Source organism: Muscardinus avellanarius (assembly GCF_963383645.1).
Source record: "Muscardinus avellanarius genome assembly, chromosome: 6".
In the NCBI taxonomy this organism is placed as follows: Eukaryota; Metazoa; Chordata; class Mammalia; order Rodentia; family Gliridae; genus Muscardinus; species Muscardinus avellanarius.
The window spans coordinates 139,912,863-140,199,378 of NC_137791.1; the positions used below are offsets into that span (position 1 = coordinate 139,912,863).

The 286,516-nt window shown below is 50.3% G+C and overlaps 7 protein-coding genes and 1 pseudogene across 8 annotated transcripts; 4 read left to right on the top strand and 4 right to left on the bottom strand.

Annotated features, from left to right (window-relative positions):
* Nucleotides 1–15,420: 15,420 nt before the first annotated feature.
* On the top strand, nucleotides 15,421–45,937 carry CPLX1 (complexin 1; the record flags this gene model as incomplete). The annotated part of the gene is made up of 3 exons (XM_080697488.1): nucleotides 15,421–15,451; nucleotides 41,214–41,389; nucleotides 45,740–45,937. The coding sequence occupies 3 exons, from the start codon at nucleotides 15,421–15,423 to the stop codon at nucleotides 45,935–45,937; spliced, it is 405 nt and encodes a 134-aa protein (XP_080553614.1).
* A 13,600-nt stretch (nucleotides 45,938–59,537) lies between these two features.
* PCGF3 (polycomb group ring finger 3) lies at nucleotides 59,538–82,256 on the bottom strand (the record flags this gene model as incomplete). The annotated part of the gene is made up of 8 exons (XM_080697671.1): nucleotides 59,538–59,585; nucleotides 60,249–60,329; nucleotides 62,855–62,992; nucleotides 69,245–69,333; nucleotides 70,421–70,528; nucleotides 76,585–76,640; nucleotides 81,335–81,431; nucleotides 82,148–82,256. 8 exons carry the CDS (start codon nucleotides 82,254–82,256, stop codon nucleotides 59,538–59,540), a joined length of 726 nt encoding a protein of 241 aa, XP_080553797.1.
* Nucleotides 82,257–104,369: 22,113 nt separating this feature from the next.
* On the top strand, nucleotides 104,370–120,179 carry SLC49A3 (solute carrier family 49 member 3; the record flags this gene model as incomplete). The annotated part of the gene is given in 13 exon segments (XM_080697302.1): nucleotides 104,370–104,427; nucleotides 108,249–108,306; nucleotides 113,444–113,669; nucleotides 116,068–116,226; nucleotides 116,450–116,663; nucleotides 116,821–116,897; nucleotides 117,959–118,096; nucleotides 118,180–118,296; nucleotides 118,679–118,831; nucleotides 119,016–119,173; nucleotides 119,420–119,529; nucleotides 119,847–120,085; nucleotides 120,087–120,179. Coding segments are annotated over 13 exon segments (1,800 nt in total).
* A 3,909-nt stretch (nucleotides 120,180–124,088) lies between these two features.
* On the top strand, nucleotides 124,089–125,234 carry ATP5ME (ATP synthase membrane subunit e). Its single transcript, XM_080698076.1, has 4 exons — nucleotides 124,089–124,145; nucleotides 124,449–124,503; nucleotides 124,690–124,788; nucleotides 125,154–125,234. Exons 1-4 carry the CDS (start codon nucleotides 124,110–124,112, stop codon nucleotides 125,171–125,173), a joined length of 210 nt encoding a protein of 69 aa, XP_080554202.1. The 5' UTR covers nucleotides 124,089–124,109; the 3' UTR covers nucleotides 125,174–125,234.
* Nucleotides 125,235–127,634: 2,400 nt separating this feature from the next.
* Nucleotides 127,635–170,136, bottom strand: PDE6B (phosphodiesterase 6B; the record flags this gene model as incomplete). Its single annotated transcript, XM_080697028.1, has 22 exons — nucleotides 127,635–127,696; nucleotides 128,929–129,085; nucleotides 129,762–129,845; nucleotides 130,925–130,999; nucleotides 131,159–131,222; nucleotides 131,548–131,655; nucleotides 131,735–131,835; nucleotides 132,214–132,301; nucleotides 132,454–132,563; nucleotides 132,751–132,858; nucleotides 134,140–134,286; nucleotides 135,460–135,525; nucleotides 136,860–137,003; nucleotides 137,204–137,353; nucleotides 138,152–138,199; nucleotides 138,391–138,457; nucleotides 139,209–139,273; nucleotides 140,726–140,800; nucleotides 140,889–141,029; nucleotides 155,199–155,288; nucleotides 156,270–156,422; nucleotides 169,669–170,136. The coding sequence occupies 22 exons, from the start codon at nucleotides 170,134–170,136 to the stop codon at nucleotides 127,635–127,637; spliced, it is 2,571 nt and encodes an 856-aa protein (XP_080553154.1).
* A 16,993-nt stretch (nucleotides 170,137–187,129) lies between these two features.
* Nucleotides 187,130–188,083, top strand: TMEM271 (transmembrane protein 271; the record flags this gene model as incomplete). The annotated part of the gene is made up of 1 exon (XM_080697303.1): nucleotides 187,130–188,083. The coding sequence occupies one exon, from the start codon at nucleotides 187,130–187,132 to the stop codon at nucleotides 188,081–188,083; it is 954 nt and encodes a 317-aa protein (XP_080553429.1).
* A 26,232-nt stretch (nucleotides 188,084–214,315) lies between these two features.
* LOC308264623 (large ribosomal subunit protein eL36-like) lies at nucleotides 214,316–214,632 on the bottom strand (annotated as a pseudogene). Its single transcript has one exon. The product of its transcript is annotated as a large ribosomal subunit protein eL36-like (transcript).
* A 24,759-nt stretch (nucleotides 214,633–239,391) lies between these two features.
* Nucleotides 239,392–267,830, bottom strand: PIGG (phosphatidylinositol glycan anchor biosynthesis class G (EMM blood group); the record flags this gene model as incomplete). The annotated part of the gene is made up of 11 exons (XM_080697489.1): nucleotides 239,392–239,713; nucleotides 243,860–244,051; nucleotides 245,987–246,432; nucleotides 247,714–247,995; nucleotides 248,360–248,577; nucleotides 251,019–251,231; nucleotides 261,067–261,208; nucleotides 262,019–262,203; nucleotides 264,564–264,777; nucleotides 266,541–266,746; nucleotides 267,677–267,830. 11 exons carry the CDS (start codon nucleotides 267,828–267,830, stop codon nucleotides 239,392–239,394), a joined length of 2,574 nt encoding a protein of 857 aa, XP_080553615.1.
* Nucleotides 267,831–286,516: the final 18,686 nt, after the last annotated feature.

Sequence of the window (286,516 nt, forward strand, 5' to 3'; positions counted from 1 at the left end):
CCCATGTCTCGGCACATCAGAGCACCCTCCTCCCCCTGTTCACAGAGATCCTACCTCTGTGCTGCACCCACCTCCAAGCTATACTCCCAGCCCTATTTTATTTTCGGTTTTGAAACAGGGTCTTGCCCAGTTGTGGAGGGCCTAAGTTGCTGAGGCTGGCTGTGAACTCGCGATCCTTCTGCTCAGCCTCCTGAGTGCTGGGATTACAGCATGCACCACTGCACCTGGCTTCCCTTCCTCCTTCAGCCTAAACGGTGTCCTCCTGTGAGCACAGACTGCAGTTTCTTCGTCCATTCTCCTGTCAGTGGACGTTTCACTTTGGGGCTGTGTGAATCCTGCTGTGAACTTGTGTGTCTGGGTCATGTCCTCTCTTCCAGGCAGACACTGGGCGTGGGTGTAGGGTCCCATAGAAACCACATCTGAACACGTGGGCCGCCGGCACCCTCCTCTGCACTCTGTGCCCATGCTGGTGCATCTGGAGTGCACCTGGCCCTGTCCTCTCATTCCCTTGATAGGTGTTGGTGACATGGCCTCAGTAGGGGACTGAGTCGGGCTGTGCTGCCCCAGGCACAGAGCCCTGGCAGGGGAGGCGCAGCTGCCCTTTGTCTACCTCCAAGGCAGCAGCTGAGCCACTGGACAAAGGCAGGGCCATTGTGTCCATGTGCTGGCGTGGGACATAAAGCAAGCCCTCGTGGGAAGGGTCACAGGACCTCAGCAGGAGCCTTGGCATGGCAGTGCAGGACCCTGATACTTAGTGGTCTGCCTCTGGCCCCAGTGCTTCCCATCCCTCCACAGGGGAGGCACCGTCCACAGGCCCACCCAGCAGCCTCTCAGGGCTCTCACTGGCCCAGCTGCCCTTGGGGCCATTCCACAGCTCTACCCCCTGGTCTCTGCCCTGATGCCACCCCTCCCAGCAATAGAGACAGGATGCCCTTGCATTAGGGGCTGGAGACTAGGTTCTGGGCTGGGGTCCCAGGAGACTCTTCTCTCCAGCCCAGGGTGAGCCAAGGTGCAAACTGGGTCTTGGAGGCCATCCTGGGACTCCAGGGCCAAGGGACAAGAGGCGTTCCGGCCTCACTGACATAAATTGGGTGAGAAAAAGAGATGGCCAACTCTGCTACCCAGGCCTCATGACAGAGCAGTCCCCTCCACACACACTGCAGGATCCTAGAGAGGCCACTGCACCTGCTGTAGCCCAGTCTCTCCTGGGCTGCTGTCCAGGGTGCTGGGGCTGCCACCTGCCTCTAGCCACCCCATGGCCTGTGGGCAAGGGGAGCAGAACCCTCAGGCCCAGGGCAGGAGCATCCTTGCCTCTTCAGGTGGGCCTGATCCCTGGGGCCTCTCCATTCTCCTACATTTTGTGCCATCTTGGGGCCCCCTGGAGGCTGAAAGCCCGGGGTTGGGCAGGTCAACTTCCACCTGTGGCTCGGTGTCTGATGGCCACTTGAACCAGTCTGGGTGTGTAGACGGAGGCAGGGGCGGCAGGGCACCTCACAGGGCAGGGAGGCCTGGAGGCAGCCTAGGAGACCGAATCTCCTCCCCACCTTAGTGTCCCCAGGCCTGCTCCTCCCAAGGGCCCAGGCTTTGAAGGGCTGGGCAGGGGTGACCACTGGGCCTGTGTCTCTACACCATGGGTCCCTGACCACCCAGTGGACACTGATTTGCTTTCAGAAGGCACTCCTGGTGACAGCACCCACCACCACAAGGCTGACTGATTTGCCACCCAACTTCAGGCAGAAAATCTGACCTTGTTTCTGTAGCCATCCTAACTTTCCACACAGGCAAGACTAGCTGAGGCCACGTCCCAGAGCCGGTAGCACCAACTGCCCCGCTGGGACGAGGGAGGGCATCCAGGCTCCGCCATTGCTTTGGGTCGTCACTACCCCTGGGTTCCAACCTGTCCTCTTTCTTTCTCTCTTTCTTTCTTTCTTTCTTTCTTTCTTTCTTTCTTTCTTTCTTTCTTTCTTTCTTTCTCTTTCTTCCTTTCTTTCTTCTTCTCTTTCTTTCTTTCTCTCTCTTTTTCTTTCCTTTCCTTTTCTTTCCTTCCTTCTTTCTTTCTCTTTCTTTCTTTTTCCTCCTCTTCCTCCTCCTCTTCCTCCTCCTCCTTCTTCTTCTTCCTTCTCCTTCTTTTTTTTTAACTCTTAGGTACTGGAGATGGAACCCAGGGGCATTCTACCTCTGAGCTACACCCCCAGCCCTATTTTTTATTCTTTATTTTGAAATAGGATCTCACCAAGTTGTGGAGGGCCTCACTAAGCTGCTGAGGCTGGTTGTGAACCTGTGATCCTCCTGTCTCAGCCTCCCGAATGCTGGGGTTACAAGTGTGTGCCACCATGCCCGGCTTCCCTTTCCTGTTTTTCTTTTTCTTTCTTTCTCTCTTTTTTCTTTTCTTTTTTTCAGTATTGGAGATGGAGCCCAGGGGCATTCTACCTCTGAGGTAAACCCTCAGCCCTAGTTTTTAGTCTTTTTATTTTTATTTATTTTATTTTATTTTTTTATTGGTGCACTGTATTCATACATCATAGTGGGATACAAACTTTTGTAGACATACATGCACACTTTTCCCAGTCAGCCCCCACCTGATCCCCACCCCATTCTCTCCCTATCCCTCCCTCCCATGCTTGGCTTAGTGGTTGACATCTAGTATTATAGCAATTTATCCAAAATTAAAAATGATAATCTCACATAACAGTTTCATTTGTCTGATACCAAGCTTTTGATGACTTAAAGATAACATTTCAATATTTCTTTTTACTTTCTTTCTTACCAGAGAATTTTTTTTTCTATTTTTTTAGGTGAAACTATCATATATATATATATATATATATATATATATATATATATATATGTTTTTTTTTTTGGTGGTACTGGGGTTCCTGGAAGCCCTTCTATCTCCGGGCTACACTCCCAGACCTATTTTTACATTTTTATTTGGAAACAGGGTCTCCTAAGCCAGTGCGCGCGGCTAGCTTCGAACCTGCGCGATCCTCCTGTCTCTGCCTCCCAAGCGCAGGGATTACAAGTGTGTGCCACCACGCCCGGCCTATATATTTATTTTTCAGAAAAAAAATCTATCCTAATATGGAATATGGAGTCTAGGTACCCAAAACGATCTTGAAAAAGAACAAAGCTAGAAGATATATATTTTCTGATTTCAAACCATATAAAGCTACAATAATTGAAACAGTGTAGTACTATTCTAAGGGCAGATATATAAACCATTGGAGTTAAATAAAAGCCTAGAGCTAAATTCTTCCCTATATTGTCAAGTTATTTTTGACAAGGTTTCCACGAATATTTGGTGGTGGAAATAATAATCTTTTAACTAAATATTGTTGAAAAATAATAATTACATGGAAAAGAATAAAATTGGACCCTTACCTAATCCCATATACAAATATTAACTCAAAATAGATAAAAGACCTAAATATAAATCTTAAGACTATAAACTTTTAGGAGAAAATCTGGGTCATAAAACCTCACAACACTGAAATTGGCAGTGATTTCTTGAATATGATTTCCATGGCACAGGCAACAGAAGAGTATACAAACTCCCTAAAAAATAAAAAAAATATTGTGACTTCCGGGAAGATGGCGACCGAGAAAAGCGGGGCTTAAGAGCCCCGCTAACAACAAATTTCCATTACCACAAAATCAGCGCCTTTCATAGCCAGAAAACACCATCACCAGTGAAACAAAAAATCGCCAGGCTCCAGAGAGAAAGCAGACTGAGAACAGAGCCACAGAGGAGATACACCGGCCTCGCGCCCGAGGACGCGGCAGACGCGGCAGCAGCGCCATACTGCCGGAGGCACCGGCAAATTCACAGGACGGCTACAGCAAGCCGAGGTGAGCCACTGTGGAACAGCCAGGCGGGATTTCTCCGCGCAGAGAGCATCTAAAGCTCCCAGTGGCCGAGCTCAGCACACGCTGCAGGGATTCAGAGTAGAAATCAAAATCAAGAAGAAAAACGCCAGCCCCATAGCCGGGGGCGTAGCAGCGGCGCCATATTGCCACCGGCGGCAGCAGCAGCGAATTCAGTGAGTCCAGTACAGCCACATCTGCGTACTCAAGAACAGTGAGTCAAATTGCGGGCCACAGAGGAGAAATCCCAGTACTGTACTCACTGGGACTTGACCCAGTGGGGGAGGGGCGGTGGCAGAGATATCACACCATAGGAGAACGTGCAACCTGGCACCCCCCACAGTCTAAAGCAGCCTCTATCGACTCTCTGGGTCGGAGACTCTGTGATGAAACCCAGTAAAGGAGTAGTGGGGTCTGAGATACTACTGACTCGAGATCCAGAACACCTTAAGTGAAGTCATAGTGACCCAAGGGAAGAACCCAGAGAAGGCACAAACATCGGAAATCATGGGAAAGAGGAATAATACTGGAGCAATTAATGCCCACAAACCCACAACATCAGAACCCGATAAAACAGAAAATCAGAGATTTCTAGAAGATCAAATCAGGAAAATAACTGTAGAAATAATAGAGGTGCTTCGAAAAGAACTCAGAGAGAGCCAAAAAGAGATAAAGGATGCAATTAATGAAGTAAAGGCCTCAATTCAAAGCACAAACAACCGATTAGACCACATGGAGAACAGAATCTCGCTCTTAGAAGATGAGCAATCCAAAAATGAACTCATAGTTTCTAATCTAGAAAAAAATATCCGACAGCAGGAATCTGATATTGAAGAAATATTGGCCCATTTTAAGAGAGCTAACCTAAGAATAATTGGAATAGAGGAGGGAAAAGAAAGTGAAACCAAAGGGATCAACAATCTCTTCAAGGAAGTAATAGCAGAAAATTTTCCAAACATAGAGCAAGAGGTTGATACAAAGGTCCAGGAAACTTATAGAACTCCCTTTAGACAGGATCGGAGAAGAGGATCCCCACGCCACATAATTGTCAAAATGACCAATGTGGAAGCCAAGCAGAGAATCTTAAAGGCAACAAAAGCAAAGGGCCAAGTGACATTCAGAGGCAAACCAATTAGAATCACTCCAGACTTCCCAAACCAAGTTATGAGAGCCAGAAGGGCTTGGAGTAACATATTCCAAACTCTGAAAGAAAACAACTTCCAGCCAAAAATCTCCTACCCAGCAAAACTTTCTATCAAATTAGATGGAGAAATAAGAAGCTTCCATGACAAACAGAAACTGAATGAATTTATGTCTTCAAAACCAGCACTAGAGAAAATACTCAAAGAGATTAACTACAAAGAAGAAATAGGTAACACACACCAGAACCAGAGAAACAAGAGTTTCCATCCAACAGACAATTAAGATTGGTTATCTGTGGAGATTCATTATTTATGTTAGTCTTTTACCTATCTCTAAATGGTATTGTTTGCCTTTATTGTTGTTAATTTTTAGGATTTCTAGTTGGAATATTAATATACCTTCAGATATAGCAATTGGAAATATTTTATCCCATTCTATTAGTAACTGTTAACTCTGTTTACATTGTCTTTGGATATACAATTTTTTTATTGTTTTATTTTTTAGGGAGTCTGTATACTCCTCTGTTGCCTGTGTCATTGAAATCATAACCAAGAAATCACTGCCAATTTCAATGTTGTGAGGTTTTATGACCCAGATTTTCTCCTAAAAGTTTATAGTCTTAAGAGTTGTATTTAGGTCTATTATCTATTTTGAGTTAATATTTGTATATGGGATTAGGTAAGGGTCCAATTTTATTCTTTTTCATGTAATTATTATTTTTTAACAATATTTAGTTAAAAGATTATCATTTCCACCACCAAATGTTCGTGGAAACCTTGTCAAAAATAACTTGACAATATAGGGAAGAATTTAGCTCTAGGCTTTTATTTAACTCCAATGTTTTATATATCTGCCTTTAGAATAGTACTACACTGTTTCAATTATTGTAGCTTTATATGGTTTGAAATCAGAAAATATATATCTTCTAGCTTTGTTCTTTTTCAAGATCGTTTTGGGTACCTAGACTCCATATTCCATATTAGGATAGATTTTTTTTCTGAAAAATAAATATATAAATATATGATAGTTTCACCTAAAAATAGAAAAAAATATTCTCTGGTAAGAAAGAAAGCAAAAAGAAATATTGAAATGTTATCTTTAAGTCATCAAAAGCTTGGTATCAGACAAATGAAACTGTTATGTGAGATTATCATTTTTAATTTTAGATAAACTGCCATAATACTAGATGTCAACTACTAAGCCAAGCATGGGAGGGAGGGATAGAGAGAGAATGGGGTGGGGATTGGGTGGGGGCTGACTGGGAAAAGTGTGCATGTATGTCTACAAAAGTATGTATCCTACTATGATGTATGAATACAGTGCACCAATAAAAAAAATATCAAAAAAAAATATTGTATATCCAAAGACAATGTAAACAGAGTTAACAGTTACTAATAGAATGGGATGAAATATTTCCAAATGCTATATCTGAAGGTATATTAATATTCCAACTAGAAATCCTAAAAATTAACAACAATAAAGGCAAACAATACCGTTTAGAGATAGGTAAAAGACTAACATAAATAATGAATCTCCACAGATAACCAATCTTAGTTGTCTGTTGGATGGAAAATCTTGTTTCTCTGGTTCTGGTGTGTGTTACCTATTTCTTCTTTGTAGTTAATCTCTTTGAGTATTTTCTCTAGCGCTGGTTTTGAAGACATAAATTCATTCAGTTTCTGTTTGTCATGGAAGCTTCTTATTTCTCCATCTAATTTGATAGAAAGTTTTGCTGGATAGGAAATTTTTGGCTGGAAGTTGTTTTCTTTCAGAGTTTGGAATATGTTACTCCAAGCCCTTCTGGCTCTCATAACTTGGTTTGGGAAGTCTGGAGTGATTCTAATTGGTTTGCCTCTGAATGTCACTTGGCCCTTTGTTTTTGTTGCGTTTAAGATTCTCTGCTTGGCTTCCACATTGGTCATTTTGACAATTATGTGGCGTGGGGATCCTCTTCTTCGATCCTGTCTAAAGGGAGTTCTATAAGTTTCCTGGACCTGTGTATCAACCTCTTGCTCTATGTTTGGAAAATTTTCTGCTATTACTTTCTTGAAGAGATTGTTGATCCCTTTGGTTTCACTTTCTTTTCCCTCCTCTATTCCAATTATTCTTAGGTTAGCTCTCTTAAAATGGGCCCATATTTCTTCAATATCAGATTCCTGCTGTCGGATATTTTTTTCTAGATTAGAAACTATGCGTTCATTTTTGGATTGATCATCTTCTAAGAACGAGATTCTATTCTCCATGTGGTCTAATCGGTTGTTTGTACTTTGAATTGAGGCCTTTACTTCATTAATTGCATCCTTTATCTCTTTTTGGCTCTCTCTGAATTCTTTTCGAAGCACCTCTATTATTTCTACAGTTATTTTCCTGATTTGATCTTCTAGAAATCTCTGATTTTCTGTTTTATCGGGTTCTGATGTTGTGGGTTTGTGGGCATTAATTGCTCCAGTATTATTCCTCTTTCCCATGATTTCGGAAGTTTGTGCCTTCTCTGGGTTCTTCCCTTGGGTCACTATGACTTCACTTAAGGTGTTCTGGATCTCGAGTCAGTAGTATCTCAGACCCCACTACTCCTTTATTGGGTTGTATCACAGAGTCTCTGACCCAGAGAGTCGATAGAGGCTGCTTTAGACTCTGGGGGGTGCCAGGTTGCACGTTCTCCTATGGTGTGATATCTCTGCCACCGCCCCTCCCCCACTGGTTCAAGTCCCAGGGAGTACAGTACTGGGATTTCTCCTCTGTGGCCCGCAATTTGACTCACTGTTCTTGAGTACGCAGATGTAGCTGTACTGGACTTGGTGAATTCACTGCTGCTGCCACCGGTGGCAATATGGCGCCGCTGCTACGCCCTCGGCCGTGAGGCTGGCGTATTTCTTCTTGGTTTTGATTTCTACTCTGAATCCCTGCAGCGTGTGCTGAGCTCAGCCACTGGGAGCTTTAGATTTTACCTGCGGCGAGAAATCCCGCCTGGCTGTTCCGCACGGCTCACCTCTGCTTGCTGTAGCCGTCCGGTGAACTCGCAGCTGCCGCCGGCAGTATGGCACTGCTGCCACGTCCTCGGGTGTGAGGCCGCTGTATCTCCTCTGTGGCTCTGAGCTCTGTTCTCAGTCCGCTTTCTCTCTGGAGCCTGGTGATTTTTTTGTTTCTCTGGTGATGGTGTTTTCTGGCTACGAAAGGCGCTGATTTTGTGGTAATGGAGATTGGTTGTTAGCGGGGCTCTTAAGCCCCGCTTTTCTCGGTCGCCATCTTCCCGGAAGTCGTCTTTTTATTTTTAAAATTTTTTTAATTTTTATTTTTTTGGTGGAACTGGGGTTCCTGGAAATCCTTCTACCTCCAGGCTACACTCCCAGACCTATTTTTTATATACACTTTTTTATTTGGAAACAGGGTCTCTTAAGCCAGCGCACATGGCTTCGAACCTGTGTGATCCTCCTGTCTCCACCTCCCAAGCACGGGGATTACAAGTGTGCGCCACCATGCCTGGCAGTTTTTTATTTTTTGAAACAGAGCCTCACTGAGTTGCGAAGGGCCTCGCTAAGTAGCTGAGGCTGTCTGCAGACCGCGATCCTCCGGTCTCAGCCTCCCGAATGCTGGGATTACAAGCATGCGGCACCACACCTGGCTCCTTTCCTGTTTTTCAAAAGCTTTGGTCTTGGTTATCAAAGTCTTCCCACACAGGAGGTCGACGGTGAGTCTGGCTTGAGAGACCTCCTGCCCTGCAGCCATCAGAGAGGTGGCAGGATACAACCCGAAGCCTGGGCTCTACGGCCATGGGCAGGCCGGTGGGGCATCTGACTGCATTGGGCTTGCATGGACCTCAGTCCACTTCGGCTCTCAGGCTGACCCTGACTCTGTCCCCAGCCGGGATAGCAGTCTCGGTCATTCCGTGCCATCGCTTCTGTTGAGAAGCTCGCCGCCCTACCTGTCCCCAGCATCCAAAGGAGGAATGGCCACCCTCTGCAGCAGGGGTCAGAGGGCGCTGAGCCTGTCCTGAGCCAGCCCCACCAGCCACAGACAGCAGAGCTGAGGCGGGTGGCCCCGGCTCTGTTTGCTCTCTCTCTACAGTCCACGTCGCTGGAGCCTGCAATGCCCTCCTCCTGGATGGGCCTCTGCCAGCCTGGCTCACTCCCATATGTATCTGCTCTGGTTTAAAGATGCCCCCTCCAGGCTCATGCCTGGAGACCTGATAGGTGCTGGGGTCCTGGGAGCTCTACGCTCACCATAGGTTGGTGCTGACATCCCGCAGTGCTTCCTTACAAGAGGAGTTCAACCCGCTCTGTCCCTGTCCACCCTGTGAGGACCAGCGTGGAGGCCTCGGCAGATCAGATCGCCCCTCTGCCCTCTGAAGGCTCCTGGAATAAAGGGGCAATGGTGGAGTGATTGGGGGAAAGACACCAGCCCACCACGTGAATAAACGAAGGCATGAGCAAGGGGGTCATTCCTGCTTTGGGATGGCGTGGAGGGCATGATGAGGTGGCTGGGCAGTCGTGTGGCCAGTAAGGGCCCAAGTGGGCGCTTCCCTCCTGGTGGTCCTGGTGGGTGCAGGACCCCACTGTCCACTTCGCAGGTGGCCTCCATCTGCCCACCAGGGCTGAGAGACAGCTACTCTAGGGGAAGGAGGAGAGCACTGCTCCCAACACCTGTAGCCTTTCCCCGGGCTGGCTGGAAGCCAGACCCCCACGCTGCAGCCAGGCAGGCTCTCTCATGGGGTACACAGCCCAGTGGGCCTCCCTCTGCCTGCTCAAACTGGAGGCCCCGCCCAGGCATTCCAGTGCAGCAGAGAAAGCAGCTTCTCCTCCTGCCCCTGCGTGAGGAGCACTCCAGAATCACCTGCAGGGGATGTGGCCTCACTACGCTGTCACTGGAGAAGGAGGGACCCTGTGTACTTGAGCACGGCTTGGCTCCACCCCTCCATTCACTGCTCCTCAGACATGCCTCCTGAATGGCCTGTGGTCACACCTGTACCCATGGCCTCCAAAAGCCTTCTCCCCACTGCCCTCAGCTTTGAAACCCATTCCTGGGTGGTAGCAATGGCCAGCAAGCCCCAGCCTCAGTCAGGCCCTCTGTTCCATGGCCCTCCTGTCAGGCAAAGGTCTCTCCCCAGGTCTACTCCCCAGAGGCCAGCCCCATCCTGCACAGGCCCAGTCACCAAGCTGAAGGAGGCCTGTATGAGCAACCTGGCTCCAGCTCCTGCTGCCTAGGAAAGCAACCCAGCCTGGGTCAGCCCTGAGCCTTGCAGGAGGCACAGTGTGGGAAACTCCATGTCAACTCACAGCACAAATTGGATCATGATGGTGAGGCCTCACCTGGATTCTGAGGCCCTTGGGGTCCTCTGCCTGTCTCAGCCCAGTGTCTGAGGGGGGCAGAGAGATAGCAGGGGTGGGGTGCATCCCTGCTGAGCCATGATGGCTGTTCTCCAGCCACTTTGGAAGCAGGAAAGTGGAGGCTGCCTGGCTGTGCTGGCCTTGGGCAGCCACGCGGCCAGATCCTGAGCCTGCAAGGCTGAGGGTTGGGCTGCAAGCAGTCTTCTGTGAGCTGGGTGTGTGCCCCTTCCTGGGGTGTTAGGGTGTTCCTGTGCCTGGTGGGCCTGGTCTAGCATTCAAGAAGTGGCAGGGAAGCCCAGCCTGTGTGTCCTGCTGTGGGGGATGGCAGGGGAGGGCTGGCTTCTTGGAGTGTGAGGAGGCCTCTGATTTTGTAGGAGGTGGAGCTGATGGCCCAAAGCAATCTTGACTCCAGTGTGGCTCATAGGGAAGAGCCCTCAGGACTTCTTGCCAGAGGGCTGGCGGAAGTAACCTCTGTATTGAAGGTCAAGTCTGGCACCAACACCTGCAGAAGCTGTTGAGATGCCCCCAGCTGCTGCCCAGCCTGATGCCCCTTCAGTTTTCTGGGGCAGGCCCCACTGACCAGGCTCTAGGATCTGCAGTAAGGCGTGGTCTGGACCTCAGTGGCAGCTACTCCAGCTTCCCAATGGGTAGATGCTTTCAGAAATAGTGACTTAGAAGCCAGGCGCAGTGGCAGGTGCCTGTAATGCCAGTATTGAGAGGCTGAGTCAGGAGAAGAAAATAACAAAAACAAAACAGAGCTGAGCATGGTGGTACACATTTGTATTCCCAGTATTTGGGGGGGGGGGGGCTGACAGGAAGATTGCAGGTTCACAGCCAGCCCCAGCTACTTAGCAAGGCACTTCACAATTTAGTGGGACCTAATTTCAAAATTAAAAAGCAGATCTGGGGATGTAACTCAGAGGTAGAGTGCCCCTGGGTTTAATCACCAGAACCACAGGGGAAAGGAGGGGCCTGGGGTATAGCTCAGGAATAGAATGCTCCTGGGTTTGATCCCCACTAAAAGAAAAGAAGTGTATGGCTTAGAGCCCAGGGCCCCAGACAGGGCTGAGGTGCAAGGAGCCAACAGGTGGGAGTAGAACCTCTCCGCTCCAGGAGCCACGGTTGGGCTCCCGGCTCTGACCTCAGCCAGCTGGGCCTAGAGGCCTGGTCATGGAGTGGGCCAGGGCATCAGGAGGCCCATGGGGCCCCGTGGCTGTGAAGTGCCCCCTCCAGCCTGGGCAGTGGTTCTGCCCCAGAATGAAGGATGATGATTTCCCATCTTACTCTTCAAGGAATATTGCCTACCACCTAATAACGAGCCCAGCAGGAGAGGGCCACACAATGGTGCCAGTGCAGACTGAATTATTCAGCACCTTGAATTACTGAGTTTGCAGCTGGAGTATCTGGGTGATTGCCTTGGACCAGATTCGCCCTGCCATAGAGACCCTCAGTCCTGCCTTCTGCTGAAGGTCAATTCCAAACTCTAAAAGTGCTCCTGGGGCCCTTTCCTGGCCTGGCACTCGAGCTTCTGCAGGCCACTTGCCCCCCCCAGAGCTCCACAGGGCCTTCCAGGAAGACCTGTGCCACAGAGGGCACCCTGTGTGGTGGGTCTCTAGCCGACCCTAGGCACACAGAGCCCTGCTTCATGGCCATGAGCTCCAGACCTTGCTCGCTATTCTGGGGTGAGGGCCTTTGAAGTGTAGGTGGAGAGCTGGCTGTCCTGCCACAGCCAGGGCTTGGCTGTGGACAGACCCATGCACTGCACCACGGGGCTGACCCGGAGGACCTGCTACCTGGAGCTCCAGCTCCTCTACGCGGGCCTCTACCTCTCCTGCACTGCCTGGGCAGTCTGGGTCCGGGTCCTCTGTTTCCCTGAAGCCCTCTAGCCTGGGTCTCCACCAGACCATGGCCTTTTCCCCTGTGCAGCTGCTGTTCTAGCACAGCCAGGGTTGGAGACCTCACCAGTGCGTGTTCAGTGCAGGCCTTTATGCAGTCGCCTTTGTGCGCTCTGTTACTCAAGGCTGCCAACCTCGCTGCCTCCAGCTGGGCAGTGCCTCCAGAGCCTTCCCAGCCCAGCAGCTTCCCTTTCCCAGGGCCCCAGGGAGGTCTGAGTCCAGCTAGGTCCTCCCCAGCTCAGGGCCTGAGCAAGGGATTGCTGAGAACACTCACTGTGGGGTGGATGTGAGGGGAGGGATGACAGAGACAGAGAGAGAAACAGAGAGATAGAGAGGGGCAGAGAGAGAGGAATAGAGGAGAGAGGGAGAGAGGAAGAGAAGAGGAAAGATGGGGAGAGAGAAACAGAAAGCGAGAGACAGACACAGAGAGGGTGCAGAGGGACCTGGCAGAGGCCTCTGGCCTCTCACCGGGCTCAGGTCTAGGTATGTGTGGTGCTTCCGGCCTAGGCTCTGGCAGCCTGGGGCTGGCCCTGGACTCTCCCATGCCAGCACTACACTTTCCTGACCATCTTGACATCCAGACCCTGGGCAGTCTATCTGAGGTTCCAGGGACGTCCCTCCCAGCATCTAGTGAAGGGCACGGGACAGGTTCACCCTGGGGTCCTCCGTGGGCCGCTGCCCACAGGTCAGGTCCATCTGGCGGAGCGGCCTCTCTCCTTTTGGAACTAATCCTTCCTCTTCCCTGTCAACCCCAGGTTCTGAGCCAGGCTGCACACCCAGGAACAGGCGCTTCCATTCCATGAAGCAGCAGCCCTGGACCTTCCTGAATCCTGGTGTCTGCCCGCCTAATGTGGAAGGAGGAGTAGGTGAGCAGGTGTTTCTAGGGGTCAGCCAGAGTGCCCACAGAAAGGGACATGGGGAGACCCGTCCTCAGGCTCTGGCTGGAGTGGGGGCTGAGTGGCCCTGCCCCTGCCCCTGCCCACCGTCCCCCACGGGCCTCCTGGCCGGCTCCCCTGCCCTGCTGCTGAGGGTCCCTGCCAGGTCAGCAGGACCACAGAAGGCCTTTCTGTACCACCGCCCAGTCGGACTGTGAGCTCTGCGGCAGCTGGAGGAAGAGGCTGAGGGAGGCCAGCCAGGGTGAAGAGAGGTCTCCCCTGGCTTGGGTGAGGCCCAGTGGAATGGCTCGGCCAGGAGGGAACAGCGACAAGTTAACACAGTGACCAGCAGTCCATCTGCTGGCCCGGAGCCACCCTAGGCCGAGCCCCAGCAGCTCTAGGTGTCCCCAGGCACCCGTGAGCCCTGTTGAGTCGCTGAACCCTCCCAGCAAACCCCAGTAACCAGAAGAGGGCCAGCGGTCTGGCCAGTGACCTTGAACGCCCCTGCCGCCCTCCCGCAGTGCAGAGAGGTGCAAGCCAGTGGGGGCGCAGGCGCCGGCTCCCGCTCACCAGCCTGAGGGTCAACAGTGACCTTCAGGTATCCCAGCCTGCGGCCCTGCCCCTCCCGGCGCTCTGTCCCGCTGAAACCACACTCCGAGGTTCTGCTGCACTGGACCCAGGGCTCGGAGGGTCTGGGGTCTTGGGAGCCCTCCGCCCACCGGTGCACGTGGAGGGAGACCTGCGGCCGCGGCTCCGCAGGGCCCCTCCCCGCGTCGCGGGCGGGACGGGGACAGAGACCCTCGTCCCTCTAGCTCTCCCGGCAGATGGAGACTTTCCGAGGGGTCTCGGCCCGGGGCTCTGCCTGGCTGCCGGCAGGGGGGACGGAGCGGAGCGGAGCGGGCTCGGCCCCCGCCCGCCCGCCGCGCCCCGCCCTCCTCGTCATGGGGACGGACGGCGGGGGCGGGGGCGCCGCGGTGTGACGCGCCCTCCTCGGTGCCCTTCACCGCTGCCGCAGCTCCGGGCGCCACATGGACCGCGTCCGCCCGAGCGCGCGCCGCCGCTGACCGCTGACCGCTGACCGCCCGCCCGCCCGGGGAAGGTAACCCGGCCGCCCGCCCGCCCGCATCCCGTCCGGCTCCGGCCCCGGGCCCCTCCCGGGCTCCTCCGCCCCTCCCGGTCCCGGCTCCGGCTGCGGCTCGGTTCTCCCTGCCCCCTCCGGCCGGCCGCGGGCGCTGTCCACCGCGCGGTGCTGAAGCGGCCCCCGGCCCTCCACCCTCCGGTCCGGCTTTCCTCTCCGGCGCGCGGGGCCGGCACCTCGCCCGCCCGCAAAGCCAGGGTGCGGCGGCCCTCGCCGCAGCGCCCCGGCCCGCGCCCCTCTGCGGCTGGGCTCAGGTCCCCTCCCCCAGGAGGCAGGGAGAAGTTTGGAAGAGCGTCGGCTTTGCGGCAGGAGCCCGTGCTCCCAGTGCTGGGCTGCGCCCTGCCTCCGCCCTCCTGTCCTCGCGGGGCTCCCGGTCCGCGGAGGAGATACTGTGAAGCGTGGGCCCCCAGGGGCCCGGGCTTCCCTGCCGGGAGAGACCCGCGCTGGGCTGGGCGGCGGGGCTGTGGCTTTTCAGGAAGGCCTCTCTGCGGGAATGCGGACCTTCTGGGCACGCCCCTGGACCCTGTGCCCGCAGGTGGGGCCATCTGGCCCCTCTCCTGGAAGGCTGGCCCCTGCGGCTTCTCCCCCCACCCAGGCCTGCTGTAGACTGAAAGGGAACTGGGGTTTCCTGGGGGACAACACCTGGCCTATGAGACCCTGGCCGCAGCCACAGGCACCTTCCCTGCAGAGCACCACCAGGGGCCCACCCTAACCCTCTCTCTCTGTCCTGTGGGTAGAATCCTCCCCCACGGCCCCAGCACTGCCAAGAAGGCTGAGCAGCCAGTCCCTGAGTTGCTAAACAGAGCAGTGACCTTCAAATGCCCCTGGGCCCCACCCCCACTCCACACAGGCTGGCGCCAGACTCCTCTGAGCACAGCACCCCAAGTTGTGGGCGCCCCCTCCCTGCAGTGGCTGCTAAACGCTGGCTTCAGAACCCAGGGCTGGAGCCTGCCCATCCAGGCTAGGTGTGGAGATGGGAGCCTTCCTCATGCGGGGACCCCTCCCCGCCCCTCAAAGGTGGGGTCTGCCCCAGGGTGCTGGGTTGCAAAAGGAAGGTGGTCTGTGGGGAGACCTGGTCAGGGCACCTGTGACCCTGTGCTCTTCCCAGGCAGAGGACGGCTGCCAGTCTTGAACGTGAGGTCTGACCCCAGGAGTGGCCGCTGAGGAAACAAGCCATCATCATGGAGTTCGTGATGAAGCAGGCCCTGGGAGGTAGGTTGGGGGAGGCAGACCGCCACGGAGGGGCAGCAGACAGAATACCACAGGCATCCCGCCCACTGCAGTGGCGTGGGGACACCAGGGCTCAAGGCCACCCCAACTTCACCGCCCAGGTCAGGCTCCAGCCAGGGCTCTCAGAACCTCCCGGGCAGCCTGGGGGATGCGGAGGATGGGATGGGGGGGACATACATTGGCAGGCAGTCACGGGAGGCCTGAGCACCCACTCAGGGAGGGTGGAAGCCGAGGCAGGTCTGGGAGCAGCCTCAAATGCTGGCTGTGGCATTTGGCCAGGACCCCATGGGTGTCACCTTGGTGGGAAACCGTGCCATCCACAGGCGGCCATGACTGGCTGGACACGGGACAAGAGGAGGCCAGCACCGAGGCATATAGCCTGTGTGTTGTGGAGGGCAGGCCCTGCAGCCTGATAACTGCGGCTTGAAGGGAGCCCTGTCCCCGCTTGGCTCAAGGCCATCATTGTAGCGAGAGACTATGCTCAGGGCTGAAACCTGGCCAGGGGCAGTGGACTGAGGTGCATGCTGGCAGGACTGTTGGGTCAGCGCAAGCCCACGGGCCCTGTCTTGTCCCGGGTGGGTCCAGATCTACCCAGTGGTCAGAGCTCCTGTGAGGGGACCTGGGGGCCCGTGCAGTCCTGCCACTGGGGGGTCCATCCTAGGGCTGCTCTGGAGGGGAGTATCCGGACTTGTACATCTGAGCTGGGATGTATCAGATCCTGCCCTGCTGCTCTGGAGGGGATTGGGAGCTGTCCAGAGGGAAGCTGGCTGGGCCGTGGGATGGGAGGCCAGGCACAGGCATGCAGGGGGCTTACTGTAGGAGTCTAGGCTTCCACCCAGACACAAGATGTAAGCCTGGCTGGTTCTTTCCCTGAGGGCATGCGGTCCAGGGTAGGTGCAGGTTGGGTCTAATTATAATGATTACGTCACCGGGACATGATTCAGGGACAAACTAGTATCCTGCATCAGGAGGGATCCGGGTTCAACCCAGCAAGTCCCAGGCTATTACTGATAATTAATTAGGTGGCTAATTCAGGCCTGAGGTGGGTTTTAAAAGAAACTGGAATGTCTGATTTGTCTGGCTATATGGCTGAAATTAGATGGGTAATCGCCAGCCTGGATTCTCTCTTTGTTCCATGTCAGCCCAAAGTTTCTCCTGCAGTGACTGGGGGTGGGGCTTTGAGAGCCCTGGGAGCTGCAGGGGGTGGCAGTGTCCAAATCACCCCATGTTTGCCCTGAATTCCCTTGGTGGAGACCAGCAGTTGGCTGACACTGTGGTAGGAGGCAGAACTCGCCCAGGGCGGCCTTGCCTTGGCCCCGGGCTCTTCCCCCCACCCCAGCCTCACCTGGTGTCTAGAGAGGCAGGGGAGAGCTCTACACTGAAGGTCAGAGGTCAGCAGAGCCTCTGAGGCAGACCTCGCCCCGGACACAGGGTTGCTGGTGGGCAGGGGAGCAGAGAGGGCCCAGGAGGCCGCCCGCCCGAGAGAGCCAGGGAGGAAAGAAAGAGGAGCCCAGAAACACAGAGGGGGAAGGACAAGTGCACTCTGGGTGCAGGGGGGAGAGGTGGGAACAGGGAGGCGGCCAGAGAGAGAAGGGGTGGGAGAGAGAGCCGGATTGACAGACAGAGGAGGGATGGGGTGAGGGAGGGGAATGGAGGGAGAGAGAGAAGAGGAGAGAAAGAGAGATGGGAAAAGGGGGGGGGGTGGAGAGAGCGGGGAGAGGGAGCCACTGAAGCAGACAGACAGTCAGGGCCAGAAGAGCACACCCGCTCTGCCCGGCGGCCTAATTAAATCCAGCTGCTCTCTTCCTTTAGCGCTGTCTGCTCTGCAGAGGGAGTGGCCGGGCACTCTGTCCCAGGGGCTTCTGGTCGGCCTGGTGGAGTCTCAGGCAAGGCCCTGTGTGGATGTGAGCTGCAGGTGACTTGCCTATGGGCACTAGCTGCTGGGCTATGGGACTCTCTGCTGGGCCTCTTCAGGTTCTATGGGCCCTGCGCCAAAGTCCCTGTCCCTGGGTCACCTGTTCCTGCCAGGTCTAGTCTTCCTTCACCCAGCACTGTCTCCCCAGGAGCCTGAGCCAGCCTGTGGGCCTGCAGGGAAGCGCTCTCTCTGTTGGTGCCCACTCCCCGGTCCCTCGGCCCAGCCGGACAGCCACACCTGGGGCCCACAGCTGTTGTGACTAAGGGCCAGGGAGCAGCTACCTTCCAGCAGGACCTGCTGGCACAGCCAGCTTTGTGTCTCTGTCCTTGCACTCTACAAGTGTGCATTGAGCATAAGCCAGGCGACCTGTGGCTGGGAGGGAGGAGACCCCTCCTGGGGCTGAGCTCTGAAGCTTCGAGTCCAGTCAGTGGCAAGCTCATCCTCCCCCAAGAGAATGCCACATGGCCTGGTAGGCCTCAGGTGGCCTCAGGATCCGTCCGACACCCAAGGCCTAAATAAGCCACCGCCAGAGCTCGGTTGCTGAGAGACGAATGTGATGAGGCAGACCTGGGTCCATGGCAGTGCCTAATCTGCTCAGCCACCAGCAGCAAAGCACTTGAACCAGGGCCAGCTGCTCCCACCACGTCAGCATGGGCCTGGGACTCAGGACCCTCGAGGGTGATGCTAAGAATCAACTTTCCTGCGGGCCAGGTGGCAGGCGGTCCTGGGCTGTGTTCATGCCCTGGAGGACCGTGGGCATGCTGGTCATCTGACCAGGCTGTTTTTTGGTCAGGCTGAACAAGGCAGAGCTGGCTATTTGGCCCAATGGTCCCATTCTCCACTTGGCAGCCTGTGTTAGGAGTGCTCAGTTCCCGAGAGCAGTGCTGGGCTGGAGGGGACCCTAAGCGAGGGTCCATTGTAGCAGGACGCTGCCAAGATGTGCAGAGGCTGGGGCCATGGGTGCCGGGACGGGCTCCCGAGGCTAGGGCTGGGCCTTCCCAGCAGCCCAGCCCCCTGGGCATCTCCAGGGACCCTGCAGCTTGGTGAGTGTGAGCAGGGTCCTGCAGTGGGCCCGACCTGGGCCTGGCACCTGGTCCATGCTGCGGGTGAGCCAGTGTCCCTGTCCTGCACAGACTGTGGCCCTGGCAGTCCCTCTCTGCTCTCACTGGGCTGGGCCTCCCTGGGCTGCTGCTGTCTGGGCCGCAGGGCCTGCCCCAGCCAGCCCAGGCTCTCTGGCATCAGGGAGGCTACGAGCTTCTCGAGGTGGCTGCTGTTGCTCCAGGAGGAGCGAGGGCCAGCCCTACATCTGCTCAGCAGATGTGTTTGTGGAGCGCCCTGGGCTTCCATTCAGGTGTCATGGGCTAGCAGTGACTGGGAAGGTGAAGGCCCAGATGGACGCGTGGACCTCCAGGCCGAGGGCAGGCATAGATAGCAGCTTTCAGTACCTGGCATGCCAAGAAGTCCTGGTCTCTAGGCCCAACAGCAGGCAGGAGCGTCCACCTCCTACCTCAGCCAGAGAGCCGGCAGCCAGCAAATACTTGAGGATAAAATACCAACACTCGTGCTAGCTCAGAGGACGTGGTGCGCTCCTTGGCCAGGCAGAAATGCCTCTTGCCCCAAATCTCTCAATGGCTGGAAGGCACTTCAGGGAAGCGGCTGTTTCTCCTGAAGCCCTGAAGGATGACTCTTTCCTCGGGAGAGGATACACCTGTCTGATTGGCTGCAGCTCAATTACAGACTCTTTTGTCCACCCTGGGGGTGAAGTGGGTGTAGTGCACGCTGACTGGTAAAGTCCTTCAGTCTGTTGCCTGGTTGGTTGGCAGTCACTCTGGTTGGGATTAGAGCCTTTGTCTTAATGGCCGCTCTGCGGGCCTCTCAGCATTGCCATTTGATGCAGGAGGTTACATGCAGTGGAATTAACAAAAGCCTTGAAACCAGCCATGGGTCTGGCTGCCCCGATGCCAGGCTCAGGGAACAAATCTCCTAAAATCCAAAACCAAGTCCAAAGGGGGATGTGGTGGCAGGGAGCAGCTTTGGGACTCTCCCAGGTACCCTGTCAGGCACCTGGGGGACCTGGGTGGCAGGGGTTCTGGCCAGGGGCCGGGTGCTAGGCCCAGCCCTCCCCCCTGCCTGCGGTAGTCACTACACAGCTGTGTAGTGCTGTCCTGGGGATGGAGCCCAGGCCGTTCTACCTCTGAGATACACCCCCAGCTCTTTATTTTTTATTTTGAAACAGGATTCCCCAGTGCCGTCCTCGCTCAGCGCCGGTGGCCCTGGGGGTGTCCAGTGGCAATGCCTAGCCACTTTTTTTTTTAACTTCCTGGTCTTGAGCCAGCATGGCCCTTCTCTTTCCCTGTAGGGCACAAGTCCTCCAACTCTCTTTTTGCAGGGTAAGCAGCCCAGCAGGTTAAGGAGACAGCTGTTGTTCCCACGGGAAGAGGGGTGGGCTCTGAGCTGGGGTTGCTGGGCACTACTTCTGGGTGCTGGTGCTGGGTCCTGGGCACCAACCAGTGCTGGGCACTGTTGCTGGGTGTTGGATGCTGCTTCTGGGTGCTAGGTGAGGGTGTTGGTGCTGATTCTGGGTACCGGTCCTGAGAGCTGGTGCTGGGTGCTCTGCTGGGCACTGGCTGAGGCCCAGGCGGGAGAGGGGGTTGGGTATGGCAGCTGGCAGAGCAGCCGGCTCTGTAGGAGCCTGGCGCCCCCCAGCTGCAGCAGCTGTTCCTGGCTTTCGTCTGCATTCTGACATTTCTAAAGTGGCTGTGCCCTGGTGGAAACGCCAGACCCTTGTGCCAAGCCCCTGGGGTGCCAGCAGGCTCCCCAGGTCCACGGAGGTGCCCAGGCATCACTGCCTGCCCATCCGTCCCGCACAGCGCTGTAGCACTCTGTGAGGGGCAGGGCTGAGTGGCGGGGCTGGGACTGCACTCGTCCTCAGCGCTGGCAGCGTGCCATCTGTCACCAGCCGGGCTCTGTTTGGGTTCACTAATTGGCGTCTTCATTGTTTGTCCTCTCCTCAAAGCCAAGATCAGACCCTGCCCGGGAGCTGGCTCTGCAGGCAATGCGGCCGCCAGCAGGCAAGGTCCCCTTCCTGGGCCCCCAGAACAGCCCAGGCGACGCTGAGCACATGGCCCAGACTCGCTCTTAAGGGTTGCGAAGCACAGAAGGATGTGTGTGAGGAGAGTGGGGTATCCTGGGCAGTTTAGTGAGACCCTTGGTAACTTAGTGAGAGGCTCAGCAACCCTCGTCAACTTGGTGAGAGCTTGTTTCAAAATAAAAAGAGAGTTGAGAATGTATCTGACCTGGGCTCCATCCCCAGACACACATGCAACACACACACACACACACACACACACACACACACACACACACACTCAGAGGCGAGGAGAGAAGAGGGATTGAGCACTGCAGGAACACAATTCAGAAAAGCAGCACCAAAAACCAGGCTCCTGATTCATCCCACACAGCCTGGGGCATGAGGGCCATGGTGCTGGGTGCTGGGTGCTGAGTTCTGAGGGCTGGGTGCTGGGTGCTGGGCAGGATTCAGGCACTGATCCAAGACCACCCTTTCAGAGTGCCCTGGGTCAGCAAGGGAGGCCACAGCAGAACAAGCCTGGCCAACGCCTGAGTCTTGTGGTCAGTGGGGTGAACTGGTCAGCTGCCAGCGCCATCTCCTTCCCCAGCCTTTGTGCCCCTCTCCTTGAGGCATGGCCTGGGTGGGGGCCCCTGGACCGTCTGTGTTCACACCAGCGAGGCAGGAACCAAAAGCTCCCCGTTACCCCAAAACCCTCTGGCTGTTTCAGCCAGAACCAGCGGGCTGAGGGGAGAGAGGTGGATGGGCAGCACAAGGCCGGGACAGGGGCGGGGGCTCCCAAGCCAGCTGATGAGCCACAGCCATGAGATCCCTGTGTGACCAACATGGCAGCGGTGATGGCGCATGAGCTGAGGGGTGTCGGACACCCCTACCTGGGAGTAGAGGGGCGGCCCCAGGGTTGGGGCTCATCAGGAGCGGCAGATCAGTGGCAGAGGGCCAGCAGAGAGTGCCTTGGCCTGAGGTGACCAACGCACAGACGGTCTCATCCTTAGTAGGACATTTCTCTTAGAAGCCGCATCATGGTGGTGCAATGGGCCCAGCTGGGGAGACTGAGGCAGGAGGGCCCTGTAGGCCCAGGAGTTTGGAGCCAGACCCTGTGTCTGAAGCCAGAAACAAGAAAGCATTTCTCTTACATTAAATCAAATCGTCCTGCCTTCGGTTAGGTTTTGCCGAGGACCCCACTTGGACTGCTTTTCTTCCATTTACCCGATATGCCCCGAGCACACCCGGGCCTGCATTCTGTCGCTGTGTTTGGGTTGCCGCCTCTCTTGGAAACAGAGCGGATCCGCCTCCCTCCACGCAGAGCCTGTGCTGCCTGAGATGCGTGTTACTGGTGCCTTGTGGCCTGCACGTGGGATTGGGCCTGCCTTCTTAGCCATCAGAAACGCTGCCTTGAGGTCCCACATGCTTTATCATACTAGATGGATGGGACTTTGTTTAATCTTAATGCAGTGTTTTGGAACCTACGTGCCTTTTGAAAACATTATTTCAGCTCCAACCGCCAGAGTCAAGAACAACCAGGAGCAGTGTGGGTCCCTGCCAACGCAAGTGCAGGCGCTCTGTGCAGTTTCAGGCATGTTTTTGTTGTTGTTGGGTTTTTTTTTTTTTTTTTTTTTTGGTGGTACTGGGGTTCCTGGAAGCCCTTCTACCTCCGGGATACACTCCCACGGGCTACACTCCCAGACCTATTTTTTAACATTTTTATGTGGAAACAGGGTCTCTTAAGCCAGCGAGGCTGGCTCCGAACCAGCGCGATCCTCCTGTCTCTGCCTCCCAAGCGCGGGGATTACGAGCGTGCGCCACCACACCCGGCCAGGCATGTTTTTACTTTTAGTTGACACAGCAGTTGTACGTGTTTTCAGGGTGCACCGCGACGTCTCAGTGTGTGTCCCACAGGGCAGCACATCTCTTGTGTCTCAGACGCAGCTCTTTTCTGCCGGGAGCTTTCAAGTCCTCTCCGGCCTCCCCATGCCTCTTGTTCTCCCTAACCACTCCCATATTTTGGTCTTGATCTGGACATATAGGACAGGTGTAACATTCTGTTTTTTATTATGCAAAAACTCTTTTGATCTCTGCATGCAATTATATAGATATTTATGAGTATTTGTTTTTTTAACATGAAAGTGTATTCTTTTTTGTGTGTGGCACTGGGGATTGAACCCAGAGGCATTTTACCTCTGAGCCATACCCCCAGCCCTGTTTTATTCCTTATTTTGAAACAGAGTCTCACTAAGTTGTGGAGGGCCTCACTAAGTAGCTGAGGCTGTCTGCGAACCCGTGATCCTCCTGGCTCAGCCTCCCAAATACTGGGATTACAAGAGTGTGCCGCCACAACTAGTTTTATTCTTTTCTTATTAAAAAGAAGTAGAGAACTGAAAGAGTCCAGAAATGTATACAGAGGAGATATGGAAAGCCGAGGCACTGCCTCATGGACTAGATTTAATGTTTGTTACTGAGGATGGAACCCAGGGACATTCTACCTCTGAGCTACACCCCAGCCCTTGTAATTTTTTATTTTGAAATAGAATCTCCTTAAGTTTCTGGGGGCCTTGCTAAGTTGCTGAGGCTGGTGTTGAACCTGTGATCCTCCCGTCTCAGCCTCCCAAGTGCCAGGATTACAGGTGTGCACCACCAGGTCCAGCTCATGTACAAGACTCACTCCTTTTCCCCTCCCTTCCTTTGTTTCTTTTTCTTTCCTTTTTTCTTTTGTACTGGGGATTGACGCAGGAAATTCTACCTCTGAACTACACACCCAGTCCTTTTAATTTTTTATTTTGAAGTAGGGTCTCACTAAATTGCTGAGGGCCTCACTAAGTTGTTAAAGCCGGAGTTGGACCTGTGAACTTCCTGTCTCAGCCTCCCAATTACTAGGATTACAGGCGTATGCCACTGTGTCTGGCTTATGTACTAGATTTAAAGATGATTTTCCTAAGAGGAAAGCTCTCAGTAGTGTGTGGTGTTAGGGGCCTCAGCAGGCTTCTGTCTGATCAGTGGTTGGAGCTGAGGTCCCCAGGCTGGGGGAAAGAGTCATTGCAAGGCGACTGTGGTACAGGGAACACCACAACCGGCCATTCTCCCAGAACTGCATCAGGTCTCCGGAAGGACATTTTTTTTTCACTCTTATTCATTGTACGGGATATTTTGTGGGAACAGGCAGAAGGAGAGGTGTCAGGGTAAGGCTGGTCCCCTGGCATCTGGGTCCCTCTGACATGTGCATGTGTTCTTGGCCCCCTCCTGGAAGCGCCCGCAGACCTCAGGGAACTCTGTGGAAGGCTGGTGCTTTTTAATGGCAATATGGGATAAGTACAGGCTGAGCTCTAGGTGAAGTTCCTGTTGCTGGCGCTCCTCTGGGCTTGTCTCAACAGAGGCCTGGAGTATGCGGGTAAGGCTATTTCAGCAGCCGCTCACGGCCTTCCACTAAGCTCTCAAGGTTTGTGAACTATGAATCAGTTGTTCTCTGGCCGACACTGAATAAGACAGCCAGACTTCTTTTCCTCTGGCTGCCCCACTCAGAGGAGTCTGTGAACAGCCCCCTGCTCCCAAGCATCGTACCCACCCTGCGTCAAGGTGGCTGCCAGTCTCTTCTGACAGCACAGGGCGCAGTGTGCTCCCTTGTGGCCGTCCCAGCCACGGCTGCCACATCTCTGGACTGTAAACATAGTTCACTCGGGAGCTGAGCAGGGTGCTGTGACCACGTTCTTCCCCCCAAAACTCTGTCTGATAGTTAATATTAGACTCATTTTCCCCTTGGCAGTAAGTATGTCAGATGCAGTTTCAGGCATGTTTCTCCCCTGGAGAACTTTACTTCCATTTGACTGGTGGCTTGAGGAGGTCACAGCCTGGGCCTGGGAGTCTGCACTGTCTCTCCTGGGCTCGCTTGGCTCTCCTGGGCTGCGTGTGGGGGTAAGTAGGGCTGGGTATAAAATTACAGATTTGAAAGGATTTCCCCTTGGGGCTTTGTTCCAGCTTGTGCATTGCTGGTGGACAGCCAAAGGACAGGCCTCTTTGCAGTGCTTCTGCGTGACCCATATTCCTCTCTGGAGGCTTATACAGTCTCCGCTTTGATCCTGGCATTCAGGAATTTCAAGATGTCCAGTCCTTGCCGTGGGTCTTGTTTTATACACCCTGCTGGTATGAGACTATTTTCATGTCACTTCCTTGTTAATTCTCGTTCTCCCCTCTTCCTTGTCCCTCTCTAAACTCTGAAACTCAGCCCCAAGCTCCTGTCCTGGTTCTGTTTTCTTATATTTTCTCTATAGTTTTCCTTCTACTTTCTGGGATATTTCCAAAAGTTTACCTTTTTTTTTTTTTTTTTTTCCTTTTGGTGGTACTGGGGCTTCTCTACCTCTGGGCTATACTCCCAGACTCATATTTTATTTTATTTGGAAGCAGGGTCTCACTAAGTTGCTGAGAGCCTCACTAAGTAGCTGAGGCTGGCTTTGAACTCCTACGATCCTCCTGTCTCAGCCTCCCAAGCGTGCGCCACCACACCCGGCTCAAAAAGTTTACCTTCTAATAGTTTCATTTAGCTCTTTTTTATTTGGTGCACTGTAATTGTACATCGTGCTGGGTATAAAGCAACAGAAGCAACATGCAGGCGTCTCTTGCAGCATTCCCTCTGGGCCCAGCCCCTTCCTCCTCCCTGCTCCCCCATATTTGTCTTTGAGACTGGACTTGGTAATTTTGTAGATACATGTAGCATTATTTCAACTCAAATCTTACACTCTGTGAGTCTTCATGGCTCTGTCTTTCTTCCCTAACCCTTCAATCCCTCCTTTTCCCTGCGTTTATATCTTCAGTTCCCAAGAGCCCTTTGTACAAGGGAATAGAGAGTGAGTTACTTTAGGTTTGAGGGTAAACTCCTCTATAGACTGTTTGAAAGAAGCAAGGAGGCAGTGGGAGCTGCTGCATGGACACAGCATCTGGCTTCTGGAGCCTTACCCTATTGTGCTGCCCGAGCTCCCTTCTTGGCCGGTCTCTGGTTTTGCTCTCCTGCTTGAGATTTTGGGGGTATACATCCAAGTTCCAGTTCGCCCAGGAAGCCTGGCTAGAAGCCAGCTGGGCGTGAGTTGGAACTCTGGGCTTTCCTGGACGTGAACAGGTGCAGAGCCGGCCTGTGCACTCAGAGGTTCTCAGAGTTCAGCTTGTCGGCGTGCGTGGGCCAAGGTCTAGTCCTCTTTCCAGGGCACTAGCCCTCTCACGCAGCCTCTCCTCCTGGCCCAGCGCCTCCCAAAGGCCTCGCCTCCCAAACCACTTCCCAGCACATCATTTGGGTTTAGGGCTCAACCTATGATTTACTTTTTCAGATTGATAAGCTTTTATTTATCAAAATCAACCACAGTTCAAGATCATTGTTCAATAGCCTAGTGAGACCTTGTTTCAGAATAAAAAAATAAAGCCAGGTGTGGTGGTGCACGCTTGTAATCCCAGCATTCGGGAGGCTTAGACAGAGGATCGTGGTTCAGAGACAGTCTCAGATACTTACTGAGGCCCTTCACAACTCAGTGAGACCCTGTTTCAAAACAGGGCTGAGAGTGTAGCTCAGAGGTAGAATGTCCCTGGTTCCATCCCCAGTACCACAAAAATTAATTAATTAATTAGAATCTGAGGTAGAATGTCTCTGGGTTCACTACCCAGTACCAAAAATAAATAAATAAATGAACAAACAAGTGAATGAATGAATAAATAAATCAAATCACCCTGCAAGAGCAAAGTGACCTGGAGTGACCCTCACTTCAGATGGTGATGTTTTGCCTGTCTGTAACTATTCACAATTCAAAACTGAAAAAAGATGCTTAAAGGTGTCTCTTGTTAACTCCAGTAAAACATACTAGGCATCATTAATCTGGTCAAGAGAAGAAGGATTCTAATTTAAGTACTGTTATTTTTGTTTTGTTTTGTACTGGGCATTGAACCCAGGGGCGTTCTACCTTTGAATCACACCTCCAGCCCTATTTTAGCTTTTACTTGGAAACAGGGTCTCACTAGGTTGCTGAGGCTGGACTTGAACCTGTAAGCCTCCTGTCTCAGCTGCCTAAGTACTGGGGCTGCAGCCATGCACTGCCAGTCTGCTGACTCCATTGTTGACTTGGCAGTTCTGAAGTCTCAGTGATAGTGATTCCATTATGATCATGTGAGCACAGCTGTCCACAGAGCACCGCATGCCTGACGTGGCCTCTCAGGACACCTCTGCACGTGCGTCCTGCCGTTCCACCGGTACCTACTGAGCGCTTCTACAAGCAGACAGACAAGTGAGCTCTGCTTAATAAAGTGCGTGTTCTGGGGTGGGGAATGGATCACAAACAGGAACACCTGTAACTAGAGGTGGTGATAAGAGCCGTGTAGGAAATGGCTGCCGGCTTGGGTGTGTGTGGGGTGGGGATGGAGCCCGGGCCGTCAGCGGAGTGGGTGCTGGTAGGCATGGCGGGGATGGTCTTTTGGAAAGGTTGTGCCCTTGCTGGCATGTGCGTAGCTCAACTGTGGTCCACGGTGGTCCACAGCGCAAAGCCTCTGCTACACACTTCCATTCCTGGCCCCTGTGCACCACAGAGCCAGCCACCACACCCAGCTCCAGGCTGGTCAAGCTGAGCTGAGGGAGCAGGCAGCCTCGCGTTCTTGTTTGCTTTTGTTTGTTGAAATGCAGCCCTGGGCTTCCCATGATGCCCAGGCTGGCCTCGCGCACCCGAGTGCAAGCGGTCCTCCGTATGTGCACCAGTGGCGTTGGCACCACAGGTGGGCACTTTCGGTCTCACATGGCCTGGTGGGAACACTTGTACTCCCAGACAGGAGGGTCACGGGTTCGCGGAAAGCCTCCGCTAGTTAGTGAGGCCCTCTGCAACTTAGTGAGACCTTGTTTCAAAATAAAGAATAAAAAATAGGGCAGGGGGTACAGCTCAGAGGTAGAATGCCCCTGGGTTCCATTCCAGTACTGAAAAAAGTTTATTAATTACATTTTAAAAATAATAATGTGGGCTGGGCATGGTGGTGCATGCCTACAGTTTTAGTACTTAGGAGGCTGAGACAGAAGGATTGCAGGTTGGATGGTAGCTTCAGCAACTTAGTGAGACCCTGTTTCCAAATTATGCTGGGCGTTGTAGCTGAGGCTGGCTTGAACCTGTGCGATCCCCCTGCCTCAGCCTCCCAAGCGCGGGGATGACAAGCGTGCCCACGCCCGGCTCTCACTGGGTTCTGGGGGTCTCACTTCGTGACTAAGGCTCTCCTCGCACCAACAGTTCTGTTTCGGCCTCACAAGTACTGGGCTTACAGGTGTGCGCCAGCACGCCCAGCTCTCCCTGGTAATTCTTGACTCTATGCAAGACATTGTGGTTTTGCCTTACTGGTGTTGGATAGTTTTGTTTTCCTAAATGAAGTCTTGGGCTTTGTCCTGGGTGTGGTCAAGTTATTTAGAAGCCATTGTTCTTTTCCATCTTGTCTTTGGGATTTGCTAAGCAGGATCAGAGCATTTAATCTGAGAATAACTTAACTACCATCGGGTCTCTACCTTCTGTTACTCCGGCACCCAGTACCGCAAAAACAAAACAAAACAAAACACAGCAACTAAACAACAATTTTTGTGTGTGGATACTGGGGATTGAATCCAGGGGCATTCTACCTCTGAGCTATACTCCCAGCCCTATTTTGTTGTTAATATTTTTTGAAACAGGGTCTCAAAGCTGCAGAGGACCTCACTAAGTAGCTGAGACTGGCCATGAACCTGTGATCCTCCTGTCTCAGACTCCTAAGTACTGTGATTACAAGTGTGCACCACCACCTCCAACACCATCCATTTTCTAAATAACCAATGAGCCAAAGGAGAAACCAAAAGGGAAATTAGAAAATAATTGAACGAGCCAGGTGTGATCCTAGTACTTTTGTCATCTCAGGACTTGGGAGCTGAGACAGGAGGGCCACAGTTTGCAGACAGCCTCAGCTACTTAGTGAGGCCCTCTGCAAATCAGTGAGAGCTTGTTCCAAAATAAAAAATAGAGCTGGGCATGGTGGCGCACGTTTGTAATCCCAGCACTTGGGAGGCTGAGAAAGGAGGATTGCTCAAGTTTGAAGCCAGCCTCAGCTACTTAGTGAGGCTCTCAGCAGCTTAGTGAGATTGTTTCCAAATAAAGTGTAAAATAGGTCTGGGAGTGTAGCCCAGAGGTAGAAGATCTCCTGGGTTCCATCCCTAGTATCACGCACACACACACACACACACACACACACACACACACACACACACACTTAAAAAAAAACAAAATTAAAAATAGAGCTGGGGAGGTAGAATACGCCTGGATTCCATCTCCAATACCCCAAAAACAAAAAGAAAAGAAAAGAAAAGAAATGGGGTGTCTTGTATCACCACAGACTCTACAGATCAAGGAATAATAGCTGAAGACGACAATTCCATGGCCATGGATTTGACAACCGAGATGAGGCGGCAAATGTGTGGGAAGACCTCACCGAACACAAAGGTGAGCCGGGCCTGGGCGGCGCCGGCATCCAGGATGGGAGCGCGAGGGAAAAGGCTGCAATCTGTGCAGGACTCCACTACTCAGCGCCGCAAGGGGCAGCCTTGGCTCGGCGCCTGTGGGGTCCCGCGGAGAGCTGTGTGGACCCCTGGGCGCACAGCTCGGCAGGAGAGCAAGGTGGACACACTGGAGAGTGTGGACTGAGGCCCACGAGTGAGCCCGGTGTGAGGAAGCAGCTTGCTCAGTGCCCAGGCGCTCCGTGGGCTTTCAAGGTCACCACAGCCAAGAGGGTGAGAGGCAGCCGGCCAGAGGAGCCGGGAGATGTGGCGGCCGAGTGGCACAGCGTCTTCCAGGCACGGAGGCCATCGCGCAAGCACCAAGGGAGTCTGAGTAGCGAGCAGGCTGTGGCCAGGGTTGGAGCTGGTCCAGCAGCTCCAGATGCTGGCGGTGGGGCAGGGCAGGGCTCAGTGCTCCTGCCTCTGCTCCTTGTCGTTGGTGCCCGGGACTGAACCCAGGGGCAGTCCACCTCTGAACTACACCTCTGGCCCCCCCTTTTTTTTTTGGTGGTACTGGGGTTCCTGGAAACCCTTCTACCTCCGGGCTACACTCCCAGACCTATTTTTATATTTTATATTTGGAAACAGGGTCTCTTAAGCCAGCGCCGCTGGCTTCATACCTGTGCGATCCTCCTGTCTCCGCCTCCCAAGCATGGGGATTACAAGCGTGCCCCACCACACCCAACACCTCTGGCCCTTTTTATTTTATTTTGAGACAGGGTCTCACTAAGATTAGCCTCAAACTTAGGGTCTCCTGCCTCACCCTCCCACGTCGCTGGGATCACAGGCATGTGCTACCACTCTTGACTCTACCATGTTTCTTTGCAAGTCTTTTGTGAATCTAAAACTGTTCTTAAAACGTTTATTCTTGAAAATGCAAAAGATTTTAATATATAGTCCCTCAAAGAAGATACGAGGATGACTAACAGGCACATAAAAAGATGCTCACCATCATTAGTCATGAGGGAAATACAAATTAAAGCTATTATCAGGCACCACATCACACCCACTAGGACAGCCAGAATCAAAAAGCCCCACAAAGCCGGGGGGGTGGCACACACCTAAGACCCAGCTTGGGAGGCGGAGAGGCTGAGGCAGGAAGATTGCAGCTTTGAGGCCAGCAAGTGGCAACTTAGTGAGACCCCGTTTCAAACTAAAAGAAAAAAAAAAGGCCAGAGGTGTAGCTTGGAGGTAGGATGCTCCTGGGTTCAGTCCCGTGTGTGTCACTCACACACGCGCGCGCATACGCACACAGGCAGCGGTGGTGTTGACTTCAGAGCCCAGGCCACGTGCGCTGCGGCTGGCAGTTTAGAGCGGTGCGGCCACTTTGAAAACGCCCGGCAGCTTCTTGGAAGTGAAGTCCAGGTCTACAGCAGGACCCGCCATTCCCTGCTGGGGCTCACCACGGAGGGAGTGTGCAGACTGGTCCCCTGTGGAGGGCCCTGTGCCCGCGGGGGTGGATGGACACCACACTCGAGGCCTACGCAGCACAGGTCCTGGTGCGCAGCGCGGAGCTGGCACCCTCAGCACACTGTGACCCCGCCGAGACTCCAAGGACGCACAGCCGCCTCGGCGGATGTGGGGAGCTGGGGGGTAGCCCCCAGAGCACTCGACCATGGTGTTTCTTAGATGCATGATTTGTGCCGTGTGCAGCACACCTCCATGTGGCTGTTTAAGAATGACTTCTCAGAGCTGGGCGTGGTGGCGCACGCTTGTATCCCCGCGCTTGGAAGACATAGACAGGAGGATTGCGCAGGTTCAAAGCCGGCCACGCTGGCTTAAGAGACCCTGTTTCCAAATAAAAGTATAAAATAGGTCTGGGAGTGTAGCCCGGAGGTAGAAGGGTTTCCAGGAACCCCAGTACCACCCCCCCCCCAAAAAAAAAAAAAAAAGAATGACTTCTTGGCACCTGTGTTTGGCTGCCGGCGTCATGGGCCCCAGGCTGTGTCTACATCACCCAGCCCTCGGGCTGCAGGACCGTGGTGTTCGAGGTAGAATGGACAGGACAGTGGACAGGCAGGATGGGGTCTTGCTGCCCACAGCCCTTCCTAGAGAACAGAAAGCTGTGGCCGCCCCACCCTGCCGCCCATCGGACCCTGGCTGAGGGACGCGCGCGGGAGATGTCAACCTCTGTGTCTGTGGAGCCAGAGGCGGGAAGGTGTGGAGGATGAGGACCTCAGCTGGGCACCGCGCGCTCGCTGCCTGAGGCAGCACCAGGGTCAGGAGGGTCAGGAGGGCTCCCATCAGGAGCCCAGTGGCTGGCGCAGGTTCCGCTTTCCCTGCTCTGCTTTAGAGTGCTGGCCCTCGCTCTGGAGCCCTGGAGCCGCACCTGGGGTGGGCTGCTTGCACGCGCTCTCTCTCTCTCTCTCTCTCTCTCTCTCTCTCTCTCTCTCTCTCTCTCTCTCTCTCTCTCACACACACACACACACACACACACACACACACACACACACACCTATCTCTCTCCATTAATTTTTGGCATCGCTTTTATGCTGATTTCATAAAAATAACCCAGAGGGTTTCCTTCTTTTTCTCTCTGTTCCAAGAACGTTCTAAACATCGTGGGAATCGTCTGCTTCTTGAATGTTTGAAAGATCCCATCTGTGAATTCTTAGACATAATTCTCATTTTTTACAACACGTTTTAGAAAATATAATTCATTCAAAGTTTCAAATGTATTAGGCTGGAGGGCTATGACGGGTTGTTTTGTCAACTTAATTTCTGTCTACTGCATTCTTTCTTTCTGATTTCTTTCTTTTTTTTAATTTAATTTATTTTTTTTTTTTTTGCGGTACTGGGGGTGGACCCAGGGGGATTCTACCTCGGAGCCACACACCCCCAGCTCTATTTTTTATTCTTTATTTTGAAACCAGGTCTCACCGAGTTGCACAGGGCCTCACTAAGTAGCTGAGGCTGTCTGTGAACCGCGATCCTCCAGTCTCAGCCTCCCGAATGTTGGGATGACAAGTGTGGCCACCGCGCCCGGCTGCCCTCTGCATTCTTTGCCCTGGTTGGGGTGTTTTCTAGTGTTTTCTCCTGGCCTGGTGCTGAGCCCATCCCGTCTCCTGTGCGGCAGAGCTTGCAGACCTTTGTCTTCCTAAGGCGGCAGAGCTGCTGCTGGCTTTTGTGGACCTGTTTCCTGGGCCCTCAAGGCCTTCCTGCTGTTGGTCTGGGGCAGAGGTGCCTTGTGCAGTCCCCCTCTGTGCGGGGACGAGAGTGGCCCCACGTTGACAGCTCTGAATGGCCCCCAGCTCCTGCTGAGTCAGGCTGGCCGCGCTAGCTCCTAAGCAGGTGCTTGTGTGTGTAGTCATTTCAGGCCACTTGTCTAATGGAAAGATGTGTTTTGAGGTCTGGAAGGTGGTGTTCAGCCAGGCAGCTTTCTACTATCCAGGTCGGGAGGGGATCTCATTTCCACTTTCCGAAACATTGAGATAGTCTCTGTGGCCTAAATATTTTTGAGAGATGGAATTTAAAGTCATTTAAAAATTTGTGTTTCTTTACTTTTTGTGATATACAATATAAAATTTACCTTTTTCTTCAGTATTGGGGTTTGAACCCAGGGTCATTCTACCTCCGAGTTACACTCCATCCCTATTTTTTATTCTTTATTTTGAAACTGGGTCTGAGTTACAGAGGGCCTCACTAAGTAGCTGAGGCTGTCCGCGAACTGCGATCCTCCTGTCTCAGCCTCCCAGGTGCTGGGATGACAAGCGTGTGCCACCATGCCCGGCTAAAATCTACCATTTTAATCAACTCTAAATGTGCAGTTTGGTGGCACTAATCCAGGCACGGTGCTGTGCAGCCGGCATCTTGATCTCCCAAGCTGGGTCTCCATCCCCACCAGACACCAACTTCTCCAGCACCACCATCCCCTGTCTGCCTTTGGACTTGGCTGCTCGAGGGCCTCACGTGAGGGGCATGAAGCACCTGTCCCTTTGCGTCTGACTCGTTTCACTCATAACGTCCTCGAGGTTCTTCTGTTTAGTGTATGTGGTTGAACTTTCTTCCTTTTACAGGTGGATTCCTATTCCACCGTGTGGATGGACCACAGTTGTTTCTCTGTCCATCTGCACACAGCTGCTTGGGTCGCTTCCACGCACTGCTACGGTGTTGGGAGTCTGCACAGTGCATGTGGCCCGGCCTCCAACCCTGCACCGAGCCCTGTGCTGACTGTTTAATATTCTGAGTGCACTGCGCTTCCCACAGAGCCGCACCATCCCACTCCCTTGTCGGTGCGCCCAGGTTCTGAAAGGACAAAGTTTGACCACACCAGAGACCACCTTGTAGGCAAGAGATTTATGGGGGGGGGGGCTGGCGCGAAAGGAAGAAAGAAAGAAAAAGAAAGGGAGAGAAGCAGAGGGGGAGAGAGAGCGCGGGCTGGGGTCAGCGTTATGAACCAACTCGGGATTACGTGCTGGGGGCTGACAGGCTAGGAGGAACGCCTTTTGAGCTAATTGGCTGGGTCCCATTGGGGGTCGTGTGGCCAGGTGATCAGCAAGGCCAGGGTCAGCGAGGAATGTCCTTTTCACCTACTGGCCAAGGTGGACCAGAAGAGGGCAAGTCTCCCTGGCAACTGACCCAGTCTGGCTGGAGGAGGATGGTGGCTTATCTGGTCAGACCAGGGCCTCTCAGGAGACGGACCCTTAGCTCATGGGGGCTTTCTGAAATAGACCTAATTCACCTAACAGGTTCCAGTTTTGCCACATCTCTGCGGATGTTTTTAATAACAGGCATCCTGATGGACCTGGTGCCCACTGAAGCGAAGAAGAACCCCACTTGAGGGGTCGCTGTACGCATCCCGTGGGGCTGGGGAGAGACACATGGAGCTTTCTCCAGCTTTGGCTTGGTGCGAGCAAGGCTGGCATGCAGCCCTCTGGTCCTGGGTCTCCTTGGAGACTCGCGAGCCAGGCTCTGCCACCCGTAGATTTCCCTCCTTGCCTCCCAAGAACGGACTCTCTGGATGCAGGTCATGCTGCATGGATGTCTCGGTCAGTTTACACTGTGAGGCTCCACTCGTCTGAGGACTTGAGCTGGCCCCACCTCGGCTAATAAAGCTGCATCACTGTCTTGTTCTTGCCTTGGTGTGAACTTAATCTGTTGCACCCTTGGGTGCATCCCTGGGAGTGGAGTCTCTGGCCAGACAGTAGGTGTATAAGAAACCGAGAGACCTGCCTTCCAAAGCAGCTGTGCTGTTTAGCAGCCCACCCCCTGCCACACAGCCCCTGCCACACAGGAGAGGTCGGCTCCTCCCACCAGCCAGGAGGAGGCTGAGGAGGTACACTGCGCTGTCTGTGGCCTGTGTCCGAATCCCCTGTGGCTGGGCATGTGGGCCGGCCACACGCCATAGCCCGGCACACTTTCTCCTGTTCTCTTTGAAGAAATGTCTATTCAAACCTTTTGTCAACTTTAAAAATCAGATTATGTTGCCAGGCGTGGTGGCGCACGCTTGTAATCCCCGCGCTTGGGAGGTGGAGACAGGCGCTTTGCTGGCTTAAGAGACCCTGTTTCCAAATAAAATATAAAATAGGTCTGGGAGTATAGTTCCATCTCCAATACCACCAAAAAAAATCAGATTACGTTTTTATAACTGAGTTGTAAGAGATTTTCATGTGTTCCAGGTATAAGAGCAAACGTTTTTAATTTGATGGATTACAATTTATTTTTTAAAAAAGGCTCAAGCTAGCTGTGCGTGGAGGCACATGCTTGTAATCCCAGCATTCGGGAGGCAGAGACCAGAGGATCGCAGTTCGTGGACAGCCTCAGCTACTTGGGCCCTCTGCAACTCAGTGAGACCCTGCTTCAAAATAATAAAAACTAGGGCTGGGGGTGTTGTGTGGATGTAGAGTGCTCCTGGGTTCCATCCCAGGACTGCAAAAAAAAGATTTATGCTTTTCATCACCTATGTAAGGAATGTTTGCTTAAGTCAAGGTCCCATGGGTGTTTTTCTCTAAAGGTATAAGCTTTACCTTTTACACTTGGTCTATGGCTGATCTTGAGTTTATCTTGTATACACTGAGATGGGAAGGGGAAGACACACAGACACTTACTTGACACATGTCTGTCCAGCAGAAGACCCTGCTTCCTCATTCAGTTCCCTTTACAGCTTTGTCAAAAGTCAGCCAACCATATATGGTGGTCTTTTTCTTTCCTTATTTTGTGGTGCTGGGGATGAATCCAGGGCCATTCTACCTCCGAGCTACACTCCCAGCCCATTTTATTTTTCATTTGGAAACAAGGTCTTACTGAGTTTCTGAGAGGCTCACAAAATTGCTGAGGCTGGCTTTGAACCTGTAATTCTCCTGTCTCAGCCTCCCAAATACTGGAATTACAAGTGTGCTCACCACGCCCAGCTATGTTGGTCTTTTCTGGACTGAACTTTGTTTAGTTGATCTATATGTCTATTCACAGTCTTGATTATAGCAAGTCTTAAAGTTAGGTAGTGAAAGTCCTTCAGTGTCTTCTCCTTGTGCATAATTGTATACTCGATTCTAGATTTTGTTGTTGTTTTGTTTTAAATATAGTCGCTGTGTGCTGCCTAGGCTGGTCTTGAACTCCCGATTCTTCTGCCTGAGACTCTCAAGGAGATAGATAGTCTACATTATTTTCAATTTCCATATACATTTGGAAAAACTTCCCCCCAAGATGTTTACTTGCACTTTCCTTGGGATTCCTTGGATTCACAGCTCCACCCAGGGAAGACTGACATTGTAATTGTATTGAGTCCATGAATATGAATAGATGTCTTGAAGCCTCTTTTCTGTCTCTCAGCAATTCTGAAGGTTTGAAAAGCAATCTTTCATGTTTACTTTAAAAATAAAGTCATATAGCCGGGCGTGGTGGCGCGCTTGTAATCCCAGCATTCGGGAGGCTGAGACCGGAGGATCGTGGTTTGCGGACAGCCTCGGCTACTTAGTGAGGCCCTCTGCAACTTATTGAGACCCTGTTTCAAAATAAAGGATAAAAAATTGGGCAGGGGGTGTAGCTCAGAGGTCGAATGCCCCTGGGTTCCACCCCCAGACCTACAAAGAAAAAAAAGTCATATTATTTTCTGTTTTGGTCAGTCTAGTCAGCAGCATTGCTTCTGAGCTCACTTCCAGTTGTTTGTGCTGGTATAGAAAGTGCATTTGTTTGTTATTAGTGCATCTTGTAATTTGCCAGACTCATTGTCTTTAGTGGTGTTTTTGTAGTTTCCTTAGGTTTTTCTATATCTAATGATGCTCACAACTTTTGCTGATAAAGGGAATGTTACTTCTCCCTGATACATTTTCATACTGCCCACTCCTTTATCTGACTTTCTTTCCTCATTGCTGGGCCTGAGGGTAAGCACCATTTTCTCACGGATGGTGAAGGTCTTATTTGCAGCCACGCACATGGCAGATGCATCTTAAATTTTTCTCTTAAATTCGTTATCCACCAAGTACTTGTTGAGCAGGAACTAGGCTCCAGCCATGATCTGGTGAGAACCTGCCCACAAGCAGGGCACCTAGGGGAAGACACTGGTGACAGAAAGTTGGAGAAGCAGTGCCACACAACTCGGGCACTGAGTACGCTGCGTAGAAGCAGGCTGCACTGTCCTATCACACACAGGCAAACCCCATGCTGTCCCCAGTGCGTGCCCACACCTGGCTGTTTAGGCCTTTTTAAAAGCTTGTCATTGCTTTATATTTTTTTCTCATAGTTTTATTTCAAGTTGAAAATATTTTCCTTTTTAAGAATTAATTTTAAGTTGAGTGTGGTGGTGCATGCCTGTAATTCCAGTACTTGGGAGGCTGAGACAGGGGAATCACAGGTTTGAGGCCAGCCTCAGCAAATTAGGGAGGCCCTCCACAAATTAGTGAGACCCCTTTACAAAATAAAAAATAAAATCGGGCTGAGGATGTAGCTCAGAGGTAAAATGCTCCTGGGTTCAATCCCTAGTACCACTACCACACATTAAAAAAAAAAAAAAAAAAAGAATTAACTTTTTTTTTTTGTGTGTGTGGGGGTCTGGGGATGGAACCCAGGGGCATTCGACCTCCAAGCTACACCCCTGGCCCTATTTTTTATTCTTTATTTTGAAACCAGGTCTCACTGAGTTGTAGAGGGCCTCGCTAAGTAGCTGAGGCTGTCTGTGAACCGCGATCCTCCAGTCTCAGCCTCCCAAATGCTGGGATTACAAGCGTGCGCCACCACACCCAGCTAAGAATTAACTTTAAGCTGGGCGTGATGGTGCACACCTGCAATCCCAGTACTTGGGAGGCTGATACAGGAAGATTAAAGGTTTAAGATCAGTCTCAGCAGTGGGACCCTTAGCAACATAGCAAGACCCTATTTCAAAATAAAAAATAAAATAAGGCTGGGGGTGTAGCTCAGAGGTAGAACATCCCTAGATTCAATCCCCAGTATTGCAAAAAAAAAAAAAAAATCAAGTTTGATGGTACAGTCTTGTATGCTGAGCTGGGTCCTGGATGGAAGCACCATGAGTGAAGCCGGTTAGCTTTTGATTTCTGTGCTGGTGTGAGGCTGCCACAGCCATCTCTCTGACTCTCCTGTCAACCTAGAATTATTTCAAAGTAAAGTTCTAAGAATCAACTTTAGTATTACTCAGACATCCACAATTTGGATTGTGTGAACCTGTATTACTTATGAGGTCCAAGGACTGAGAGGGCCCATAGGCTACTCAGTAGCAGCCAAGAAGCCTGTGGGAAGACATCTGAATACAGACCAAAGGCCCAGGCTCTGGGGACAGAGCACGTGCAGAGGCCCAGCTAGCGCCTCTCCCCAGCCTGCAGGGAACATCTCAGCTTTTCCATCCCCTGGGTGGAGTGGCTGGGACATGGGCAAGCTGTGGTGGACAGAGGGATGTGTGGGGCCTAGGCAGAGTGGTGGCCCCGTGGGGAGGGGCCCTGTCACCACTGGGCAGGTGGCAGACCCCAGGCCCAGCTCTCTGCTTCTCCTGCACATGCAGGGTTCCTCCTCTTCTCCTCCTTCTTCTCTCTTCCTTCCTCTTCCTCCTCTTCTTTTTTTCTTCAGTACTGGGAATGGAACCCAGAGCATTCTACCTCTGAGCTACACTCTAGCCCTATTTTTTATTTTTTTATTTGAAACGGTCCCACTAAGTTGTGAAGGGCCTCGCTAAGTCGCTGAGGCTGTCTGTGAACCGGGATCCTCCTGTCTCAGCCTCCCGGATGCTGGGATGACAAGCGTGCGCCACCACACCAGGCTTGGGCTCCTCTTCTCGCTGTGAGATTTCTGCGTTGTCCTCCATCAGGTGTGGGATGGCTCCTGTTGGGCAAGTCCCATGGTCCTGGTCTCACCTGACTGTGCCATGGGGAGTCGCCATCCTGCCTGCCCACCGTCACCCTAGCCATGGGTGCCCACCCCCATGCCTCTTGGGGCTGGGAAGCTGCAACTCTGAGGACATGGGCAGCAGAGGCAGGCTCCCCCCAGGGAGAAGATGATGAGTATGATGTGAACCACCCATGCCTCAGTTTCCCTACCTGTGACCCGAGGCTGGCCATGGGGAGCCTGAGTGGAGACCCTGCAGTGCTCAGGGGAGCCAGTGGCAGCTGGTTTCAGGGCTGGGCTTCCCACAGAGGACGCTGTGAGCCCAGCTCCGGGGGGGCTCACAGCCCCCCGGGATGGGGACGGGCATGGGAGGAGCCTGCGCCAGCACCTGGTGGTGCAGAGCGCACCCCTGAGCACTGTGTGAAGTGGTCACTGCCTCCTCGCCCTGGCCCGGGGAGGCCATCCAGCCACACAGGAGCAGCTGTGCTCCCCTCCCCCCCTCCTCCCTTTGTGCTCGGGGTGGAACCCAGGGCCTCCGCGTGCCACACAAGTACTCTACCACTGAGCTGCACCCTAGCCCTCTTCATTTTATTTTGAAACAGGGTCTAAGTTACCCAGGCTGGCCTCAAACTTGGGACCTTCCTGCCTCAGCCTCCCGAGTAGCTGGGATCACAGGTGTGCACCACGGCATCTGGCTGTCTCCTCTTAAAAATGCACCTTTCCATACCTGCTTGGGCACGGAGTGGGTGGAGGGAGTGCCCAGGGCTGGGAGGCCCCAGAGGCCCCCATGCTAGCTAGTGGGACCCAGAGCCAGTATGCTGAGTGGGAGGGGCTGGCCTCAGAACCCAGCCTCTCAAGAAAGGCCGCCCCAGCCCCTGCACAGGAGCACATGTTGGTCCCCAGTCCAGCCTCCACCTTAGGGTGCCAGCACTCTGCTGGAGGGAGAGGAGCCCAGGCTCTCACTCTAGTGTGAATTAGCGTGTTCTGGTGGGGGTAAGATTGGCCTCCCCCACACCTGCCAGAGACCACAGCACAGCTCGGGAGGCAGGAGTCCAGTCTAATTACCTTGAGAATGAGAAGACCCACTCATTGACCCGGTTTCTGCAAATGGTGCAGATGTGGCTGAAAAATGGAGCAGAGTGCTGAGCTTGGAGTGAAGCCTGTGCCAAGTGCCCGGCCAGGCTGCTCCCGGCCCCATCAGGCACAGCTGCAGATGGCCTGGGGTCCCTGAGGCTGAGCCCCAGGCAGCAAGCATGCTGGGAGGCCCTGGGAGAGGGAGGCCCTGGGGAGGGAGGCCCTGGAGGGGAGGCCCTGGGGGAGGGAGGCCCTGGGGGGGAGGCCCTGGGGGGAGGCCCTAGGGAAGGGAGGCCCTGGGGGAGGGAGGCCCTGGGGGAGGGAGGCCCTGGCAGGGAGGCCCTGGGGAGGAGGGCTCTGCCACAGCAGTTCATCTCAGCTTCCAGCAAAGGGCTGCCACCTCAGGCTGGTGGCTTTGTCACTCCCCTGCTCTGGAGAGCAGGACTCCCCAGTAGCTGGCAGAGGCAGGATCAGGCACAGCACTGAGGAGAGCCCTGCGCAGGGAGGGACAGGACAAGAGCCAGGGACTCACAATGGAGAATCCGAGGGGTGGCCATGGTGGCGAACCCTCCCACTCTTATCTGAGGGCTGCGCTGGCATTCCCACATGATGACTGACATGGAAGGCATCTGCGGAGTAGCTGGTGGGTCCCTAGAGACCTGGCACCAAGGGGCAAGGGTGGGTGGGACCCTCGAGGAGCCAGAGACCAGGCCAAAGCGAATGCTGGGTGGCCAGGCATCGCAGTCCTTGGCCGGTGTGCCATGCCGACCTCGGCCCTGCGGGCAAGTGCAGAGATGCAGGATGGGCCCCAGCGCAGTTGCGGGTGACACAGGGCCTCGCCTTGGGGTGCACCCAGGCTGCCCTGCTCCCTCCAGGGCTAGCACTCACCCGATGTGTGGGCGGCTGTAATTACAATCGGTGTCCTGTGCACGGAGCCACAGGAGGCTTTGAGGAGGGTTTGTGGGGCCTGTGAATCAGAGGCTCATGAGAAAAGTGGTGGCTGGCACAGGAAGGAGGGCCTCCAGGCGGCGACAGCAGCCCTGCCTGGCCTGCGTGCTGTGGCCTGAGCCACATCTGCCCAGACTGGCCCCCTGGCACAGCAGTGTGTCTGCAGGCCCTCCAACCCCCACCCAAGGCCTTAGCTGGACACCGGCCCAGGGCAGACACAGCAGCCCCTCCCAGACTCACAGAAGAGCAGACATGACTACAAGCTGCAGAGGCATACACGTCCAGACATGCAGAGTACAACACACGTGGGCATGTACATGAACATGCAACCACAACACAGCCACACATTCATGCCACACACACCACACAACCACACAGGCATACAACCATACAACCACACACATACAGTACAAACACATACACGCAACCACAGATACATAACACACACACAGGACTGTACACAACCACATACAGACACATAACTGCACAGTCACACACAACCCACAGTCATGCACAGAATACAACCACACATGGATATGTACATCAGTATACAACCACAGAGACAGGAGGAGCGTGGTTCTCTGATAGCCTCAGCTACTTAGTGAGGCCCTTTGCAACTCAGTGAGACCCTGCTTCAAAATAAAGAATAAAAAATAGGCTGGGGGTGCAGCTCGAAGGTAGAATGCCCCTGGGGTCCATCCTCAGTACCACAAAAAAATACAATCATAACACAGCCACACATTCATGCCAGACATACACATGTACACAACCACACAATGCTACAACTACACCCCACACACACAGTCGCACTTACAACCTCCAACAGAACCACAGCACCCTGCGACACACAAGGCGCCTCTTAGGAGCCAGCTCCTCTGCTTCCCTGGGGATGCAGATGTAACCCAGCACCCATCCCTGACTCTGCCTCTGTCCCCAGGGGCCACCAAGGACATGGGGAAGATGCTGGGGGGCGACGAGGAGAAGGACCCAGACGCCGCCAAGAAGGAGGAGGAGCGCCAGGAGGCCCTGCGGCAGGAGGAGGAGGAGCGCAAGGCCAAGTACGCCAAGATGGAGGCCGAGCGTGAGGTCATGCGGCAGGGCATCCGCGACAAGGTGGGCAGGATGGCCACTGGGTGGTGAACTGCTTGCCCACACGCAGCCCTCTCCAGAGCGCTGGCTCGGTGGGGCCCAGGGGTCCTGGCCTTACTCCCCACAGTGGGCTGGCCCTTCTCCTGCAGCTGTTGGGCCCCTACACAGAGGGCAGTGCCTGCACAAAGGGACAGAATGGGCGCTGGGTGAGGGCCTGTGCAGGACCACCCATGCCTCCTGGGCCTCTCAGGGCAGTGGGCAGGGGGAGGAGCCCGACGGGCAGCTGGCCCTGCTCCAAGTCATCTGGGACCTTTCCCTGGGGTGGGGCAGCCAGAGAGCACTGGGCTTCTGGTGGGGAAACTCGGGCCTGCGTGGTCCCCGTGGCAAGGCTGAGATGGCAACAAGGCCTGCATGTCCAGTACTCTGATGCCATGTGGTCTGCCCAGGGCCCTGCCTGCTTACCCCTTATTGCTGTGGCTGGGGGAGGAGGAGGGTACTTGGAAGAGCCCTGGAGAAGGGGTGGCAGGGGCTGCCTGGCCAAGGCCTGGTTTGCAGGAAGCCTGGTGGACCGCCACAGCCCTCTGGTTCTGGACTCCAGGAGATGCCCTGGAATTGCCAAGATTGGGGGTGGGAAGGCTCAGACCCCTGCAGCTGGGCCCAGAGCAAGGAAGGGGAAGCTGGCTCTGCTGAATCTCCTGGGGGAGCTGGACCTGCTGAGTGGACAGAGGGAGACATGGGTGGGGCTGCAGGCCACATGGACAGGGCATAACCAGGCCCCACAAAGGGCCTGTTCAGTGGCCACCTCCCTCCATCCCAGCAAAGCCCACCCTTGCACATGGCAGGTGCAGAGTGCCCTGACCCCTACCTCCAGCACGGCCCCTGCTGCATCTCCCGGGAGGCTGCTGTTGAGCCCCCAGCAGCCAGAGTCCAGAGGGGCTTCGAGTCACTTGGGGGCAGCACTGAGGCAGAGATCCCACCTGGCTGTGCCCTAGAAGGCATCTCGTCCCAGGAAGGGGAGCAGCAGGAGGAGAAGGGCCAGAGACAGGCAGAAATCCAGGGAGAGAAGGGTGGGAGAGATAGAGACAGGGTCAGAGACGAGAACAGAGATAAAGGAGCTGGCAGCCACCGCGTCCCCAAGCTGAGGGCGGACGTCATAGGGTGGGCACTGAGGCAGCAGCAGAGGGTGCTGGGGAGAGCCCGTGGGGGTGCTGGGGTGCCAAGTGTGGGGAAGCTCCAGGCAGCCTCTGTGCTTGACCCTGTCCAGGCAGGGCAGGTACAGGACTCAGGACCTCTGCTTTCTGAATGGGTCCCTGCAGCAGCCCCCGCCCCAGACGCCTTGCCTCTGCCAGAGCCCTCAACGCTCAGCTGTTCAGAAGTTCAGGACTAGAGGACAGGCCCTGCAATGGGCACCTTCTGAACTGTGTTCTGTTTCCTAGAAAATGAAGAAATTCATTTCCTAGCAAACTCAACAACCTTGTACCAGGTTGGATATGGGGAAGGAAATTCATAGTACAGGAGCTAAAACCTGACATAGGGCCTGCTGGTCCAGTGTGCAGGGGCCCAAGGTTGGGCCTAGGATGCTCCAAGCCACGGAGGGACCTTGTCCTCCTGGCCTAGCCTGCAGTCTTGTCTGGTCTGGCCCAGTGGTGAGCACGGGAGGTGGTGGGGCTCGCAGATATCTTTGCTGGCCAGACCCAGCTGCTCACTGGCCCAGCCTCCCCTGGGCCGTGCACAACCCCCAGGTATCTTAGGGGGCTTCTCTGCAGGGGTGGGGCCCAGCTCCTGCATCCTCATGAGTGCCCAGAGAACCTCATCTGAGGAAGAGGTAGGCATGCCATTCGGGACTCTCAAGATGTGGGGGCAGTTTCTAGAGAACCACCCCCATACCCATCCCAAAGCCATCTGGGCAAGTCTAGGCCAGGAGAGCCAACTGGTCCACCTCTGCTTGACTTGCATACGCACCACCAGATTTGCATAGCTACCGCCAAATTTGCATAACCACCACCCAATTTGCATACCTACCACCTGTTTGTGTGTGAGCTGCCAGATTTGCATATGCACCACCTGATTTGCATGTGCTTCCAGACACCCACTGTGGGCGGCTGAGCCAGAACCTTCCATTTGGGAATGAGATGAGGCTCAGGTCCAGGGCTGGCGTGTCTGTGTGCCCACCTCCTCACGTTCCCAGTGCTGCTGGAGGCTTGCGCTCCTACGGGGCTGACAGGTATTCAGAAGGCCATCACTGGTCCTCAGCATGGGTGAGCACCCCAGACCTTCTTAACAGTGTTCTCAGGCCTCCCGCGCATCGGGCCCCAGGTGGCCACACAGGCCCAGTGGCTGGCCACCCAGGTGTGCCTCCCAATGGTCCTGGGCTGGCTGGTTCCTCCTGTGGTCATGTCCTTGGGTCTGCTGCTGGGGAGCGGTTTCCTGGCACAATGGACCTTGGCCTGGGTGTGGCTGGCATCCGTTTCTAGAGCCCAGAAGCTCAGAATCAGCCATTCTGCATGAGCCTGGTGAGTAGACATGACCTTGAGGTTGAGCCCAGCACAGCCAAAGCCTCAAAGACACCTTGGTCCTCAGGGGACAGACTGACACCTCAGGCCACACTTGGGGTCACCCACTGGGAGGTGGGTGCTGTCACACCATCCCGAGCACGTGATGCTTCTTAGTACCTCTGCCTTAGTTGCACCCCAGGGCAGCTGGGCCTCCCAGAGCCTAGAGGCCTTGGCCTGGTCAAGCCTGCGTCCTGTCTGCACCATGGCTGGAGGGACGCTCACTCTGCCTGACCTAGTTTCTGGTGGCATCTCTTCCCAGCCCACACACGGCCCCACAGGACACTCAGCCACCCATTCTTCCCTCCCCCCTGCCCCAGGCCGCTACCTGTGCCGAGGACTGTCCCAGGAGGTGGCTCAGGACAGGACTTCTTCTATTGGTGGGGGCTGTGGGTCCCACCCCTTCTCCTGACGGTCCTGTGCTCGCAGGATGTTGGGAATGATGTCACCAAGACCTGCACTGCCAGCTCTGTAGAAGGGTTGCTGAGGCAGGGCAGGGGGCCAGGCATGCTGCCCCCGACCTCTGCTGGTGGCCCTTGCCTCCCCCAAGTCCAGAGCCTCCTGCAGCCCCAGAGAGAACACAGCCAGCCTCACTTCTCAGGGGCTCCCTTAACGGGAGACCTAGACCTGGCCAAGGGAGCCCCTGCTCCAGACACATCCTGAGGGGCCCAGTGGATGGACATCTTGACGGCAGAGGCCAGCTCAGCGCAGCCTGCGCCCACCAGCCTGAGGGCTGGCTAAGTGGTCTGGCCTCTGCTTGGCAGGCTCACCGGTGGGGACCTTGCCTTTGTCTGGGCTCCAGAGGGGCTGGTAACGCCAGGGATGGGCACATGGAGAGCAATGCAGCACCCAGGCAGCCCAGTCAAGTCCTATAGCCAAGTACCTACAGCAGGACACTTCCTACAGCTTTGGAGGCCAGGCCAGGCCCAGCCTGGAGGCTCCTTCCACCTCATCCAGACCCTGGTGCCTGAGGGCCCTGGCCTCACCGGCCAGTGGCAGACCTCGCCAGCCTTCCTCCTCTTTGCACGCCTCCCGAGGCCGCACGTTCTCGCTGTCTCTTACAAGGACCCTCTCTCTTCTCCACCCTCACCTTAATTATATCTACAAAGACCCTCATTCCAGTGGGGCTTGATGGTGCACACCTATGATCCCAGCTATCCAGGAGGCAAAAAAAAAAGGATGGAGAAAAGTTCAAAGCCAAGTCAGGTGTGGTGGCACACACCTGCAATACTAGCACTTGGGAGGCTGAGGCAGGAGGATTGCAGGTTGTAGCCAGCTGCAGCAACCTGGGCCCTTCGCAATTTAGTGATACCATTTCCAAATAAAAAATAATAGTAAAAAAAGTGCTGGGAGGTGTATGTCAGAGGAAGAATGTTCCTGGGTTTAATCCCCAGCAAAACACACACACACACACACACACACACACACACACACACACACGTAATTCTACCACCCAGCTACACACCCAGCCCTATATATATATTTTTTACTTTGTAACAGGGTCTTGCTAAATTGAGGAGGGAGGGCCTTGCTAAGCTGCTGAGGCTGGCCACAAACCTCAGATCCTCCAGCCCCAGCCTCCCAAGGACTAGGATTACAGGCTCGCACACCATGCGGCCTCTTAGCTGCTCCTACTCCCTGTAGGGTCTCCCCACCCCCAGGAGCCCTGCTGAGACCGAGTCGGGGAAGGCCGGGGACTTTCTCAGCCACCAGCAGCCTGCTGCGTCCCTTGCCGTACTGAGTGCAGGAAGGGTCCGCCTCCCTGGGCACTGCGGGCCCCAGTGAGGTGGGTGCGGCCGGCCTGACCCCTCTTTCCACGCAGTACGGCATCAAGAAGAAGGAGGAGCGTGAGGCGGAGGCGCAGGCGGCCATGGAGGCAAACGCAGAAGGCAGCCTGACCCGGCCCAAGAAGGCCATCCCGCCGGGCTGCGGGGACGAGCCGGAGGAGGAGGACGAGAGCATCCTGGACACGGTCATCAAGTACCTACCTGGGCCGCTGCAGGACATGTTCAAGAAGTAGTGCCCGGCAAGGACGGTGCCCGAGCCGGAGCCCCCGCCCCGCCCCTGTACAGACCCGCGGAGGCCCGGAGGGACGTCAGGAGCAGATGCAGCCCTCAGCGCCAATATAAGCCATAGTCCTAGGTCCATCCACCCGCCCCCGCACTGCCATGGCTGCCCCACGGGCAGGGGCACGGCCTCAGACCCTGCAGCCCGTGCTCCTCTGCCCACGGTGGTCGACACCCCTCCTACATCCTCCTGTTTGCTGCGCACCCAGACAGCCCGGGGCCGGGCCCCAAGGGCAGCCCCTCGACCACCCCGGGTTCAGCGCCCACACTCAGGAGCACAGCCATAGGGGCGGCCGTGCGGGCTGGACGGCCTGGGTCCTCCCCAGCGCCCAGCGGGGTTGCCGACCTGGGGCCGCGCCTGCCTCGCAGTCGGCTCGCTCCCGCGCCGTTCCGCCACCTGCGGTCCTCCGTTCTTATCCATCCTCCTCTGTCTCACCTGCTCCGCAAGTGTTGGCTTCTTAGGAGTGCCATGACCGGGATCGCCTAAGCCGCGGGAACACAGCAATAGGTTTGTGGGGCTTCTCAGACGCCTCGCGTCCCTCCGCACACCGCCACGCCGCCCCCCGGCCTGCCCCTCCCTGGGGCCTGCTGTCCTCTTTAAGGAGGGCGGCTGTCCAGTTCCCCAGGCACCCCGCCCTCGAAAGCTGGAGGGCCCGAGACGATCCTGGCCCCCACGTGCAGTGCAGCCCCAGGGGTCCTGCAGCTGAGGAGACCGGCAGGCCCAGCCCCAGCCCCTTGTTTAATTTGCATCACAATCTGTTGAATCTCAGGTAAATGAGGTCTCTGTATCTGATGAGTTTTATCCCAACGGAAAGGCTGTCGCCTCGTCTCCCCCACCCGTGCCCTTTCTGTCCACTTCGAAACTGCTTTGTGTCCACTCGCTGTGAGCCAGGGGCGTGGCTTGGGGCCTTCATGACCTTACATAGCTCTTTAGAGAAGCCATAACAATTAGACTGCAATACTAACTACAACGCCCCTCTGTCCTAGAGGCCAGAGCATGCCTGGCCGCGCCGCTTGCCCTGCGCTGCCCTCTGCGCCTCCCAGGGCCTTGTCTTTTAGAATGCCTGTTTTCACGTGTTGAGCAGATTGGGCATTCTCCTGTTAACTCTGCATCCTGTTCCCAGCGCACGGGTGCCCGGCGCCAGCTTACCTTAGACCGTGGTGTTCCCTGTCTGTTTGTCCCTGAGCCCCTCCTGCATGCCGGGCGCTCTGTGTTCTCTCCGGATGGAATCACAGCCAGTAAACAGTGATTTCACAGCGTGTGGCAGTTCCTTCCACAATTCCCACTCTGCCTGGGCGTGCCCTACCACTTTAAGGGAGACAGCATCTCCTCTCTGGCTGGGGAAACTCCAAGGTGTCCCCAGAGTCCTGACCCAGCTCCATGCCCTGACCCCTGGCCCCTCTTCAGAGGGGACCCCTGCCAGAATTTTCCCCACCCAGGAGACCGCCCTGCCCTGCAGGCCCAGGGCTCAAGCCAGCTTCCCCTTGTTGCCTCCCTGTGGTCCTGGTCAGAGACTCCTCCCCACAGCTCTCCCAGACCCCAGGCTACATGAGTGCCCCAGCCTGGGCCCCCGAGGGACTACCGCCCAGCCCGATGTCCTGAACCCCCCACCCTTTCTAACGCTGGGCCGTGGGGCCGCCCTCTAGGGGATGGCTGCCAACTCCCTGGGACCTGCCCCTCTCTGGTTTGGCACAGGCACCTGGACCCCAGCCCAGAGAACAGCCATTTGCCTCACCTCTGGGGGTCTGCCCATGTCACTTCTGCCCTGATGTTCAGTCCCACCCTGAGATGCTGTGTCCACTCACACCCCAGAAAGGCCTGCTTCACGCTCTCCTCAGGGCCCCTCTCCAGGGAAGCAGCACATGTGGGTGTCCTGTGACCTTCCCCATGAGGGACCTTCCAGTTACGCCTGCCCACTCTCGCAGGCAGAAAGACTACATGTGTCCCCACCCCGCCCAGTCCTCCTGGGTGCAGGCAGGGCTCAGAGGGCAGGACCCTCCTCCACGCGCACGCAGGAGCGACTCCTGTGCCCTCCCTCCACCTCTAGAGGGTCTGTGGCACTGGGAGGCGGCCTGCCAGGTCTCCTGGCCCTGCACCTCAGCTGGGGAGCCTGAAATACATGCTGCAGCTCTGACTGCTACACACTACCCCTGTGTGGCTGCTCACCCCGACTCCAGGGCCGAGCAGGACCTGGGCCTGCCGGGGGACCTGGGACCTTGAGGGGATGCTGGCTCAGAGCCTGGCCCAGCCTGACCCCATCCCTCAGGGGACGGGGCTGAGGCTGCCAGAGAAGCACAAGGAGCCCTGCCATGTTCTGAGCTGGGGAAGGCCCTTTCCCTCCTAGCTGATTTTGTTGCAGCATGGGGAGGCATGGTCAACATGGACAGATAAAGGACGACTTCTGCTTCGAAAGGAGTGAACAGAGAAAGGGGAAGTGCTGCGGGCCAGGACCGTGTTCACCCGCTCTCCTCTCTCCTGCTCTCCTCTCTCCTGGAGAGCGGGCCAGGGTCTCACACATGCTGAGCTAGATGCCCCAGACCTTTTAAAAGATTGTTGAGAGCCGGGCATGGTGGCACACACTTGTCATCCCAGCATTCGGGAGGCTGAGACCTGAGGATCGTGGTTCGCGGACAGCCTCAGCTACTTAGTGAGGCCCTCTGCAACTCAGTGAGACCCTGTTTCAAAATAAAGAATAAAAAATAGGGCAGGGGGCTCAGAGGTCAAATGTCCCTGGGTTCCATCCCCAGACCCACACACACAAAAAAAAAGATTAAAAAAAGTTTGTTGAGATAGGATCTTGCCAAGTTGCTGAGGTGGGCCTTGATTGTTTGATCCTCTTGCTCCGTCTCAAGTATTTGGAATTAATGGTCCATGGCCACAACACCCAGCCAGGCATGCCACTTCATAAGTGGTCTGAGAAAGTGACACGCAGAGACCCGCAGGAAAGGCAAGAGGAACCACGGGGACCCCCAGCGGGGACATTCGGGCAGAGGGCCGCTGCACTGGCGGGGGGCAGAGGGCTGCTGCACTGGCGGGGGGCAGAGGGCCGCTGCACTGGCGGGGGCAGAGCTGCCTGAGGAGGAGCACTGCCGGCTTCAGTCTCTCCCCTTCCGCTGACTGGATTCTGAAAGGTATCGCACACTCTTAAAGTGTTTGCACTAGAGATGACCTCCGCCCTCTGGGAGCCGCCCCCAGCTCCTGGCCCAGGTCAGCTCCTCCTCAGGGCCCAGCAGGGCTAAGTGACCTCAGGGCTCCGCTTGTCCTACCCTCCTCCGGGCTATCTGGTGAGCTAGAGCCGCTTTCAGTCTCAAGACGCCGAGCCAATCATCAGAGTTTCGTGACCGATTCTAAAAGCTTCTGCAACTAAGGACCGTTTTGTCTACCTCTGCTAATCCGCATCTGGACAGATCCTGCGGTCCAACGCACAGCCAGCGGGGACAGGGAGCCCTGGGTTTGGGCCACTTGTCCGCACAATTTAGAAAGGGCTCCATTCCCTGTCAGCAGGTTCCCAGTTGGGTCTAAAAGGCAAGGAGAACAGGGTGGAGGTGGAGTCGGGAGGGATGATGGGGCCAGGTTTCCGCGGCATCACTTGCGTGGCCAGAGGACGGTAGGGGCCTCAGGCAGGACCCTGGCCCAGGGCCACACAATCTGGGTGCTGGCACGAGGGCCCCGGCCCCACTCCCTTCAAACCCGCCCCCGCCGGGACTCAATACTTGGAGTCGCACCCCAAGAACAGCGGCGGGTCCTAGCCTGCAGGCAGCCCATCCCGCCCCACCAATCACCGCGTACCCGGGCGGGCCTCCAGGATTGGGTCTGAGGTCTCCTGTGAAAGCTGACCAATCGCAGCCAGAGAGATGCCATTGCTGGAGAGGGATCTGCGGCCCGTGGGTTTTCATCCTGGAGGCGTTCTACCCAGCTCGCTGGCCCGCTCTCCCGTAGCCTCTGGCCCCGCCCTCGCCTCTCGTCCCAGATTATTACTGGGCCCATCTCCCCTGGCCCCGCCCCTTGCCTCTCGCCCCAGATTATTACTGGGCCCATCTCCCCAGTGACCCTCCCTCTTCTCTGGCCTCGACACTTCCCGGGACCACCCCTCTCCTCAGACCCCGCCTCTCGCCGCTGGGTCTCTCCTGTCCCACGGGGCCCCGCCCTCCTCCCAGGACTTGCCTTCTTCTGGGGCCCCCTCCTCACCGCCTGATCCCGCCCCTCCCATCCAGCCCCCACCTCCGGGCTTTGTGGTGCTCTCCCCTGATCCCTAAGGCCCTTCTGCCTGCTTGGCCTCAGTGGCCTTGTGCCACGCGCAAAACACGAGCTCAACTGGCCCTCCCCGGGTGGATGCCCTGTCCTAAGAGGGCGGAGGAAGTTTTCTCCGTTTTCTAACCTGAATTAGAGGAGCCCAACCGGCCCTCTAGACCTGGGACAGCATGGGAAGATGGTGGTCAGCAGCAGTGGCTCTGAGAGAGACCCTTGAGCACCTGCATCTCTCGCTTCCTGGGAGTCAGCCTGCCATGGTGGGCTGCAGGATGTGGGAGTAGAACAGCCTTTCCTCCGGCTGTTGAGGAAGCCAGCCAGGAGCTTCTGTGCAGAGCAGAGGTCTCTGCGAGGCGGCTCTGGAGCGAGGGCTCCCTTAGCCAAGGAGTAAGGACAGGGACTGTGCCCTGACTCCACCCGACCAGCCAGGGCCCTGGGACCACGGCTGTCCCTTCCCCCTTGTCCCCACACACCCGGAGGTGGGCCCATCAGGCCAGGGGGCATCAAGGGGACCACAGTGGGACATGGCAGGGGAGGGTCTAGATTCCAGGAATCACCTTCCACCCTCAGGTGGGCTCAGAGCCCAGAGCCCAGGCTTCCCTTTTAGCCCCACGTGCTGTCTGGGGCCAGCTCAGGCTGAGAACAAACCAGGCCCCTGCTGCTGTGGGTCCCGAGCTTTTCCCTGACAGAGCCCTGGGCAAGGGTGGACCTCAGGAGCTGGGGCCTGCAGGTGGGTGGCTGGGTGGGGCAGGCCCAGGAGGGGACATTGGCGGGTAGGCCATTAGGGTGTGGCACTCAGGAAAGACCATGCCAGTGGACTGGGCCAGAGTGCTGAGAGGTCCCCAGTGCTATCCAGGCTGGACTGTGCTGGAGAACTTTCCTGCGCCAGCCCCGAGACCAGGGCTCTTGCGATGATTTCCTTCTCTGCAGAGATGGACAGCAGTTTTTCTACAAAATATAGACTATTTCTTGCACTCTCCAGTGAGTCCGCAGAGATTTATGCTTCACAGGGCAAAGGACTCCCCAGAGAGAGGGCAAGGCTTGTCACGGAGAAACCCTGGGGTTGACAGGAGTGGGGGCCGGCCTGCTGCCCTGGCTGCCAGGAAGGGGCCTGAAGGGAAGCCTGAGCCTGCTGCGCGTGGCTCAGGGGAAGCCAGAAGCGCGTCAGCCCGGCTTCAGGCCAGGCAGGTACTGACTGATGCTTTGCTGTGAAACAGACCTTTGGTGCAGTGCCTCCCAGCAGGACTCTGGCCTGCAACCATGGACCTGGTGCTCTCAAAGGAGCCTTGGGTGCTGGGCGTGGTGGTGCACGCTTGTAATCCCAGCATTAGGGAGGCTGAAACAGGAGGATTGCAGTTGGTGGACAGCCTCAGCTACTACTTGGTGAGGCCCTTTGCAACTCAGTGAGACCCTGTTTCAAAATAAAGAATAAAAAAAAAAAAGACTGGGGGTGCAGCTCAGAGGTAGAATTCCCTGGGTTCCATTCCCAGTACTGAAAAAAAGAAAAAAAAAAAAAAGGTCTCAGGGACTGTGGGCCAGAACTCAGTCTGTCCACACATGTCCACTGGTATTTCCTGGGCCTCTGTGGCTCTCCTCCCTTCCCCACCTATGGCAGGGGCCTGGGAATAGAGTTGGTGGCTTGGTGGCTTGAGGCAAAGAGCAGACAGACGCACCCCCAGTTCTAATGGGATGAGCAGACACAGTAAATGGAGTTCACCAGCCAGGAGAGTCTCCACCTGGGCTGGGGCGGGAGGAGAAACACTAGAAGCAAGCAGAGGGGCACTGTCTCTGGAGGGCAGCCACAGTGGCCTCAGGCATCCCACTGGGCCCCTCCCAACAGCCCCGCTCTGAGGACCCAGCCTTCCCCGTGCAGTCTTCAGTGGATGTGGAAGCTCCAAACCGCAGCACCAGCCAACGGCACCTATCCCTGCAGTCCCAGCAGCCTGGTCTGCTGCGTGGTTGTGGATTCTAAGAGCAATTAATCAGAATCCTTGCTGGTGCCATCCCAGGATGTCAGTTAGTGAGCCACACCTGGAGAAAGGCGTCCACCAGAGATTCCTTCCCCACCGCCCAGGGTCCCTCTGGCCCTGTCAATGGCCACATGCCCCACTGGCTCTGCAGTAGCTGGTGTGGGCTGGGGGATCTGAGGCAAGGATGCTACCAGAGGAAGAATTAGCTCTGTCCAGTCCAGCATGGCTGGGGAACCCCCATCCCCAGTTACAGTGCTGAGCTGTCCAGAAGCACCCTGCCTCCTATGACCACGGCGTCCTGTATCAACCTGTCCCTCTGGCTCCACCATCCTGGAGCACCCCCTTCCAGAGATCCCACTGTCCAGGAACCCTACACTGCCCACACCCCATGGTCCAGAAGCACCCCTGCCTCCCATGACCCCACCATCCAGGAGGATCCCACCTTGAGACCCCATCCGGGAGCACCCTGCCCCTGGCGACCCCACTGCCTTGGAGCACCCCACTTCCCTCAACCCTCTTCTTCAAGAGCCTTCTCTTGGCAGAGCTCTCTGCTTGGTTTCATGGCCTTTTTTTTGTGTGTGTGGTACTGGGGGTGGAACCCAGGGGCTTTTTACCTCCGGGCTATACTCCCAGACCTATTTTATACTTTATTTGGAAACAGGGTCTAAGTTGCTGAGAGCCTCACCAAATAGCTGAGGCTGGCTTCGAACCTGTGCAATCTCCTGTCTTTGCCTCCCAAGCGCGGGGATTACAAGTGTGCACCACCATGCCTGGCCAAGGCCTCATTTTTATAAAGATTAGACCCTTTCATCTTTCAAGAAACTCTGAAAGTGTTAAGGAAGCAATGCTGTTTTCATGGTACACAGCACATTTTTAAAAGCATAAATGTAACAGTTTAACTTTTTGTTTTTTTTTGTGGTACTGGTAATTGAACCCAGGGGCATTCTACCTCTGAGCTACACCCTCAGCCCTATTTTTTTTTCTTTCTTTTGAAACAGGTTCTAAGTTGCAGAAGGCCTCACTAAGTAGCTGAGGCTGGCCATGAACCTGGATCCTCCTGTCTCAGCTTCCCAATTACAAGTGTGCTACCATGCCCAGCTTCAGTCTAACTTTTTATCTTTTTTTTTTTTTTTTTTGCACTACTGGGGATCAAACCAATGGGCATTCTCCCTCTGAGCTACACCCCAAGCCCTATTTTTTATTCTTTATTTTGAAACAGGGTCTCACTTAGTTGCTGAGGTTGTTTGCAAACCGTAGTCCTTCTGTCTCAACCTCCCAAGTGTGGACCACCACGTTTGGTTTTCAGTCTAACTTTTTAAGTGTGCCAAAAAATAAATAAATAGTTAAACTGGCTGGCAGAGAGTACATCCTTGAGACTGTGAACTCTGACCTCTGAGAGTTCAGACCGAGGCCCAGGCCTCTGGGCTCCCAGGGCACCTCATTACCCACACTGAGGATAAACGGTGGAGGAGCTTGAGAGTCACGGGGAGACTTATTCCTGCAAGTCCAGCTGCATCTTGATATAAGACAGCAAAGCAATTTTATATTTTTAGTATGGGGGAACTTGAGTCACTCTGGAGCAGCAGCCTCAAAAGGCCACCCCACGCCACCAGCCCTGGCCCTTGGCTACCCTACAGAGGAACCTGGTGCATCTGAAAGTTTATCCTCGAGAATAAAAAATCAGACAGAGCCCTCATCCTTGTGGCTTAGCAGACACCGTGGGGGCTCTGGAGGAGAAATGCCTGTGAATGTGGGTGGCAGCCATGGGACACCCCTTTCTTTGCCATCCACCTACTGTTTTTTAGGGAAATTACTGTCTTCAAAGGACCACCCCCAGGTTAGGTGGGGCTTGCACACAGAATAGCAGAGGGCCTTGGATCTGCCCACATCACAGCAGATGGCTACCAGGCCTGGCACCTTGGAAGGAGTGGCCTGGGGTGTGGGAACACAGCTCCCCAGCTGCCTTTCTGTGGGCACAGACACCTTCACTGCACCAGAGCTGCACACAGCAATCCTGGCCCACAGAAGAGCCTGGCGCTTGGCCCTCGAGTGCCCACTGACCTCCCCTGGCACACATCATGGGTGGCACAGGCCACTTCCAGGATGCATCCTGCCAGGCCCTCCATTAATTACAGCACTCAGGGTACAGCAGCGCTGGCAGGCCGTCCAACCAGGACCTTGACATCTGCAAGATGTAGTGAGTGACTTGCCAAAATAAGAAAAACGAACTTTAAGCCAGTCTCCTAGACGAGACTTACTTTTCAGGCTTACCGACCTTAAGGCTGTGAGAATGTGACTCTGGTGATCTACTTCCCTTTTCCTTCCAACTTAATTTTCTCAGGTTTTCAAAATGGTTGTTTATGACTTAACTCCTAAATCTCAAGTGCAGGCCAGGTTCCCCCCTTTTGGGGGACCAACTGTTTGATACGGGGAGATAGAATGCTTCTTTTCTGGCCAGCCTACTAAGGAGAACCGGCACACTCCTTTCTGGTAGTATCTTCACTGGCAGAGCCAGCTCCAGACCAAAGACACGCTGCAAACAGACGGATCCAGATGAGCTTCAGAATTTCTGCCAAACTCTGTACTCAGTGCTGAGAGGCTTAAACGAAGCTCTGTACACAGGGGGGAATTTGAACGCTGCACGGAGCAAAGCAAGGTGGCGGTAAGCCGGGGAGAACTGTGTGTGCCTGTGGCAGGCAAGACAAGACGAGGCAGGCCTGGGGCTCTGGAGCAACTGACGGCGTCTTGTTACACTCAGCGGGACCCCTGTGCGATGGTTCCAGTGGCCCAGCAGAAACCCAGACCCACAGATGCTCAGGGCCGTATGTAGTATGGCGTAGAGCTTATGACCTGGCCTGCCCTCCCATACATACTTGTGCTACCTGATATAACGTGAATCCCGTGTAAAGAGCTGGATATAGAATGTCTCCTGGAAAAGTTCATATGCTGGCAAGGTAGCAATGTTCAGAGGAGAAACAACTGAATCGGGGCTAATCTCATGGCTTTTTAAATCTATTGATGACTTTACAATCTGAATGGACTTGGTGGTAATGAAGGCAGTGGGGCATGGGTGGAGGTGGCAAGTCCCTGGCGGTGTAGCCTCAGAATACACGCACCCACACACCCCAAATGCCCTCAGCCTTTTCTCTGCCCCAGCCTTCTGCCATGATGCCTCTGCCTTGGAGCCAGCCAAACAAAGGTGTCCTGCCACCATAGCGGAGACACTGATTACAGCACTTGCTATACTGTTGTTTAGTCTGTACATTTTCAGCTCCAGATGCAATTTTTTCCTGAATATTTTAAATCCAGTTGGGTGAATGTAGAGATGCAGAAACCATGGGAAGAGAGGGCAGAATGTGTGCCATGAACACCTTACATAATAAATGTCCAGCCTAGATTTGCAGTTAAGCTTTTCTTCTGCTTTTATTACAAGCATATAATATCAATTGGCAAAACACTGAGTACAAGCTTCACTGTCATGAAATCAAAACATTAAGCAATATTCCAAAGAAGATTTGACAAAAACTAGCCACCGATGGTACAAAAATTACACACAAACACAAAAGCATAAAAAATGTAAACTTTCAAACAAACAGTCAAAAATATGTGTCTGCATTATCATTCCACACACCATGACCACCTGCACCTGCTCGTCACACATCGAGGTGGTGCTCACGGCTGAGCTGCTGCCCCAGCCCCAGGTGACTCTCATCTGGGAGAAATGTACCTCTGATACCCAACTGAGTTACGGGGACAGATGCCCAACGCTAGCTACGCATATCTTGGGGCGCTCCCCAGCCCTTTCCACGTGCGCCCTCTCAAGGGAGGCCATGCACCCGCAGGGCCATGGAGCGGCGGCCTGCCGGCACGGCCCTTCCTTATCAGGCAAGGGCCCAACATGTATAAAGATTATGGTATAATTTAAAAGGTGATTTCCTAATCTACTTAGCCCAGGTTATTTCCTTAGTGTATTTAAATATCAAGGCAGAGAATACATTTGTTTTGTGTTAAGGTCATGTGATGTGGCAGAGCTTAAGTGATTTCCTGAGGAAACGGAGAAGTTGAATTTGTTGTGATTTAGCTATCTGCACTAAATTTATTTTTAATGTTCTGGGAGCACATTAAATATTCACATACAATGTAGACATCAGCTGGCTCACTTCTAGGACATTCAGTTCAATGGCACACCTCAAATCACTGTGAAGCCATCCTGTGAGTCTTCAGAAACAGAACCGAACCAATCTCAAAGGTTCCCAAGACCACAGCAGGCTTGGGGCAGTGGCCTGTGAGGGGAGCTGGCGGGCTGTGGGCTGAGACCCTGTGAGCCCGACCCCAAGGCAGCGCAGCTAGGAGCACACGGCCTCGGCACTGGACCCGGCAGCCTGTGATGGCTGCTAGGCCATGCCCGTTGCCTGCCTGGCCACTTGCTTTTAAATACTGCTGGCCGGTACTCGTGTGCACACATGCACATGCATGCGCACGCACACGCACACACACACACACACTCTCCCAATAATAGTATCTCATAATGATAACGATAATGAAAAAGTAAAGCCAAATAGCTGAATGCACATATTTTGAAATTCCACCTATTTTCCCTTTCAATTTAGCAGAACGGATGCTATATCACAATTTAAACAAATGTCTAATAAACTCATGTTGAAACCTATTGCACAAAAGCATTAAGAATGCTCTTCATCCCTATAAACACATAAGAATTAAAGGCTACTCAAAGTAAAAGAAGCTTGCAAAACATCTCACAATTTCATCTTATATGCCTGTAAATAAAGCTGGCCACCGAAACCAAACAAGTGGATGGGAAAATATGACAGAAGGCTTAAAATAGAATAAATAATTTTATAAAGTTAAGTTTTCTTTTTTAACCCCCCAAATTTTAAATTCAATATTATATATTCTATCTGAGTTTTCTATTTTCGTGAAAACGGTATCTGGCGAGACCATGCGCTGGCAGCCGCAGGGCAACGCAGTGAGGTTCCCGACAGGGTCTGCTGGACCAGCACCAGCAGCTGTGAAACGGCTTCACAGTAACTCCGTCTGCCAAGAAGCTCGGCGGGACCAATCGCTGACTGACCCCGGTGCTCTGCTGGAAAGACAGAGCTCGGCCTCTGATGTGGAACGGGCGGAAGCTGCCCCTGACAGACTCACTCTGCTCCAGTCTCTGAAGTGGGTAAGGCTACAAGTCAGACCACGGGCAGAGGGCGCCGGACACCGCCTGCAGTGCAGGCGGTTGCAGGATGGGATCCTAGAAAAATAGGTACTTTTGCTGCTGAGGTTCTCAGGTTCCGCGGTGACAGAAGCAGGGCAGGGCGGCAGGCGGCACTGGCCAGGCCACGCTGGCCGTCACCTGGCCATCCATCTGATCTCTGTCGACTTAGCACCATGGCAAGTCAAGTGACTCCAAAGGTAGCTGCAAAGTTACAATGTATATGACGAGACTACACTGCAATATTACTACTGAGTTTGATCTGAAGTGTGAATTAACTTTATTTGAATTTGGAGGCTCATAACTGTTTAATCCTTCTTTAGTTTCACCACACAGGAAAATACCTAAATTCTAATGTTACACTTAAACTGCACTGTGATAATGTGTTTTACAGAATGCTTCAGCAGTACGTGTGTTTTGAGGTAGACAGGTAATATTTACTCATAAACCCTTGTATAGTAACTCTAGAAACGATTTGGACGAACAGCAAGCTCAGGAAACTGGATCACTCAAACAGTCCTGGGCTTAAATAAAGAGGTGAATTTTAACCAATTCTAACAGAGAGCTTGTTGTGTTTCAGAAAGGCCTCACAGAAAGGTCGCTTGGATGAGCTAAGGTAGCTAGCTCGTCGCTAACACTGGGTCTCATTGGCCGCTGCTTCTGACGTTTTGTGTATGTGAAACAGGAAGCGGAAGAATATAAGCCTGGACGTCAACGAGCCCAACCATGTCTTTCCAAAAGCAAATCCAAGGGAAATCCAGCTGCTCGGGCGAGGACTCGTGGGAAACGACCTCTGGGGCATGGGAGACCCTGGTCCAACCTGGAGGGGGTGATGGCTCAGACAGCGGCCCTCACTTACCCTGCAGGGCCCAGGAGGGATGAGGGGCCGAGGGCCCCAGAGCTCACTGAGAAGGAACGGGCTCCAGGGGCTCCAGGCCAGCACTGTGGCTGCAGAGACAGCTGCCCGCCCAGCCTCGCGTCCACCCGTCTCTGTGTTTAGTGCTGGGAAGGAGTTATTCTCTAACTGGACAAAAATATCACGCCTGGGAGGAAGGAGGTCAAGAGAGCATCCTGCCTGTGACTAAAGTCTTTCTGCCGGCAGAGCCGTGCCCCGCACACGGCTGAGCCCACCTGGCCACGCTCTCAAGTCACCTTCCATGAACAGGGGACACAAAGCATAGGCATCTCCACCCAGAGGACAGAGCTGAAACATGGGCCCTGCCAGTGCGCCTGGACATGGGAACGACGGCAGGCCTCCCGGCAGTCCCGCCACTGATGAGCACCCAGCAACCCCACTGCTCTCCTGAGCAAATCAAATGAGAAGGGAAAAGTAGAAAACTGAACGACTGCACAAACCATTTGTGCCCTTCCAAATAAAAACAATTTTTAAACCCAAGAATTGTTTTGCAAGCCAGCGCTAAGCTGGCCAAACCACCTCTGGTCTACCCTGCTGAGTGCTGGAGTTGCAGCGTGAAGTCTGGGTTGACGGGAGCCGGCCCCTGGCCTGCGCTGGCCAGCCCAGGCACATGCAGCTCAAGGCTGAGAAGTTCGGGAGCCGTGCCTCTGCTGTGCTTTACAAGGCAGAGAATTAAACACCATGGCTAAATCATCGTATTAATGCAAGCCTCTTTTGGTATGCTTTTAAATTAAATTTTTATATATCTTCTAAGTCTTCAGAAAGCTAAAGACAACATAAATATCATTTACCGTGAAAAGACTTTCTCAATAACTTAGGAAGGACTCAATAAAAGTACAATATTTTTGAGGCTTATCATGAAATCAATCCATGACTGGACTGAAACAAACTCAGGTTTCCAAGGCCTGGAAAGCAAGCAAAGGGCCGGAGCCGGAGGTGCTGCTCCACCCTTGGTCCTCTGGCCTGAGAGCCGGAGCAGACGAGCACGTTCGGCTACACGAAACCGCGAAGTGTCTCCATCCCCTGTAAACGCGTGCTGGTAGTGTCTTGTTGGGTGTGGATTCTCTCATACAAAAGTTATAAATACTCTGTTCAGAAGTCTGGTCCGCTGGCACCCACAGGCAAGGCTCTGCTGTGCGGTTGCCATGGACGGCCACGTGGAGCCCCAGGTGCGGGGCCAGTCTGGGTGCCAGGCTCACAGCAAGTCCATCTTGGGTCTGTAGTGCAGCAGGAGAGGTGCCTTCTGCAAGACAAGGACATAAGAGGCTCGCAGCCGTCAAGGGAGGGACTGGATACTGCCTCTGTGCAAGGCAGGCGCCAGGCTGTGTGCCAGAAACAGTGCGACCCACGGCAGCGCCTCGCCGGACTCCTCCTGGTCCTAGGTGATGTGGGACAGAGGCCAACGGTTGCAGAAGCAAGCACCATCTCCTTGGCCCCAGGTGACCCAGTGGCCACCTGTGTGGAACTCAGCCACATGCCCGGCCAGGCTGCCCGCTCCTCAGCCCACGCCTTCCTGTCCCTCCTGCTGGTGAGCCACAGCCCTGGTGAGCCTGGCTGACTCTTTCCCTTCTCCCGAGGCATCAGCTCAGCCGGGGAGGAGCTGTCTGTGGTTCAGGACAGGGACAGCTCCTGGCTCCCTGCTGCAGAAGGTACCCAAACGTCCGAGGGTTTGCTCTGACTACAGTGGCCACTGCCTCCCGTCCCCCCGGCATTTGGTCCCTTGGACCAGGAGGGGTGAAGACCTGCACCTGAGGGAGCCTGGCTGGGGTGGATGATTCCAGAAAGACAACTGCTCCACAGCAAGGTCTGTGACGAGCTGTGAGCTCAAGCTCAGGCGGGACAGGTACAGCAAGAGTGCCGTGCAGCAGTCGGGACACCAGGCAAAACAGCACGAGCACGGGCTCACCTTGAATCTCCACCTTGTGACCACCACGAACTTGAGGGTGTGGTCCTTGCCCAGGATCTCCTCGTTGCATAAAATGTCCAGCTGGCGGAAGAAGGGGCTCGGTTAGGGGACACACTCAGTCCATGCTGGGACTTGTGCCAGTGAGGACATGTAAAAGAACATGACCTCTAGGCATCTCTGTATGTGTCCTGCCCTGACTGTGTGGGAGGAGCGTCCAGGAAGCAGAGGTTGCTTTGTTCATCCATTTATTCCTCCCTCAGCCAAAACAAAAACTTAGTGCAAATACAAGTTGGACGCATAAGAATTGCCCCTGTAGGATCTGACTGCCCTAAGGCTATAGGCAAAGGTGGCCCTCAAGGTTCAGTCCCTGGGGGGCCCTGGCCAGCGCCTCTAGCCCCACGTACATGCCATGCCCTGCCAGGCTCAATGCTTCTCTGCGGAGGCCCTTCTCCTGGGCCTCACCACACCATCACGGTCCCTGCCTCGGCGCGCCAAGGAACTGGACATGGTGGCACCTGAGTTTCTGGTCCCAAGGGCCTTGGACGGTTCAGTCCGCCACAGGGTGCACGGAGGAACCTGGACAGTACAGGGACGGGGTGTCCTAGAGGCCAAGAACGCTGTGTCTACACCCAGAACAAGGGCTTTGTTCTCCACCCCCTGGGGCTACACTGCCAGCTGCTTTATCCAAGGCGCCCTGTCTCCTGGCAGTCCACATACTGGCCATTTTTCCTCTCATTACAGAGGGAAATGGGCTCCAGTATTTTTCTCTGATTAAAAAACTTTGCCAATGAAGCAGCTTTAGGTTCGCCTCAAACTGATCACCAGGGGAACAGCTCCCGTTCACCTCCCCCAGCCCAGCCCAGCACCCACACCCACCTCCCTGGGTGCGCCCAGCCTGTCTTGTAAGAACCTGTCCAGGGGGTGTGGAGGGAAACGCACAAAGTGCTTTCTTTGTGTGCATATTAACGTATCACTTGAGTCTATGATGTGCCATTGTAATGCACCCACAGAGTATAAAAGAGCCCGCCAACTGCTGTCCAGAGCCAGATTCCTTCCCACATGCGAGGACACTGGCTGAGCTGAGTTGCCTCAGCTCCCAGCGCTGGCTGCTAGAACTCAGGGCAGGAGCACAGCAGGCGTGGGGGCTGTCTACCATGTCTCCACCTGCACTGCCTGAGTGAGTAGGGTGATGACCCAGAGGGTCTCCCAGCTTCTCCCAAAAGGCCAGCTGGAGATGCGGTGCCTGCAGACAGAGCCATCTGCTAAACGAGAGTGATCTGGCTCCTGAGGCTCAGTGTGGCTCTTGGCGCTGCGGCAGGCCCAGTGGCTCTCGGCTCAGTGGACTGCAGGGGTCCTGGAGCTCTGAGGCCAGAGCAGAGCTACTCCCTTCCCTGCCTGTGAGGTGGCCTCTCCTTAGCCTCCCCTCATGGGAGCTCAGTCTTTCCACCTGCACAGGAAGCCAAAGCATCTCCCGTCCAGGCCAGCATCCAGCCATGCTCTGCTTCTACCCAGAAAAGGAAAACACTGCAGAAACTCAGCAAAAGCCATTTCCTACTTCCTCCCTTCTTCCCACCCTCATCCCATCAGCTCCCTTCTCCTGTGGGCTCCAGGAGGCTGCAGTCAGGTGCCTCAGTCCTGCACTGCCAGCCCTTGCTGCCCCTACTGGGCAGTTGTTCCCGAGCCCTGACGCACATAGGAGTCTGGGATGCTGACACCAGGCGTGGCAGGCTGTGCCTCACGGGCCGCAAGGCGCGAGCCCATCCTGCACTGTGGAGCTATGGCCCTCACGTGGAAGGTGACCCCTGCTGCCCTCCCCACTCCGGTGGGCGTGACTGGCTCCCATCTCTACCCTCCCCCCAGCCTCCTCTGTCGCACCTCCTCCACCTCATGCTCACAAAGGACAACTGCAAAGACTCCTTTTGCAAGTAAGGGGGCACCTGAAGGTTCCAGAGGGACGCAGCTCATGTACTGGGCCAGCGTCGTGAGCCGCCCACCTCCATGTCCACTGTAATACCCTGACCCTTCTCCTGACCTCAGCGGCAGCCTCTCCCGTTTCTGTGTCTGCACTCCATAGTCCACTTTCCACTCAGCATGAGGGACCTTGTGAAGTTACAACTCAAACCACAGACTCCGGCTGGGGACCCAGCAGAGCCACTCCTGCAGCAGCTCCCACCTCTGCACACACACCTCCCTATTTTTTTTTTTTTTTTTGGTGGTACTGGGGGTGGAACCCAGGGGCTTTTCTACCTCTGGCTATACTCCTAGACCAATTTTATATTTTATTTGAAAACAGAGTCTCACTAAGTTGCTGAGGCTGACTTCAAACCTGTGTGATCCTCCTGCCTCAGCCTCCCAAACGCAGGGATTACAAGTGTGCACCACCTCATCTGGCTTAACCTATTTTAAAATAATATATTCTCTGGGATTTTCACAGTCTTCATTGTTCCTTCCTAACATATTACCTGGTAGGGCAAGAAAAGCAAATGAGATCCTTTTCTGATTAAAACCTCCAAGGTTGTGGGGGGCAGCATCAAGAAACTTTAGGAGGATCTCTTTTACAAGTGAGCAATCACTCGCTGTCATTTCTGCTTTGGTTCGGTGGTTACCTCATTGAAAGAGGAAAGGTTGAGCTTTTTGGCGATGAACTTCTTCAGATGTAGGACTGTTGCCTGGGCCGAGCAGCGGATCCACTTCCGCTTCAAACCCCTCAGTTTGCTGCTGTTGCATTCCAGACAGATGCTCACCTGAGGAGAAAGGCACATACTCAGCAGAGATCCCCAATAGCCAGGGCGTCCTGCAACCTCCTCCAGGGCTGCTGGAAGCCCCTCCACAGGCACAGCAGCGGTACACCAGCAGACAGGCCTCTGGCAGCTACCACACCAACAGCACACTTGGGCCCCGAGAATTCAGAAGAGTTAACAAGGGCGCTAAACCTAAAATTATGAGTTTCAAAAGAGAATTAAAAATGTAAGACACCAAGTAAAGGCAGGCATAAAAGATAACCCAATGTAACTTATAAGAATTAAATATATTCACTGAAACCAAAAATTTAGTTGAGTAGCTGAACCACAGGTCAGTCACAGTGTAGACAGACTAATTTTCTGAAAAGTTGTTTGAGGAAATTATCCACAAGAAATACACAGATACCAACTAAAACTACAGAAGGAGGATGCCAAGAGAAAGGCACACAGACCATGTGCCCAGCTAGCATGTGACAGGAGCTCCAGGGCAAGGAGTGGGCTGCACTGGACAAGATTAGAGCATCCCTGAAATGACCAGACAGAGTCTGGATTCAAGAAGCAAGTCAATGAATAAAAGAGAAGAAACACGCCTGACTAGAGGGTCCTGGAGAGCAGGCAGAAGTCCAAGGGCAAAGGACCACAGCACAGTCTGGCCTTTGTATGAGCAGGCAGAAGTCCAAGGGCAGAGGGCCCAAACCGACTAGAGGGTCCCGGAGAGCAGGGACCACACACAGTCTGGCCTTTGTATGGTCAGGGCAGTCTCACATCCTGGCGTGTGAATTCCTCGCACACACACATGCATACACACACGCGCGCACACACACACAGTCTGGCCTTTGTATGATCAGAGCAGTGTCAGGGTGGTCTCATGTCCTGGTGTGTGTATTACTCACACAGATAGGACAACTCTGTGTGTGTCCACCACCTGCTGCTGAGCCTGGGCTTGAGTCAACTGGCGTGTGGAGAGCTGTGCAGCAAGCCTGGGAAGTTCACAGAGGTTTTTATTTGCAAGTTCTCATGGACTTTCTGGGTATGTGCACACACAGGTTAGACTGCACCTCAGCATTCTCTGGCAGGATCTCTCCTGCCAGAGGGTCTCTCAGCTTAGAAACCCTGTGCAACCCAGTACCTTGATCTGAAAATGACCCCTGATGGCAGCTGAGAGCACTCAGAGTAGACTGCAAATCCCAGGCCTTGCTGATCCAGACATTGTTTCAAAATGAATAAAACTGGGTTCAGTCTCACACATACACATACACAACAATCAAATACATAAAAATAAAATCAACAGCCAGGGATGGTGACACACTCCTGTAATCTCAGTACTTGTGAGGGTAAGATAGGAAAATTATAGGTTCAAAGCCAGCCTCAGCAACTTAGTGAGACTCTTAGCAATCTAGTGAGACCCCGTTTGAAAAACAAAACACACACACTGGGGGCTGGAATGAGGCAGCAGAGCTCCCCTCCACCACACTGGCTGACCCACCCCCACACCCCCACAGCTGGGCTCCTGGGCTCTAAGAATTCCCATGCCTGCAAGGGCTCCAGATCAGCACGCACAATAACTGTAAGTGAAATAGCGGCCCCTGCAGGAGAAATCTCAGCACTGTACCCCCAGGGACTTGCGCAGCTTTGATAATCTCCCTGGGTCTGAGATTTTGCAGTCCAACCCAGTGAAAGAGTAGCGGTGGCAAAGATACCACACCCTAGTCGCAGCTTCCCGTGGGAAAACGCCCAGTCTGGTACCCCCACGGTCTTGCACAGCCTTGATTAACTCCCTGGGTCTGAGACTTTGCGATACAACCCAGTAAAGGAGTAGTGGTGGCTGAGATGACTACAAACTCGAGATCCAGAGCACCCTAAGTGAAGTCGTGATGAGCCAGGGAAGAACCCAGAGAAGGCACAAACTTCTGAAATCATGAGAAAGAAGAATAACAATGGAGCAATGAATGCCCACAACCTCACAATATCATAACCTGATAACACAGAAATTCAGAGATCTCCAGAAGATCAAATCAGGAATATAACTGTAGAAATAATACAGGACCTTCGAAAAAAATTTAGAGAGTTTATAAGAAATAAAGGATGCAATCATTGAAATAAAGGCATCAATCAATTCAAACCATAAACAATCGATTAGACCACATGGAGAATAGAATCTCGCTCCTAGAAGATGATCACTCCAAAAATGAATGCATAATTTATAACTTAGAAAAAAAATCAGATAGCAGGAATCTGACATTGAAGAAATATGGGCCCATTTTAAGAGAGCTAACCTAAGAATAATCGGAATAGAGGAGGGAAAAGAAGGTGAAACCAAAGAGACCAATAATCTCTTCAAATAAATAATAGCAGAAAAATTTCCAAACATAGAGCAAGAGGTCGATACACAGGTCCAGGAAACTTACAGAACTCCCTTGAGACAGGATCAGAGAAGAGGTTCCCCATGCCACATAATTGTCAAAATGACCAATGTGGAAGCCAAGCAGAGAATCTTAAAGGCAACAAAAACAAAAGGCCAAATGACATTCAGAGGCAAACCAAGTAGAATCACTCCAGACTTCCCAAACCAAGTCATGAAAGCCAGAAGGGCTTGGAGTAACATATTCCAAACTCTGAAAGAAAACAACTTCCAGCCAAATATTAATGAGATCCTTTTTCAAAATAAAATATAACCCCACGCTTGAGAGGCAGAGACAGGAGGATTACGCAGGTTCAAAGCCAGCCTCGCTGGCTTAAGAGACCCTGTTTCCAAATAAAAATATAAAAAATAGGTGTCTGGGAGTGTAGCCTGGAGGTAGAAGGGTTTCCAGAAACCCCAGTGCCACCAAAAAGAAAAAATAAATAAAATTAAAAATAAATAAATAGGGCTGGGGTATAGCTCAGAGGTAGAATGCCCTTGGGTTCTATGCCCAGTACTGGGGGAAAAAAAAATAGCCATATGTGGTAGCAAAATACTTGTAAACTAATACCTGGAAGGTTGGAACAGGAGGATCCCAGGTTTGAGGGTAGTTTCAGCAATTTAGTGAGATTTTGTGTTACTGAGGATTAAACTCAGGGGCATTCTACCTCTGAGCTATTCCCCTGGCCCTATTTTTATTTTTATTTTGAAACGGTCTCACTAGGTTAATCAGCTGAGGCTGTTCTAGAATCTGCAATCCTCCTGTCTCAGCTTTCCAAATATTGGGATTACAGGCAACACCACCATGCCTGACTGATCTGTTTCAAATTAAAAAATAAGCTGGGTGTGGTGGCACACATTGTAATCCCAGTATTTGGGAGGCTAAGATAGGAGGCTTGTAGATGCATGACCAGCCTCAGCTACTTACTGAGGCCCTCTGCAACTTAGTAAGACCCTGTTTCAAAGTAAAGAATAAAAAATAGGGCTGGAGGTGTGGCTCAGAGGTAGAACCCCCCTGGGTTCCATCCCCAGTACCACACACAAAAGAGAAGTCTAGGAGTGCAGCTTGGAGGTGGAATGCCCCTGGGTTCAATCCCTAGTACCCAAATCATAAGTAAGTGTGTTTGAAATTTTTAGAGCAGTCACTAGAAGAATAAAAAAAGAAGAAAAAAGGCCAAAGTACTAGAGGAGAGAGAGGAGACCAAAACCTGCTCCAAGAGTCAGCAGGAAAATGCAAACAAATCCCCAGTTAGGACACACAGCAGTCACCACAGTGCTGAGTGGGCTGAGTTCTCTGTGTAGACCTCAACGGGCTCCACGCACGCACCGGGTGCACGGCACGGCGGAGCCACGACTAAGCGTGCTGCGCAAGGCCACGCGCGCCTGGCCTGCACAGCCCAGCCAGGGCAGGCAGAGAGCAGCGCACGAGCCACAGGAAAGTGGGCCGTCCAGCCAGACATAGGTCTGAGCCCACACCCCACTAGCCCATACTTCCCCACCCAGTCTTGCCCACTGCATGATGATAAATAGCAACAGGGAGAACAGACCTGACCTGGACCATCCACGCAAGCACACCGGAGGAGGCAGCGCCGCAGGCCAGCACAAGGTGCCCGTGTGTGCCAGGGGAGTGCCAGGCAGCACCATGAGCGTGCAGCCACAGCAGGCCACTCCCTCGATATCTGAGAATACGCTTCTCGTGCAGAGTGAGGCACTGACCCCACAGCCTCTTCAGAAATACAGGCTGCAGGGAGGACCTGTCAGCACCACACTCAGGAAAACAGGGCTCAAGGGTGTAAAGAGGTTTGAGCACAGAGGCAGAGGCCCCAGGCTTGAAAGGCCAGAGAGAGCCGCATGAGCTCAAAGAAATTAAATTAGTAACAGTCAACGATGAAAAGCTTTTTTGCTTTTTTGTGGTACTGGGGATGGAAGCCAGAAGCATCTACCTCTAAGCTACACCCTGAGCCCCATTTTACTTTTTAGTTTGAAACAAGGTCTCACTAAGCTGTTGAGGGCCTCGCTAAGTTGCAGAGACTGGGCTCAAACCTGTGACCCTCCTGTCTTAGCCTTCCACTTGGGTTGCAGGCATGCACCACTACACCTGGCTAAACAGTGGACATCTTAAACTGAAAAACAAAGATTAAATGGAGAAAAATATTATGTACATTTCTACTCCAATCCATAAAAATACATGCACACCACAAGTCAAGGGTGGTCTTCCAAGACTGAGAGAGCCCAGTGGCTGGCCCAGAGAGGCTGGTGGGTGTACAGGAGCCAGGCAGGGCCCAGGAGACATGGCATCATCTGAGGCATCCACGACAGTGCCTCTGTGGCTCAGACTCAGAAGCAGCAGCACAGGGGTGAAGGCTGCTCGAAGACACCCACTGCTCTTGCTGCCCCGTGGGTGCAGTCAGAGCCGCCCCCTCACAGGCAGAAAGGGCCCTGCCATGCCAATGCACCTGCAGACCTCCCTTTCTGTATATTTGTGGTGGTACTGGGGTTCCTGGAAACCCTTCTACCTCCGGGCTACACTCCCAGACCTACTTTTATATCTTTTTTATTTGGAAACAGGGCCTCTTAAGCCAGAGAGGCTGGCTTTGAACCTGTGTGATCCTCCTGTCTCCGCCTCCCAAGTGCAGGGATTACAAGCGTGTGCCATCATGCCCAGCAGACCTCCCCCTTTTTTTTGCAGTACTGGGGATAGAACCCAGGGGCATTCGACCTTTAAGTTACACCCCTTGCCCTATTTTTTATTCTTTAATTTGAAAGAAGGTCTAAGTTGCGGAGGGCCTCACTAAGTAGCTGAGGCTGTCGCAAACCGTGATCCTCTTGTCTCAGCCTCCCGAATGCTGGGATGACAAGCACGCACCCTCATGCCCGGCTGAGACCTCCCTTTTTCTGTGGTGCTCTCTGCTTCACGCGAAGCCTTGTCTTCTGCAATAGCCAAGCCCAGCCCTGCTTCTGTCGAGACCCCACACTGCCTTGCACACTCACCCTGTGGTTGCACAGAAGCTGATCACTTCCACTCAGCTGTGGGATCACACCCCACAGGTCAGCTTGGGGTAGACCACCCCTTGAGCCTGCCTTTCCCTCCACAGATATCATGAAGGGCTCTCTGGCTGGTGACCTACCCCTACTCCATACATCTACTCACTGATAAAAATGAAGTCTAAGCGTTTTTTGGCTGTCTTATGTTGTATGTAAGACGTCACCTGAGAACACGGCCTCTGCCACGCTCACACCTTCCTTCCCGTATCCCCACTGCATGGGCCAGGGCTCCAAAACCACCGAGTGACAGCTGGCAACACTCATCTTAGCAGTGATTCTGCTTCACCATCAAGTATGGTACCTGTTACAGCCTTTCACTTGGCCCTGTGTAAAGGAGCCAGGCCTCAGCAGCAGGTGCCTGCTTTCTTCACCATGCCTTGGGCTCCACTTCTTCCTACAGTACGTGTATGGGCATAGAAAGCACAATGTAAAGGAGGTACCAATAAAGGTGGGTTGAAGAGACCAAAACTGAGGGTGGCCTGCAATGTTTTATAGTCAGTACACATTGCTTTGGTAATTAAAAAAAAAAAGAAGCCAGGTGTGGTGGTGCACACTTGTAAACCCGAGTTCACAACAGCCTCAGCTACTTAGGCCCTTTGCAACTCAGTGAGACCATTTCAAAATAAAGAATAAAAATAATAGGGCTGGGGGTGTAGAATGCCCCTGGGTTCCATCCCCAGTACCACAAAATAATAAAAGAAAAAAAGGAGTCAATGGGCATTTCAGTCTCTGTTGTGCATTCACAGAATGGTATAGAATACTACCACCAAAATAAAGGGGCGTCTCGGAAATACAGACGCGAGCCCCACCTGCTCGTCACTCCGGTGGTAATCATTGTCTTCTTCCTGCTTTTCTTCTGCCGTCTCTTTGTTTGAACTGTCCTCTGCTTTGGTTTCACCTGTTAGCACAAAGAGAAAATATTGTACAGGTTGAGTATCCCTAACCTGAAATCCAAAATACTCCAAAATCCAAAACATTTTGAGTGACAGTAGAAACTTACACACCTGCCCTGTAACTGGCTGCAGTCAAGCCCTACACTGAAGGTATTATATAAGGGGAAAGTGTGACAAATGAATTTCATGGTTAGACTTGAGCCTCTCCCCCAGATATCTCATTATATATAAACAAATATTCTGAAATGAGAAAAAAAATCTGAAACTCAAGCACTTCAGATAGGGATGTTAAGGAGTATGAAGTCCCAATGCCCTGCTGCTTTTCAAACCCCACAGCATACTCAAAATGCCACCGACACTCACTTCCTGGGGCCAGGCGAGAAGAGCATGGTGGGACTGAACCTTCTGCAAAGACCTGCCACAACACCAGCTCTGCTCTGTCATAACCCCGCGGCTGCCGGGAAGCAGGTTTGGGTGTGTGTGAGGAGCACGGACGTCTGGGGAGGAGCAGACACAGGTCCAGGAGCACCTGTCCTCACCACGGCAGCCTCCTCCCTAGAAAGCCTGGCCCCTGGAACCTTACGACCCCACCAGGGTTAGGCCTGGATCCCTTGCTTCTCAGATACCTGCCCCCCATGCCTGGAGGCCTGGCCCAGCTTCCTGCAGACCCCAGCAGCTGGCTTTCCAGTGGCAGTGTCCAGGATCCTCTTGTTTGCTCTTGGGTGGTCAAGAATACACAAGACAACCTAGAGATTTCTCAGGGACTTGTGCAGTTCACCAGAAAAATACTAGGCTCAAAGGTTTGAATAAATGTATGACACGCACAGATTAACTTCCCGACAAGCAGCTGCTTGCCATTTCACAGTAAAGTCAGCAACGTTACAATCTTAGGAAGCCTCCTTCCATTTCTCTTTCCACCCCTCCCGGCCTCCTTCACCCAGCCCCTGGCACTTCTGCCCAAACCTTGTGCATACACAGTAGTGAGGAAAAGCCATCCCAGTGCCCGTGAGGTGAAGCTCGGGGCAAGGTGAGTTCTGCGAGAGACCTGGTAAGCCAGCCCTGAATTTACAGCAGGCCCCGGGAGCTACTCACCATTCCGGGGGTCTAAGTGCTGTTTTGCCGAGCATGCCTCCCCCTTGATGTCGCCCGGCACCTCCATGCCAAGCTTGTGATAGAATTCCCTCTGCTTCCTCATTTCCGCTATTAAAAATAAACAGACAACCTTTAATCTTTACTAGGAAGAAATTATAGTAAAGCCATTCACAGACAACACATGAAAGAAGTGTGGATTTGGGCTATAAAGTCCAAAGGCTGCTACTAACAAGAAAATGAGTGTGGTGTGTTCACATAGGCCAGACCGGCTCCTTAGTGTCCACCCTGGAACCATGACCCCGCTGTGCAAGGATCTGCTGCAGCCAGCCAGGGTCAGAGGCCCCTTAACTACCCACGACAGCACGTGCTATCCCACAGAGAGCAAAGGCGGCTCCAGAAGTAGCTCCAGGGGCCCCTCAGTTGTGGCTGCTGCAGTAAGCTGGGCCCCAGGGCCACCCTTGCACTGACAGCCCAACTGCCCAGATACCTGCCCAGGGTCCCATCACCTCTGCAGCCTGGACGGTGGTACTCAGAGTTGCCTGGTTGCTACAGAGCACAGAGGGGCTCTCACCTGCCCAAGATGCCCAGGGCAGCCCTGCTCAGGAGCAAAACATAGCACATGGGTCCGCTCAGCCCTGGGCACGAGTGCCCCTGGTATCGGTGGCTAGCAGCCACACTGCAGGAACCAGGAGGAAACAAACACACCAGCTCCCAGAGCAATTTCCACCCGGAAACAGTGACAATCAGAAAACTGCCCTCCTCTCATTACCAGGACTTCTACCTGGATGGCTGACCGACAGGCAGCTGAGCTGGTCGTGAGGGATCAGTGCACAGCCCCTGCGGACTAGACCAGGCTATCAACCTGAGCCCAGAGGGCCAAGCAGCAGGACCAGGCCGGTGCCCTCCCAGGATGTCCCAGGGAGCCACTGGCTCTATGAACGAGGAAGCCACTCACCAACTCCATCCATACGACTAACCCTTAGGCCCAAGTGACAGAGCAGAAGAAGCTGGCCACTGCTCAGGACACAGGCAGCAAAGAATATTTAAAGTGAATTGCTCAAATCAATATTCTGTGAGTCTCTCAATGAAAAATAATTTGCATGTGGCTGACCAATATATGCTTTGATAGGTTGTTTATCTGTGCATGCATTTTTCTCTACAGACCATGAGCCCTGACCTGCCACATGCAACCCCAAAGCCTGGCAATATGGGAAGGAAGGTGTAGCAAGGGGTCGCGTGGAGAAACACGCCCGCATGCCACTGCGCCCAGCACTGGGGAGCCAGGAGGCAGCTAGAGGGGTGTGCTGAGAGGCCTCAGCGGGCAGTGACCCGGCACTGTGAGCACATGAGGACACAAGGGGAACATGCAGACGGGCGACTCAGGTCACACACACCGTCTGGTGTCCATGCCTTTCCTTTCTACCTCTCTGGATGGAGAAGAATAAAAATAACAACAACTAACACCAGGTATCCATAGATACACAAACATTAAATTGGGATCATTTTAGGCATTACATATCTGTAACTCTTTAAAACTCAACCAATAATACAACAGCAGGGGCTGGGCCCTGCTCAGGGGGCAGCAGCATGAGTTGGCCTCCTCTGTCTTGGCAGAAGCTCCCACAGAGGCCGCAATCCCCTGACAACTTCAGCCCTGTACTCAAGGCGGCCTCTGCCATCTAATACCAACAGACTGGACAGGCAAGATAAATATAACCCAGGTGCTGTCCCGGAATGAGAGAAGGGTCATTTACCCAGTGTAATTTCAAGCATCTAACCTTTCATTTTTTTGTGACTGACTAATCTCACTTAGCATAATATTCTCCAGTTCCATCCATTTTCCTGCAAATGACATAATTTTGTAATCTATTCATCTTTTTTTGTGATACTAGGGAGGGAACCCAGGAGCATTCTACCTCTGAACTATACCCCCAGCCCTGTTTTTTACTCTTTATTTTGCAACAAGGTCTCACTGAGTTGCAAAAGGCCTCACTAAGTAGCTGAGGCTGTCCATGAACTGTGATCCTCCTGTCTCAGCCTCCCGAGTGCTGGGGTTACAAGTGTGCACCATCATGCCCAGGTTGTATTTCTTCTTTTGTGAAGTGTCTATTTAGTTCACTTGCCCATTTTCTGATTGGGTTGTATGTTTAGTGGTAAGTTTGAGCTCTTTGTATATTCTAAATATTAGTCCTCTAAGCTGGGTGTGGTGGCACACACTTGTAATCCTAGCCTTCAGAAGGCTGAGACCAGAGGTTCGTGGTTCGCGGACAGTCTCAGCTACTTAGTGAGACCCTGTTTCAAAATAAAGAATAAAAAAATAGGGCTGGGGGTGTAGCTAAGAGGTCGAATGCCCCTGGGTTCCATCCCCAGACCCGGGGGGCGGGTGGAATTAGTCCTCTCTCAGAGTAGCTGGCAATTTTCTTCTATTGGTTTGGCTCTCCTAAGGTTCTTGATGGTTTCCTTTACTGCACAGTTCTTTAATTTAGTGCAATTCCACTTATTATTCCTCGTTTTACTTTCTTGTGTACTCGGGGTTTTACTGAGAAAGTTCCTACCAGTGCCTATATGCTGGGGGCATTACTCCTATACCCACTTCTAGTAACTGCATAGTCTCTGGTCTAATTTCCAGGTCTTTGATCCATCTTGAGCTGACTCTTGTGCAGGGTAAAAAGGTGGAATTTATTTCCATCTTTCCACATATGGCTAACCAGTGTTGCCAACATTATTTGTTGAAAAGGCTTTTTTTCCAGCATATGATTTTGGTCCTTTTGTCAAAAATCAATTGGCAGTATGTATGGGGATTGGTTTATGAATCTTCTATTCTGTTCCCTTGGTGTAGGTTTCTGCTTTGTACCAATACCATGCTGTTTTTTATTACTCTGGCTCTGTAGTATAGTTTGAAGTCAAGCATTGTGATGCCTCTTGCATTTGAGATCCCACTCTTGATAAAATACTTGGCCAACTGGACAGTCTAATAAAAGCATCCACCACTGCTCACACAGACTGGTGCTGAGTGGTTAGGGCCTAGACCAGGAACAAGGCTAGCACAGCATGACACAGCCCCACCTGACACAAGGGCTGGGCTGGAGTCCGCCCAGGGCGGCAAGCTTTCCCACCAGGGCCAAAGTGAACACAAAGACACTGCAGCCTGGGGGGATGAAGGTTGCACAGGGCTCCATCAACAAAGAAATAGCTTCTACAACTTTTTCTTTGGTACTAGGATTGAACCCAGAGGCATTCTACCTCCAAGTTATACCCCCAGCCTAGTTTTTCTTTCTTTTCTTTTTTTTTTTTTTTTTGTGGCACTGGAGATCGAACCCAGGGGTATTCTAGCTCCAAGCTACAACCCCAGCCCTATTTTTTATTCTTTATTTTGAAATAGGGTCTCGTTATTGGGTGTGATGGCACATAGTTCTAACTCTAGTACTTAGGAGGCTGAGACAGGAGGATGACAGGTTCAAAGCCAGCCTCAGCAGCTTAGTGAGACCATTTCCAAATAAAAAACACTAAATAGGTCTGAGGGTGTAGCCTGGAGGTAGAAGGCCCCTGGGTTCCATTCCCAGTACCACAAAAAAAAAAAAAATAGGTGAACTTTTCTTTCCTTGTTCCAACACAAGAGGTGTGTAACATGGCTCATGCTTAGGTGCACTTTTCTCTTGTTCCAACATGATAGGTGTGTAACATGGCTCAAACTTAAGACCCACTTTTCTCTTCTTCCCTTGTTTCAACACAATAGGTGTGTAGTGCTAATAACAAAAAGTCCTGACAGTGGTATACAGGCACTCAAAAATCTGTCAAATTCTAAGTGTGCTGCTGAGACCTGCAGTGTGCTAAGCAATGGCCAGGCACATGAACCTCATAGCATGTCACTGCATGTACTTAGCCACCACTGAAGGGCGAACACAGACAACACATCCTAAACAAATGTGGCTATGTTCCAGTAAAACTATGAAATTAAATGCACAATTTTCACGTCACAAAATACTCTTTCACTTTTTCCAACTGTATATGATGTAAAAGAGACGCTGTGCTCAGATGCCAATGAAGAAGGCATGGGTCAGAGCTGGCCTGTGGGCTGTGATGTACGGCTCCTGTTCCAGCCAGTGCAAGGACGCACGAGACACTAAAGCACAGGCCCCTGGGTCAGCAGAGAGGGCTGGTGAGAGGGGCGGGAGGAAGTGATGGGCAGATTGGGGGAGGACGCTGGCAGAGAAAGGGAGGGCTTGGGGCATGCTGGCACCTTCTCCCAAGCAGGAAACTAGGACCTCAGGCTGATGCTGTTTTGCCACCCTCCACCATGATTAAAATGTGTCCAGGGTGTAGAGAGGCCCAAGAAGAAGCTCTGGTCTGTGGAATGAGCCTTCAGCCAGTAGCATGACAAAGGAAGACAAACTAGACAGGCTTCATCGAGAGAACAAGCATGATGTTAGGGGCTTCAAAGTTAGAACCGGCTACCCAAAAAGAGACCGATGAGCTGGGCACAGGGACACACGCCTGAAATCCCAGTACTCGGGAGGCTCAGATGGAGGATCACAGGTCTATGGCCAGACTCAACTACTTAGTGAGACCCTGTTTCATAAAAAAGAATTAAAAATAGGGCTGGGGGTGTAGCTTAGAGGTAGAACGTCCCTGAGTTCCATACCTAGTACTGCAAAAAATAAAAAAATACAAAGGAACAAATGACTGAAAGCTTGGGAAACCTAGAAACAGAACATCTGCCTCAACAGGGAAGAGCCTCTGAGGGCACTGCAGGAAGGTGGCTGGGCAGTGGGCAGTGCGAGGTACAGAAGGTATGAGCTTAGAGCCCTTGAGTCCCAACCCTCTGCTTCTCCAACTTCAAGGTGGGGCCAAGGGTGACCACGCTGCAGGGGGTTGGGTGCGGTTCAGGTGGGCAGAGGTGCACGGAGCAAGCCAAGGGCTCCGGCTGGATGACCCTCCACCCTCCCCCTGCACTGTTAATCCACCAGCAACAGCTCCCGGATGGAGCAGTGCTGAGCTTCAAGACCACAAGCCTGCAGTGGTGAGAAGCCTGCCCTCCTGCCGGGGACAGGGGCATCGCAGGGACCCCTCCAATGCGAGACGCTCACTGGCCACAGATGAGAGAAGGTTCAGCTTCAAAAGAAGATAATGGTCGGGCGCGGTGGCGCACGTTTGTAATCCCTGCGCTTGGGAGGCTGTGACAGCAGGATCGCACGGGTTCGAAGCCAGCCTCACCTACTTAGTGAGGCTCTCAGCAACTTAGTGAGATCCTGTTTCCAAATAAAATATAATAAAGGTCTGGGAGTATAGCCCGGAGGTAGGAAGGCCCCTGGGTTCCACCCCAGTACCACCAAAAAAAAAAAAAAAGAGTAACTGCAATGAATGGAATGGACTAAGACACAGCAGCGGCTAGGGAGCCGGCCAGCAACCTGTGCTGAGAGGAGAGACGAAGGCCTCAGTGTCCCCTACAAATAGGTCCTGGGAAGTGCCACTCTGCCTGCCCCATTTCAAGGCAGAGCCATGCCCACTCACCTCAGGGGCCAAACAGCACTTGCCCAAGGTGGTAGACCACTCTGAGCGGTCCAGAGCCAGCAGGTCCACCTCCAGCCCTACAAGCTCCTGTAGGTACAAGGATGCCAAGGAAGGCTCTCTGCAAAACCAGACTTGGGGATGCCCCAGGAAACCCACGGTCAGTCCCAAACATGGGCCTCACGTGTACCCTGACTGCACAAGCTGGAAACAAACAAAACTGAAAGCTGGGCACTCTCAAGATAATAAGAGACATCACCTGAGGCGACATCTGAAACCAAGGAATCCCTGGCTCTTCTATGCTGCACACAAGCACTGTGGTTGTGCACTGTAAGAATCCTCATCTCTGGGACATAGAAGTGCCATGTGGGGGGGGGGCAAGGAACCCTGTGGACCTGCTAGATTTGGTCACAGCAGGAAGCCCTTCAACTCACATCTGCCTTGAAAGCACTGTGGCAAATATTTCTGAGCACCATATGTGGAACATTCTTTGCTTTTTCCCAGGACTCAAGAGTCTGCCTGTCCTAGAGTGAAGGTTGTGCAGTCGAGGAGGAGTGTGAGTACGGAGCAGGGGCCAAGGCAGGTGCTACTGAGGGAGGGGCTGCCGCCCAAGGAACAGGCCCCACTCCGAGCTGGCTGGTGCCTGGAAGACTTACCTTCCTGGAGGCCTGGCACCAACTTGTAAACGATGTCCTGCATGGTTCTGTCATGGCTGCAGAGAGAGCAGAGCAGGGTCAGCCAGCAGTTAACTCTGTGACACCCCCACATTTCCACACAGCAACTTGAACTCCTGAGTCACAACCTGAGCCTTTGGTGGGATTTCCCTTTTAGTTTGCATATGAAAAGATGTTTGTGCTACCAAAGGTATCTACAACCTAAAAAGGCATCATTTAATTTAGGTTCCTGCTGCTTATGTTAACAGTGGATGAACAAGTCCTTCTGAGCCCAGCGCACTGGAATGTGAGGTCAGCACAAGGCCCGGCCTTGGGCAGCACACATTCCGTGGCACCGCCCTCCCCTGGGCCTGGCTCTGCAAGACAGCCAGCTTGTGGTCCTCCTGATCTACCAATAAAGGTTTCTAGGACAAAAGAACAGTATTTCAAATATAGTTTCTACTTGAGTTCGCTAAAACACAAATTAGAATCATATTCAAATAACTGTTTTGTTTTTCTGGTGAAAAGAGAATTCTTAGTTTTCAAGTCAATTATAATTTTCACAAATTTTTTTTTTTTTTTTTTGTGTGTGTGTGGTACTAGGGATTGAACCCAGCAGCATTCAACCTCTGAGCTCTACCCCAAGCCCTTTTTATTTTTTGTTTTAAAATAGGGTCTCACTAGATTGCTGAGTCTCACTACATTGTCGAGGCTGTCCTTGACCTGTGATTCTCCTGTCGTAGCCTCCCAGGTACTTGAATTATAGGCATGTACCACCATGCTTGGCTCAGACATCATTCTATAAAAACAAAGTCTTTGTGTGCCCATAGTAATGATATCTAAATAACTGACAAATGATTATACTTGAATTCACAGAAATCCATTCGCCCAGGCTCAGACAGAGCGGCTGCTCAGGAGCCAGTCTCGCTTCAGTCCCAGTGGCCGGGGTGCTGTGAAACCTGCCTGGGTTCCCACCAGCACTGGGTGCTCTGGTGGCGCGCTGCTGTGAAGCCTCTGTGGGGTGGCAGAGCACACAGGCTCCTCAGACCTTCCTCAATACCATCCACACAGACAAGCAGTCTACACCACACTCAGGTCTCAGAGCTATCAACGCTTCCTGCTGTACCCCACCCCGCTCGTGGGGAGCTCGTCTACCCATGAGGACGCGCTGGGCTGAGCTGCTGCAGCAGAGCTGGACACCTGGGTCCCCCAGCAATGTGGCCAGGTTCTCCCAGGGGCCAGAACCACAGAGCCCAGTGGGGCCGTTCCCAAGACAGCCCCTCCTCGTCTCAGCCTGCCCCCGCATGGGGAGGGGCTGAACCTAGCATCCTGAAGAGGGGGCAGCAGCCCCTTACCCTGCCCCTGACCAGCCCAAATCTCTTGCTTCCTCCTGCCTTCAGCAGTTCCCACGGGGGCATCCCTCCCAGATCTGCAAACTGCACCAAGATAAAAAGCAGACACAGAGGCTGCCAACAATCAGGGTCCAGCACACAATGAATTTCTCCAAGACAGAATAAGCAAAACCAGGAGCCCAAAGAGGGCAGCACCCCACAGAAGCGGAGCCTGGAGGGCCAGTCCATGCCTGAGAGGACACCAGGCTCAGGGACAGCCAGGCGGCAGGAGGAGAGGCACCAGTAGCAACGCTGGGTCCTGGCAGCGCAGCGTGGAACATCGTCAGACAAGGGGCACAGGCTTAGCAGCTGGGGAGAGGGGCCCAGACAGAAGCTGCTTGGGACAGACATTCCTCCTGAGCATAGGCAGAGCAGAGGAGTAGGGGGCACTGTGCACCGAGAGCTGCTGGGTATCTCCAGACATCCATCTACAGGGTACAGTCCACGGGGCCTCCTCCCAGGGTGATTCGACAAAAGAGCGGGCCCGCAGAGACACGCTGCCAGCACGGCAAGCTGGGGAGGCGGCAGGAGTTGGGGGTGCCTCAGGAGACTGGCAGGGCTTGGAGGACTGGCAGTTTCCACCTGCAACCAGGGGTGCTGCTCCCTGGGGACTTGGGCTGCCAAGCCTCAAAATTGTGTTACACACTGCACACTTTAAAGTAAAAAACAGATTTCACCGAGTCCACTACAGCTCCATCGGCGCACCCAACAACAGTGAGTCAAACTGCGGTCCCAGAGGAGAAATCCCAGTACTGCACTCCCAGGGACTTGACCCAGTGGGGGAGTGGCGGTGGCAGAGATATCATACCACAGGAGAACGCCCAACCTGGCACCCCCCATAGTCTAAAGCAGCCTCTATCGACTCCCTGGGTCTGAGACTCTGTGATAAACAACCCAATAAAGGAGTAGTGGGATCTGAGATACCACAGACTCGAGATCCAGAGCACCTTAAGTGAAGTCGTAGTGACCCAAGGGAAGAACCCAGAGAAGGCACAAACTTCCGAAATCATGGGAAAGAGGAATAACAATGGAGCAATGAATGCCCACAACCCCATATCATCAGAACCCGATAAAACAGAAATTCAGAGATTTCTAGAAGATCAAATTAGGAAAATAACTGTAGAAATAATAGAGGTGTTTCGAAAAGAATTCAGAGAGAGCCAAAAAGAGATAAAGGATGCAATTAATGAAGTAAAGGCATCAATTCAAAGTACAAACAACCGATTAGACCACATGGAGAACAGAATCTCGTTCTTAGAAGATGATCAATCCAAAAATGAACGCATAGTTTCTAATCTAGGAAAAAATATCCGACAGCAGGAATCTGACACTGAAGAAATATGGGCCCATTTTAAGAGAGCTAACCTAAGAATAATTGGAATAGAGGAGGGAAAAGAAAGTGAAACCAAAGGGATCAACAATCTCTTCAAGAAAGTAATAGCAGAAAATTTTCCAAACATAGAGCAAGAGGTCGATACACAGGTCCAGGAAACTTATAGAACTCCCTTTAGACAGGATCGGAGAAGAGGATCCCCACGCCACATAATTGTCAAAATGACCAATGTGGAAGCCAAGCAGAGAATCTTAAAGGCAACAAAAACAAAGGGCCAAGTGACATTCAGAGGCAAACCAATTAGAATCACTCCAGACTTCCCAAACCAAGTCATGAGAGCCAGAAGGGCTTGGAGTAACATATTCCAAACTCTGAAAGAAAACAACTTCCAGCCAAAAATTTCCTACCCAGCAAAACTTTCTATCAAATTAAATGGGGAAATAAGAAGCTTCCATGACAAACAGAAACTGAATGAATTTATGTCTTCAAAACCAGTGCTAGAGAAAATACTCAAAGAGATTAATTACAAAGAAGAAATAGGTAACACACACCAGAACCAGAGAAACAAGATTTTCCATCCAACAGACAACTAAGATTGGTTATCTGTGGAGATTCATTATTTATGTTAGTCTTTTAACGGTATTGTTTGCCTTTATTGTTGCTAATTTTTAGGATTTCTAGTTGGAATATTAATATACCTTCAGATATAGCATTTGGAAATATTTTATCCCATTCTATTAGTAACTGTTAACTCTGTTTACATTGTCTTTGGATATACAATATTTTTTTATTTTTTAGGGAGTTTGTATACTCTTCTGTTGCCTATGCCATTGAAATCATATCCAAGAAATCACTGCCAATTTCAATGTTGTGAGGTTTTATGACCCAGATTTTCTTCTAAAAGTTTATAGTCTTAAGATTTATATTTAGGTCTTTTATCTATTTTGAGTTAATATTTGTATATGGGATTAGGTAAGGGTCCAATTTTATTCTTTTCCATGTAATTATTATTTTTCAACAATATTTAGTTAAAAGATTATTATTTCCTCCACCAAATATTCGTGGAAAGCTTGTCAAAAATAACTTGACAATATAGGGAAGAATTTATCTCTAGGCTTTTATTTAACTCCAATGATTTATATATCTACCTTTAGAACAGTACTACACTGTTTCAATTATTGTAGCTTTATATGGTTTGAAATCAGAAAATATACATCTTCTAGCTTTGTTCTTTTTCGAGATCGTTTTGGGTATCTAGAGTCCATATTCCATATTAGGATAGATTTTTTTTCTGAGAAATAAATAAATAAATGTATGATAGTTTCACCTAAAAAAAAGAAAAGAAAAAAATATTCTCTGGTAAGAAAGAAAGCAAAAAGAAATATTGAAATGTTATCTTTAAGTCATCAAAAGCTTGGTATCAGACAAATGAAACTGTTATGTGAGATTATCATTGTTAATTTTGGATAAATTGCTATAATACTAGATGTCATCCACTAAGCCAAGCATGGGAAGGAGGGATGGGGAGGGAATGGGGTGGGATCGGGTGGGGGCTGACTGGGCGATGTGTGCATGTATGTCTACAAAAGTTTTTTTGTATCCCACTATGATATATGAATACAGTGCACCAATAAAAAATTAAAAAAAAAATAAAGTGAAAAACAAATGTCCTTTTTCCTTAAAAACTTTTCAGACCTCTCTGCTCCTCTCACATGGTGTGGGAACATTTTGCTTTCTTCAGAGTGCCCCCCCAAATCGGAGATTCCACATGCTGCAAGCTTCACCGGCGGGCTCCGTACCTCTCTGAACCACCCCAGCCCAGGGTCTAGTTACTCCCAGGGGCTGCCTTCTGCTTCAAATGTAATGTTAGTCGGTTTATTAAAATTTGTGAAATTCCACTTGGCCTAAGTCTCCCTGGTAATCCAGACCCATACCAATGGATGTCCATGGGCACAGCCCTGGCCACTGCACAGTCTGGCATCTGAGCACCTGGCAGCCAGCACGGCTGTCCACAACGCGTGGCACTCACCCAATATACTGCAGCGGGTGGCTCTGATGGATCACGATCCTGCAGGTGGGGCAGGTGTTGTTCTCCTCCAGGTACTTCACCAAGCAGCTCCTGCAGACTGTCCAAAGTGCTCCATGTGAGAAAGGAGCCCCGAGGGAGATGTGACCCACGACCTGGCTTCTGAGTCCCAGCAGCAGCTGAGGAGGACACCGCTGACTTGCTTTGAGCTGAGTGCTGTGGCCTCCTCCCCTCAGATGGGCCCTTGGCCTCTCCCCACAGTTCCTGCCCCTGAGGACGGAACCACTCCGCACCTCACTCATCAATGGGACCAACGGATGGCACAGGCACCACAGGCTTGGGGCACAGCCAGAGGGGAAGACGTGGCCAGGAGACCCTGTAGACAGCTGAAGAGCTGTGAAAAATCAGCGTGCTAGTGTTTGCAGCGTGTGCATGTGGCCTGAAAGACCACAGATAATAGTCAATGAAAATTATCTAATTATACCCACCAGTTTCTAGTATAATTACTCTAAAAATTCTATCAAAATTGGCAAATATTTCTAAGGGGGAGGTATGGGATTAAAAGTGCATTGGGCTGTCACGTCAATGCACTGCTCCTCAGTGGTCACCAGCTATCCTACTGCCCTTCCCAACAGTCCTGCCTGAGTATAGAGCCACAGGTATAATAGGCAGCCGTCCTGAGAAGCAACCCAGCAGCATCCTGTTTGAAAGATATGAGGACTTCACTTGAAAATCTAAAATGCAGGTGTCCTGCCAGGAAGAGAGGGGCTGCCCGCCCCAAAGACCTGGAATGGCTGCACTGTCAGGGGTACTCACACGTGTGCAGACACTCAGTCACTGTGGTTGCGTCGATGAGGTACCCGCTGCAGAGGCGGCAGGTGATGTGGGCGTTTATATCCCAGAGCTTAATCTTTCTGGTCAACATCTTTGGCTTCTGCAACACACACAGACATCAACTAGTTAACACCTAAACTGCGCTGATGTTTCACTCAGGCTCCAGTCACTGTCCCTCCAGGAAGGTCTAGGTGGCCGTGGAGAAGCTGCTGGTCAGACATCACTCCCCATCTGGAGGGCACGTTAACAGCCCCTGGTCTCCTGGGAGGCTGAAAGAAACCACCAAAGGCCCCACAGGAAGCTGCAGCTTCCATCAGAGTCCAGGCATGTGTCAAAGACCCCAGAATGCACTGTGATCCCAGACATTCCGGCAGGACACTTCGGGGGGTTGGCCTCTGAAGCAGAAGGGAGGGAGACAAAGGCAGGGATGCCCAGGCAGGAGCGTGGACAGGCATTTGGGGACATCAGCATAGCCAACAGAAACCCTGAGACCCGCAGCAGTTAAAAACCTGCAGATGCCCAGGCGCAGCGCTCAGTCACCTGGTGCTCCCAAGGCGCCCAGCTGCTGGTAGCTCTGTGAGATCCTAGCCCCTCTCCCGAGCCCGATATGATGCTGCGTCCCCTCTGGGACCCCTCCGTCAAGCTGCCTGCTACTTCCCAAGCTTCCCTCCCTCTTTGTCTGTGGGATGCAGGGATGAGGACCCATCCCAGCTTCAGGTGGACACATGGTCAGGCAGTCTCATGCCACAGTGGTGGGTGTGTGTGATTCCTGACTTGAAGACCTGCCATCAGTCACTCTTCTGTCCACCAGGGCCTGTGTCCACCAGGAAGTCACCCAGGCCCTCAGAAGGCTGGACTGCGCATCCCACAGGCCTGGTCCCTCTGTGCCAGTTTGAATGGGCCCTGCCACCTGGCCTCCAAGTACCGCAGCTGAGGCTCACCCCACTCACTGCTCAAAGGCGGGACTCTAGCCCACATTTCGTGAAAGGGAGTGTGGCTGATTATCCACTCAGCTGTACGAGAGATTAACCAGGGCATGCTGCTGCCAGTCACCAGCTGGAACCCTGCTGCACTGCCCTCAGCACAGCACAGTTATCTCACGGCACCCCTCCACACGGAGCCCCGGGCCTCACCTCCTCTGGGCGTTTGCGTGTCCCTCCTCCCGCCGTGGCATGGAGGCTTCAGAATCCCACACTGGCAGGGCGGCTCCTCCTCGCTCTGCACTTGGGCTTGCTTCTGCACCTCCCTTCCTGCTTCTGCTCTTTTCCCATTTTCTAGCACAGAAACAGCACTGTTACTTTAGGTCCTGTCACCGGTGGGTCCTGCATACAATCCTGCCACAAATCTCCTCCTCCAGTGCACAGACAAGTCCTATGCAGCACAAGGTGGGACAGAAGGAAGATGTCCGAGACCACACATGCAGAATTCTGTAGCCACAATACACTCACCAACTATGATCCAAGCACAGGAAGGAGACTAGCTTCACCTGTGCTTACCTGTAGATGAGAGCCTGGGACCCGCTACATCGTGAAGCCTGCAGGGAAGCAGAGATGGTATCACCGCAGGAGGAGGACAAGGACCAGGCCAAGTCTGTGCTGGGCCACCACCCTCCAGCAGTTGAGCCTTGCTCAGTTCAACATGGCTGCTCATGCCGGGTGTTGAGCGCATGCTTGTAATCCCCGCACTTGGGAGGCTGAGACAGGAGGATCACACAGGTTTGAAGCCAGCCTCAGCTTCTTAGTGAGGCTCTCAGCAACTTAGTGAGACCCTGTTTCCAAATAAAATATAAAATAGGTCTGGGAGTATAGCCTGGAGGTAGAAAACTCCTGGGTTCCACCCTCAGTACCACCAAACAAACAAACAAACAAACAAATAAATAAGAGCTGGGCGTGGTGGTGCACGCTTGTAATCCCAGTCACTTGGGAGGCTGAGACAAGAGGATCTATGTTTGAAGCCAGCCTCAGCTATTTAGTGAGGCCCTCTGCCTGTTTCAAAATAAACAACAACAACAACAAATGGGGCTTGGGGTGTAGCTTGGTGATAGAATGTCCCTGGGTTCAATCCTCAGTACCATACACAAAATAAATACATAAGTTACTAAGAATTAAAAAATGGTAAAGAGGGGGCTCTGCCACAGAGGCACAGCCTCACACCCCCAGGCTTGCCCAGAACCCCTGGAAGTGAGAGTGGGCACATGGCTGTAGGGCGATGGGGGGCTGGCTCCATCATTCTGCTCTGGGGCCCAAGAAGGCAGGGTGAGGAGCAGCAGGCAAGGCTGGAGCAGCCCTGGCAGGACACGCGGCTTCCACCTGCGCGCCCAGGGGGCCTCCTGGGCTGGGCGTGCAGTGTTTCCGAGTCTAGGCCTCCCCAGGTATGGTCTCCCAAGCTTCTATGCAGGGCTCTGCCCTAATATGGGAACAGGCCTCGCCTCAGAGAGGCCTGGGAGTAGCCAGGAGCTTGGCTCCAGAAACCGCCAGGCTTAGGATACATGAGATGGGATGGTCTAAGGACAGCAACGAGACAGCACTGAAATGACTGGCCTTGATGTGTGCTCAGATGATACCCCTTATGTTCAGTTTACATCACTGGTGCCTTTCAAGGTTTCCATGGTTGTGCTTTCTATTAGAAATCTTGAAGCCCAGTTAAGTGTGTGTGGGGTGGTACTGGGGTGGAACCCAGGGCTTCCTACTTCCGGGCTACACTCCAGCCCTATTTTATAATTTATTTGGAAACAGGGCCTCACCTGTGCAATCCTCCTGTCTCAGCCTCCCAAGTGCTGGGATCACAAGAGTGTGCCACCACGCCCGGCACAGTTAACTTTTATAATACTAAAGGGGGGAGGGAAGAAGGAAGAGTCTGCCTTCTCAGGCAGATTAACAGGCATATCTGAAGCACTTAGAAGCCGAGGGAATGAGGTAGACTGGTGGCCAGACCCGTCCTGAGCCGTCCCCTGCCCAGCAGCTGCTGGCCACACAAAGCTGCTGACATTCAAAAGGTGGCTCGTGTGACTGAGGAACCAAGTTTTTTTGTTTTGTTTTGTATTGTTTTTTGCAGGTCTGGGGATGGAACCCAGGGGCATTCAACTTCCGAGCTACACCCCCTGCCCTATTGTTTATTCTTTATTTTGAAACCGGGTCTCACTGAGTTGCAGAGGGCCTCACTAAGTAGCTGAGGCTGTCTGCGAACCGCGATCCTCCGGTCTCAGCCTCTCAAATGCTGGGATGACGAGCGTGCGCTACCATACCCGGCTAGGAACCAAGTTTTAACTGTTTGAATTATATTAAGTTGTGGTCAGTGGTTCCTGTTCTGGGCAGCCACACACACACAAACCCCCACAGCCTATTTCCCAACAAAGACGGACAATAAATACCCACACATCAACAGGTAAGTCATCTCACAGGTGACACACACTACAGCCATAACAGCGGGGAGTGTGGCACTAGCCGGGTGAGGCTGAGTACAGCATGCGGTGAGCAGGTCATGTGCCAAGACGGAGGGCGAGGAGACTACCAAGTTCCTAGAAAGTTGGCTCAACAGAATGGAGGCGAGCAGACAAAATCCCGAATGCGCTACACCTGTCATGCAAGCTGAGTAGTAGGCACCGAATTTCCTTCAAAGAAAACTCCAGGTCTAGAAATCTCCAGGTGGTTGGCTATCCAGGAACAAAACACTCCTCAGTGAAGAAGACAGCATTTCAGGCTAGGAGAGTAGCTCAATATTTGAAACTCACTTTATGACTAACAACACACACACCAAATCTGACAGGGTCAGAGCTGGATGGAAAACGACAGTCTATGTAATCCTAGCAGAGCGTCAGCTTCCCTCACACAGCAACACACAAATGCGTAGTCTTTTTTTTTTTTTTTTTTTTTTGTACTGGGGACGGAATCCAGGGGCATTCTACCTCAGAGCTACACCCCAGACACTAAGGCAGCTTTATTTCTTGGGAACTTCTGGCTGGAGCAACCACAAGACCCACCCGCAGTAGCCAATGGACACCCTGTGTTCCTTCTCAGTAGTGAGAATGGACAGGGAGGACATCCAGGCCACAAGGGGCGCCATGGACGTGAGGGTGCTGCACGCAGACCACACCAGGATGCTCTTACAGGTCACACAATTCTGGAAGGCAGGACTGCCGGGGCAGGCTGGCTGCCTCGACTGGGACAGGGCAGGGTGGCTGCCAGCCAGGCAGGACTCTCAAGTCAGCGTGGCACAGCAGAGGGTGGGCTTCAGTGCGTGAGTATCCAGTAAAAGAGCACCTTACAACTTAAGAGAGATGGTACACATCACTCCCGGTGGTACAGTGTAAAACCCCCAAAGAGCTTCACCTTGCACCAGGCATCTTCTGCTCCCACCTGAAGGAAAATATTAAACCTCGAAAAGACACTAAGGAGAATATCCTTCTGACCTCAGGTCAGGAGAAATATAACAGAAAATAAAAAGTATTGGCCAAGAAGGAAATGACTAATAAAAACAGCTTCATTAAAAACAAGTTCAATCTGGGTGTGGTGGGGCACACTTGTAATCCCATCACTCGGGAGGCAGAGACTGGAGGATCCTGGTTCACGGACAGCCTCAGCTACTTAATGAGGCCCTCTGCAACTCAGAGATCCTGTTTCAAAGTAAAGAGTTAAAAAATAGGGCCGAGAGTATAACTCAGAGGTAGAATGTCCCTGAGTTCCATCCCCAGTACCGGGGGAAAAAAAAAATCAAGCTGGGCATGGTAGCACACGCTTGTAATCCCAGCATTTGGGAGGCTGAGTCCTGAGGACTGCAGTTAGAGGACAGCCTCAAGTACTTAGTGAAGCCCTTTGCAACTACTCAGTGAGACCCTGTTTCAAAATAAAGAATAAAAAATAGGGCTGGGGATGTTTCTCAGAGGTAGAATGCCTCTGGGCTCCATTCCCGGTACTGCAAAAAAAAAAAAAAAAAAAAAAAGAAAGAAAAAAGAAAAAAAATAGAGCTGGGATGTATCTTGGAGGTAAAATCCCCTTGGTACCGTTAAAAAAACAAAACAAAACAAAACACCAAGTTCAAGAGCCAGGTGTGGTGGCATATGCTTGTAATCCCAGCATTTGGGAGGCTGAGACAGGAGGATCTCAGTTTACAGACAGACTTAGCTACTACTTAGGCCCTTTGCAACTCAGTGAGACCCTGTTTCAAAATAAATAAAAAATACAGCTGGGGGTGTAGCTCAGAGGTAGAATGCTCCTGGGTTCCATCCCCAGCACCATAAAAAATAATAATAATAAAATCAAGTTCAAGCCAGGCATGGTGGTACATGCTTATAATCCCAGTACTTGGGAGGCTGAGAGAGGAGGATGCATTTTCAAAGACAGCCTCAGCAATGTAACAAGACTCTCAGCAACCTAGTAATATTCTGTTTCAAAATAAACAAAAACAAAAACAAATTTAAAAGGCTGAGAATGTAGTTGAGAAGTAGAATGCCCCTGGTCAACCCCAGTCTCTCTCTCTCACACACACACACACACACACACACACACACACACACACACTCACACACACACACATGCACTTGTGGAGTGCGTTCTCAAGGGGACTGAGATCTGAGCAGATGAGCTGTTGGGGTGTGTCTCCAGGGCCACCACGGGCATCCATTTTGGTCCCCAACAGCTCAGGCCTGTGCACACAATAAGAACACTAGTTTCACTGGCTCTAAAAGAAGAGTTTCTAACAACACACACACACACACACACACACACACACACACCCTTTTAGAAAGTAATTATCCAGTTATAGAACTTCGCCTCCTCTGGCCATCGCTTACCCCACTCTGTCCACAAGCAGAGACTCCACTCTCTGGTCCTCAAGACTGGTCCATGCCAGTGCTGCCCGGCATCACCTTTTATAGTAAGGGAAGCTTGGCTTTCTGAGCTGACCATCCTGGTGGCCAGTAGAGACTGAGCCCTGGCTTAGCTATGTGGGTGAGGAACTGGCATCCAGCAGAGGAAGGACTGTAACCAGTACCACCAGCCTCCTGAATGCCTCACTCCTGATGCTGTCACCCCAGGGGTTAGATTCCAGTGTGGGGATTTGGGGGACACAAACATTCAGACCACAGATCTTCATTGTCTGTAGCTTTTCTCCATGTGTGTGTGTTTTTCTTCTTAATAAACATTTGGATGTAAAGTAAAACTAAACTAAACTTGAACTAAAAAAGAAGTCTCGCTCTTCTGCTCCTGCCTCGTGGTGCCTGCTCCCCATTCCTGCATCAGGCACATGATGGAGTGGGTGACCTGGAAGCTTTGGGTACTTTACAGCAGATGCTCAGCACAGCCCCACAGGGGCCTGGGTCAGGATCGGTTGCATAATTATGGTTTGAGTAACGAATATGAGATATGCCCTGCTGAAGAACCAGAAGTGAGGAGCCAGCTGGGCGAAGTGGCGCACACTGTAACTCCAGGAGTTGGGAGGCTGAGACAGGAAGGTCACAGGTTTGAGGACAGTCTGAGCTAGTGAGACTCTCTTCAACCTAGGGAGACCTTGTTTCAAAATAAAAATAAAACAGATCTGAGGTTATAGCTTGAAGATAGAATGCCCCTGGGCTCAATCCCCAGTATTAAAAAAAAAAAAGAACCAGGGGATGGAGCAACTGACAAGACCTATGCAGGAGTCATGCCCTAGAGCCCCACGCAAGTCTCCACACGATCACAGAAGACAGGTCTCCAGAGCCAAGACCCACACGGTGCCTGGAGCCCAGGAGACCTGCGGGGCCCTAGGAGGCCCACACAGGACCCACTGTGTAGGAGGGGCTTTGAGGTCTGTGGACATCTTCCCACTGTTGCATGCTTCTTATTAAACACCTGGAGTTTGCTGTTGCTATAGCGGAGTCTAGAAAATATCAATAAAAAATTTACCTCCACCTTCTACATTCACCTAAACATTCAGAGTTTCTCTTCAAAATAATACATTGACCTAACAGTGGGCTGATGAGGACTATCCTCTGAAAGTTACTACTCCTTTCAGTGGGAGCTCTGGGCAATTCCATGAGAGGCATGCAGATGACATTCACCAATGCCCTGTGTCATTTTGGCTTTTGTGAAATGTGGCAGACCAGAAAAGACAGTTTTGTTATTATTTTTAAAGGCCTCATGGTTTTAAAACTTAGTGATTGAGCCGGGAGTGGTAGAGCACACTTGTAATCCCAATACTTGCGAGGCTGAGACAGGAAGATCACTGGTTCGAGAACAGCCTCAGCAAATAAACTCATCAACCTAGCAAGGCCCTGTTTCCAAACAAGAAATAAAATCGGGCTGGGGATGTAGCTTGAAGGTAGAATGCCTCTGGGTTCAATCCCCAGGACCACAAACCAGCCAACCAACTAAAAAAACTCAAGGATAAACCAACTGGAAGAACTGAAGAACAGTCCCAATTTGAAACACAATGATTTGTGCAGCATCTTGCAATATTAATGCAAGTATTGTAAGGAAAATAAAAAGTAGATAATAGGAAACAGTCCTTAAGCCTCAACATATTTCAACAGTAAAGAAAACTGCATCTATGCCGGGCGTGGTGGCGCACGCTTGTAATCCCCGCGCTTGGGAGGCGGAGACAGGAGGATCACGCTGGTTCGAAGCCAGCCACGCTGGCTTAAGAGACCCTGTTTCAAAAATATAAAATAGTTCTGGGAGTGTAGCCCAGAGGTAGAAGGGCTTCCAGGAACCCCAGTACCACCAAAAAAAAAAAAAGAAAAAAGAAAAGAAAGAAAACTGCATCTATAACCTTGAATCCAACTCAACATCAAGCACATAAGGCTGCAAGTGGAACAATAAGTCCTGCCATTTAATAAACTAAAGAGTAACAGAATAGACCCAGCATACCTTGCTTTATAATACAAACAATTCCAGTTGATGAAGGGCTCCTTCCTCCCCTCAACAGCCCTCTGGTGGAACCTCCCAAGGTCCAGAGAGGACATGGAGGGGGAGGTCAGCCACTGGGGCCCGAGCATTCAGAGCAATCTTGGATGGGTGCCCTAGGATACATCCCAGACCTTGGGTCCAAGCTCCCTGTGAAAAGCCCACCAATGGTCCCTGGAGCATAATCCTCCACTAACAAGGCACAAATATCCCAAACTGTTCAGCTCTTATACCTTACACATCAAAGAGGACACAAGTCACCAAGTGTACAAGGTCCAAAGCAACAGGAAAAACACATTCTCCATGTGCTTAAAATGGTTAAAAAGCTTCTTACCAAGGTCAGTTTGTCAAGCTGAATCACTGACAGAAATATCATGATGTGACCCTGGAACAAGTGAAACCCCCCTTTTCCTGGCAATTGAAGGATCTCTGTCCACCCCACACCCCAACTCCACTGCTTCCCAGGTATTCCAGAAGACGTGCTGACTCCCAGGGATCTTTTCTGTCCGGGACTCATCTCCTCTGATGTATTAGGATCCACACATCACAATGACCCCAACATCACAAAAGTGTCAGTGAACTGGTGCATGTACCATTCCTAACTCACATATGGGATTTTCTCAGGCACTGGCCACAGTGTCCCTCAATTCTGATAAACTCCAGGCTCACAAGACTACTGGAGGCCCCACCTGCCTCCTCATATGCCCTCCCCTTCCCCTCAAGCCTGCATGGGGCCTCACATCTTATCAAACAGAAGCAAAGCGATGGGACACCACTTCCAAGGTTAGGCTGCAGGGCCAGAGCTTCCTGTCACTGTCCTGCTGTCCCTGGCCCACGGACAGGCACTGGCCTCTCCTGCACAGTGCAGGAGGGGCCTGGATGGGGATGCTCCCAGGGAGCCCCAGGGGAGGCACTAGCCAGTAGCCTGACAGCTGTGAGGCCTGAGCAGAGGACCTGTCAGCCAGGCCTGGGTCTCTGGTCCACAGCAAATGCAGGATAAGGGACTGGTGGCTTAGGGCACTAAATTTAAGGACCAATTGTTGGACACTAATAGAAAAGCATACAACCACTCAGTACTATCACACCTATAACAATATGAAAATAAGTTGGGCCTGGTGGCACATGCTTGTAATCCCAGTATCTGGGAGGTTGAGACAGGAGTATTATAGGTTGAGGCCAGCCTCAGCAATTTAGTAAGACTGTTTCAAAAGAAAAAGGAAAAAAGGATAGGGGTGTAAGTCAGAGGTAGAACGCCCCTGAATCTAATCCCCAGTACTAATAAACAAATAAATAAATAAAGGAAAATAAAGAGTAGGCTCTGAACACATACTCAGTTTGCCAGTCTTTTCCAAAATTCCACAAAGCAAAGCAAACCTTAAACTCAGTAAAGACTATGTCAAAAGAACAAATCAGAAACTGGCACTCAGCACAAAGTTCCTGAGTACAGCTACATTTGGCAAACACAATTTTCTATGCTGGGTCCTCTGGAGTAAGATTCAGTTAAAGTCAGTGCTACAGAATCTAAGTGGTCTGTTTCCTCCTGAGTAACCAAGGGGTGAGGCTGTGCCTCAAAACAAAACACAAAACCTACCAGCTCAAGTGCCTCTCAGGAGTCCAGGTGGCCCAGCGTTTCAGACCCTGCCTCACCCAGTCAGGGACTTCGGTAAGTTTGCAGCCCAGCCCACGTGGGGCATTCACGAGTGTAGCTGCCTGCTCATCTGCTCTGGCACTCACTCCAGTAAAATGCTGCCTCCTGACCACACCAGGCTCCTCCGGGGCTGGGCTGAGCAAGGCCTCTGCCCCTTCCATCCTCTGGAAGCATCCAACGAGGCTCACTGGGCATGCCTGGAGCCTGCCCCAGTCAAGAGCAGCACACCACTAGTTAACACCTCATGCAGCATAAAAACTACACCCTACTTTCCAACGACCACTTCCAAATGGAATGAAAACACCTATACATTCTAGAAAGAAGGCTGATTCCAAGGTTTCAGAGATATAAGACCCCTTCCCTCAATCCACTAATGCCCTCCTCTCCTGGAGTGCAGAGGGTACAGGAGCAGGATTTGGTTCATGTGACCAGCTTTCCTGCCCTGAGCCATCTACAGCTTAGACCTTACCCTCCTTCCTACTCCTGGAGTCCCCTGGACACTGGTGACACCTCTAGACTCAGGATGCATCTGCACAGCACTGATGCAGAGGGCAGAGACACTGATCCCAGAGCCAAGGCAAGGATGGCAGCCCTGCAGGTGGCGGCTTTCTGGGGCAGGGGCCTCCCTGAAACCTGAGCCCCTGGAGCTGGAAGGGTAAGCCCCAACCTCACCTGTACGTACCCCTGTCCCCACCTAGGCAGTACCTGATGGTCTGTGGGGCCAGCCTGGGAGCTCATGTCAGGGTGCTCAGGGGTCTTGTGAACAGAGCATGTCCTAACCCTGTGGGCCTTGGGGACCAGGACCACATGCTTGAACCTTCCTGGCAGTGAGGTCCAAGTGGTAGGCTGGGCAGACTTGGGGCACCTCTGCATCACACTGAGGTCCCTGCACTCCTTCCAATCTACTCTTGGGTCTAGATGTTCAACGTCCCAGCCCTCCCTGGGGACCTATCTTAAAGTTCCAGCTCTTACGATGGTCCTCCCTCCAGAGAACCATCCTCATGGTCCGGCCTCACCGCTCGGACCCAAAGCAACAAGCCTTTCCATGTCATGCGCCAGCCTCAGGGACGCAGCCTCCCAAGGACAAGAAGCTACCTCAGGGTCCCAAAAATGCTTGCAGGACTGTGTCAGGGTTGGGACCTCTTTTGGGCCAACCCTGGTGTCCCGGTGGGTCTGTCCCAGAGTCCTGACCTCCCTATGGCCTTGTCCTGGGTTCTGGCCTCCTCTGTGACCTGTCTTGAGTTGGACCCTCCTCAGAGATCCTGGCATTCTCTGGGTCATGAGATCCAGCCTTCTTCAAAGACCCTTTCCAGAGTTCCAACCTGCCTGATCCCCAGGTCTGGCTGGCTCTCTCTCACTGGTGACCCTTCTGGTATCCTGGCCGTTCTCAGGAACCTGTCCTGGGGATGGACTCTCCTGGATGACCTGTCCTGGGTCCCAAAACTCTGTGGGTCCTGTTCAGTCCCACGTACTGACTCTTGTCACAGACTGTGGTTCCTGCCTGGCCCGGGATCCTGCCCTCCTGGGGCCCTTCCTGGTCTGGGTCCTACATCCGACAGGGCCACCCTGGGCCAGGGTTCTGTCGTTCTGGAGTTCAGCCCGGTTCGGGGTCCTGCTCTTCCCCCGGTCCTGACTAGTGTGCGGTCTATCCTGGTCTGGGAGTGCTGCCTGGTCCGGGATCCACCTTGGTCGGATTCCTGTCCCCCAGGGGTCCGGTCTTCCCGGGTCCGGCTCTCCTGGGGTCCCCGCCGCCTCGCTGGCCCTCGGGTCCCGCCTCCCCGGGCCTGCCTAGGAGCGCCGGGCTCGTAGCCTTCTGCCGGACCCGGCCGAGGCCGCGGCCTGAGGAGCGGGCGCGCGGGCCCAGGCCGGGCGAGGCGGCTCACTGACCTGCGTCTCGGGCGGCGGGCGAGCGGGCGCACGCGGGGGCTCGTCGGGAGGGGGAGGGGGGGCCGCTCCCTCCGGGTCCCCCCGAAGAGGAGGAGAAAAAAGCCGTCCGGAGTTTAAAACAAAGAGGCGGAAATGCCCGAGCAGACCCGAGCGCCGAGTCGGGGGCGCCGCGCTTGGAGCATGCGCGATGTGCAGCTCAGTTCCCACCCCGCGACCGGGCGGGGGCGGGGCCTGGAGGAGGCGGGGCCGGGGCGGGGCCAAAGGGCGCAGGCGCAGGCTGCCAGCGCTCCGCAGACCCCGCGGCGCGGTGGGCGGGGCGGAGTCTGGGGCGCGCTCACGGTGTGGGGCGTGGCCGGGTGAGGGGAGGGGCGGGGCCAGAGTGCGCAGGCGTGTGCCTGCACGACGAGCGGGGCGGGGCCACATGTGGGGGCGTGGCCAGAGGGCTGGGCGGAGGAGAAGCACGCGGCCCCGGGACTCCGGGTTTCCTCCGGCCGAAGCGTTCTCATTGTTGCGTTCCTGGGAACTAGGCAGAGGCGCCGAACGCTGCTCAGGGCAGGGAGGGGCCCTACTGACAGGGCTGCCGACAGTGCACTGTGCTTACTCGAAGCTCGCCCGTTTGTCCATCGTGCGCAGGCCAACTCTGGAGCCCTGAGCAGTGACCGTGACGCTCTCGATCTCATGGGGTCCCCACTGTGGTGGGAGGGGCGCAGCTGGGTCGGAAGGAGACGAGGAGCGCGGAGCGGTGGTGTGCGGGCCTGGGTTACCGCCAGCGGCGGAGGGCCAGGAAGGGACTCGGGAGCAAGCCCCGCAGGCTTCTAGGGCGGGCGGGGCGAGCAGCAGGGAGTCCTGGGAGTGGGTTTTGCGGAGGGGTGGGTTGGGCTGCTGGAAAGCCCGGGCTGCTCTCTGATGCGGCCTAAAGGTGGGGGATACTGCTAGGGAATCCGGAGGCAGCTGCCGCCGACGGTCCAGAGGTGGGAGGCACACGATGGGGGCTGTGGTGGGTGCCCTTTAGATCTCCTTAGGCTCGGAGCCATCCTGGAAGTGGACGGTCAAAGGGGTGACCCCCTGAAATTCCCACAAGAAATCTGGAGTCCAGGAGAAGCCAGTAAGAAGGATGAGCAGCTACGATGGCTGCAGGGCCCCCAAAGGCCTGGGGGCGGTGTGACAGCGGGTTCTAGGGAAGAGGGCTAAAAGTGCAAAAGTGAACATAAACACATTTTTAAGACCTTTTGCTGTAAAGAGAAGCAACTGAATGGGGCTCTGGCTATGGGGCACTGAGGGCCAGCGAGCCTAGCTTGCCTTTGGGTGCGAGTTCTGATGATCTTGAGGTAGGGTAGAAAGGAGACAGAGAAGGAAAGACTGAAGCTTTAAATCTAACAACTCTGTAATGAAGACAGGATGATCACAGGCTTCAGACCAACCTTAGCTACTTAGCCCCCCCACACACACACACTTACTGAGACCCAATTTCTTTTTTTTTCTTTTCTTTTTTTGTGATACTGAGGATAGAATCCCGGGACATTCTGCCTCCGAGCTATATCCCCAGCCCTATTTTTTAAAAATTCTTTTACAGGGTCTCACTGAGTTACTAAGGGCCTCACTAAGTAGCTGAGGCTGTCCTCGAACCACGATCCTCCTGTCTCAGCCTCCCGAATGCTGGGATTACAAGCATGCACCACCATGCCAAGATCCAGACCCAATTAAAAAAAAAAAAATTGTGAGGCGTGGTGGCACTTGCTTGTAATCCCAGTACTTGGGAGGCTGAGACAGGAGGATTGTAGGTGCCTGGCCAGCCCCAGCTACTTAGTGAGGCCCTAAAAAATAAAGAATAAAAATAGGGCTGAGGGTATAATCCAGAGGTAGAATGCCTCTGGGTTCAATTCCCAGTACCACAAAAATAAAATAGGGCTAAAATGTCCCTGCTCTGTCCCTCCACAAAAATCCCCAGTCAGTGTCTCTCTCTCTCTCTCTCTCTCTCTCTCTCTCTCTTTCACACACACACACACACACACACACACACACACACACACACACACACACGAAAAACAAAAACAACTCCATAATGGTCCTCATCTTTACCCGAAAAGCCTGTCCAATAAGTCTTAAAACTATGTCCAGTGAATCATGATACATACTGTGTGTGTGTGTGTGTGTGTGTGTGTGTGTGTGTGTGTGGTGTTAGGGTCCAAGAGTCGCCCCCTTACCCAAATAACGAAGAACTCACCAAGGATGTAAATCACACGCAGGGTTATTGTGCTGCAGCTCTTGCTGGCAAGCCAGTGGTCTGAACTCTTTCACAAGCCTGTCGTTAAAGGAACTGTGCAAATGACTAGCAGGGAGCGCCCTGGCGGAGCCAGCGTTCAGCCTCACTGACAGAAGGATGTGGTCAGAGTCGACCCAGAGCTCACTTCAGGGTCCAAGTTTATAGCCCCAGAAGGGAGTGGTCATACATGTCATGGCCTGCCCAAATTAGGATACAACCAATCAAATAAGGTAAACAAGTACAACCAATGATTTTAAAAGCAAGCACACACACACTGGAATCACAGCAAATGGTTTTAAAGGACAGCCTGTCTATGTCACCGCCCGCCAAGGAATGACTGTCTCCCTCATGCAGGGTATGTGTTCGGTTACTATGGTAACCTCTAGCCCGGGCTATGAACCGCCAGATGTTTGCTTGCAGATAAGACTGTGGCAGGCTCAGAACTTATTTCCATGAAAACTAGCTTTACGTTCTAAAACATTTTTAAAATACCTCAGTAGCTGAGGCTGGCTTTGAACCTGTGTGACTCCTGTCTCAGCCTCCCAAGTGCTGGGATTACAAGTGTGCGCCACCACGCCTGGCTCATACTCTGTTTTTGATCAAAGAAGTCTGGAGAGATAACTGTTCAAGGCCTAGTGAGAATGGGTTACATCCAAGTGCTATCCATCAACTAGGTAATGTCAACCTGAAGATTCCAACAAGAGCCAGACCACCACCACCTGCTCCACGACCAAATTCAGTCTTAGACGAAAATTCCCATCTCTGTTTTCTATTTACAACTTTTTTTCTTTTTTTTTAAGAAAAGACCTGCACTCCCAAAGGGCATCTCTCTTACTTGGGAGGAGGCACACACTCTCTCTGGAACACATATTTCTTACTTCCTTAAATAAATCACTGTCTCTGACTGGCTTATGCTAAAATTCTTTTTTTATTGTTGTTGTTTTTGCAGTACTGGGGATTAAACCAAGGGGCATCTGCCTCCAAGCTATACTCCCTGACCTATTTTTTATTCTTTATTTTGAAGCAGGGTCTCACTAAGTTGTGGAGGGCCTGGCCTCAAGCTTGTGATCCTCCTGTCTCAGTCTCCCAAAGGCTGGGATTAAAAAACATGCCACCATGCCCAGCTTGAAATTCTTTTTCATCATGTGAGTCAAAAAGACCCCACAGACCCTGAGTTGAGGAATTGACCCAGGACAATCCCATGGTGGCCCAGTGGAGGGGGAGAGTGGTCAGAATGCAGAGGAGGGAAGGCTGCCCAGACAGGGGCTCTGGGCCCTGACGGAACTGCTGACCTCTGACCTCCAAGAAGCCTGATGGCCCTTTGGGTCTTGAAGAGACAGGATCCTGATGCCAGGGCATAGAGCACTGGAGGGAAACCAAGGTGTTGGTGTTGGGTACAGCAATGAGGTGTGGGTGAGCAGGCCAGGAACAGCCCTGACTGAGGACAGAGTGAGTCCTCATCTCCCTTGATGGACCGACGAACTCCGTGGCCACCTGCCTGCAAGTGGCCTTTGTGGGCTGAAGATGAACCATGCTCAGAATTCATCCCAGGCCCAGGGTCCCTCCACACTGAGGGTACAGCCCTAGCATCTGGGCTGATAGCTGTTTTTCCATGTGACCTCACCTGGCCAGTGATACCCTAGACCTCAGTCCTGGACCCAGCTCTGATGTCCAGTCATCCAGCTGTCTGGCCACATCTCTGCTGGGAATTTTCAGGGAGCTCCAGCTCCACATGCCAACTCCCTGTCTCTCCTGGGACTGTTAGCTCCCAGCCCCCACACCTGCCAATACTGGACTAAGGCCCTGGGTGGTCCTGTCTTCTCAGGCCCTTCCCAGCCATCAGCTCACCGGCTAGAACCCATCAGGATCCAACCACATGGCCTACTTTTTTTTTTTTGGTGGTGGTACTGGGGTTCCTGGAAGCCCTTCTATCTCCGGGCTATACTCCCAGACCTATTTTATATTTTTATTTGGAAACAGGGTCTCCTAAGCCAGTGCGCGTGGCTGGCTTCGAACCTGCGCGATCCTCCTGTCTCCGCCTCGGGGATTACAAGCGTGCGCCACCACGCCCAGCCACATGGCCTACTTTGACCAGGATCCAACCTCTCTGGGCTAGCAAGGAGCTGCCAAGTTAGTCTTTCTTTTATATCCTTGGTTATTTATTTATTTATTTATTTATTTATTTATTTATTTATTTATTTATTTATTTATTTATTGGTGGTACTGGGGTTCCTGGAAACCCTTCTACCTCCGGGCTACACTTTCAGACCTATTTTATACTTTTTTTTTTTTTTTTTTTTAAACAGGGTCTCTTCGAACCTGCACGATCTTCCTGTCTCCGCCTCCCAAGTGCGGGGATTACAAGTGTACGCCACCATGCCCGGCAGGTCCCCAATTTATTTTTAACACAAAATAGAGACTCTCCTAAAATATTAGTCTGACTTGGTATGGTGATGCACACCTGTAGTTCCAGTACTTAGGAGAATCACAGATTTGAGGCCAGCTGCAGCAATTTAGGGAGACCTTGTTTCAAAATGAAAAACTAAAAGGGCTGGGGATATAGCTCAGAGGTAGAATGCCCCCGAGTTCAATCCCTAGTACCAAAACAAAACAAAACAAAACACACAAAAAACAAGCAAATAACAACTCCCCCCCTCAAAAAAAAAAAAACCCACAAAACAGTTCCAGCTTAGTCAGGCACCTCCCTCCTCTGTTCAGAACCCTTTGGGAGCCGGACATGTGGCATAGGCCTGTAATCCCAGACCTTGGGAGGCTGAGACAGGAGGATCGCAGGTTCAAAGCCAGCCTCAGCAACTTAGCAAAACCCAAGACCCTGTTTCCAAATACAAAACAATAGGGGTGGCCCAAATGTAGAACACCCTGCGTTTCATCCTTACACCAAAAAAAAAAAAAAAAAGAAAGAAAAAAGAAAGAGAAAACAAAATCCCTCAGAGCAGAAGCCCATGATGGGGAGATCCGAGGTTGCTCAAGGAGATCTTGAATGAGGGAAATATGTGTGGTCTTGGTGGTAAGTTCATAATCACATACACATGTCCCCCTACCCAGAGTACTGTAAATATATGTAGAGATAGGACCTGAACTCAAGGCCCCTGGGGGATGGAGGCCCTCCTCCCTCTGGTGAGCTGCTCCCACTGCTGCCAGGAGCACCTCCCTGGGTGCTGGCTGCGCCCTGTGGTGGTATGCATCTGTGCTCCCAGGACTTAGGGACATCGGTCTCCTCTGAGGGACCATTCCAGCCACTCATGCCCTCGGTGAGGCTACCGTCTGAACAGAGCTTCCTCTTGACCCTACACTTCTTTGCAAGTTCTCTCTTAAATCCAACAGGCCCCTTCTCCACCAACTCATACTCCATGCATGTTCCAGTCCAGATGCCCAGATCCCCAGCTCCCTGGGGGAATCCAGGGAGCTACTGCTACCTCCCTGACCCCAGCCACATTTGACTATGCCATGCTCTCCTTCTGGAAATGCCGGAGCCTCTGGCCCCAGACCTTGGTCAATCCTGAGCAGAGCAAAGAGCTAAGGTAGAGTGTGCCAGGCCTTTGCTAAGCAGCCCACTGGCTGCCAGCTTATGTAGAGAAAAAGAAAAGTCCTCCAAAGCCCCAGGACATGCCAGACACCCACACCTTAAGGTCCTGCCTTGCGGTGTTCTGGCTGTGCCTCCCCCACCTCGGTTCTGCTCAGAGGCCTCCTCACCACAAGGTCTCTCCTGGCCAGTCTGCTGACAAACCCAGCCTTGACATTCACAGTTGGCAAAACTCGGGAAGAACCCTTCTGTCCCTGCTGGGAACCCAGGAGACCTGACGGTACCCAACAAATGACCAGGCACTCATTGCCAGCCCAGCAACCCCCAGGTAAGAATGTGCACCGAAGATGCTTAGGCAGAACGCGAATGGATGAGTGAATAGGCTGTTAACTACTGCATGATTTGTAGCAGAGAACCGAAAGCCCTCCACCTGACATCGAAGTGCGATCAGTCAGACACGACTGAGCCTCCGCATCTCGGGTACCCACAGCGATCAAAGCAGCAAAGGACACAGCCCAGCTGTTTTGGGGCCTCCAGCCCAGGATCAGGACACACTGTTTAGACTTGTGAAGTGGATGGCTGGGAGGGCTGCTCTGGTCTCGGGCTGAGAATGTACTAGGTGTAGCGGCACACCCTTGTAACTCAGCACTTGGGAAGGTGGAACAGGAAGATCACAGGCTTGGGCTAGAATGTGGTAACAGTGAGACCCTGTTTCAAAATAAGAAATAAAATGCCAGGCGTGGTGGCGCACGCTTGTAATCTCCACGCTTGGGAGGCTGAGACAGGAGGACTGCACAGGTTCGAAGCCAGCCTCAGCTACTTAGTGAGCCTCTCAGCAACTTAGTGAGACCCTGTTTCCAAATAATATATAAAATGGGTCTGGGAGTATAGCCCGGAGGTAGAAAAGCCTCTGGGTTCCACCCCCAGTACCACCAAAAATAAATAAATAGATCGCACTAATTAAAATTTTAGATAATAGGGGAAAGGGTGTGCAGGGGTTGGGAAAGGGGCAATATGTGGGAATACTGTACTCTCTGATCAATTTTTCTATAAACTTAAAACTGCTCTAAAAATAAGGTCTATGCACACTTGTAATCCCAGTACTTAGGAAGCTGACACAGAAGTTCAAAATAAAGAATAAAAAATAGGGCTAGGAGAGCCAGGCATGGTGCCGCATGTTTGTAATCCTAGCATTTAGGAGGGTCAGATGGAAGAATCCGGGTTCACAGGTAGCTTCAGCTACTTAGTGAGGCCTTTTGCAACTCAATGAGATCCTGTTTCAAAATAATAAATAAAAAATAGGGCTGGGGGTATCGCTCAGAGGTAGAATGCCCCTGGGTTCCATCCCCAGTACCACACACAAAAAAAGGGGGCTAGGGGTGTAACTCAGAGGTTCAATCTCAGTACTGCAAAACAATATATAATTATATTAATTAAAAAAGAAAATTATATTAATTAAAAATTACTAATAAATACAGTAAGTACAAAACATATTCTGAAAACAACAAAACATTATTGAAAGAATTTAAAGTAAGCAGAAAGACTTCTCATGTTCACAGATGCAAAGATATTGTACTTAGGATAACTTGGGATAACTGTACTCAAGCAGGGTTTGGTGCTGTACCCTTGTGATCTCAGCATTCAGGAGGCTGAGACTGGAGGATCGCAGTTCTCGGACAGCCTCAGTTACTTGGTGAGACCCTGTTTCAAAATGAAAAGTAAAAAATAGGGCTAGGGTTTAGCTCAGAGGCAGAATGCCCCTGGGTTCCATCCAGAACAACAACAACAAAAGAGAGCTGAACCTGTACTCCCAAGCTGGTCGGTCAGTACAATACCTGAGTCTCAGCTGGCTTCTCTGCAAAAATCAAGAAGAAATTGAAATTTGATACCAAAACAGGGTGATTCAAAAGACCCAGAACAGCCAACTGACCTTAAAAAGAAGAATCAAGTTGGCAGAATTCCACTTCTTAATTTCAAAACTTATTGAAAAGCTCTAGTAATCCAGACAGTGTGGTAACTGACATGATGGTAGGCAGATAGGTCAGCAGGATAGAACTGAGAATCCAGAAACAAACCCTCAGACTCACGACCAATTCGCTTTCAAGAAGAACGCGAAGACAGTTCAATGGAACAACGCTGTTTTCTTTCCAATAAATGTTACTTGAAAAATTTAATGTTCATATACAAAAGAATGAAATTGGACTCCAATCATAAACTATATGTGAAACTTACCTCCAATGAATCAAAGACTTAAATAAAGGAGTAAGAGTGTTAAGAAGAAAACGTAGGTATGACTATTTTTTTTGTGTGTGTGGTACTGGGGGTGGAACCCAGGGGCTTTTCTACCTCCAGGCTATACTCTCAGACCTATTTTATACTTTATTTGGGAAAAGGGTCTCACTAAGTTGCTGAGAGCCTCACTAAGTAACTGAGGCTGGCTTCGAACCTGTGGGATCCTCCTGTCTCAGCCTCCCAAGTACTGGGATTACAAGTGTGTGCCACCACGCCCGGCTTGGTATGACATGACTCTTCTTGACCTTCATATAGGCAGTGGTTTCATAGGACAACAAAGACACAAGTAACAAAAGAAAAATAGATAAATTAGCTGTTGTCAAAATTAGAAACTTCTATATTTAAAAAAACACCATTAGCAAAGGGAAGACAAGAACATTGTTCAAATCATGTCTGATAAGGGACTTGTACCTAGAATATGTAAAGACTACATGAGAATATAAAGAGTATAAAAACTCTTAAAACTCTGGGTATGGTGGTGCAGGCCTATAATCCCAGTACTTGGGAGGCTGAGACGGGAGGATTGCCGGTTCGAAACCAGCCTCAGCAACCTAGTGAGACCCTGTTTCAGAAGCAAAATGATAAAAAAAGGGCCAGGGGTATACCTTGGAGGTAGAAGGCGTATAGGTTCAATACCTAATCTATCTGCGCGCTCTCTGTCTCTCTGTCTCTCTCTCTATTCTCTCTCTTCTCTCTCTTCTCTACCTCTTCTTTCTCTCTGACACACACACACACACACACACACACACACACACACACACCCCAAAACAAAAATCCAACTCTTATAACTCACTGGGAGTGTTGGTGCATGCCTAGAAAGCAGGCTACTTGGGAGGCTGAGGAAGGAGAATCACAATTTTTAGGCCTGCCTTGGCAACTCAGTGAGACTCTGTCTTAAAATAAAAAATAAAAAGTAGCTTAATGGTACAGTGCCCCTGGGTTTCATCACCAGTACCACAAAACAAAACCTCTTATAACTCTATGATGAAGATATGAATACACACTTAAAACTGAACAAACCAGAACTTGGGAGGCTAAGACTGGAGGACCGCGGCTCGCAGACAGCCTCAACTACTTAGTGAGGCCTCTTCAACTCAGTGAGACCCTGTTTAAAAATAAAGAATAGCCGGACGTGGTGGCGCACGCTTGTAATCCCCGCACTTGGGAGGCAGAGACAGGAGGATCGCTCAGGTTCGAAGCCAGCCGAGCGCGCTGGCTTAGGAGACCCTGTTTCCAAATAAAAATGTAAAAATAGGTCTGGGAGTGTAGCCCGGAGGTAGAAGGGCTTCCAGGAACCCCAGTACCACCAAAAAAATAAAAAAATTAAAAAAATAAATAAATAAAAATAAAGAATAAAAAGTAGGGCAGGGTGTGTAGCTTGGAGGTAGAATACCTCTGGGTTCCATCCCCAGACCCGCAAAAAAAAAAAAAAAAAAAAAAAAAAGAACAAATGTTTGAATACTTTTCCACAGAAGATACACAAATGGCCAATAAGCACATGAAAAGATGCCTAACACGACTAGCCATAAAGAAAATGCAAATAAAAACCACAGGAAACACCACTTCATACCCTAGAGGATGGCTAAAATCAAAGATGGCAGGCCAAAAGGAGCTTGGGAGCCAGACAAAGTGGTATACACTGTAGTCCCCTACTCGGGAAGCTGGGCCAGGAGGACCATAGGTTGGAGACCAGGCTCAGCAGCTGAGGGGGACCCTCAGACTTAGTGAGACTCTATTTCAAAATAAAAAATAAAAAAGGCTGGGGGTAAAGCTTGGAGAAAGAATGCCTATGGGTTCAATCCCCCTTACCAAAATAAATTAAATATCCCACAAAACCCAAAAAGGAGCCAGGTGTGGTGGCACACGCTTGTAATCCCAGCATTCAGGAGGCTGAGACAGGAGGATTGTGATTCGTGGACAGCCTCAGCTACTACTTAGTGAGGCCCTTTGCATGCAACTCAGTGAGACTCTGTTACAAAATAAAGAATAAAAAACAGGGCTGGTGGTGTAGCTTGGAGGTAGAATGCCCCTGGGTTCCATGCCCAGTGCCACAAAAAAAAAAAAAAAAAAAAGTCTGGGCAAGGATGCATAGAAACTGGAACCTTCAGGCACTGATGGGAATATTAAGTGGTGCAACTGCTTTGGAAAATAGTTTGGCAGTTCTTCAAAAGGTTAAACATGGCTGAGCATGGAGGCACACACTTGAGAGGCTGAGACAGGAGGGTCATGGGTTCAAGAACAGCCTCAGCAAGTAGTGAGAGTCTCAGCAACTTATTGAGACCCTGTTTCAAAACAAAAACTAAATACAGTAAAATAGGTCTGGGGTATAAGTCCAAAAATAGAGCGTCTCTGGGTTTAATCCCTATTCCAAAAAAAGAAAAAGGTTAAACATGGAGTTAGCATAGGAGTCTGCAAGCATACTCATGGGTATAGAACCAGGAGAAATGGAAACTAAAGTCCACAGAAACTGGTTCTCAGGCCATCAGAGTGACCACGTTTATAACAGCCCCAGCATGGAAATAGCCCAAATGTCAGTCAACTGGCAAACAGTAACTAAGATGTGATATATCCATAAATTGAATATCATTGGGCAATAAGAAAAAAGCACTAACACCTTAAAAACATGCTAAGCAAAAGAAACCTGGCAAAGAAGACCATATATAATATAATTCTATTTATATGAAATGTCCAGAATGGGCAAGCACGTAGACAGAAGGAGGACAAGTGGAGCTGGGCGTGAGGAGCACACTGGTGAGTGTGGTTTGTTATGGGCACCGAGATGTCGCTATGGTTTGGATATAGAATGTCCTCCAGAAAAGCTCATGTGCTTAGAGGTGAGATCACTGAGCCAAGGTGACAACCTCATCAGTGCACGAGTCCACTGGTGACCAAGAGTCCAGTGGGCTCACTGGGACCACATTTGTCCCTGGTCCCTTCCCCCTCTTGCTCTGCCTTCTGGGGCCATGAGCAGCTTTTCTCTGCCTACCCCTCCTTGTGATGGTTCTGCTTTGGAGCCAACCAATTATGGACCAAACCTCTGAACCCATGACCCAATTAAACCTTCCCTCCTATCAGTACTTCTCATCAGCTATCTGGGGGCACAGAATGAAGACTGTCTAATACAGAAGTCAGGAGACTGCGTGTGGTGATGTTGCACTAACCCTGTCACCTGGAGCACTTTTTTTGTTATGGTACTGGGAATTGAACCCAGGAGCATTCTATCTCTGAGCTACACCTCCAGTCGATTTTTATTTTTTATTTTGAAACAGGGTCTCGCTAGGTTGTTGAGGCTGTCCTCGAACCTGCTATATCAAGTACTGGAATTACAGGTGTTTGCCACCATGCATGGTGACTAGAATAGGTGAATTGTATGGCCAGCAAGTTGTAAAGTTATATTTCAATAAAGCTGGTATGTATGTATGTATGTAATGTATGTATGTGTTAAAATAATATTTTATTATTTTATTTTATTGTGGTGCTGAGGGGATGGAACCCAGGGGCAATCTATCTCTGAGCTACATCCCCAGGCCTGTTTTTTATTCTTTATTTTGAAACAAAGTCTCACTGAGTTGCAGAGGGCCTCACTAAGTAGCTGAGGCTGGCTGTGAACCTGGATACGCCTGTCTCAGCCTCCCAAGTACTGGGGTTATAAGTGTGCGCATGCTTGTAATCCCTGCACTTGGGAGGTGGAGACAGGAGGATCGCGCAGGTTCAAAGCCAGCCTTGCTGGATTAAGACACCCTGTTTCCAAATAAAAATATTTTAAAAATAGGTCTGGGAGTGTAGCCAGGAGATCAGGAGATAGAAGGGTTTTCAGGAACCCCAGTACCACCAAAAAAAAAAAAAAAAAAAAGAAAAAGGAAGAAAAAAAGGAACATCTGTAAATGACCTGCTCGACCTGCTCATAGTGACAGAGACCAGAACCCATGCACAGCAAGGCCGGTGCCGGTGCCTCTGAGGCCAGGATAGGAGCCTGCCATGCCAAGAGGCCTGTGCTGGGGCCAGCGAGGCCAGGATAGGACCCTGCCTTAAGGCAAGGCCAGTGCTAGGGCCAGTGAGGCCGGGATTGGAGCCTGCTGTGAGGCAAGGCCGGTGCTGGGTCCTCTGAGGCCGGGATCGGAGTCTGTTGAGGGGTGAGGCCGGTGCCGAGGCCAATGAGGCCAGGATCAGAGCCTGCCGTGAGGCAAGGCCGGTGCTGGAGCCAGTGAGACCGAGATCAGAGCCTTCCCGGTGGCCTGGCCGGTGCCGGTGCCTCCAAGAGTGGCACCGAAACTTACAATGCGGCATACACAGAGAAATATCACAGAAAATAAAAAATCAGATGCTTTCCCTAATATATAAGTGTGCGCCACCGTGCCAGGCTGTTATGAGTTTTTTCTGGGCGGGGGGATGTTACTGGGGATGGAACCCAGGGACTTAATACCTCCAGGCTACACTACCATACCTATTTTTTATATTTTGTTTGGAAACAGGGTCTCACTAAATTGCTTAGAGACTCACTAAGTAACTGAGGCTGGCTTCGAACCTGCTATCCTCCTGTCTCAGACTCCCAAGTACTGGGATTACAAGCATGCACCACCATGCCCTGCTATCTGTTATGTTTTTAAATGGCAACTGTGATTATTTTTTCTGTACTGGGGATTGAACTTGGGGCATTCTGCCCCTGAACCACACCCCCAGCCCTATTTTTATTTTTTATTTTTGAAACAGTCTCACTAAGTTGCAGAGGGCCTCACAAAGTAACTGAGGCTGGCCACAAACCTGTGATCATTCTGTCTCAGCCCCCTAAGAACTGGGATTACAAGCATGTGCCACCACATCTGGCAACTATACAATATTTAGAACTGAAATACTACCTTCGACTCTGTGTACATATGTGGATCTCAGTACTCTGTATTAGGAAGAGGGGAAATGGAGAGGAGGGGGCTCCAAGTGCTGTGTGCACGCATGTCACTGTCAGTATGGTTTACATTATAATGTAAGACTATAATGCACGAATAAAGGCATATTAAAAAATACCTGAGGCTGTTGTCAACTGGTCAGCTCTCTCAGGAAGAAGATCCACATGTGAAATAAAACTAGGTAAATGAGATAACAACAACAACAAAAAAAATTAGAAGCCGGCCATGGTGGCGCATGCTTGTAATGCCAGCATTTGGGAGGCTGAGACAGGAGGATAGCAGTTGGCGGGCAGCCTCAGCTACTTAGTAAGACCCTCTGCAAATCTGTGAGACCCTGTATCAAAATAAAGAATAAAAATTAGGGCTGGGAGTGGAGCTCAGAGGTAGAATGTCCCTGGGTTCCATTCCCAGTACCACAAAAAAAAGAAATTTAAATAACTAATTCATGGCACACATAACAATACCATAAGTAAAATGATTTTTACACTCGGTGCAGTGGTGCGTGCCTGTAATCCCAGTACTTGGGAGGCTAAGACAGTAGGATTGCCCGTTCGAGGATAGCTTCAACAAGACCCTCAGCAACTTAATGAGATCCTGCTTCAAGACAAAAAATGAAAATGGCTAAACCTTTTTATTAGAGGTAGAATGTCTCTGGGTCCAATTCCCACTACCAAAAAAAAAACCAAAAAAAATTTAAAAAAACAAAAAATCAATCTTCTACCTTTATAATCTTTATACATAAAGCAAATGTCTGTCTCAAACAGCACACCTATAAAAAATAAGAAAAACCCACCATACATACCAAAGAATGAGATGTGTATTTCATACCATAAATAGACTATTTGATCTCTAACTTGAGTGATACACATACAGGTATCACTCTACCTATACACAAAAGTGGATACCCACTTCCCATACATTCCAGAAAAATCTAACTACTATTCCATAACACATATGTGCATAAAATCATTATTCTATACCATATGCACAAAAATTAGCAATATCATACCCAACAGGGAAAAGAAATGATACCTATCTCACCCCTCACACAACTAGATCCTAGGTCACACATCACAATAGATGCTTGGATCTAAACCCCTTCCCAGCACACCTGGAAGATACACCGTGCCCTCCCAACATGGAAAGTTGGATCCGATCTCAGAGGGGTCCTCTGGGGAGGCCTTTCCCATGAGCAGAGCTAGTGGCAGCCAGGTTGGGATGCTTTAGACACTGGGACTGTGAAGCTGTAACCACCTCCTGGAGACTTCCCAGGGCAGCTGACAGTTTGTGCACACTCCACAGTAGAACCAGGCTGATCTCTGAGAGGAGGAGAAGAGGTCACTTGCAGCCCCAGGAAGAAGAGACTTTCCAATTCCAGGTCCTTCGAGACCTGGAATCAGCTGGGCTACCCATACTATTGCCTTGGCTCTGGGGCCTTCATGAGTTCCAGCCCAATGGGAGGGCTGGCGGTAGACACCAGGATCCTCTCTCTGCTGGGCCCCTGGAGCCCGGCAACAGTGCCCGGACCCCTCCCTCGTGCAGTCAGCAGATGAGTCCATGCTCCAGCGCAGGTCTGTAAACTGTTTGCCATCGCTCAGCCCTTCTATACCAGGAGGATGACATCACCTTCATTCTGAGTTGGCCAGTGCCTGGATCCTGATCCTGCTGTAGGCTGGGATCTCATGTGGGCTTTCAGCAGCTGGGCCTGGGAGGGACCTGTGAAGGACAGGTGAGTCATTGGGCTTTGGGAGGAAGTATGCTGCTGGAACAGATGGGGCCAGGAGGCTCCACACAGATGTGTGTGTGTGTGTGGGGGGGCGTGGGTGCCTGTGGAGGAACCTGCCTGGCAGGCCTGGGCAGTGGGGCCTGGGCAGGGAGGCCTCCCTCCCACCACCTGGTTTTCATCCAGGAGCTGTGCCAGCTGGCTCATACTGTAGGCACTGGGGACAGACAGATGCTGCCCTCACATGCCTGACATTCTCTGGGAACAGCAGATGAAAACCAAGGAAATAAACAGGATGGCCCTTCCATCTCCTCTGGTGCTGTCCTGGAAGAGCTGCTGGCTTTGAGCGCGCCCATTCCTGTAAAGCAGCTCTCCATTGCTTGACTTTGAACAAAACACTGTTCAGGGAAGACACATTAGCCTGGAAAAGCCTCAATTAATGGCAGCTTGGGATGCTGATAGAAGTTTACATTTGGTTAAGAAGGGAGATAAAGACAGATAAACACAAATTTAGCATAACAAGATGTGGAGCATTCAGGAAGCCTCTGAGGTCATTTTTCAAGATGAAAGGCCCATGCTGTCACCAGGGGACAGCTGGAAGACATGGCTGTCCCAGAGGTGTGTGGAGCCACAGGGCAGGGGAATGCTGATGAGGTGTTGTCTGGCTGTGTGTGACCTCCATAACCAGGGGTGTTTAAGTCAACTAAGAGCAACTGAAGTTACCGGTTCGTTCAGATTTTTCCCTAGTAATAATTTCATCCGTACATTCTGCCTCTGTGATTTTATCAGAGTATCATGATGGGCCCCTTGAAAAGATAATAAGAGTAGAGACATAGCCCTTTATGCTACAAAGGGTCATAGTTTACTATGTCCAGGGGTTTATTTCCATCTCAGCCTTTTTTAACTGTCTCATAACCATTAATTTGTTCTTCATTTCTAAAGCTTTGTCTTTCCAAAAGGGTTGCCTAAGTGGTGTGTTATCTCATGTTTTTTTTCGGGTGTGGGGATGGAACCCAGAGGCATTTGACCTCGGAGCTACACCCCTGCCCATTTTTTAAAATTATTCTTTATTTTGAAACAGGGTCTCACTGATTTGCAGAGGGCCTCCCTAAGTCGCTGAGGCTGTCCGCGAACTGCAGTTCTCCTGTCTCAGCCTCCCAAATGCTGGGATTACAAGCGTGCACCACCACGCCCGGCTAGTTGGTCATTTTTAGTTACTATGATGAAGTGCTTGAGGCTGGGTAACTTTGTAAGAAAAGAAGTTTGTTTGGCTCATAGATCTGGAGGTTTCAGGGCTTGATACCAGTGTCAGCTTGGCTCTGGTGAGGACTTTGAGGCAGATGGTATCTTGACCCTGAGTTTGAGGGAGGGATCATATCACCAGATAGGAGGCCAGGGTAGGGGGTCAGGGTTGCTGTTGTTGTTTTTTTAATTACAGATTTCTCTTGAGAACCAATTTGGGAGTCTCATGAGAACTAGAGAACTATGTTTATCTTTTCCAAGGGCAGCACCTCAAATGGCCCAAGGACTCCCCCTAGGCCCACTCCTTAGAGGCCCTCCCACTATAGGGATCAAGCACTCAGCACATGAAGCCTAGGGGACAGACACATCCCAACCACAGCAGATAGAACCACACACGTTACCTTTGGGGTAGTCCCTCCTTCCTTGTCATAGTTACCTGGGAAGGAGTACAGGGTGGAGAAGCCGCCTGCCCAGCCAAAGTATCAGCTCACTACACGCAGGAGTTAGCTTGTCTTCCCGCCCTTGTCCATGGCTGTCTCATCCCCTAGTGAGGTTCATCCAGACGACTGCGTGTGCTAACAGCTCATGCCTCCTGAGTAATGCTCCATGGCATGGAGATAGGCAGTTTGCGTAACCATTCGACTCCCAGGGGACACCTGGCTATTTCTAGTTTTTGACTATCACAAATAAAGCTGCTTCAGGCTTGGGTACAGGCTTTTGTGTCAAAATAAGCTTATTTTTCAGTGTTAAATGACCAAGAGTACAACCACTGGGTTATATGATAATAATTGCATTCTTAGTTTTGTACAAAACTGCCAATATTTTCCACAGCCTTGACAGCATTTGGTGTTGTCACTGTTATAATTTTAGCCATTCTAAAAGGTGTGTGGTGATGTCTCAGTGTAGTTTTAATTTGCATTTTCCTAGTGGCTAATGAAGTTAGTCATTTGTGCCTATTGCCATCTGGCCACACTGTTCTATGAAATACCTTCTCATGTCTTTTGCCCGCTTTCTTCTTTCTTTTCTTTTCCTGGTACCGGGGATGAAACCTAGGGATGGAACCCAGGGACATTCTACCTCCAAGCTACACCCCCAGCCCTAGATTTTATTATTTATTTTGAAACAGGTCTCACTGAGTTACAAAGAGTCTCACTAAATAGCTAAGGCTGTCTACAAACTGTGATCCTCCTGTCTCAGCCTCCCAAATGCTGGGATAACAAGCATACACTACCACACCCAGCTTTTTGCCCATTTTCTAACTGGATTTTTAAAACTGTTGAGTTATACAGTCCATTGTGGGATAGTTAGTTTCCAAATATTTTCTTTTTTTTCCTTTTTTTTTTTTTTTTTTTGCGGGTCTGAGGATGGAACCCAGGGGCATTTGACCTCTGAGCTATACCCCCTGACCTAATTTTTATTCTTTTTATTTTGAAACTGGCTCTCACTGAGTTGCAGAGGGCCTCACTAAGTAGTAGAGGCTGTCCGCGAACCACGATCCTCCAGGTCTCAGCCTCCCGAATGCTGGGATTACAAGTGTGTGCCACCACGCCCGGCCTTTCAAATATTTTCTCCCAGCCTATGTATACAAAAACCTTTTTATGGAAATGGCATTAAACCTACAAGTCAACGTAGGAAGAACTGACCTCTTTATGCTTTTGAATTATCCAGTCCATGAACATGGTATGCTTCTCCATTTATTTAGGTCTTTGTTGATTTCTTGCATTAATACTGTGTAATTATTAGCATTCAAGTGCTACACCTGTTTTGCTAAGTTTATATCTGAGTATTTAATTTTCTTTAAGTAATTTTAAGTGCCTTTAATTTTGGTTTCCACATGATCCGTGTTGGTACTGTTTATAGAAATGTAGTCCATTGTTGTGCTGGTCTTGTATCCTGCAGCATTGTTGAACTTATCTGCTCATCCCAGGAGAACTGGGCAGTGAGGAGAAGGAGCTGGATGAGACATGCTGATGGAGGGACAGCCACTGTGATTTGTGTTAACATAACAAGCACTTAGATTCTTCCCATTTCCCTGCAGATGTTTGACTGGTGGCCAGAAGCAGGATTAGAGACCTGGCCTCTATGTTTCCATTTTACATCCATCTCCTTTGCTCTAAGTCACTTAGGTTCCAGGAACAACAAGTCTGATGAATAAATATCTTGTGATGAGTAGAAGCTACCTCCCAGGCAACAGCAATTTTCTTCATAGACAAGATACCACCTGGATAATCCTAAAACAATGTTGGACCAGACCATATCCAATCAAGATGTAAGGGGGCCAAGAGGGCAGCCCTTGCACCTGTGCAAGCCTTCAGCTATGCAACCCCACACCCTTCCCTCATTCCCCTTTCTATATAATCCCAACATCGCTGTCAGCTCTTGAAGAAGGCTAAGGACATGGGGCCCCTTTTCCTCACAGTGTAGATTGCACTGATTAAAGTTCCTTTCCTGCCTTTCACCGTGACCTCTCTTGTTTGGTTTTTGGGGCAAGTGGCCAGACCTAATTTGTTGGCTCCCAAGTCAGTCTTCTATCTTAGGATCCTGGTAACAGTACCAGGCTCAGGCACTACCCAGTCCTACAGCTGGTGAGACCTGAACCAGGTGCCCCCAAAGTGAAGTCCCCAGTCAGAAGGCAGTTGAGGGGCTAGGTCTTCAGGGAAGGGGCCATGGTGGGGTGGGGCAAGTCGGGGTGGGGAGAGGAAGAGGAGATGGGACAGAAATGAGGGGAGGGCCATGGCAAGTGGACTGTCCTTCTGGGATTATGTCATTGTTACTGGACAGAACTTCTCAAAAGAAATCCAAAGTGGGTGACTCCATCTGCCTGCACAGGACCCAGGGAGAGCCGTGAAGGGTTGGGGCTGTGGAGTTGTTTGTGCAAAGGGCACTGCTATTGGTGTACAGGTGGGAGGGTGGGGGCAACCTGTCCAATGTTTAACACAAAAAGCAGTAGCCAGCGGTGGCCTATGGGGTGTGTTTGAGGGACTAAGGCCCATGACCTGAGGCTGGGAAGTGCATCTTGTAGCTCTGACCAGTTGTCCCTGCCCCACCCATACACTGGCCCAGCAGGGCTTGGAGCCTCTCAGTCCAGTGAGAGCCCAGGTCAGCACACCTGCCTCTTCTCTGCCCCACCCACGGCCTCTTAGGGAACAAACAGAAACCTGAGCCCACCAAGCCAGCTGTGGCCACTGGAAAATGGGTACTGCAGCCCTGAGCAGGGGGAGGGGAAGGCTGCTTCTGAGCTGGGGGCCTCAGGCCTCCCCACCCCTCCCACCAGTTTCTGCTCCCCCCAGGGCAGGTCTAGCTAGTCAAGCTGACTCCAGCCTCCTCTTCCAGGCTGGCCTCTGGCCTCTCTCTAATGCTTGTTCAGCCCTCAGGAACTTGGAGGGGCAAAGCAACGTCAGGCCCCGGCATGCCCATCTCTGGGGGGCACACAGGCCAAGACAAATTTGGCCCCTGTGGGAGGGGACTTTATCTCCACCTTTGAGCCAGGGATTTCTTGCGTGTGTTGGGAGTTGGTGGGGGGGGGGCGTACTGGACACTGAACCCAAGGCATTCTGAGGCAGGAAGTGTGTGTGTATGTGTGTGTGTGTGTGCGTGTGTGTGTGTGTGTGTTAGTGGAGAATGAACTCAAGAGCATTTTCAGTATGGGATTTCTTTTGTGTGTGAAGGCACTGATTTCGTGTGTGTCACACACACACACACACACACACACACACACACACACACACTGGGGACTGAACCTAAGGCAGGGATTTCTTGTGTGTGTATGGAGGGGATACTGAAGCCAAAAATATTCTGAGCCAGGGATTTCTGTCCCAGCTTTACACAACCGAGCCCAGGAAGGTCCCACGGACCCGCTGGCCCCTCCCACTGGACGCGTGTCCCCTGCCCCCTCCTCCAGTCCTCTGGGCGGGGACTGGCCCGCGTGCCCCGCCCGGCCGGCGGAGTCCTCTTCCGCGGAGTCGGAGTCGGCCCACGCGCGGCGCTGGGCTCTTAAGTTCTCGCAGGACGCCTGGGCCAGAGCGATGGCCGGGCCGGCGGGGGACGCGCCGCGGGGCACCCGCGCCTACGCGCGCCGCTGGGTCTTCCTGTTGGTGGTCAGTCTGCTGAGCTGCTCCAACGCCATGGTATGGGCCACGGATGTGGGGCACTGGGCGGGTCCGCGGCGCCCTCACAGCCGGACAGCCCCAGGCTGCGAGTGTTGGGTCGCAAGTGCAGGGACCTCGGGCCTCGGGTGCCTTCTCTTGGATGGGCAGGCAAGTGCCGTCCAAGTCTGCCCCAGCCCCAGGAAAGGGGCCGTCGGGGAGATGGGCCTGCCAAATCCAGCCTCAGCTCTCCCGGACTCTGCAGCCCCCAGCTGGTGCAGCCAGAGGCCCGGGCTGCCTCAACCCAGCCCATAGCACTGAGGTGGGTCAGGGTGAACCTTGCTCTAGCTTCAGCCCAGCCCCGCCCCCAAGTTCCTTGGGCAGGCATCCAGAGACCTGAACACACCTGAGTGTGGAGGGGGTTTTGAAGGTGCACTACACACAGCTGACTCTAGGGAGACTGCACAGGGTTAGCCTGCGACCCCCCACCTTGGTCACCCTATGTCACCTCCCTGGTGCTGTGGCTGTCTTTCTAGTGTGTGTGAAGGGATCTGGGGTGGTTATGGGGTTTCCCAGAGGAGCTCAGGGATGGGCGGGCACCTGAGCGTGCAGCTAGTCTGTATGAGGACCCACAGTGCAGACCTGGGGATGCACCAGGCAGCTGGATCCGGGGAAGTTCAGCAGCAGCAGCCCTCATCACTTCATCTAAAAGGCAGGTTCTCTAGGCCTTTTCTCCCTGGGTCTGTAGGGTTAAGTGATTTCAGAACTCTGACTCTGCCATGGCTGCCCGGATGAGCCATCCCGATCAGGGATGGCTCCTGGTGCCTTACGACTAGGTGTAGGGAATGTAACTGGCATCTGAGGATGCACACAGGGTTGCATGAAGGCCTGGGACATGCTGGCATTGTAGAGCAAAGGGAAATCTTAGTCTGACACCAGGAATTGTGATCCCTGCTCAGGGCTCTACTGTGAGTGCTAGGCTCCTTGTTGACCCCGAGCAGGTTTCCTGGAACCCCAGCCACTGCCTGTAGGTGCTGACCAGGCTCCCAGGGGCTGAGAGTGCAGGTGCTGCAGAGCTTGGGGCAAGGCCTGGAGATGGCGCAGCACTCTGGAGGGAGCTTGCAGTAGTGTCCTGGGGAGGAGCTGGGCACACCTGCAGTTGGGTGAAAGGACTCCTGCACAGCGTGTGACAGCTCTGCTCATCCTGCCTGCACATTTTGGATGTGTCTCTGGGCCACAGCTCAGGGAGGAATGACCGTGAGACTGAGGCTCTCGAGGGTGAGCTCTGCTCAGTTCTGCAGAGCAGGCTGTGTGAACAGAGTCTCACCTCCTGTCCACTGGGCTCGGCCCAGTGGAAGGCTGCTGGGGCTGCTTGGTGCTCACTCTGGGCCTGGGCGATCTGTCCCGGGCACTGTCCTGAGAAAAAGGAACCCAAAGCAGCCATTGCCCAAGCTCTCTGCCACGTGAAGCCTTGTGTGGGAAGCCTGGACTGCCTGCCCTGCCACAGAGGGCGTGGCCTGGGCGCTGGCATCCTCAGAGTTGAGTCTGGCAGGAACCTGCTGTGGTGGCACACCACTGTCAGTGGTCCAGGCTCCCACCCTGCTGCCCTGTTAGACCCCGGTGAGCCTCTTCTCTCAGCTCTCTCGCCTCTCCAGAAGAGACCTCCCACAGCTCAGTGTGGCACTGGTGCTGTTTGCTGAGTGTCTGTGGTTGAGTCCTACCACTGATAATGCTGCTGGAAAATGTCTCCTGTCCTGGGGATAGCCTCACCTGCCCAACACCTGTCTGCAGGATGCCCCATCATGGAGTTGAGAACAGATGTGCCGCAGACTCCTCAAACATTCTGGGCTCTGAGTGCTGTAGTCCCTGCGGCTCTGTCCTTGCCCCCTCTCGACCACCCCTAGGCCATCTGGTCACTGCTGCTGGCTGCCTCACTCATGCCCAGGCTCCCCGTGTCCCTGGAAGGCTGACAAGGAGTCTCCACCACCCACCTCCTCCCATCCCGCCTCCCCGACACCCGCTGTGCTCCAGGGCATGGGGCTCTTCCAGCTGTGTCCTACTGTGCTGCCCACCCTGCCTGCAGCCACGCCTCAGCTGCCCCTCTTGCCCCTCCCTGTCCAGACAGTGGGCACCTCTCCTCAGAGGGCGAGTCCAGTCTTGGGGAGGGGTCTCATGCTCCCGCAGGCTCTGGCTAGATTATTGGCCTTGGTGGTCTGCTGTCCAGGACTGTGTGACGCTGCCCTGGTGTCCTCCCTGGGGGTGGCAGGCCCAGGGCAGGCTCTGGAGGAGGGCCCAGAGCTCGCCTTAGGTAGACTGCCCCCACACATAGGCCTGCCCACACACCCTCCCTCAGGCTGGCCAGGTGGGGGGGGGCAGGTGGCCAGGGCAGAGCCAGAGAGTTGTGTCTGTGCCTGGGCTGACTCCCGCATGTCCCCCACAGCTGTGGCTCAGCTTCGCACCTGTGGCGGACACCATTGCCCAGCACTTCTTGCTGTCCATGGAGCAGGTCAACTGGCTCTCACTGATCTACCTGGTGGTGTCCATCCCATTTGGCATAGCAGCCATCTGGGTCCTAGACTCTGTGGGGCTCCGCTGGGCGGTGAGTCAGACCCACACCACAGCCTGCTTGGGGTGAACAGGGCCCCGTGTGTGGGTGAGCGAGCTATGGTCTGCCCCAGACCAGGTCCACCAGCCCAAGTGGCTGGCCCTCCCCCAGCAGAGCTTCCAGGGCCCTGGGTGGCTGGAGGTTGGGTGTCCCGGTGGGCTGGAGAGGGGCACCTGGGGACAGGGGCTGGCTGGCAGCCTTCTCACCATCCCCACAGACTATCCTGGGTGCCTGGCTGAACTTTGCTGGAAGTGTGCTCCGTGCCCTGCCCTGCATGGCTGTCTGGATCCCGAATCCATTTGCCTTCTTCATGAGTGGCCAGAGCCTCTGCGCCCTGGCCCAGAACCTGGTCGTCTTCTCTCCAGCCAAGCTGGCCGCCTTGTGGTTCCCAGAGCACCAGCGAGCCACAGCCAACATGATCGCCACCATGTGTGAGTCCCAGGGGTGAGCTTCACCGGCCCCCTCCATCCTCCTCCCCCCCGCTGGGTGCCAGGGCCCTCTAGGCCCAGCAAGGCTCCTCCCAGTGGCTGGGGACAAGGCTTGGTCATGACAGAGCTGGTGTGCTTCTTTGTCCATTTGTCTACCCAGCAAACCCTCTGGGCATCCTTGTGGCCAATGTGCTGTCACCCGCCCTGGTCAAGAAGGGAGAGGACGTCCTCCTACTGGTGAGGAAGCTCGTGAGGGGTGTGTGTATGCTGTATGTGCACCTGTGTGATATGCGCAAGTATGTCATAGGTATGGTGTCTGCACATGTATGGCATGTGCACATGTGTGTTACAGATACATGTGCTATGTGCAGACGTGGAATATCATATGCATATATTGTACACTGTGTACATATGTGGCATGGTATATGCACGTGTGCATATCTGTGGCATGTGTATTGTGTGCATGTGCATGTGGTGTGCATGCATGAGTGAGCATGTATATGGCATGTGTGGTATATGCATGTGTGTGGTATGCACAGTGTGTACATGTGTGTATTGTGTGCATATCTGTTTTTTGTGCATTGGTGCATGTGTAGTGTGTGGAGGTATGTAGTGTGTTGCTTGTGCACATATACGGTACATACTACATGTGCATTGTGTGTGTATCTGTTGTGTGTGTATGTGTATAGCATGTGCAGGTATGTAGTATATGTGGGGATGCACATGTGTGGGTGTGTAGTGTGTGTAGTGTGTGTATGTAGCATAGTGTGTGTCATGTGCATGCACATGTGCATGTGTGTGCCATGCACATCCGTGAGACTGTGAGGTATATTAATGTGCTGTGTACATGCCTGTTGTGTGTGCATGTGTGTAGTATTACAAGTATATAGTGTGTGGCACATACATGTATAGTATGTGCATGCGTTTGGTGTGTATGTGTGATGTGTGCACTATACACCTGTGTCCCCACACCTGTCAGTATGATACCTGGGTATGTTTGTATGACCTGCTTCTGATGTAAGTGTGCGTTGGTTGTTAGGTGGGTGAGACTGGATACCAGGGAGCTGGACTGGCATTAGCAAGGAGGGAGTCATCTGGAATGGTATTTTGAAAGCCAGGTGTATGAAGCTCCTGGGTGGTGAGGGTGGAGTGCAAGGGGCCCCCAGGTCCTGGGCTTACTGACGACATATAAAGGGTGGGTGGAAGCCAGTGAGGGGGATGACTTGGGCCCAGAGCAGGGATGAGCACATGGGTGTAGGTGTCTGTGTGGCACCTGTGGTATCCCACCCTCTCTCCAGCTTGGCGTCTACATTGCCCCTGCTGCCCTTGCCTGCTTGCTGGCCACCACCTGCCTTTGGGAGAGCGTGCCCCCCACTCCACCCTCTGCTGGGGCTGCCAGCTCCACCTCAGAGAAGTTCCTTCACGGGCTCCAGCTGGTGGGTGCCATAGGTTCCGGGTGAGGGAAAGCCCTGGCCAAGCCCTCTGGGGCTCCAGGGCTCAGAGATGCCTTTCCTCCTAGCTTGTGAAGAATAAGGCCTACATCATTCTGGCTGTGTGCTTTGGGGGTGGCATCGGGATCTTCTCCAGCTTCTCAGCCCTCCTGGAGCAGATACTCTGTGCGAACGGCTACTCGAATGTGAGCACTGGCCCTGCCCATGAGGCTCTGCCTCACCCGGGTGCTGCGTCCACTCTGACATGGATGGGCTGGTGTCCTTCCTGGTAGAAGTGGGCTTCCCTGGGTCACGACCTTCCTCACACTTGGCATCGCCCTCTGCCCTTTGGCTCAGAGCTGGGAGTGGGGTTGGGGGAATGTCTCCATCTCTGCTGTGGGCCCGGTGGCTGGCTGGAGATAGCCCTGCTCTGCAGTGGTGCACCGTTCAGGAATCCCACCGGCAGGCAGGCAGCCAGCTGTGTTGTCCAGTTTGGGCCTGGGGCACTCCCCGGGCCAGGTGCATGCCTTGAGGAGCCTGGTGGCCCCTGGCCCATGACGGTGCCTAGCCTCTCTGCCCCTCCTCCAGGACTTCTCTGGTCTCTGTGGGGCTCTCTTCATCGTGTTTGGGATCCTCGGGGCGCTGGTCCTTGGCCTATATGTGGATCGGACCAAGCGCTTCACTGAGGCCACCAAGATAGGCCTCTGCCTGGCTTCCCTGGCCTGCGTGGCCTTTGCCCTGGTGAGTGCCTGCAGGAGGAGGGGTCCCCGGAGCAGGTGGGTGGTTGGTGAGGGCACTGGTGGCTTGGCCAGAGTGGGTGGCTGTTTTCTCAGGCCTGGGCCCTGCCTGCTGGGTGCTCCTGGGTGGGAGGAGGCTCCCCTGATGGCCGGCCCTGCCCCCCCCCTTCTGCCATCTTGGCTTCCAGGTGTCCCGGCTGCAGGGACAGACTCTGGCGCTGGCTGCCATCTGCTCCCTATTTGGGTTCTTTGGCTTCGCCGTGGCCCCCGTGGCCATGGAGCTGGCTGTTGAGTGCTCCTTCCCCGTGGGTGAGGGTGCAGCTGCCGGCCTGGTCTTTGTGCTGGGGTAAGTGTCCATTGGCCCTGGGGCCCAGAACCCCACTCTGGGCTTCCTGTCCTCCCCTGCCACCAAGTGACTAAGCTGCAGTGGTCAGGGGTACCAAGTGCTTGCTGTGTGCAGGCCTGGCCACCGCTGAGCCCGCATGGCCTGGGCTCCCTGCTGCCCTCGAGTGCCCAGTGCACACGTGCAGCATGGACATTTGTCCTATGAGGTCGCAGCCGGCTTGCCAGGCTGAGGGCTGTGTGTGTCCAGGCAGGCCGAGGGCGTGATCATCATGGTGCTGCTAACAGCACTGACCATGCCGCGCACAGAGCCAGCCTTCTCCACTTGCCAGCATGGCGAGGATCCGCTGGACTGGACGGGTGAGTGTCCATGCCGGGGCCTCCAGAGATGGGGGCTGAGGCAGCTAGGAGGCCTGGCGTGGCCTAGTTGACAGGGGTCAGAGTGGCTGTCGTGTGCTGTTGCTGAGGCCCCGTGCTGGTGACTCGGTTACAGGTCCGTCAGCCTGCTTCGGGCCGTGGGGCTGGGAGCGGGGCTGTTGCCCAGATGCTCTGGCCATAGTTATTGGAATTGTCTGGATCTGGATCACCTGGCTCTGCCTATCGCAGCCACGCAGGGGCGCCGTGGGGGCTCTGCTGCGGGTCCCAGCTGAGGGAGGGTGCATGTGCTGTGTCCCCAGCCTCCCTGCTGCTGATGGCCAGCTTGTGCACCTTCTTCACCTGTGTCATGGTGCTCTTCTTCCGCACACCATACCGGCGTATGCAGGCCGAGTCTGGAGAGTCCCTGCCGTCCAGGGCGTGTGCTCAGGAGCCAAGGACCACCAGCCCCACTCCAGAGCCAACATCTGAGGCTGCCAGCGCGGTGCCCCCAGCTTCCAGCTTGCAGGAAGCTCCTGGTCCTGCCTCGCTACCCCAGGATCCCCAGGGACTCACAGAGACTGTGGCCAGGGCCGACTCGTGAAGGGGAAGGAGAGACCGTCTCGGGTCACCCTGGCTGTACCGGCTGCAGCTGAGAGCCCTACCCGGGCTCGTGTCCGTGGCACGTGGCCCAGGGCATGACAGGATGGCCCTCAGTCCCCAGGCAGGCCGTGTGGCTGTAGCAAGAACCGTTGCCGATGGGTGCTGACTAGGCAGGGCAGTCCCTGGCTAGGCCAGAACCACGGTGTTGGCCAGCGGGGGCAGCAGTGGGTGGGTGGCCTAGAATGAGCAGCAGGGGCTGAGGGTGAGCTGGTAGGTGCAGGGGCCAGCCCTACTGCAGAAGCGGGCCGAGGCTAACGCAGGCAATCGTGGTTCAAGTTTATTGAACAAGCCGCAGTGGGGTGGGGCTGGGGAGCCTTGCTTCTTTCTCTTCCCCATGGCTCAGCTCCTAGCTCAGTGCTTTGTAGTTCTGGTTGCCTGCCACATTGATGGAGGTGAAGTCCAGCATCTGGCCCACCTACACATGAGTGCACTAGTGGGGAGTCAGGGGCTCAGGCCCTGCAGGAGGCCTCAGAGGCCCAGACACCTTTCAATTATAGGTGCTGAGCTCCTTTGGCTCTGGTCTTGCTTCTGTGGGTTGGTAGGGAAGGGAGGCTAGGGGAGGGGGGCTGGGGGCAGGGCAGAGGAGGAAGGGGAGGTGGAAAGGCTGACCAGGCTCCTAGTGTGCCCCCATTACTGAGCTGGTCAGTGGTGCTCAGGTATCCAGCTCCAGCCTTTGAGCACCATGGGGGAGGGCACTCTGAGGTATGGGGAGGATTAGGGAGTCCCAAGAGGCGCTGGTGGAGGGTGGAGCTTCAGGGAGCTTAGTGGGAGGGGGTGGATGCTGCTGAGAGCCCTGCCCCTGGGCCAGGACAGACCCTCTGGTGTCCAGGGCTTCCATCCCTGATCTGCCCCCAGGACCCCCACCCCCCAACCCCAGGGGCCTAGTCTATTGTCCCTTGTTGAACACTGGATGTGCTGCTTGCCACCCTTGGGCTTGCCTGGTGCCGGGCGGGCCTGGGGGCCCACCTGTTTGAAGCCATCTTCTCAGCCTGGGACATCAGGATTAGGGGTAGGGTTGGGGACTTGATGCTGAGGAGGGAGGGGCCATCAGGCTGCTCTGAGGCTCATCCAGCAGAGGACCCAGCCCAAGGGTAGGGTCACTCTGCCCACAGCCGACCCTTCCTCACAGTGCCAGCACTTGGTGGTCATCAGGGTCCATCCTGACTCACACTCAGGTGCTGTCACCTGGGATCCTGCCTGGGGATTGTCTGAGGGGGCCAGAGGCAGGTGCCTGGGACACCAGACTCTTCCCTTTCCCCAGCATCTGGCACGTGGGGTCCTCTGGGAAGGATGGAGCCATCTGGGAGGGTGCTCACAGGCACCATGCCCCCTGGGTGGGGCTGGCCTCTCACTTGTCCTGGAAGGCTTGGCCTGAGGCCTCTGGGTGGCCACTGAAGGCCTTGAAGCTGCAGACCTTCCCAGTGTGCAGTCCCTCTGGGATGTGTCCTTCAGGCGGGGCCCTCACTACTCCTTGTGCACGCTGCCTTTGCTGTTGGGGTCCTCAGGCCTGCTGGTGGAATCCTTGGGGCACCCCATGTTGTGGGAGACAACTCAGGATGGGGGCCATGGCACTTGGAGTGGAGGGTCCCAGGTAGCACACCATCTCCAAGACCAGCTGTGGGGGGTGGACAGGGACTCCTAAAGGCCCAGGCGACCTGGCTGTGCTGGCCCAGCAGGCTCCAGGGCAAGTGGACTCCATGGGTGGGCCTGTCCTTGGCGTCAGGGTCTTCTGAAGGCTGGGACCCTCCCTCATCTGCTCCAGATTGTCACCAGGGTGGCCATGGGGCACGTACCTCTCACACCCACACATTCATGTTCATGTTTACAAGTGCACATACACACTCGTGAGCCCCTGCCCAGCTGCCTGCTCACCATGCCTGTGAGGATTGCTTCTGCTCGGAAAGCCAGTCCCGTCCATCTTAAGCTCCTGCCTGGTCCTTCAGGACAGCTCAACCTTTGGCTGCCACTCCCTACAAGTCCTGCCCCCAGAACATAGCTTGGTCACAAAGCTACCTCCAAGTACCCCACCATGCCTGGGCAGGGGCTGGATGTCTCTGCAGGGCTGCTAGGCCTGCAGAACGTGACAAGGGCTCAGAGCCCTAGGCAGGGGCCCGGTCTAGCCTAAAGATAGCAACACAGGCAGGAGTATTGGGATTCCACACTTAGCTGACCCCACAGGCACCAGGCTTCCAGGGTGTCTTGAGCCTGGTGGGACTGCCCCTCCCTCCCCTTCCCAAGGCAGGTCTCCATGGTACCAGGGGTTGTCCCTGGGGTTGGTTCTCCTCTGCTGGTGACCCCACTCCCCAAAGCTCTGGTATGTCCCATCCCTACTGCTACCACCCTAGGCCCATAGACACTTTCCATCCTGGAAGCTGGAACTGCTGAGGAGTGTGCATTATTTAAAAATCCAGTGGAGCCGGGCGTGGGGGCGCACGCTTGTAATCCCCACACTTGGGAGGCGGAGACAGGAGGATCGCGCAGGTTCGAAGCCAGCCTCAGCTCCTTAGTGAGGCTCTCAGCAGCTTAGTGAGACCCTGTTTCAAAATAAAAATATAAAATAGGTCAGAGGTGTAGTCCAGAGGTAGAGAGGGCCCTGGGTTCCATTCCCAGGACCACAAAAAATAATAATAAAAAATAAAAAGTCCAGTGAAAGGGGACCTCGTTTGGTCACCTGAGGTCATCTGACTGGAGGCTCAAGGACAGGGAGGGGGCTCAGCATGCAGATGGCTGTGTAGGTGAGGAGGTCTGTTTAGCACCTTGTGGGGTTCATGTGTGTTTGCAGCTTTTCCAGGGAGGGCTGGGGTCTAAATCTGCCCCCGAAGATTGGGCTCAAGTAGGAGTCCTCAGGAGCTCCAGGTCAAAGGGGCAGGTGGCCCTGTGAGACTGGCCTGGATATTCCAAGCTCCATCCCAGGAGACATACAAGTTTCTCAGCTGGGAAGGCCCAGGGTCTAGATTCCAGAGCAAGCCAGGGCTGGCGCCTCCCCTGGGCCTGGGCTGCAGGTCAGACTCTCTCCAGGTTTGCCGAGCATTTTATTCACTTGAGATTCGGTTATGCTTTCTGTGGAGACAGATTTGATGAAGACAAAGAAAGTGGGCTTCCCCCATACCCATGGTATGCCATCTTTGGTGTTACCCATGGCTTGGCTCTCCAGGACAGCAGTGCAAGGCCAAGCCTGAACAGGGGCAGTTTCTAGGAGGCCCTCACTATCCACTGCTGCCTCCATCTCTGCACAGCTCCAGCCAACGATGACCTTGGGGTGAGACAGGCAGCCACTCAGGGACAGAGAAACGCAGACTGGGAGGCGGTCTGGGAGATATGTGGTCTTGAGGCCTAGGTCGAGGTGGGTCCAGGGCTGTGGGTTCTGAAGCTGGGTCAGGGATCCAGGGGGATTCTCAGCTGGGAGGCCTTTTAGAAGACTCCAATTCTCCCCGGGGTAGAAGTAAAGGAGGCAAAGGGCCTGGAGGCCCTCAGCAGGCTGTGTTGAGGGTTTCTGCCTTGTGGCCAACCCTCTCCACTGGGCCAGGGATGGGAGACCCCGCACTAAGAAATCGCATAGTACGGGGACCACAATCCCAGGCCCTGAGCTTTCCGCTCCACGCCCGGAGTCGCTAGTTCTATTCCACGGTGCGCCAGCCCCGCACTCCTGAAGGTGCACTCTCGCGGAGAAGGCGTGGGCTGGCTCTCCCTGCTCAAAGCCGGGACAAGGATCTCCGCCCAGGGCCAGGCCGCAAACGCAGCGCTTCTGACCCACGTACTCGGCCTTCCTGCCAAGGGCGTCGCTCTGTCCGCCCCGGCCACCAGGGGGCGCCGCACATGCCGCTCGTCGTCACGGCGCACGCGCCCATCCGGCCGGACTTCCGGGACCTTGTGGCATCCTTCACCACCTCGGTTGCGCTTCCGGTGTGAAGGTCAGGGACAAGATGGTGCCGCCGGTGCAAGTCTCTCCGCTCATCAAGGTGAACCCGGTTTCGCGGGCGGCGGGCGGTGCTCGCGGCTCCGTGTGCCCCACGCTGCACCCTTAGGTCCCTGGCCCTGCCCGTGCCCCGACCCGGGGTCCCGTCCCCGTCCCGCGTCCACGGCCCTGCCCCGCGCCCCGGCCCGGGGGCCCGGCCCTGCCCCGCGTCCCCATACTGCCCCACGTCCACGGCCCTGTCCCGCGCCCCCATCCTTCCCCGCGCCCCGACCCGGAGGCCCTGCCCTGTCTGGTGCCCCAGACCCCGGCCCGTCCCCCGCCGCCGCTCTGACGCCTTGTCCTGCAGCTCGGCCGCTACTCCGCCCTGGCCCTCGGCATGGTCTACGGAGCCAAGCGCTACAGTGAGTGTCGGGGACGGGTGGGAGCCGGGCCGGCCGTGAGAGCAGCCGCCGTGGCCTCCAGGCTGCGTTAGGGTTGGGGTGAAGGTCGGGAGCGGGAGAGGTGGCCGCCGCTGCCAGAGATTACGGACTTGGCGCCTTCGCTCAGCCTTTTCAGGGACAGAGCTCATTGAGACTCCTCCCCACCAGGTTACCTAAAACCTCGGGCAGAGGAGGAGAGGAGGATAGCAGCGGAGGAGAAAAAGAGGCAGGATGAGCTGAAACGGATCGAGAGAGAGCTGGCAGAAGGTACCGGGCCCAGACCTTACAGTGATCCCTTCCGGTTTTCCGGAGACAGCAGCCTCCGTGGAGGGAGGAGTTGCCTCCTGGCGCCCACTGCCCAGGGTGCCTGTCTGCCCTCCTGGGGCAGCAGCCCAGGAGTGTGTGTGTGGGGTATGTGGCACTTTGCCTGGGGAGGCCTAGGCCACCCATGTCCTGTGGCCGCACCACCCAGCCATTCCCCTGCAGACTCAAGTGGACCAAACAGGGAGCAAGCACAGTGGGGTTCCTTGGAATTCCATTCTGAGTTGTTTGAAAAAAACGAGACCTTGAAGTGGGTCTCTTTGGCGGGAGAGTATATAACCTGTGACATGTTGCCTCTTCTAACCTTTCAGCCGACAGCATATTAAAGTGAGCAGCAGGAGCCAGTCTTCCCTTCCCAAGCCCCTGCAGATGAATAAAGCTTTCCTACTGTGTGATGCTCTGGTTCTGTCTCATTACTGCTTCACTTCCCAGCTTCTGGACTCTAGCTCAGCAGTTGGGTAGGGGACCTGAAGGGGGTTTCAGAGGAACTATGGATTATTACTTATCACAGACCCCAAATGCAGCCCACAAACCACGGAAAATGTAGAAATGGCCCCGTGCCTGTCCCATCTGGGAATTCCAGGTATGGCTTCTAAGTGTTGCTGTAATGGAGCAGGTGCCTAGTCCCCCAGGTGCTGGTTGGTCTGCTTTGGGCTCCAGCCCGCTCTGTCAGCACCCCGGCCCTGGACAGGCAGGGGAGGGTTTGGAGGGTGGCCGGAGGCTGATGCAACCAGAGCTGGGGAGCCTGGGAGCATCTCTGAGGTGTCCAGGTGGGCCTTGAGACTAAAGCCCGGGGAGGTGGCCTCCTAGACCAAGCTGCTGGGGAAGTGGGGCCCTCTTCCAGGTGGAACACTTTCTCCTGTTGCTCTGAGCTGACCAGCTGCTGGCCTGGTGGTGTGGGGTGGGATGCGTGGGTGTTGCTGCTTCCCAGCAATTGCCTTAAGCAAGTTTCCTAGGCTGAGAGCCTGTTTTTGTTTGTAAATTGAGTTTATAATGTAAAGAAGTGGCTAGTAACATTTCACACTCTTGTTTGGGTTCTGTGGATGAGTGAGTGTCCTCCCTTATCCGTGCAGTGGCCCTTTGGGCTGGCATCCCAGCACCTAGGTCTCTGGTTGTTGCCAGCCCCCTCTGGGAGCCTGGAGGCCCTAAGCCCCCATCACTAGAGGAGAAGAAAGCCAGCAGGCAGATGCTTGAGCTGGGTCACCCCCATCCCCTGCCCAGTCGTGTGTCATCCAGGGGAGCAAATGCTTTGGTGCTTACCATGAGTTAAACAACCCGGGTTTTCTGCCAGATAATAAGTCCTTTGGAGTCCCATTGGGCTTTGTCTTTTAGGCTCATCAGTATTGTCACTGGAGTTGATGTTTGTTTCCTTAAGGAAAGAGTCCATGTGTAGGGCTTGGGCCACAGAGGCCCTAGCTTTGGGTCTCACTGGGGGTCCATTGCATACGGTTCCTGCTCAGATCACTTGACTTAATGGGTGCTCTGTTTGTGACCTTTCTGGCAGGGCTTCCTGAGGGGTCAAGTACGATAATTCCACCATGTAAAAATGACAAGTTATCATCTCTTTATTTTATTCTGAATTCCTGGGCATATGTTTTTACTAAAGCAGAGGAGATACGTGGCACTATCTGCCTATATACACATATATACATGTGCAGTTCTGAATGTCCCCACTTGGCAATTGCAGACACAGTTTAGACATCTCCAAAGATTTTGCTGTGGGAACTATCCAAAGAATGGATGAGTAGTGTAGACTAACTATTCATGGTTGGCTTTAGTTTATAAAAAACACAAAGCTTTAAAAACTTTCAGAATTAGCCAGGTGTGATGGCGGATGCTTGTAATACCAACATTTGGGAGGCTGAGACCAGAGGATTGCGGTTCGCAGGCAGCCTCAGCTACTTAGGCCCTCTGCAACTCAGTGAGACCCGGTTTTAAAGAGTAAAGCCAGGCGTGGTGGCGCATGCTTGTAATCCCTGCACTTGGAAGGCTGAGACAGGAGGATCACACAGGTTTGAAGCCAGCCTCAGCTGGCTTAAGAGACCCTGTTCCCAAATTTAAAAAAATATAAAATAGGCCTGGGAGTGTAGCCCAGAGGTAGAAAGGCTTCCAGGAACCCCAGTACCACAATAAAATAAAGAATAAAAAATTGGGCAGGGGTTATAGCTCGGAGGTCAAATGCCTCTGGGTTCCATCCTCAGATCCGCAAACAACAACAAAACTTTCAGAATTGCTGGGTGTGGTAGCGCACGTTTGTAATCCCAGCATTAGGGAGGCTGAGACTAGAGGATTGCAGTTTGTGGACAGCCACAGCTATTTAGTGAGGCCCTCAGCAATTTGGTGAGACCCTGTTTCAAAATAAAGAATAAAAAGTAGTGCAGAGAGTGTAGCTTAAAAGCAAGTGCCCCTGGGTTCCACCCTCAGACCCGCAAAAAAAAAAAAAAAAGTTCAGAATTGAGCTGGGTGTGGTGGGCACACTTGTAATCCCAGCATTTGGGAGGCTGAGACAGGATCACCATTCGGGAACAGCCTCAGCTATTACTTAGGCCCTTTGCAACTCAGCGAAACCCTGTTTCGAAATAAAGAATAAAAAATAGGGATAGGGGGGTATCTCGGAGGTAGAATGCCCCTGGGTTCCATCCCCAGTACTGGCAAAAAAAAAAAAAAAAAAAGTCCAGAATTGTCTTCAGCCATTTTCTGGGCTTCCTAACTTCTTAAACGGCTAGAGGCAGAGCCCACTCCATGTTCCAGTGCTGAGCAGTGTGGGGGAGGGAAGTCAGCAGCCTCGCGGCTCACAGGATGCAGCAGGTTGAAGACTTGGGTGCTGGGCCGCCATTGCAAACTTCCATGCCCACTGCAAGAGAAGACAGCAGGTGAGCGAGACCCCCTCCCCCACTTCTCTGTGTGTCCTCCACCCGCCCCTGCGGGAGAAAGGGCAGAGTGCAGGGCTGGCCGCCCAAGCCGATTAACGGGCTCAGCTTGCTTAGTGCTTAGCCTGTTGACACTGTGCCCTGGTTACACAGCCCGACTGCCCACCACCCCAGGCACCTCGGTCCTGTCAGTCTCCTACCCGAGGCACAAGCCAGCAGCTTTCCACTCCTTCCCACTCCAGCCAGGCAGCCAGGCAGCCAGGCAAAGGCAAAGAGCAAGGGATGTTACGGGAATTCTGACTTGGGTTCTACTGAGGGGCCGAGGCAGGCCTCTCTGAAGTGGGGTGCAACGGTAAAGAAGGCCCTGGACACGGTGCCCTTCACTTCCTTAGCTCGTGCGTTTGCTATTTGGTGGTATGCTTTGTCTTTGAGGGAGCGTGGGAAGTGAGTACATTTTATTACTTAGAGCACTAGTACTCTGTGTGTGTGACTTACTGGGGAATAACACCTGGGGAATAATAACAGGGTCTAAGTTGCTGAGGCTGGTCTCGAACCTGCACTCCTTCCTGTCTCGGTCTCCCAAGCACTGGGATTACAAGTGTGCACTACTGCACACCAGGCTAGAGCAGCAGGCCTGATGGCAGAACAAAAGAGCAGCTAAGGCCGGGCGTGGACCACACTTGTCATCCCAGCACTCCGGAGGTTGAGACCGGAGGATTGCGGTTCGTGGACAGCTTCAGCTACTCAGTGAGGCCCTCTGCAACTCAGTGAGACCCGGTTTCAAAATAAAGAATAAAAATTAGGGCTGGGGTGTAGCTCAGAGGTAGAGTGCCCCTGGGTTCCATCCCCAGACCCACAAAAACAAACAAACAAACAAACAAACAAACAAACAAACAAACATAGCAGCTACGACTCCAGTGAGCCTGCCTCCCTGTTATAAAGGAAGTACCATGGTTACTTCCTTAGGAAACAGGAGGTTCCTGGCCAGGAGCAAGAGGAAGTTCTTTCAATTTGGGTCCATCAGCTACACATGGGGGCAGGCGCATGGGATAGGACCTGCCCCAGAGGCAGCACGTCCACTGTGGGGCTGTTTGAAGTAAGTTCTGCCTCTCTCCCAGTCTGATTCTGACTCTGCGGTATAGATCTCTGCCACTGTGCAGCTTTGGGGGATTAGCGGAGGCCTGCCCAGCCCTGCCTCCCCAGCGAGGGACCAGACCTTTCTTGGCTGCCGTTCTGTCCTCCTCCTTCTTCTTCTCCTCCTCCAGGGCCTTCACTTTGGCCTCGTACTCGTCAGCCAGCGCTTTCCACTCCTTCCTGTTGTTCTGCAGTCGGTCAAACATGGGCAGGATCTCTTCATGGAAACGGGAAAACTCCTGGGGGGAATCAAGAAGCTCATGCACACATCATGTATGTACACAGCACCAACATGTGTGCATATGCATATCCCACTCACATGCACACACCATGTGTGCACACAACACATCACACACACATCACACGGTGCAGGAAGGCAGTAGGAGGCACTGGTGCTGGGCTATGACCCATGGACACTGCAGGTTGGGATGTCCTCCTGGGTCCTGCCTGAACACTGGCCAACTTTTCTAACACAGGGAGAGCGGCCGAAAGGGTAGCTCTTGTGGAGGCGGGAGCCATTTGGGTTATCACACGAGTGCTGTAGTCAGACCCCACCCTGGTGCATGTCCCCCCCGCTTCAGCTCCATGTCCTCGGGAGACTCAGCTGGAGTCAGGTCCCTGGCTGCTCTCATGTGTTCTGCAGGTCACCCGGGGTGGGGCACACTGGCTGGGACAGGCCACCCAGGCCCACCCTTGAGGGTCCACAGAACCCAACCAGCGACCCTGAGGGTGAGTGGCAGTCATCACCCCGGACTGTGAGCTGGCTGTGGCAGGAGGAGCCACCGAGGCAAGGTGTCTGAGCGGCACCTTGATGGGAGCCAGGACCTTCTGGGTGGCATCTGGAGTGTCCATACCAGCCCCCCACCCTCCCTGGGTCCAGCTGCACCCCTGCCCGCTCTGCCCGTCAGTGCGCACCTTGTACACAAACGAGCACACGAAGTCGATGAAGCCGACCTGCAGCTTGGGGAGCTCGGCTGCCTTGTTCCGGTCCATCATCGGCTTGTGGGGGAAACAGAGGCCGCTGACCTGGGGCCTACTCCTCAGACCCCAGGCCCTCACCCAGCCCTCACCGATAGCTCTTAGAAACATGTTCAGGGAGGGGAGTGGTGAGTTGGCTTGGGCCACCCTCCCCCCTCATGCCATTTTGGCATGGCTGTAACTATTTCTGTATTTCTGTTTTCTGTATTTCTATCTTTCTAATAAACTTCTTTAAATCTTCAAAAAAAAAAAAAAAAAAAAGAAACATGTTCAGGGAGATAGATGCAGAAGGAGCCAAGCTCAGGGCAAAGAGGCGGCCCAGCAGGGACCAAGCTTGGCAGACAGGGCTGCCCCTGGAGCAGAGACATCTTCCCCTGGCCAGGGGCAGCCGCCAAGGTGGCGCCTTCCCAGTTCTGAGCCTCTGTCCCCACGGGGCTGTGGCCCTTCACAGGATTTTCTGTGAACCCAGAGCACTCCCGGTGCTGACCCCAGGCCATAGCTGTGGCTCTGAGTCCTCACAGACTAGGTGCCCTGCGTGGCCCTCCTGGTCATTTCTGCAGTCCCTCGGCTCTGGGGCTTTGTACGATGAGGGTGGACCACGCAGAACCACCCTGGGGATGGGGCCTGCTGCCTGTTCTTCTCAGGAAACTCCCCAGGTAGCAAAGGCCCCCTTTCCTACTGATTCTACCTGGCCCCAAGCCTTCTCCAGACAGCTGTTCACAGTGGTCGAGGCTGGCTGGATCAGAGCCTCTTACCATCTTGTCCACACAAGGTCCATGCCAGCGCACCACCCAGTTCCTGCCCAGGTGCCACCCTGGGCGAGCAGCCTCCCAGCTACTTGCCCTGCTGCCTGGCTGGGGCCATTGCAGGGCTGCTGCCTGGACTCACAGTGGCTCTGGTTGGGAGCCGAAGCCCTGGTTCCCATCACTGTCCCTCCATGGACACCACCCATGTCCTGCATCTCTGCAGCTTCAGCCAGGTGCAGCCACTCACAACCACATAAAGTGAGGTGAGGGCCTGAGGGCCGGGGTGGCGGGGCCTGACTACTGGATAAGGTTGGATCCATTTGCCAGGGCAGGGCTTCTGGAAGCAGTACTCACAATGGGCTGCTGATCCAAGACTGTCCTTTCCAAGTCACCTTGTTCCCAGAACTCGGCGGCTACCAGAAGCGCAACCTGGGGACACAAGGCATCATGGGGTGGGGTAATGGGAATGGGCAGCCCCCATGCTTCATGCCAGCCTTATGGCCATGCAGCTTGCTGGGCCAGCCTGGGTGCCTCCTGGCCACCCTCCCGGGAAGGGTCATTCTGGGTCTGGACCGCATGTGGCCTGACCTTGCTCTGGACTTCCCAGGGTTTGGTGATGGCAGACAGGTCACAGGCAGTCATCATCATGGCCCTGCGTGGACAGAGCACAGCCGTGAGCTCTTTCTGCACCTTCTAGTGCAGGTGGGCCGGGGCAGGTTTCCTCAGTGAGTCCCTGAGCCAGACAGGCCCAGGGAAAGTGCGAGCCCTGAGTCACCGCAGCCGTTTTGCAGGTGAGGAAAGGGAGCTGGGAAGGGAGGGATGACTTCCCAAAGCCACCGTGGGGCCAGCACTGTTCTTCCAAAGTGCAGGTACAAAAGGGTGCAGCCTCTACCTCCAGGCACGGGCACCCTGAAGCATTTCTAGCCAAGCTATCCTTGCTTGGGGCTCCTACTCTGGGTCCCAGGGTTGCCCCTCACATGACTATCTCCTTCCGTGTTGTCTCCAGGGACAGGTACTCCACCCAGCTCTTTTTGTCCTCGTAGTTCTTGGACTCATCCACAATCTTCTGGAACATGGTCCTTTTCCTGGACCGGAAGGAGAGGGGGCAGGTGGCAGCCTGGTCCTAGCCCGTGTCCTTCCCTCTCCCCCTCCCACTCTGCATACTTGAAGTAGAGGGCCAGGTCCGTGGCTATGATGGCGATGTCCATGAGGTGGATCACGTGCTCATGCTGCCGCCGGTTCAGGTTCTGGTAAATGTTCAGGCTCTGTGGGGACGTGGGCCAGTCGCAGGGTCGGCCGGCACCCAGTGCCCTTGGCCTTCATCTCTCTGCTGGCCTGGCCCTGATTCAGGAGCCCTGGGCACACCTGCTCCTCTGAGTGAGAACCACCCTCCTTGCCCAACGTCAGCACCCCACCCTCCATGGCCTGCACGTGGGGTCGTGGGCTGGCTGCCCTCACCCACCCTGGCTGTGGAGACGTCATCCCACTGGCTAGGCCGCTGCTGCCTCCCCGGGCACCACCTGTTCCATGCAGGGGCATCTTGGCTACGGGTCTCCCACTGCCAAGCCCTCCTGCCTGTGGTTCAGTCTGCCTATCCCACCCACCCGAGCCAGGGGAAGACCCAGAACCCCACGGGGGCCAACCTCTTCTGCCAGCAAGAACTTCCCAAACTCCAGGTGGTGCCGTTCCAGAATTGAGGAGCCATGGAGCTTGGCTAGGGGATTCTGAGACCTGGATTTTATTAAAAAATGGTTTTATTAAAAACAAATGAGCAATCAGAAGGGCGCGGGGATACCTTCCCAGCATCAGCACCCTCTGGACTGCACGGAGGGCTCGACTAATGGCTAGCCACAGCCCAATAGGAACCCTGCCTCAGGGCCTACTTCATCTGGTACAGATTGTTGGTGCCACGGTGGTCGATGTCGTGACACAGGCCTGCCGTGACCATGGCGAAGGCCTCCAGATCCGTGTAGTAGCTTTTCAACTTGCCGGTCTGTGGGGACAGAGCACACTGAGTTGGAGACTGCTGCCGCCCAGCTCTGTGGTTCCAGGCCCAGGGGTGAGGAAGGTGTGTGGGGCCGGTCCACTCTGCTCCTCTGCCCCGCCCGGTGCCCTCCACCCACTGCAGGGCTGGGCAGGTCCTAATGAGCTGTGGGCTTCCTCACTCCCCGTCCATGTACCATGAGCAGCGTGAACATGGTCTGGGCCACGTTGAAGCCGTGGCGCCAGTTGTGATAGGTGATTCTTCGGTAGGCTTTGCTGACAGAGAACAGGAAGCGCACCAGGACCTGGGGGAGAAAGGGGCACCAGCACTGAGCATGCCGAGGGACAGTGGACGGCCCGGGGGAGCCCGGGCCTGCCTGGCCCACACTCATCTCCTAGGCTGCACAGCACCCGTCCCACCCCCACTGGCCCTGGCCTAGCCTTTCTGGGTGGCGAGTGGTCTTGGGAAGCTGGGCAGAGGCAGGCAGCTTGAGCTGGGCAGGGAAGAGCAGAGAAAAGCAGCAGCCACTGGGAATTTGGGGCCTCCCACCTTGGCCCAGCCCCAGCCTGGGAAAAGGACCCTGGGGCGTGGGGTATTTTAAGAATTAGCCCTAGACCTGGGGGTTTGAGTGGGACAGATACATGGGCAGGATGGTGGGGGCTCTTTGCAGGCAGGAGTCTGTGTAAGAGAAAGTGGGTCAGGGAGGCCTCTGCTTCTGTGATATTTAGGGTTAGAAAATTATTTGGAAATTTTTTCTTTTAATATTTCCTTTAAATTTTCTTTTGTGTTTTCTTTAGCAGTCGCTAAACTTTGTTTAAAAAAAAAACACCAGTCATTCCTGCTCTCAGAGGAGCATAAGGAAAGGCGATCGATTTCCTCTCTTGGGCTGTGGGGAAGCATATGTGGAGCTGGAAACAGGGTGAGTAAACAACTTGCAGGGAGGGAGGGAGGGGCAGGACCGTGTGGCCCAGAGGTGGGGAGCCAGCCCTCCCTCCTCATGGGGGTGCTGAGGGTTTCTCTTGCAGCCAGAGAGGACGCTGTGTGCTTTCTGTTTGGGTGAGGATGGCACACCCCATGCCAACCCTGGTTATTGCCCAGTGGTGCACCTAATGAAAATATTGTCTAAAATAGCCATCCATCCTCCATCCATCATCCAACCTTCCATTCATCCATCCACCCATCCATCATCTATCCACTCATCCATCCACCCATTCATATATGCACCCATCCACTTATCCATCTATCTGACCATCCCATCCACTCATTTATTCTAAGCCACTTACTGTGTGTATTTTACCAGTTCTATAATGAACATGTTTGCCCCCAGAATTCCCTGTGGGACCTCGGACCCCCACCACATCCCCATCTCTTTCTGGAAGGTCTAGGACTCACAACCATAATCCCCACCTCTTCGTGGATTTGGGATCCCCTGCCATGTCCCCTGGGGGATCTAGGACCTCTAACCATATTCTGCCACCTCCTGGAGAAGCTCTGATCATGTCTCCCACCTTCTGGTGGATCTGGGACCCACTGACCATGTGTCCACATCTCCTGGGGAATCTGGGACCCCAAACATGACTCCCACCTCTTGGGGGATCTGGAACTTGCGGACCACGCCCAGTTCATAGTACATCTGGATGCCACACTTGACAAGCTCCAACTCAGTGCACTCCAGGTCGGAGAAATGGAACTCATAGATATCAAATTTGGTGGGCCCCGGCAGCTCTTCTTTCTGTGGGAAGGGTTGTGGCTGAGGGAGGCAGACCCACCCAGCCTCACCTCTTTCTCATCCTTTTTCCTTCCTGAACCCTCTTCCCAGCCAGATACCCTGTTATCTCTGGTGATATCTACCCTACAGTCACTACAGCCAGGGGCTCAGGTGACTACAGTCCATGCTCAGCCTGTTCTCCCTCCTCCCACCTACTGACCCATTATGGAGGGGCTTTCTCAGCTGGGCAGAGTAATGTTTTGGGAGGTAAACAAGCAGGCACAAGCACATGCATGTAAAAAGCTCAAGGCACACACATGGATAGAGACACACATAGACGCTCAGGCACTGATGTACAGATGCAGGCCACCCTGTGCACCAGCACAGGCTGGTGCAGCTCTTGCTGACATGCAGGGCTTGTCAGGCACGTTCACACAGTCAAAGGCTGTACAGATGATTGTACTAAACTACAAAAGCAAGGTCACATGACTGCCAAGCTGACAGTGGCGCTCTCTGAGGGACACATAGGCATGTGTGGATACCGGTGGTGCTGAGGTCTCATTAAGTTGCTGAATCTGGCCTCCAACCTGCAATCATCCTGTCTTAGCCTCCCAAGTACTACTTGTGTACCAGCATGCCCAGCCCCGTTGAGCTCTTTAAAGGCAAAGACTGAAAAGTTTCTATCATTGAATCTACAGAGGCTAATACATTGTACATAATCAATATTTTTAATAAACAAACATGTACCAGTGTGTGGACACACACACACACATTCACATGGATACATACAGGCACCGGGCCACTTCTATAGGTGCCGCACAGTGGGCACTTGGTCCAAGTCCTGCCTGCAGAAACTAAAGCATGGATAGTTCTAAAAAGCACAGAAGAGACAGGCCAGCAAGCAGATGCACTTGGTAGCACAGCCATTGAGTTATCCCAGCTGGATACTCAGACACGACCGAGAAAGAGCCAGAGCCAGGCTCATGTGGACACACCTGCTGAGAAGAACGGACAGACAGACAGACAGACAGACACACACACACACACACACACACACACACTCACACTCACATGCTCATGCAACAGCAGCCAGTGCCGTGAGATGATCGCTATCTATGCACAGGGCAGCCCAACCCAAGGGACAGAACTCCTCTCCTACCCACCAAGTCCACCGAGGGACAGGACACAGATTCTCACCAAGATTTTCCCCAGCTCATCCTCCTCACAGTCAGCGGGCTCCTTCCCCAGGCGTTGCCTTGTTGGCTAAGAGAGCAAGAGGGAAGTCATGGGACAGGGGTGTGCACGGCCCCCACCCCTGAACACGAGGGGCCAGCGTGGCCCCCACCTGTGAACATGAGGGGCCGAGTGGCCTCCACCCCGTGAACACGAGGGGCTGGTGTGGCCTCCACCCCCTGAACATGAGGGGCTGGCATGGCCCCCACCTGTGAACACGAGGGGCCGGCGTGGCCTCCACCCCGTGAACATGAGGGGATGGCGTGGCCCCCACTTGTGAACATGAGGGGATGTCGTGGCCCCCACCCTGTGAACATGAGGGGATGGCGTGGCCCCCACTCCCTGAACACGAGAGGTTGCCGTGGCCCCCACCTGTGAACACGAGGGGCCAGCGTGGCCCCCACCCCCTGAACACAAGGGGCCGGTGTAGCTTCTACCCCCTGAACATGAGGGGCTGGCGTGGCCCCCACCTGTGAACATGAGGGGCCGGCGTGGCCTCCACTCTGTGAACACGAGGGGCTGGTGTGGCCCCCACCTGTGAACACGAGGAGCCAGCGTGGCCTCCACCCCCTGAACACAAGGGGCTGGCGTGGCCCCCACCTGTGAATACAAGGGAATGTCGTGGCCCCCACCCCGTGAACACGAGGGGCCGGCGTGGCCCCCACCTGTGAACACAAGGGGATGTCGCGGCCCCCACCCCCTGAACATGAGGGGCCAGCGTGGCCCCCACCCCATGAACATGAGGGGCCGGCATGGCCTCTACCTGTGAACACGAGGGGACGGCGTGGCCCCCACCCCATGAACACGAGGGGCCGGCGTGGCGCCCACCCTGTGAACACGAGGGGCCGGTGTGGCGCCCACCCCGTGAACACAAGGGGCTGGCGTGGCCCCCACCTGTGAATACAAGGGAATGTCGTGGCCCCCACCCCGTGAACACGAGGGGACGGCATGGCCCCACCCTGTGAACACGAGGGGCCGGTGTGGCCCCCACCCCGTGAACACGAGGGGCCGGCGTGGCCCCCACCCTGTGAACACAAGGGGACGGGGTGGCCTCCACATGTGAGTGTGGCGGTTTCAGTGTGGCCCCACCCTGGAAGCCTGGACCTGGCACCCTGACTGGCACGACGTGGTGAGTGTGTGGACACCTCCTTTGCTGTGTCAAGGCTATTCTTGGCACTCCATGTGGATAAGGAATGAAACCGGCCATGATAGTTGGGGAGGGCTGACCACACCTGTTCCCAGCTGAGCCCGGCAGGGGGCCCTCGCTGGGCAATGTGGTGCCAAGCCTGGGCCCACTGTTAGGCCCAGGATGTGTCCTGGGCTCCCCTGCCTGGCAGAGGGCCGTGGCGTGCATGGCGCAGTACCAGGATGGTCTGGATCTCGTCCTTGTCACAGCGCACGTGGTACATAACCATGTCCTGGGCGATATCCTTGCGGTTCTCCAGCTTGTTCATCTTGTCGTAGGTGTCTGTGTTCAGTACCGACCAGCCCAGGAACTGTGTCAGAGACTGGAAAGCAGGGGGCAGAGTCAGCACCTCCCCTGCTCCCAGGCTCCGCAGCACCGGCAGCACCTCTGCACAGGGTGCCCATGATGGCCCCGTGAGCTTTCCCGCCTCATCCTCCCTGACCTAGTGCTGGGGCAGGGCTGGATGCCTGGGAGCAGCACCCCTCACCAGCACCCGCCTTGTGCAGGTTCCTCATGGCTCACCTCCATGAGAACTTCATCCTGCTCATCAAAGGGCTTCCCGTCTTTCCTGTTGTAGAATGTGGCCACCCCCACGATTTCCTCCTTCTTGTTGACGATGGGCATAGAAAGCACGTTCTTGATGACCCACCCAGAGTCGTCCAGGGGCCCGTCCTGCAGAGAGTGTGCAGGGCTGGGAGGGGTCTGCTCTGGCCAGGGCTTGCTGCCCTGGGACCTATCCTTGGGCTGTGGTGCCACGCCCCAGCTGTCTGCTCGCCCCCTGCCCCTTGCCTGTGGACTTGACCTCATGGTCTTTCCATCCTGGAGGAGGAAGGCTTCCCACCAGAGCTGGCTTCATAGGCGTGAGAGGGCTGCACTCCCAGAAGTCCACTCTCAGAAGGGCTTCTTGCTGCCCTGCTCTTATAGTTCTTAGTAACTGTTCAACAAGGGCCATCGTATTTCTGTTTTGCAGCAGTTCCTCCAAACTATCTCCTATCCTGCAGATTCTGGGCATGGACAATGGATTTAGACAGTGGGCCAGCTCTTCCAGGAGGTCCTTAGAGACAAAGTATGGGGCAAGGCTCGTCTCATGGCACCGTGCCAGGGCCCCTCACTCTGCGAGACCCTGCCCATGGCTTCAGGACTCCATGTGGGTCATCTGTCCTGCAGGCTGGACTTACATTCAGGCCTGGTGTCTGCATCCTGCCAGACCATGTGACTTCCCAGGAAGGAGCCCAACCTGGCCCTGTATCCCTGAGTAAAGAAACCATAAAGCAGGCAACCCCTGAGGGAGCCCGCCTGGCCCTGAGCCCAGCCCTCCTATAGACCCATGTGCATGAACACATGCTGCTCATCAGCCCGAGATGGAGGCTATTTCTTAAAAGAAAACACTAACTCAGCCTATCATTTCTGAACCAAAATGCCTCCTTCTTAGGCAAAACACACAATTTCTATCAGCAAGTAGATGGCTACCTGAAACTTGAACATTTCATCAGCGGAGGCGTTCATGATGTTACAGATCTGGGAAAGGATCAGAAACAGTTTTACTGGAGTAGCTGGAGGCACTCACCCCGACACTGGCCAGCCCAAGCTCGCTCACCAGAGACTAACTTCTAAAGAGCAAAGTGCAGGTGGGCGGGAAGGTTGGGGGAGGGCCAGCGGGTGCTCTGGCCCCGCAGGCGCAGCCCCAGGACCAGGGGCATGGCACTCACAAAACCACTTTCTGCCACGTAGGTTGGAAGGCCGCTGGCCAGGGCCCAGTGATCGGCTGGGGGAGTGCTGGGGGAGAAGCAGAGGGTCAGGTGTGACAAATGGGTTGTTACATGTGGGATCACAGGGGCTTTCCTTTACCCTCCTCTGAACTCAGGTGGAGGTAGGGCTGGGGCTGGAAGGTTGGCGGAGGCCCAGGACGATGCTCCTCCCAGGCACCGTGCTGGCCCTCCCTCTGCAGGGGCCCCTCCCCATGGCTTCAGGACTGCGTGGGTCACCTGTCCTGCAGGCCTGCCTGAGTTACATTCAGGCCTGGCGACTTCATCCTAAGCTTGTTTGGGGCCAGGGATGAGGTCTCAATCGGCTTGTGGGATCAGTGGGTCAACTGTCCACACAGTATAGGGGTGGGGATGGCGGCCTTTCTAGGCCCCTCAGCTGGAGTCTCCCCTGAGCTCCTATGGCTTTCCTTGGGGGTGAGACACTGGCCTGGCCATCTCAAGTCTCCACTTGCCAGGGCTGGACTGGTCAAACCGAGAGAGCCCCAAGCTGGCCTCCGGCCTCAGCTGCTACTGATGGTGCTACCTGGGCAGCTCACCCAGGGCAGACACCCGCTCGGTGTTTGCTGGATGTCCAGGTGCCTGAGGCTGGTCACCTCCCTCCTCAGCACCCCACGTCTCTCCTCACTGTCCTTTAGAACAGTGAGGCCACTTCCCTTGCCACCGGGCCAGCAGGTTCTGCTGGCTCTGCCCTGAGGAAGCCTGGAGCCCACCTGCATTGAGGGCAGCCCCCCAGCTGGCACCACTGGTGCACCCACACTTACGGAATGACCTTGATGTCCTCCTTGCCGTGGAGGATGTAGTCGATGACTTTGTAGAAGTTGATTTCCTGAGGAGTAGAACATGTCAGTGTGGGGGTCCTGGCCCCACTCGTCAATGGGACCCCTCCCAGGAGGGGAGGAGAGCCAGTGTCCCTGCCCAGATAAACATGCAGCCACACACACCACACACGTGCTCACAGCAATGCACACACGCACAACACCATGTAATTACACACATGTGCACACATTAGCAGGCATACCCACTATGTATGTGTGTGGCACATATGCACCATCCACACATGCAGCTGTGAACATGTGCACTGTGTGTACACACACACCACCACCCATACTGATGGACTCACATTGTTCGCTCAGACTTAGATCCACCTTCTCTCTCTTCTACTCAGTCCTGCAACCAACTGGGCCCGTACTCCACACACATGGGCACATATGCATACACACACACCACATATGCACACATACCATACACATGCACACAACAAATGCATAAACACACAGCACATATACACACATGCACACATACTATACATGTATACACCCACTGCAAGATGCACATATTTACACATGCACCATACATATACACACCCATTTTCAGGCACATACCACACACTCACATACACACATGCACTACACATAGGTGAATATATCATACATACATGAACACATATCACATATGTGCACAAACCACAACACATGCACACATGTACCCACACATGCACATGGGTAATACACATATGTATATACCACACACATATTTAAAATGTATACATGCATTACATATGCACACACACACACACCATACCTGTACCACAAAAACATGTACATGCACCACAATGTGCACGCAGAAACGACACACACAAGTATGTCACATGTGCACATACCTATACACACTATATACCTGCACATGCCACATGTGTGCACACACCACACATATGTATACACACACCACACATGCACACAAACTTGCATGTGCACATACCACATATGCATTACAAATGTAGTTACATATGCACACACATGTTCATACCCATATATATGCTATACATGTACCACACACATGTACATATATACCACACTTGCAAACATCACACATGTGTATATACCCATACACACAGTAAACATGCATAACATTCATGCATGCACACACCACACATGCAAACATTGCATCCATATACACATACCACACACATATATACACATGTGTGTGCAAACATACCACACAATACATACATACACATGTGTACACACTCATTTACACATGTACCACACAGGTCTACATACCACACAGCAGCACATATAAGCACACACACTCACATGTGTACACATATGATTCTATGAAGGAAGTGCTGGTGAGGCTACCCCACCCTGGGAGCAGCAGGCTACAGTTGGGGAGGTGGCAGATAGGCACGCAGGCCTGCTCAGTCTGACCCTCCATCTTCCCCCTGGAGGCAGAGCCTGGAAGCCAAGCTGTGGGCTGGGCAGGTGTCCACTACACTTACCCGGCCATCGGGGGTGCGTGGACCAGAGTATGGCTGGGCTTCTCCCATCAGCACGGGCCACACGTCAAAGAATTCCTGGGCGGAGGAGAAGAGAATACTGTGAGGAGGGTACCTAGGGGTGGGGCTGGGCCAGGCAGGAGACCCTGAGGGCCTGAAGCCTCACCTTCTCCTTGGTCATGTCCAGGAGGCCCACCGAGTAACGGTCACAGTTCAGGTAGGCCCGCACCGTGTAGAAGGCCTTGTGGAACTGCCTCTCTATGTCCGTCAGCTCCTCAAACACCTTGTTGGCCGACCAGAGCAGCACCTGGAGGGGTGGCACATCTGTAGACCTACGGCCCCATCCATCTGGCCACAGCAGCACCGTGGCCACAGCACCCAGTACACACAGCACTCAGGCCTCTGGCCACAGCACCCAGTACACACAGCACTCACACCCAGTACACACAGCACTCAGGCCTCTTGCCACAGCACCCAGTATACACAGCACTCAGGCCTCTGGCCATAGCACCTTGGGGACACCTGCTCAGTGCAGAGTCCACGAGGTAAGCTGGGGGTTTGTCTAGCACAAGACAATCTGTTCCTTGAGCCACAGGGGCCCTGGGAGTCCCCAGGATGGCAAGGCCCAGGCTCTAACCGTGTCCACACCACTCAGCCTCTAGAAGTGGGCTTGAGTTAGATGAGTGGAAATGCAGAGAGAGAACGGAGAGACAACGGGAACCAAGTGCTCTGAGCGTGAAGGCCAAAGAGCTGGCCAGAGGCTCCTGTGGGAAGCTGAGGTGTGAGGGTGTGATCCCACTCTCTTCCCAACACTGGACCCTTCTGTGGCTCAGCAAAGCCAGGCTGGGGGCGATATTTGTGGACGCGCTCCACCCAAGCATGGCGACTTGGCCTCTGGCTCCCTCCCCTGCCTTGCCCGCCACTGTCCAGGAGGTACAGATGGGGATGACTGTGGTCCCCTCTGCTGACACGTCCCCACCTGCACTCAGCCAACACCACACCTCTCCTCCCACAGCGACTCAGCACTCAGCCCCACACCCTCCTGCGCGGGGGAAGGGGACCAGTCCTCCCACACCACACAGCTAGTGCCTGGCCCTCCAGGCCAGTGGGGCCTCCTACATCTGTGCCAGCCACACTCTGCTGCCAGTAACCCCCCGGCATGAAAGGTGCATGAGCTTCCTGTCGTTGACTGACAACTGGAGGGTGAGGCCCAACCCACCGGCTTCTGGTCCAGAGTGGGAGAAGCACACATGGCCTGTCCACAGGGAAAGGCGTGCGCGGGGCTCTGTGCAGAGCTCAAAGCAAGCCTGCTTCTCTGTCATCAGTGTGTGTGTGGGGGGGGCTGCGCCTGCCGCTGGCGCTGTTCTGGAGGTGAGCAGGCATGCCTAGCACTGCCTTTCAGCAGCGCCCTCCTTCCCAGGGCTCAGTGTCCCTCTGTCCTTTCTGCCTCTCCTCCAGGGGGCAGGCCCTCCCCACAGCCCTGGCCCCACCTCCTCTGCAGTGGGCCCCTCTGCCCAGCAGCCCTTCTCCATCCTATGTCTCAGGGTGCACAGGAGGGTGGGCACCGGGAGGATGGCTCAACTCTCCAGGACCTGCTCGTCCATCATGCAGGGAAGAGGAAGCAGCCCATAGGAGCCGGGCTCTGCTTTTCAGAACCAGTCATGAGGTAGGGCTTGAGCTTCCAGTAGTCAGGTCTTCTGGAAGTGCTAGCTAGAACGTGAGGACCTTCCCGGAAGGTCCACACTTTAGAACTCCCACCAGACGGCCTGCAGCCTGAGGCGCTGAGGCTGTGTTGTCCAGCAACCTCAGTTCTAGGTGTTGGTGATTCCCCTGCTGCCTGGTTAGGGACGAGAGAACTACCAAACAGTTCCCACCCTGGAACTTGCTTTCGGATGTGGGGCTATCTGGGGACAGAACTTCCGATAGAGGAGCCAGGAGGGGCAGGACAAGGGCTGTGGTGGAGACCTGAGTTGGACAGTGTGGCTCTTGCTGTGGAGCTGGGGTGGACTACAGGGGCATGGAAGGAAGGGACACTGAGACAAGTAGGGAACACTCTCAAGAGCTGCCAGAGTGGGGCAACAGAGGGTGGGGTAGGCAGACACTCCAGATAGAGTCTCCCGGGTGTGTGGGGTGGACGTGACCTTGAGCAGTTAGGTTAGAGACTTGGCAGCTCTCCCCTCGCCTGGGAGAAAAGGTGGGTGGCAGGGAGGGGGGCACTCAGAATACCACCTGAGTAGCCTGGGCTGGCCATCCCTCCAGGCCAGAGACCAGCCTGGATGTGAGGATGGCTGGATGGATGGTGGGGTGCCCCCTGAGCCTCACCTGTGCCTCCAGCCTGGCTGCGGGGCTGCTGGGACAGGACACTTTCATTTATGGTATTTTGGGGCCTAGTCAGAGAGTACTTACTGGGCTGCGTCTGCCAAATTATTCCCCAAAAGCAATACTGTGCTTCTGTGCAGAGACAGGGAGCCTTGGGGAGCAGCTGGAAGTGCCCACCGCACAGGAACCCAGTGAGTTTTCTAGGGTCATCCTACGGGGGTGAGCACCCAGGCAAGCCTTGGGAAACTTTGCAGTTGCTTTGAAAGTCATCAGTATATAGACTGACAGTCCAGAAGGACTTATCAGAGAGCCGAGATCATGCCACCATCTGAGAGGCAGGTGGCTGCAGCTGAGGCGAGGTCAGCCCACCTGGAGTGGAGCCCGCACATGACACCCAGGGCCAGTGCTTGTGTGGACACGCTGGAGGCCGAGGGGCTCGGACACCACCTGGGGGCCACACTTCTGTGGGTTTTACTTCCAGGAGGCTCAGCTCGCCCTCAAGGTGATGATGTAAGAAAAATCCCTCCTGGTTCTGGCAGGCAGAGGGCAAGTGAGCCATTTTGAAATATGCCCAAGGTGTCCTCTTCAGTAATGTTGTCCCATCTGTGGGAGGGAGGGCAGTTAGTTGACAGCCTTCCTGTCTCACCCAAGGGGAGGAGAATGTCCAAGAAACACCTGTGAAGGTCACAGCTGGGAAACACCAGCAACATATTCAACACAAGACTGCGTTGTACTCCCCACCCCATACAGGCTTGGTTTAATAACAGATCCCAGTGGGTGAGCAGCAAGGTTCAGATCTGCTTCAGAAAAAGTTCTCAGGGGAACCCAAAGCCCACGGAGGAGGGGACTGATGGTGTGGTTCAGTAATTAGCGCTTGCCCACCACACTTGAGGCCCTGGGTTCCATACCCAATACTAAAAACAAAAAACAACCCTAACCCAAAGAAAAAAGACAGCAGGAAAAATGTGATAGACTAAACTTTCCCCATCCTTGGTGAGCCCTGACCCTAACTCCATGGGGGTGGGGGGGGGCTCTGGAAGGTGATGGGGCCAGGCGAGGCCTATGATGAGGTTAGTGTCCTAAAAGGAGCCATTGGTCTCCGTCATGTGAGGACACGATGGGTGTGTGTCTAGGAACCGGGAAGCAGGTCCTCTTGGAACTGGAGGGACGGCACCTTGACTCTGGGCTTTCCATCTCCAGAATGCTGCCTGGGCCACAGTCTGCAGTTCTTGGTTATGGCAGCCTCCTGCAGAGTGAGCCAGGAGGACAGACAGCCAACCAAACACACGACATACCATCAACTTCAGCAAACACCTGCACAGCCCAGATCCTCGCAGGAGCCACAGGACTCATGTCAAAGGCCAGGCTCCGCAGCCTGCATTCACAAGACACTGAAAGGCTTGGAGAGGGCAAGAGAGAGCAGCACCTGGAAAGACCAGCGAGCCCAGCTGCACTCGAGTCTGACACGGAGCTCACAGTATCAGGCCTGAGATTTAAGTGACACGATGCTAGGAAAAAGGCTCTGCAGAAAGCAGATGACTAACCTGGGAGAGATGAGAACCCTAGGAAGGGATAGGACGCACCAGGACAAGAGGGCAGGAAGAGCAACAGAAGAAATAGGGAGGCACATTTTGCATCTTGTGTAGTTTTGTTTTTTGTGAGTGATACTGAGGGTTGAATCCAGGGCCACTCCACCTCTGAGCTCCACCTTGGCGCTATTTTATTTTTTAATTTTGAAACAGGATCTCACTAAGTAGCTGAGGCTGGCTGTGAACCTGCGATCCTCCTGTCTCAGCCTCCCAAATGCTGGGATTCCAAGCGTGCGCCACCACGCCCGGCTAGCAGCAACTTCTTGGTGCCAGCAAGACTTTGCAGGATCAGTCCTGGGGTGGCTTAGAGACCACAGCCTGGCTCAGATCACCAGCTCTGCAAACCTTTCAGCTTGCGCCTTCGCTCCTTTCCCAAGTAGCCCCAGAGTGTTGTCAGCGCCTCAGAACAGACCTTCCATCCCTGGACCTCTGTTTTTCCCAGGGCACCTGCACTGAGGATAAATCCCTTCCTGTGTCACCACTCGTTTTTCATTGTTCTTTTGGGGTGAGCAGCGGGGCCTGGTGTGTTGTGGCCCCCACAGCCTCACCTTTGCCAAACTCTAGTAACAGTGCACTAACTCAGCTAAAAGAGGAGAGAACAGCCGGGCGTGGTGGTGCACGCTTGTAATCCCCACACTTGGGAGGCGGAGACAGGAGGATCGCTCTGGTTTGGAGCCAGCTCGCTGGCTTAAGAGACCCTGTTTCCAAATAAAAATATAAAAATAGGTCTGGGAGTGTAGCCCGGACATAGAAGGGCTTACAGGAACCCCAGTACCACAAAAAAAAAAAAAAAAAGGAGAGAACAAGGAAATAGTGCAAAATGCTCAAAGCCAGAGAAGGTAGAAACAGAGAGGAAGATAAAAGTAAGTGCAGCACATGGAAAATAGCCAGGCACGTGTAGTTGTTAATTAAAATGTCAAGAGTCACTTTAAATGTGAACAGTTTAAATATACTACTTGAAAACAGACTTTCAGAGTGGATGCCAACCAAGACCCAATAGTATGCTGTCTACAAGACACACACTTTAAGTATAAAGACAGTTTAAAAACAAGGGGGTGGAGGAACATGAACCTTCTCACATAATAACTGCATTAATTTCAGAAAGAGCAGATGTCTGAACATGGAAGATTATCAGGGATGAAGAGGAGCATCATGTAATGACAAAGGGATAATTTCTCCAAAAAGACAGAGACGTCCTTAATGTGTATGCACCTAGCCTCGGAGCACCACACCATTGAACAAAGATGGGAGGTTCAAGGTATCATGTGACTCTAGCACTCTTCAGTCAGAAAGGGCAGATTCAGATGGAAGAGAGTCAGCAAGAGACTGCTGAACAGTTGATTGCTAATCAGCTGAATATAATTGACACCTGAGCCTACTGCACCCCCTGGCAGCACTGTCCTCAGTCATCAAGATAGAGTGCATTTTGGACCACAAAACATACCCTAACCAATTTAGAAGAGTAAAAATAATAAAAATATTTTCACACCATAGTGGAATTTTTTTTTTGTAGTACTGGGGTTGGAACCTAGGGGCATTCTACCTCCAAGCTATGCTCCAGCACTATTTTTTATTATTTATTTTGAAACAGGGTCTCACTGAGTTGCAAAGGGCCTCACTAAGTATCTGAGGCTGGCTGTGAACCTGGATTCTCCTGTCTCAGCCTCCCAAGTACTGGGATTACAGATGTGCACCACCACACCTGACTCACCATAGTGGAATTAAAGTAGATCAATACAGAAAGATATTTGGAAAATTTCAAAACAGATTAAACTATGGATTAAGTAATACATAGAGTTAGACATGGTGGGCCATGCCAATAATCCTAGTACCTGGGAGGCTGTGACAGGAGGATCACAGGTTGGAGAACAGCCTCAGCAACTTGGCAAGACTCTGTTTCAAAATAAACAGTAAAAAGGGCTGGGGGAGGCGTCTATTTCAGAAGTACAAGGTCCCTGGGTTCAATCCCCAGTACAATGTTGTTGTTGATGATGATGACGATACATGGACCAGGACCTCAAGAGGAGTTTAAAACAATTTTGAACTAGATGAAAATGAAGATACACCTTATCCAAAGGTCTGTGATGCAGTGAAAGCAGTGCTTAGGGAGATGTGTAGCCTTCAATGCATGTTAGGAAAGAAGATCCCTAATCATCTAAATTAGAAAACTAGAAAAAGACCAGCTTATGCTTAAAGTAAGCATAAGAAAGAAAATAAGAGATGCAGTCACGTGCAGCATGACACATCAGTCCACGACAGGATGCATGAGGTGATGGTCTCAAAGGTCAGGTTGCCAGACATTGCGGTAACCATCGTAGTTTGTGTAAGCACACCTGTGATGTTCATGCAGCATGGAATCGCGTAGCAATACATGTCTCAGTGTGTATTCCCATGGCTAAAAACACAGCTGCCTCGTGACAACTCTGGGCCTAAATCTGTTAACTTCCATGCAGTATCTCAGTCCTTCTAAGACATAAACTACTAAAACTCACTTAAAGAGGGAATAATCTGAATAGGGTTATGAATGTTAAAGAAATTAGAAGAGTAATCAATAATCTTAAAAAGAAAGTTCCAGTCATTGAAAGTTTCACTGGTGAATTCTATCAAATGTTTAAGGAAGAAATTATGCCAATTCACTACAATCTTTTCCAGAAAATAGAAACCTAAGTGCTATCTTAAAACATGTATTTGCCGGGCGTGGTGGGCACGCTTGTAATCCCTGCGCTTGGGAGGCTGAGACAGGAGGATCACACGGGTTCGAAGCCAGCCTTAGCTACTTAGTGAAGCTTTCAGCAACTTAGTGAGACCCTGTTTCCAAATAAAATAAAATTTAAAAAAAGTTCTGGGAGTATAGCCCGGAGGTAGAAAGCCTCTGGGTTCCACCTCCAGTACCACCAATAAATAAATAAATAAATAAATAAATAAAATAAATAAAGCGTCTAATTAAAAACAACAACAACAACAACAACAACAACAACAACAACATGTATTTGCTTCATCATTCCTGGTGTGAGTTTCCTGGCAACAACTCCCCAAACCCTCAGACTCCCCAAAGTTATGTGCCTTTTGTGTGCTAATGAGCTGACCATGCCTGTAGTTCCTGGATGGTCTGGGACAGGAGCTGGCTGTAGGGACTCAGCCTGTTGGTTAAAGGGTTGAAACTTTCAGCCCTAGCCCTAGATCTCCAGAAAGGAGAGAGGGGCTTAGGTTGAGCTGGTCACCAATCGTCAAGGCTGCATATGCATGTAATGTAGCCTCACAAGGCCCAAAGGGGCAGGGTTTGGGAGCTTCCAGATAACTGAGCGCCAAGCTAGCCCTTCCCTTCTCCCATATTTACCCTGAGCATCTCCCCTCCTCCTCCTCTTCCTCCTCCTCCTCCTCCTCCTCCTCCTCCTCCTCCTCCTCCTCCTCCTGCTTCTTTTTGTGTGTGTGGTGCTGGGGATTGAACCCAGGGGCATTCTATCTTCAAACTACACCTCCAGCTCTATTTTTATTCTTTATTTTGAAACAGGGTCTCACTAAGTTGTGGAGGGCCTCACTAAGTAGCTGGGGCTGGCTTCGAATCTGTGATCCTCCTGTCTCAGCCTCCCAAGTACTGGGATTACAAGCGTATGCCACCACGCCCGGTGGTTTGTGATTTTTTTTTTTAATAGCCTTGTAAACGTAAGTCTCTCTGTGAGTTCTGTGAGCTACTCCAGCAAATTAGTTTGGATTGCAGAGGGTGCTGTGGGAAATCAGTGCTGTGGTTTGGTTGTGTCCCTCAGAGATTCATTTGAAGCTTGGTCTCCAGGGTGGTGGTATTAAGAGGTGGTGAATCCTTTAAGAGGTGGGTTAGTGCAAGGGGATTACTGAATTGAGTGCTGCCCTCGGAAGGGGTGGATCCTGGTCTTGCAGAGGGAGGTAGCTCCCCTGGTGGGTTGTCAGAGGAGCAAGCTGGTCCCTCCCTGCTCTCTGGTTTCCTGTCTGGTCACTGAGCCCTCTTCACACACACTCCCCTCCCTGTGATGCCATCTGCCATGAGGCCCTCACCAGAGTCTAGCAGAAGCCAGCACCATGCCCTGGAACCTCTGAACCTGTGAAGTAAACCTCCTTTCTTTATCAAGTATCCAGCCTCAGGAATTTTGTTATAGCAAAAGAAAATACAAATACACCTGATTAGTATTCTGATTTATAGCCTGTTGGTCACAAGCACAGGTAAGACAGCCCGGGGCTTGTGATTGGCATCAGAAGGGAACAGTCTTGTGGGGCTGAGCCCTCAACTTGTGGAATATGACTCTCCCTCCAGGCAGGCAGTGTCAGAATTGAATTGGATTAGAGGACACCTCACTGGTGTTCAATGCAGGCCTGAGAGCTTGCTTGGTGTGTGTGGACAAGCCTCCACCGATCTGGGGTCGTGCAGTATGCTGTGAATGTACAGGAGAAACTGAGTTTGCTTTTCCTCTGTATCCCAGAATGAATTCAAAGAGGCCAGCATTGTCCTAATAGTAAAACCAGATAAAGACATCGGAGAATGAAAACCCGCAGAACAGTATGTCTCATGCTAAAAACCTTAACAAGCCGGGCGTGGGGGTGCACGCCTGTAATCCTCACGCTTGGGAGGCGGAGACAGGAGGATCATGCAGGTTTGAAGCCAGCCATGCTGGTTTAAGAGACCCTGTTTCCAAATAAATATAAAATAGGTCTGGGAGTGTAGCCCGGAGGTAGAAGGGTTTCAAGGAACCCCAGTATCACCAAAAAACACAAACACAAACAAAAAAAACCTTAAAACATTGTCAAAACATCTAACAATGTATGCAAAGATTTATATCCCATGACCAAGTGACCTGGATTCCAGGTATGCAAGGCTGATTCAGCATTTAAAAATCCATTAAAGTAATCCATCATGTCAATAGATTAGAGAAAAGAAACCACATGATCTTATCAATTAATGCAGAAAAATTATTTTACAAAATCCAACACACTCATTCAGAATAAAAACTCTTAGAAACTAACAACTGAGCGAACTTCTTTAGTTAAAATTCTGCAAAACCTCTATAGCTGACCTCATACTTGGAGATAAGGAACTGAGGGCTCTCCCCAGAGACTCGGAAGGAGGGAGTGATGTGTCTCATCACCCACATTCAACATTATATTTGAAATCCCAGCCGGCGCACGAAGACAGGAAAAGGAGATGCAGTACATACGGACTGGGAAGGAAGCAGTAAAGCTGTCCTTTGCAGCTGACATTATTAGCTACATGAAAATATCGGAATCAGTGAAAAAGGCTTGGAACTAATAAGTGAGCATGGCAAGGTCATGGGTGCAGATTAATGCGCCTCGGTCACACCAGCAGCGGGCAACTAGAGTATGATATTAATAACACGATGCATTGACATTGCCACCAAGAAATGAAACAGGCACAAATATGATGAAATACGTATAGGACCTGCTTGCCAAAACTTTAAAACTCTGGCGAAAGAAATCCAAGATCTAACTCAATGGAAAGATACTCCACTTATGGATTGGAAGACTCATTATCTTTAAGATAGTAATCCTTTCCAACTTGGATTTAATACAATCCAAATCACAAAATAAGGTAATTGTGTGACTATTGGCAAACTGATTCTAAATTTTATTTGGAGAGGAAAAGACCCACGACAGCCAACACAATACTAAAGCAAAAGAATAAAGTTAGAGGACCGCCGCCCACCCCAAGACCCACTGTGAAGAACAGTGATCAGGACAGGTGTCGGTAAAAGTCGGGCACACCCACAGTGGAACAGGACGGAGCCCAGAGCAGACCCACAGGTGCAGACAGCCGATCCTGGGTGAGGATTAAGGCAAAAGGGTGGAGCAACTCTAATCTTCTCACAAGTGTCTGAAAACTGGGACAACAGGGCATCCACGTGCAAAAAGCAAAGCCACACCCAGACTTTCTGTTGTTCACAAAGTGAAACACAGACTCAGGCAGAGAACACAGAACTGTAAAAGTCCGGGTGACCACCAGGAGGGAGCTTGGCGACCTGAGTTTTGTAATGAGTGTTTATAGGTGCAGCGCAAAGTACAGTCCATGAAGGAAAAACACAGAGCTGCACTTTATTAAAATTTAAAATGTCTGTTTTGCTAAGTATACTATTAAGACAGGAAAATTATAGGCCACACACTGGGAGAAAAATATATGCAAAGGACTTGTGTCAAAATATACAAAAGACCCTAGAACTAAGCTATAAAAGTGAACAATCCAATTTAAAGAAAGGAGGACATATCTGAGCAGATAACTCATTGATGGATGAGATATGTGTTTGACAAACAGGCATGTGGGAAGGTGCTCCACATCACCTGTCACTGGGGAGTTGCCGGCTGTGGTGGTGTATACCTGTAGTCCTAGTACTTGGGAGGCGAGACAGGAAGATAATGGTTCGAGGCCAGCCTCAGCAACTGACTGAGGCCCCGTTTAAAAATAAACAATAAGAAATAGGTTTGGAGTATAGCCCAGAGGTCAAACACCCCTTGGGCCAGTCTCTAGTACCAAAACCAAAACAAAACAGGAGATGCTGCTCACACCTGAGACCTGCTAAAGTCTGAAGCACCACATGCTGGTGAGAACATGGAGCAACAGAACCTCACTTGTTTCTGGCGGGAATGCAAATACAACAGCCACTTGTTGGTAGTTTCTTGCAAAGTTAAGCCTATTCCCACCACATATCCAGCAATCACCTGCTTGGTATTTACCCAGCTGAGCTGGAAACTTGTATCCACACAAAAACCTGCTCATGGATGCTCACAGCAGCTCTGCTTGCCGTTGCCCAGAGTGGAAGCAACCAGGATGTCTCCGCGGGCTGAAGGGATAAGCTACAGTAAATCCAGACAATGGAGTGTTTCTAAGCCTTAAAAGGAAATGAGTAGTCCACTCACAGAAACACGCAGAGGGACCTTAGTGGTATGCCGAGGAAGGGGCCCATGTGCAAGGCCTAGAGGGTGGTGGTCCCGCTGTGTGGCCTCTGGGAGCAGGACTGCAGAGGCGGCAAGGCCAGTGGAGGCCGGGGGCGGCGGGGCGGGGCATAAAGAGTGGGCATGAGGGTGAGGATTTTTAGGGCATGAACTTATTCTTTATGAGACTGTGATGGTGAATATATGTCATTATGCATTTGTTAAGATCTATAAAACTTTATACTACAAAAAGTGAATTTTATTTTTATGTTTTTATTTTTTGGTGGTACTGGGGTTCCTGAAAGCCCTTGTACCTCTGGGCTACACTCCCAGACCTATTTTATATTTTTGAAACAGGGTCTCTTAAGCCAGCGTGGCTGGCTTCGAACCAGCGTGATCCTCCTGTCTCTGCCTCCCAAGCGCGAGGATTACAAGTGTGTGCCACCATGCCCGGCCCAAAAAGTGAATTTTAATGTATGCTAAAAAAATAGTTTAGTAGGTTGGGGTCTCCAAGAAAGAATGCAAACCATGACAAGAAAACCTAACCATGTAACTAATGTGGAAATGATTGGCATCTATAAGACTGAAGGAAGCCGGGCCTGGGGGCGCACGCTTGTGATCCCAGCATTCAGCCTTCAGGAGGCTGACACAGGAGATGGCAGCTCGCAGACAGCCTCAGCTACTTAGTGAGGCCCTTTGCAACTCAGCGAGACCCTGTTTCAAAATAGAGAATAAAAAATAGGGCTGGGATGTAGCTTGGAGGTAGAATGCCCCTGGGTTCCATCCCCAGAGCGCCCCCCCCCCACAAAGACTGAAGGCAAAGAAAGCTGTATGTAGTCACTGTGTTCTACTTGATAGAGGTGTTTTCTGTAGTAGTACAGGTTGAAGATTTTGACACTAAACTATAAATAATTAAGTAAATGGGTGGTGGCTATTGGAAGGCAGATGTTTGTCTGTTGGGAGAGAATTTACACATTGCCAAGAAGAGAGGCCAGCATGACCCCGCAGCAATGGGTTGGGGCTGGAGAGCCCAGCAAGAACACATTTAACTTAATATGGGTACAGATGGCCACATGTAGGAATACTCAGAAATGCGTGTCCACACAGGTGAGAACACACACCTATGTCAGCTGAGAGGGTCTAGAAGACTCCCGGCAGCACAGAGCACACCCAGCACCAGATTTCGGCTTCTAACGCCACTTTCTAGTAAGGGGACTGGTTCTAGGGACGTGGAGAAAACATACCAGAGAGCCTGCAGTATCTGCAGTGCCAGAAAGCTAGGGAATGCAAATCCCAGACCTTGCCCAGACCCTGAGAGGTACAGGAGCCGGTGGCAGATGGAAATGGCTGTGGCCTCTGTGACCTTTCTTCCCCAGGCCCCAGAACCAATCTGATTCGAGAAAACATCAGAAACCTCTCAGCAGAGGGATGTCATAAATACACCTAGCCAACGTTTCTTAAAACTGTCATCAGAGTCAAGCTGAATCCGAGACTCACCAAGAGGAGCGAAGGAGACAGAGACTCAGGGTTGGTGGATTCTGAGTCAGGGGTTGGATCAAGAAGGGGCAAGGGGTGAACACCAAGGAGACTAGTAGAAAGAGGACTTTGGGGGTTACATGCGTCAGTCCTGGTTTATTAATCACAATAAACACTGCATTAACTGAAGGTGCTGAGCAGAAGCAGGCGTGAGCCCAAGTAAACATTTCCCACTGTCCACTCAACTGTTTCTATAAATCCGAAACTGTTTAGTAAGCTAATTAAGTCACATGGAAAATCTGTATGAAATGCCAGGATAAGAAAACAGCTCAGTGGCTGTAAGAGCCAGGCTGGGGATGGCTGGTAGCAGGGTAGGCGCTTCCTAGGGCCACGAGCATGCTCCAGAGTTGTGCCCGCACATCTCTGGGACCTGGAGAAAACAGAGTGGAGCAGGGTGGGTAATGCCATTCAGAGGTTTGAGAAGTGGCGGGGTTTGTGTAAGCTGGGTCTGGTGTGAGGATGAGGAGTCATGAGGGGAATGGCTTTCATTGGACTAAAGACAGACCCAGCAGACCGTAAGAAGAAGGAAGAGAAGCTGTGAGCCAAGCACGCCCCAGGTAGGGGCAGCTGCAGGTGGCTCCTGGCTTCCTGGGGGAAGAGCAAGGCAGCCCAGGGCAGAGAGCAGGGAGGGCCAGGGCCTCTGCAGGAGCGTGCTGTGTGCAGGTGTGAGTGGGAGGTGTTGCCTGACTGCTGTGAGCGTGTACACGCATGTCACCAGTGTGTGCTCATGCCTGACAAGCGTATCCTGAATGTGTCCCGTGTGGTGTGCCGCAGTGTGTGGTGAGAGTGTGCATGGCTTCTGTATGTGTGTATTGTGGGGTGTGAGTGGTGTGTGGTCTGCCCTGAGGGGTACATTGGTGCTGTGATGTGTGGGGTAGAGCAGGGGCCTCTAGTGCCCTGCAGAAGGTGGGGGTCTTCGAGGGCTCTGGGAGTGGGCTACAGTCTCATTTCTTGCAGTGTGGTGAAGGTAGATGAGGTGAAGAGCTGTCCACTCCTGGCTCTCCAGGCCCAGTGTCCACTTTCTGGGCCAGTGCCCAGGGCTCTACCTGTGGCAAGCTGTACCTTTTTCTCTCAGGTCTTGAATGGGTCCCTGGGCTTCCTGCCATGAGTACCCTCCCTTGGGCAGCCCTGTGTGCTGTGTTTTGGCAGCTTCTTGGCCTTCCGACTGACCCTGAGCCCTGCTGACCACTTCATTACCCCAGTCCCCACCTTGTGGTCTGGCTGGCCATGGCTCTGATTCCTTCTGCTGCAGGCCTGGTACACTCTTCCCTCCCTGAGTGTTATGGCCCTGTGTCCTCCCTGCAGGGCCACACCGGGAGGCTGGGCCTTGTCCCTTCCTGGGCGGCAGCCCCGGCATGGGGCTGGCTGGTCGGTAGGACCGGAGGCAGGCTCTGGGGCTAGGCTTGGGCGTCCCTAGTGGAGCGTTTTATCACAGGTTTCCCTTCCTGGACAGCTTCAGGCCCTCAGAGAGGCTGAGGAGTCCCCGACCACTGCCCTTGCGTCAAGGGGAGCCCCACGGTCCCCTTCCTAGATGCTCAGATGGTTCATTTTTAAGAGGTATACGGCAGGTACGCCTGGCACATTGCAGCAGAACAAGAAAGGACGGAACAAAGTGGCTGTTACCATATATGTGCCAAGGCCACCTTGGGGGCAGCTTTCTCAGCCACGGCCCCTCCCACTGACCGCCTAGTATTTATTCAGGGCTCCTGCTATAGGACCACTTGCCTGGGAAGCCCCGCTAGGCCCCTTTCCTGCACAGGGCACATAGACCCTGTTGTACACCTATGCATCCCTCACACACAGAGAAGGCAGATTCCAGCCAAGGCCAGACTGCAGGCTCTCAGCCAGGAGAACCCCTGCACCCCAGCTGCTCTATAAGTCTCCTCCCAAGGGGAAGCACATCAGCAAGCGGTGGGCCCTGCCTTTGTACCAGCACCTCAGGTGAGCAAGTGGCAAACCCCTGCCCGGGTGAGCACAGGCAGGCAGGCAGGGGCACTGGGACCTGCCTGCCACAGTCCTGCCCAGTGTGCAGAGGGAACCATGGCCTTCCTGGCCGTTCGGCAGGTGGCAGCTCAGTGCCCAGGAGGCTGGGGGTGGGACATTCGTTCCAGCTGTGCACATACCTGGCCTCGGCGCGTCTCACAGTTGTGAAGGTAACTCAAGTGATAAATTTTCAGGTTTAAGGTGGCGAAATTCAGGTACTTGGTGAAGACCTAAAACAGCCATTGTGAGGCAGAAGTCAGTTCCAGATCCCAGATGAGCCTGGTGCATAGTCACAGAAGAAATGTGCAGCTGGGCTGCTGGATGGCACGCCATGTGTGCACAGACATGCTGGGAAGTTGTGCTCAGCACACTGGGGGTGGGCTCTCACACAAGCCCTGGTGTGTGGTGCAGGCACATGGCATACACATGGGCGCACAGAAGGGTCATGGTTCAGACACAAGGACACAGAAGGGACAAGGCTCGAACCAGGCATGGTGGTGCACACTTGTAATCCCTGTGCTTGGGAGGCTGAGACAGGAGGATCGCACAGGTTCAAAGCCAGCCTTGGCTACTTAGTGAGGCTCTTAGCAACTTAGTGAGACCCTGTTTCCAAATAAAGTATAAAATAGGTCTGGGAGTGTAACCCAGAGGTAGAAAGCCCCTGGGTTCCACCCCCAGTACCACAAAAAAATTTAAAAAGAAGGGACATGGTTCTCACACACAGATGTACAGAGGGACACAGCTCACACAAAGGCATATTTGCACATGGGTACGCAGAAGGGACATGGTTCACGGTTGCACACAGAGACATGGCTCACCAATACACACAGATGTGTAGGAACACAGCTCACACAGAGTGCACAGAGGGACATGGCTTAATACAGTTGCACCCAGAGATGTGGCTGGCACACACACAATGTACAGGAGGAACATGGCTCATACATGAACACAGAGGGACACAGTTACACATACATGTGTGTATACACACACACACATAGATTCACAGAGGAACACGGCTCTCACACACGGGTGTGCAGAGGGACATGTGGACATGGAAAGGGACGCAGCTCACACACACACACAGCTCACACATGGCTCACAGAGGGCGTGCAGAGGAAGGCCCTGCCACACAGATGTGCAGGAGCACAGCAGGGAGGTGCGGACACAGACCGCGGGACAAACGTGGCCGTCGACGACTCCCAGACACTCACATCCTCATCTTCACTTGTGAAGCACGGGCCGTTAAGCTTGTTCACAGCCATGATCACCGCCACCACGTCTTTGCCGTTCATGATGGGCATGGCCAGGATGTTCCTGGTCACGTAGTCGGTGAGCTCATCGGCGAAGGAGCTGAAGTGGGAATTCTGTGGTGAGAAGGGAGAGGTCACTGAGCTCTGATGGCCCTGCCTCAGGCCTTGAGACACTGTCTTTGGGGCTTTACCTGGATCACCCCTTCTGGACCCCGGCCCTGGATCCTCCCCACCCTGCAGACTCAGGTCTTCCATACCTCACAGGCCGGTTGGCTCCGTGGGTGGCAGGCCTGTGGGCTGCAGACCCTTCGTCCAAGTGGCTTTTTCCTTCCCCTTCAGCCCCAGGCCCCCCACCCGCTCTTCCCTGGAAGGTAATCAGTGGTCAAGGGAGGGACGAGCCTCACTTAATCAATGGCTTGTCTGGGGGTTCTCACCAGGACAAGCAGGCGGGGGAGCTGGGCTGAGGGTCCCTGTACCTGGGTCCTGTCCACCAGCCCCTCTGCCCCAGCGGTCTGCTCCATGGGCCACTGCCCACCATGTGACACTCTTTGCTCAACGTGAGAGCTTTGTTCACCTCTGACCCCAGGAAGACCCCCTTGCACACCCCTGAGATGTGTAGCACGTCTCCCGCCCCTGGCCTTGGGCACTGCCTTCACAAGGAACGGGCCTGATATACCGAGGGGAGCTGGGCAAACCCAGGTGGCCTTGGACGATGGGTCCTAACGTTGCCGGACTCACCCTTTACTTGGCTCTGGTTTTGTTTATGTGAGGCTCTGGCATGGTGACCAAGGTAGATGGCTCTGGCCTTGGCCTTGCTGGGGTCTGGATTTTCCCATGCCCCTCCCACCCTTGGTCAAGTGTCTGCATCCTTGGTCATGGCATGGCAGGCATGAGGAGGGATACAGAGGACTCAGGACCGCGGCCTGCAGCCCTCATGACTGCCCATGCCTTCTCTGTGGCTCTGCCATACCGAGCAGGCCTGGGGTCTGTGCGGCCATCCACGCAGCGCAGTCGGCCGGGCCACAGTTTGGCCATCAGAGAGTTAGTGGAGCCCGATGGGCCAGAGTTGCCCAAGTTCTCCAGAGGGAAGCAGCCCTTGTGCCAGCCTTCCTTCCCAGCCACTTTGGTCTTAGAGATGCAGTTCCACAGGCAGCCACGTGGGGCTAACGCTGAAGGGAGTCAGCACGTGAAGCCTGGGCAGGGGGAGCTGACTGGCCCACCCAGAGGCAGCATCACTGAGACCAGCACCAACGTCCTGGGCAGAGGACACTGAAACCTCTCCTGGCTAAGACTGTAATAGGGCTTCTGATTGGCTGAAAGAGCACCAACTACAAAGAGAGAGACGTGCTCCCCTACCATCAAAATAAAATAAAAAATAAAAAGAAACGAACCCAGGCTTAGGAAAATGCTAGGAAAAGCAAAACGGGAGCCTCATGGATCCTCACGGCTTGACCTCAGGATACACACACCGCTTGCCATATCCGGTGAACACCAACCTCATGTCCTCTCTCTCTCTCTCCTTTTCCCTACCTATTTGCTCCCAGATCCACACTTCAACCCATCATCACACCTTCTGAACTGTAATTTGCAGAGACGGTCATGGAGCAGTTCCAGGGCCAGCCCCTCCCTCACCAGGAGCCTCACATGATGGCCTTCTCTCTCGTCCACAGCCCTCCCCATCCTGGGACACCACCAGGACAGGGCCCTGTTTACATTTTGCCCTCACCGCCCTTCATCTGGCACTGTCTCCCTCCCGTCTTGTCTTGCCAGTCCTGGCCCTGCCTTCATGGCCACCCCTTGGGTCTCCTCCGCAGCCACCTGGGTTCAACCAGCTCTGCGGGCCGGGGTCCTGTAGTTAGTCTCTGTGGTGATGGCCTCTGTCCTTGCCTGTGCCACCCACCTCAGCCCCACCAGCCCCAGGACCTCCCTAGCCCATGCCAGCACCCCCGGGTTCCTAGCACTAGTCCCCAGTACTTCTGTCTTTTCTATCAGGCCCTCTGTGTTGACACAGCCCTAGCCAGAGTGCCCTGAATGGCTCACCTGCATGCTTGATTTAAGTCTGGGCACTCTTACTTGGGGCTTCTTTGGTCATTTGCACGGGTATGTGAACAATTAGCAAAGGCATGCCAAGGCAGCTTTCCCCTGGCGACTCTGGCCAGCTATATGGGACAGCCTTCCACATCCCTGACAGCATACCGCACTGAGGACCACGGGAGACAACACCGGGCGCTGTACACACTCTCAGACTCCTTCCTAGAGCTGACATGCGGCCAAGTCGACAGACGGCCATGAGGCTCCTGCAACTCTTCCTCTGAGACTCCTCTCCCTCCCCATGACCACCTCATCTAGCCGGAAGGGAAGCCCCCAGCCACCCACAGGAAGCTCCCAAGGGGACTAGGCAAGAGATACAGAAAGGCTAAAATTTGCTACTTGGACATATTTTCTATGTAAGTAAAAATACTTGAAAGAATTTTAGCTGTTCCTTAAAGGAAGAAAAAGGAATCCAGGCCTGGTGGCACACACTTGTAATCCCCGCACTTGGGAGGCTGAGACAGCAGGTTCACACAGGTTTGAAGCCAGCCTCAGCTACTTAGTGAGACCCTGTTTCCAAATAAAGTATAAAATAGGTCTGGGAGTATAGCCTGGAGGTAGAAAGCCCCTGGGTTCCACCCCCAGTACCACCAAAAAAAAAAAAAAAAAAAAAAAAAAAAAAAAAAAAAGAGAAAAAGGCAGCCTCTAATCTTGAAGGGTAAAGCATTCAGACCAAGAGAAAGATGCCAGGTGCTGTGAGTCCCTGGCTCCTGGTGTCTTCAGATCCAGGCCTACTCCTTGTTCACTCGAGCGCCCCCGCTCACTATTCCTCTGGTATCCATCCCTTACAAGGCTCCATGCCAGGTGCTTTCCTCTTATTCACATGTTCAGTTTAACTTTTGGACACAGCCAGGATCTGAGGGGTGGATACTCGGCAGATCCTGCCATACCTGACAAAAAATCTTATCAATGTTATCTCTCCCAGATCTCTCTCCCTCTTTCTCTCTCTCCCCTCTCCCTTTCCCTCTTCCTCTTCCTCTCTCTCTCTCTCTCTCTCTCTCTCTCTCTCTCTTTCTCTCCCCCCCCCTCATGTGCACGTACTCCCCCCCACCGCAATGCCAAATTAAAAGAAAGGAGCTTTTTATTTGAAAATGAAAGCTGTGAAGCCAGGGGTGGTGGTGTACACTTGTAATCCCAGTATTTGGCAGGCTGAGACCAGAGAATCACAGTTTGTAGCCAGCCTCAGCTACTCAGTGAGGCCCTTTGCAACTCAGTGAGACCCTCTTTCAAAATAAAGACTAAAAAATAGGGCTGGCGGTGTAGCTCAGAGGTAGAATGCCCCTGGGTTCCATCCCCAGTACTGTAAAACAAAACAAAACAAAACAAAACAAATAAACAAAAAAGATAAAAAACAAACAAAAAAGAAAACTGTGAAATCTATTTCTGTGCATTTGTTTCATGTCTATATACGTGTGTACTAGAAGTCTGTGAGGTTTTTCTACCATGGATTTATAAGAGCTCTATTTTTAATTGGCTTAGAGATAAATGGGAACTCAAATTAAATACACCTAAGCTTGCTAAAAATACATAGTATTTAATCCAATTACTTTTTCATTCACATGACTTAAATGAGTCTTTGATACATAAATTGATTTAAAATTTGCTGGTAAAATAAAAACAAAGATAATTCGCGATCATTTGTGTATGTTGACTTGCTACCAGATGTCGGGTTGGACACAAGGTGTTAAAAATACCATGGACCCAGCTAGGCACAGGGGTGCCTGCCTGTAATCCCAGTACTTGATAGGCTGAGACAGGAGGTTTTCAGGTTCAAGGCCAGCCTGAGCAATTTAGTGAAACCCTCAGCAGCTTAGCAAAACCTTGTTTCAAACTAAAAAATGAAAAGAGTTTGGGGTGTTGCTCAGAGGTAGAATGCCCCTGGGTTTAGTCTCCATTATCACAAAACAGAACAAAACTATGAATCCAGTCTAAGAACCAATGACCTCTGCTTGTGCAACTCTTTGATAAGACTAAAATAGTATCCTTGGTCTGCTGAATGTAGTATCTTCAAAGTTGTCAGCATCTAACATGATGTAGACACACAACTCTGTCTGTTGGATTGTCTTCCGAGACACAGACGTGTATGTTTGACTAAGGACAGATCTGTAGACTTACATGCAGCACAAAGTCCGCCCCTCCTGAAGAGGAAGCATATTGCTTAACTTCAGGGTTCCCTTTGACAGAAACAACCTACATGGTGCTTATGGTAGCACGATGTTCAGTTTTCAAAAGCAATCTAGGTATAATAGTTAAAATGAATTAGGTAAATGTAAATAGGAAAAACGGTTATTAACAAACTTTTAATGTAATTTAAAAATTTAAAGTTATATTAAATTAAGTGAAACTCAGTCTATAGTGTCTGACTTTTTTTTTTTAACGGTACTAGGGATTGAACCTAGGGGCATTTTACCTCTGATTTACACCCCCAGCCACACTTTTTTTTTTTTTTTAAATTTGGTGGTACTGAGGGTGGAACCCAGGGGCTTTTCTACCTCCGGGCTATACTCCCAGACCTATTTTATATATTATTTGGAAACAGGGTCTCACTAAGCTGCTGAGGGTCTCACTAAATTGCTCAGGCTGGCCTTGAACCTGAAAACCTCCTGTCTCAGCCTCCTAAGCGCGGGGATTACAAGCATGCACCACCACACCCGGCTCACCCCAGCCTTACTTTTAATTTTTTATTTTGAAACAGGGTCTCACTAAGTTGTAGAGGACCTCACTAACTAGCTGAGGCTGGCCCTGAACCTGCAATTATCCTGTCTCAGCCTCCCAAGTACTGGGATTACAAGCATGGGACACCACGTCCAGCTTCTGCGTGACCTCTAAGTAATTTATATTACTCTATGAGGAATCACATGTTTATAGGAATTATAAAATATGCTTTGTAAACTATGGTTACATGGCAGACAGTTCAAACTGGCTTACTTCCTAAGATTTTTTGTTGTTGTTGTTGTTCAGTAGAAATAAAGTTACCAAGCCCTAAAAATCCTGGGTCAAAAGGGACAGAGAGCCTGGCGTGGAGGCGCACGCTTGTAATCCCTGCGCTTGGGAGGCGGAGACAGGAGGATCACGCTGGTTCGGAGCCAGCCTTGCTGGCTTAAGAGACCCTGTTTCCACATAAAAAGGTAAAAAAATAGGTCTGGGAGTGTAGCCCTTGGGAGTGTATCCTGGAGGTAGAAGGGCTTCCAGGAACCCCAGTACCACAAAAAAAAAAAAAAAAAGGGACAGAGAAGGTGTCAAGTTTTTGATTGACAAATCTTATGAAAGAAGCCAGGCTGCTGGATGTGGTGGTGCGTGCTTGTAATCCCAGTACTTGGGAGGCTGAGACACAAAGATCACAGGTTCAAGGACAGCTTCAGCTACTTAGTAAGGCCCTCTGCAATTTAGTGAGAGCTTGTTTAAAAATAAATAATAAAAATTAGGGCTGGGGATGTAGCTCGGAAGTAGAATGCCCTTGGGTTCTGTCCTCAATATCAAAAAACAAAACAAAACAAAGAAAGAAGCCAGGCCTAGTTGCATATACCTGTAATCTTAGTACTTGGAAGACTAAGACAGGCGGGTCGCAGGTTTGAGGATAGCCTCAGCAACTTAGCCAGACTCTGATTCAAAATAGAAAATAAGCCGGGCGTGGTGGAACACGCTTGTAATCCCCACGCTTGGGAGGCAGAGACAGGAGGATCGTGCAGGTTTGAAGCCAGTTGCGCGCGCTGGCTTAGGAGACCCCATTTCCAAAGAAAAATGTAAAAATAGGTCTAGGAGTATAGCCCGGAGGTAGAAGGGCTTCCAGGAACCCCAGTACCACCAAAAAAAGAAAAAAAAAAAAGAAAGAATAAAAAGAAAATACAGCCGGGCGTGGTGGTGCACGCTTGTAATCCCAGCATTTGGGAGGCTGAGACTGGAGGATCACGGTTTGCAGACAGCCTCAGCTACTTAGTGAGGCTCTTCGCAACTCAGTGAGACCTGTTTCAAAATAAAGAATAAAAAAATTGGGCAGGGGGTGTAGCTCGGAGGTCGAATGCCTCTGGGTTCCATCCCCAGATCTGCAATATAGATAAATAAATAAATAAATAAATAAATAAATAAATAAGGCTGGAGTATAGCTTGGAGGTAGAATGCCCTGGGTTAAATCTCCAGTAACACACACACACACACACACACACACACACACACACCCTTTATGAAACAAATTTATGTGTGATCAAGTTGGCTATAATTTTAATTGCTGATATATTTCTCTGAAAATCCTGCCAATATACTGACAAAATCAGAATCTAGCCCACTAATGCTAAAACAAAACAGGCTTGCTTGGAGTGTTGACCGGCTTAGTAAAACATTGCTTTTCAATTTTGATTTTTTTATTTTAAATTCTGAAATCAGTTTCTTTAAAATTTTAACCTTTTTCCAACTGCAGTTTCTCTTGTCTTACGGTTTTCATTTAACAACTCCTCCTCTTCCTCCTCCCCTTCTTTATTGTGGTATTAGAGATTAAACCCAGTGGCATTCTACCTCCAAGCTACTCTCCCACCCCTTTTAATGTTTTTGTTTTGAAACAAGGTCTTGCTAGGTTGCTGAGACTGTCCTCGAACATGTGATCCTCCTGTCTTAGCGTCCCAAGTACTGGGATTAGCGGCATGTGCCACCATACCCAGATCTCGTTTAACTTCTTAACTAATCTCTCAAATTTCTGTTCAGCTCTGGTGAGGTGTTTTCCTTTTCTCCCCAGTTCTGACTCTGCTGTTGCAGTCTGGGATGAAAGTGTTGGTTTTAAAAGCTTAGGATGATGTGAGACTCTTGGCTCTCCTTGACAGATTTGGATTGTTCCCTGGAACAAGTTTCAGGTTCTCTCTCTCTCTCTCTCTCTCTCTCTCTCTCTCTCTCTCTCTCTCTCTTCCTTTCTTTTTTCAGTACTGGGAATTAAACCCAGGGGCATTCTACCTCTGAGCTACACCCCCAGCTCTACTTTTATTCTTTATTTTGAAACAGGTTCTCACTAAGTAGCTGAGGCTGTCCGCGAACCTTGATGCTCCTGTCTCAGCCTCCTGAATGCTGGGATTACACGTGTGCGCCACCACGCCCGGCTTCGCCTTTACTGTTTGAGTCCTCTCAGGGCACAGGTGTTCCTGTTTTATGTTCTTTACAGCTGGTCTCATAACCTCGACACTTCCCCAGCACTTTACAGGCTATCTAAATGGCTTCCCCTTCAGAGGCGATCGCCACAGAGGAGCTTTCCTTTGCGTTTTCATAACCAGTCCAGTGAACAAAAAGTTTTGTTTTGTGAGATCATTTCTTGCGTTTTGTGTCTTTGTTAATTTTTGTCATTGTTTAGAAAAACTGATCCTTAAAAGAGTTGTATTGCTTTTAAAATCTTTTAATTATCACTCTGGTTAGATGAATGACTATTATTTCATGATGAGCTGTGACCCCATTTTGAACAAATGCATTAAAAGTTTTAATACCCCCGCTGGGTGTGGTGGCGCACGCTTGTAATCCCTGCGCCTGGGAGGCAGACACAGGAGGATCACACTGGTTCGAAGCCAGCCATTCTGGCTTAAGAGACCCTGTTTCCAAATTTAAAAAATATATAAAATAGGTCTGGGAGTGTAGCCTGGAGGTAGAAGGGTTTTCAGGAACCCCAGTGCCACCAAAATAATAATAATAATAATAATAATAATAATAATAATAATAATAATAGTTTTAATACCTTTGGAAGGTTTCCTCAGTATTGACGTTCAATCAAGTCTGTCTGTCTGTCTGTCTGTCTCTCTCTCTCTTTACCTAAAACTAGCTTGAGATTTTCCAGTTTGGCTCCTGGAGAACCTGAAAGGATGCATCTCTCGTCTTGTAGAGAAGCAAAACTAACCAGGCTCAGTTTACTGCCAGGCTGTGTGAGAGGCATTGCCAAATGAAGTGGTGTTAAGTTTGTTTTCAGTTCTATGTGGAGCCGGGCGTGGTGGCGCACGCTTGTAATCCCAGCGCTTGGGAGGCTGAAACAGGATGATTGCTCTGGTTCGAAGCCAGCCTCAGCTACTAAATGAGGCTCTCAACAATTTAGGGAGACTCTGTTTCCAAATAAAGTATAAAATAGGTCTGGGAGTGTAGCCCAGAAGTAGAAAAGCCCCTGGGTTCCACCCCCCGTACTACAAAAAAAATTCTATTGGTACAAACACATGACTGGTGTAAATGTTCTAGAGACAACATGGAATCCATGAGTCTGTGCTCCTGGTGTGGTGCTGTCTCTTCTGACCGTTGTCCATGAACAGAACTGATGTTCCTGTCAGTTCTGAGTTCTTGTCAGAATTCTAAGTGTGGCTATTTTGACTGTAGTCTCCAGTTTTGATTCTCTCTCAAAAACATCTATAGTTAGATTATGGAAAGGACTCCAGTAGATACTTTGAATCCAGGTTTCTGATAATCTGATCAATTAACTAAATAATAATAAAAAGCTAATATGGTCCATGAAACTGCTAAGAAAGATTAAATAAAGCAAGAATTAACTACATGAGACTGCATGCATTGATAAAATCAATGGGATTTTATGTCTTTTACTTGAAACATTGTTGGTTCTTTACCCAAACTGTTTCCTAAGTTTAAGGAAATTTCTATCCTAAGATATCTATAGTTAAAGAAAGTTGGTAAAATATAGCTTTATAAACCATGGTCAAGCATTTATTTTCTTTCTCCCTACCAGATTCTTCTGAATTAAAAAAAAAATGTATTTTGGGGCCAGGTGTGGTGGCGTATGCTTGTAACCCAGTACTTGGGAGGATGAGACAGGAGGATCCCAGGTTCACGGACAGCCTCAGCTACTTACGCCCTCTGGAACTTAGTAAGACACCGTTTCAAAATAAAGAATAAAAAATAGGGCTTGGAGGTAGAATACCCCTGGGTTCAACTCCTAGTTTCACACAAAAAAATTATTTCTGGCCGGGCGTGGTGGCGCACGCTTGTAATCCCTGCGCTTGGGAGGTGGAGACGGGAGGATCGTACAGGTTCGAAGCCAGCCGCGCTGGCTTAAGAGACCCTGTTTCCAAAAATAAAAAAAGTAAAAAAATAGTCTGGGAGTGTAGCCTGGAGGTAGAAGGGCTTCCAGGAACCCTAGTACCACCAAGAAAAAAAAAAAATCATTTCTGATGGTAATATGGTTGTTTGCAGAGGTTCAATGAGAATCTGTCCTCAGAACAACATGCATTTGGAATCACTGCCTTTGATGGGGAGCTCACATTTTAAATTGTGCAGGGGCGTCTAGCTGCAAGGACTGTGCCTTATATTAAATAAACAACTTTCAACCTGGCAGCCCAGGAGCCCCGTGGGTTTAGGCCCGTAGCAAAGTCCAGTTTCCACCTGGTTTGGCTTTCTGGTTTGAGGCCTGAGATGCAGTATGGCAGATCACATTTCTTATTGCATTTATATCAAGTCAAATCTGATAAAATGACTCATTTTGAAAATTTAGACTTGTCTTTGGTAAGAATCAACATGTCTTCAGAAAAATTATGTTTGCTAAGAAAAATTAAATATACTTATTAGATTGTAGCTCTGATCACTATTTTCTATTATCTGCCTGGAGACTGGACTGGACCCTAAATTCTTCTAGCTTTCTCTAATATCTGGCTACAACTATCCAGTGAAGATCAGGAGCTGCCATTTCTTGAAGCCCTGTGAGTGGGACTGGACAACTTGTACGGGTCAAGAGATGAGCCTTCTGTCTGATGTGTGGGCCACGTGGAAAGCCCCCAGACTGAAGACACCAGAGACACTGGCCCTGCAGCCCAAGCATGAAGCTGGCGTCAGAACAAGCCTGCACACCACACAAGGCCAGTGGACAAGCTGGCCCAAGAAGTGCTTCAGCCCACCTCGTGGGTGACTGAAACATTTGGGAATGTTCCCAGTGTGACCTTTTGGTTCAAAATTGTACTAGTGGTCCTTTCAAATAACAATTCAAACCAGTCATGGGATATTAAGTGACAAGCTTGCTGTGCTTATTGGCTAAGTGAGAAAATGTCTGTGCTATTGTTAACACTACATGCTGTACTTGATGAATCCTTCTGGAGAAACTGGAATCAACAACACAAAACCAGTGAACAGGCTCGATGGCTACCCCAGCTCCTTGTCATTCAGCTCAGTTGTTTGCTTTCAGCAGTGGTTCACGGCCCCAAGCCATTATGAAGGCTGAGACTGTCATGTTTTCATTAATGTTATTCTATATAATTTTATTTTAAAACTTCAGTCAAGTCTTCAGAAGGACAGCTCCAAGCATACACTATTGGCCCATCTCTCCAGACATGATCAGAGCCTGTTAAGGTCTATCTTAGTGATAAGAAGCAGACGGGCCAGGACTGATGGCTTTTTCCCCCCTCCATTTCACTCAAATTTGGCTAACGGGGTTCATACAGGTTTTCGGCTGTTAATCTTGTTCCCCTCAACCTGGGGCCTGACCTACCAAGTGGACAGGTCTGTCCCAGCACCCAGGGATACTTAAAGTCTGCCTGGATGCTGGTTGGTCAACAATCTTGATCAAGAAGTGAGCTGTGATCCCAGGATGAAATTACTTCTCAGACTAGAGGGGACTGGATCCAGGAAGGAAGGAGAGGGTGAACTCATGCCTATTTCCATGAAATAAGTACTTTCTCAAGGACTTTCTAGAGCACACAAAAGGTTTCTTCCTATCCTACACACGCCCCATGCATTGCACACCTGTTAATGCATGCACAGATTTCTATAACCAAGCTTACTTTTAATGATCTCTAAGACTGTCGCGATTCAGACAAGATGCCCTAGATGGAACTCCTGTCTTGCAAAGGCACCCATGCCAGCTCCTGCCTCGGTCCCCAAGGCAGAGGAAACTTGTGCCCAAGCAACTTACGAGGTCTCTTCCTTTTTGACTTTAAAACTTCTCCCTGCCTTCACCTCTTTGTATATACTCAGCTTACTGTGGCATGCGTATTCTCAACGCAACACCCTGCTATTCCCAAATGCATATCAGTATTTATCGGAAAATTCCTCTCCGATTGTTATTTGGGTGATTCATCCGTACACCCCCCAACAGCTTGTCGAGGAATGCTAGGCAGGGTCACTGGCCCACTACTTGCTCTCATCCTGACACATCTGGGAAAATGCGGTCCCAGCAACCACCTCTGGACCATGGCCTCCTGGGCCCATGACTGTGCAGCCTATAACCCTGGCCAGTCCTGAGCTGGCCTGTTTCCTGGCAGGGTTCCTAATGTGAGTCTTGGGTTCTGCTCCCATGGGCAGCTGTGGCATCCACATGTACAGTCATGAGGGTGGAGCAGATGGAGCCTTGGACAAGGGGTTCAGGGTCTGCACCTTTTAGTGGTCAGCCCATGTGTCCTGGCCCCACCTGGCTGCCTTACAGGAGTGTAGAGAAAGAGGTCTGCAGGCCAGGCCAGCCCATCCCACCTCAGGAAGCTTGAAGTCCTGAGTGCCTAGAATATTCACTCATGGTTCAGGGAGAAGCCAGTTCCAGGGCCTGCTGGCCAAATGCACTGTGCATTTGCTTGTGTTCAGAAGGGGTCTCGCTCAACCCTTCATCTACCTGGTGAGGTAGACATCTTCTCCCCAACATAACCAGGGAAGACGAGGCTCAGGCATGGCCAGAGACAGTGGACACCCCTGCATCTGAAGCATCATATTGCTCCTGCGTGTTTGAGGGGACATGCTGTCGTGCAGGTTGGCAGCCCAGGCACTCTGCTTCAGACTACCCTTGGGAATGAGAGTGTGAACTAAGAAGCCACTGCTTGGCAACTCAGGGTGCCATGGTGCATCCAAGGAAATGGGTTTTGGTGACTTCGACTCTGGTCTCTGTTCCTCTAGTCTGAGGCCAGTAAGGCCCAGCATAGCCTGGGGCTTTGAGAGAGCAGGCACTGTGCCTTGCCAGGGAGGAGATGTCACGGAGGTCAGCCCTCAGGCAGGGGCCACAGGTCCTGGGAGAGAACAAGGAAAGGCTTCAGGCCTGGACAAACACTGGCAGCAGGAGCCACCCTTAGGGCAAGGAGACAGCAGGCAATGTTTGGAGGGGAGGAGGGAGCCTTTTTAGGTTCAGGACCGATGGAGAGGAAGAGGGACAGAGGGAAGGAGGGACAGAGGGCTGACCAAAGGAGTGAAGGAAGGAAGGAAAATGAAGGAAGGAAGGGAGGGAGGCAAGAAGGGAGGGAGAAGGTGGTTGATGCCCCGCTCCAGGCTCTCCACCCCTGAATTCTTTGTTTTCCTGGTAATTCACACTCCTGCTAGTCCATTTGACTCACAGGTGACCCATTTCTTAAAAAGGGAGTGAAGGCCAAGCTAATCCTGGAGATTACTATATTCAGGTCGCTGGGCAGCTGCCTGTTTTCAGGAGATAAGCTGAGAGGATTGTAGCTACCTCTTCCTCCCCAGCCTTCCTGCTCATCCATCCAGGAGCGATGGGTAGTGGCCTCTGGAGGACGCGGAGCTGAGGCTACCTGCCTCCCCATCTCTTGAGAAGGGAGAAGAGGGAGAGGAGATGTCAGGGGAAGAGGCAAGGAGGGCTCTCCCCTGGCCCTTCTTCCCAGAGCCCTCTAGTTCCTCACATCTACCTGCAGCCCCTCCCAGACACCCAGCCTCTGTCCCTTCTGGTCCAGCAGTCACCCCACATGGCCCGGCCAGACTGAGGCCGCCTCTCCCAGCCCCATCCAGGGCAGCTCCATCCAGGTCATACCAGCCCCCGAACAGCTGTTTTCACTAGTTCCCATCTTCCATTCTAGTCCATGATCGTGCCTCGGTCTACCTGCCTATGGGGTGAAGTTGCTTCTGCCAGGTTGGGAGCTTGGGGTTCCCTTCCCTTCTGACATCTGTACCAGGCCAGATCTTGCCCTGTGGGGCCCACCAGGCCACCTCAGCCACCCTGCTGGTCCCTGCTTCCCCCAGGACACCTGAGGCCACCTCCAGAGGCCTTGGCTCCTCAGTCCACAGTCTGTGCACCATGGAGGCCCCGGCTGTAGGAACTTTGGTGAGGTTTCAGTCCAACCTCTCTGGCCTTGGCTTGAGGATCTTTTCTGTGACAACTGGGTGGATACAGAGGAAGCTCTGCCTCGGGGGCTGTGGTGGAGTCCTGCCCTGCAGAGCTCCCCCAAACGCCTTTCTACTGAAAGTGCAAATGGCCAGCTCCTGGGAGGACAGGTGGGGTGGGAAGATGGGGACTGCACAGAACCAGCCTTAGCCCTGGACAGGAGGCCCCTGCAGACAGCTCTCCGAGGCCCAGGACCTGCCAGGCCTGGGGCTGGTGCACACCCACCTCCGACACGTCCGGCACATTCACCATCTTCTTAGTCTGAGCAACATGGCCCACAACCCCGATGTCCAGCGGGAAGACGATCTCAGAATCAGGGGGCACCAGACAGTCCTCCAGGACGCTGCCCGGCCGCACACTAAAGAGCCGCGTGGCGAGCTCAGCCACACCGTTGCGCTGGCGGTACATGAAGAGGCTGCAGCAGTCGGCCTGCAGGATGGTGCAGAGGCGCCTCAGGATCTTAAAGACCACGCGCTCCATGTTGATGCTCTCCTGCATGTCCTGCACTAGCTCAAACAGCGCCGCGCTCTCCTCCACTTGGCACAGCTCCCGAAGGCTGCCGCAGCCCACCAGGGGCCCGTTCTCACAGGCGGCAGCCACATTCTCAGGGCTCAGCTGCTTCCCAAAGTACTGGTGGGCAAAGCTGGGGTTCCCATCCAGGAAGCTGAACACCTGCTCTTCGCTGAGGCTCATGGTGTCCCCACTGCTGGCTCCCGAGCTACTGCTGCTGCCCAGTGCACATGCCCTCTGCCAACGCTGTGGTCAGCAAAGCCTTTCTTAGTGATGATTAGAGCACCCGGGAGATAGTGGCCAGCTCTGCAGAGAGGCCTGCCCCTCCCCGCCTCAGACAATTGTCCCGCCTCTTCTGGGAGGATAGCCTTCTTGGAACAGGGTTGGGACAGCTAGGGGCTCCTGCCTGCTGCTGAGGCCTCAGGAAGCTGACACGTGGCTTCCACTGAAAGGGGCCCTGAGCTCTCATTCCCCAGGGAGGTAACTCGAAGGCACCATGACTTCCTGCTTGGGAGCTGCCTGAGGACTTGGGCTGGCCGGTAGACAATCCCAGGTCCTCCTGGTTGCCTGGGCCTGGGCTTAGGTGTGCTAGGGAGGGTGGTAGGCATTGACTGGCCCTGCCTCCAGGAGACGCAACTCCCCCCTGGGCCAGGGAGAAGGAGGTTGGGCCGGGCACGCCTGGAGTAAAGTGGGACCAGAGGTGGGGGTTTCGGACAGACTGTTCCTGACACTTTGGTTGGAAGTTGTCTCATTCACCCACCCTTTCTCCTCCCTCTTCTCGACCTTTATCTGCTGTGAGGGCCACCAGCTTGGGCCAGTGTAGCTCTACGGCCACGTGGCCGTCAGTGGCCTGGGGGGGGGCAGCTGAGTAGCTGCCTCAGGACATTCCCCCTTGTATCACTGTCACCAGCAGCAGGCCTCAGAACCCCACTCCCCTTAAGGATTCTGCCAGGCTCCAGGACCAGCTTCTGCCGGGGCTCTGGCTAAAGCGGGGCTGCACTGAGTGCTGCCGGAGCCAGGCAGGTGGCAGTGGGTTTTTTGGGGGAGGGAAGGTACTGAGGAGTGAACCCAGGGACACTCTTCCACTGAGCTAGACCCTTAACCCTCCCCTTTTGGGTACTGGGGATTAAACCCAGGGACATTTAACTCTGAACTACATACCTGGGCCTTTTTATTTTTTTATTTTTAATTTTTTTGTGGTAGTGGGGATTGAACCTAGGGACATTCTATCTCTGAGCTACACCCCCAGCCCTATTTTTTATTCTTTATTTTGAAATAGGGTCTCACTAAGTTGCGGAGGGCCTCAAAAAGCAGCTGAGGTTGGCCTTGAACCTGAGATCCTTATATATCTCAGCCTCCCAAGTACTGGGATTATAAGCATACGCCACCTTGCCTGGCGCTTTTTTTTTTTTCTTTTTTTTTTTTTTTTGCGGTACTGGAATAGAACCTAGGGGCATTCTACCTCCAAATTACACCCTATTTTATTCTTTTTATTTATTTTTTGGTGGTGGTACTGGGGGTGGAACCCAGAGGCTTTCTACCTCTGGGCTATACTCCCAGACCTATTTTTTATACTTTATTTGGAAACAGGGTCTCACTAAGTTGCCAAGAGCCTCACTAAGTAGCTGAGGCTGGCTTCGAACCTGTGCGATCCTCCTGTCTCAGCCTCCCAAGTGCAAGGATTACAAGCGTGCGCCACCACGCCCGGCTCATTTTTTATTTTGAAACAGGTTTCTCACTGAGTTTCTGAGGCTGGCCTCAGACCTCCAATTCTCTTGTCTCCGCCTCCCAAGTACTGGGATTATAGGTGTGAGCCACAATGCCCAGCAGGTGGCAGTGTTTTTGACTTGCTTGAACACAGACACTAGTTCTTATTTTCTGGCGCCTCAGTTGTCTCATTAGGTCACCTTCTTGCATTAGTTCACAGCTGCTCTGTGGGTACTGTGCACCTCATAGAGAAGAAACCTGGCACACCATGTTCGCCTCTCAGATGCAGACAGCGTGTGCAGATGGCATCAGGAGCCTGCAGGGGGCCGAGACCATCCACCCTGGGGTCATAATGGGATGACAGGAAAGACTGGGTGAGTCTGGAGGTCTCAGTACCACTCTGCTCTGCTCCTGCTGCAGGCAGGCCCCGGCACTCAGCATGAAGGCGCTTGAGGTGCTGGGCACGGACAATAGGTGCACGTGCACCATGGCTGTGCACTGCACGGGCGGTGTGCACGTGTGAGTGCTGGTGGATGGCAGGATCCATGGTGTGAGGCAGCCTAGAGCACCCATCTGTGGCCTTAGAAATGAAAGCAGTCTTCATTTGGAAGAACGAAGCATTTCCAGGTGCCCGACCAGGCAGGGACCAGGAATCACAAATGTGGGTCTGGAGTGGGACCTCCTGGGATTTCTCAGCCTCTTCTTTGCTCTGCCTCCTTCACATATCAGGATGCAGGGTGTGTGTGTGGTTCCAACCCACCTGGAACAGGCGGTACCATGCATGTGTGGCCTAAGGACGGGCACAAAGCTTTGCGTTGTCTCTGCAGGTGATCCAGCTCTAGAGAAGCTTCTCCCAGCTCTGTGCTGGCCCAGCGGCTGCTGCAGAGAAGCAGATCTGACCGCTCAGCTGCGGGCCCACAATGGACCAGCTGGGGCACTGTCTGTCTGTGCCTGAAGTCCCCGCCTCCTCTTAGGCAGGCAGCAGCATCCTTTCAAGGATCTGCCAGGAGGTCTCCCCCTTTCCTTAAAATAGTGAGTTCTGGCTGGGGGCTCAGGGAGTAGGGTCGAGGGGGGGGGCGTTGTGGGAAGGCTGCGTGATAGGCTTTGGGGCCGGGCTGTGGGCCACCTGCTTTGCATCAGTTCAGGAATGGCTGGGTGTGGGCCTGGCTCTTGTCTGCAGAGTTCTCAGTGTTGGAGTCCAGACTGCGTTCAGGTGCAAGGGAGACACCAGGCAGCTCGCTGGCTCTGTGGGCCCAGACAGTGAATCCTCACCCCACCCAAAGCCCACTCTCCTGGCCTGGTCTCACCCCAGGACAGCTGCCCAGCCATGCTTCACGGCCCCGCCCCGGCCTGCCCACTGAGCTCCTTTTGTTCCTGGCAGCACCGCCCACCTCTTCTCAGCTCTCATTTGCCCTGTCCTGAGGAAGGTAGCTCACCTGCCTGTGAAGAGTGAGCTTAGAGGGCAGCCAGCCCAGGACCAAGGAGGGCGGGGCGGGGCGGAGCTAGCAGCAGGGCCCCACCTGCGGCACCTGCACTGCTTTGGTCTGGAGCCTTCAGAACTCACAGCTGTGTAGGTCCAGGTGCTCAGGAGTCCCCTCTGAGTGAGGAACCTGGAGCCGTGATCCTCGGGAGTCATCGCAAATGCCTGGTGCCCTCGCCTTCAGGGCTCAAAGGTGGCTGCTTCCTGCGCCTCCTTGTCTCACTGCCCTGCAGCCTGTGTGATGCCCCGGCCCCTGGGTGGGGTGGATGCTGGGAAGTCAGCAAGTACGCCTGTGAGGCACATGAGTGAGGCTCGCCTGTGCTCAGGCGCTGTTGGACTCACCCAGTGTGTCCCTGCAGATGCAAGGGAGGCGTTTGAGGAGAGAGGGGACATGACAATGAGGCAAAATTAATAGGAGCCTAGCAAAGGGGGTTGTCACTTAAAACAAGAATGCATCATCACCCGCTGTACTATGGAGAGGATCCTGGCTGCTTATACCAAACTGCAGAAGGGGCAATTATACAAGGAGCAGCCTGTCCTGGAATTAGAGTTGACCAGCCAAGAGGAATAGCAAGGGAGGGGAGCAGGAGAAATTAAGAGCTCAGGGTCTGAATCCATTCCAGGTGGCCAGAGAAATGAGATCTCCCTTGGAACCTGGAGTTTTACAGAATGAATGCTTAGAACAGGGAGGGGATGGGCTGGCCTTCCACGGGACAGGGTGGGTGGACCCGGCAGGCTGTCCCAGCTCACCACCAGTCTGACCTCAGCGAGTCTTGCCTTGGTGGTTTTTGCCATTTTTTTCTGGTTAAAAAAGACCTTGCAGTGCAGGAACCAGATGTGATGTGTGCATCAGGCCACCCTGAGGAGGACAGGGACCCTATAGTGAGCCAAAGAGGATGGCTGCCACCCGCGGAGGGGAAGGGGCACTCATGCTGGCCCAGGACACCCTGGTATGTGCGGGGCACAGGGCAGGAGCCAGAGCGCATGTCCCAACGGTCCAGCCCCACCTGCCCAGCAGCATTTGCGCTGGCCTTAGAGCAACTCGGGGGCTGTGGCTGGGGTACCTGGCCCCTGGCAGGGTGAGCCCCAGCAGACAGGGCTGACTGCTCCAAGAAGCAGTCCTCCTCCTCCTTTTAGTACACTTTTATTGGTGTGTTGTCATTAGACATCACACTGACGTCCAGGGTGATGGCAATGTGCCTGTACACACACCCAGTGTGTTTCCCTCAGACCCACCCTATTCATGTGTAAATCGATAACTTCCCATATGCACATATGATTGAACTTTTTCCTTCATCAAATATCCCTTTTCCCTTTCCCACCTTCCTCCCTGAGTCCCCTTCCACTATTGTACTGGAATCTCTCCTTATTTATCTGAAGTCCCCCCTTTTTTTTTGTAGTACTGGGGATGGAACCCAGGGGCATTTGGCCTTAGAGCTACACCCCCTGCCCCATTTTTTTTCCTTTATTTTGAAACAGTCTCACTAAGTTGCAGGGGGCCTCACTAAGTAGCTGGGGCTGGCCGCAAACCCGGACCATTTTGTCTCAAGCCCCCTGAGTGTGGGGTTACAAGATGTGTCACCACCCCCAGCTTTCTGAAGACCCCTTTGTTTCCAATTTCTCTCTGGCTTCTACATATGAGAGAATATATATTACCTTCACTCTCTGAGCCTGGCTGGTCTTAGCATAATGTTCCTAAGTCCAATCTATTTTCCTGCAAATGACATAATTTTGTTCTTATGGATGTGTAAAATATCATTGTGTGTATGTGCCACAGATTATTTGTTGACAGATACTTAGGCTGGTTCCCTAGTTTAGCTGTTGTCAATTGTGCTGCCATAAACCTGAATATACATGTATCAGAATTCTGACTTCAACTCCTCTGGAAAGAACCAGGAGTGGTATAGCGGGGTCCTGTAACAAGTCCATTCGTAGTCTTTTGAGGAACCTCCATATTGATTGCTATTGTGGTTGGACTAATTTACAATCCCAACAGTGTGTAAGAGTTCTTATTTAGCTGGGCGTGGTGGTGCACCCTTGTAATCCCAGCATTTGGGAGGCTGAGACTGAAGGATCACGGTCCATGGACAACCTCAGCTACTTAGTGAGGCTCTCTGCAACTTAATGAGACCCTGTTTCAAAATAAAGAATAAAAAAAATGGATAGGGGGTGTAGCTTGGAGGTCGAATGACCCTGGGTTCCATCCCCAGTACCGCAAAAAAAAAAAAAAAAAAAAAAAGAGAGTTGCTATTTCCCCAGGTCCTCACCTTGCCAGCATTTGTTACTGTGTTCTTGATGACTGCCCTTCTAGCTGGAGTTAGATGGGATCTCAGAAGAGTTTTGATTGGCATTTCCCTGCCAGCTAATGACGTTGAACATGTTTATGTGTTTATATTGGCTATTCATATTTCTTCTTTTGAGAAGTATCTCTTCAGTTCAATTGCCCATGTTTGATTGGGTTCTTTGTTTCTCAGCATCAAGATTTTAAGCTCTACTGCATCTTCCTAAAGGGGCCACAGGACTCTGGAATGTCTCCCTAACGGGAAGCCTTCATCCATTTGTTTCAGTTAATTTCAGTTTAGGCTCTGAAAGTGCAATGTGGGAACGTCTGACCCTTATCTATTAAGGACTTCGTCCCTGTTCTCATGGGACCTGTCATTTAATGGGGCAACAGTCTCCTACCAAAGAATCTCACAGTCCTATGCAAAACACTCACTGCCCCCTCCACCAAGACAGACCAGAGCTATTTCCTGAGCTTGGGAAGGTCTCTAGGCCACACTCGGGAGTCCCTTCAGGTAGGTGGTGTCTGTGGCAGAGTGGGCTCCTGCGTTTGCTCCCCGCTCTAGGGCGACCTTGCCTGCACTGCCTCCTGTCCAGCATCTGAAAACTACAGCCTGATGAGTCTGCCCAGCTGTCCAGTTGTACAAGTCTGCTGCTCCCCACAGCTGGAAAGATGGTCCAGGTCCTGCATAGCACTGGCAATCACTCCCGAGTCCCTGAGCACTGTGGTGGGGGCTTATCTGAACACACTGCAGGGGGTTTGCTCTCTGTTACCCTAGCAACACGAGACGCTGCACAGGCCTCACCTCCCCAGAGGAGAACACCACCATGAGCATCCAGCTTTTGACTCAGTCAGCCTGGCAGGTGAGTGCCATCATCACCTAATTATAGATGAGGATGCAGACACAGGCAGAGGTGTCCGCTGTCTCCAGCAGAGCAAAACAAAGGAGAGTGCCCTCCTAGGTCCGCCCCTGGCTTATGCTTGGAGGCTAGAATTTAAAAAAGGTCATGACTTTTGGGGATTCAGGTCTGAGATCCCTCTCTTATTAGACGCTTGGGAGACCATCTGAGGCCAGCTGACCTCTTGTTGTCTTGACCTGTACCTCCTGTCCCACCAGACTCTGCCCTGAACCACTTTCATCTGTGCTGTTGAGCAGACCAGGCAGAGGCAGAGACAACTCAGGTGAAGGCTGAGGGATGGCAGGCCTTGAAGTGGAGGCTCTCAGCAGCCCAGGCACCCTTGCCCTAGTCCCACCCATCACCCACCCAGTGACCAGGAGATTTTTCTGAAATGACCCATCTGGTCACACAATTTTCCTGGTCGAGAAATTCCAGCAAAATCCAATGTGTTGTCGGGACCCGGCCCTGGCCCTTCAGCCCTCCCCCTGCCAGCTCCTGCCCCCAGCAGCTCAGGCTCAGCAGGTCTTCTAGATTTGGGACAAGGGCACTATTAGTCTGTCAAGCCACACTTTATTACAGGTTCGAACCTGGACCCAAGCGCATGTGTCTCCACATAAGCGGCAAGGGCCAAGATTGCCTTTTGGGTGAGATTTTTATTCAGTTGTACAACATTTTGCAAGTCATTCTGTGACATCATTAATGATGCTTTTTGAATTTACAGCTTCCATCCAATAAGGTAACTTGGACAGACTTTTTTTGCGATAATAGAGTAGGGTTAGGGTTAGGGGGTACCTTATCTACTATTTTTTGCAAAGTCATTCTTATTACATCAGCCTTGACTTTTAACATTTACCACTCTATACCTCAAAGCAGTTACACAAGGCATACAGATGTTCTGAAAGATAACAGGGTCATAAGGGAGAAGGTCACTTGGGAGAGGGTCTCTTATCTAAGGTATGCGACTGGTTGGGCAGATGCTCTCAGGTAGGGCGGATGCCCTTAGCTTTTCCAGGAATTCTCCTGTGAGCCTTTTCTGGCTAGATGCTTGGGCCTGTGACTCATAATTATTACACACAATATTATTGATTAACATTATTAGTTTAAGCAATTTCTTACCAACTACACCGCACCGCACTCTCATAGCACTTTGTTATAAAGCTTTAACCTCAAATTTTAAACACAACATTCCCTACTGGTCTTATTGGACAATTAAATCATTAATTAATAATTGAAGATTTCTTCTTCATCATTTATTGTTTGGTAACGCATGCGAAGCGCAAGTACTTTAACTGCCTGTAATCTTTGTTTCACAAAGCATAAAAGCCAATTTATTATGCAATGTCCTATAAGTAGGATTATAAGAAGTAATATCAAAGGTCCTGCTAGGGCACTAATTAAGGTTGTCAACCACGGAGACCAATTAAATAGTCCTTCATACCAGCTACTCTCAGCTTTCCTTTGTTCTTCTCTATCTTCTATTCTTTTTCTCAATTGACTAAGACTTTGTTTAATAACTCCAGAATGATTAGTATAAAAACAGCAAGTTTCACCAAGAGGTAGGCACAATCCACCTTGTTTTAAGAATAAAAGATCTAATCCTCTTCTATTCTGTAACACCACCTCGGCAAGCGAGCTTAGAGAATTTTCTAGTTTACTGATTGAGAGCTCTAAGGTACTCAAGTCCAAATCAACTTGCTTGCTCAGTTTATCAAATTTAGTGTAACTGACCACTAATCCTGCCGTTCCTATTGCTGCTGAGCTCGCAATCCCAGTTGCCACTAGTATAGGAATTAGAACTGGTGCCCCTCTCTTCCATCTATTAATCCCTAGATGTTGTCTACCGCCTTTACCATAATAATAATAAACTTGTAGGATAATTCGAGTAAGCATGCAGAAAACAGGATTAGTATCGTCTACTAGTAGCCAAGGTAATGCACATGGCGTAATGCCATTAGTGCAGGCCCACCAAGTCCCTTCTGGAGCTATAAGGTACCTTAACAATTGACCGCTACTATTTAAGGCAAAATCTGACACAATTATTTTAGAGGTGCAAGAATCTGCATAAGGCGACTGCTCCAAGGGATAATTTTCAGGGTATAAGCAGACACCCTGTCCTTGTAAATCATCTAATGTTAAAGTTGGGTTTCTTCCCCATCTACAAGCTCCATCAGGTATGTTAGTAGTAGACACATTTTGAATTAGTTTATGAGAAACATTCGCTCCTAGTCCAACATAATAAGGAGGTTCCGGATTAAGATATAACCAACAATCTTTGGTCAAATTTGGGGTAGTTGAATTGATAAATTCAAACATTACATCTAAAGTTCTCATAAGCCCAGGATGAGGTAACTCGGGGGAGGGAGTAACTTCAGTTGGGGCAGAAACCAAGCTTATTTTACTTGGGTTTCCTGCACCAGATTTTTTAACTGCTAATTCACCGTCAGCTTGTTTTGGCGGCTTTGGGTAAGGATGGGTTTTAAGGGTCCTATAGGGTTAACTGGTACTGGCCGGTATAAAACTTTTTGTATAGTAAATAGAGTTCCTGGGTCTTCACCAGATACATATAATCTCATTCCCCAGGTTTTTCCTCCTCTCCATAAATCTTCATTCCAATCTTTAATAGTTAACTGAACTGGGTTGCAGTTCCCTACAGTACATCGGGTTGAGCTAGGGGTTCTTTTGAGGGATATGAGTCTATCATTTTATTTCTAATCGGCCATAGTTTCACAACCCCAGTTTGCACAGAAATATTCTTGCTCTCCTCCACACTCGGGAGGGGAATCTTGTGGACAAACATAAAATTGAATTTCCTGTAACTTTTTCTCTAACGTCATTAGTCCACATCCATAACTTCTGACTTGTGGCACTCGGAGGTGCACTGCAGCTCTCCCTGCTGGGGTGTTCCAATTATTTCCTAGGAAGTGGCAGAGGTCAGTATTTATAGTGGATTCCCCTGCCTCTATGGTTTCTGCAATTATGACACCATCTATAGTACGGCTGACCTCCCACCTGTATGTTAGTAGCTGATGAGGATTTTTTTTATCTTAATTGTGCCTCTACCGGACGTAATAAACAAATAATAGATATAATATACCAGAATAAAAACAATATTTTGTGGCCCCTGCAGTTTTTACTAATCTAAGTTTTAGAGGTCCGGTCACAGTTTTGTCCACAGTCCATCGGTCTCCGTCGTCTGCTCTGCTGGCTGGCTTGATTTGTGTGCGATGAATCCAGTAGTGTTTTCCTTCCACCTTCACTGCGGCTGGGGTGCTCAGGATGAGCACAGCCAATTTTTATTTATTTATTTATTTATTTTTATTTTTAATTTTTATTTCTTGTTGGTACTGGGGATGGAACCCACAGGCTTTCTACCTCCGGGCTATACTCCCAGACCCATTTTATATTTTATTTGGAAACAGGGTCTCACTAAGTTGCTGAGAGCCCCACTAAGTATCTGAGGCTGGCTTCGAACCTGCGCGATCCTCCTGTCTCAGCCTCCCAAGCGCGGGGATTACAAGTGTGCGCCACCACGCCCGGCTTAAGCCACTTTTTTTTTTTTTAAATAAAAGAGGAACTCCTCAGTCCCCAGGGACGGTTGGCACTTAACTTCTTTTTCACACTTAAAAAAACACAATAAAAGCCGGGTGTGGTGGCACACGCTTGTAATCCCAGTACTTGGGAGGCTGAAACAGGAGGAATCCACAGGTTGGAAGCCAGCCTCAGCTACTTAGTGAGGCTCTCAGCAACTTAGTGAGACCCTGTTTCCAAATAAAGTATAAAATAGGTCTGGAGTGTAGCCCAGAGGTAGAAAAGCCCCTGGGTTCCACCCCCAGTACCATAAATAAATAAATAAATAAGAAAATAAAAACACAATAAAACTGGGTATGGTGTTGCATGCCTATAATCCCAGTACTTGGGAGGCTGAGATAGGAGAATTACAGGTTCTAGACTAGCTTCAGCAACCCAGTGAGACCTTATTTCAAAACAAAAAACAAAATGGGCTGGGGTATAGATCAGAGACAGAATATCCCTGGGTTCAATCCCCAGTACCACAAAAATAAACAAACACTATAAATCATGGTTATTTTGGCATTTAGGGGGTAAAATATGAAAAATAATTTTATTATTTATAAAAGTATTGGAACAGGATCTCACTAGGTTGATGACAGTCTCACTTCATTAAAATTAATGCTGTTACTTGGGAAATGACATAAAATTTTCCATTAACATTTTCTTTATATAAGTTTAAGAATAACATATTTTAAATTAAAATACAGCAGTGTGACTCGCTGCTTCTTGCAAACCTACTCCCAGTCTCTATGACTCCATCGCTGGCAACTGTGGTGACATTAGGCCGTGAGCAGACCTGACTGCGCCTGACTCAGCAGTGAGCTGGGCTGTGGCAATGGTGCTGCTCAGCACGGTGCTGTTTCCACTTGTGCTGATGGGGTGAGGGCAGGGGACATAGCGCCAGGGTGTCATTCCGTGGAGCATGAACACCTCTGTAATGCCACCGAGATGGCTCCCCGATCCTGGTGGATGCTTTCAGACTCCTGGGTGCTATTTAAATGCAAAGACAGAAGCCAGACCATTTTAAATTAAATCTGCATTATTCATATTTCCCATCACTCCATTAATTTAGACAATCAGCACAGCAGCAAGCCGGCCCAATCCCAGCATTTGCAGTTCCTGTGGTGTGAATTCTGCCACGTCCACACTCACTGAGCTACATACTTAAAACCAGTGATTGTTATCGCACATAAACTGCCACTCAGTACAAAAGGACACAATCAGTGAAGACAGCTCTCTCTCTCTCTCTCTCTCTCTCTCTCTCTCTCTCTCCCTCTCTCTCTCTCTCTCTCTCTCTCTCTCGTCTGTCTCTACTGTGGATTGAGCCCAGGGGCATTCTATTTCTAAGCTATACCCCACTCCTATTTTATTTTTATTTTGGAACAGGATCTCACTAGGTTGATGACAGTCTCACTACTTGCTGAGGCTGTCCTTGAACCTGAATCCTCCTGTCTCAGCCTCTCAAGTACTGGGATTACAAGCAGGCACCGCCATGCTTGGCTCCAAGTATTATTCATGACTCAGCAATTTCCCACTTAGGTTTATACCTGCACAATGCCCAGGTGCTTCAGGGCACACAACTAAGAAGGCACACAACTGACTCAGCCCCAAACTGGAAACAATCAGAGGTACATCACCAGCAGAGTGGGTACCCAAACTGTGGTGTTTCCCAACCAGGTCTGCAGCCAGCAATGAGTGAGCTAGAGCTGCATACAGAAACATGGGCAGTCTCACAGACCTGGAGTCCAGCAGAGGGAGCCAGACACAGAATCATGCTCTGTGATTCAACTGAGATTAAGTTCAATAAACAGGCAAAACCAAACTATAGTTGTTAGGGAAGCACACCTCCTGGATAAAGATACAAGCAAACACAGGGACATCAAAGAGATGGAAGCCTCGGTGGGAAGGAGGCTGTGACCCAAGGCCGTGGGCAATTCTCCTAAGGCTCCGAAGTGCTCTGCTTCCTAAGTGCAGGTGTAGATAGGTGCTTGCTGATAAGTCATTAATGCTACATGCATATTTCATGGTTTTTCCTGTGGATCTATTATATTTCACAAGACAAAATCTAAAATAATAATTAAGGTGCATCCTTGTGAAACTCTGAATCTGCCTTTACGGCTTCCTGAGCTCTTGGGAGGACTCAGAGACACATGAACTGGCTTTTGTGAGTGACAGGCCAAGAGAGGCTGCTGGAGAAATGGGGCAGGGGTCAGTAAGCGAGGGTTCAGCTATCTCACGTTTGAATGCTTGCCCCAGAACTCATGTGCTGGAAATTTCACCTGCAAAGTCACAGGTTGCAGTGTTTGGAAGAAGGACCTTTGAGAATGATAGTTTGCAGGACTGTTGGCTGACCCACTGTGGGCATTGGGTTGCCGTGGCTTTGCTATAGAAGGGAGCCCTCCCACCTGCCTGCTCTGTCTCATCATGTGGTGTTCACCATCATGCTGTGACCCAACAGGGAGGTCCTCACCAGATGCCTGGGCCACACTCTTGGACCTCCAGCCTCCAGAATCATGAGCTCAAGAAACATCTGTTGTTCTTTATTTGTGTGTGTGTGTGTGTGTGTGTGTGTGTGTGTGTGTGTGTTTGCGGGTCTGGGGATGGAACCCAGGGGCATTTTACCTACGAGCTACAGCCCCTGCCCTATGTTTTATTCTTTATTTTGAAACCAGGTCTCACTGAGTTTCAGAGGGCCTCACTAAGTAGCTGAGGCTGTCCGTGAACCGCGATCCTCCGGTCGCAGCCTTCCAAATGCTGGGATTAGAAGCATGCGCCACCATGCCTGGCTCAGTCTATGATATTCAAGAATAGCAATAGAAAAGCTGGTGTGGTGGTACATGCCTGTAATCTTAGTACTTGGAGGCTGGGCAGGAGGATCATAGGTTCAAGGCTAGTTTTGGCAATTTGGTGAGATTTTGCTTCAAAAAAAAAAAAAAAAAAAGGACAAAGGGTATAGCTCGGAGGTAGAATGCCTCCTGGTTCAATCGCCAGTACACAAACAAAAAACAACTAGGCTTAGTGTTGTATGCCTGTAAGCCTACTGGAGAGGGAGGCCAGCAAACACCCATATCAACTTAGTGACACCAGCCACTCAGCAAGGCCCTCAGAGACCTTAGCAAGACCCTGTGTCAAAATAAAAAAAATATCTGGGTGTGGTGGCACACACTTATCATCCCAGCATTCGGGAGGCTGAGACAGGAGGATCCTGGTTCATGGACAGCCTCAGCTACTTAGTGAGGCCCTTTGCAACTCAGTGAGAATCTGTTTCAAAATAAAGAATAAAAAATAGGGCTGGGGGTGGAGCTCAGAGGTAGAATGCCCCTAGGTTCAATCCCTGGTACAAATAAACAACCAAAGTGATAAATTAGAAAAGTAACTGGAATTAGCCAAATAATTGACGCCAATACACCAGGAGGTTGCATTTTAAATGTTATTAATTACATAAATATTAATGTAAAATTTTAAGAGTGATAGGGGAAACACTCTTTGATGATCACATACTTAGTGTGGAAGGGGCGTGATGAGAGCCTGGGGGAGGCACTGGAGGAGGACTCCGTGCCTCCTCCTGCCCTGCTATTCTCTTCCCCAGGTGCAGCCCCTGCTGACATTTATACCCTATCTTGAGAGCAGACCCACTCACCTACCTATTCACTGGCTCACCCATTCATCATGCGCAGCCCAGCTGCCTGGGGCCAAGTCTCCATGGGTGAGGGTGCAATGGAACAGGACCAGGTATATTTGGGCCCCAGGGAAATTCTGCATTATGGGGGCCGTCTGACAGTGACTCTGGGGCAGTAAGGCAGCTGGATTGCACAGAACCTGGATTTGCTCCAGACCACCAACTTACTGACCAAAAGCCCCTCTGAGGATGATGGGCTCATGCTTCAGGAACCACTACAGGGAGCCTACAGGAAAGTCAGCACCGCAAAGGGTGGGGTGGGGGACAACAGGCTCCTGGCCACAGTGAGGCCATTAGGTGCAGAGACGCTAAGAAAGGAGAAAGGGGAAGGCATGCCAGGGGTGGGCCTCGGGATGAGGACACTGCACAGCAGAGCCCCCAGCAGGAGGGAGGCAGTTAAAACCGGGAGAGCTTGCGGGATGGCGAAGAGAAACCCCACAGAGCAGGGCGCAGCCCACCTCTGCAGCCGGGAGAAGGCGCCGCCGGGGCTCCTCCCTCTGGCCGGGCGTCCAGCGGAGAGGCAGCTCCTTCCCCCAGCGGCAGCGGCAGGCCTTGTTTCCCTGGAAACCGCATTAACCACCTGCAGTCGACTCTGGAGCTCCGCCCTCGGTGGGCGCCTCGACCCTCACCTGCGCTGGCTCGCGCACAGCCCTCCAACCCACCGCCGTCAGGACGGCCATCCTGCCTTCCGGCGAGCAATCCTGCTCGAGGCGAGCGCTGGCCGTGCCGGCCGGCCGCTTCCAAAACCTGCACTCCTTGCAATAAGCACAGCTAGACGCGCTTGTTCTCGCAGCTCCAGAGATGAAGTAAACGCTACGCACACGTCCAGGCAGCGAGGGGCGCACAGGTTTCCACTGGGCAGGTGCTTTCGTGCGAGCGCCCTGGGCACGGGGTGCGGGGTCACGCGGGCCTCCGCCCGGCCGACCCGAGCCCGGAGCCCCGAGGGGCAGCGCGGCTGCGCTCCCTGTCTCCCCGTCTCCTCCCTCCTCGGGCTGCCGGGAGGATCCGGGGGGCGAGGCCCACCAGGAGCCCCCTTCCCTACCCGAGAGCGCAGGGGTCCTCGCCGGCGACTCGCGCCCCCACCGCGCAGCCAGTAATTCACCAGTGCCTGCGTCTGCGTAGAATGCTGGCTTCCTTGGAAGACTGGACTCTACCAGAACCCAAACGGACTCACCGGGTGGTGCTGCCCAAGACCCTAGCCGGCGCCGCGGCTGGTCCTGGAAGCTGCGCAGCCGGCCCGCCCTGCACATAAAATAGAGTACACACCCCACCCCACAGCACGCCGCACACACGACCCCCACCCACACATGACCCCACTCACACACGACCGCACTGCACACACAACCCCCACCGCAACACGCCCCCCACTACACACAACGACCCCCACCGCACACACGATCCGCACCGCACACACGACCCACACCGCACACACGACACCCACCGCACACACTGCCCCCACCGCACACACGACCAGCACTGAACACACAACCCCCACCGCAACACGCCCCCCACTACACACAACGACCCCCACTGCACACACGACCCGCACCGCACACACGACACCCACCGCACACACCACACAGCGCACACCACACACACAACCCCCACCGCACACACCACACACCACACACCGCACACACGACCCCCACCGCACACACGACGCCGACCGCACACACGACACCGACCGCACACACGACCCCCCCACTGCACACACGACCCCCCCACCGCACACACGACCAGCACTGAACACACAACCCCCACCGCAAACACGCCCCCCACTACACACAACGACCCCCACTCCACACACGATCCCCACTGCACACAAGACCCGCACCGCACACACGACCCCCCACCGCACACACGACCCCCACCGCACACACGACCCCCCACTGCACACACAACCCGCACCACACACACGACCCGCACCGCACACACGACCTCCCACTGCACACACGACCCACACCGCACACACGGCCCCCACCACACACACACGACCTCCCACTGCACACACGACCCGCACCGCACACACGACCCGCACCGCACACACGACCCGCACCGCACACACGACCCCCCACCGCACACACGACCCGCACCGCACACACGACCCGCACCGCACACAAGACCCGCACCGCACACACAACCCCCACTGCACACACGACCCCCACCGCACACACGACCTCCCACCGCACACACGACCCGCACCGCACACACGGCCCCCACCGCACACACGACCCGCACTGAACACACAACCCGCACCGCAACACGCCCCCTACTACACACAACGACCCCAACTGCACACACGACCTCCCACTGCACACACGACCCGCACCGCACACACGACTCCCACCGCACACACGATCCCTACCGCACACACGACTCCCACTGCACACACCACACAGCGCACACCACACACACGACCCCCACCGCACACACCACACACCACACACGACCCCCACCGCACACACGACACCGACCGCACACACGACACCGACCGCACACACGACCCCCCCACCGCACACACGACCAGAACTGAACACACAACCCCCACCACAAACACGCCCCCCACTACACACAACGACCCCCACTGCACACACGATCCCCACTGCACACAAGACCCGCACCGCACACACGACCCCCCACCGCACACACGACCCCCACCGCACACACGACCCCCCACTGCACACACAACCCGCACCGCACACACGATCCCCACCGCACACACGACCCGCACCGCACACACGACCCCCACCGCACACACGACCCCCCCCCACTGCACACACGATTCCCACCGCACACACGACCCGCACCGCACACACGACCCCCCACCACACACACGACCCGCACCGCACACACGACCCCCCACCGCACAGAAGAGACAGTGCACTGCGCAGCGCCACACACCACACAGCGCACACCGCACACACGACCCCCACCGCACACACGACCCGCACCGCACACACGACCCGCACCGCACACACGACCCCCCACCACACACACGACCCGCACCGCACACACGACCCCCCACCACACACACGACCCGCACCGCACACACGACCCCCCACCGCACAGAAGAGACAGTGCACTGCGCAGCGCCACACACCACACAGCGCACACCGCACACACGACCCCCACCGCACACACGACCCCCACCGCACAGAAGAGGCAGTGCACTGCGCAGCGCCACCCTCCGCCGCACACCGCACGCCGACAGGCCACGCACGGCCCGCGCCGCAGCCCCTGACCCCCGCCCGGCCGCAGCCCCGGCTCGCCGCGCCCCCTCCCCTCCGCCGGGCGGCCGCGGGGGCGCGGGGCGGCATGGGGCGGCGCGGGCGGGGCGGCGCGGGGCCTCGGGGCGGGGCGCCGGGGGTCGCGGAGTGAGCGGCCGGCCCGGAGGCGCGCTACCGGGCGGCGGCGGCGGCGCGGGCGGCGGGCGCGGGTCGCGGCGGCGCGGGGCGCGGGCCGGGAGGACGCGGGAGGATGCGGAGGAGGCCGGCGGGCGGCGGGCGGCGGCGCAGGCGGCGGGGGCGGCGGCGGGCGGCGGGCCGGCCTGCGCGCGGAGGATGAAGCGCAGCGCGCGCGGGGCCTGCGCCGCGCTGTCGTCCTGCCTGCTGCTGGGCTGCGCGCTGGGCGCCGCCGCCGTGGGCCTGCGGTGCTTCTCGCTGGGCTCGCAGCTGCGCGGGGAGCCGTTCCGCCTGGGCGCGGCCGCCGGCGCCTTCTACTCGGGGCTGCTGCTGGCCGCCGGGCTGGCGCTGCTGGGCGCCGCGCTGCTGTGCTGCGGGCCGCGGGCCGCCGCGCCCGGGGAGCCCGGGGAGCCCGGGGAGGCCGGGGAGCCCGCGCCCGCCGCCGCGCCCGCGCCCGCGCCGCGCAGCCCCAACCTGCTGCTGCTCGGCGTGCTGGTGTTCCTGCTCGGCGTGCTCAGCGCCTTCGCGGGCGCCGTGATCGACGGCGACACGGTGTCGCTGGTGGAGCGCAAGTACGCGCACCACTGCCTGCGCGCGCTGGACGGCGCCACGGCCGCGCAGTGCCGCCGCCTCAAGGACTACCAGCGCGGCCTGGTGCTCTCCACCGTCTTCAACGCGCTCGAGTGCCTGCTGGGGCTGCTCAGCCTGCTGCTCGTCAAGAACTACCGCGCGTCGCAGGCGCGGCGCGGCCGGCGCGGCCGCCGGAGGGCGGCCCGGGCCCCGGCGCGGCCCCGCCTGGGCCCCGGGCCCCGCGCGCAGCCGCCCTCCTCCCGGGCGCGGCGGGGCCGGCGCGGGCGGCGCGGCCGGAGGCTGCAGCCGCGGCCCAGCGAGGCGTCCATCCTGGGCGCGGAGGAGGCGGACCCGGCGCCCGCGGCCGGCGCGGGGCTCGGCGTGGCCTTCATCAGCGTGGGCGGCCCCCGCGCGCGCGACGAGGCGGGCGTGGAGGCCAGCTGCGGCGGGCACCCGTCGGCGGAGCTGCCGGGCTACGCGCCGCGCGACCCCGACCTGGACGCCTCCTACCCGTACTGCTGCCGGCCGCGCGGGCCGCGCTGAGCCGCCGGCCCCCGCGCCGCCGCGTCCGGACTCCGTTCAAAGTTTACAATAACCGTCGGGGCCGGCCGGCCGGCCGGCCGCACCCCTCCTGGCCAGGCCGCCCGCGAGGACCCGGGGAGAGGACCGAGGCCGGCGCCGTCCCGCCGAGAGGAAGAAGGGAGGCCGCCCCCCGCCGCTCTGTACACGGATGTGCCTGCCTCTGTCACACTTTCTTACTGTAAAGTCTGCATAAACAGTGACCATGTTTGGTAAATTTATTGCAGTTTGAAGTTGGTGAGTTCCTTTATTAAATCCATTGCTATGCTCCTGGAGAACTTGGTCGGCTGGAACGCGAGGGCGCCTGTGGGCGGGCCCGCAGGCAGCGGTGCTGACCGGGGCCTGGCTGGGGGCCCCCCCGCGAGAGAGAGCCGGCCCTGCTGGCCGCCGCGCCGCCGCCGGGTTCCCTGCGCCGCTGACTCGCTGCGTGTGCAGACACTGATGCCAGAGCCCTGCATTTCTGTTTTTGGAAACCGGCTGTGTGGTTTCTACTGCAAAGCAGTAGAATTTATTTTTGGTTAACACATATGAACAATCGAATCCTATTTTGGAAAATCACAGTCTTAGTTTTTCTGCAAAGATAATTTTGCTGTTATCTCATTACTCTGGTGATTTTGACTATGCTAGCGTTTCATTTAGAGTATATCCCTTGAATAGCCTTAATGACTGCGAAGGTCATGCTTTGGGAGACTAGAATACGTGTGTGCGCATATTTACAGTCAGTATGAAATGTGTTCCATAGACATGGTGGTGGACTGTGCGTTCATCCTTCTGGTGGGCTGGCTGGGAGCCGGGCAAGCTCCTAAGCCTTGGAAAAGGTGATCTAGCTTCCATGTGCCTGGAATCTTGGTGTCAGGCGGGTAGCCACTGACCGACCAGAGTCCCACCCTGGCCAAAAAGGTGTGTTTTCCCACAGAGGCAAGAGGGGTACAGCAGCGGTCTGCCAGCGTTGAGTGTTTTTGCACGAAGCACCTTAGGTAAGAGAAGCTGCCAAAACCGTGTGTCCTCTGGTCACGGTGTGTAGGAGTACACTTCTCTTAAGCATGGCGCCTGGTGCAGGGAGCACTCTCCTCAGCTCCCAGGTCCTGCCCGCACCCCTCCACCTCTGGGCCTGGCTGGGCTTCTGTAAAGAGAAGGGAGGCCCGTCACCATTCGGAGGGCCGCTGTCCCGGATGCTCAGACCATGCCTGTGAGACTCAGGAATCTGATCTGAGACAAACGTCCAGTCCTCACTTTGCTGCGCTGAAGCCTTCTGCAGGAGAGGAGTGATTCATGGCCAGTGTGCTGGGTTCCCAGCCACAGGGCACTTTGCTCTCCCTGGAGGAAGGTTGAGAAAGGGGTCGGCCTGACTCCCTGGTCCTGCGGTTGGTCCACTTAGCCTGGGCCTCTTGCTCCAGGGCAAGCAGCCTGCTGGTCATGAGCCCACGCAGAAATGTTGCAAGTGCAGCACCGAGTGACTTGAAGCGCTGTCCATCTACCCAACCATGTGACGTGCAGGTGTCTCCCACCAGGAGCACACTTTTCAGAGCCGCCGCCAAGCTGGCACCCAGGACCACGCGGCTACGGTGACCAGGTTGTCTGCCTAGAGGACGAGCAGGCGGCTCCCCACAGAAGGCTGCTGGGCAGCTGCCTGGGCGGGGTGAAGCAGCAGATGGGATGCAGTCAGCCCTCCCCAACACCTTTGTCTTCTGAGGTGTTTAGTCTGACATACTTTATACAGCTCAAAATATCAGATGCCTTATGGGTCTTTCAACTTTGATCAAGATGCCATCTCTCAAGTTTCAGGCTTTCCTTGGGATACAACAGAAGGCAGAGGTGGGGTGGGCCTGGGGTCAAGGGCAGAGCACCCTCTCATCCGTAGTTAGCACCTGGCAGCTGGGGGTCTGGGCTGCACAAGGCAGGGTGTTTCCCTAGCCTTTCCTCACAACCAGCAAACTACGCGGGTCCTTTTGAGACAGCATCCTAGGTCTGTGAACATTGTTAGGACCACTTATCCAGATGAATGTGAGATGCAGGATGCTGACGTATCATTTTTAAATCTTACTAGAGAAAATAGAATGCAACTGTCCCTAACCTCACATGTTACAAAGACCAGCTCTCAGGGAAACGAGCAGAAGACCTCGAGGCCGCCGGCCTTTCCTCCCAATGAGATTAGCCTCCTGTCGCTGCTCTGCTCAGTACGCCAGCTTGTGGCAGCAGTTCTTATTCCCACTCATCCTCCTTGCCTGAAACTGCAGGGTAGTGGTTCGGAGCTGGCAATCTGTGCTGAGTGGAAACAAGCCCAGCTCCTGACCTTCCGTCCAGCCCATGTGTTCCGCTTTCCGCCAGGACTTTATTATGATGAAGAGATGCCACAGCGAAGCAAACGTATGTTAGCATTTTTCTATGTGGTTAGATGTTGAGTTTGTAAGTTATTATCTTAACAAAGGTCTATTTGGCCCAACAGAAGGAGAGTTCACTGTGCATGTGGTAGGGGTTTAATTTTAAGGGAATAACAATAAAGATAGCATCTGACTATGTAGGGAGTTGGGCAGTGAAGTTGCCAAACAAGCCATGTTTCTTTGGATTGATAAACCTTCAGATATCTGGGTTCCACACCTTTCCTTAGTCAGAGGGGTGACATTACCCTGAACCCCACAAATGAGCTTTATATGGAAAATTCACTTAAACAATCACTAAACTTGAAAAGTCAGTCAGAAGGTTGCTTGTGAATTTCAAAGTGCTGATGACTGAGGCTTGCACACCTGGCTAGTGTTCTGATGAATTGCAGGAGGAACCTCAGACACATGTACCCACACATGCACACACTCACCAGGACATGCACCAGGACGTGTATAGGCATGCACACAGCACATCAGAACACTGTATAGCTGTGTGTAGACTCACACACTACACAGATGCAAATGCAAGTAGGACACGCAAGATATGCGCATGTACACATACGCACATGCACACACACACGCACACACACACATGTACACACACACACATACACACCTTCCTGGGCCACATCTGAGGGCCAGGCCAGTAGCCTGTGGAGGTGTCAAAGGCCCAAGTGGAACATGTCCCTGGGCTTGTGGGCTGCCGAGGCCCCAGCCATGCTGGCCTTGCTGCCTTCTTGCTGCAGCACCAGGCAGCATCCCCGAGACGGAAGCCCCATCTGCTTCAGCACCAGTCGATGTGGCCACAGAGGGCTGTGCTGGGTTGGGGGCAGGGTTCAGCCCCCAGGCTGCTTCTCAGACTCCATGCAGGCCTGCCTTGCGCGGACACTGCCATGCAGGTGGTGCTGCCTGCTCAGCGCCTCCCGTCCCCAAGGGTGCAGACCTCTGCGTGCTCAGGAGGGCCTCCCTCAGTGCCCTCCAAAGTCATGGCCATCCCAAGGCGTTTTCTCTCATTAGGATATGAGGGTAAAGCAGTACATGGCGGAGACCTTAGAAAATGAGTCCTGGCATATAAATAGGCGTCCATAGTTCACAGACCTGTGTACTACCTTCTTATCTGAGACAGACAGAGCAGCCTGATGTCAACAGGTTTAATTTCCTGATGACCCAACGTCATGGCTTAAGTTCTGCTTTGTGGTACTGAAATCATTATCAACAACAAAAACCAACAAAAGGGAAAAACGTAAATAATTTACTTTAGTAAAATAGAATGCAACAATCCTATGTCCTCAAGTTTGAATTCTGAATAGTTTCTGGGGTGGTGGGAGAAGCCTGGCGGTCCTGCGACAGACACGTTCACAACATCTTCTTAAAGATTTGCCTTTTGGAGGGAGCCCTCTTACACGTTTGGCCTCTCCTGGGGAGGCCCTGATCTTATGGTCCACATTTCGCCTTTTCATCAGCCATTGACCTCAGTGTGTCACTGTCAGATCAATAAATTTGGTTTTAAAACAGTAAATATACTCTGCAAGATTTATGCTTTTCTGGCTACGGTCCTGCTTCGGGCCTCCTGTGGGGCAGAAAGTAACTAGGTGCCCACCTGCTGAGGCCCGGGGTTCCCAGGCCCTTCAGTGGCCCTGTTGGCATCAGCTGCTGGGCACCCGATGCTGCTCCCTCCTCTGCGCCCGCCCTGGCAGGCTCTGTGCTGCACCTGCCAAAACCTGGCCAGGGCCTGCATTTGACGCGACTCCTAAGTCACTTGCTGATCTCTTTCGCATTTCCACGCCATACAGCGTTTTCCTGAAGTCTGGGAAGGTCTTCTCACCTTACTCAGAAATGCTCGAGGAGAGCCAGGTGTGGTGGTGCACATTTGTAATCCCAGTACCTGGGAGGCTGAGACAAGGGGGATCGCAGGTTTGAGGCCAGCCTCAGCAACTTGTGAGGCCTTCTACAACTTAGTGAGACCCTGTTTCAAAATAAAGAATGAAATAGGGCTGGGGGTGTAGCTCTCTCAGAGGTAGAATGCCCCTGGGTACCACATCCCCAATACCACACAAACACACATAAACCCACACACAAATACCTCCAGAAGGAAAGAGACCTTTCACGGGTTGGGGTTTGCCTTTTGCTGCACCATGGATGATGCAGGGCCAGGGGAGGGTCTTCTGCAGAACATCTGGGGAGTGAATGGGTATGAGGGCTGAGGCTAGTGTCCTTGGCAAATGTTGGGCCTGGGTGGGTGGGAAGGCTCTTGGAGGGGGCCCTCACTAGGTGTGGGTCCCAGGCAGTGCTCAGGGATGGGATGCCAGTGGCAGGAGTGGTAGAGGCACACTGAGGGAGCGGAGGCTGGGTCCATTTTAAGAGGCCACTTTGTTTTTGGCTGTGTAGGGCAGGGGCGAGGAGAAAGGGAGGCTTCTGTGGTGGGGGGAGAAGCAGTGCTGCAGTGCAGGACTGTGAGCACGATGCAGTGATGGCCGCAGCAGGTGCACTGCTGCTCCGGCACTTCATGTTGACACACACCCCCTCTCAAGGCCCTGACACAGTTAGGACCTGGCTTGCAGACAGGAAAGCAAAGAAGCGGAGGAACTGGCCCAGAGCCAGCAGGGTGGGTCCTCTGGCCCCTCAGGGAAGCAGACAGGAGGCCCTCACTGTGTCTCCACCTGTCATATGCGGGTAACCCTGCCCTTGTGGCACCTACTCATATGTGTTCACTGAGGGCGCTCATGAGGCACCTCCTGTGTGCAGACTCACTGTTGGTGTGGGAACATAGAGATGACCAAGGAGTACATGCCGGCACAGGAGATGAACGTCTGCTCTCATCAGTGTAGACAGGGGAAGGAAGCATCCTTTCCCTCCAGCACTAACCTGGCCATGAGGCTAAGTGCAGGTGAGACCGAAGAAGTTCATGGCCTTGAACAGATGAACGTTCTCCCCAGCCCCCCATCTCTCTGTCTCTCTCTTTCTGTCTCTGTCGCTCTGTCTCTGTCTCTGTCTCTCTCTGTCTCTCTCTCTCTCTCTCACACACACACACACACTCACACACACCACTAAAAGTAGTGGCACAAGGAGAGAACCTTTCAGAATTGGCTTTTCTTTCTTTCAGAAAGCCACAAATAAATGAATTATTTTTGCAGTCTGGACTCTAAGTCTGGTTGGGATGGCTCCCCTGTGCCAAAGACCTCAGGGCCCTGGGCCCAGGCTTCTCGGGAAGGGATGCTCTCCTTGTAGCAGTGCCTGCACTCCTGGAGGCTTCCCTGCCTGTGGTCAGCGCAGGACCTTCAGAGTTGACCTCAGCCTGTTCATTCAGGAGCCCCTGCCACCATCTGCCCTCTGCCGAAGCCCAGCCCACTCCCCAGTCCTGGACCAGCAGACACTCTCACGGGGAGCCTGCTCAAATCCCCGCACCCCCACGTCCCTTTGCTGCAGTGCCTCCCTTCCCCACCCCTCCCCGTGGGAACAGGGCTGACCCTGGAGGAGGTCTGCGGGGGCCTGCCGTGACAGCCCCTCCTGCTTTTTCAAGCGTAACTCAGGTTATTTTTTCCTTAAATGCGTGACTTCACACTCTCCCACACTGAAGCTCACCCGCCACTGTGCAGCCACCCACACACGCTGCTGCTGCTGGAGGCGCCTCCTGTGCCCCTTGCTCCTGCTGTCACCTACTCTCCCTCCCCAGCAGGCTGGGCTGGGAACCAGGGACTCAAGTGGCCGTGCCCTCTGTCCCTGTCATCTGCGGAAGGTCACCTGGCAGCTCCTGGGATCCAGCAGTGAACCTGCACTACACCCCTCACACGTGTGCCACCAGCTTCAGCTCCTCCAGGCTAATTGGTCCTGAGGGTGTACTGGGGAGCCCCTGTGTGCTGAGTCCTCATCCCGAAAACAATCACTTCACAGGTGGGAAGAGGAGGCTTGGAGAACTTCTCTGTGCTCAAGATGGAGCTGGCCCGAGCCCTTGGGTCACAAACACTGATGGGCTCAGTCTCTCCTGGGGTCTGGGCGAAGGCAGAGCCCAGGCTCTTTGCTGATGGCATTCGTGGGAGTTTTGTAGCTCAGTGCACGAAGCCAGACCTCACTAGAGACCAACATCCTGTTGTCTACTCACTACCCACCCCTCTGGGCTCCTCAAGACCCCAAACCAGCCTCCCCCCAAACTCAGCATCAGGTGAACGGAGTCTTAGACCAGTGGTTTCATGCTGGCTCACCCGTCCCCAGAATTCTGTCCTGGAGCCCTGCACACCCTGCCACACACCCTCCAACCCAGCCCTCTCTGCTGGGTTGCTGGATCTCCTTCACCTTCTTCAGCAGCAACGTAAGCCAAAACAAGAACTGCCAGCCGCCCATCTATGTGGAACTATCCCCGCCCATTCAGGCCCGTGGGCCATTCTGGGAGAACCATGGGATAAAGAGATTGTGCACTCTGTTTCATACTAGGCCTGGAAATCTGGTCCTGCTTTGCATGCAGAGCATGGCTCAGTGTGGACCAGCCATATTTTAACCACCCCAAGCCATGTGTAGCAGCCAGTGACTGCTGAGCTGTCAGCCTGGGAGGAGCCTCTTTCCTGCATGCGTCTTGTATCCTGAATAAGTACAAATGTTGAGCATATAGCACTGTGCACCTAGCATTGAAACCTGTGTGCACTGTCATCCTAGGGAAACAGGGAAATTTGAATTGTGCCTTTAGTCCTCCTCCTCCTCCGCCTCCTCTTTCTCCTCTGCCTCCTCTTCAGTGAGTGTTCCTCCTGCAGGCAGGCAGCATAGCCGTGGAGACTGGGGTGTGGGAGATGAAGGCTCACCAGCAAGGCCAAGCTCATGGCCCACCTGCCTCAAGCTGCATCCAGGGCTCTTACTTCTGCCTTCAGGATTGTTTTACAAGAAGTTGGGCTACTCACAAATTACTACATAAGTAGAAGATGAAAGGGTAAAGCGAGAAGTGTCTCCCTGGGCTTTGAAGGTGATATAAACAGGGCGGGTTATCGATGTCCTGGTAAACTCAGACCACATTATCCTCTGATGCTGACAAGGCTAGTACCAAGTTGTAGATGAGCTTATGTGTCATCCCGTAGGAATGTCTGAATTTGAACGTGCTCTCAAAGGTACTTCTCTTACCCAAAGGTATAGAAGGGATGTGACTTATATGTAGGCTTGCTTGCTAAATAAGTGCTGGAGATTGCTGCTGGGTTGGTTAGACCAGGTGTCACTACGAAGAACTAGATCATATTGTACACTTAGCGCATGGCAAGAGCTTGCTGTCCTTCTCCCTGAATTATTATAATTTCTCAGAGTCTTATATTTCAGTGAATGAAGTCATCTGCCATGGAATTCCAGACAGACGGCCTTTGCAAGAAGGTGCTATTGTTAATGTGGATATCATTCTGCATCGCAACGGTTGTCAAGGGGACCTGAGCGAGACATTTTCTGTTGCTGGAGATGTGGATGAGGGAGCACAGACACTAGTCCGAGCCATGTATGAATGCCCGATGCATACCACTGGTGCAGTGAACCTGGTGTTCCGCACAGAACTGGGAAACGCTATTCAGAAGCATGCTCAAGCAAATGGATTCTCGGTAATTTGAAGCTATTATGGACATGGACTCCAGAAGCTTTTCTACTGCCCTCAGTGTTCCCCACTACTCCAAAAATAAGGCCGTTGTTGTGATGAAGTCAGGCCATGTATTTACAGTGAGCCAGTGCTTTGTGAAGGAGTAGAGGTGGGTGGCAGGATGAGCCTGGCTAGGTTGCTGGACTGCAGTGACAAGAGATGGGAGTGGTCCGCTCAGTTCGAGCCCACCCTGCCTGTCACGGACATTGGCTGTGAAACCCTTATCCAGAGACTTGAGAGTGTGCAGCCTCACTTCATGTTCCAACCTGAATTCCTCCCATGATGGCATGTGCCAATGTCTTCTTACTATACTCAGCATTTTATTAGAGCATAGAAAGGAAGAAGTCATTTTTTATCCCTTGTTTTGTTTTGGCTAGAGATGAGAGAGGGTTACATCATTTGGTGGGTGTCCTCAAGAGCTTGTCTGGGGTCTGTAAAAGCTGAGAAGAATAAAGGAAACATGCTCAGCTCCTTTCAGATCCCACCCCTCACTCTGTTCTCTGCATACCTGTGTTTTCATTTGCTCCTTGAGTGCATTTATTTAAACCCGCTTCTAAGCTGGGCGTGGTGGTGCACACTTGTAATCCCAGCATTCGGGAGGCTGAGACAGGAGGATCCCGGTTCACGGCCAGCCTCAGCTACTTAGTGAGGCTCTCTGCAACTCAGTGAGACCTTGTTTCAAAATAAAGAATAAAATATAGGGCTGGGGGTGTAGCTCGGAGGTAGAATGCCCCTGGGTTCCATCCTCAGGAACACACATACAAAAAAGATAATAAAAAATAAACCTGCTTCTAGTTACTTTAGTCACTGCAAGACCAGTTGTCTGTCAAGAGCCAGCTACTTATCAAATGAATGCTGAAGATGGAAATCTTTAAATGCTAGTGTGACACATGTTGCTCCAGATTTTAAAATGATATATGTGTATATGTTTATGGAAACATGTACATGCTTTTAAAATTCCATATATGTAAGCCTGGTGTGGTGGCATACATTTGTAATCTCAGCATTTGGGAGGCTGAAACGGGAGGATGGTGGTTCGCAGACAGCCTCAGCTACTACTTAGTGAGGTCCTTTGCAACTCAGTGAGACCCTGTTTCAAAATAAAGAATAAAAAATGGGGCTGGGAGTGTAGCTCGGAGGTAAGATTGCCCCTGGGTTCCATCTCCAGTACCACACACAAAACAATTGCAAATATGTAATTGCCAAATACTATGTGCCCTTTGGTCTGGGTTGATTCTGCTCTGACAGGGTTATTTGCTGTAAAAAATGGATCTGTAGTTATAGCGGTTCAATACCTACTTGGGAATTGGCCTTCCCCCTTCCACATGCTATGACTTATCCTTGTAAATGTGTGTGAAGAAGCATTCACTGGAACTTTCTTTCCAATGTGGACTCTGTCAATGAATGAATATGGTAAAATTCACTTGGGAAGGAGGTTATAGGGCTTTTTAAAGTCTCTTTTATGTGGGAGGCTGAGGCAGGAGGATCACAACTTTGAGGACAACACTCTGGGGTGATTCAAACCACAGCCAGGTTGTGCATCTCACTGAGTTACATTAAACTCATTATTTTGAATTATTTTTCAAGCAATTCATTAATTTCCAATTTTTGAAATCAACAACAAGAGAATTATTGTGTTTCTATGGTGGGATCGGCCAATGTCTTGGGGAGGAATTTGTGTCTGTGGCCGTGAGATAGATTGGTCTGCAGTTTTCCTCTCTCTAATGTCTAATGTCTTTATTTTATTTTGCTATTAGGGTAATGCTGGCCTCATCGAGTGCATTAGGAAGTGTTCCTCATTCTTGGACGTAGAGGAAATGCAAACTCAGTTTCTCCAGAATGTTTCCATGATCCCAGATGTGTAGAAGCTTATCCACACACCCCAATCAAGCCATCAGTCCTGCAGTGGGCGCCAGTGGGGTGTCCTCCAGTCTAATTCAACTCTGTCTACTTGGAGATGGAGTTGGATCCCACAGGTCAAAGGCTCAGTCCCACAAGATTGGCCCCTTGTGATACCAATCACAAGCCCCAGGCGGTCTTACCCATGCTTGTGACCAACAGGCTACAAATCAAAGATATTAGTCAGGGATATAAGTATTTTCTTTTGCAAATCTAACAAAATTCCTGAGGCTGGACACTTGACAAAAAAGGAGGTTTACTTAGTTCACAGGTACAGAGGTTCCAGGGCATGGTGCTGGCTTCTGCTAGACTCTGGTGAAGGCCTCATGGCAGATGGCATCACAGGGAGGGGAGTGTGTGTGAAGAGGGCTCAGTGACCAGACAGGAAACCAGAGAGCAGGGAGGGACCAGCTTGCTCCTCTGACAACCCACCGGGGGAGCTACCTCCCTCTGCAAGACCAGGATCCACCCCTTCCGAGGGCAGTACCCTGATGCCCTAATTACCTTCCACTAACCCACCTCTTAAAGGATTCACCACCTCTTAATACCACCACCTTGTGGACCAATCTTTCAATAGTGAACTTCTGGGGGACACAACGAAACCACATTCAAACCATGACAACAGGTAAAAGGACTTTCATGGCAGTGCTGATCATAGCTGGGAAAAGGAAATGCACCAAACAGTGTCTGTCCCCTGCACTCTCACCTCTGGACCCTGGTTCCTCCCCACCTGTGCCTCCACAGCCTGCCCCCTTCCCCAACCTCTTGCCTCCGGGCCGTGTGGCCTCCTCTTCTTGCCTGTCTGCTACCATGACGTCATTCCCCATGTTGTGGTGAAGCCAAGAGGCCTCATCAGAGCTGAGCAGGTGCTGGCACAATGCTCCTGGACTTCCAAACTGTTAGCTAAATGAAACCCCTTTTTGTATAAAACACCCAGCCTGGGGTATTTTGTTATAGCAGCAGAACATACTAAGACACCTGATTTCTATCTCATCTGGGTCCCAAGCCAGGTTTGGCAAGGGGCATGTGTGCTTCAGCTCTGCCAGGTGCTACAGGATGGCTATGCACAGGAAAGCTCCTGATGTACCGACACGTGCAAGTCACACCGGTGGCCGAGTGGCATCTTCCTCACCTCGCTCAACATTTAGTTAGGAGCCTCGTGACTACCACTCCGTGAGTGGCCGTGTTCTCACTGTTCTCGTGCACTTCCACAATTACTGGTGAGTGTCTTTACTGACCACCTAGTATCGTCTGTATTTCTGTTCTCTAGCTTTCCAAAAGATTGCTTGTCTGTACTTTTTGTTTGATTTTAGGAGTTTGTTACACATGGTCTAATGCCACTTGTCTTTGTTCATCTCCTGTTGCTACAACAGAGCACTGGAGACTGGGCAATTCATAAACACTGGAAATTCAGCTGGTTCTGGAGGCTGGGCACGCTGAGATCAAGGCGTGGGCAGTGGGCTAGCCTTTGTGCTGCATCATCCTGGGCAGAAGGCAGACGAGCAAGAAGCCAGAGAGGGCTGCACTTGCTCCTCTTGGGCCCACTTCCATGACAGCGAGCCCAGCCTGCGATGACAGCATGGTTCACTGGTGAGCATGGAGCCTGTGTGATCTGCTGCCACAGGATAAGGGTTCACATACAGACGCCACTGCGGGCCTCCAGCGCCTGTGAGCACCTTATCCCTGAGTGTACCCGTCTCCACTTGGCAAAGAGTAAGTCACATTTATTAATCTCTTCTTGTAAGACTTGTGCTTCTAATTCCTGCTTAGAAACCCTATCCATCCTGAAGTTTCCTTTTCTTGTGAAATTTTACAGTTTGATTTTAGTTTTAGGTCTTTAATCTGCTTAGGAATTTACTTTTGTTTATTGTATGAGTGTAGATCTGATTTAGCCCTTGATGTATGTATGCCTGTCCACTCACATGCCTGACCGTGTCCTCTGCTTTTGTGGGTGGTTATATCAGAGTCTTTACGAAGCTGCTATTTCTAAGCTGTTGTGGCTCCAGATCTCCCACGCTAGTGCCATCTCCCTCATGCTCCTCCCTCTCTGTTCCTGAAAGCAATGCCTTTCTTTTTCCTTCCCAATGTGCTGAGCTGCTCTTGGCACTGGCCTGGGCAGGGGGCATAGCTTGGCCAGTGCTGGCCGGTCTCAGCCTGGACTGTGTTGCCTGGGGTTGCAGTGTGTCCAAGCCTGTCCACAGTTCTGATTGTCCACCTTTCCATCAGTCTCTGCGCTTCCTTAGGCCTTCATTCATGTTTTCAATGAAGTTGAATAAATAATAAAGTCCATGTAAAAGCCTTGTGCAACTTTGCTTGGTTTTCCTGGAGACACATTTCAGTTGAAATTTTTTTTTTTTTTTTTTTTTTTTTTTGGTGGTACTGGGGTTCCTGGAAGCCCTTCTATCTCCGGGCTACGCTCCCAGACCTCTTTTTACATTTTTTAAATTTGGAAACAGGGTCTCCTAAGCCAGCACGCGTGGCTGCCTTCAAACCTGCGCGATCCTCCTGTCTCTGCCTCCCAAGCGCAGGGATTACAAGTGTGCGCCACCACGCCCGGCAAAAATGTTGTCTTTTTAAAAACTATTTTGTACAGGTGGCACGAGCCCTTGGCATTTCTTGGAAGCTCCACATCCCATATTGACTGCAGTCATCAGGAAAGGCACCTTCTTAGGGAACATGCTGACCAATATCTTCCCCAACCTGGGACTGAAGAAGCAGCTCCACCCTCAACAGTCAAAGCCCTTAAGCCAGGGGATCAAGTCCTCCTCAAGTCGCTTCAACAAGAACATCTACAGTCTACCTCATATCTGGAAGGGCTCCAAGGGCCAGCAGCTGCTGGGCTCCTTCCCTTCCAGGCAAAGGCCAATAGTTGATGGGCTCCTGTCTTTCCCGGGACCCGCTCTCATGATTTGCCTTTTCTTTTAATAGCTCCTCATCTGTAAAAGTCTATTTGAACACGCATTACCAAGCTGTCCAGGGTAACCTCTGACTCCTGCTGCAGCCAGACTCCCACCTGCCCACTTCCAAAGGACTCGACCTCTCCCGGCCAAGGGGCCCCTACGACGCCCCCTGACAGCAGGAAGTAGCTTGGACTCGGTCTCCGCCCATTATCATCAAAAGGCCGGGATGATAGGTCGGGTCCCCCCCTCCCCCACTTGACCCCTCAGTGGGGACAGGAGGCAGAACCCTGGAAGCCGGAAATGGAGATATCTCAAGACTCCAGGTGTCACAAGACTCCAAACATTATGAGTCAAACTACAGAAGTCACGAGACTTCCGATGTCACAAGAAAATCGGCATGTCTATAATAAAACATCAGTGCTTCTGAACCACCACATGACACAGCTGGCCAATTGAGACTACGTGCAACTCTCCAAATGTATAGCTTGTTGGTCCCTTCCCCCATGGCCTGCTGACTCTCCAAGGGTGCCAGGTCCAAATAAAGCAGCAGCTTTGAAAAAGAAAAAGAAAAACTATATTGTGATTGGGCTCATATCTGTAATCCCAGTACTTGGGAGGCTGAGACAGGAGGATTACAGATAGGAGGATTCAAGGCCAGCCTCAGCAACTTAGCAAGACCCCTTTTATTTATTTATTTATTTTGCAGTACTGGGGATGGAACCAAGGGGCATTGTACATCCGAGCTACACCCCCAGTCCTATTTTTTAGTATTTATTTTGAAACAGGGTCTCACTGAGTTGCAAAGAGCCTCACTAAGTAGCTGAGGCTGTCTGTGAACCATGATCCTCAAACACTACATTTTATGTTTGCTTAAAGAATATTACTGACCTGGCATACTTATTTTGTAACCAGAAATATTGCTGACATTTCTTCTCATTTCTAATAATTTTTCAACTTTCAATATATCCACAAATAATGGTTTTCTTTCTTGCTTCCAAAACCCTCAGCATGTTTTCTGGTCTGACTGTTCTTGAAGGCCCTCTACACACTCCAAGTGAAGGCAGGAATGCAGATTGGGTACTTAAGAGCTTAGTCATTTGAGTGGATTTGCTGGGCATCTTGGTAGGTATTGTTTGACAAATTAAGCAAATTTCTTTCTATTTTTAGCTTGCTGGATATTTTCATTCATCAGAAATGGGTATTAAAGTCTATCAATGTTTCTGTTTTGATCTGTTGGTTTTCCTCTAGATTATTTTGTTTATGTGGCAACTCTTATATACATCTCAATTTTATTTATTTCTCTTTATTTATTTATTTTATTTTTTTGGTGGTACTGGGGGTGAGACCCAGAGGCTTTCTACCTCTGGGCTACACTTCCAGACCTATTTTTTTATATTTTATTTGGAAACAGGGTCTCACTAAGTTGCTGAGAGCCTCACTAAGTAGCTGAGGCTGGCCTTGAACCTGTGCGATCCTCCTGTCTCAGCCTCCCAAGTGCGGGGATTACAAGCGTGCGCCACCATGCCCGGTGTTATTTTTCATTTTTTATTAAAAAAATTTTTTTTGGTGGTACTGGGGTTTGTGGAAACCCTTCTACCTTCAGGCTACACTCCCAGACCTATTTTATATTTTTATTTGGAAACAGGGTCTCTTAAGCCACTGCCGCTGGCTTTGAACCTGCATGATCCTCCTGTCTCCGCCTCCCAAGCACGGGGATTACAAGCGTGTGCCACCATGCCTGGCCCCGATTTTTTAAGATTAATTTTGTATCCAGACATTTTGTTGAATTTGTTGATCAGTTCTATAAGCCTTTTGGTTGAGTTTGTTGAGTTTTCTAAATATAGTATCATGTCATCTGCAAATAGTGAAAGTTTGAGTTCTTTCCCTGTTTGTAATCATTTGATTTCCTTTTCTTGCCTTATTGTTCTGGCTAGAGTCTCAAGTACTACTTTGAAGAAAAGTGGTGATAATGAACATCCTTGTCTTGTTTCTGTTTTTAGGGGGAATTCTTGAAACTTTTCCCCATTTAATATGATGTTGGCTGTGGGCTTATTGTAGATTGCCTTTATGATGTTGAGATATGTTCCTTCTATTTGAATTATCTGCAGTGATTTTATCATAAATGGATGTTGGATTTTATCAAATACTTTTTCAGCATCTACTGAAATGATGATGTGATTTTTGTCTTTGGTTCTGTTTATATGATGAATTACATGGATTGATTTTCATATGTTGAACCAGCCTTGCATCCCTGGGATGAACCCTACCTGGTCGTGATGTATGATTTTCTTTATGTGGATTTGAATGTGTGTTGCTAGTATTTTGTTTAGCAGTTTTGCATCCAAATTCATCAAAGATATAGGCCTGTAGTTCTCCTTCCTTGAACTGTCATTATTTGGTTTTGGTATTAATGTAATGTTGGCTTCATAGAATGAATTTGGAAGAGTCCTGTTTTTTTATATTTAATGAAATAGATGGAGGAGTATTGGTAGTAGCTCTTCTATAAGGGTTTTATAAAATTCACTTGGGAAACCATCTGGTCCTGGGTTTTTCTTTGATGGTAGCCTCTTTATTGCTCTTTCAATCTCTTTGATTGTTATTGGTTGATTTAAATTTTCTATATCTTCCTGACTCAGTTTGGGAAGGTTGTATTTATCTAGAAAGTTGTCAATTTCCTTCAGATTTTCCATTTTCTTGGAGTATAGTTTTTCAAAGTAGTTTCTGATACTCCTCTGGATTTCTACACTGTCAGTAGTAATATTTCCTTCTTCATCTCTTATCTTCATAATTTGGGTTGATTCTCTTTTTTTAGTTAGGTTGGCTAGTGGTTTATCTATCTTGTTAATTTTTTCAAGAAACCAGCTTTTGGTTTTGTTGATTTTCTGTATTTTTTTTTAAATTTCTGCTCTGATTTTAATAATTTCCTGTCTTCTACTGGCTTTGGGATTAGATTGTTCCTGTTTTTCAAGGGCTTTGTGGTGTGTCATTAGGTTATTTATTTGATGATTTTCTGTTTTTCTTATGTGAACACTCAGTGCTATAAATTTTCCTCTTAATACTGCCTTCAAAGTATCCCAGAAGTTTTGATATGTTGTATCTTTATTTTTGTTTGTTTCTAGAAATTTCTTGATTTTGCCTCTTATGTCTTCTATGACCCATTCTTCATTCAGAAGTGTGGTGTTCAGTCTCCACACGTTTGTGTGATTTCTCTGGGTGTTCTTATAGTTGATTTCTAATTTCATTCTATTATGGTCTGAAAAGGGACAGGAAAGTATGTCACATTTTTTGAATTTTCTAGTACTCACTTTGTGGCCTAGGATGTGATCTATTTTGGAGAAGGTTCCATGAGCAGCTGAGAAAAATGTGAACTCTGCTGTAGTTGGGTAAAATATTCTATATGTGCCCTGTCCAACAGGTCCATTTGATTAATGGTGTTCTTTAGTTTTGAGGCATCTTTACTGACCTTTTGTCTAGAAGATCAATCTAATGTGTGAGAGGGGTGTTGAAGTCTCCCAGTATTAATGTATTGGGATTCATGTGTGACTTAATGTCACAGAGAGTTTGTTTTATGAAAGTAGCTGCACCTAAGTTTGGGGCATAGATGTTGATTATTGTTATTTCCTCTTGCTGGATTGTTCCTTGTACCAGTAAAAATGACCTTCTTTGTGTCTTCTAATAAGCTTGGGCTGGAAGTCTAACTTGTCTGATACCATAGTTGCTACTCCTGCTTGCCTTCGTGTTCTGTTGGCATGGATTACTTTGCTCCAGCCCTTTACCTTGAGTTTGTTACTATCTTTACTTGTAAGGTCTATTTCTTGCAAGCAGCAGATAGATGGGTTCTGCTTTTTAATCCATTTTGCCACTTTATGTCTTTTTATTGGGGAGTTGAGGCCATTTACATTCAGTGTTATTATTGGGAAATGATTTTTAATTCCTAACATTTTAAGATTTTATTTCTGTTTGAAATACTGTTTGTTCTTTCTTGCTTAGTTGTCTGTTGGTTGGAGATTCTTGTTTCTCTGGTTTTAGCATGTATTGCTTATTTCTTCTTTGCAGTTAATCTCTTTGAGTATTTTCTCTAGTGCTGGTTTTGAAGACATAAATTTCTTTAGCTTTTGGTTGTCATGGAAGCTTCTTATTTCCCTATCTAATTTGATAGATAGTTTTGCTGGGTAGGAAATTTTTGGCTGGAAGTTGTTTTCTTTCAGAGTTTGGAATATGTTACTCCAAGCCCTTCTGGCTCTCATGACTTGGTTTGGGAAGTCTGGAGTGATTCTAATTGGTTTGCCTCTGAATGTCACTTGGCCTTTTGTTTTTTTGCCTTTAAGATTCTCTCCAACTTCCGGGAAGATGGCGACCAAGAAAAGCAGCACTTATGAGTCCTGCTAACACTCAATCTCTATTGCCACAAAATCAGTGCTTTTCATAGCAAGGAAACACTATCAGCAGAGAAATAAAAAATGTAAACACAAGGGACAGAGAAAAAGAAGACTAGATGAACAACCAGAGTCCAGAAAAGAAACTAGCCCGCATTGCGGTGGTGGAGCCACACTGGCGCCATCTTCCCTCACAGCCCCAGGCTCCAGAGAAAGGTAAACAAGGAGCTAAAGTGAGCAGCTGCAGATCATTTGGGTGTAATTCAGCAGTTCTTTCAGCACAAAGAACGTCCAAAACTCCCAGTGGCCAAGCTCATCACGCCTTCCAGGGACTCAGAACGGAGCTCAAAACCAGAAAAGAAATACGCCAGCTTCAAGGCCGAGGGTGTGGCACAGTGCCATATTGCCAGCAGTGGCGGCGAATTCACCATGTCCGTGACAGCTCCAGATCAGTGCACACAATAACCGTAAGTGAAATAGTGGCCCCTACAGGAGAAATCCCAGCACTGCACCCCCAGGGACTTGCGCAGATTTGATAATCTCCCTGGGTCTGAGATTTTTCAGTCCAACCCATTGAAGGATTATCAGTGGCAGAGATACCACACCCTAGCTGCAGCTCCCTGTGGGAAAACGCCAAGCCCGGCACCTCCCATGGTCTTGCGTAGCCTTGATTAACTCCTTGGGTCTGAGACTTTGAGATATAACCCAGTAAAGGCGTAGTGGTGGCTGAGATTACAACAAACTTGAGATCCAGAGCATCCTAAGTGAAGTTGTGGTGATCCGGGGAAGAACCCAGAGAAGGCACAAACTTCCGAAATCATGGGAAAGAGGAACAACAATAGAGCAATGAATGCCCACAACCCTATAATGTCAGAACCTGATAACACAGAAATTCAGAGATCTCCAAAAGATCAAATCAGGAATATAACTATAGAAATAATACAGGACTCTCGAAAAGAATTTAGAGATAGTCTAAAAGAAATAAAGGATGCAATCATTGAAGTAAAGGCATCAATTCAAACTATAAACAATTGATTAGACCACATGGAGAATATAATCTCGCTCCTAGAAGATGATCACTCCAAAAACGAATACATAATTTATAACTTAGAAAAAAATATCAGACAGCAGGAATCTGACAATGAAGAAATATGGGCCCTTGCCAGGCATGGTGGCACACATTTGTAATCCCTATGCTTGGGAGGCTGAGACAGGAGGATCACACAGGTTCAAATCCAGTCTCAGCTACTTAGTGAGGCTCTCAGTAACTTAGTGAGACCCTGTTTCCAAATAAAATAGGTCTGGGAGTATAGCCTGGAGGTAGAAAGCCTCTGGGTTCCATCCCCAGTACCACCACCAAAAAAAAAAAAAAAAAAAAGAAAAAGAAAAAGAAAAAGAAATATGGGCCCATTTAAAGAGAGCTAACCTAAGAATAATTGGAATAGAGGAGGGAAAAGATGGTGAAACCAAAGGGATCAATAATCTCTTCAAAGAATAATAGCAAAAAAATTTCCAAACATAGAGCAAGAGGTCAATACACAGGTCCAGGAAACTTACAGAACTCCCTTGAGACAGGATCAGAGAAGAGGTTCCCCACACCACATAATTGTCAAAATGACCAATGTAGAAGCCAAGCAGAGAATCTTAAAGGCAACAAAAACAAAAGGCCAGTGACATTCAGAGGCAAACCAAGTAGAATCACTCCAGACTTCCCAAACCAAGTCATGAGAGCCAGAAGGGCTTGGAGTAACATATTTCAAACCTTGAAAGAAAACAACTTCCAGCCAAAAATTTTCTACCCAGCAAAACTTTCTATCAAATTAGATGGGGAAATAAGAAGCTTCCATGACAAACAGAAACTGAAGGAATTTATGACTTCAAAACCAGCACTAGAGAAAATACTCAAAGAGATTAACTACAAAGAAGAAATAGGTAATACACACCAGAACCAGAGAAACAAGATTTTCCATCCAGCTGACAACTAAGCAAAGAAGAATAAACAGCATTTCAAACAGAAATAAAATCCTAAAATGTTAGGAATTAAAAGTTATCTCTCAATAATCACACTGAATGTAAACAGCCTCAACTCCCCAATAAAAAGACATAAAGTGTCAAAATGGATTAAAACCCAGAATCCATCCATCTGCTGCTTACAGGAAACACACTTTACAAGTAAAGAGAGTAACAAACTCAAGGTAAAGGGCTGGAGCAAGGTAATTCATGTTAAGTAGCCATCCTAACAAATGTGAAGTTGTATTTCACTATAGTTTTATTGTATTTCCTTAATAATTAGTTATATTTTGATAATGATGAGTGATATTCATGTGTTTATTGGTCATATAAAAATCTTTGGAGAATCATCTATTTTAGTCTTTTACCTATTTCTAAATTGTATTGTTTGCTTTTATTGTCGATAATTTTTAGGATTTCTATTTGGAATATTAATATACCTTCTGATATAGCATTTGGAAATATTTTATCCCATTCTATCAGTAACTTTTAATTCTGTTTACATTGTCTTTAGATGTACAACCTTTTTCTATTTTTTATGAATTTTGTTTGTTTATTCTTTTGTTGCCTGTGCCTTTGGAATCATATCCAAGAAATCCCTGCCAATTTCAATGTTGTGAAGTTTTATGACCCAGGTTTTCTTCTAAAAGTTTATAGTCTTAAGGTTTACACTTAGATCTTTTATCTATTTTGAGTTAATATTTACATATGATGTTAGGTAAGGGTCCAATTTTATTCTTTTTCATGTAATTATTATTTTTCAACAATATTTAGTGAAAGATTATTATTTCCTTCACCAAATGTTCTTGAAAACCTTGTCAAAAATAACTGGACCATATATGGAAAATTTTATTTCTAGGCATTTTATTTCACTCCACTGATTTATATATCTGCCTTTATTGCAGTTTCGATTATTGTAGCTTTATAAGGTTTGAAATCAGAAAATGTACATCTTCTAGCTGTGTTCTTTTTCAAGATAGTTTTGGGTATTTAGATTTCATATTTCATGTTAGGATAGATTTTTTTCTGAAAAAAAAATGTATGATAGTTTCACCTTAAAAAAAAAAAAAAGATTCTCTCCACTTGGATGCCCCCCTACATGACTGTGTAGGGATTCTGAGCCAAGTCCATGGGCTCAGAGAAGACTTGAGCGATCAACCCTTGCCTGATGCAGAGGCTACGTGCTTCACAGATGGCAGCAGCTTCATCAGACAAGGCAAAAGGTACACAGGGGCAGCAGCAGAAACAGAAGCAGAGACTTTGTGGGCCACAGCTCTGCCAAAGGGCACCTCAGCTCAAAGGGCCAAACTAATAGCCCTAACAAAAGCTTTAGAGATGGAAAAAAACAAAAAGATCAATGTCTACATAGACCAATATGCCTTCGCCACCATACATGTGCATGGGGCCATCTACAGGGCGTGGGGGCTACTCACTGCAGAAGGAAAGACTATCAAAAACAAGAAATTTTAAACTTGCTGGCCGCCTTATGGAGCCCGGCTAAATTGGCGATCATTCATTGTTTTGGACACCAGAGGGCAGACAACCCCATTGTATGGGGAAACCAAAGGGCAGATGTAGCCACTAAAAGGCAGCTCTAAAAAACTCTGTAACGGTGATGGCACTGACGTTGCCTGACCCGGGCGCCCCTGCCCTGCCAGACTTGCCTGAACACAGCCCAGAAGACCTAAAACTAATACACAAGCTTCCAGTGGTTCAGAAGCCTAAAGTCTGGTGGTTGCCCGGAGACTGTAGAATAACCTTGCCCAGCGGTTAGCACAAGAATTCTCCTTCACCTGCATCGATCTGCCCACTTCGGAATCAGGAAGACAGAAGACTTGTTACACAAAGCTCACCTGAAGGTTCTTAACCTTAGGCTGCTAGTTGAAGAAATAGCCAGTAAATGCCCAAGCTGCAGACTCACAATGCAGATAATGGACCCAAGGAACAAGGAACCCGGCTGAGAGGCTCTAAGCCTGGAGCCCATTGGGAGATGGACTTCACCAAAATTAAGCCTGGCAAGTATGGATATAAATACCTTCTAGTCTTGATAGATACTTTTTCAGGATAGACCAAGGCCTTCCCTACCAAACATGAGACGGCCCAGATGGTGACAAAAAAATTACTAGAAGACATCTTCCCAAGGTATGGTATGCCTACACTCTTGAGCTCAGACAATGGACCAGTGTTACCTCTCAGGCCACACAAGAATTAGCCAGAATTTTGGGAGTAGATTGGAAATTAGATTATGCATACAGGCCCCAGAGTTCAGGATAGGTAGAACGTATGAACAGAACTCTAAAGGAGACCCTTACTAAATTAACCATAGTTACTGGCGGTGACTGGGTGGCTCTTCTCCCCTATGCCTTATATAGGGTTTGTAATACCCCTTATACACTAGGTTTGACTCCTCATGAAATTGTGTTTGGGAGACCACTCCCCATTTTGCCTAATAAAAGCCGAATTGATTGCTGAATTTGATAATCAACAACTTTTTGATTCTCTCAAAATAATAGCTCATGCCAGAAAAAATTTGTGGCTATGTCTTTTTTTTTTTTTTTTTTTTTTTGCGGGTCTGGGGATGGAACCCCAACCAATTTTTGACCTCCGAGCTACACCTCCAGCCATATTTTTTATTTTTTGTTTTGAGACAGGGTCTCACTAAGTTGCAGAGGGCCTCACTAAGTAGCTGAGGCTGTCAGTGAACCATGATCCTCTGGTCTCAGCCTCCCAAATGCAGGGATTACAAGCGTGCGCCACCACACCCAGCTTGTGGCTATGTCTTAAAGCTATATATGAAGCAGCTCCTCCTCCTACCCCTCACAATTATCGGCCAGGAGATTGGGTCTTTGTACGCAGAGCCACACTGGAAAGGACCCTACGTTGTGATCCTGACCACACCCACTGCAGTCAAAGTTGATGGGATTGCTGCCTGGGTTCATCATATCCACATTCGACCTGACGACCTACAGTGATGGCAGCTCGTCAAAGACCCGACCAATCCCCTAAAAATCCAGTTAACAAAAAGAAACCACTAGTAAATGCAGTACAGCTATTGGTTCTGCAGTCAGTCACAATACAAACCCCTAGAGATGTTTGATATCCAAGACCCATGATTGGGCCTTGTTACAAGAGAAAGGGGGAATGAACAACCTTGACAACTGTAAATTGTTAATATGACTTAGGCAGAACAAAATCTTTCTCCCTGTCTCTAAGCTATCAGCCAAGAGCTGCAGCCAGGATTGCCCTTGGTCAGCTAAGAATTGGCTGTTAGCCCAGCTGAATACTGACTGTTAAAGCCCAAACACCTGCACTTAAAAAGTTTAAGCTGATGTGGTCAGTATGGACCAATCCCCTTGCGCCAGACTGACCTTGCTCAGAAGTCACCCAATCATTTGCTATTAAGTAGTTCCCCAGCCCTACCCTAACCACCATAAAAGCTTTGTCTAGTCTCAGTACGGATTCGCTGTGTCAGTGAGGTCTGAGAGTCCGAGCTCAAGCTGGAGTAAAGGCTCTTTGCTTTTGCATAAGGTGCTGGTCTCCTGGTGGTTTTTGGGGACTCCTCGAACTGGGCGTTACACAAACAATGCATATAGTTAGAAAGTCCATTGTCCTAGGCTTCCCTTCTCCTGCGACACTTTGAGGACTTGCCTGTACATCCACTGACTTGCTGATGTCTCAGAGCTGAAGCTCAGCTGTTGCTCCCTTGTACGCCCAGGTCTACACACAGCCTCCCTTCTGCACTTCAAGAGCTGAGGATTTACACAGAGAGCTTGTATTTGGTGTCTACTTTGTTATCATTATAAATAATCCCCATAGGTGGGCTCTATAGTGCTTTCTGTCTATATTTCATTTCTTACACAATTCCCAGTTTCCTCAAAATTAACAACTGACGGGTTTGACTCTATGAATCTGTCAAGAAGTCACTCCAAGCTTTTTACCTAAGCAAAAGCATCCTTCATCGAGCTCAGAGATGCCAGGTAAACCAGGGGTCTTTGCTGATGCGCTCTCCAGGCCCTCTCTCTCTGGATTGGCCTCCCGGCCCCTGAGGTTGGCAGGGTATTTCACCTTCCCTCCTCTTGGGTCCCCGTACACAACGTCCCTGTGTCTGTTTCTGTGGCTCTCCCGCAGCCTGTCCTCCACCCAGACCACTTTCCTGCACTGGCCAGGAGACACACCCTGTCTGCCACCCCACTGGGGCTGGCTGCCTGGACCCTCACTTTTTCCTGCAGAGCCATGCAAGAAGGGTGTTATGTCAGGTCCTGCCTCTCTGCCTGCTAGCCTTCTCTACTCGTCACTGACATTTAGATGGGGGCAAATTATCCTCTCAGGTTTAGAGGACATCGCTGCTTTGACTAGCAGTGTTCAGTGCTACTGCTGTGAATTCTAGTGCCCCTTGACCCCATCCTTTGAATGCTAGCTTTGCTTTTCTCTTGATGTTGCAGTGTGTGTTTAATTCACTTCACTGGGCATTTGATGGAGCTTTTCAGTCTGGAAACTGTAGGCTTCAGTTCTGGGAAAACTTTGTTCTTTTATTTCCCTGATGATTCCCTGCTCTGCACTGTTGGACTCCTGTGATTGGAAGTTTGGTCCTCCAGGTCTCAACCCTTGTTTTTTTCCTTTCTCCTATTTTCCAAATGCTTTCCTTTTCCATGTTTAAATGTTGAAGGCCTGGTCCCTGGGTAGTGTGACAGGAAGATGGTGGAACCTGCAGGAGGCACAGCCTGGTGGGAGGTGCTGGGGTCACTGGGAGTGTGTCCTGGAGAGGGTGTGGGACCCTGGCTCCCTCCTGCCCTCTTCTGCTTCCCAGCCACGAAGTAAGGTTTTCTCCCTCTGTACTCCTGCTGTGATTGCTGCCTCCCCAAAGGCCCAAGCAGCGGTCCAGCTGCACATGCTGAAACCTAAAACTATGAGAAACCTAAAACTATGAGCCTAAATAGACCTTTTCTCTGAATATGTTGATTGTTTCAGGTATTTCATTATAGTGGTAGAAAACTAAATAATACAGAAAATTGGTAACAATAGTGGTGTGTGTGTGTGTGTGTGTGTGTGTGTGTGTGTGTGTGTGTGTGTTTACTATATACCTGATGATGTGGAGAGCCTTTGGAATTAGTTTGTGGGAGGAATTTAGAAAAGTTTTGAGGAGTGGACTAGAGAAAGCCTAGGGTGCTATAATCAGAGTTTAGTGGGCAGTTATCAAAGGCCCTTAGAAGACCAGAATACTGACAAGGACACAGATAGCAAAGACCGGGCTCATGAAGGTACAGAGGAGAATCAGGACCCTGCCAGGAATTGGATGGAAGGTTATTGTGTTACACCACAGCAAAGAATTTCCCTGCATTTTCCCATATCCTGAAACTTTGGGAGCTTAAAAGTGACAGGCTGCCAGGTGTTGTGGCGCACATTTGTAATCCCAGCGCTTGGGAGGCTGAGACAGGAGGATCGCACAGGTTCGAAGCCAGCCTCAGCTACTTAGTGAGGCTCTCAGCAACTTAGTGAGACCCTGTTTCCAAATAAAGTATAAAATGGGTCTGGGAGTATAGCCCGGAGGTAGAAAGCCTCTGGGTTCCACCCCCAGTACCACCACCAAAAAAAAAAAAAAAAAAAAAAAGTGACAGGCTAGTTTGGCAGAGGGAATTTCAAGGCAGCACAGCACTCTGACTGTGGCACAAGTATTACTGGATGCTCTCAGCTAAGCTGACAGTGAGAACCAGGAGCAAATTGTCCAAAACAGGAGTGCATTCGAGGGAGGTATGGTCATTGAACCATAAAAATGCTTCTAGAGCCCTGTACTGGGATGGGAGGAGGAATGTTCAGCGGACCTAAGGGGTCTGCAAGCCTACCCCACTCATAACTGGCTGGAAGGTGGGAAATGTGTTTGTGAGGAGCCCCAGAGTGCCCTGCTTGGTCCCAAACCACCTGGGGATTTGTTTGCTGTGTTTAGCAGTGGAGGCACTCAGGAGCCCCTGCAGTCCCTGCACGGCACTGGGTTTGCAGACAGGTGGAACACAGGGTTGAGTGTTGGAGGCTTCCACTGTGATCTCAAAGGCAAGAATGGGGGTCCAGGTAGTGTACAGCAGGACCAGTCCCTGCAGGCAGCGCCTGAGGAGCAATGCTGGAGCTCTGATAGTAGAGACTCAGGGCCAGAGGACCAAGGGCACAAAAGACCTGTGGAGGGAAATGTTAGGCAAGGTCCAGAGCCAGCCTGAGAGAGAGGCCATGTGGGCTTCAGCTGCAAAACCTGTGGGATCCGACCCCGCCCTGTGTGCCGCAGGTGCTGGTCATGCAGCTGTGTGGTTTCCATCTTGCCTTGGTCTGACCCTAACTTTTCTACTTTCCCGTTCCTTTCCTTTGGAATGAAGATGCTTGTCCTGTGTCTATCCCACTGTTTCACGAAAGTACATAACTGTCTTGTTTTGACTTTTACAGGGATTCATAGCTGAGTTTGCTTTGCGTCTCAGAAGAGACTTTGAAGTTGGACTTCTGAGCAGTGCTGGAACAGCTCAGACTTTGGGGACTCTTGGAGATGAACGCATTGGATTTTGCAATGTGAGAGAGACATTATGGGATCCAGGGAAGAATGTAAAGTTTGGATCTTTTTTTTTCTTTTTCTTTTTTCCAGTACTGGGGATGGAACCCAGGGACATTCTACCTCCAAGCTCCACCCCCAGCCCCATTTTTTTCTTTATTTTGAAACAAGGTCTCACTGAGTTACAAAGAGCCTCACTAAGTGGCTGAGGCTGTCTGTGAACCGCAGTCCCCCTGTCTCAGCCTCCCAAATGCTGAGATTACAAGTGTGCACCACCATACCCAGCTTAAAGTTTGGATCTTGAACGTTCCCCAAAGCCCATGTGCTAAATAAAGGTGTAGAGCCAGGTATGGTGCTGCGTGCTTGTAATTCCAGCGCTTGGGAGGCTGAGACAGGAGGATCATAGGTTTGCAGCCAGCCTCAGCTACTTAGTGAGGCTCTTTGCAACTGAGACCCTGTCCCCCCCCCCCCCCGTGAAGACATTTATTTACTGGGGTGGGGCATGGGCTCAGTCCTTCTTAGCAGCCGCTTTCCTCATGGCAGCCAAGTTGAAGCTCAGCTCCTACCGTTTCCTCTTAGTGCAGATGTGCATGCTAACTCTTTTCTTGATGAACTTGAGGGCCTGCTTCTCCTTGGAGACCTTGAGCAGCTCCATGGCGTGGCGCTCGTAGGGGCAAAGCCACACGCCTCGCGGATCATGTCCCAGACGAACTTGGTGTGCTTGGTGAGGTGCCCGCGGCCGTGGCTGTGCCTTGGCTCACTCACGTTCTTGGTCACTTTGTGGCCCTTGTTAAGGCCCACGGCCATGGAGTAGCGCAGAGCCATGGCTGCTGCTTGTCAATGGCTGCTGGGTGGAAGGCGAGACCCCGTTTCAAAATAAAGAATAAAAAATAGGGCTGGGAGTATATCTAGGAGGTAGAATGTCCCTGGTTTAATTCCCAGTAACACACACACACACACACACACACAAGGTGTAGTTCCCAAGGAGGTGATATTGAGGTGGTAGAACCTTTAAGAAGTGGGGCCTAGCTGGGCGTGGTGGTGCACACTTGTAATCTCAGCATTTGGGAGGCTGAGACAGGAGGATCGTGGTTCACAGACAGCCTCAGCTATTTAGTGAGGCCCTCTGCAACTTAATGAGACCCTGTTTCAAAATAAAGAATAAAAAAAATAGGGCTGGGGGTGTAGCTTGGAAGTAGAATGCCTCTGCGTTCCATCCCCAATACCGCAAAAAAAAAAAAAAAAAAAAAAAAAAAAAAAAAAAAAAAAAAAAAAAAAAAAAGTGGGGCCTAGTCAGAGGTCTTCTGTTTACTGGGGCCATACCCTTGAGGGGATTATGAGATCCCAGCCCCCACCCACTCTCTTGCTTTCCAGACACAAGTTGGTGGTCTTCTCTGCCATGTGGTCTTGCCACAAGCCCAAAGCAAAGGGCCAACTAATCGTAGACTGAAACCTCCAAAACTGTGAGCCCAAATTAATCATCTATCTCTTTATAAGTTGATTATTTTATCTCTTTATTATAGTAGTAGAAAGTTGCTTAACACATTAGGATATTTCCACAGCTTCATATTCTAATTCTTTTGTTAATTTAAAAAAAATCCCGGGTGTGGGGACTGAATCCAGGGCCAGGTACATGCTAGGAAACTGCTCTACAACCAAGCTACATCCTGAGCTCTTTTTAAAATTTTATTTTGAGACAGGGTCTTGTTAAGTTGCCCAGGTTGGCCTTGAATTTGTGATCCTCCTGCCTCAGTCTTTTGAGAAGCTGGGTATGTAAGCATGTACCACTATGCCCAGCTATATTTTTAACTAACAACAAATTTGTTCTTTTACTCTAATTTTTTTTTTTTTGGTGGATCTGGGGATGGAACCCAGAGGCATTCGACCTCCGAGCTACACCTCCAGCCCTATTTTTTATTCTTTATTTTGAAACAGGGTCTCACTGAGTTGTGGAGGGCCTCACTAAGTAGCTGAGGCTGTCCGCAAACCGCGATCCTCCTGTCTCAGCCTCCCGAGTCCTGGGATCACAAGCGTGCCCACCACGCCCGGCTTCTCTAAATGATCCTATTATATGAACAAGGCATCTCCCCCTTTTGATGTCTCTGAGGATATTACAGTTTTCTGAAAGTTTCTTGTTTTCTCTTCAGTTTTTTAGTCTCTTCCAAGTTCCTTTTGTTTTTTTCCCCCATTTCTGCCTGGATGTCAGTTTATAACTGAGAGTGGAGCCCTAAGGGGAGCAGAGCTTGCAATGCCTGCTCACCAAGGCTTTCCTCTGAGTGCGGGGCAGAAAGCCCTCTATTCTTTTGGGGTTCTTTTATCTTAAGGAGGGTAACTATAGATGTGTTGTTGGACTTAGTGATTCTTAACTTTATGACTGTACAAAACCAATACTCCTTCAGTAAAAACCACATTTTGGATTTGATCTTTCCCAGGCTAGTGACTTGTGGTATGATTCTCTTGTCAAACTGGGTCATGGCAATAGCTACAGCTCTGTTGGTCCTACAATCACAAGGTGAAGGACCCAACACCCTGCAGCATGCGGTGCTGTGCACCTGAGTTCTGTAGGCATGTGTATCAGAAATTATTAAACACTCTTTTCAGGGTGTGGACCCATCACCAACTGAGGACAACCTGTATATAATATCTTCCAAGCAGGACACTGTTAAGAAAGACAGACGTCGCCATGGTTGCAGTGGCGACTGTGGCCGCAGCAATGAAAGCTGGCAGCAGTCAAATAGGACATGCATTCCTCTGAGAAACCAAGGACATCAGATTTTGGTTTAATATCTGATTGGAACAACATATAGAGACATTTATAGCCATAACTTCCTACTTAAAATATAAGAGAGAAGAGACAGACCTAGATGGTGGAGATGGCGGTGGTAGTGGTGGCAGCCAGTATTTGGGAGAGGTAGATAAATCCAATCCAACCCGCCTTTAACTGTTGGAGAAATCTCCCTCCAAAAAGACTGCTCCTGCCTCACATGCTCAGGAATTCTGGACAACATACTATGTAAGAAAAATGCTTGGGAGGAGGGCCAAGATGGTGGCAGCAGCAGCAGCCAGTATCAGGGAGAGGCAGGTAAATTCATTCTAATCCACCCTGAACTTTTGAGGAAATCTCCCTGAAAGTAGACTGCACCTGCCCCACATGCTCAGGAACTCTGGACAACATACTATGTAAGAAAAATGTCTGGGGCAAGTCGGAGGGAGCTCCGCCCGGATTGCTGGGCCGGCTCACTATGCCAGTCTTCTGGGAGACCTCAGTTCATGGCTGCCACTCTCATCTGTGTTGCACTTGGGGATAGGGTGTGCTTGGAGCAGCGGATCCCACTCTCCACGGTGAGGCTGCGAGCCTCCGCTTTCAGTGGGCCATTGCTTCTAGGGAATTGGGCTCCCAGCTTCTGCAAATGACATGTGCAATTTTCTCCTACTTAAAGAAAAAAAAATATATATATGGAAAAATGGGAACCTCTATAAATGTCCTGCCCACAGTAGCAGGGACCAGAGCCTGCCACGGGGCGAGGCCAAGTCGAGCCAGTGAGGCCGGGTCTGGCACCAGCGAGGCTGGGCCTAAAGCCTGTTGTGCAGCAGGCCTGGAACTGGGAGACTCGTCCACAGCAAAGGGCCAGCAGGTTTCTTCAGCTGTGTGGCCAGGAAGCACTAGAAGCAGCCACTGCCTCACCTAATCTCTCAGAAGATTTCCAGATCAAAAAAATTGGAAGCTGGGCACTGGTGGCACATGCTTGTAATCCCTGTGCTTGGGAGGTGGAGACAGGAGGATCATGCAGGTTCGAAGCCAGCATGGTTGGTGCAACCACTTTGGAGGACAGTATAGAAGATCCTCAGAAGAAGGAAAACAAACTTACCATATGACCCAGCATTACCACCTCTGGGTATCTACCAAAAAGAATAACCAAAATACCAAACTAATGCTTGAACAAACATATTCATAGCTGCACAGTTCACCATTGCCAAACTGTGGGACCAGTCAAAATGTCCTTCAATGGATGAGTGGATTTCAAAACTACAGGATATGTACACAATGGAATTTTGTCCAGCCATAAGGGAGAACAAAACTATGGCATTTACAGTGAAATGTCACAAAAAATAAGAAATCAGTTGCTTTTCTTAGTGTGCAAAATATTAGGGAGAAATGGGTAACAGGAGGAACCTAGATGAAGGAGGGGGGACCCTATAGAGGAGCAATAAAGGCGACATATCTGAGGTGATAAGAGGGAGGATAAGGGGAACTCTTTAAAGCACATGATGGTGGTGTATTCATTTCGAGTCACCCCCCCATGCCATTTTGGCATGGGGCTGTATTTCTATTTTCTGTATTTCTATCTTTCTAATAAACTTCTTTAAATCTTCAAAAAAAAATAAAGCACATGATGTGCTTAAACATATTAAAATCAATCAGGAAGCCAAGCATGGGTAGGATGGAGGGTGAAGGAAGGGGTTAGAGATTAGGTAGGGACTGATTGGGTGATGTGTGCATGTATATCTCCACAAGTTTTTTTTTTTTAATCTCATTGAGATGTATGACTACAATGCATGAATAAAAATTTATAAAAAAAAAACAAACAAAGAGGTTCTACCAAAGTGACTTTAGGATACCAGAAGTTTCAAGCCAGGGCAGAGGCTTCCCTGGGGGTCTCCACCACTAGGGACTCACCTTGCTGTCTACAAGCTGGCCTCCTGGACCACTGCAGGACCAGCATGGGCCTGCCAGCTCCTGCTGTCAGCTCTGCGGGTACCCTGGCCTTCAGTGTCCCAATCCAGCCTCTCTCCTGGTTGGTGGAGGAGGGACTCTGTGCAGGGAGGTAGGTGGGCTCTGGGCTCAGTCCTCCTTTTGTGGCTTCCCAGTCTGCGACAGACTGGCTCAATCAGGATGGCCGCTGAGTCCTTTCGCAACCGAATTATCTCAGAAAGGTGGACAAAGGTTAAGGTGGTAGTGAAACGGGGGTTTCTTGAGAGAAAACCCCGGCGAGTTCTTGTCTACGGAGAGCGAAGAATGACACCCGCAGACCTCAGGAAGGGGAGTAAAAGGTTTATTGGAAGCAGCAGGGAATGGGGCAAGGGTGGCTGAACACCCCCAAAGGGGCTGGAACTCTGGATCCAGCAGCTGCCTTCAGGACAATACTTGAGAGTAGCCCAAGCCGAATTGCCTTCAGGTGCAGGCTGCTTTCTTCCAGAGTCCACGCGATCTGCCAGAAGGGAATAGAGAAAAGTGGCCGAACACCCCATAGGGGCGGTCGGAACTCCGGGGTCCAGTAGCTGCCTTCAGGGTCACTACCCGAGTGTCGCCCGAGCCAAGTGCCCATCAGTTGCAAACTACTTTCTCCCAGAGTCCACGCGATCTGCCAGAAAAGAGGTGCAGGTCACCCCTAGGGGCCTGGTCAGCCATGATGTCCAGCAGAGGCCTTCAGGTCACTACTCGAGAGTCGCCCGAGCCATGTGCCCTCAGATGCACTCTGCCTTCTCTCAGGGCCAACACGACCTGCGAGAGAGAGAACAGCTCCCCAAAAGGGGAGGGGGTCCCGAGCGGGAAAGTCCCCGTTTTTGCCATCTGACTGGCTGATGCCTGACTGCTTGCAAGTTCGTTTTTGGTTAGGGTGACTTTTGGGATTCCAAGGAGAATTTGCATAGGGCATTTGTAAGTTCTTTGAAGGGTCTCCTTTCAGGAATGCCAGACTTGCTCTGGTGGGTTTGTTGATTAGGAAACTCAGGATGGCTTTGTGAAGCTCTGGCCTTCTTATCTCCTGAGCCTTTGGAATTTCAGGCATTTGTTGCCCCCCAGGAAACTCAGGAAATTAACTTTTTCTACCAAGGCCTTTTCCCTATCTGCTTATTTCCTTTCTATCTCCTCAGTAGTTCTGCAGCCACTTATCTGCAGCGATTCTTTCCTTTTTATGAAATAAATTCCTTTAAGTTCCTATTCACGGTGCTCCGGGAAAGAATCTGACATGGACAAAAGCCTCTTGAGCAATTGACCACTTTATTCTAGACACAAGATTTTTTATATTTCCCTATTTCCCCGTGATTCCTTAGTAGAAAAGTGCAAACACCCAAAATACAATAGTGAGATATACATGTAAATCACCAACCCTGAACTAGACAAAAGTAAGGCCTGTGACATCACAGGTCTTTGTGTTTGAAATCAATTCCACAACCCTGCAGGTGGGTCTTGTGCTTTGAGTCAGCCCCTTTGGCCTTGCAGCTGCAGAGGCTTTTAGTGGGCAAATTCCAGAAGAACAAAGTCACACCCCAAATCACTTGAAGAATCCAGTTTTTAAGAGTTTTCTTTAACCCTTTCGGAACTTTTATTCCTAGGGCTTATCTTTAACCCTTTTGGAACTTTTATTCCTAGGGCTTAGTCCAATGTCCTTCTCTATCTAGCAACCTCCTTTGAGCTGAATGGGGGACAAAGTCCGAGATTCCAGCTTTCATACATGTAGTTGGTGTAGGGAAATCCGTGTACATTTATGATGATTTAGAGGATTTCGATGAATATCTGCTGGATTTTGTCTGCAATACCATCTGCTGTCTGAACGCTTCACCCTATTAAACACTTAAGATATATTTTAGTAGACAGGGCCCAAAAAACAACATGAAGTTTTTATGTCTTTTGTTCTGTCATTGCTATTTTAACCAGGTGGTGTCGCCCTGTCTCCAGGCAGCGCTATCACTAGGTGCAAAGGTCAAGATTCCTTCTAGCCCTTGGCTCTATTGTAATGATTATAATGAAGGTCAAAGATAGGGAGGAATTCTGCATTTGTAATTGCTGTAGCAGGAATGCTTCCACAGTATCTGAATTCTGACTAGATTTTATTACCATTTGAGCAAAGCCAAGGGCGTTTAGAGGCTTAGACAAATTACTAGATAATTTTACATGGACGCAGTTTCTCCCACAGTCCTAATTCTTTGGATCCTGTTTTACATCATTGGAGCTAAATCTAAGAGCAGGGAGTATCTGCCAGAGATGACGCCTCCTTCCTCAGGGCGTGGCCTCCTTGGACCTTGCCAAGCTCCTATATGCCGAGGGCGGGCCGTGGCACCAGTCCACCTTTGTCATCCCATCTGTGGACTCCTGCTCTTCTGGAGCTTATTGGGGAGATGGCTAACTCTGGAAGCATCTCGTCTTGAGAGCTGCTGAGACCACCAGGGCCAGGCAGAGGGCACAGGCTGTCTAAGGTCCTCATCTCTGTCATGGTTGGCTGTGCTGAGGCTGTGGTGGATGCCAGAGACCCACAGTAGACTCTCAGCTTTGATGAATCTATACCAGCATCAGGCTCTGAAGAGGACGAGGGGAACCCTTTCTCATGAAGGGAACCCCATTATCTGAGGTTTGGGTGGTAGGGCTCATACTTCCTTTCTGGAGACACCAGCATCTACCAGAGGCCCATGCAGAGCCCTAGCTGAAGGTGATGCTTAGCAAGACTAAAGTGACCCTTCTGTCTGCAACATGAACCACTGTCCAGGCTTGCATGGACAATCAAAGAAAGAATTAGCAGTGGCGCTGTTGAATGTGGCTGATAGGAGCCAGGAGGAATAGGGAGAATATGCCTGGAGAAGAATTTTGCAGGAGCTTCACTACATGCTCAGATAGAATGGAGGTGGTGTCTAAGTGTGTGTGTTTGTGATATAGTATGTGTGTGTGTATATATTTGGGATGGAGATGGTTTGTGTGCCTCTATGTGTGAAAGGCCTTGCTCAGTTGCTGAGGCTGTCTGAGAACATGAAATCCTCTTGTCTTAGTCTCCCAAGTACTGGGATTATAGTTGTGTACCACTGCACCCTGCAAAACCCTGCAATGGAACCCTTTATCCATGAAGGGAATCCCATTATCTGAGGTTTGGGTGGTAAGAATGACACCCTTTTTCTGGAGACACCAGCCTCCATGGGAAGCCTGGCAAAGACAAGTCTTTTTTAAAAAAAAATGGTGTTTGAAAACTGGATCTCAACCAGGCATGTTGGCACAGGCTTGTAATCCCAGCATTCAGGAGACTGAGACAGGAGGATCACAGTTCGCTGACTGCCTCAGCTACTTAGTGAGGTACTCCATAACTTAGTGAGACCCTATTTCAAAAAAAGAATAAAAAATAGGGCAGGGAGTGTCGCTTGGAGGTCGAACGCCCCTGGGTTTCATCCCCAGACCCGCAAAAAAAAAAAAAAAAAAAAAAGAGAGAAAAGAAAAAGAAAAAAATGAAAACTAGATCTCCACATTAAAAAAAAAAAAAATGGAAAAATTTTCGAGACTTCCGGGAAGATGGCGACCGAGAAAAGCGGGGCTTAAGAGCCCTGCTAACAACTAATCTCCATTACCACAAAATCAGCGCCTTTCATAGCCAGAAAACACGATCACCAGAGAAACAAAAAAATCACCAGGCTCCAGAGAGAAAGCGGACTGAGAACAGAGCTCAGAGCCACAGAGGAGATACACTGGCCTCACGCCCGAGGCCGCGGCAGCAGCGCCATACTGCCGGCGGCAGCGGCGACTTCACCGGACGGCTACAGCAAGCCGAGGTGAGCCGTGCGGAACAGCCAGGCGGGATTTCTCGCCGCAGGTAAAATCTAAAGCTCCCAGTGGCTGAGCTCAGCACACGCTGCAGGGATTCAGAGTGGAAATCAAAACCAAGAAGAAATACGCCAGCCTCACAGCCGAGGGCGTAGCAGCGGCGCCATATTGCCACCGGCGGCAGCAGCAGAGAATTCACCGAATCCAGTACAGCTACATCTGCGTACTCAAGAACAGTGAGTCAAATTGCGGGCCACAGAGGAGAAATCCCAGTACTGTACTCCCTGGGACTTGACCCAGTGGGGGAGGGGCGGTGGCAGAGATATCACACCATAGGAGAACGTGCAACCTGGCACCCCCCACAGTCTAAAGCAGCCTCTATCGACTCTCTGGGTCAGAGACTCTGTGATACAACCCAGTAAAGGAGTAGTTGGGTCTGAGATACTACTGACTCAAGATCCAGAACACCTTAAGTGAAGTCATAGTGACCCGAGGGAAGAACCCAGAGAAGGCACAAACTTCCGAAATCATGGGAAAGAGGAATAATACTGGAGCAATGAATGCCCACAACCCCACAACATCAGAACCCGATAAAACAGAAAATCAGAGATTTCTAGAAGATCAAATCAGGAAAATAACTGTAGAAATAATAGAGGTGCTTCAAAAAGAACTCAGAGAGAGCCAAAAAGAGATAAAGGATGCAATTAATGAAGTAAAGGCCTCAATTCAAAGCACAAACAACCGATTAGACCACATGGAGAACAGAATCTCGCTCTTAGAAGATGATAATTCCAAAAATGAACACATAGTTTCTAATCTAGGAAAAAATATCCGACAGCAGGAATCTGATATTGAATAAATATGGGCCCATTTTAAGAGAGATAACCTAAGAATAATTGGAATAGAGGAGGGAAAAGAAAGTGAAACCAAAGGGATCAACAATCTCTTCAAGGAAGTAATAGCAGAAAATTTTCCAAACATAGAGCAAGAGGTCGATACACAGGTCCAGGAAACTTATAGAACTCCCTTTAGACAGGATCGGAGAAGAGGATCCCCACGCCACATAATTGTCAAAATGACCAATGTGGAAGCCAAGCAGAGAATCTTAAAGGCAACAAAAACAAAGGGCCAAGTGACATTCAGAGGCAAACCAATTAGAATCACTCCAGACTTCCCAAACCAAGTCATGAGAGCCAGAAGGGCTTGGAGTAACATATTCCAAACTCTGAAAGAAAACAACTTCCAGCCAAAAATTTCCTACCCAGCAAAACTTTCTATCAAATTAGATGGAGAAATAAGAAGCTTCCATGACAAACAGAAACTGAAGGAATTTATGTCTTCAAAACCAGCACTAGAGAAAATACTCAAAGAGATTAACTACAAAGAAGAAATAGGTAACACACACCAGAACCAGAGAAACAAGAGTTTCCATCCAACAGACAACTAAGATTGGTTATATGTGGAGATTCATTATTTATGTTAGTCTTTTACCTATCTCTAAATGGTATTGTTTGCCTTTATTGTTGTTAATTTTTAGGATTTCTAGTTGGAATATTAATATACCTTCAGATATAGCATTTGGAAATATTTTATCCCATTCTATTAGTAACTGTTAACTCTGTTTACATTGTCTTTGGATATACAATTTTTTTTTATTTTTTAGGGAGTTTGTATACTCTTCTGTTGCCTGTGCCATTGAAATCATATCCAAGAAATCACTGCCAATTTCAGTGTTGTGAGGTTTTATGACCCAGATTTTCTCCTAAAAGTTTATAGTCTTAAGATTTATATTTAGGTCTTTTATCTATTTTGAGTTAATATTTGTATATGGGATTAGGTAAGGGTCCAACTTTATTCTTTTCCATGTAATTATTATGTTCCAACAATATTTAGTTAAAAGATTATTATTTCCACCACCAAATGTTCGTGGAAACCTTGTCAAAAATAACTTGACAATATAAGGAAGAATTTAGCTCTAGGCTTTTATTTAACTCCAATGGTTTATATATCTGCCTTTAGAATAGTACTACACTGTTTCAATTATTGTAGCTTTATATGGTTTGAAATCAGAAAATATATATCTTCTAGCTTTGTTCTTTTTCAAGATCATTTTGGGTATCTAGAGTCCATTTTCCATATTAGGATAGATTTTTTTTATGAAAAATAAATATATAAATATATGATAGTTTCACCTAAAAAATAGAAAAAAATATTCTCTGGTAAGAAAGAAAGTAAAAAGAAATATTGAAATGTTATCTTTAAGTCCTCAAAAGCTTGGTATCAGACAAATGAAACTGTTATGTGAGATTATCATTTTTAATTTTGGATAAATTGCTACAATACTAGATGTCAACCACTAAGCCAAGCATGGGAGGGAGGGATGGGGAGAGAATGGGGTGGGGATCGGGTGGGGGCTGACTGGGCGATGTGTGCATGTATGTCTACAAAAGTTTGTATCCCACTATGATGTATGAATACAGTGCACCAATAAAAAATTTAAAAAAAATGAATTTGGAACCTTACCCAATACTGTATACTCTATAGAAATAAAGTCAAAATGAATTAAAGACCAAAATGAAATACTTATAACAATAAAACTCCTTAAGATACTAGATTTGGCAATGATTTCTTGGATATGACATCAAATTCAGAAGAAATATAAGAAAAATATTTGAGCCGGGCATGGTGGCACACACTTGTAATCCCAGCATTGGGGAGGCTGAGGCCGGAGGATCGTGGTTTGCGGACAGCCTCAGCTACTTAGTGAGGCCCTCCACAACTCAGTGAGACCCTGTTTCAAAATAAAGAATAAAAAAAAAAATTGGTCAGGGGCTGTAGCTCGGAGGTCAAATGCCTCTGGGTTCCATCCCCAGACCCCCCCTCCCCCCCCCCACACACAAAAAGATAAATTTGCTTCCTGGAAGCTAAAAAAATTGTGCATTAAAGCCTAATTTCCAACAGGTAAGATGGCAATCTTACCTGGGAGAAAATATTTACAGATTATATCTGATAAGGGAGACATATCCAGAAGTTATAGAGAATACCTAAAATGAGATAACCACCAACCACTAACCCAATTTAAAAACCAAACAAAGGTCTTGAACAGATGTTTCTCCAAAGATGGGCCAATAAGCAAATGAAAGCACAAGTTTAACAATGCTAATCATTAGGGAAATGCAAATCAAATCCCAAATGAGATACTATCTCACACTTATTAGGATGGCTATTATAAAAGAAAGAAAAAGCATAGAAAATAATTAGTGTCAGTGAGGATGTGGAGAAATTGGAATCGTTATGCACTGTTGGTGGGAATGTAAAACTGTAGCTGCTCTGAAAAAGAGTATGGTGGTTCCTTAAGAAATTGAAAATGGGCAGGCATGGTGACACACACTTGTAATCCCAGCATTCAGGAGGCTGAGACTGCAGGATCATAGTTCATGGACAGCCTCAGCAACTTAGTGAGGCCCTCTGCAACTCAGTGAGACCTTGTTAAAAGATAAAGAATAAAAAATAGGTCTGGGGTGTAGCTTGGAGGTAGAATGCCCCTGGGTTTCATCCTCAGTCCAAAAAAAAATTTGAAAATTGAATTACCATATGATGCAGTAATTATACTTTTTACTCCAAAGAATTGGAATCAGCGTCTCAAAGAGCTATTTGTGCATTCATGTTCATAGCAGCACTATTCACAATAGTTAAATGTGGAAAGCAACTCAGGTATCCATCAGTGGATAAATGGATATGAAAAATATAGTAGCATCCATACAATGTATTATTATTCAGCCTTCAGGGAGGGAGATTCTGCAATATGCTACAACACTGATGAACTCTGAGGATATTATGCCAAGTGAGATAATCCACTTCCTCAAAAACCATAGTTTGACCTCACCCATGAGGTATCTAGAGTAGTCAAAGTCATAAGGATGGACAGTAGAATGTGGCTGTGAGGGCCTAAAAGATAGGGATTTAATGAACATATAATTCCAGTTTGATAAGTTGAAGAGTTCTGGAGGTGGGTGGTGGTGATAGCTGCTTAACATCAGGGATGTATTATTTATTCATTCACTCATTCATTCATTCATTCATTCATTTGTGGCACAGAGGATGGAACCTAGGGGCCTTCTACTTCCAGGCTACACTCCCAGACCTATTTTTATATTTTGTTTGGAAACAGGGTCTCACTAAATAGCTGAGGCTGGCTTTGAACCTGCGAGATACTCCTGTCTCAGCCTCCCAAGTACTGGGATTAGAAGCATGTGCCACCACACCCGGCTCAGGAATGTATATGCCATTAAATAGAACACTTTAAAACAGTTATGATGGTAAATTGTATATTACATAGATTTCAATATAATAAAACCTGGAAGAAAAGAATTCCAGTAAGTCGTCATTTGGATATTGATAATAAGGTTAATATGAAAAGGCAGAAGATCTATAAAGCTACAAGAACCAAGGTAGTTTGGTATTGACAGAGAATAGCCAGGCATGGTGGTGGACCCTTGTCAACCCAGTACTTGGAAGGCTGAAACAGGAGGATTGCATATTCAAAGCCAGCCTGGTTCAATCCCCACCTACACCACCAAAAACCAAACAAACAAAAAACTAGGTCAATAGATATTAAGCTCAGAAATAGGCTCACAAACACACTTGTGTACTTGACTGTTTTTTACTCTAACAAATCGGTAAGATAGTCAACTTACATAGAGGATTATTTTGGTTCACAACTTTGGAGGTTTCAGTCTGTGACTGGTTGGCTCTGTCGCTTTGGGTAAGCTGCTGGCCCTGAGCACGGATGGAGGCCAGACTGCATCTGCCCTGGGGTCACAGCCACACACAGCAGCAAGGACCACCAGGTTCCCTCGGGGCACCCTTGCACAAGGTGACATGGGGACATCTTACTGATGTCCAGGAATGCACTGCAAGGAGTCTGTCTTCAGGACAAGCACTCCTGTTACACATAGAGCCCACTTTAACTGTAAAGAATGACACACTGGATATTCAGATTTGGAAATCTGACAGACATCTCCTTGGAAATGAGCTGACCATGACTTATCAATTCAAGGAAAAAAAATTAGACTATTAGCAATCACAAAATTTGAGATTTCATGAATAAAAGTTTTGGAAAAAATTTCTGCCACAGTGAGTGATCCTAATTTAAAGACCTTTCTGAAGAGAGGTATGTTTGAAGTTAACAAGTGATTTGGGTTTTGAATGATGAGCTACCCACAGTGCATCACTAGTCTCTAAACAACAGCAATGAGAATGTTTCAGAATCCTGTCAGGGCAAGGACCCATTCAGGATACAGATGTTTGTGTGTGTCTGGGGGTCGAAACAAGGACATTCTACCTCTGAGCTACATCCTCAACCCTATTTTATTTTTTTTTCTTATTGTGAAACAAGATCTCACTAGGTTGTAGAGGGCCTCACTAAATGCTGAGGCTGGCTGTGAAGCTGTGCTCTTCCTGTTTCAGCTTCTACACAACAGAGCAAGAAAGTTCATTAATAGTTTCAGATTCTACAATGCAACTGACCTTTCCTTTTCTAAGAATAGCTTTTAGTTTAACATATTTTAAGAGATACAAGGAGTTGCAAAAACAGTACAGAGAATTCCTTATCCCCTTTACTCAGCTACCCACAATACCTTGGCAGCCATGGTGCATTATCAAACAGGAAAAGTGATGCTGAGCAATTATTCTACTGACTCAGGGATAGGCCTGATATGCCCCAAACATATATGTCTAAACTAGTAAGAAGGTTCTAACTCACATCAGGAGTTTTACATGCACTTATTTCTTTTTGTCCATCTAGCCTGTGAGACCTACCAACGATCAAGTTTTGGTATATCAAAACAGAATACCAACAACAGCCAGAGAAGGGGCATTAAGATACTCCACCCTTTCCAACTAATGATCTGTGTGAAGCAGCTTTGCTTCTTGTTTTTCAATTAATCACATATCACAACTGATCTTACGGACTCAACTGTCTTCAATTAAACTAGACAGTAAAGGAATCTACAAAAATGTAAAACAAAGACATTTTTCTCAGTAAATATTTTTGTTTTGGAAAATATTTTTATTAACAGGCAGTAGGTCATTTTTGTGTGTGTGTGGTACTGGGGATTGAACCCAGAGGAATTCTACCTCTGAGCTATACCCCCAGCCCTATTTTTTATTCTTTATTTTGAAACAGGGTCTAAGTTGCAGATGGCCTAAGTAGCTGACGCTGGCTGCAAATTCATAATCCTCTTATCTCAGCCTCCTAAGTACTTCGATTGCAAGTGTATGCCACCATGCCCAGCTAGTATGTCATTTTTAAGTACGGAATTTCTTCAAGAAATCTACTTTCCGATGCCACCCACACCAATGGAAGTAACTGTATAAACCAAGCAGTTCGGGCTTCTGTGGCTTGGGGTCCTTGGGGCCTGGGCGCAGGGTGCTGGCTGCTGATAGCAGAGGCGCCTCCTCTCATGGGGCCCCTGGGCTCTCTGAGACTCACACCAAGACAGAAGCCAGGACTTTATGTTCATCAACTTACACACACACACACACACACACACACTCTCTCTCTCTCTCTCTCTCTCTCTCTCTCTCTCTCTCTCTCTCTCACCTTATCCAGAGCAAATTAAAAATTCAGAAGTTTCCAGATGATTGTCAGTATTGAAAATACACACAGATGTACTCACATGACTTTCACGATTTATTACTTATCATTTATTTATTGTGGTACTGGGAACTGAACCAAAAGGCCTTCTACCTGTGGGCTACACCTCTGCCTGACTTTATTTTTTATTTTGAAGCAGGGTCTTGCTAAGTTGCTAAGGCTGGTCTTGAATCTGCAACCCTTCTGTTTCAGCCTCTTAAATGCTGGAATTACAAGTGTGCATACCATACCAAGTGACTTTTTATTAAACTACTTATAGTTTAACCTAAATTCAATATGACTGAAGGTATCTGTCAACCTCATAGGATCCACATTTTTTTTTTAGGATGACCTTGCATTTAAATAGACTTTTCAATACTCAAATCCATGATGCAAACAGCTAACTCAAAAAGCTCATCAGTTCTTGGTGTTCATTTTTGTCCAGGCCCTTGTGTGGCTGGTCTTATCCGTGGCTGTGAAGAGGACACAGAGGGCAGCTGTGATGAGCAGATGCATTCCCTCATAGAGAAGTTTTGGAGAAAATACACTCCAGATGAATAAGTGATAACGCAGAGATGTCACCAAAATGATGTATGTGGCAACTGGAATAGAACAAATCAGTGCGTAGCAGAAGCAAGCACGGCTCATCGCTGAACCACTGTTAACAGAACAGAAAGCGTGTATTAGTGCATGAACATGCCACTGGAACATGTGCCCAGTACCTCTACTTCAAACGTCACTGTAGTAATTCTTGCTCCTGTACTAGAGTGCCACTCTTTGCCATGTGCTTTCTAGCCCCTAGACACTGCTGGCAATCCTGGAGATGTCCCAGAGGAGAAAAAACCAGATAAGCATGATCAATTCTATGAAGAAAACAAATCAAAGTGAATAGAGGAGTGAACAGTGAGGGCTGCCCTCCAGCTCTCAGAAATACTTCTCAGCCTTGATTCCCCAAAGAGGCCTCACGGTTTGCTACAGATGTCACTCTGGGACCCTCCCCAAGAGAAACCTGGACCTGCCAGTCTGGGTAGGCAGGAGCTCAGGGCCCAGCAGCTGCAGGCAGCAACTCTGACCCTCTTTGGAGTGATTTATTTAAAAATTACATGCATGTACTGCCATATCACACACATTAGAAAATATAAAGACCAACAGAAAATAACAAAAGGACTTATGAGCAAATATAAATATACATTCTGCAATTCTTTCTCTGGCAGAACATCTTGTCGGTTTGGTCTGGGGCCATTGGCCCCAAAGTGACTACTCAGCCAATTAACAGTGCTGAGAAGCATTTCTGCAATAAGAATATGAAAGTCAGCCAGGTGTGGTGGCACACACTTGTAATCCCAGTACTTGAGAGGCTGAGACAGGTTTGCAGGTTCTCTGCCAGCCGCCAGCCTCAACAACTTGTGAGGCCCTCCTCCACAACTTAGACCCTATTTCAAGATAAAAAATAAAATGGCATTGGGGGTGTAGGTTGGAGGTAGAATGCCTGAGTTCAATCCATAAATATATATATGAAAGTCCCTTTTCTGTTTACAAACCATTAACATAATCATTATAAAAGCCTAACCTACTCTTTAAAGCAACTTTCCATGGGTCTGTGATTATTTCAGATCTACAAGTTCCACCGTCTGGGCTTCTTCCATACCCCATCCACAGCCTCTAATCAGTCTGAAAGGGCCAATGGGCACCTGAAAACCCTTGGAAGTCAGACAGCCTCTCCAGGGCCAACTAGTTTAGGCTTTGCCATCCCAGCCACCAAGAGCTTAAGCTGGTCTGTCTGCCTTTCCACTGTGGCCAGTCTGTGACCACATCTTTGCTACTTGCCTCTCTGGAGGACAGCCTCCACTGCTCATGGGCAGCCCTTGCCGACTGTGTATTTCACACATGCACAGACAGGCATGGGACTGCCAATACAAGGAAGCTTCCTCCTGGAACTTGGTGTGGGATGGAGCCCAATGCCTGCACCAGAGGGGATAGCTCCTGAGGCTCAGAAATGTCTGTGCTGTGAAGGATCCAGGCTCAGGGTGAGTGGTAAGGCACTGTGCTGGGGTGGCAATGGCTCAGAGGAAAAGCAACAGGTGTGTGCACATGGGTGCACATGTATGTGTTCTCTTTAGTCTTGTCGACTAGGTAACTCCACCAGGTACTGCTTTAGGAGATCCCTGCAAACACCTCCCCTTTCAGTACTCACAACCTGGTGAAGGGAACCAAGAGCTCTTCAATGGCATGGGATGGAGTCATCCTGCGTGCTGGGCCCTCACCCTCCTAGCAGCTGTCCCCTGTGGACAGCCTGAACTGATCTCCCGTGCAGCTTCACCTCAGGCCCTCAGTGACAGCCTATCTGGCATGTTCCCACGTGTTCCCATCTTGGGCCTTGGACTGTCTCCCCATTCCACATTGAGTGCCTGGTCGCAGCTCTTGGGCCCTTACCTGAGGGCAGTGGCAGTCCCTGCTTTGTTTCCTGGGGCAACCTGAGGCTCCTGGGGAGAGGCCCTCTTGCCTGTACTGCATCCTAACTTGATATCCAGCCCATCGGGTAGAGGACCCACAGGGGCTTCCTCCCTACAGCCAAGCAGCAATAACTGTTCCAGGAGCACTGGGCCAACAACAGCTAAGAGGTGCACACTCAGCACAGAGCTTTGTGGACACGGGCCTGGCTGTCTTTCTAGGGAGTGAAAGCTGGCACCTGAGGTACAGAGCAACCCTGCTGACTGCCTTCCTTCTTACCGGTCATGATGAGTAAGTTTTCCACATGATAGTGCCCTTGCTGGGCACTGAAACCCAATGGTTTTAAATGTTATCCATGTAGAAGACTATAGGCTAGCCCTTCCGTAAAACCAGCGGGCTTACCATCCTGTCACCTCAGCATAGGACCATTTGTGCTGGGGGAGGGGCAGATAGCTTGCAGATGGCCATGACCCCTGCTCCAGCCCTACAGCCAGGATCCTGACCACCTGGCCTGATGTTTGACCTGTTGAAAACATTTTCTCTATATACCATTTAGATCTGGTTACAGGTTTCTTACTTCACCGAAACAAAGCAGGAAGAAATAAAACTTGATGTTTTAAGCTTTTTTTATTTTCATTTCTATTTTTTTGTGGTACTGGAGATGGAACCCCAGGGTCATTCTACCTGGAGACACCACAGCCCTATTTTTTTTTTTTTTTTTTTTTTTGTGGTACTGGGGGTGGAACCCAGAGGCTTTCTACCTCCGGGCTATACTCCTAGACCTATTTTATATTTTATTTGGAAATAGGGTCTCACTAAGTAGCTGAGGCTGGCTTTGAACCTGTGCAATTCTCCTGTCTCAGCCTCCCAAGCGCAGGGATTACAAGCGTGCGCTACCATGCCTGGCTACAGCCCTATTTTTTTATTCTTTATTTTCACACAGTGTCTCACTGAGTTGCAAAGGGCCTCTTTAAGTAGCTGAGGCTGTCCACAAACCACGATCCTCCTGTCTCAGTCTCCCGAATGCTGGGATTACAAGTGTGCATCACCATGCCTGGCTTGATTTTTTTTTTGCGGTACTGGAGATAGAATCCAGGGGCATTCTACCTCTGAGCTACACCCCCAGCCCTAGTTTTTATTCTTTATTTTGAAACAGGGTTTCTCTGAGTTGCAAAGGGCCTAAGTAGCTGAGGCTGGCCATCAACTGTGATCTTCCTGTCTTGGCCTCCCAAATGCTTGGATTACAAGCGTGCGCCACCACGCCCAGCTCTGGCTTGATGTTTTAAGCTTTTAAAAATGAAGGAGAAGCCAGGCGTAGTGGCGCATGCTTGTAATCCCAGCACTTGGGAGGCAGAGACAGGATGACCGCGCAGGTTTGATGCCAGCCGCGCTGGCTTAAGAGACCCTGTTTCCAAAAAATAAAATAGGTCTGGGAGTGTAGTCCGGAGATAGAAGGGCTTCCAGGAACCCCAGTACCACCAAAATAAATAACTGAATAAAGTAAAAATGAAGTAGAAGCTGGGCGTGGTGGCACATTCTTGTAATCCCCATTGGGAGGCTGAGCCAGGAGGATCACTGTTCTCGGACAGCTCAGCTACTTAGTGAGGCCCTTTGCAACTCAGAGAGACCCTGTTTCAAAATAAGAATGAAAGAGACAGCCGGGTGTGGTGGGGCATACTTGTAATCACAGAATTTGAGAGTCTGAGACAGGAGGATCACGGTTCTCGGATAGCCTCAGCTACTTAGTGAAGCTCTTTGCAACTAAATGAGATCCTGTTTCAAAATAAAGAGTAAAAAATAGGGCTGGGGGTTAGGGTTAGGGTTAGCTCAGAGATACATTGGCCCTGGGTTCCACCCCCAGTACTAAAAAATAAATAATAATAACAATAACAATAACAACAACAACAACAACAACAACAACAACAACAACAACAACAACAACAAGAAGGCTGGGGGGAATAGTTCAGAGGTAGAATGCCCTTGGGTTCCAACCCAATATTGGGGGGGAAAAAAAAGGAAGAAGCTGGGTGTGGTGGCACACACTTGTAATCACAGTATTTGGGGAAGCTGAGACAGGAGGATCACAGTTTCAGCTACTTAGTGAGGACCTTTGCAACTTAGTGAGACCCTGTTTCAAAATAAAAAATAAAAAATTAGGGCCAAGGATATAGCTCAAAGGTAGAATGCCCCTGGGTTCAATCTCCAGTTCTAAGGAAAAAAAAAAAAAAAAAAGGGAGAAAACAGTTTTTTAAAATGAAGAAATACTCTTTAATTAGGAAAATCATCAAATAATACTGCCCACTGATTTAAATTGACTTTTTAAAAAATACTTTTCTTTTTTCTCCCAAGTGTAGATGTGCCTGGCTACAAACAGATAAGAAGTGCTGGGCACAGCAAACATTAGTTTCTTTTTTTTTTTTTTTTTTTGGGGGTGGGTCTGGGGATGGAATTCAGGGGACATTCAACCTCCAAACGACACCCACTGACCTATTTTTTATTCTTTATTTTGAAACAGGGCCTCACTAAGTAGCTGAGGCCATCTGCAAACTGCAATCCTCCGGTCTCAGCCTCCCGAATGCTGGGATTATAAGCGCACACCACCACGCCCGGCTCAAACACACTTTCGAAGCACCAAGGATGCTTGTTGTCCTTCATTGCAGGCCCACCTGAACAGATTCTGACATGCCCACATGTCCCTTGACCCCAAACCTGCAGGTTCTATCCAGAGTGTGCCCAGTGATGTGCCAGTGCTGAGGCACTGGTGGGTGCTCCCCACAACTCCTGGCTCTGGCACTTGATCCCAAGGACATGTTTACAGCCTCTGCAGATGGCCAAGGATGAGGCTTCCTGTTTCTCCAAGTCTAGCAGATACTAGAGGCTGGCCTAAAAACTGGTGCACAGAAGATATCCCAGATCAACTGCTGAGAGAAGAGGCTGTGCTGCCAGGTGGTGTCTTCAAGGCTTACTGGTGGGAGGCTTCTGCGTACCAGAGCCTTGACTTTCAGCTGCTAATCATGGGGTCAGGGTTTAGCTTACTTAATGGAGTCTGCCCACAGACTGCCACAAAGCACAGATATGAAGCATCCACAGATGAGTTTCTTAGGCATCCCTTGTCCTCAGATACCTGAAGAGTCTGGCTAAAAAAATGATGTTTTCACCTTTGGAAATTTAAGGGTCAGCTTGATGGGAAGGCACTTGTCTAAAGGCATGACAATAAAGTTAAGGCCAGAGGCCCAAGGGCAGCAAGTCTCTCTCCATGTCTGAGGACAATAAGGGTCGTTCTTACCCTGAAGTCCAGTCTGAGACCAACATTGCTTTTCACCCTTGACAGTGAGCAAGCAAGAAGTGAGACAAGCCTGGGCTTGCTGGATTCTAGTGCTAGCTGGATGCTCCAGAGAGGTTGGCAGGAGGCTAGATATGTGGATCTGGAGCCCAGAGGGGAGTTTGGGCAATGACACAAGCTTGGGATCTGGGAGCCGATCTGGGGTTAAAGACAGGCAAGAACCTGGGGTGATATGGAGGACAGACTCATGAAGGTGCCACAGAGCAAAGCCAGAAGACAAAGCAGAGACACAGACGCCACTGGTGATGGCAAGAAGGCAGAGTATGCAGAGTCACTGAGAGGACAGAGGTGTCTGGAAATGTCCCGAGAGTCAATTCCAGGGCCAACAGCACCATGGCAAGAAACTTCTATTCACGATATGGAGTGGGGGTGGGGGTGAGAAGCCCCACCTCACTTCCAGCCTGGGATTAGGTGCATGGGGGCTGGGGCCCTTGGTCACAGTGGGATGCAGCTGAGGCTCAGAATGACTCGCTGCATCCTTCAGTGCATCCAACTGTGTGAGCAGTGGATTCAGTATCACTGATTCTCGGTGACTCAGGTGCATTAAGAAGTGCATGGAGCTTGGTATGGTGGCACATGCCTATAATTCCAGTACTTGGGAGGCTGAGACGAGGATCACAGGTTCGAGGCCAGCCTCAGCAACTTATTGAGACTGCTTCAAAATAAAAAATAAAATAGGACCGGGGGTGTAGCTCAGAGGCAGAATGCCCTTGGGTGCAGTCCCCAGCAAGTGCACGAGTGCCGCTGGACTCAGATTATAGCTGGTGCAGTGGCTGCACATTTGCAGATGGTGTGAGTACCTCCAAGTGATATCTCACTTCCTTCCCCAGCAACCTCCATTCTAGACAGAAACCAGGCACAGACAAGTCCAGTGGCTTTACAGGCTCCAGGGCCCCTCAGGCCACTCTGGAAGGACAACATGGAGTGGTCCACATACCACTCTATGTCTGGCACTAGGAATGCCTGGTGACTGGAATCAGTGAAGTCCAGGTTCACAAAGCCTTCTTTCAGGGAGAAACTAGAGACCCAAACCAATGAGTAAGGAAGCAGAGAATGAGAACGTGGGATGCTGTGGAAAAAACAGGCAGGAAGGGCTGGAGCAGGGTGGGTAGGCCTGGAGGGCTATGCCTGCTGAGGGCCACATTTGTGCAGAGCCCTCACTTTTGTAAGGCCGTGAGCAAGCTGCACACTGGGGAGGAGGGCAAGGCTGAGCCCAGGGCCCAGCTTTCCCTGAAACTTCCCTGTGCATCGCCTCGTTTCTCCCCCCAATTGTCAAACTCCTATGGATGGGCAACAGCCCCAGGTGCTCCTAGGAGGCTCTGAATCTGCAAAGCCTGGCCAGCAACACCTTCCAGGGAGTTTCTGGAAGCCAGGAGCCAGTGTCTTTAGTCTTCTTGTCCCCCAAAAGGGAAAAAAACAATTCCCTTCTGCCACCAGCAAGCAGAAACCCAGAGGAAGCATTCCTTTCTGCGTGGTTTGAACTACAAGACCTGCAACCGGCCCACAGAGGCCCCAGACCTGCCTGAGGCCTTTGAGCTCAAACTGTTTCTTATTTAAGGAAAAGGAAATGGGTGGAGAAGGTCTGATCCATATAATTCAGCCACCCTGTACCTAGATAGATAGGTAATATTCTTAAAAACTGGAAACCTGCCATCAGATTTGTGCTTAAAGTCAGAAAAGGGACCTTACCTGCTTCCTTCAGAGCTCAGGAAGTGTGCTAGGTGGCTGGCCCACAACACGGGCCCCACATAGGTCCCAAACACTGTCAGGAGAGTGGCTGGAATTTCCATATAGGTGTTTAAGCCCACGAAGCCTGCTGAGATATCAATGGTGGAAATGTTGTTGGAGTTTCCCTGGAATACAGAAAAACAGACCTGACAATGGTCTCACAACTCAGGCACTAATCACTGCTGTTAGTGTGAAATCCAAGGTCCAGGTAACATGCCAGTGTGGACACACAGAGGGGCCAGTTACCTGGCTGGCCCTGGACCTTCTGTCTGAAGGAATGAATAAAATGCTTCATGCAGAAGTATTCCTTTTCAAGAACCACATGCTTGTCCATCTGCTGCTGACTGGCAATCTCGCATCTTTGTCCGGACCCCCGGGCTGTCCTCAAGACACGCACAGGGGCCTCCCCTGAGGGTGGCACATGTGGCCGTGGGAAGAGCAGCTGGCAGCCTGGCTGATGGGGACATGGGGCTGGAGAGCAAGTGCTGTTTACACAGCAGGCCCTGGTGGACACCATGGATTATGGGCAGCTGTGGGCCATGTAGCTGTGAAAGACGGAAGATGACAACCTGCTTATCAAGGCGGAATTCTCTGCTTGCTGCCCAGATTCTCGCTGGTGATGGGCCAGCCCTGGTGGGTAATGTGCGTGGAATGTGAGAATTGATGTGTGATGCTGAATTGGAGAAAAGGATGTGCTAGATTCTGCTTCTCCCTACATTCAGTCTGTTGAGCCTGATGACCGGTCATCTGTGTGTCTCATACGCTCTTCTGAGATATCTGTGATGCATACACTCTGGCAGCCCACCAGTCTGCCAGGCTTGGTTAAGGCTCCTGTCAGAATTGTATGTGTGCGACCTGTTTGGGTGTCCTCTGGCACAGCAAATTCCTTAGTCGAACCTGCCCCTCCTCTCTTGGGGGTGGGTCCTGAGATGCCTGTGGGTCCAGGTGGACATGGTATCATGGAGATGCTGCCTCATATACCACAGAGGCAAGCACTAACTCCCAGGCTCACTGCTGATGTAACCTCCACCACATGGCTTCCCTGAAGCCCACTCTATGCATGGTAGACTCTGTTTTCCTAGCTCCTGTTGGGAAGACTGTTGAGAGGCCAATGGCAGGAGGGGAGGGCAGGATGGAGAGACAGGAGGCCTGGTGAGGATGGAAGTGGGTCTGGCTCCTGCAGCTTCATGGCCAGGAGTTCAGTTGGCACAGGGAGGGCAGATCACATGGTTCAGTGGGTAGACTGAAGCCGGATTCACATCAGCTCATTACCCGACGTCACACTCATTCCACCTATATGGAAATTCCGGCCATTCTCCTCATTACTGTACTCGTACCGTGGGGAGGAAACTGAGAAAAAGAGATCAGGGAGTTAGAAGAGGAAGTCCAGCAACAGGAACTGGGCACCTCATTCCTATCCCCCATGCTGCTGAGGAATGCAGAGCTGAGGGGGCAGCAAGGCCACTGCTCTTCCCAGGAAACCTGACAGTAAGGAAGAGACTCAACCTGAAGGACAGCGAGAGGAGGGAGGGGTATGGAGGAGGCGGGCAGGAAGGCAAGGAAAAGGTGGCCGGGGCTCATTCTAGTTCATCTGCACAAGGCCTGGATCTTTGCTGGTTTGTTCTCTGACTGATCCCAGCACCTAGACGAGGTTCTCTTCCAAGAATGCCAGTGGTCATCACCTGAGGGGGTAGAGTGAGCACCGCACACTGCCTTACACTTACCCTGCCACACCACTGAAACTGGGCCACACCTGGAAGCAAAGCAAGTCTCCTTGCCCGGTGTCAGAATGGACAAGCAGCAGGGCCAGGCTTCTGACCCCATGGTAGCCCAGCAGAATGGCACCATTCCCAACCTCAGTTTATGGACTAGGGAACTAAGGCATAGCCAGTGCTTACCAGAGGCCAGCTGGTGGGAAGTGCTGGACACCAGTGTCCAGGCCGTGGCTACTAGCATTCTGTTAATGACACCACGTCCCCCTGCCCTCCACAGGAGCAGAACTTGGCAGGCACATGGGAAGACTGGCCACTGAGACGACTGAGAGCTGATGTCAGGGACCTCCATGGCAGGTGAGACTGATGACTGGTCTCGGTCCTGCCCTGCTACTCCAGGGCTTACAGATTTCTCTAACTTCACCTACCACCTCTGAGGTCAGAGTAAGGGACAAGCTGTGTGACTAGGAGCTGCCCCAGAGGCAAGGCTTGGGGCAAGGAAACCAAGAGTGGAGGAGGAGGAGAGAAAAAGAGACTGATCTGTTAGGTCACACAGAAGGGGGGGGGAGAAGCCAGTGCACATGGAGGAGATACAGACAAGATGCTCCTTAGCTGCTGCAGTTCTCAGCCAGGGAATCAAGTGGAGAGGAGATCTGTGGTGAGCTGTATCCCTCTGGGGATGCTGGGATGCTGGCAAGCCTTTGAGGGACCCAGTTCCTCCATCTGTCCAGGTGCCATCCTAACTGAGGTATGCTTGGGCCTTCCTGTGATAGGTTTTCACAACATGAGAGAGAAGCCTGACAATCCTCCAGGCCCTGAAGGACCAATAACTCTGTGGGGACAGTGAATGGTTCCTGATATCAGGCGTAAAGAAATGAGGAAGCATCTAACACTATATTCATGAAATGAAACAAATGAAAGACTTGATACGTTTCCTTAAAAGCTTATAATAAAGAACCTTCCGCCTGACCCTGCAGAGCAATACAACCCATTGTCTTATACAACCCAAGCATCCACACTAGGATGTCTTTCTTCAGAGACTAACTGTACTTTAGCTTATGAAATGCATGAGATTTGAGCATAATTCACCATGCATACTGAATAAATATCACTTTCCAACTTGTAAAGTTTCTCTCAAAGAATAACAAAATAATAAATAACATAAAAAGTTAATATTCTTCTACCCATAATATCAAAAACCTACCTGAAAATAGAAGAATGCTTGACCGAACCAATAATGCATTATAGTAATCTCAGCTGCATCGTGTCTCAGGGGCTTCCAGATGAATTTAGTCATTACAGTCTGAATCAAGAGACTAAACGCTAATACTGGAAGATTATGTGGTCTCAAGAGCAATGCTGCCAGAAGAACTAATCCACTATACATCTCCCACAAACCTACAGTCTTGACTTTGGAGTCTGCAGCAATGATTTGAGATTTAAGCAAGTCTTTGGTGCTCGTGAACAGAATGCCAAGGACAAAGACATAGACAAAACGAGCTTCAATAATACCCCTAAAAAAAAAGCAAAACAGGTTAGATTCACTCACACCAGCTAGGAAAAATCAAATACATATCTTCCCATAAAATATACATGTCTAATTAGGGAATGCCTGAATGTACCAGGATAGCTAAACAAGCTATGCACCCTCCCCAATCCCAGAAAACACCATGGGAGGGGTATGGCACCTCTGCACATCTGCCTGCAAGAAACAACCTGCAAGGCCAAGAGACGCATCCAGGTGTGCACCTTCCTGATGAAGTTAGCTTGGGGAAAATCCTGTTTATGTGGTCCAAGGACCACTTGGCTATAATACCACAGACATGCCTATGGCATGCCAGATTAGCCACTCTCCTGCTGTGTACAGCTAATGTGAAAAATCACTGTCCTAAATCCTACTGCCAAAAGCTTCCACAAATTCATAAATGTTGACTGTGATTGGCCGTGTTTACAGTCAGGTAGATTTAAAAGAGGACTTGCACATTTACATGTACACACAAGGACAATGTGCAGTGTCCAAATCTATTCAGTCTGAATTCTACTGTTCACTAGCTCTGTTGTTTGGGACAAGTTAAAGAACATTCTGACATTCAGCTTTGTTACTTGTGAAAAGAATAGAAAGTGGTATCTATATCTTACACAGTTGTCCTAGGAATCAAAAAAGAAAATATACATAAAGTATCTGGACCATAGTTAATTCTCAATAAATATTAAGCACTATTATGAATTAAGTATTTTAGCATTTTACTTAAGTCTGTAAATGCTATAACTTAATGATACTATGCTCAAAAATTTAATCTTATGAAAAACATGTATTCCTCGGTAGGTGTGGCGGTACACACCTATAATCCTAGTACCTGGGAGGCTAAGACAGGAGAATCACAGGTTTGAAGCCAGCCTCAACAACTTAGTAAGGTCCTCAGCAACTTAGTGAGACCTTGTTTCAAAATATAAATAAGAGTTGGAGGTATAGTTCAGAGGTAGAATGTCCTGGTGTTCAATCTCTAGTATCAAAAAAGCAAAAACAAAACAAAACACCCAAAACCTAAAACAAACAAAACCCAGATATATTCCTAAAACATAATAGATTCTATAAATGAAAATTTTAAATATACTAAAAAGCTAATTATTTAAAGTAATGCTAAGTAAATAAATTTTACATGAAATATCAATATAATAATATATCAGCTTTGAAAAGCAAGTTTGTCTAGATCATATTTTCTTAGAAAGGTTGAAGCATTAAGATTAACTCCCCTTGCTGGGCAAGGTGGTGCACGCTTGTAATCCCAGCACCTACGAGGCTGAGACAGGAGGATGGCGGTTTGTGGTCGGCCTCAGCTACTTAGTGAGGCCCTCCGCAACTTAGTGAGACCCTGTTTCAAAATAAAGAATAAAAAATAGAGCAGGGGGTGTAGCCTGGAGGTCGAATGCCCCTGGGCTCCATCCACAGACCTGTAAAACAACAATAACAACACCTCCTCTTTTAGAATGATCAGTTTGTTCCAAACAGTATGGCACTGTGTGCCGTGTGCTGGTAGTGTGGCCCACCTGAGGGGCTGAAGGAGGTACTCAGCAGCCTCCATTGGCCATATGTGTGCTGAGATGAGAGTTAAGGATAGGCCCAAGTGGGTTCTGAGAAGGGAGAAAAGAGCGAGGTCAGAACCACTGTAGAAGTTTCAAAGGAGAAAGTGACAAGGTTCTGCAACAGGAGATGATGCTGGGATGGCTAAATAGTGAACAGGAGGGAGAGCACCCTCAGAGCCCTCCAGTGGGCCCTTCTCACCCAACGCTCAGTGCCACCACGCTGACCCTCTACTCCAGATAAACCTGCACTTCTGAGTGCAGAACAAAGTGAGCTGTTGATGACAAAGGGTTTTAGAATGCTGGATGAACCTAGAATCACAGCAGATCCAGAACCAGGTAGATCTGGAACCAGGACATATTTAGGATCAGGACAGATGGGGAGAGGAAACATTTTATGGGAAGAAGATGGACCAAGCAGCGCACAATGAAAGAAAAGGTACACTGGCTATTTTCTGGATACCAACCAAGGACATGCTACAGTAAACAGTAAGGCAGTCACAGTCTGACTGTACTAAGGTAGTTACTGTCTCAAGGTGAGGCTGAGTCATGTGCATGGATCTGGGAGATAAGGAATTCATCTACATACTGCAGTCTGAGATTAAGAATGAAACATTCAGCCTTGACATCTGCCCTAAGCCTCACACTTTGAAGCCAAAAGCCTGAGGTGTCTCTATGGAGCACTCCCAGCACCTCCAACCATATTTTTTCTGTATGTTCTCTGGCCTCCTGCCTCAGATGAAGGCCAACCACCCGTTGCCACCTCAGCCAGGCATCTGGCACAACTTCAACACCCTACTCCTCATACTTGTCAGGAGGTGATTCTGGTATGCTCCTGAATCCCACAGCCACCCATATAGTCTGGCCAGAGCCCCTATTCTCACCTGGACTTTTTGTTTGGTTAGAAAAGTAATACTTGGCCGGGCGTGGTGACACACGCTTGTAATCCTCGCGCTTGGGAGGCGGAGACAGGAGGATCGCGCAGGTTCGAAGCCAGCCGTGCTGGCTTAAGAGACCCTGTTTCAAAAATATAAAATAGGTCTGGGAGTGTAGCCTGGAGGTAGAAGGGCTTTCAGGAACCCCAGTCCCACTTAAAAAAAAAAAAAAAAAAAAAGAGAGAAATGTAATACTTGTAAACCGGGCATGGTGGCGCACTCTTGTAATCCCCACGCTTGGGCGGCAGAGACAGGAGGCTCGCACAAGTTCGAAGCCAGCCTTGCTGGCTTAAGAGACCCTGTTTCCAAATAAAAATATAAAATAGGTCTGGGAGTGTAGCCCAGAGGTAGAAGGGCTTCCAGGAACCCCAGTACCACCAAAAAAAAAAAAAAAAAAAAAGAAAAGAAAAGTAATACTTGTTAGTAGCTCTAGACATATGTAAGGTTCAAATGTTAGTACAAGGGAAGACCACAATCCATTGTGATCTTTGGTCTTAAATCTAATTACCAATATTTTAATTTTAGCCTTTCATACAAATATGAAAAATAAAACACACTTGGCAAGTTGGGAGTCATGTGACAATCTCACAGACTACTTTTCTACCATATTCTCCTATGTCCTATGAAAACACATTGCCTGATAGCCATATGATCCCTACGGATTATCAACATGACTGTGAAGGTCACTCCACTATTGTTGGGTAATTGCTTTGTTCTCTACTTCTTGCAACTTGTTTTTTTTTTTTTAATTAATTAATTTTTTTTTTTTTATTGGTGCATTATATTCATACAACTTATTGGGGTAAAAAACTTGTGTGTATAAACATGTACTCATCGCTGATTTAACCCCTACCCAAATACCACCCCATTCCCTCCCCGTCCCTCCCTTCCTTGCTTGGCTTAGTGATTGACTTCGATATGTTTAAGTACATTGTGTGCTTTAGAGATTTTTCTCTTCCCCCTCCTTTCTCTTCCTTTAGGTTATCTTGTTTGCTCCTCTTTTCTCCCTAACTCTCACATATTAGGGAAAGCATCTGATTTCTTATTTTTTGTGACTGATTGCAACTTGTAAATAAGGCTTCAGCGAGCATGCTTGCCATCCCAATCCTAGCTTCTCTCTGCTTGTGTCTCAAGCTACTTTTAAGAAGAAAAATGGCATGTCACAGGGGTAGCCAAGCTTCACAACCGGCCCTTGGACCACCCCTCAGGAGTGGGAGGCAACACACTTGGTTGGTACAGCATCAGCTCCTGGCTCTTGAAGGAGCATGCTGTAAATTATGGGGCACTCTGCTTCCTCTCCTCAAGTGCTAGGGAACGTCTACTCACCATCACCACCCTCATTTCTACAGTCACATCTTGACTTGAGCAAAAATCAAGTCAAACACCAACCCATACCTTCATGGGTTGATCCTATACTCTCTCTAGGATACTTACTTGTTAATTTAAAAAATAAATCTCAATAACCCTATTATAAATTATTTCTCTTCCTCCTAAAAGGGCTAACAGTGTTTCATTAAAGTTTTCTTAGACAGACTCTAGTATCTCCTGAAGAAATTACCATTCATATAAACCAAAGTCCATTTTTTAGTACATAAAATACTAAGATACATTTAAAGCAAGTCCTAATGTGTCTAGTACACCTACTTTGAAATGCCTTTGTTGTCTGGTTGCCAGGGGAACAGCACATTCCCAACAGCTGCCCTGTAGCAGAAGACGCCCAGCAGCCCAAGAGCCAGGGCCACCTTGGACACAGGGGAGCACCCTCTCTGAACCAGCAGGAAGATCACAAGCAGGGAGAGGGCAGCCAAGCAGGAGAGCTCCACTTTATGGTCAGAGCTGAAACAAAACAGAAAATACCAAATTTACTACCAAATGGAACTGGTAATGTACAAATCTACACTTACGGGTTTTTGAAGAATTGTTTTTAAAAATAGCTGATTTTCCTAGAGAACAAACAAACAAAAATTTATTATTTAAATTCAAACAGAAGTTCTTAAAATGTGACAAGTAAGACTGTCAAACTGAAGTCTCACTTTTCACTCAGACACAGAGGGTAAGCAGTGCGATATCAACAGTCTGGTCCCTGGAACCTTCTGGCAGGCTGCTGTCACTTTCTTTTGGGAGAGGACAGGTACTACAGAAATGGCTGTGCACAGAAACATGGGGAAGGCCGCTCCCCTTCTATTATTTACGTGCTCACAAGCCTTAGACAGGCAGTAGTTTTAAGAGGATGAGTAAGTGTTTTGCCAGGGTATACACAGGAATGGGAAACAGACTCTAGGAAACAGAGGAAGGATGTGACCAGTGTCGTAGGTGGGTGCTTAGGACCACAGATCTCACCTTGGGAGCTTTATGATGTGCCACCTGTTCCACATGCCCGGGCTGAGTGACACAGATGCACACTACCCACTGCTCCCTCCTCTCTGCTTCTTGATCTCCAAGCTAGGGGCCAACTCCGCTGCCTTCTCTCAGGGCTGCTGTGCAGGCCCAAAAGAGCACAAGAACATGCCAGTTGTGATGGCTAGGAATATGAGGTTTGCTGGCTTGGCCAGTACTCAGGAGAAACTCTCAAGAGAATTATATTTTTCTTTCACTTTTTTTTTTTTTTTTGTGGTAGTGGGGATTGAACCAAAGGGTTAGAAGGTGGTTCTACCTCAGCCCCATTTTTACTTTTGAACAGGGTCTCACTAAGTTATCATGAACTGGTTTCAGGCATGCATAACTGCACCTGGCTGACAATCACACTGCTGACGTCTGTCTCCAAGTGTCTCTTGGAGAGCTGTGTGGTGATGTGACTTCACACCTGCACTTGCTTGCCAAGCCTGGGCTCGCTTGCTGGCTCTCCTCTCCAACGCCGCACCATGAACTCGAGCTCTCTGAGCACAATCGGGTGGTGTTCCCTCTTCTGTGCTGCAGGTCTAGAGAATTCTGCACAGCGAGCAGACAGTGGACTTGCATTTTCACTTTGCTGTTCTCATTTTACTCCCCGAGTCTTTGTTGCCAGAAAATTATTTTTTTTAAAGTAGCAAACATTTTATTTATTTATTTATTTATTTATTTATTTATTTATTTTATTTGTTTGGTGGTACTGGGGTTCCTGGAAGCCCTTCTACCTCCGGGCTACACTCCCAGACCTATTTTATATTTTTATTTGGAAACAGGGTCTCCTAAGGCAGCGCAGCTGGCTTCGAACCTGCGCGATCTTCCTGTATCCACCTCCCAAGCACAGGGATGACAAGCGTGCACCACCACGCCCGGCTGTTGCCAGAAAATTAAAATGTAAAATATAGCCCAAGTCTTGACTTCTGCTTTAGTTTCCTCTACTCACTTAGTTCTTATTTTACATCTCCCCCTATCTGCCACACTTCTTTCTGGGCTCTCCAGCCATGGAGAGGGAGGCTTAGGAGGCAGCTGATGATGCTCTGACCTTCCTGGGTTAGGAAGAGCAAAGGTAAAGCTGCCTATAGAGGTCTGGGTCCATGCCTGGCCAGCCTATCCTTCCTGCCCACAGGTGGCAGTGCAGAGGGAGCCACCATGAGCTTGACCCCAGAACTACATGTTTACCACAGTGATCATTTAAAAATGTACAGGTTCTCAATCATGAAGTTACTGTGATGAATCACAGTCATGATATATTTTCTCATCTCTTTGTATCTCAAATATTATTCTATTCATACTATGAAACACAGGCCTACGTATAAAAAAGGACAATTTAGTGTGAGACGGTTCAACTACAGAAGGTCAAACCCATGGCCAGTGGCTGATGCTTACCTGGTGAGCCAGTGGCTGAGGTCAGGCCGGTGAGCCCCCTGTACCCCCGTCTGGTTCAGGGACCGCAGCAGTCGACAGCAGGCCATCACCAGCCATGGACTTGCCAGCATTGTCCACCGCATGCGGCCTCCAAGGGCTTCAGAGGGAGAGGGTCCTTCACCCCTGGTGTGGAGCTGGGTAGCATCATATCCGATGCTGTCCTGCAGTGCATAGTCAGCACCCTCTGACCCGTGGACATGCAGTTGAGGCTTACACTCGTCTCCTAGAAAGTAGCTTCTGAAGATTTCTTGACTGAGAGCCAGGCACAGGGTGTTGACAAGGAAGTACCAGGTCTGGTGTTCCTCTTCTACAAAGCTGCTGGCTCCTAGGCTCAGGACATGGCCTGCTGTGCCTAGCAGAAGAAGGAGATCCATCTCTGACCACCCTGAACTGGAGTGAGCTGCATTCTGTGAGCAGGAAATGTATTTTGTGAGGGATAATCTGAAAATCACACACCTCACTATATGTCCTATAGTCCTGACTCAGGAGATAATCCCCCGCAGCAGACATCTGCTGTTCCTCAGGCGCAGTGCCTTGGCACACTCTGGAAGGCCCTCCCCTGACTTGAAGACATGAGCCCTAGCCCTGTGCACAGCCTGGGGAAGTCAAGATGCTCTCATCCCAGTCTGGGGGACATGGACACAGCACATTGCTCAGTCACCTGCATCCCAGGCTTCAAGTCGCAAGCTGAGTGGCAAAGGCTGAAAGCAGTTATGCCCTTTGGACAGTGGTGGAGCCTGGGGTACTGGGCAGCAGCTCCCAGCCCAGCCCTCATGCTCCCTCTTCCGTGCCAGTTCCTGCTGTGTAAAACCAAAGAACCCCAACACAAACCAGATATCAATTTCTTCATGACTTCTCAAAAATTCCATAATTCCCACTATGTTTAATTCACTGAAATGACAAAGGTGGCATCACAGCCCTGTCACTTTAAACATGCTAAAACTGTTCAAGATGAGGATGCAATTGTCTCATTTATTCTTTTGATAACTACTTATTGTAATGTAGTGAGACAATTAGAGAGAGTTACCAGGAATCCAGCTAGGTCCTAGAGATGCAAATGTGGGCAAAGGAAACCCTGGCCCTATGGACACGACGAGCGTCTAAATGCCGCTGAAGATCTTGTGAGAGATGAGACGGTGGCAGCATGGGTGGGGGCTGGAGCCCCTGCACAGGTCCCTTGACCCCAGGCTGGGCACTGTGGACCTGATTACCACTGTCTATTCTCCCTCACTGCATGAGAACCACCACCTGCCAGTGAACGAGGGTGCCAAGTCAAAGACTAAGAATTAAATGAAAATGTTAGCACTGATACAAAAACTGTACTTTGTGTGGCAGAGCAGATGAGCAGAGACCAAGCCTCCTCTGGAGCCCCTTGCATGTCCACCAGATGACTGACCTCAACTACAGTGCAAATGCCTCCTGACTCAGGCTCACATCGTCTCCATCCTCATAGTCAGCAGCCCTGCCATCACCTCTGCTCCAGCCCAGGAATCCTCTTTCCAACAGAATGGACCACATGTTGGAACACTGAAGGTCAAGATGCCCAGAGGCCTGGGATGGCGAAGGTCCTACCCTACTGTCCCCTTTGTTGTGTGGCCATTCCAGGTATATACCAAGAGTTCGACTAAGCTCTGATGAATGAAAAATTGGCTGACATAACAAGAGCATTCCCCAGGAAGCAGCTGTACCTTTCTTAGGAGAGCGCCATTGATGATCATCCTGGCTAGAGCAGATGCAATCGCACACAGTAGGGCAGAAGCCAGCACCATCAGCCCACCTGCCGCCAGCCACGGGAGGCTGCAGAGGTAGCAGGAGCTCTCGGCTGAGGTGCACACAATGACATGAATGGCCGAGAGAACCAGGAACACCAAATAAAAGAGCAGGGAAAACACAGGAGACGTCAGAGGAACTTCCAGCTCAGCCCTTCTGCACAGTGCTTGTGGGGTGCTGAGGAGGAGAAGGGTGAGAACCTGGAACAGAAAAATACCAGTGCTGTTCACAGCAGGCTGGGGGAGAAACCCTTTTCTGACCCGTGTCAGCTGCTCACACAGTGAGAACAGAAAAGAAGGCCCAATGAAACATTATGCTTAACTGCTTGCCCAAACTGCATAGCTTGATTTATGATTTCATCTCCTGTGGCAATGCCAAGTGGAGCCACTTGACACCTGACAATACTCTGTGCAGTGACAGGCAGGGCACACAGCAGACGAGTTGGGAGAATTCATATTTTTCATGTTTAGTAACAATGGTATTTTTTCTTCTATGAATCATCCTATTTTGGCTGAGTTACCCATCAATTTAATAACTGAGTCATGACTCCATAAGTATCCATACCTCCAAGACCAAGACAGTCCCTACTGCCATCGAGTAGATGTCGTACTGGGCTACTTGTGTGCCCAGGGACAGACTCAGGGTCTTCAGTGCACCCAGGTACTGCCTGAGCACCTTGGTTCCCAGGCTGAACAGGACATCTGAATGGTTTTCCTCCAAGTGCAGTTTGACCCAGTTCCCATGCAACCTTTCTGCCATTTTAAACTGCTCAAATCCAGGATCTACCAGGAGGGCCAAAAAGATTACAAAAACATGTCATGGACATATAGATATACTTATTATTTCAGAGTTCAGTTATTCTTGGCCTTTTTTAAGAACTGATACCTAATGCAGACTATCTGTTCCTTCAGGGGAGAGGTCAGTAACACTTCAGGAAAGCTATAAAAGCCGAAAATGTGTGTCCCTCTGCCATAGCACCGTCAGGGCCTGGGTTGCAGGCATATACCAAGTGCACAGAACGTCTGCCCACTGTTTGGCCTGGATTTCTTCTCTACCTCTCTCACCTGGTCTTATCTCCTCCTCCTTCTGTCTCTTCCCGCTTTTCTTGCACAAAATAAAAACAATCCTGAAATGCATCACACCTGTAACAGGCCTTGGTTTTGCAGAATCCTCTCCTCACCCTCACAGTAGGTGGGAGATCCTGCCCTCCACCTCCCACCTCCCACCTCCCCTACACAGGCTGGCCCTCTTCCCAGGCACTAGCATCACTGATTCTTTAAACTCCCTTCTTCACAGTCCTCTCTGGAAAGGCAGAGGCAAATGTTCCCTAGCTCCTCCCTGCTCAGGATGGCCAGTGATGCAGCTAGAGCAGATTGCTCAGCTTCTGGAGAGACCCTGTGACTATTGGCTCCTGCTTTTAAAGACAATGGCATGCTGCCTGAGGCCAAGGCTAATGTTTTCCCTTTCCAGTGCTGGTTGGTCTGAATCTGCTGTATCACACTCACTTGTGACTAGATGGGTCTGCAAATCAAGAACTTCCTAAGACTCCCCGGTATTTAAAATGTGCTTTACAGCCAGGCGTGGTGGCGCTTGTAATCCCAGCACTTGGGAGGCTGAGACAGGAAGATCACACCAGGTTCAAAGCCAGCCTCAGTTATTTAGTGAGGCTCTCAGCAACTTAGTGAGACCCTGTTTCCAAATAAAGTATAAAAAAAAAACAGGTCTAGGAGTATAGCCCAGAGATAGAAAAGCCCCTGGGTTCCACCCCCAGTACTACACATATACACACACAAAAATGTGCTTTACATTCTAGCAGGGATAGTAAAGGATACTCTCAGTGGTGCACCTCAGCAATCTCCCCTAAAAACAGCTCTGCTCACACTATAGTAGTATCCCACAACTTCAAGAGGAAAACTTGCCAATAGCTTATTAAGTGCTGACTCAATAGGTACCTCCTCTAGACTCTTGTAGCTGCCCCAGGTCAAACATGCTAGGGTTTTTTTGTGTGCCTGGACATCAACCTATTGGAAAATATAACTCAAACACTTTACAAAGGGTCCCAGGCATGTGCAGGTTCCTTCTGGGATCATTCCTACTGGTACCCATATCCACACAGACAACTGTCCATTTCTCATCTCTCTGTTGCCCTCACCTGTAACCACCCCAATGAGGCTCTCTTCCATTATGCTATACGAGCTGCTCCTGGAAGTTACTAAAGACCCCAAATCGAATAGTCATTTCTCAATTCCTTATTTTACATAGTTATCCATTCTCTCCTTACTACCACTTCCTCCCCTTCACCCCTCTGCCTGGTAAGTTCTCTCCTCTTGTGGTCTCTCCGGCTGCAGGGCATGGCTGCCCACTCTTCCACTGCTAAGCTGATAACCCTGGAAGGTCACTGATCTTCTTGTACCTTATAGCCCAGTGTGCCAGTAAATCCTTTTTGCACTCCCTCCAAAACATACCCAGAATATGACCCCTTCTTCCTGATTCTTCTGCCATCAGAGGGCCCCCACCAGCTCACTTCTCACTGCAGCTGCCTCCCAACTGCTACCTACAGCAAAGGACAAAACTCCCAAAGGGCACTTGAGCCTTTGCAAGTGCAAGTCCAAGGTTTCAGGTTTTATAGGAAACCCTGCAGTACCCCCTCTTCACCACAAACAAAAGTGAAAATCCTGTGATGCCGAAGACTCCACATCTCTCTGATGTCATCTGGAGCCCTCCCCAGCTGCTCTGATGTCTCCCCTGCAGGACAATGTGTCCCCGAGCCTCAGCCTGCAACTCTTCCCTGCTCTAAGGTCAGGCCTGCCCTCGGCCCACCCAGATGTACTCCTCTCCCTTTCCCAGATCATTCTTTTCTGAGGGTTCTTGTCAATCTAACATGGAACCTTTTCTCTCCTCCCTCTGACAAGTCCCATGAGGACCTTGCATCATGTGATGCCTTTTCTCTAGTATTTTTGGCAGTTCCTGGTTCATAATAAGAACTTGGAAATATTTTTTGAATGAATTAATTTATGAAAAAACTTAGTTTAGATAATTTTATCTATAGATGTTGCTAATGGTGACAGTTAAGGTTCTATAAAAAAGGAACACAATATGCATAATGCAAGAGTGATGGACTGAAGCATTCCCATGAAAAACTGAACCCCACAAAACACACCAGGGATATACCTGGGTCAGCAGACACTGGCCCTAATGGAGATGGATCTGTTAATTGGCTTACCTTTCTCGTATGACGGCACGTTCTCCTGCAGCAATTTGCTGAGCTGCACAGTGTTCAAGTGCAAGAATCTCAGCTGCTCTCTCACTGGTTTTCCTTCCACAACTGGGAGTAAGAGACTCCCTATGCTATCTTTTGGAATTGGCAAGCCAAGTCCTATTGCTAGTGTCACAGCCAAATCAGTCTGCTGGACATGCTTTGGGTGTCGGATATCACCTAGAGAAATGCAGACATTTTAAGTAACAGGCTTCTAGGAAGTAGGAGATAGTAGTCATCTGGAATTTGATCTTCTACAGCTAATAGAAAGCAAATTACCCTTCTCTTCATATCATTCAACCTGGATTCATAGACACCACCTCCTTGCATTTTGTATCAATAAATTTACTGAATGCCACCTTCCCTTCAGTGGCTTATGAGACACTGGTAGGAAAAACTAATGCAAGAAATTCAGTACCACGTGAGTCATAGAGCAGGGTTGAGTATGGAGGTGGCAGGCAGCCCTGGAAAGGCTGAGGGATGGTCACTTTGTCGGTGTCAACAATCAACACTGAACAAAGGTGAGGGTGGGGCCTACTGAACTGAATGCTCTGTGCTCTCCTCTCTAGGTGTATGCACAGCCCTGATGTAGAAACCTGGCTCAGCCCTCTCAGGCCCTGGATAAGTAGCAGGTGCTCTCTCAGGGAGAGCAGAATGAGGTTCAGTCAAACCAGGCAGGCACCACTTTCAAGGGAGCAAGATGTCTGTCTGCAAGGAAAGCTCTTCAAGCCCAATAGCAGCTGGCTGTCCTGCTAGTGCCTTGCAAGGAGAGCACTGTGTCAGGACACTGGCTTGCCACTCAGCATGACCCTGGTGAAACCCAACCTAGCTGTGCTTTCTCACTCAAGGATGGCAACCAACCCTGCATTCCAGAAGCTACAGAGCAGATCTGCAGGTCTGCCTCACTCACCGGGGAAATCTACCTGGAGAGCTGAACTCAGAGCGAGTCTTTTGGATACTCTAGTGTGAATCTGCAGCAATTATTTTTCCAATTGCAGTAATTTTTAACTGTGAATACTTTTTAATTTGATCAAACTCACTTTCTTGACCAACCAACCTTCCAATGATGGCTTCTGGGTTATGCTTAGAAAGAATGTTCTATTCCAATATTGTTATTATTTTCTAGTACTTTCTCCTAGTATTTGTTTACATTGACTATTTTTGTTTGTTTGTCTTTTGTTTTTTGTGATACTGGGGATATAACCCAGGGGCATTCTGCCTAAGAGCTACACTCTTGGTCCTATTTTTTAAAACAGGGTCTCACTAAGTCGCAAAGGGCCTAAGTAGCTGAGGCTGTTCGTAAACCGCGATCTTCTAGTATCCGCCTCCTGAATGCTAGAATTACAAGCATGCGCCACCACGCCTGGCCTTACATTGATGCTTTGAGTGGAAAACAAAATAAAAGCAAACCGAACACAACCCTAGCTCTAATTCACCTGGAGCACACATGTAGAGACCACATGTCTTCCAGGGGTAGTGTGCATGAGTCACTTGTGCCTTCTATCATACCCGAGAGCTCAGGATAAACAAAGCACAGAAATAAGATCTAAGAAGCTAATTTTACAGTTTTGAGTAGGAACCTCCAGCTCTGAGATACCTTGAATACCACTTCTACTCAAAGAAACCAGGGAGAGCCAGGCGTGGTGGCGCACGCTTATAATCCCGGCATTTGGGAGGCTGAGATAGGAAGATCCAGGTTCGCGGACAGCCCCCGCTACTTAGTGAGGCCCTTGCAACTAAGTTGAGACCCTGTTTCAAACTAAAAGAATAAAAAATAGGACTGGGGGTGTTGCTTGGAGGTAGAATGCCCCTGGGTTCCATCCCCAATACTGCTTAAAAAAAAAAAAAAAACAAAAACACACCAGCCAGGTGTGGTGGGGCACACTTGTAATCCCCATGCTTGGGAGGCAGAGACAGGAGGATCGCGCAGGTTCGAAGCCAGCTGTGCTGGCTTAAGAGACCCTGTTTCCAAATAAAATATAAAACAGGTCTGGGAGTGTAGCCCGGAGGTAGAAGGGTTCCACCCCCAGTACCACCAAAAAAAAAAAAAAAAAAAAAAAAAAGACCAGGGAGAAGATGATTACATCTCAAGAAAGACACATACATGACATCCAGGGACCTTGTATGGACCAGAGAGCAGCAAAGCCATTATGGCTAGCGAGGCCTTATTGACAGGACAGGGAGCTGATGTGAAAATAACTGGCCAAAGATGTGACAATTTGAATGTTAAAAAAGAATAGTACCTGGCCAGATGTGGTGGCGCACGCTCGTAATCCCGTGCTTGGGAGGCTGAGACAGGAGGATCACACACGTTCAAAGCCATCCTCAGCTACTTAGTGAGGCTCTCAGCAATGTAGTGAGACCGTTTCCAAATAAAATATAAAGTAGGTCTGGGAGTATAGCCTAGAGGTAGAAAGCCTCTGGGTTCCACCCTCAGTACCACCAAAAAAAAAAAAAAAAAAAAGTACCTGGTCAGGCATGGTGGTGCATGGTTGTAATCCCAGTACTTGGGAAACGGAGACAGGAGGATTGCAGGTTTCCAGCCAGCCTCAGCTACTTAGTGAGGTCCTCTGTAACTTAGTGAGACCCTGTTTCAAAATAAAGAATAAGGGGCTGGGGGTGTAGCTCAGAGGTAGAATGCCCCTGGGTTCCATTCCCAGTGCCACACACACACACATACAAAAGAATACAACCTACACTGAACGGAAATGAATTGATATGCTTAAATCCATGAGTTCACCATGTTACTTAAAAAAAAGAACAAACATAATTGCATAATTGGTCATACATGAAAGGTAAGTGAACTCATTCACTGATTTGAAACTAGTGATTAAGGGTTAAGAACAGTCCAACATTTATCATCTTGTCTCTCTTATATAAATGGTATCACTGAATAAAAAGTACATGGGAATTTTCTTTAAATGATGTGTGTGTGTTGCTAGGGATTGAACCCTGGGGCATTCTACTTCTGAGATACACCCCAGCCCTATTTTTTTTAATTTTGTATTTTGAAACAGGGTCTCATTAAGTTGCAGAGGGCCTCCGTAAGTAGCTGAGGCTGATCCTCCTGTCTCAGCCTCCCAGGTACAAGGATTACAAGTGTGCGCCACCACACCTGGCTTTTCTTTACAGATTTATTCTGGATGCTTTGGTTTGAATGCATCTCCCAATATCCATGTGATGGAAACTTAATCTCCAATGTAACAGTGTTGGGTGTGGGGCCTTGTGGCAGGTGTCAGCTCATAAGGGCAAATTCCATTCTAATCAGCAGAGGAAGTTTGGTTCTCTTTACCCTCTGCCATGTGAGGATACAGCACTTATGGCACCATCTTGGAAACAGGGAGCCCTCATTAGATGCCAGCACCTTAACCTTGGACTTCACAGCTTCCAGAACTGTGAGAAAGAACTTTATTTTCTTTATAAGTTCCCAGTCTGCAGTATTCTGCTACAACAGCACAGATGGTCTAAAGCGAAGTAATGAAAAAGAACTATAGAATTAAAACATCTCACTTTGCAAATTCCACTGAATTGCTGAACCTAACTGACCATTAATGGCTTCCAGCATCACAATACAGCCAGACACTACACCTTTCCTGTTAGGAGCAGCAGATAACAAAAGAACAGACAGGACTAGAACAGACAAACCAGAATAAGCCAGACCAGACCGGACATGGCTAGACCAAACCAGACTACAACAAACCATACCAGATCAGAACACAGCAAACCAGACCAGATGACAGAAGAATAAAGCAAATCAGACTAGACAGACCAGACCAAAACAAATCAGATGAAACCAGATGAGACCAGAACAGGAAGACTAGAGATGAACCAAAACAAACCAGGTAAGACCAAACCAGACTTGAGATACCAGATAGGAGCAGAAAAAACAGACCAGACCAGAATAGGACCACACATGGGAGATCAGAACAAACCAGACCAGTCCAGAACAGTTCAGAACAGAGAGAGGTAAACAAACCCTAAAGGAGGAAGTAGGTGTCCAGAGCTGTTACTGGGTGTCACTTAAAAGTCCAATTTTCACCAAAAATAAGAGGCATGCAAAAAACACGGAAGTGGGACAAACAGGCAAAACGCACTTCCCTGCAAGAGGGTTCAGATGTCACGTTTAACAGACAAGTAGCCATGATAAATATGTCAAAGAAGCTGGGCATGGTGGTGCACACTTGTAATCCCAACACCTGGGAGGCATAGACAGGAAGATTACAGATTTGAAGCCATCCTTAGCAACTTAGTGAGACCCTATTTCAAAATAAAAGATTAAAAAAGAGGACTGAGGTATAGTATCCTCAGTACAAAAAAAAAAAAGTCAAAGAACTAATAGGAACCATGCTTGAAGAAGTAAAGGAATGTCTCATCAGAAAATACCATAGAGCGTGGTGGCACATGCTTGTAATCCCAGCACTTGGGAGGCTGAGACGGGAGGATCACAAAGGTTCGAAGCCAGCCTCAGCTACTTAGTGAGGCTCTCAGCAACTTAGTGAGACCCTGTTTCCAAATAAATTATAAAATAGGGCTGGGGGTGTAGCCCAGAGGTAGAAAGCCTCAGAGTTCTACCCCCAGTACCACAAAAAAAAAAAAGAAAAAAAAATACCATAGAGACAAACTATCCCAGTAAACACAAACACACACACACACACACACACACACACACACACACACACACACACACACAGAGTAAACAGAAAATCTGGCATTGGAAAATGGCCTGATGCAGTGGTACACACCTGTAATTCAGTACTTGGGAGGTTGAGACAGGAGGATCACAGGTTTGCAGCTAGCCATGGCAACTTAGTAAGGCCCTCCACAATTTAGTGAGACTCTGTTTCAAAGTAAAAGAATAAAATAGGACTGGGAGCTGGGCATGGTGGCGCACGCCTGTAATCCCCGCGCTTGGGAGGCTGAAACAGGAGGATGGTGCAGGTTCAAAGCCAGCTTCAGCTGGTTTAAGAGACCCTGTTTCCAAATAAAATATAAAATAGGTCTGGGAGTGTAGCCTGGAGGTAGAAGGCCCCTGGGTTCCACCCCCAGTACAACAACAACAAAAAAAGAATTGAAGTGAAAAATTCACTGAAAGAACTCAGAGCAGATTTGAACTGCCAGAAGAAAGCATCACAAACTTCAAGATCAACAGAGATTATACAATCTGAAAAAACAGAAAATCCCCAATTTTAATGAAAAATGTTAATCTGTGTATCTAAGAGGCTCAATGAACTCCAAGTTGGACAGATACAAAAGACACAGACTCACTGCAGTGAAAAATGCTAAGATAAGCTGGGCGTGGTGGCGCACGCTTGTAAGCTTGTAATTCCCCACACTCACGTAGGTCTGGGAGTATAGCCCGAAGGTAGAAGGGTTTCCAGGAACCCCAGTACCACCAAAAAAAAAAAAAAAAAAAAAAGCTAAGATAGAAACAGGTGCCCCAGTTAGACTAATGTCTACTTTCAGATCCCATGGAAGCCAAAGGCAGGGCATGGCAGAGTCAAAGAGCTTGAAGAAAGACTTCAACCGGGAGTCATATCCAGCAAGCTATCTTTCAAAAGAGAAGGCAAAATAAAGACATTCTCAGATTTTACGACAAACTTGCTTTATAAGAATATACTAAAGAAAGTTCTTCAGGCTGAGAGCAATGACTCCCGATAATAATGTGGGTTCTCAAAAAAAGTAAAAGAAGTTGGGCATGGTGGTGCACACTTGTAATCCCAGTACCTAGGATGCTGAGACAGGAAGATCGCAGGTTCATGGCCAGCCTCAGCTACTTAGTGAGGCCCTCCTCCTGTTTCAAAATAAGGAATAAAAAATAGGGCTGGGAGTTAAAAATTCTAGCTCAGAGATAGAATGTCCCTGGCTTCCATCCCCAATACCACGAAAAAAAAAAAAAAAAAAAAAAAAAAAAGGAGCACCAGTTCTCCCCTGTTCTTAACTGATTTGAAAAGCAATGATATAACTATATGGATAAACTTATGCTGTCAGCCTACAGCAACCACAAATGTATATATCTAAACATATTTGATAACAGGCAGAGGTAGGGGCAGAACTGTACTGGAAAAAATGATGCCAGGTGAAAACACGCACCCTTAAAAACTTGCACACAGATGTTCACAGCAGCAAAGTGGAAGCAACTCAAATGTCCCTCCACCAATGAATGTTAAGTAATGCCATCCACCCTTACAAAGGAATATGATTCGGCAACCAAAAGGAGCAAAGATCTGAACCATGCTCCAACACGGATGGTACAGTTAGATACAAAATGTCCCCTAAAGTGCTCATTTATTAATATTTGGAGTTGGTGTAATTGAGCCATGAGGTCATGAAGGTTGCAGTCCTAGAAGTGGAAAGATTCATGGGTGGTACTTGGTAGGCTGTTATGTGTGGCTGGAGGAGGTGTCCCTGGGGCTGAGGCCTTGAGGACTATAGAAATGGTTCCTCTTCCCCCTGCCTGCTCTCTTGCTTCCAGGCTCTGTGATGTGAGTACAGCCCCTCCCTGTGCTCTCCCTCCACCCCTGGTTGCCATGACCTCACTGGACTGTGTCCGAAACCCTAAGAAATCATTCCTCTAAGTCACATGATCAATCTTTAAATTATAACTGCAAAAATAATGATGGACACAATGGATGAACCTGGGAAAGCATTATCCTAAGTGAAGGAAGCCAGGCTCTCAAGCCCATGTCTAGTACATTCTATTTACATGAAATGCCCAGGAGAGGCCCATCTACAGACACAAAAGGCAGATTAGCAATTGCCTACAGCTGGGAGATGGAGAGTGACTGCCAACAAGTAACGGATTCTTTCTGAGGGGATAGAAATATCCTAAAATTGACTGTAATGATGGCTACCCAACTCTATGAATATTCTAAATAGCACAGCTGGGCAAACTAGCACACACCTCTAATCCCAGTAGTTGGGAGGCTAAGATAATGGAATTGCAGGTTTGCAGCCAGCCTCAGCAACTTAGTGAGACCCCTTTTTTTTTTTAGGTACTGGGAATGGAACCCAGGAGCATTCTTCCTCCGAGGTACATGCCCAGCCCTATTTTTTATTCTTTATTTTGAAACAGGGTCTCACTGAGTTGCAAAGGGCCTAAGTAGCTGAGGCTGGCTTTGAACCTGCAATCCTCCTGTCTCAGCCTCCTAAATGCTGCGATTATAAGCATGAGCCACCACACCCAGCTGAGACCTTGTTTAAAAAATACAAAAAGTGCTGGGGTATACCTTGGAGGTAGGACTCCCCTGGGTTCAATCTCAGTACCACACACACAAAAATAAATAAATAAATAAAAACAAAGTACAGTTCTGGTCCATAAAGTGGGCATAACAGGAAAAAAGGATGCAACTATTCTTGAAAAATCACAGAGAACCAACTACCAGGACTTAGGCTAGCTGTTCACGCAGCACCGTGAACTGTGTGCTGCCTTCTTAAATACCCACAGCAGAGATTAAAATTTAGTAGTTTTGTTACACAAGAGCTCTCACACTCCCATAGTAAAATATGCCACTTAATTGTCTCTCTGCACCCCAGACTATAAGCAGCGCCAGGGCAAAGGCTGTGCGTGGCCCACTCTTGTTGATTCAGTGGTGCCCAGCACAACACCTGGCCTATCACAAGTACTCAACAAACACCTTCTGAGTGATGATATGGTGGATCAGAGGTGTCTCTCTCAGATAGGGAAGCTGTACCCTAACCTTGTTCTGGGTATGGAGGATGGTAAAATGCAGGTGCAGGGAGCTGGGAGTTGTGGTTCAGTGTGAACATCCACCAGAAGGAACAAAAGCCAATAACCTATCTTAGGAGGTCAGACACACAAGAGGAAGCTCCATGACAAGGTAGAAGGAAACAGGTGGAAGTGCTTCCTCTACCAATCTTCCCTTAGTTGAAGATTCATTCATTCAACACATGATTTTTGGAATATATCACACATCAGGCAATGTTTCAGGTTCTTGGTGTATGGAGCCCAGCTTTCCTCTGGCTTAGGATGTAGTGAAGGGGCAGATGTGACTGAATCCCACAAATATAATGAGAAACCACGCCAAAAATGATGTCAGGAAAAGATAGGTGATATAACTGAGTCTTAGGAGTGAGTGATGTTACCAGAGACCTGTAGAAGGCAGAGGGGTGAGGATGGGGTGTTGGTAGGAGGGAGCACCTGCTACCACAGACCCGCAGAGGGCACAGGCAGGGCATGTGGGCAACTGGGGACACGGAAGGTGAGACACTGGGGCTGGTGAGAAGCCTCTTGTGTGATTTTTACCCTACTTTAAGTTCGTTACTCAAAAGCTTTATGAACAGGGGAATGTGATGAAAGAAATGTGGGGAGTGAGGAAAGAGGAGGACAAGAGAGACCATGTGCAAGCTGGGGTAAGAGGGGGAGAGCCTTGGGGTGGGGAGGAGTCTAAGGGCAAAGCTGCCATGCTGGCTCCACCTGTGAGGTCCAAGAACAGGGGCAGGTGGGCAGCCGGCTGGACAGGTCTGCAGGTCAGAGGATGGAGACAGCTAGAGGGAAAAACTCAGCCTACTCTTGCCATTTTCAACCACATAAGTGGGAACAGACGAGCCAATTTCAGGAATGAGTGTAAAATAACACAAAAAGTCAGTCCAGAAAAAAAAAAAAAAAAAAAAAAAGCCAGGGAAGGAAGCTAAGCTAGCAAAGAGGACTAACTCCAAAGTGGAGAGTTAAGAGAAAAACCAGATAGTGCCAGCTGACTGGGGCTGCAGGTTCAGTGAGACCAGTTAGAATATCTATTGGGCTCAGCTGCACCCACTGTGAGCCTGTCAGTGAAGTGTGGAGGAAGACAGCAGACCCATGTGGAAGTGAACAGGACCACAGGGTGGGTGACTGTGAGAGTGAGCAGGCAAGTCAGGGGACAGGTCTAAGAGGGGGCATGCCTGACACTGAGGGCTGGGGCCTCAGTCAATCCTGTCCTGATGGATCCCTGACGGCTGCGGATGCTGCTATACAATATGTGGCTTTACATAGTGGATGCTTTTAAAAAACGTTTAAGGCCGGGCGTGGTGGTACACACTTGTAATTGCAGCATTTGGGAGGCTGAGACAGGAGGATCGCAGTTCATGGACAGCCTCAGATATTTAGTGAGGCCCTTGCAACTCAGTGAGACTCTGTTTCAAAATAAAGAATAAAACATAGGGCTGGGTGTGTAGCTCAGAGGTAGAATGCCCCTGGGTGCCACCCCCAGTACCACACACACAAAAAAAGTTTAAGTATTCATGTTCCTTCAGTTCATATATGCAATTCAAATGTCTATAAGCTACTTGCAGTTCTTTAATAGTTTCAGATACACAGACAGTAACATTCCAACACAAAATTCCTACAAAGAGTATGTGTATTTTAGGCCAAGTGAGGTGCTGCACGCTTGTAACCACAGCATTTGGGAGGGTGAGACCAGAGGATCGCGGTTCGTGGACAGCTTCAGCTACTTAGGCCCTTCGCAACTCAGTGAGACCCTGTTTCAAAAATAAAATGATTTAAAGAATAGGACTGGGGGTATAGCTCAGAGGCACAATGTCTCTGGGTTCCATTCCCAGGACTGCAAAAAAAAAAAAAAAAAAAAAAAAAAGAGGGGGTGGGGGGAGGGAGAATTTGTATTTTAAGAATTGGGGCAGCCGGGCGTGGTGGTGCACACTTATAATCCCAGCATTTGGGAGTCTGAGACTGGAGGATCGTGGTTTGCGACAGCCTCAGCTACTTAGTGAGGCCCTCTGTAACTCAATGAAACCCGGTTTCAAAATAAAGAATAAAAAATAGGGCTGGGGGTGTAGCTCAGAGGTCAAATGCCTCTGGGTTACACCCCCAGACCCGCAAAAAAAAAAAAAAAAAAAAAGAATTGGGGCAAGAAATATAAACTCAAACTCCTAACTGTCCCTCTCCCCCTTAATTTTCATTCTCATATGGCTCAGGATATTTCAAACTTATACAGCTTCTAAAATGTGGTTTTTTTAAAAATAGACTGTAGTTTGAAAATGTTAAGCATTCTTAAATTCTTACCAGGTCGCCTTTCAAATGCAGAGCTGATTAAGATCAGAGGTGTGCTTACTTCTTCTGTGGAAGAGGCTCCATGACTTCCCATCTCAGACATTCCGTGATCACCACAAAGAACCAGCAAACTGGGTGAATGAATCTCTCTCTCCTTTAAGGCAAAAGTGAACAGGTCAGCTGCCATCAGATTGAAGAGCATATGTGATCCTGATAGGACATAAATGCAGATTTTAGATCTACTTCACAAATAGGATACTCTTCTCAATGAATCAGGTTTCTTTTCCCATAAGCATATAGCAAGTTAAAAGGGCCAAAGTCAAAGATATCACACGTTAAACACACAGAATTATATGTAACTTGCCAGACATGGTGGTGCACGCTTGTAATCCCCAAACTCGGGAGGCTGAGACAGGAGGATCACGCAGGTTTGAAGCCAGCCTCAGCTGGCTTAAGAGACCCTGTTTCCAAATAAAATATAAAATAGTTCTGGGAGTATAGCCTGGAGGCAGAAGGCCCCTGGGTTCCATCCCCAGTACCACCAAAAAAAAAAAAAAAAAATTATACGTAACTTGCACAGCACAGCTGGATTGAATTTTTGACCTCCAAGAGCAGAGGATTTATCTTTACCACTTTCAGACTAAGACCCTGGGCATGTCCTCATCTGTCAGTAGAGATACTAAAGAAATCTATTACACAGGACTGTTGGAGAGTAAAATAGGCAGCAGCAGGAGGAGCACTGAGCCACACAGGGAGTACCTATGGGGCTGCAGGCCCACACTCCAGCCTCATGGCTACCTGCTCCTGTTGTGCAGGGCAGGCTCTGGTCTGTCTGGCCCTTGCTGCTTCTCTGGATGGCAGACTGGCGGTGGCTGTGGCGCTCATGTAGGCAGTTCTGTCTCTCCTAGGAAACACTGGCAGTGTGGAACTTTATTACCATGCAGAGTGCCAGAGAGAGCCTCACCTTTGCCAGAAGTGAGGTGTGAATCTTCATCAGGATGTTGTCCATCTCGTTGAGCTTGTGTCCAATCAGGGGGCTGTTAGGCCCAGAAATGTGGCCAATGTGGTCCAGCCCTAGGTAGTGGAGGATTAACATGTCCCAATCTCCTCTTTTTAATACTTTATCCAAATGCCTCGTGACATTATCATCTACCTTTGAAGGGAGAAAAAGTGTATATAAATAGCTCACCTAATTTTCCTTTGATCTCCACTCTCCAAGGAAAAGGCAGCAAACAGTCATTTTAAAATCTAGGGGTTTTTTTTTTTTTTTTTTTAGATTATAGGACTCACAGAAATTGAACAAAGAAATAAAACAAGATGAAACAAAAATCTTTATATCATTAAAAATAAATAAATAAGCATTAGCATTAGATTAAGCTTAACTCCTATTATCTAGGTTGCAGATAGAACATGACACAGCTTTTTGGCTGTTCTGTCAAAAAAAAGTTTTTCTGTTGTTTCACTTCTGGGCTTAAGTAAAAGCAAGCAAAGGAGCAAGCTAAACAGGTTTGAAGAGCAAAAGGCAGCTAACACAGGACAGTACCTAGAGTTAGAGTAACCAGCAGTCCTACGAGAAAGCTTTTCTTTTTTTTTTTTGCGAGTCTGGGGATGGAACCCAGAGGTATTCAATCTCCAAGCTACACTCTCTGCCCTATTTTTTTTTTTTTTTTTAAAAACAGGGTCTAAGTTGCTGAGGGCCTAAGTAGCTGAGGCTATCTGCGAACCCCTATCCTCTGGTCTTAGCCTCTCGAATGCTGGGATTACAAGCTGCGCCACCACACCCTGCAAGGCTGTTCTTTTTTTTTTTTTTTTTTGGGTGGTACTGGGGGTGGAACCCAGGGGCTTTTCTACCTCCAGGCTATACTCCCAGATCTATTTTATATTTTAGTTGGAAACAGGGTCTCTAAGTTGCTGAGAGCCTCACTAAGTAGCTGAGGCTGACTTCAAACCTACGTGATCCTATCTCAGCCTCCCAAGCGTGGGAATTACAAGTGTGTGCCACCACACCCGGCTTCCCAGCAATGGGGGAGGGGGGGACTTATACTTTTTTTTTTTTTAAGTACTGGGGATTGAACCCAAGGGGATTCTACCTCCGAACTCCACCCCCAGCCCTATTTTTTACTTTCTATTTTTAAAACGGGTCTCACTGCTGAGCGTGGTGGTGCACGCTTGTAATCCCCACACTTGGGAGGCACAGACAGGAGGATTGCACAGGTTTGAAGCCAGTCTCACTGGCTTAAGAGACCCTGATTCCAAATAAAAATATAAAATAGGTCTGGGAGTACAGCCCGGAGGTAGAAGGGTTTCCAGGAACCCCAGTACCACCAAAAAAAAAAAAAGGGGGGGGTCTCACTAAGTAGCTGTGGTTGGCCATGAACCTGTGATTCTCCTGTCTCAGCCTCCCAAGTACTGGGATTACAAGTGTGTGCTACCATGCTTGGCTATCTTCTCTTATTTCTGAAGCAAACACATCCTGGAGAGATTAGCAGTTGGGCAGCCCCAGCTGAACCAGTAGTCTGCTCAGCCTTGACCTCTCAGCCAGCCCATTTCCCTCCCAGTAAAGAACTGACTGCAAAGAGAAGTGCTTTTGTGCAATGCCATATACATTGTGGTATGCTCAGTGTGGGTATACTGAAAAGCTGTGCTGTGCCTGCCTTGGTAAACTGTGGAATGGGCATCACTTTAGAAAAGGTATCAGTGGGGCCAGGTGTGCTGGTACAAACCTATAATCTCGGTACTTGGGAGGCTGAGACATGAAGATTGCAGATTCAAATCAGCTTCAGCAACTTAGTGAGGCTGCCAGCAACTCAGCGAGACTGTTTCAAAGAAAAAAATAAAATAGGGCTAGAGGTAGAGATAGAATGCCCCTGGGTTTGATCCTTAGCACACACACAAAAGAAGTATCAGTATGAGCAGACCTGCAGATGCTCTGTCAGGCCCCATACCCTGGCTCCCCGGCAAGGTAGACTTGCTGGTGCATTCCTACCTTTGCCCTAGGGCCAACTTTGTACATGTGGGTCTATTCCTGCTCTTCCACTGCTGGAGCTTATACCCCAGCACAGGTAGATACCCTTCAGGACCAGGTTTTACCAGGCTCACTGCCCACCCTCACAGCAGGATTGCAACTTTACCTGAGGGACCAAACAGCTAGTGGATTCCAGGCAGGTGGTACAGTCCTAGAGCTTTGCTGTTTTAGATGCTGCCTCTCTGTTTTGCCCACCTGGAAGTCCCCACTCACCCAAACCTCCTCTGCTCTGATGCCCTTTCTGATCTTTTGGCACCTCAGTGAGTGCCCAGCTGTTCTGTGCTTTGGGCTCCATAGACCTTTGCTAACACCTGCAGAGTTTATGCCCCTAGCTGTAACTGTTTATGCACATGAATAATTTTTACAATCTCTTCATATACTTTATAAATTAATAAATGCCACATACAAAATAATATCACCTCTCACTAGCTAATGGTGATGCCAGGCTCTATGTAGGGTGACTTATTTCTCTCATTTAAAAAACTGACCTCTGTGTAATCTGACACAAAAAATGAAGTCGTTCCATCATATTCCACAAAATGCTTTGGGAATAACTTAACCCATGTCTCATCTCCATAAAAGATCATTCTCTTCCCAGCTGCTTTTGCTTGTCTGATCACATTGTCTTCCAGCAGAACAGGAGAATTGAGGTTTCTGATGACATCGACAAAGCCAGGGAGGCTCCCTGTCATCAAAGCCTGCAGGAAGAAACATTCAAAAGTGAAGCCACAAAATCCAAAAGCATGGCACGGAGGCAGGAAGGTCATCTGATAGACGAAACAAAACCATGGCATGCCCAATACTAGAGGCCCAGTCAATGTGAAGACAGCAACTGGGGTAAAGCAGGGCAGAGTACAGATTCTGGTCAGAACTAGCAAACTCAATAATGAACATTTAACCACATTAAAGAACAGAGCTCAGAGAAATCCTTCCAATGAGTAAGAGGACAAAAGAGGTGGCAAGGGATAATTCATCAATAGCAGTATCCAGGGAAGCTACAGGTTAATGACAGAACTGAAGCAAATGGCCAGGTGTGGTACATGCTGAAAACATGAACTTGTATATTCTGACCCTCCAACAAGTTCTCATTTAAGATTCAAATCTGCTCCATATGACAAACTCCTCAACTTTAACAAACTCTAAATTCTAACAGTCAAGCCAGTCAAATATCTACATCCGTGTGAAAAACAGGAGGAAACCCATCTCTAGGTATGTGTCCTAGGAGTAGTCAAGGTGAGCTGGGCCAGGGCTGTTAGTGGAACATCCCCTCAGCCCCACCATCAATGTTGTACCATGTTTTCTGGGAAAAGAGGGGGTGACATGTCCTCATATCTTGTGTGTGTGTGTGTGTGTGTGTGTGTGTGTGTGGTAGTGGGGGGGGGGCAGTGGAACCCAGGGGCTTTCTACCTCCGGGCTATCCTCCCAGACCTATTTATATACTTTATTTGGAAACAGGGTCTCACTAAGTTGCTGAGAGCCTCACTCAGTAGCTGAGGCTGGCTTCAAACCTGTGCGATCCTCCTGTCTCAGCCTCCCTAGCACTGGGATTACAAGTGTGCGCCACCACACCTGACTCCTCATATCTTTTTTTTTTTTTTTTTTTTTTTTTTTTTTGTGGTACTGGGGATGGAACCCAGGGACCTTCTACCTCCGGGCTACACTCCCAGACCTATTTTATGTTTTTTATTTGGAAACAGGGTCTCTTAAGCCAGTGGAGGCTGGATTCGAACCTGCACGATGCTCCTGTCTCAGCCTCCCAAGCACGGGGATTACAAGTGTGCACCACCACGCCCAGCTTCCTTATATCTTTAATGTCAATAACATTCTAACATTTAGCATATTTCTGAGACTCTTACTACTGGGGATAGGTGGAGCCCCACTAGTAAGTAGTGAATTGCCTTTAGTATGGACAGACCAGAGAGGACCTTAGTTACTTGTTCCTTCTGGCTAAATGGAGGCTGCATAAGTAAACAGGGAGAGTCAGGGCAGGCTTGAAAACTGAACAGTGAAAATGTGCTTGAACACAAATCTGATCCATCATTGGCTGACCATTAAGCTGTGTTGAGCCTGGGGCAACCCTTAGAAAAATTGGCTTAGCCATATAAACAAGAATTAAAAACCACAAAAAATAAGCAGAGCCATTATTTGTTACATATTCTAGGGCAGTCAGACTGTGCAGATTAGTTCAGGCAAAGTCATTGTACAAACAAACAAACAGCAACCACCTCCATTCCTAATTCCCATGAAGCATGAGCTCTGGCTACTTAACAAGGGGCATAAACTAGGGGTCTCAGTTCCATCCTGTGAGGGTCCCTCAGCATTTTATTGCCACAGCACAACTGACAGCACCAAACTAATTTTCACTTAGTTAAAACTAGGTCTGCAAGTAGAAGACTAGAGAATCCCTCCAGGCCTCTGAACAAGCCAAATCAGGATTCCTAAAACATCAAGTCAAATTTACCTTGATTCGAGGCATAGTAACTGTGGGTGGCTTTGCTTCTGCCACAAAACTGTGAGATGGTCCCTTTTCCACAAGATAAGTTGTGTAGGGCATATACTTCACACCCTTTGATCCAAACACAAAATCATCTCTCAAGGCATCTATCAGCACAATGACAACTCTACTGAAAAGAGGCAGTGGCAGTGTGGTCCAGTTAGAACTGTCTCCTAAAAGTGAAAGAAAAATTAAAATTTAAAGAAATGTAAAGATGAAAATTTATTTATTTATTTATTTATTTATTTTGGTGTGTGTACAGGTCTGGAGATGGAACTCAGAGGTATTCGACATCCAAGCTACACCCCCTGCCCTATTTTTTATTCTTTATTTTGAGACAGGGTCTCACTAAGTTGTAGAGAGCCTCACAGAGTAGCTGAGGCTGTCCGCAAACCGCAATCCTCCAATCTCAGCCTCCTGAATGCTAGGATTACAAGCGTTCGCCACCACACCCGACTTAAAGATGAAAATTTAAACATAGCATTCAAGCACTTTCCTAAACTAGCTCTGCCTGCTTCTCCATCAATACATCTTGCCAAGTTTATGTATGTAAATCCAAAAGAAGGCTGTTCTTGGGAGGCAGTGCTGGAAGAGGGTGTGTTGAGGAAGCATAGGGAGCCCCAGCCTTAAGTAGCGAATTGTCTTTAGTATGGGTGAGTCCCTACACGAGGCCCCAGAACAAGGACACTTGGGGAGCCTGGCCTAAAACAGCCCCAAGGGTAGGGGATGGGTGGACCTGCTGTTCACACGGGCAGTGACTGGAGAGCTTTTGCCTGGGAGATAAGGGGGTAATGAAGAAAGCCTTAACCACTACGGGGATAAGATAGTGGAGGAAAGCGAAGAAAACGTGAGGGGTAGGCGGGAATTTATCTGTTTGGTCCTTCTGGGCAAAAAATTATGTCCAGAATTGGGAGTGGCCCAAGGGTATATTGAGGAAGGGGCAGGGCCACTGCAAGAGCGCAGGGAAAGGTGCAGCCCAGGTCTGGAGGGCTCGCTCCGGCTCTCGGGGAGTAAAGCAGAGGTAGGGGCGCCGGGACTGTAAGAGGGTTTCTGGAGTGGGGAATGAATGAACGAGGGGTCCTCTGGGGAAGCGGGGTCCGTACCCGCCGCGGGCTCCGGCGCCGGGGGCTCCGCTCGGTTTTCCTTCCCGGAAGAAGAACGAACCGGGGTCGGGAAGAATCCCCGAAGGAAGATGGCGACCCCGAGCACCTCGACCGCCACACAGCTAGTGGCGAAGGCGCCGGAGCCTAGCCGCATCGCGTCAGCGCCGGGGAGAGAGCAGGTCTTGCCTGGACTTGAAGACAGCCGGGTAGGCCAGACTCCCGCGCCGCCCCGGAGTGCGCAGCTTCCGCCGGCGCACCGGAAGTACGCGAGGGGCGGGCGCCGGCGCGAGCTCGGGGTCACCCTCCCACCTAACCCAGACACGCCCGTAGACACGCCCATAAGCCCCGCCCGGACCAGGTGCAAGGCCCCGCCCGCCAGCCTAGTCCGGCGCGGTGTTGCGTCCCTGGGCCCAACTCCCTTCCCTGCCCCAGCCGACTCAGCTGTGGTGGGTTGTGCAAGGGTCGTATATTTTCTGCAGCCCATGGGGATGAGATTGGGATGGGGTGTGTTCTGGCCTAGGAGAGCTTTGAGCCCTCTCTGGAGGCTTTCTCCTCCTGATCTTCTAGGGCCTTGGAATGGCCCTTGGGAGGTCAGGATCCAGGCTGAGTCTCCATCCACCGACACACTCACAGGCCCACACCATCCCTGGCCACCCCTTCGGGTCCCCCCCACCACCATTCTTCCATGCTTTCACCACACCCTTGCCCTGGCTGTGCCCCTGCAGGAACGTCCTTCCACAGATCATCCTCTGAGGACTTCAGGACCCCCCTTGCCCTCCAGCCCCACATTGTCCAGGCTGGCCTCAAATTCTGGGCTTGCCTTAACCTCCACAGTAGCTAGAACTACAGATTTGCACCACTCTTCCTGACTAATATACTATTAATAGAATAAAAATGAAGCTGAGCGTGGAGGCGCACGCTTGCAATTCCAGCATTTGGGAGGCTGAGATAGAAGGATCATGATTTGTGGACAGCCTCAGCTACTACTTAGTGAGGTTCTTTGCAACTCAGTGAGACCCTGTTTCAAAATAAAGAATAAAAAATAGGGCTGGGGGTGTAGCTCGGAGGTAGAATGCCCCTGAGTTCCATCCCCAGTACCACCACCAAAAAAGAAAAAAAAAAAAAAAAAAAAAAAAAAGAGAGGCATAACAGATGGCTACTTCCTAAGACCCCAGCAATAAGTTTGGTCTCGAGATAAAACTCACAAATGAACCAATAGCAAACTTCTTATAAAATGGGAAAGTCACCCCAGGGCAGCAAGATTAAACTGTGTCAAAATTCAAGAGATTTAAGCCGGGCGTGGTGGCACAGGCTTGTAATCTCAGCATTTGGGAGGCTGAGATCAGCTACTTAGTGAGACCCTCTGCAACTCAGGGAGACCCTGTTTCAAAATAAAGAATTTAAAAAAATGGGTAGGGGAGGCCGGGCGTGGTGGCGCACGCTTGTAATCCCCGCGCTTGGGAGGCAGAGACAGGAGGATCGCGCAGGTTCCAAGCCAGCCACGCGTGCTGGCTTCAGAGACCCTGTTTCCAAATAAAAATGTAAAAATAGGTCTGGGAGTGTAGCCCGGAGGTAGAAGGGCTTCCAGGAACCCCAGTACCACCAAAAAAAAAAAAAAAAAAAATGGGTAGGGGTGTATCTCGGAGGTCAAATGCCTCTGGGTTCCATCTCCAGACCCGCCCAAAAAAAAAAAAAAAAAAAAAAGATTCAAGAGATTTAAAAGGGGACCTACCTCAGAAAATGTCAGGTTGTCCTTCCCAGCACATTTCAAGGATAAAAAAGAAGACCTGGTTCAAGGAGTTCTCCGTTGGAAACCATGACAAGTAGAGGCCGAGGAGACAGTGCCCAGTCACTAAATATGTTATTCCAGCTGGACATGGTGGCACATGCTTGTAATCCCAGTACTTGGGAGTTAAGACAGGAGGATCACAAGTTCATGCCAGCCCCAGCAACTTGGAAAGACCTTGTTTTGTTTGTTTGTTTTTTGCAGTACTGGGGATGGAACCCAGGGGCATTCTACCTCCCAGCTATACCCTCAGCCCTATTTTTTTTTTTTTTTTTTGGTGGTACTGGGGGTGGAATCCAGGGGCTTTTCTACCTCTGGGCCTCTGGGCTATACCCTAACTCTAACCCTAACACTATACTCCCAGACCTATTTCATACATTTGGAAACAGGGTCTCCACTAAGTTGCTAAGAGCCTAAGTAGCTGAGGCTGGCTTCAAACCTGTGTAATCCTCCTGTCTCAGCCTCCAAAGCGCTGGGATTACAAGTGTGTGCCACCACATCCAGCCTTTATTCTTTATTTTGAAACAAGGTCTCACTGAGTTGCAAGGGCCTCACTAAGTAGCTGAGGCTGCCTGTGAACCACAATCTTCCTGTCTCAGCCTCCAAAGCGCCGGGATTACAAGTGTGTGCCACCATGCCCAGTGAGATCTTGTTTCAAAATAAAAAATAAAATAGGGCTGGGAGTGTATCTTGGAAGTAGAATGCCCCTATGTTCCATCCCCAGTATCTCTCTCTCTCTCTCTCTCTCTCTCTCTCTCTCTCTCTCTCCTCTCCCTCTCCCTCTCCCTCTCCCTCTCCCTCTCCCTCTCCCGCTGGCCCACATTCTCTCTTGAATGTGTATTTCCTACTTTTCTAAGAAAACCTCTGTCCATGTCTCTGACTGGCATGTCCTGAAATTCTTTTCAGTCATGTTAGCCAAGGACACATGGATCCTGAGTTTCTGAGTTGAGGAATCAACTTGTCATCTCCAAGAGATGGAAATTGGGAGTTTCTGGCAAACAATTTTCAGACATCAGAAATACAAATTGGCACAGGGTTGTGGAGTATACTTATATATCCCGGTGTATACATTAGAGCAGCATCTTCATCTAGGAAATATAATCCACTAAGCACTCATATAGCAGTTTTTTTGTGTGTGTGGTACTGGGATGGAACCCAGGGTCATTCTACCTCCAAGCTACACCTCCGGCCCTAGTTTTTATTCTTTATTTACTTCTTTCTTTCTTTTATTATTTTGGGGGAGGAGATGAAACCCAGGGGCATTATACCTCGGAACTACACCCCCAGCTCTATTTCTTTTGGTCCTTATTTTTAAAATTTTGAAATAGGATCTTACTGAGTTGCGAAGGGGCTCCCTATGTTGCTGAGGCTGTACAGAAACAGATCCTCTGGTCTAAGCCTTCTGAATGCTGGGATTACAAGGATGCGCCACCATGCCCGGCTTATTCTTTATTTTTGAAACAGGGTCTCATTGTTTGAGTTGCAAAGGGCCTCACTGAGTAGCTGAGGCTGTCTGAGAACACAAATCTTCCTGTCTCAGCCTCCCAAACATAGCAGTTTAGTGGCTGAGAACAAAGTATTTTTTTTTTTTTTTTTTTGGTGTGGTACTGGGGATTGAACCCAGAGGCATTTTACCTTCCAGCTACACACCCAGCCCAATTTTATTTTTTATTTGAAAATGGGGTCTTGACAGGTTGCTGTGGGCCTCACTGAGTTGTCCAGGCTGGCTTTGAACCTGTGATTTTCCTGTCACAGGATTACAGGAATGAGCCACCACGCCCGGCTGAGATCAAACTATTTTTTAAAAGTATGAAGAGTTGCCATATTAACTTCCCATTTGTTAGCAAATTAAAACCAAAATAGATGCCGGGCGTGGTGGCGCACGCTTGTAGTCCCTGCGCTTGGGAGGCTGATACAGGAGGATCCTGCAGGTTCGAAGCCAGCCTCAGCTGGCTTAAGAATATAAAATAGGTCTGGGAGCGTAACCCAGAGGTAGAGGACCCCTGGATTCCATCCCCAGTACCACCAAAAAAAAAAAAAAAAAAAAAAAAAAAAATTGAGAAACTTTTCATGCTTCAGAATGCACTTGTAAAAAGCAGACCTGGGTCTATAATTGTAATTACATTACTTGAATCGTCAGGTTTGGGGGAAGGTAATGGATGGCAGACACAGAGCCAGTCCAAGGGCACAAGCAGAGTAATTTATTAAGCAACATAGGAATGGAGATAAGTGACCCAGAGATGGAATCTGAAGAGAACTTCAGCCCACTCGCTGCTGAGTGATTAGAAAAATATAAAGACAAGGCCAAATAACAGTTACGCAGGCAGAGGGAGTCCGGGTGAGGGGAGGCATATGTTGTTACGGGAACATCTGAGGATTAGGGAACTGAAAAACATTCTGTAGTATGTGAACAAGGTGGGCATCCAGGCTGAGGGTCTGTGGGCAGAATGTTCCCACCAGGGTTGTAACGGGCCCCCGATGGGTCTAGATGGGTCTAGCATGAGCCGGTAAGAGGCCATCTGTATTACATTTTCTTACACGAATTAAATAATTAAAAATAAGATTAACGCTTCGCCTACTTCTAATCTCCCGGTTCCCAATAGTTTCACAGGAGCAGTGTCCGCCTCTCAGGTGGGTGCGGGCGGACGAACCAGCCGCGCCCTCAGTGGAGGCGCAGGTGCAGGCGCTTCTGGGACTCGTAGTCCTTGCTCGGGAGCCCGGCGGGCGCGCGCACGCACACACACACACACCCGGCGGGGGCGCGCGCGCACGCACACACACGCACGCACACACACGCACACACACACACACACCCGGCGGGGGCGCGCACACACACGCGCACACACACACCCGGCGGGGGCGCGCGCACACACGCACACACACACACACCCGGCGGGGGCGCACGCGCACGCACACACGCGCGCACACACACACACACACACACACCCGGCGGGGGCGCGCGCGCACGCACACACACACGCACACACACACACCCGGCGGGGGCGCGCGCGCACGCACACACACACGCACGCACACACACACACCCCCGGCGGGGGCGCGCGCGCACGCACACACGCACGCACACACACACACCGGCGGGGGCGCGCGCGCACACACCCGGCGGGGGCGCGCGCGCACACGCACACACACGCACGCGCGCACACACACACACATACACCCGGCGGGGGCGCGCGCGCATACACGCACACACACACCCGGCGGGGGGAGCGCGCGCGCACACACACACACACACCCGGCGGGGGCGCGCGCGCACACGCACACACACACACCCGGCGGGGGCGCGCGCGCACACGCACACACACACACACACGCACACACACACCCGGCGGGCGCGCGCGCGCGCGCGCGCGCGCACACACACACACACACACACACACACACACACACACACACACCCCCGGCTCCTCCCGCGCATGCGCGGCTCCCGCCCACCCCTGGCGTTTTCTCCCGGAAGTCCGCGGGCTCTATAGCGGGTCTGAGGCCCCGGCGCGGTGTTCCAGTCCCACAAGTGCGGCCGCGGGTGGGGAGTGGTGGCCGACGCGCTCCAGCGAAGCGGACCGCAAGCAGTCGGGTGTGAAGGTGCGAGCAGCGCGGGAGGCGACCTGGCGGCGACGTCGGTGGGTCCCGCAGGCCCGGAGCTCGGGAAGGGGAGGCGTGGGCTGGGCTCTCCTGGCTTGGTCGGAGTCGGTGCTGCCAGAGGCCGGTGTGTGCCTCCGGTTACCGAGCTGGTGCCTCCCTGCGCGAGCCTCGCCAGACAGAGGCGGAGAGGAGCGCGCCCGCGTTCCGGCAGTGCTGCTCACCCGCGCGAGGTGTCCAGTTTGCCCGTCTATAAGCTAAGGGTAGTATCAGTCCTAGTGAAAAGCCCCGAAGTTCCTAGAAAAATTACGAGATGTGAACTGACCGAGCCCTGCTATGAGACAGTTGTATTTCTGGAATGCCTTAATAGACGTCTCAAGCAAGTGATGTTTTTGGTCTCCTCCGGCATCGTGTACCCTGCCTCGCACCCCGGGTTTGAGTTTCCAAAGTTTCTAACGACCGACTTTCCAGGGACAGTTCTGCACGGGAGATTGGGGTACTGGATGATGGCCCTGTATTCTTTTGAAATAAGTCGGTGTGGCAAAGCTCAATAGCCGCCACTCTATAAGAAATAGGAATTCCAGCGGGGTATGGTGGTGCACGCTTGTAATCCCAGCATTCGGGAGGTGGAGACATGAGGAATGCGGTTCGCAGACAGCCTCAGCTACTTGTTGGCGAGGTCCTTCGCGACTCAGTGAGACCCTGTTTCAAAAAAAAAAAAAAAAGACTAACAACAACAACAACAACAACAACAACAAAATACGGCTGGGGGTGTAGCCTGGAGGAAAAATGCTCCAGAGTTCAAACCCCAGTACAAAAAAAAAAAAAATTCCCATTCAAAAGAACACCCTCTCTGAACAGTAGACCCAGGGAGGGGAAGGTTCCAGCTTTGTATTGCCTAAGCAGTTGTTGGTCCTACTATCTAGAGTGCACAAAATTGGACTGCTACTACATCTACTCCACCTGAAGCTCTCAACTATTAGGCGCTGTTGGAAGATTTGGACCAACTTTGTGGAAGGAGAGGTGAGTTGGACTGAGGGATAAGCAAGAGCCTAGCAAATGTTACTTGCTGAAAGGGGAATGAGGATGTGGTCCAGAGGATCAGTTTACGTGCTCCCTAATCCCACTCCCATTCCTTTAACACATGCATCCCCCTCTTTGTTCCCAGAATCTGATCACTCTCAAACTTAATGCATCACCAAATTTGGCATCTAGAGATGTGCTAGTGATCCTCTGTTTGATGGTTCTCCCTGATAGTTTTTGTAATGCTGGGGATTGAACCAAGAACATTCTACTTCTGAGCTAGACCCTCCACCCTATTTTTATTTTATTTGGAGACAGGATCTCACTAAATTGCTGACAGCCTCACTAAGTTGCTGAAGCTGGCTTCACTCTGCAATCCTGTATCAGCCTCCCTCATACTGGTATTGTAAGCATGTGCCACCATGCCTGGCTGCATCTTTATTCTTTATTTTTGAAACAGGGTCTAGCTAAATTGCAGAGGGCCTCACTAAGTAGCTAAGGCTGTCTGTGAACCGTGATCCTCCTGTCTCACCCTCTCAAATGCTGGGATTACAAGCCTGCGCCACCACGCCTGGCATGGCTGCATCCTTTACTTTTAGGTAGTATTCATTTTTCAAGCACTTTCTGTTGATTATATGACCTCAAAGAGTTACTAACACCAGTATTTCTCAATGCCATTAGAAATGCATCACATTGCTTGATGCTCATTGGCCAAAGAAAAGTCAAATGGCAGAGTTCAGGTTTGTCTAAGGTTACAACATGAGTGAGTGGGTACAGTGAGATGGGTCCTTGGGAGCCACTACTGGAACCGGGTACCACAAGCAATAGATATTTTGTGTATTTTTTCTCTGTAATTGTGGGTCAAAAATGTTGGGTTCCAACATGTATACTTTTCATGAAGTTAAATGTGCAAAAGCAAGAGGTAGAGTGGAGACACTCACATGAAGTCCTATGGGGTATCCTGCATAAATAGGAAATAGTCCATACATCCCAAGTACATTTCTGTAACATCAAAGGCATAATATGCCTTTCTTTTGTTTAAATTTTTAAAATTTTTTCTGGGAAACATTAATTGTTGCTAAATTTATAGGTAGTAGCTTTTAAAATTAACCCTAAAGTGAATTATATTCCTAATCACTAATGGGCTTGTGGGTGCCTCTGCAGCAGGGACTTTTATATCCCTACTTGAAACATCAGGGGCTAGGGCTATTCTTCCACAGAGAGACACCCCACCTTTCTAGCTCCCAAGTAGTGTATTGGGCTGAAGAATATAGGACAAAGCCGCACACGATCTTGCATGACTCTGCTCCATTTGCCACCTCTCTCAGATATGCTTCCAGAGTCCTCTGTACATTTCCAAGAGCAACCCAAAATGAATGCGTCTCTGGTGAGTTATTTATTCTCCTGTTTTACATTGTATTTAGTGAACTTTATGAGAATGTAAGAATTAAGGTGGAAAAGTTGAAAAGCAAAACTCACCCTCAGGAAATGTACATAAGTTGTAGATGGTGTTGATGTTGTGATGATATTAGAAGTCTCTCACATGGATGACAGAGTCAGAATTCTTAGTGAAATAGGCCAGCTGTGGGAGATTGCTTGCTTTCCTTCTGCCAGCGTTGTTCTTCTACTAGAGGTTTTAACCATTACATTGTAAAAATGATTAATTACAGTTGACAGCAAAAGCAGTCATGGGATGAGTCAGAAGAAAAAAGGTAGTTACAGATGAATCAGGGTAAACTATTCTGCGAAATAAGGAAGTTGTCAGCGCCTCTGCTTCTGATGACTAAGAAGGCTTCCAACATAAGAGAGATGACATAGATTTAGCAGATTATAGACTTTAGAGTTATCTAAGTTGAATGCAGGTTTGCCTCTGGTCTTTCTGATGTGGTGACACAACAGTCACTCTTGTTACGGAATTCAGTGTAACTGAAGGAAGTGAGCATAACTTCTAATAGGACATGAAGACTTTTTGGAACTAAGGTCTGGGACATTGTCTTCATTGGTCATATGTAACTACCTCAATGAGATTTTATTGAAGTTGCTAAAATAGTATGATCCTAGACACTATTGAGCATCTTTTCATATGCTTATCATCCATTGTATGCCGAAGACCTGCTCTGGCCAATTCAGGGGTTCTCGAAGGTGGGTTCTCGAAGGTGGGTTCTCGAAGGAGTTGGCACTTTGAGGGAATGAGAAAAAGCCATTCTCAGAGGATCCGGAGGTGTGAATCTGCTATTCAGAGTCACTGCTTTATTTTTATATGCTTTTACACAGAAGTATTTGGTATTAACAACTTTTGGCAAAACATATTTTTACACAGATTTCTCAGCACACTTGGGTATAAACAAGTTTTGGCAAAACATATTTTTCAGCACACACCTGCCCTGATGAGCTCATATCCCGATACCATGGTTGGAAAAACACCTGAAATTCTCCAAATTAACATTATACAATTCATTCTAGTTGCCTACTTTATACTTTTCTTATTTAGAAAGAGGGTCTTTTAAGCCAGCACGGCTGGCTTCGAACCTGCAGGATCCTCCTGTCTCCGCCTCCCAGCGTGGGGATTACAAGCGTGCGCCACCATGCCCGGCCCATTGTTTTTTTTTTTTTTTTTAACCTTTTCCAACTAGAACTTTCATTCTAGGTACTGTAAAATTTTAACAGCTGTAGAATTTCTCTTTTTTTAAGTCTCTTTCTACTGATATTTCCCGTATATATTTTCCTGTACTTGAGGACGGTTATAAGTGGCTCCCTGTCTTGTCTGCCATTTGCATCATCATGATTAACTTAGCCCCCCATAAGTATAAGTCAAGTTTTCTAATTTCTTTACATGCATAGTGATTCTGAGTTTTATCCTGGATATTGTGAATCACACAGAGTTTGTAGATATTGCTAAATGCCTTGGAAGAATGATTTTTATTTTACAAGGCAGTTTGCTGATGGTTCTCCATGTATTTCAACTTCCATGGACACTTTTTATTGGTCCTTCTGAGCTGTTCCATGTCTGCATAGTTTAATAGACCGTTATTCTGGTGAGCATTATATGGGGGTCTCCGCCTTAAACTTTATTGTCTAATATACTGAGCCAGTAAAACTGCAGCTTCTAAGTCCTTGGGCATTGTCTGTGTGGATAATCGCAGTATTTTTTTATTTTAATTTTTGTTTTTGGACAGGGTCGCACTATGTTGCTCAGGGTAGTCTGGAGTTCCTAGGTTTAAGCCATCCTCCTGCCTCAGATTCCTGAGTCAGTTCCCCCCCCCCATAAAGTTATGAATGTGATAAAAATAAGTGGTATTTCATAACATTGAGCCTTTCCTTATTCCTGGAATAAACTGAAAAAATTACTTCTCAGCTGTCACAATCTAGTTCTCTCTCATCAGCGAATATTAATGCTTCCTCAAATTGTATGACTCTTTCTTTCTTTCTTTCTTCTTTTTTTTTTGTGGTGCTGGGAATGAAATCCAAGGGCCTTCTACCTCTGGGCTATACTTCCAGACCTATTTTATATTTTATTTGGAAACAGGGTCTCTCTGAGTTGCTGAGAGCCTAAGTAGCTGAGGCTGACTTTGAACCTGTGTGATCCTCCTGTCTCAGCTTCCAAGTGCTGGGATTACAAGCGTGTGCCACCATGCCTGGCTTAGCCTTTTTTCTTTAAATATCTCTGCTTCTCTTGAGCTTTCATCTGTTCTCCTGGCTCAGCTGCCACTGAGATTCTCCTGCTCCCCAGATCTTTGCCTTCGGTTTAGATCCCCCACACTCTGGATTACATGTCCGTTTCCAGCTGGACATCCCCCGTGATGACCACAGAAATCTCATTGTCATGTGTCCAGAGTCCGTCTTGCCTGTCACATTCTGCCCATCAGAGTTTTTAACTTTTTTTTTTCATTTTAATTTTACAATACCAAGACCTACAAAGCTGCTTGTGCAGACAGCCTGGTAGCAAATCTTCCTTTCTTCCCTCTACACAGCAAATTAGTACCAAAGTCTTTTGCTGCCATTTTTCTTTTTCCTCTCTTCTTAAGGATTACTTCTCTATTCTTTGTTCTTGTCTCTATGTCTTGCTGTAGGTGGTCATGTCTCACATTGATTTTTTTCCCCTGATACTCCTTTAAGCCTTTGGCCCATTCTCCTTTCATGGGTAACTGTCAAAATGCAAATCTGTTCAAGTAACTTGGTTATATACGTGTGTGTGTGTGTGTGTGTGTGTGTGTGTGTGTGTGTGTGTGTAAGATCTATCTATCTAACATGCAAGGATGTTCGACTTTTGACTGATAACCCTAGACCTTTTTTTTTTTTTGCCATGGGTCTGGGGATGGAACCCAGGGATATTCAACCTCCAAGCTATACCCCCTGCCCTAATTTTTATTCTTTATTTTGAAACAGAGTCTCAGTAAGTTGTGGAGGGTTTCACTAAGTAGATGAGGCTGTCTGTAAACCACGATTCACCTATCTCAGCCTCTCAAATACTGGGATTATAAGGGTGGGCCACCACACCTGGCTAACCCTAGCTCTTTTAAATTAATTAATTAATTAATTAATTTTTACAGTGATGTGGATTGAACCCAGGGGCATTCTACCTCCAAGCTATACCTCCAGCCCTATTTTTTATTCTTTATTTTGAAGCAAGGTCTCACCAAATTGTGGAGGACCTCACTAAGTAGTTGAGGCTGGCCATGGACCTGTGATCCTCCTGCCTCAGCCTCCCAAGTACTGAGATTACAAGTGTGTGCTACCACGCCTGGCTTAAAAATAATTTTTTAAACGGGGTCTTACTAAGTTACTATGCACTGACTTTGAACCTGTGACCTTCCTGCCTCAGCCTCCCAAGTACTAGGCGTATAGGTGTGCTACCATGTCTGGCAAGTAAATTACTTGCTTTTGTTGGCCTCTGGTTACTTGCACCTTGTGTTTCAGGAGTGGGCGATGTTTACTTTCATGTGCACATAACAGTTCTTTTGGATTTAGAAGAGACATACTGTGAGGATGTCCGTGAACGCCCTTTAGCCTGTAGGTAACTTACTCACAGTAGTGACGTGAGATTGCTGGAATCAATCAAGTACTTTAATGCAGAGCGCACCATAGGCGGGTACTTGAGCACTGTTGCTGCTTTTATCTCGTCAGCCCCGGAGCACCGTCCTGGACATGATTCTCTTTGGAGTTCTATGCCTGTGCTCTGTGATCTTTGCAGTTTCAGAACTAGGCTCTTGCTACCTTGTATTCATGAGAACACATGTATGTGGAAGGTCTGAACATCTTGGCTTTCCTGTGAAGGACAACTTGATAATACAAAAATGTCTTTTTCTGCTTCTTTGTTACCCTAATTTATACTGACCTTGTGTCCACATCAGTTCAACATACTGTTCTAGGCATGTATTTTTACTTAATGTCATCATGCCAGACCATACCAGAAAGCTCCATAGAGGAGAAATTGTTCATACCTTTGTCCCTGGCAACAAGAACATTCCCAGATCTATAAAGGAGTATTTTTAGTAATGAATAAATTAGTATGGAGGCAGGATGTTTCTGCTGTGATTTTTCTTTCTCCCACCCATGTAGAGTACAGAACAAGTTCTTACATAAGACACAAACACACACAGAGAAGAATGAACTCCCAGACTTTGTGTTCTCATGACCCAGGGCTGATGACTTGAGTTAAAGGTAAATGTATTGTGACAGGGGCTGGTGTCATTTGAGGATGTGGCTGTGGACTTCAGCTGGGAGGAGTGGCAGGACCTGGATGATGTTCAGAGGACTCTGTACAGGGATGTGATGCTGGAGACCTATAGCAGCCTGGTATTCTTGGGTGAGTGAAGATAACAGCAACTCCTAGGAACAGTAACTTTCTTCTAAATAAGTATATCAGCACTTAAAAGGTTTAATGCTATTTAGGTATACAATTCCAGTCCATGAAGAATGTATTACCCCTCTGTAACAAAATGTTCAAATTGGCTCCTTCATTGCATAGCTCCTGAAACCAAACTGTTGTCACTCTTCAAAAGATCTGACTTAGCCGGTTGTGGTGGTGCACACTTGTAATCCCCGCACTTGGGAGGCTGAGACAGGAGGATTGCACAGGTTCAAAGCCAGCCTCATCTACTTAGTGAGGCTCTCAGGAACTTAATGAGACCCTGTTTCCAAATAAAATATAAAAATAGGTCTGGGAGTATAGCCCAGAGGTAGAAAGCCTCTGGGTTCCATCCCCAGTACCACCAAAAAAAAAAAAAAAAAAAAAAAAGAAGAAGAAGAAGAAGAAGAAGAAGAAAGATCTGACTTAGTAGTACCACAAAAGTCTTTCATTATTTCCTTTTAACAGGGCAGTGCATTCCCAAACCCGAGGTGATCGTCAAGCTGGAGCAAGGAGCAGAGCTGTGGATGATTGAAGAATCCCCAAACCTCCCAGGTCAGTCAGTGCAACCTTTGCAGGGAGGTTCGGAGCCGGCCAGTGTGGGCTGTGTCAGGCTACTCTCAACAGTGCCCTCCCTAATTCCATACCTGAAGACATTCGGTCTCATGCATCAAACATCTGCAGTACACAGCATCCACAGATGGCTCTTGTGTAAATCCACTTCCTCCCATTTTTTCCTAGGCTTTCTAAAAGTATAGTCACTGGCTCTTAGATTTTTTTCTTGGTGAGTTTCTCTGAATTCTCTCTCTTATTTCCTCTATTCTTAAGGACTGTGTGCTCCTCAATCCCCCACAACACCCCCAGCATTTAGTAATATATTCACTAATTTTTTTTTTGCAGTGGGATAGAACCCAGGGGCATTTTACCTCCAATCTACACCTCTAGCCCGATTTTTTATTCTTTATTTTGAAACAGGGTGTCGCTGAGTTACAAAGGGCTTCACTTTGATAGTACCTCCCAGTACTGCAAAAAAAAAAAAAAAAAAAAAAGAAAAGAAAGAAAAAAAGAAAGTGGTGTCCTAAGGGAAGGCATGTTTTTTAGTGAGATTATTATTTACTTTGGGATAGCTTAATTTTGAGGTGATGATTTTCCAAATTTGACATATACATATAGGTGGACATGCCACCTAGGACAGAGTATATATTACTGTTAAGATAGAACTTTGGAAATCAGTATTTAAAGTCCAGAGGTATTTATACAGAAGGTCATCTAGGGAGTGATGAGAAGGGAGGAAAGTGGTTCCAGAGTAAGCTGTATGTCAGGAGTGAACTGATGTATTGGCACCTCAGAAAACATGATGCAAGGGAGGATCCAGAATAGGCAAAAACCCTACACTGTTTCCCATCAGCAGCACCCTGCATTCACAAACCTGAGGTTATTGTCAAGCTGGAATAAGACGCAGAGCCATGGATGGTGGAACCTCCATACCAGAGCCTTCCAGGTCAGCCAGTGCAGCTTGGGCAGGAGAGCCCAAACAGTGGGCTGTGTCAGCCTGCCCTCAACAATCTTTTCTCCAGTTCCTTCAAGTCCTGGACTTGGGAAGAGAACTAGGAGATTCTGAGTCCAAGGCCACATGAACCAGGGATTTCATGTGAAATGCTCAAACATCTGTTTAGGAGTAGAGTTTGAAGTTAGCAATTTCCTTTTCTCTTTGTGAAATTCATTCTGAAACAACAAGGAGAATGAGAAATGTCCCTGAGACCAGAGATACTGAAATACCAGTGCATAGAACAAAAACTTCAGGAGCAGTGAATCATTATACAGGGGTGCCTGTGCCAGAGACTTGGGGAGAATGCCAGAAGGAGCCTGGAAAAACTTTCTCAAAGATGGTGGGCAAGCCTGGATTGCAGAAGCAAGGCCCTTCTGTAGGGAGGGATGCCCAGGTGTTTAGGTTGGTGCTTCATGTATCTGTTATGGTTCTGGGTAGCAAAGGGCATTAGTTTAAATCTGAATTTGGAGGATATTGTCTTTATACAAAGAAGAAGAGATGTAAAAGTCCCACAGATGTCTGTAGCCATTTCCCAGAGAGCTGGATAAACTAAACAAATATAGGTTGCAAACTTTGTACTAGGAAATATTGCTGCTTAGATGACAGACAGGTGATCCTGTTATGCATCCTAAGCTGATCCCGTCTGTCTCTCCTGCATGTATCTCATCTAAATACCACATGTAGCTGGGCGTGGTGGCGCACGCCTGTAATCCCCATGCTTGGGAGTCTGAGACAGAAGGATTGCACAGGTTCGAAGCCAGCCTCAGCTACTTAGTGAGGCTTTCTGCAACTTAGTGAGACCCTGTTTCAAAATAAAGAATAAAAATAGGGCAGGGGGTGTGGCTTGGAGGTCAACTGCTCCTGGGTTCCATCCCCAGACCCATATACATACACACACACACACACACACACACACACACACACACGCACACATACTTACTCTCTCTCTCTCTCTCTCTCTCTCTCTGTCTCTCTCTGTCTCTCTCTCTATATGTATATGTATATGTATATGTATATGTATATGTATATGTAAATAGGTCTGGGAGTATAGCCCGGAGGTAGAAAGCCCCTGGGTTCCAGCCCCAGTACCACACACACACAAAATACGGCATGTAATAATACCATCTTCAAAACTAGAGGATAAGAAAAGCAGCACAAAATACTCAATTATTAAGAAAAAATAAGGAAAACAAATGTCAGGTAAAAAGTACTCAAAAGTGTAGGTAGAGCTGGGCATGGTGTTACACACCCATAATCCCAGTACTTAGGAGGCTAAAACAGGAGAATTATTGGTTTGCGACCAGCCTCAGCAATTTAGCAAGATCCTACTTCAAAATAAAAAATAAAAAGGGCTGGGCTTGTAGCTCAGAGGTAGAATACCTCTGGGTTCAATCCCTTGTACCAAGAACGAACAAACAAAAAAATTATAGCTAAGAGCCAGGTGTGGTGGTGTATACCTGTAGTCCTAGTACTTGGGGGGCTGAGCAGGAGGATCCCAGATTTGAGGCCAATGCGTGGTAACTTAACAAGACTCTTTTTCAAAAATAAAGATTTAGCCAGGCATCGTGGCGCATGCTTGTAATCCCAGCATTTGGGAGGCTGAGACAGGAGGATCGCGGTTCGAGACCAGCCTCAGCTACTTAGACTCTTTGCAACTCAGTGAGACCCTGTTTCAAAATAAAGAATAAAAAAAAATAGGGCTAGGGGTATAGCTCAGAGGTAGAATGCCTCTGGGTTCCATCCCCAGCACTGAAGAAAACAAAACAAAAGAAAAACCCCAAATAAAATTTTTTTTTTGTTATGTATTTATTTTTTGTGGGTTTGGGGTTGAAACCCAGAGGCATTTGACCTCTGAGCTATACCCCCTGCCCAATTTTTTATTCTTTATTTTTGAAACAGGGTTTCACTGAGTTGCGGACGGCCTCATTAAGTAAGTAGCTAAGGCTGTCCGCGAACTGCGATCCTCTGGTCTCAGCCTCCCAAATGCTGGGATTACAAGCCTGCGCCACCACACCCGGCAAAAGAGAAACTATTTAAGCAGGGGAGTTAGGTTTGTCTCTAACATGTTTTACTGACCTAGTTATGTGGCGGGGATGGGGTGGGGGGATTTTTGAGTCTAAACAGATGTGCCCTGCTTTACTTACTCAGAAGAGCTCAGGAGTGGCCTCTGTGTTGGGAGGCTTTTTTTCAGGTGTAGAAACACCATGCTTTCAATATATTCAGAGCTATTCAATCCTATTCAGTACTTGTGTCTAATGATGTTTGTCCAAGAACGTCAACCTATTACCTGACTCTGTCTTTCAGATGTCTCTTTGGCTAGGCTTTTATTTTTTATAATTTTTTCTCATTTTGACATCCTTTTTCTTCATTTTGACATCTTTTTTTCATTAGTTATGCAGAATTTTGTCTTAATTTAAATTTTATTTTATTTTTTGGTACTGGGGATTGAACCCAAGGACACTCTACCTCCGAGCTGCACTCCCAGCCCTATTTTATTTTTATTTTATTTTATTTTTATTTTTATTTTTTTTTATTGGTGCACTGTATTCATACATCATAGTAGGATACATACTTTTGTAGACATACATGCACACTTTTCCCAGTCAGCCCCCACCCAATCCCCACCCCATTCTCTCCCTATCCCTCCCTCCCATGCTTGGCTTAGTAGTTGACATCTAGTATTATGGCAATTTATCTAAAATTAAAAATGATAATCTCACATAACAGTTTCATTTGTCTGATACCAGGCTTTTGATGACTTAAAGATAACATTTCAATATTACTTTTTTGCTTTCATTCTTACCAGAGAATATTTTTTTCTATTTTTTAGGTGAAACTATCATATATTTATATATTTATTTTTCAGAAAAAAATCTATCCTAATATGGAATATGGAGTCTAGGTACCCAAAACGATCTTGAAAAAGAACAAAGCTAGAAGATATATATTTTCTGATTTCAAACCATATAAAGCTACAATAATTGAAACAGTGTAGTACTATTCTAAAGGCAGATATATAAACCATTGGAGTTAAATAAAAGCCTAGAGCTAAATTCTTCCCTATATTGTCAAGTTATTTTTGACAAGGTTTCCACGAACATTTGGTGGTGGAAATGATAATCTTTTAACTAAATATTGTTAAAAAATAATAATTACATGGAAAAGAATAAAATTGGACCCTTACCTAATCCCATATACAAATATTAACTCAAAATAGATAATAGACCTAAATACAAATCTTAAGACTATAAACTTTTAGGAGAAAATCTGGGTCATAAAACCTCACAACATTGAAATTGACAGTGATTTCTTGGTTATGATTTCAATGACACAGGCAACAGAGGAGTATACAGACTCCCTAAAAAATAAAAAAATAAAAAAATTGTATATCCAAAGACAATGTAAACAGAGTTAACAGTTACTAATAGAATGGGATAAAATATTTCCAATTGCTATATCTGAAGGTATATTAATATTCCAACTAAATCCTAAAAATTAACAACAATAAAGGCAAACAATACCATTTAGAGATAGGTAAAAGACTAACATAAATAATGAATCTCCACAGATAACCAATCTTAATTGTCTGTTGGATGGAAACTCTTGTTTCTCTGGTTCTGGTGTGTGTTACCTATTTCTTCTTTGTAGTTAATCTCTTTGAGTATTTTCTCTAGTGCTAGTTTTGAAGACATAAATTCCTTCAGTTTCTGTTTGTCATGGAAGCTTCTTATTTCTCCATCTAATTTGATAGAAAGTTTTGCTGGGTATGAAATTTTTGGTTGGAAGTTGTTTTCTTTCAAAATTGGGAATATGTTACTCCAAGCCCTTCTGGCTCTCATAACTTGGTTTGGGAAGTCTGGAGTGATTCTAATTCGTTTGCCTCTGAATGTCACTTGGCCCTTTGTTTTTGTTGCCTTTAAGATTCTCTGCTTGGCTTCCACATCGGTCATTTTGACAATTATGTGGCGTGGGGATCCTCTTCTCCAATCCTGTCTAAAGGGAGTTCTATAAGTTTCCTGGACCTTTGTACAACCTCTTGCTCTATGTTTGGAAAATTTTCTGCTATTACTTCCTTGAAGAGATTGTTGATCCCTTTGGTTTCACTTTCTTTTCCCTCCTCTATTCCAATTATTCTTAGGTTAGCTCTCTTAAAATGGGCCCATATTTCTTCAATATCAGATTCCTGCTGTCGGATATTTTTTCCTAGATTATAAACTATGCGTTCATTTTTGGATTGCTCATCTTCTAAGAGCGAGATTCTGTTCTCCATGTGGTCTAATCGGTTGTTTGTGCTTTGAATTGAGGCCTTTACTTCATTAATTGCATCCTTTATCTCTTTTTGGCTCTCTCTGAGTTCTTTTCGAAGCACCTCTATTATTTCTACAGTTATTTTCCTGATTTGATCTTCTAGAAATCTCTGATTTTCTGTTTTATCGGGTTCTGATGTTGTGGGGTTGTGGGCATTAATTGCTCCAGTATTATTCCTCTTTCCCATGATTTCTGATGTTTGTGCCTTCTCTGGGTTCTTCCCTTGGGTCACTATGACTTCCCTTAAGGTGTTCTGGATCTCGAGTCAGTGGTATCTCGGACCCCACTACTCCTTTACTGGGTTGTATCACAGAGTCTCCGACCCAGAGTGTCGATAGAGGCTGCTTTAGACTGTGGGGGGTGCCAGGTTGCACGTTCTCCTATGGTGTGATATCTCTGCCACCGCCACTCCCCCACTGGGTCAAGTCCCAGGGAGTACAGTACTGAGATTTCTCCTCTATGGCCCGCAATTTGACTCACTGTTCTTGAGTACGCAGATGTAGCTGTACTGGCCTCGCTGAATTCGCTGCTGCTGCCGCCGGTGGCAATATGGCGCCGCTGCTACGCCCTCGGCTATGGGGCTGGCGTTTTTCTTCTTGATTTTGATTTCTACTCTGAATCCCTGCAGCGTGTGCTGAGCTCGGCCACTGGGAGCTTTAGATGCTCTCTGCGCGGAGAAATCCCGCCTAGCTGTTCCGCAGTGGCTCACCTCGGCTTGCTGTAGCCGTC

Excerpts from the sequence above, each read along its gene's own strand:
- ATP5ME (XM_080698076.1), top strand. The coding sequence starts at position 124,110 with ATGGTGCCGCCGGTGCAAGTCTCTCCGCTCATCAAG. Across the intron at positions 124,146-124,448 it reads AAGTCTCTCCGCTCATCAAG|CTCGGCCGCTACTCCGCCCT; the intron begins GTGAACCCGGTT and ends CTTGTCCTGCAG. Across the intron at positions 124,504-124,689 it reads CTACGGAGCCAAGCGCTACA|GTTACCTAAAACCTCGGGCA; the intron begins GTGAGTGTCGGG and ends CCTCCCCACCAG.